Source organism: Calypte anna, chromosome 10 (genome assembly GCF_003957555.1).
Source record: "Calypte anna isolate BGI_N300 chromosome 10, bCalAnn1_v1.p, whole genome shotgun sequence".
In the NCBI taxonomy this organism is placed as follows: Eukaryota; Metazoa; Chordata; class Aves; order Apodiformes; family Trochilidae; genus Calypte; species Calypte anna.
This window is the reverse complement of record NC_044256.1, coordinates 3,266,257-3,483,636: the sequence shown is the minus strand read 5'-3', so window position 1 is coordinate 3,483,636 and position 217,380 is coordinate 3,266,257. Positions and strand designations below refer to the sequence as shown.

Below are 217,380 nucleotides of genomic sequence, written 5' to 3'. Positions count from 1 at the left end.
GCAGGATTAAGTGCAGCCCCAAGCTGGTCCTAACCAGGCAGAGCAGCACAGCCAGCTCAGCCCTGACCGCCAGGCAAGTGCATGTTCCCAGCAGTGCTAATCCAATTATGGAACAACCTTTCTTCCTTCATTATCAGGGGCTGCAGCATGCTACAACAGCCTGGCAATTGTGGAGAGCTTAGCAAGGGACCAGAGATCAGGCGATGAGTGACAGAGCTGTTTCACTTGCAGGGAGGAGGGACAGAGAACAGAGGCAGCTGGGAGGACACAGGGAATTGCTGGGACACGTGGACTGGGAATTGCTACAGACAAAAGGCCCTGGTCAACCCCTCATGCTCCTAATGGGGTTTACCTCAAAGCCACAACAGGTTGCTCAGGCCCTTGTCTGCCTTAGGGATTAGCATCCTCATGAATAGGGATCTGCTGTCACCTCTCAAGCCCTGTCACATGGCTGCCCTCCCTCTCTTGTTCCCAAACAACACTCATTTCAGTCATGGGACAGCACAAAGTAGCACTGAAATACCCTTGCAAGAGAGATTCAATTCCACTTTCTGAGGAGCTGTGGAGCTGCTGATCTGCTCCTGTCACAAGCAGAAGATGCAATGCACCAGCCAGACACAAAGTCCTATACTTTCAGGGAGAACCCAAAAATGAGACCTCCCCAGGTCAGAGGATCCAGGACCTGCTTGGATCTGCATCATTTCAGCTCAGGTCCATCCTGACTCAATGCCAAGCTGTGGGCCAGCTCTTCCCTACAGCTCTGTGTCCTACACCCTGCTCCTACATCTTTCTTTCACCTCCTCCAACACATGAGGGCTCAAGGGAGCTGGAAACCCCACTGGGCTGGTGGCATTGTCTGCAAAGAATTTTTGCAGCCCTCTCCTAGCATTGTTGTGAAGAGGGGAAAAAAAAAAAAAAGCCTGTCTTGACTATTGTCAATAGTAACACTGTCTGGAGCAGGAGCGTGGTCCAGAGACCTCCTGAGGTACTTTCTGACACAAGTTAATATAGGAATGTAGCCAGCAGGTCAAAGGAAGTGGTCATTTCCCTTTATTTAGTGCTGGTGAGGCCACATCTTGATACAGGGTCCAGTTTTGGACCTCAAGTACAAGGAGAGAGTCCTGCAGGGGGTTGCTAAGATGGTCAGGGTCAAAGGACGTGTTGTACAAGGAGATGTTTCAGCAACTGGGCTTCCTGAGCCTGCAGAAGAGAGGGCTGAGGAGGGATGCAGTTGCTACAGGGAGGGCTGAGAACTGCTTAGCTGAATCCCACAGACACAAGGCCCAGCTCCAGAGCAGTCCTGCTGGTCTGTGACCACTCCTGGGGAGCTAGTGGGATGCACACAGGTCTCATACTCCCTAGAACTTGGCAGGGATGCCCTTGAGATGGGTCCAGGCTTTCTGGGCAGGATTTCTCCTAAGGCTGTGAGCTCACCACTGCAGGCAGCACAAGCTGCCAGGCAGTTTGCTCCCTGCCAGTTTCTGAGAGAAAAAAAAAAAAAAAAAAAAAGGAACAACAATAGTTGAGGAGGCTCTCTCCTGTGCTTTTGTTTCCCAGCTGAAGCCTCTGCTTTCCCAGCCACAACCACGGAGAAGGCCAAGTAGCGCCCAGGGAGAAGCTCTGTGGCCCCCAGGGCAAAGCGGGGCTGCTAAAGGCCCTTGAAACCTTTCAAATGCAACAAGGGCGCCCAAGAGCATCTCTGCACATCCCTGCCTCTCCAGCGCTCTGTGCAGGCTCTGGTGTAGCACTGCCGGGAGAAAAAACCCTGTATCTGGAGTCTCCTCCTTCCCCACCGGACAAGATGCCTCCGGGGATGCAGAGAGGCAGCCGGGGAGCTGGCAGCAGCCGAGCAGGGCTGTAAGGAGACACCCGATGTGCTCAAACCGCTGCCTTTTAAGGAGTGGCAGAGGCTGAGGCATCCAGGAACAAACCATCACATTTTCGGGCACTCGGGGCCCACGCTGGCACAGTGGTCCCCACAGCAGCTCAAAGCCATGCTGGGCAGCCAGGACAGCGATCTCCCAGCCACAGACCAAGCCTGGAAAACCCCAGACCTCTGCAGGGTGGAGAAGGGCTCCTGCTGTGGCTGCAGCACCAGGAAAGGTCCCCTGAATGCCACTGATCACTTCTGTCCCTCCCAGCCACCCTGCGGGATCAGCTCCTCCCTGGGAGCAGGGAGGACAATGCTTTTTCACAAAGTCTTCCAAAAGCCACTGCTAACACCTTCCACCACCCCAAGTGCTTTTGCTCCACCGATGCAAAAGGCTGTGCTGCCTTTTTTTTTGCCACTGCCATTCCCCCTCTGCTGAGCCCAGCAGGACCACCCAACGAGCAGACAGGAAAGGGAACCCACTGCCAGGGAGGAACAGTGAGACAGAGCTTAGTCTGAAACCTGGATAGAACAACTGTACACGTGTAAGTACAGCAGCAATGCCAGGAAGATGGTTAGAAGGTTAATGCTACTGAGCACCAGGTGTAGCTTCAGCCAAATGGACAGAAGGAGCAAACTGGCCCAAGGACAAGATGCCAGGACAAAGAACAGGACTGGAGCCACTAAACAGCCAGAGAAGAGAGCTGGGAAATTCAGGGATTTTGTCTAATATTTACAAGGGGAGAAGGAAAAGAAGGAGGCAAAAGACCCCAAAGAGCAACCCCTTCTAGAGGGAAGAGCAGGCAAGTCCAACATCAGCTCATCACTGGCTGGGAAGGGTCCCAAAGACATAGCAAGGCTGTGATCACCAGCATCCTGTCCCCTGTCTCAGGCTACACAGCTCAGGCACACGGCTCTCAGTGTATGCAACAGCAAAAGAAGAATCGATTTGCTTACAGCTTTTGTTCCCCTCCCTGCTGTTTTGCCACACCGATCTCCCTCTCGAGGGGGTGGGATGTGGGCACACAGTCCCCATGGAGCAGGAGCCGACCATGCACCACTTTATTAGGCTGGTGCTGCACACGTGGCAGAGACCGGTCACTATTTACATTTGGCAAAGGATGGCAGTGAGCAGGGAGCACCCATGTGGGTGGGGACCACTGCTAGCCTGACCCCCCATGCCTCACTAGCCCTGGGCAGGCCCCTGCTTGCCCCCTGCCAGCTTTCTCACCTGCTGGCACAGCCATTTGGCAGAGCCAGGCACCCCGATGGAGGCACCCTAATGGGCGGTCTCCCCCTTTAAGCACACGTGGCCCCCCCAGGCCCCAGCTCCAGTCCTTGTGTCCCAAGCTCTGCCCGGAGCCAGCCAGCCCTCCTCGGCTCCTCCTGTGGGGGTCCCCCCGGTGCCATCCCAGGAGGCAAAGCAGCCCACGGGAGCCCACCCGAGAGATCAGGGCGAGGGGTCTGGCTGCAGCAATCCCCAGCAGCGCCGGCTGTGCCCAGCGAGCTGCTCATGGGCCGCTGGTCCGGAGCCCGTCCTTGGCACAGCAGCGCGCGGCCCTGCGGACGGGACGGCTTCAGGTGCGCCCGGCCTCGAGCCTGGCGGGTGGGGGTGAGGACTATAGGGTACGGATAGCCACCGGGTACAGCAAGGACATGTGCTCGGCCCCCTTGATGGGCAGCTTGCGGCTGGCATAGTGATGGATGATCTCCGGCACACTGTCGAAGGGTGGGCTGTGCTGACCCAACACGTACTTGTTCTCCTGGGTCCGGGAGAGTTTCATGTGCATGAAGCCCTGGCTGCTCCTGCAAGGAGAGAGAGAGGGTAGGGTTAAGGGGAGCAGCTGGCCTTCACCTCGAACAACAGCTCCATTCCCCTGCAGATAGACAGCCTGACCCCTGTAGGTGGGGGGGACGCTGACTGCTGGCTCCTGTCCCCAGCCACCATTCTGCTCTTGGCCAACTCCAGACAAAGCCCACAGCACCAGGTGGTGGGGGATGCACTGTGTGTTCCTCTCCAGGGGCCACGGCCACGCAGCAGGGTGTGAAGTGTCCATCCACCGAGAAGGACAGTGGGCGGGGTGGGTGGCTGCAGGCTGGGAAGCAGGGACACCCCCAGGCAGGAGCAGGAGGGGGGCTCTCACCACAGGCTGACACAGGGGAAGCGCTTGCACCCCCACATCCCAGCCACAGCCCCTTCAAAACCGCCCTGGCTCACGCGGGAGCCACACGGCTCATGGGCATCCCCAGCCTCACCATGGAAAAGCAGGGTTTTCTCCTTCAGCCCCGCAGCCCCGTGGCCCCCTCCCATGCCAGGGCCGCAGGCTCCACAAAACCTGCTGGGCGCAGCAAGGCCATTTCCCGGCAGAGCGCGGGCACGGAGGAGCCACGCCAGGCTGCACAGGCAGCTCCTGCCACCAGCACTGATTCCAAGTGACAGGCTAATGGCCCTGTTGCTATTAATTTGCGTCTCCGAGGAAAGCCACAGCCTGTCTGCAGTGTCTGGAATGCACATTACGGCAAAATATTGATGACTTAAAAGCAGACAGGACCTCATCAGCAATGCTGACTGCTTCCAGCGCCGTGTGGTCCGGTCCCATCCCCCCGCCCGGAGAGGCTGCTGGTAATGGCCAGCCCAGCTGCATTAGCAGAATGGGTTTGCAATCCATTTACCTCCCAGACAGGGAGCCGGCAGCCCTGGGGGAGGGCAGGGGGAGAGCTGCAGCCCCTCAGCCGGTAGCCAAGGAAAAGGAACAGCGAGCCTGGCCCAGGGGTGGGGTGAGGGGATGAACTGTGGAGGCTGCACCAGACATGGATCCCCACAAAGGTGCACAGGGTTATCATGTGCACACACACACACACACACACAGACACTTCCAGGCAGGGCTGCCCATGGGTGCTGCACCCCAGCTGCAGACAGACCCAGCCCCTTCCTGCTGCTGGCAGGGGAGATGCACAGGACTCCGGTGCAGGATCAGTGCAGGTCCAGAGGTAGGTCCCCAGCCTTTGCAGCCTGGCTTCAGCCATTCTCCTGGAGGTGCAAACCAGCAGGGACTCATTCCCTGAGCATCTGAGGTAACCACAAGACAACTCTGCCCACAACAGGCACCATGGGGCTGCCTAGCCTGGACCAACCAGGACTGTCACAGCAGGGTTAAATCTTTCTGGCTACCTGACACTATGGGTACAGCTGTTCCTGCTGCTCTCTCTTGTGCATATTTACCCTTAAAGCAGCACAAAAGAGCTTCAGGTCAGCACCAGAGCTCTCTTTCAGACCATCTCCACAGCTTGCCTCCTTCTTCAAGGAAAAAAAGAAAAAGAGTTCAAGAAAAAAATAGAGAGATGCAGACAGCCAGCTTACAGCTATATAAAAGACATCCCAGGGGATTTTCCTTGAAAAGGCTCTATAGAGAAAGGCAACAAAGTAAAAATCACATTCCCCAGGCTGCAGGTTTGCTGCAAGGCAGGCACAGTGAACATAGGCATTAACCAAGCAGCTCCTGGCTGGGCTGCAGCCTCCTTTGGGGATGTGGTATGCTGCTGAAAGGCCATGACCCAGCTGTACATGCTGGGTGAGAAGAGGATTTGGCCATTTTTGCCTCAAGGCTACGGCTTACGTTCTCCTTACATAAGATATAAGGAAAAAACATCCCAAAGAAATGAGTGACTGGCTTGGAGAGAGCTGATGGAAAAGGACACCCGTGCTGGCAGGGAAGGAAGCCCCATCCACAACCCCAACATCACCTCCCAGGCTCTCCAATTCACATGCTGGCTGACAAAAAAGGGAAATCAGGGAGGTTTCCCAGGAAGGTTTTTTTTGTGTGTGCTTGATCTAAAAGCTACAAATACAAAAGTGCTAAAGATCTGTCCTGGCTTGATGCTGAAGACAGCAAAGAAATAAAAAAGAAAAAAAAAAAAAAAGAAGAGGTATGGAGCAATTTAAATCACAGTTGTGTCCCCATGAAATAAATGGGTGCTGGAACCACCAGGAAGCAATGCAGGTACAGACACTCCAGAATAAACAAAGTATATTGAGAAAAGCGTAGAGTAAAAAGGTATTTGCTAACCCATCATCATCTTCAGGCCAGCAGCAGCTTTGATTTTGCAGGTTTGGGCTACCCCACGAGTCCCTGAAGAGCTGGATGAGGAGCTGCAGGCAGCTCTTCCCTGTGTGCTGTGATACTTCATACATGTTTTGGAAGTCAAGAATTCAGAAAACTTGGGAGTGGGGGCAACAATCCCCTCTAAAAACCCCAACAGAAATGGAGCCATGCTGTGGGGGTGAAGCTTCCCTGCTGGGAATCCAAAGCAGTGTAAGGCCCTCTCTACAGAGTGGTCACGAAAGGGCTTCAATGTTTCTGGGGGCTGGGAAGGCAGGGATGGGAACCTGCCCTTTCCACCAAGTGGATCACACAAAATTTATTTTCCCATGAAATCAAGCTGAAAAAAAAAAAAAAAAAGGGAAAAAAGAGGGCGGTAAGAAGAAGCCAGAGCTGGAAGCTGTAACCAGATACATCCAATTGAGCAGACATTATTTTATCCCTCTGAGGGATTACTAGAACTGCCAAGGGAAGAGCAGTGTGCCTCCAGACCTACAAGCCTTCCTGAGAGATGCTTTTGCCAAATACCAAACCAGGAGCCTGTGACACAACACTGAGAAGTGTGGACATGGCAGTCCATCCACTTCTGACCACCCCGTGGTCGTCTCAGTGCTTCCCCCTCAGCACAGGCACTCCTTTCTGTGGGCTTCCCACCCACGAGGGGTCAACCCCTTGCACGGGGTCACTTCTGCTGCGGGTCCACCACCCTCCAGCCCCATCACTCACTTCAAGGAGAGGGAGAAGTCGTTTTTGCTGGTCTCGCTGTTGCGCACCAGGTAGCTGGCCTCCTTGCACAGCCGCAGCAGTGTCTCCGCGTCGGTCCTGCTGATGGCCCCGTGGTACCAACTGCGGGTGGGAGAGGCACCAGCTGTGCCAGGCAGAGGGCAGACACCGCCCCCGGGCAGGGGCAGCAGTGACACCAGCACCCCTGGCCCCTCCCCGGGGACAGCAGCCACTCTTGAGGAGGGATGTGGGTGGCACCGCCAGGGTGGGGGGACGAGGGCTGCACTTCCCCCAGGCAGCTGAGCAGGATGCAGAGGGCACAAGGGGACACTGCAGCCGCGAGAAGGGCAGCAGGGACAAGCGGGCAGAAATGTGGGGCCAGAGATGAAGGGAAGAAGCAGGTGTGCCCCAGGGCTCGTGGTGGCCTGGCCACAGGGACCCTGGAGCAGATGGAGGGGCGGGGCAGCGCTCGGAGCAGGCAGGACTCACCACTGGCTCTCCAGGGGCAGGGCAGGGTCAATCCTCTCCCCGATGAAGGGGCCAGGCTCAGCCATCAGCGTCTTCGTGGTCTTCAGGCTGCTGGAGCCATGCCTGAGGGCAGCCCGGGCCTTCTCCTCTCTGCAGGGCGAGGTGCGGCCGTACCCCAGCCCCTCTGATGGACCTGCAAGACAGACACACATCACAGCCAGACAGGCAGACAGGCCAGAGCCCACAGAAAGAGGCAGAGCCATGTCACATCACGTTGGGTGCCGTTGTGCTCCCACGTCCCCCTGCTTTTTGATTGGTCCTCAGTGCAGACCCCTAGGACAGACATGGTGGGGTCCCCACCCGGCCAGGACTGGGGTCCTGGCAGTGCCTGAGCCCCTGGAGATATTTTCCAGGGAGGTTTCAAGAGCTCGGAGAGGTTTTCCTCATGCAATCAGAGATTCAGTTGTTGCAGCATCAAGGTAAGTGAGGAGAAGCTTTCCAATCTTGAAACAAAGTGAAATGCATTTTTTTAAAAAGAGAGGAGACATGGAGCTAAAGGAAGCAGTCATTTTGGAAACATTGGGCACATTTTTGCCAGCACAATAAACCTCGTAGGGTGTAAAAAACCCAATTCCCTGTGGTGGAAACTGGACATTTTAGCTGTGAGCTGCCTGTGCAATGCAGGTGCCCACCTGACACTGGCCCAGCCACAGCCCCCATGCGCCAGCCTGGTGAGCACCAGGGGTTGACCCAGACGTGTCCCCGAGCTCTTATTTCTGTGAGAGATGATTTCAGCAGTAACAATATTGTTTCTCCCTCCCCCAGAGAGTTCATTATTGCTCCCCGGCAATGCGAGCTCCCTCGCACAAATGATTTATTGATTGGGCAGAGCTGCCTCGAAGGGAGGCTGCCAGCAGCTGCCACCACGGAGGCACAGCCTGAACCTGGGCTCCTCGTGTCCCCGGTACAAGTGGGACACGCCAGGCAGGGCAGCTTCACCCTCTCTCCATGCTCCTCAAAGGCTTTCGGAGCACGTCTGCAGGCAGTGAGGGGGTGCTCCAGCTCCCCCAACACCAGCAGCAAAGCTGAGCGATTCTGAGGTGATGCTGCCGAGGGGCAAAGGCAAAAAATACCCAGGGAGTGATGTTTGTCTCTCTCACAGGGCATCCTCGAAAGGTGGCTATTTGAAGGGAACCTTGACTGGGCCCTTCACAGGTGAGCAGGTCTCCAGCCCACCCCAGCACCAAGAAGAGAAGATGGCAGCCAAAAGGAAACCCAGCCAGAATCCTCGCCAGCTTGGCTCAAAATCCTCCCAAGAAGGAGCTGCGGGAGGAGGTGCTTGGCATTAAGGCTTGACAAGCCCTGCCTCTGCAGCAGTCTGGCTTTCCAGTGCCCAGGCTTGCCCTTGGACACACAATCCAGCTTTCAATCTCAACTCAACACCTTAAAAAATTAGGGCAATAGTTACTAAGGCGGACAATCAAAATCCCAAAGTGCCTGCTGGTGGCACCCAGTAGTTAAAGCCTCAGAAGAAAGGCACTGCACCTGTCAGAGAGAGGGAGGGATGTGCACATGATTAAACAGGGTATCAAAAATAAGCCTCTAGGAGTAAGAAGGCAGCCTTCAAGAAGTTCAAGTCACCCCCAGACAGAGGAAGTAGAAAATAAGACAAACTCTGGCAAGATAAACTTAATGCAACAAAGCAAGTCAGGAAAAAAAAATAAAGGAAAAAAAGGAGACTCTGTGTTGCTAAGACCAGGAAAAACGACAAACTGATGTGTTCATCAGGAGCAGAATGTACGTCAGCGTGACTGCAGGGATAATAAATGTCAGCGGAAGAGAGCAGGCTGCACAGCAAAGAAATTTATTTTCCTTGACACCTGCATTCATTGCAGGAAGAGGACTGGGAAGCTTCCCCCTGCCAAGACCTTTATGTTTTGCAACAGATCTTAGCATCCCTGTGGATCTGGGAGAGCAACCTGAAACAGCCCTGGCAGAGCAGCCGCATTGCTCCGGGGTGCCCAGTGAAATGGGCTGTCATGTACAGCCCGGTGCTCAAACCCACCTGGGAGGCAGCAAAAGCCATGCTGCTTCTCCTTTCCAAAGCTCTGCAGGGAGCTGGGTAACTGCAGATAAGGAAATCAGACATCTGCACCTGGCAGGTGCACCGTTAGAGACACGCTGGCACGGGGGGACAAAGCCACATCACCCAGATCCATCCCAGTGATCTGCAAGAGCGGTGGAGCCCGATCCCAAAAGCCTGGGTGGCTTTGGACAGAACCCCCTGCCTAATGCTTTTGGAAAAATGCATGGTCCATAAAATATTAACAATGGGTTAAAAGCGAGGCAGCGGTATTCGGCTTTCAGAAGCGAGACTGCCAGCAGAGTCCAAGGGGGATTTCCATGGGGCTCTGATGCTTGGCACACACAAAAAGGGCTTCAAAACAAGGCAAACCTGAGATGACAAAGTGTTCCTGGGAGACATAACTGCTCCAGATAGCAAAAAAAGTGAAGAATCCAGAGGGACCTCCTTGCCACCGAGCAGGGAGGCGGTAACATCGTGGAGGAACAGGAGCAGTGCTAAGTGATGAAATGAGGTGCACAGGTTTAAACCCACCCCAACCTAAGCAGCAGGAGCTGAATTAGCTCCTACCACACCTGTAAGGGACTGGGACCTTAGGAGTCAGAAGAAAACATCAGCTAAATGCTCAGTGCAGTTGTTGAGAAGATCATAAAAGCAGCCATCAAACACTGGGAATTTGGAGGCAAAGAGAACAAAAGAGAAAGGAAAAGCTCTGCCCCCGAATAATCCCCTGATGCACTTCAACTGCAGCATGCAAAGAGCTTGTGTGGTACAAGAGAAGAGGCAAGGATAAATGCATGGTGAACAGCACTGGACAACTGAAGGGGCCAGGAGGAGCCAAGAGAAGGCAGAGGAGGAGGAAGAGGAGGGTGGGCGGGGGGAGGAAGGGGGCAAGCACTGGCCACAGCCCCCCAGGACATCCCACTGTCACGCGAGACCCACCGTTGGCGTCTTCGTAGCTGGGCTGGCTGTGCTGCGGGGGGACCGAGGCACCGGCCTCACCATCTGGGGGGCTTTCACCACTGTCGAGCTGTCCCACGGGCGGTGGCCACGGCAGGTCTTTAATGACCTTGATCTCAACTGGATGGGGGGCAAGGGTGGGTGGGAAAGAGACAGAAAGAGAAAGAGAGAAAGAAAGGGCTTAGAAAAAAAAAAAAAAAAAGAAACAAACCATCAGCAACACCAGGCCCACAGAGACAGAGAGCAGTTGTAGGGAGAAAGACCTGAAGACTGAATTCCTGGGAACCCTATGCTGGCCTGGGCATTTCATGCCTTCCCTGGCACCAAGAGACCTTTCCCAACCAAGAGGCTTTCCCAACCAACCCTCTGTGGGGTAGGGGGAACCTGCAACCACCCCTGTCTCACGTACACAGGGGATCTTTGCCAGATGTCCTATTGTCATCTGTCCTGCCCATGCATCTGTCTTGCTCTAGGCACTTCCCAGCTGCCCCACAGGGTTCCACATCCCCCTGCCAAAAGGTTGCTGTCTTGTGCAGGTACTGTGTGGCCAACAGCAGGTGTCTTGCAAGCCTCCCAAAGTGGGGGAAGGACCAATAGAACCCTGGAACCACAGGAGAGGAGAAACACCCTGTGAGCCACAGCAGGACCTGCTCTGCATCTGGCAGAAAACAGGCAGCGGGTCCTGAAGCGGGCCAGGGCAGAGCCTGAAGCACCCTGGGGAGCACCCACACGCACCCAGTGTGTGAGCCAGACCTGTGACCCTGCCACCTCCATCCAGGCTCACCGAGCCAGGCTCATCCACCCAGATCCAGTTGCCAGACACCCCAGCACAGATCCCACCTGGCAGCAGTCATGTTTCACAACGGAGCCCGACAAGCCACGAACCCCCGGCAGGGCATGCTGGGGGGAACCGGCACAGAGTCCAGCCGGGTCCCGGCGGCACCAGCACAGCCCCAGGCACGAGGGGATGCCACTGCCTCGGGCCCAGCACGCACACATCCAGCTGCCAGAGCCCAGACCCAAGAGGGGAACCACGTAGAACCTCCCCTCCCCTCTCTGGTGCCGACAGCTGCGGGCTCCAGCGCTGTGTCCATGCCAGGCGCAGGCGCGGGCCCTGCTGCAATTAAAATGCATCCGTGATAAGAGGGTGGCAATTAGCCAGTGCCGGCGGAGGAGGCAGAGCTAATGCCCAGCATGGATTTCCTCATTAACAAATGCAAACAGAATCGATCTCACAGCACGGATAAATGGGTCAGGAGGCTGGCTGATCGCCTGGCCACAGGGTCCTGGGGGAGAGCCCAGCTCTTGTCCTGCCTGGAGGAAGGAGGGATCTCCTTGAGCCCATGTCAAGCCTTTTCCATGCAACTTGAGGTTGGGGGAGGGTCAATGTGCACCCAAGGCTGTGATCAGATAGAGGGGGAAGAGGTCATGAGGGGTACTTGGCTCCATCCACCACTCCATCCACCCAGCCTGGTTCCTTATTGAAGACACACAGCCTTGCCAGCACACAAGAGCTCCACCAGCCAGAAAAACAAAGAGTCCAACAATACTGACCCCAAGAAGCCAGCTTCACTTTGTGGCTGCCGCCCATCTTTTATGTCTCCTCCCATCTCTCACCTGCAAATGCTTTGGAGATCCTCTCCTTCTTCCACTCCCAGGGCTGGTCATATTCCTCTGGAGGCCGCTCATCATCCTCGGGCAACCGGGACTCCCTGGGCCGATGGCAGGACGGACGCTCACCATCCCCCTCCAGCACAGGCTCGTAGGGAGTGTCATAGAGGTGCAGCGGCCGGGCAGGAGCCTCCCGTAAGCCCTTCTGGCGGATCTCTAGCCAGAGAAGAGGGAAAAGACCTTAAGCTTTTTGCCCAGCACAGCCCAGACATGGTCCAAAAAGCCCCACTCAATGAAAGGGCTGGAGCACCTCTGCTACGGAAACAGACTGAGAGAGCTGGGGTTTTTCAACCTGGAGAAAAGAAGGCTCTAGGGAGACTTTAGAGCACCTTCCAGTGCCTGAAGGGACTCCAGAAAAGCTGGGGAGGGACTTTGGACAAAGGCCCGGAGTGACAGGATGAAAGGGAATGGCTTCAAGCAGAGAGAAGGGACATTAAAGTTAAACATTAGGAAGAACTTCTTTGCTGTGAGGGTGGTGAGACCCTGGCGCAGGCTGGCCTGAGAAGCTGTGGCTGCCCCATCCCTGAAGTGTTGATGGCCAGGATGGATGGGGCTTGGAGCAACCTGATCTAGCAGAAGGTATCCCTGAGCATGGCAGGAGGACTGGGACTAGATGATCTTTAAGGTCCCTTCCAACCCAAACCAGTCTGGATTTGATGGTTTCACCCAAGGGCAATGCAGGGCAGGGAGCACCAGGAATGGAGCAGACCCCCAAAACTCCAGCAAGCACTGCCAGAAGCTGGGTAGCCACTGGCCAGCCATGTCCTGAGCAGTCCACAACACCAAGACACTTCCTCTCCCCATGGTTCAACATCCCTACTCTCAAGCAGCCCTGCAAAACGGGGCCCATAGGGAGAGAACATCCCAGAGCCTGATTCCCTATGAGCAGTGAGGCCTGGACACTGGGCTGGTTTAACCAAATGCCCTTCTTTCAAGAAAAACTAAAGTCTCCCCCATAGACACAAGCAAGACTCTTCACCACTTGCTGACTTTTCCAAGAAAACCAATGGCCTCCTCCAAGAGGTACATTGGCTATCCAAGAAAACCTTTTGCTTCAGGGACTGTGCAGCTGAGCCTCAGGGGTATGAGTGATGCCTTCAGGACTGCATTCCCACCCTGCTGGCTTTCCAACCACCAACAAGCCCACTGGGGACCCCGTCTCTAGGGCAGACAATGGCATGCTCTGGCCCATTCCTAAATAGCTCCCACATCTGCCTAAAACATGCCAGACGCATGGAATGTCAGGTCTCTCCTGGCTCGGCACAGCATGCAAACACCTCAAGGTGCCTTTATGGCTCAGGCAGCCTTTGCGAGTGCTCTGACTACAGCAAGCCCATGGCTAAAACTGTGAAAATCTGCCTACAAAGTGGCTGTGCACTGCCATGGCCATTGTCCAAGATTGCCTGGGGGACCTGAGAAGGCCTTCCACCTTACCAGCCATCATCTTCTGGGCTTCATATGGCTCCATGTATCCATCATTCTCCGTCACCTTCTCCAGCCCTGCCTGGCTGCCAGCCACCTGCGCCGCATCGAAGGGATCCGCATAGTCCTCTAGGACAGCCAGCTGGAGGAGGGAAAGGGTAGGAGAAGGGTTAGGGTACTCCCTCCAGTATTTGTGGGGCGGCTCAGGAACCAGCTGAAGCCCCGCAAAACCTCACCACGAGCTGTGCCAGGAGCAGCCAGGACCCCAGGCCCTCACCATGGCAGCCCTGCAGAGCAGGTGCTGGCAGCTGGCGGCTTTACAGGCACCAGCACCCGGCCATAGAAAGGCTCCAGCCTTTGTCCTGAAAGCTGGGATGGAGCCAAGCAGAGCAGAAGGCAGCCCAGCCTCCTCCCTTACCAGGAGCTCAGCTCTGCCAGCACCCGTGCAGATGCCCTGGCAAAGCCCCTGCTGCAGCACAGGGCTGCAGAGGTGCCATCCCCACCATGGCACACAGATGCTCTCCCTGAACACAACCACATTTCCTTGCCTGAGGCAGAGAAGGGGTGCAGTACCCAGTATGGGGGTGTCAGCTGGCACTGGCATGAGTGGGAACTCACTGGTGCTTGTCCAGGGCTCCTACAGGCTTGTTTGATGACGTTTCTTAGCAAAAGGGCTAAGAAAAGCCTATGGCTTCTCTCCATTCCCTCCCACAAGCATGACAAGTAACACAAGGCAGCGCTACTCCATGCGATCAGGAGTCAACAGGAAGCAGGTCCAGAAGCCTCTCAAGTGCCATGTCACAGGGACGACTAGTTTGCCCTAACTAGTGAAAAGAAGAGGATCCTGCAGTAGGACAGGGGGCACGCTCCAGAGCTTGATCCCCTCTGGTGCTGGAGCCACACACATGCCCCAGTATCTCAGCAGCAGAAGCACCACATTGCATGATGCCACAGCCCTGGAGCTGTGCATGCTGCCTTGAGCCCAAAAGCCAGGTCCCAAAATGGGGCCAGGTGATACATCCAGCAGGGTCCAAGTGCACCCAAGCACCTTTGCTAGGGTCTGCTCACCCACCAGGCTGTAAATCCCAGGCTGGACCATCCAGAGACGGATTTGGCCTACACAACACCAGCTATGCAGAACTCCTACAGCAAGGACCAGCTGCCTAATGCCACCCGGTGCCAGGCTGTCCCCACTCCTGACAGCCACAGTGCCCAGGGTTGCTCACACATTCCTCTCTGGCTCCCATAATCAGTTTAAAACAAAACACTTCTTCCCCCTTCCTGTACAGTATGGCCGACAATAGCCTTGAGCAGCAAAACCCTGCAGGAAAAGGGAACAGGAACTGGAGCTGTAAACACCTCCATGCAGCCCCCAAGTCAGTGCATCCCTCCAAGCTGCAGGAGAAATTTGGGTCCCCATGCCCTGGCTCCCCACATTTTCCATAAACATCCCAGCTCCAGGCTCTATCGGTGGTTGACGGGGTGGGGACCATGGCAGGTGACCAAACTGGCACCTCCGTTCCGGGATGCAAGTGAGTGCCAGAGCACTGTCCCCAGAGCAATCCCCACCAGCTGGGGGCTCACAGCCATCCCTGGTGAGGGGGTTCAGAAGGGGGCACAAGCAGATGACTGCATCCCCCAGCATGGCAGCAAGAGGACAGACTGCTGCTCAGGGCATCGGCCTTTGCCAAAGACAAGGAAAGAGCAAAGCATGGAGCCAGTGAGCTGGGATGGGGCTGCAGGACCACCCAGCCCCTGGTTTTGCAGCAGGAGGCAGGAAATCTGCAGGCATCCATCATCCCAAGGAGAGGCAGCTTTGCTCAGCCCCCGCCAGGCACCAGAGACATCATCGGCAACACTGAGTCCAGGGGATTCTGCCCTTTGCCACTCCTGGGGAGAAAACCTCCAGGGAAATCTAAGTGACTTTTGCAGCTGCTCAGTCCCTGGGTCCTGGCCTCAGCCTGCAGGGCCAGGAAATGAGTGACAGTGACTGCAAAGTCACTGCAGGAAGCCCCTCTCCCAGGCAAAGAGGGTTCAGCCTGCAGCAGGCGGGTGCTTGCAACTCACTGCCTGCAAGATACTGTGGGAAGATCGGTGCCCACCACTCCAAAGAGTCCAAGGATATCCTGTGGGCTGCAGCCGCAGCACCTCAGGAAGCTGCAAAGAGGCTTTTGCTTCACCACAATGAAATCTGCAGAGCACAGCCCCATGCCAGGGCCAGCTCACTCGCACAGCGCCAGTGCCAAGGGAGGCCCCAGCACACAGGAGGGTGTCCCGGCATGCACTCAGACCCGCCACCAACCTCACTTCCCAGATGCCTTTTGCTGGAGAGATGTAGACCCATCTCACTGCTGGCACCAGTCCTGGACGCTCCCTCTCCCACGAACAGAGAGCAGCTTCAGACAAGACAAGGCACCAGCACAGCAGCTCAGCAGCCGAGCAGCTCCTCCACACACACGGCCGTCCTGTTCCCCAAGCTCAGAGTGGCCTCAACTCAGACACCTCCAGCTCCAGGTCTAAAAAGCAGAGGATGGTGGAGAATTCTAACACACCTGATGAAATGCCTAAACCCATATATTTTGCCTGCAGGGGGGGGTACAGAGGTGCTCAGCAGCAATCAGATGGGCTCTCTGCAGGCAGGATGTGGTTGGCTGGGCTTAGCACAGCTCCAGAACCAATGGTTCCTATCAGGGGCTCGAGTCTCCAAGCTCTCTAGGTTTGGTGGGGATTTGCCGCACCGGTTTACTCCTCCACTATCTCAAGGTTGCCTCCCCAGCACAACAGGGTGCTGAGAACGTAAATCCACTCGTTTTTTAAATGGTATTGCAGCAAAGAGCAGAGCTGAGGGAGAAACAGGAGTCCCGAGGCTGGAGGGTCTGGAGGCTCAGCTGGTGCTAGGGGTGTGGCAGGACTCTTGGAGGGCAAACACCAGGGATCCCACAATTACTGACTGCATCCTAATGCCCTTGCATATGGGGCTGAATAGGGTTGCCCAGGAAACCACATCTCTGACACTTCCTGCTCCTAGCACTGGACTTCATGAGCCACACGGGGCTCCCAGTCCTTCAGAGAGCAACTGAGCACCACTGACACATGTCTTCTTTGTGCACACAAGTGTTTTTCTGCTGTGAAAATGCCCACCCAGATCCCTGCTGCAGTACTTGGGCCAGTTTTGCTTTAGTATTTGTGCTGATTGTAAGAAAAAACAAAATTAAGGTGAAGGGCCAGGTCATCACTGGGTTCTCACAGTTTCTATCTGCCCACCAGGGAAGGTGGATCCCAAGGCAAACCTGGGGCTCTTCACCCCACCTTGCCTACAAATGCCACCTGTTGCCACAACATCTTCTGCTCTATAGAGAGGTCCTCAGAGGACACTTGGGGAGATCCTTCACTTTATAAGGAAGTTTCTTGCCCTGGAGATAAAATATAGCCCTCCCAGGTGGTCAAGCCTGATCCCCTCAGGAGACTGATGCGTTTCACGCTGGAGCCACTTTGAGTTACAACAAAACACAGTTTGTTCTCTCCACTGGGTGCAAAATTTTCCCAGTTTCCCCATCTGCTGAGCTTTTGGCAGATACTGAAGTCAAAGCCAAAAGCAAGCAAAGTGCTGGCCTTCCAAGAAGGGTCCAGTCCCTGCCTGAGGGGAGGGCTCGATAAGCCAGGCATGGAGACCACAGCTGCACCCATGACACGGGAGGAGGGACACGGACACACGGCATCGCGCTGGATGACTCAGTTCAAGGAGACTCTGGCAGGAAAGACACACGCCCAAGAGCTTCCTGGCTGGCTGTTCCCACACTCCGCAGTGCTGACCTTGTGCTCCCAGCAAAAACACCAGTGATCAGGCCCAGTGGGCAGCACGAGACAGAGTCCTCCTTGGATACATCCCCAACCCTGTCCCCAAGCACACTGTGCCCCGGGCACAGGTGTCTGCACACAGGGAGGTCCCTCACTGCATCTCTCCCCACTGCAGCATTGCCCCTTAAGTCTAATCCCAACATGGCAGAGAAGACATCTCCAGGGTATCTGCCTCACTCAGGTGAGCCGTGCAGGGCCAAGTCTGCAGGGAAAGGACTGCCCAGACCAAGCAGATGGAGAAGGACCTGTGCTGGTCCCCACCACATCCAGCAAGCATTTGCCATGCAGCAGGGACCACTGCAGACCTCACTCTAAGCACATCCCTACAAGATATTGCAGATCCCACACAAGGCAGAAAGATGTGACAACTCACATTATCACAGCAAAGCACTGCATGGCCCAGGCAGGAAGGATGCTTTTGCCAAGATGTTCCTGCCCTATCATCAGTCCTCCAGAGTGGGCAGGACAGCTACAGCAGAGACACAGAGGGCTCCCCAGGGAACACAGTTGGTCCCCTGACCTCAACACACAGCACCTGTACCACCAATCACACAGCCTCAGCCACACCACACAACCAGAACGAGCAGCTGCTCCTTCCACCTCTGCCCATCATCATCCTCCCTGCTAGGGAGGGCTGCAAGTTTTATCAGAGCATTTTATGCTTTATCAGTCATTAGCAAAAAAAGTCCTCTCTGCTCCAGCAGCCTTCCTGCACCTAGAATTGCACTTCTCACTGCATATTCACCACCACAACTCAAGGCCAGCACTTCACCAGTGGATGTTCCAGAGTGCCAGTCCATGAAACAGTAGGAAACAGTGCCCACCACCTCTTCCCAAGTGTGGGAGCACCAAGTCCCATGCCACAACCAGCATCTTGGATTGAATTCAGCAGAAGCTCCAGCCTGGCCCTGGTCTGACTTCCCTGCTCCAGAACACTGATGACCAAAAGCAAGATCCACAAGCACCAACCCTCCCCCCAGCAGAAGCTTCCATCCTCCTGGATTACTTCCAGAAAGGACCACCATGACCTTGCAGCCATCAGGAAAACCTCCCACCACTAGCCCAGCACCCAGGCCAGCAGATGGGAGCTGCAAAATGTGCCCAAACCCAGCAGAGACACTGCATGTGCTGGACACTCCCCGTGTCCTCCAGAGAAACTGTTTTAATGGACAGCTGCATGCACTAATATTCCCACTTTATCTCCAGTGTCACCCAGCTTCCGGAGCTCTGCCTCTGTCCATCACCTACCAGAGCACTTTAGAATTGAAAACCTCCTCCCCACAGAGGCATGCAGGAGATCAGGAGATAATCTGATCGCTGGCTGTCTGGGATAAAATGAAGGGTCCTCAACCTCGTGATGTTAGCACTGTCTCCCCAAACAGCTCCCATCTTCTGGCTTTTCTCTGTACTGCCAGGTTTTTCTGGATGCCCGTGCAGCCCTGTGTGTCCCCATTTCCCCAGGTCCTCCTCTGCTCATCACAAATCACAGCCCAAGTCCTTCCTGGCCCTCTGATCACAGAGGTAAAATGGTCCAGTTTGCCTCAGGAAACTGCATCACTGCAACAGCACCTTTGGTTCCTACTGCCAGCGCCCTCCTCCTCCTCTGCTGCCTGCAGTGGCCGGTTTACAGAACCCTGCCTGAAGAAGAGGGTTTCTACTGGGCCTCTCCAGAAACGTCCTGAAAGCAACTAGTCAGTATGAGCAACTTTCCAACATCCACAAGTTTTTCTGTCGGCTTAAAATACTCCCGGCAGGTTTTGACCGCTGTTGCCAGGACCACGGATGGGATCATCGCATCCACCATTCCCCTCCGCCAGCCAGGTCTGCAATCCCGTCGAGTTTCCTCGACAGGCCTCGTCTTGCAGGCGGCAGCGCTGGCGGGCACTAATTACCCCTCCTGCCTTCATTTGCGCAGTCCCCACAGCAGCCTCTCCGCCGAGAGGCCCGGCACCGACGGACTGATTCCTCTACCGGGTCCTAAAGCTGCTCGGAGCCCGTCTCCTCACGTGGAGCTTCTCCCCCCGCTCCTGCCTCTCACCGGGCACCTTTCTCATAACCTCTTTGGGCACAGCAGCCGGAGCCCCATTCTCACCTCCCGAAAAACCGGCGGGGAGGCGGCAGACAAAGAGGCGCCGAGGCTCCGTAACAAAGCAGCTCAGGGGGGGCCCGTCTGCCGCTGCTGGCACCACGGTGCGGGCCCTGGCAAACGGGCAAGGGGAGATGCGGAGCCATGGAAGCCCAGGGATACCGGCTCCGGTGATGGAGGCCACTGGATCACAGTTACGTGAGGCGCGGGGCCTCCCTGGGCCGGAAGGTCTTCACCTCTGTAGAGCACCAAGCACTTGGCTGCAAAGCAATGGCAAGAAGGGACGGGAAAGGCGGCCGGCTGGCCCTGCTCCCTTGCACCTCTGAGAACTAAATTGCCTGCGGGGGAGCTATACCTGCCTGCGGGGGGCCAGACCTGCCCCCTCGGGCCCCCCACATCCCGCTGCTGCTGCTGAGGAGTGTCTGGCATGTCGGTGCCGCCGGGGCGCAGGGGGACGCCGAGCGAGATCCCCCGCGCAGCCCCGGCGCTGCCCAGCTCTGGGTGCCCGGGCTCTACCTGGCCCCGGGGGGGCCCGGCCCAACTCCTCGCAGCAGGGGCTGACGGTTCGGCGAGGCGGCCCAGAGCATCCCCGCGGAGCTGGGGCGCCTCGTGCCGGGACACACTCACCTCCTGCGGCGGCTCGTCGGGCGGCTCGGGGCCGGCCGGGGGCGAGCTCGGGGCGGCGGGCGGCAGCGGCTGCAGCGGCGGCGGGGGGGGACTGGCGGGCACCTTCTCGACCGCCTCCACCTTGATGAGCCGGTGCTTGGGCGAGACGTAGCGGGGCCCGTCGGGGGCGGCGGGCGGGGGTCCGCTGTAGGGGTCCTCGAAGTCGCGCTCCTTCTGCAGCCGGTAGGCCGCCACGATGTCGGGCTGGGCGGCGGCCAGCGGCTCGGCCGCGCCCCCGGGCGGCGGGGGCGGCTGCGGCGGCGGCCCGGCGCGGTAGTCGGGTTTGGGCGGCGCGGGGGGCGCGGGCTTAGCGCTGCGAAAGCCCAGGTGCTCGCGGAGCCAGCGAGCCATGGTGCCCACGCACTGCGGAGCCCCTCCGGCCCCGGCCCCCGCCCCGCCGCCGCCGCGCTCCGAGCCGGCCGCCGCTCCGCTCAGCAGCATCGGCGCTGGCGGACTGAGCGCGGCGGCGGGGCCGGGGGGGGAGCGGGGGAGGCGGCCGGGGGAGGCGGCCAGTGCCACCTGCCGGAGCCGCCGCGCCGGCTGCTCCGAGCGGGGCTTCCCCCCCTGCTCCGCCTGCCCCGCGTCCCCGGACCCGGTCCCCCACGGCACGCCACGGCACGGCCCGGAACGGCCTGCCCCGGGGCCCGCCCCACTCTCCCCCCTCGCCCGGCCCGCCTCCCCCGGGGCCCGCCCCGCTCCCCCACCTTCCGGCCTGGCCTTCCCCGGCGCTCCGGCCCGCCCCACCGCTCTTCTGGGACGCGGTTGTCTCTCGGCTCCCTCCCTCCCAGCGGCCCCTCGGCCCGGCCCGGTCCCGGGAACGAACCGCCCCCCTACCCCGGGTGCCAGCCGCCCCGTCCCCCCCATTGCGGAGCCTGCAGGGCCTGTCCCGGACGTTCCCCCGAGCACCGCCCGGCGCTGGGATCGGAGGGGGCGGGGGGGGGAGCTGCTAATGAAGCAGGAGCGAGGAAGGGGCCGTCGGTAGCCATGGTTCATGGGACCAGCGCTCCAGGGTGGCTCAACGACACACTAGGTTTCCACCGTGGACACCCATGAGGAACACCCGCGGCCTGGGGTGGGCAGGGACGAGCCAAGGGAAGGTGCACCGGAGGAAGGCTGAGGCCAAGCTGGGTGTGCAGGGACACCTGGGGCCAGGAAGGGGCTGCAGGACGTCCCCCGGCTACAGCCCAGGCAGGGATGTATTTGCCACCAAGGGGCCAGCAGGGACAAGAGCGCAGATCAGGGGAGTTGGAAGCGGTGTATCAGAGCACTGCAGTGGAGATTGAGGCAATTGGCACACTTCCACATGTCCTGACCATAACCCCTGCACACACACACCATCACCAGCCACCACTACTCCTGCTCACCACCATCCAGAGCCACCTGTTTGTCCCTTCCCCCTAGGCCCTGGCAGGTGCTGTGAACAGCCCCATCTCGACAGCTACACCCCAGAATCCTATATGCCCCTTCCTAAGCACACACCATTCACCCAAACCCACTCCCTGCTCACAGGCTGAATCCTCTGAGGGTCACGGTCAACCAAGCCTGAAAGGGAAGGGGGCCAGAGGCAGGATGCTCAGAAAGCAAAACCACTGCTATGGAGCTATGCAGGAGAGTGCAGGGACAGGGAGAGATGCCACAGCATGGCCCTGTCTGTCCTCACTCTGTGAACCTGGCTTCTGCCCCACCATGGGAACAGATGTGGGGATGTGGCTGCTGGGGTGCCAGCTGCAGGGAGGAGAGGATGCCTGGAGAGAGAACCTTCTCGTGGTGACCCTCCTTCTGTCCTTCCAGTCCCTGCACACGAGGAGAACTGGGATTTAGCTGCTGAGGAGCTGAGCCTTCTGAGCTAGCATGGCACTGCACACCCCAAATGTGTGCCCAGTGAGCCCACCGAGTCTCAGATTTGCAGATTTATTCAGTATGAGCACACTGCAAGAAACCCAGCCAGATCCCCCACGTCCAACCAGACATGACAGGAGCTTCCTCCCCAGGCAAAAGACAGCCATGGCACCAAGAAACCAAGCCTGGAAATTTCAGAGTGTAGGGAATGTAAGATACAAAAGGCATCAGGCGGAGAAAAAGTGTCTGCCAGCAACAGAGTGAATACAAGGCAGTGTTTGAAGTCTAGCAGCAGACCTCAATCCTGGCAGATGGGGATGGTGAGATTGTTATTAAAATGCAGAAAAGACAGAAGTTCTCAATAAATCTGTCAGTCCAGCATTTGGGAGGAAGCAGGATGCAGGGCTGATGGCATATGAGATTGAGACTACTTCCACCCTCTGTCAGTAACCAAGGAGGATGTTCAGCAACATCTGTCTGAGATGGCTCTTGTTAAATCTTCAGGCCCGGAAAACACACGCTCAGCATCTCCTGAGAGGGGATGGAGGAACAGTCAAGCTTGTGGTGATGCTTTTTTTTTTCTAATAAACATTACCATACCAGAAGAAATGCAGAGGTCCTTCCTTCCCATCCTGTCCTGTTGCATCCCCCCCATCGCTCCCTCCCTGCAGGGGCAGCTGCACCAGGGCGATGCTGGGGATCAAAGAAGGTTTATAGTCTGAGCCCACCTAAGACTCCAGCACCTTCTCACCATTTGCTGGGCCTCTTTCTCTTCCAAATTCTTCTGTTGTCTTTTGGCAGGTGGGCATCTGGCCCACCAGAGCGCTGTTCTCTGCTCTGTGCCCTGTGGGGTATCCCTGTCTCACCTGAGGCTTCAGCAGAGCCTTGGCAGGCAGCAAGATCACCCCTGGACCCACCTAAACCCTCAGATTTGAGCTTCCCCTGGGCCAAACCAGCCAGACAGCAACATGGGCCAGCAGGGTGAGGAAAATGTAGCTGGAGTGGGAGCACCCCTCGGGTGACTTCACTGTGGTTCATTTCAGGCTTGAAGCAGCATCAACAGATTTCAGCATTCACACCACCAACACAGCTCCATCTGTGTCTCACGCTGCAGCTGCTGTTGCTCCAGTCCCAAACTGTCACACATTGGGACCTGGGTTTGATGCCTGCACCATTAAGACTGACCCCGGTGCCACCACCATGGCCGCGATGCCAACTCTGCCTGCAAGTCCCCAGGGTAGCAGTGACAGATGGCTGTCACCTCGTGTCGCTCGCGTAGGGACTGGCAGACGGGAGAGGATCAGGGAGCACACACTGCACCACTTGCGTGCCAGACTCCACATTTCAGCTGCTCTCCCAGGCAGCCGTGGTGGGAAGCTCCCTATGGGATGTGCAGCCCCTTAGGGGCTGCCTGCTGCCAGCACTGCCCCTGGAGCCCCCAGCCAGGAGGGAGGCATGGAGGTGGTGTCCTTTGGTTGGGAGGGGAACAACCCATGGCTGCAGATTTGTGGGTTCTGGCCCACTTTTATTGACTGTGGGGACTGGGGAGACAGGAGGTCTTCTGCAGTGGCCTGCGAGGCTGGACTTCTGCACAGGGAGTCCTGCTCCCACCCTCTCCTCCATCTCTGAAGGGTCCAGGAGCTCTTCGCTGTCATCTTTGGGCTGGAATTCACAGCTCAGCCCTTCCTCTCACCATAGGCAGCAATAGCTGCTTGCCTGAGTAAACACTTCCCAGGCAGGTTGGAGCAGGCACCAGGAAGAAAAAGGCAGGGAACATCTTCCGGGCTCCTGCCAGCCCTGCAGAAAGCTGCGTGCATCCTCAGCCCTCACCCGTTCTCCAGGGCACCAGGAGCTGCTCCAACTGCACAGAGCAATCCTTGTGCTCACCCACAGCAGAGCTCTGTTTGGCAGCCAGGCCAAGTGCAGGACACAGAACCTTCTCCAGGTCTAGGTGGGCTCAGGCCACTTGGTCTGGGTAAACTTTCCCCTCCAGTTTAACCCCAGGTGGTGTGGAGACAGCCTGGCGTCCCTCAGGCAGCAGCTTTGGGTGACTCAGAGGAGGAGATCTCTGCTCCTGCACGCAGGTGCTGGAAGATGATTCACCCACAGGTGATGTGGGGGCTGAATTTAGCATCTGAGTGTCCCTTGAGTCAGGCGCTGGGTCAGCGGCTCCCCCTACACCAGCATCTCCCCTGGCGTGTGGCTCCTTGAATCTCCAGGCGATTCTTCCAGTCCCAGGAGCTTCAAAAAGTCTGTGGTGACTCCAGCCCTTTCCCTGCCCAAGCAGCCTATGCAAGCCCTGTTTTGTGTGGCACAGTAGGGACCAGGAGGATGTCACACCTGCTGGGTGACACCCAGAGCTCCCCCGAGGTCTGGGTACAGCAGGGGACATGAGGACTGGAAGGTGGCAACTGCAACACTAAAAATGCTGCCCAGGAAGTGGCCAAAGAGCCACAGGCTGATAAACGACACATCTGTTCTCTGCAAATGAACAAAAACTGGCATAAGGAGTAGGAAACTGGCATCATTAGGGGACAGATGGGTACATATGACATTCTGGAGAAGAGTTGACACAGATCTCTTAAAGTGGGGGTTTTTTTCCCAAAGCTAGTGGCTTTCTTGGAGAGAGCCAGCAGGTACCTGAGAGGGATGCAGCTGAGGGAGGTCACCTGCATCTCCACAAGCAGGTCCTTTAATGAGATGAGGTCAATAGGGAAGTGGCAAAATCTGCTAATGATGCTAAATTATTCTGAATTAAGCTGTGGATTAATGTTAAGAATGATGACTTGCAGAGGCTGAGCAATTTCGCAATAAAGGGAGACAAAAGCCAGTGTCAGGAAAAGTGGCACACATGGGGAAACAAAGCCCAGCCTCATGCCTGAAGTGATGGGCTCTGCAACCAAGATTTCTGATTTTCTGATCCCCTCCAGAATCAGCAAAGGTCAAAACTGCAAAACCTCTCCATCAAAACTGATGGGAAGGGTTAGGAAAAGGTAGGTGCCACTGTGCCCTGGTGAGTCCCGGCCTGTGTGAGGTCCTGGTCCTTCCATCCCAAAGATGCAGGAAAGCTGGAAACTTGCAGAGAGGTGTGACAGGATGATCAAAGGTTTCTTCATGTGGGGGGTGTGATGGACCAGGGCTCTTTGGCATGGCAAAGAGAGAACTGGGGTCTGTGGCTGCAGGAGAGGTCAGGGATAAACGTCAGGCTGCTGCAGATGCTGCATGGTTTAGGAACAAGATCTGACAAACCCACAGAAAGAAATCCATCAAGCACTGCTAAACTCAAGGACTGGCACAAGGAACTTTGCAAAGATTTAGTGGCAGCAATCATGTCTAGGGGAAATGTTGCTACACATTTGAACCAGGAGATCATGGAAGACTGGCCAGTGGGTGAGGTGGGCAGCTGCTCCCAGCTGTATCCTGCAGGCAGCATCCTGAATTTGGCACACCATTCCCAGTCTGGAAGTGTCCCTCTTCCAGCAGCCCCCCCATCCTCATGCTAAGCACATGCCCTGCCAGTTGCACCATAGCATTCAGGAGTCTGCAAGCTCTGTATCTCCCTTCCAAACATCCCAGTTTCCATCTGCCCTGAAGGAAATGGCACAGAGCAGCCATGCTCACCCATCCCAGCTCACTGCCAGGGTGGGGAGCAGGTTGGCATGGAAGGGACACTCTGCAAAAGATGCTGCAATGCAAGAAAGGCACAAAGGTGAGAAGGGCCAAAGACAAGCAATAAGATGGGGGAAGCGAAGAGGAGAGCATGGGCCCACATTAAGTCCCATGTACGATGTAACACACTGCTCCTCTCAAGCATCACAAACTGGGACTTTTCTGCACCAGCACTTGCATGTGTGATGCAGACCAGCACGCTCAGGCCACTGGGGTGCTGAATGTCCAGACACACAGGGTATGCCCAAAGCATGCCTGTGCACCAAGAGCAGCAAATCCTCACAGACACTTTTTTGCAGCTTCACAACCTTTCTGTCAAACTAAGTAATTGTGCAGTTGATAACATAACCAAACCAGCACTAATTGACCAAAAGATGAGGAGACAACTCAGTGACAGAGATCTGCCAGCTCCAGGCCAGACACAGCAGCCGTTGCCTAGGCTGGCACCTTCTCTGCCTCTGCTCTCAGCACTGACAGCCCCCTGCACACCCACCACCCCGAGCATCAGAACTGCTCTCTGGTGTGATCCGTTATTTCATTAACACTTGACAAGGTGTGGAGAGCTGTGGAGAGCTTCATTTCCACAAATCCAGACACAGCACCCTGGAAACGGGCCAGTGAGAGAGCTGGGTGACAGCTAGGAGGTGAAAAAAAAATTACTTGAGGGCTGACACGGAGTGTGAGAAACGCCTCTTCCACGAAGAAATGCCAGGTATGGGTTTGAGAGAAATTTGCAAACAGCTGCTCTGTAAGCTCTTTGGTGTTAATTTTTCTCCCTGGTGTTAATTTCAGGGCTGAAGCCCTGGAGAGCAGAAGCTGTGCTCAGTGGGGACCGGCAGCTGAGCCACAAAAGCTCCTCTGCAGCTTCTTTTGGTCTGTCCCCAGTCAAACCCAGATCATGGCAGGGAAATCTCATGACAGATGCAGGCTTGGTGGCAACAGCTATACTGTATCATGCAAATCTCCTGGCCTCATCCAGTCCCCTGCTTTCATGCTCTGCCCAGGCAGGCTGATGCTGTCAGGCCTCCAGCTGCGGCACAAATTCAACCCCTTCATTCCTGCTCCTCCTGTCAGGAGGGCAGGGGGGAACATCTGCATTTGTAGGATATTAATTGCCCCTGTCAGGGGGCTTGGCCCCGCAAGGGTAGAGGGGTTTCCAAGTGGGATAAGATGTCTGAATTCCTCCTCTGAAGGAACAAAGGAAGCGGGACCGGATGGGAGAACAGGGATCTGAATTCTATAGCAAGTGGTAAAGTGGAATTGATTGGAGCTGCCTGCACTCATCGATCTGAGGCCGAGCAAACTAAGGAGCTGGAGCATTTGCAGCTCAATCAGAGCCATGTGCCTGTTGGAGGCCTGTGCCCTGAGGCTGGCAGGGCACCTGTGTGCCCCAGGAAAGTGTTAATGGAGGGTTTGATTAATCCAGCTGCAATGGACAGGCTCACTAAGCTGAGTCCTTCTCCAAACAGCCTCCCCCTGGCTTTACATTGCCTAGGGGGTGTGAACCGATCCTGACATCCCCTTTATATCTCTTAATAGGGCTATCACTAACCATCAGGAAGATGGGCACGGCAGGCAAGAGTAAAACAGGGGCCGTTTCCCACTCCCACCCCCGGCCCCAGGGAGAGGGGAAGGAGTGCTTTAGCCACCAGCCCAGCCCTGTGTCTCTGAAAAAGGTCAGGGAGGCAGAAAATGAAGGTGAATTCAGAGAGGAGAGTGCAAGCAGTGTCGAGGCGAGGGCTGCTGCCTGGCAGAGCCTGGCTGCCTGTTTTCTGCCCGCTCAGCATCACCAAGCAGGGGGTGAAGAGGTGGCTGTATGCAGACTGTAAATCCCTGCTCCGGGAGGAGGCTCTTGCTCACGGCACAGACAAAGGCAGAGCTGGGGCTGGCAGCTGGAGGCAGGGCACATGGAACGCTTGGCAGTGCCTCTGCAGGGTGGCTTATGCTCCCCCGGGGACACTTTTTCACCACCACCCCCAGCTTCAAGCTGGATGCTGGACCCACACGGAAAGGGCTCAAGAGGCTGCCCCAGGCTTTGTGCTCCCTGGAGGTCAGACAGGATAGCTCTGCTCCATGGATTTTGGGGACTATTTTCCTTAAGGTCTGAACATTAAAGCCAGGTGAGGGGATCCCGAAACATAACCAAGAAAAAACTCAGTCTGCTGCAGCCCACTTGTCTGCCCTAAATAGTGCTGGCAGGCTGGAAAATGTTCTTTGAAGAACCAGGACAACCTCAAGCACTGTTGTGGGCTCATAAAGCCTCTCAAGAGCATCACATCTGAACATCCCTGTCAAGAATTGCTTGTGTCCTTGTCCTTCAGTCTTTGCTGCACATCTCATGCACTAGAAGAGGACAGGGAGGTGGATGATGGGGACCAGAGCCATGTCAAGTTGCTTGCAGCTGTCTTCCAGCTCACATGTGCTGTTCTTCAGCCCTGAATCCCACCTAAACCTTCACCCCCCCAAGTTATCCCAGCCCTGGGGCCCTTTCCAGGCCTGCCCTTTCTCCAGCATCCTACACAGGCAGTGCTTGTGGGTCTGGGAATATGGGACATTGGGCTGGGGGGTAACTCAGTGGAGCTGCTCTGATTTCCTTAGAAAGGAAGGTGGGCAGCAGAGCAGATTGCAGGCTGAATTGATGGCCTCTGAACGTGCAGAGATGACACTTCTGGCCTACGTCAGCTGACAGTTTCCTGTTGCCAGTGAAACAGAGTGCCTGCTCAAAACGCTGGCATCCATCCCACCTGCCCTGCTCCTGGGGCTGTCTTAGGGATCTGAGACTGAAAGAGGAGGTGGTGGGGGGGACCTCTCTGCCTCCCTTCTTGAGACAAAAAAGGAGGCCAGGGGTTGCTTCAGCCAGGGAACAGCTGGAAAGGCAGCTTGGGGGGCAAAGAATCCAGGACAGCCATGCAGTGATGAATTGCTCTTGTACCTCTGCCAGCCAGAAGATTTATGTTTGTGCCACATAGTGGCAACGTCTGGGCCCGGCAGCTCCCAGTCTGGCTGCACCGGCGTTTCCACACCGCAGGCACCTTTAAAATCCCATCAAACACAACCCACAGGGTTGGAAGGCTTGGAGAAAAGCCACCCAGAAACAAAGCAGGGTGGGAAGACCAGAGGTGCCTTCCTGGAAGAGCCCAGAAAGCTGTGGTGGGACACGGCCACCACTGCCAGTGAGGGGTGGCAGAAGCCTCCTCTTTCCTACCCGCCCAGCCCCTGCCACTTATCTCCCTGTCTGCTCACCACCTCCGTGCTGACTTCCATGTTTGGCCAACTCCTCCCTAGCGCTGCAGAGTTTATCTCAGTCATGCCTGTTCCAGCAGTTGAGATCATTTTTATTCTGCTGCCTTCCCCCTTCCAGAAGCATCTGCAGAGCGTCCAGAGGACAAGTCCTCCTGCCTCCTCCCTGCCCACCACACGGTGCACAGCACGGGAACAGCACCCCTGAAAACGTGAACCCTGCAGCAGCCAAGGGCTGGGATCAAGACCATGGTGGACACCAACTTCAGAGATCCCCTCTGCCTGCCCAGACAAGTGCCCAAGGAGGAATCCCCTGATCATTGCTTGTGTTGCTCCAAGTTCTCTGTCCCTGCCAGGCATGGGCAGGACATCCTGCCTGAGGTTATCCCCATCTCCACACTATCCTACCCACACCCTTGGGTGCTTCCTCCCCACCATAGCTTTGCAGACCCAGTGCAGCAACTGTCCAGGGCCAAGCATGAGAACAGGCCAGCAAGGAGCTGGGCTTTTCCTTTTACTGGTGACACAGCCCAGCCCACCAGCTCAGCACAGAGGAAGGCACAAGAGGCCAGGCACAGGGCAGCAGAAGGACCTCTCTCCTCCACGAGTTTGTGCCTTGAGATTCAGAGGTTTTGGTGACCCTACCTTTACAGCTCAGCTGCTCCCTGTCCCGCAGATGTCTGTGTGGTCAGATCTCTCTCCACGGTGTAGCCATAGGTGTTAAATTCCCTGGATGTGAGAGGAGATACACAGATCTCCTACCAATAATCTTGCATCTGCTTTAGGTCTAGTAGGAGGACACAGATGGTGACAGAGTTGGCCACAGATGAGCAAAAGCAGTGTCCCTGCAGTCAGGAGGCACAGACAGAGATCCTCAAAGGGTAGAGCAGGGAGGGAGAAGTGTGGTGCTGGGGCAGGAAGGCAGAACCAAAAGCCATGCAGACACCGAGGTCATTTAGTGGTACCACCAAAAACCATCCCCTCCACATCTCCTGGTCAGTCAGGTGTTTGATGTCATTGAGAGCATCCCACCACTGCTGAAGGAACAGTACATACATCAACACCCAGTGCAAGTCAGCAGTGAAGGAGCTGAGGGAAGGACAAGGTAGACATAGAAAAAGTAAGGACACAAAAGGTGGTTCAGTGTTCCTCCATCACTCTGGGTTCTTTTGGGTTGGACAGGAGCAAGATGAGGAGGTCAGCATGGCAGGAGGAAGTCCTTCACGGCATAATCAAGATGCACAGGGCCTTCCTCTGGTTTGTTCCCAAGCCTCAGGAACTGTCTTTCAGATTGACGATTCACCAGCTGCAGCGGATACACAGGGACAGACAGAGGTGGTGCAGGGAGATACCCCCAGGAAGCACAAGTAGCAGGGCTGCAGGAGAGCTCTGCCTCTTCCCGTACCCTCTCAGGGGCAGGCAAAGGCACAGGGGGATGTGTGTGTGTCTGATGCTGAGCTCGTCCAGAGGCTCTGTGAGCAGCTCTCCCCTGTGAATCATCCAGGCCAGACAGCTGCCTTGAAGTGCCATGGCTGCTCTAAAAATATTTTACACAAAGATACCCTTTTGATCCCAGGTGTCTGGAATTCTTTGTGTATCTGTGAAAATAAAAGAGCCTTTACTAGTTGGAGCCCTGTGAGAACCAGCAACAGTGGTCATTAACTGTTAATGTGTGTTTCAGCAGGAAGAAAGAGGGAGGGCAGTGCAGAGGGGTACTTGCCACTGGTTTGGGCCGCAAATGTTAGAAACATAGAATCATCATGGTGGGAGAGGACCTTCAAGATCAACAAGTCCAACGATCAGTCCTACACCACCTTAATCACTAAATCATCTCCCATGTCTTCCTCTCTGGCTTCCTTCCCAGTACTTCCTTCCCAGTACTCTGGTGTGTACAGTCAGTAAAGAAAAATCTAATTCCCTGAGAAACACCCAGGGGAGGGAGGGGGGGCATTACAGCAGGGAGTGAGAGTTGGGCGAGGGACAGGGTCGGGGTCACAGTCTGGATCTGGGCCAAGGCCAGAGAAAAAGGGACAGGGCCAGGAGAGGGATAAGGGGGGGGGGGTTAATCCCTGGGAGGCTTAACCTGGGGGTTTAACACTTTAAAAGCCGGGGGGGAGGCGTTAGGGTTAGGATCGGGGTTAGATTCGGAGCTGGACTGAGGGAAGGAGGGGAGACGGGTTGGAATGGAGAGGAGGAGCAGTGGCCCGGTCCGGCCTAGGGCCCACCTGAGACTCAGGAGCCGCGCTCAGGGGCAGCCAAGCCCGAGGAGGGAGCGAGGCGAGTCCCGAACGGAACACGACCCGGCCCGGTTCCCCCGGGGCAACACACAGACACAGACACAGACACAGACACAGGTACACAGAAGCACACACAGACACACACAGAGAGGCACACACAGGCGCACACACACGAACAGCCGGACTCGCGTCACCATGGAAACACCAGGCGAGGCGCGGCCCCGCCCCTGCTCGCAAGCCTAAGCCCGCCGCGCCGCCGCGCCTGCACAGAGCCCCGGTAGCGCGCCGTGATCGTATAGTGGTTAGTACTCTGCGTTGTGGCCGCAGCAACCTCGGTTCGAATCCGAGTCACGGCATCGCCCCCGCGGTGGCACGGCACACGGGCTCGCTACTTTTTGGGGATTTTATTTTTTGAATTTCATTAATCTTCGGGTTTAGTTTTTTTTTTCCACGTCGCACGGGTAATTTCACGGTTGTTTGGTTTGATTTTGTTATGTTTTGTTCTTTTCCCGGCGCCTGGCGGAGGGCGGGGCTGCCAGACGAACTGTGTGTGCTCTGTCCTGGGACTCTCCTGAAAGAGGGGAGAAGCTACACTGAAGCAAACTAAAATACGCTAACACAGTATCATAGACTGCTTGGGATTGGAAGGAACCTTAGAGACCACCTAGTTCTCATCTTCCTGCCTTGGGCAGGGACACCTCCCACCAGACCAGGTTGCTCCAAGCCCCATCCCACCTGGCCTGCAGCAATTCCAGGGATGGGGCAGCCACAGCTTCTCTGGGCAACCTGGGCCAGGGGCTCAGCACCCTCACGGCAAAGAATTTCTTCCTAATGTCTCATCCAGATCTCCCCTCTTCCAGTCTGAAACCGTTACATAAAATAAATCAAAAAAACTCAAAGTAAAATAAAGTGAAAAAAGAAAAGAGAAAAGAGAAAACGGGGGGTGGGGTGTGGGGGCAATAAAAAGACAAAACGAAAAAAGAAAAAAAGCCCGTGGGGTTGGGATGAAGGGGAAAAAATAACCCCCCAAAAGTTGCGAGCCCGTGTGCCGTGCCACCGCGGGGGCGATGCCGTGACTCGGATTCGAACCGAGGTTGCTGCGGCCACAACGCAGAGTACTAACCACTATACGATCACGGCGCGCTACCGGGGCTCTGTGCGGGCGGGGCGGCGCGGCAGGGTTAGGCTTACGAGCAGGGGCGGTGACGGGGATGGGATTTTTGCGGGCGAGGGCGGGAGGGTTTTCGGTCGCAGAATCACAGATCCGTGTCCTAAAATTCCTGACTGATTTGGGTTGGAAGGGACTTTCAAGATCATCTAATCCCAAGCCCCTTAAATGAGCAGAGTCATCTTCTGCCACGTCCCACCGGGTTTTCCACGAGTATCTCACCAGTGGGGCAGTGGGGACCCTTCACACGTGGGCACAGTGCACAGAGCACCTCCAGGGTTTTGTCCCTCACCAGCTGTGCTCTGAGCTGTGCCAGCAGATACCAGCCACCCTCACACTAAACTCACCCCAATTCTGGGGACAGGACTGGGCATAACCCACGGGCTGAAGGTGCTTCTGGTGTGCTCTTCACGGCCACGGTCGTGACCTGGCACAGGGAGCACTGGCACGTAGCCACTGTGTGGCACATGGGTGCTTCCTGGTGACACTTATCAGTGATCTCTGAACTGTATCCTCCTGGTCCTCACCGTGTGACTGCTAATGGCACCCACATCGGCCTTGTAGCCACATCACTTCACCGTTCCCTGTGCCATCAGAAGCGGGGAGATACCAGCTGGACGCTGGAAAGTGAGGATGTGAAAAAGTGGTTTACAAGCCAGGCTGGCTTGCATCAGTGCTGCTGGCCACAGCCCTGGCCAAGGAACCAGGTGACATGGCTTCCCATAACTGCAGCTTTGCCCTGGCTCCTTTTTTCTGGGAAGCATTTCCCGGGTGGGGTGAAGGTTGGATTTTTACCTCTGATATCATGCCTTAGGGCTTGCTTTGCCTTGGGTGTGAAAGTATCCCGGGGCAACCTCCTTTGGGTGGCGTGGTTCTTGGCATAGCCACCCTCCCAGGCCTCCCCGTGGGCACCAGGGCGTGAGCCCCGGGAGGAGCTGGGGCAGCCCTGGCCCCGCAGCGTCCAGCCCAGCTCTTTGGACCGAGCTGTTAATCGGTAACCGAGGACGGGAGCGGTGCAGCCGGCAGGGCTGGAGGGTGAGCGCGGGGACATGGGGACACAGACACGGCGTGGGGCACGGGGGTGCGAGGGCACGGGGCAGGAGGACACGGGGGTGGAAGGTCATGGGGGGGGAGGGCGTGGGGCATGAAGTCATGGGGGAGGTGGGACACAGGGGCACCACGGGGAGGGCAGAAGGACTCGCGGGCACTCTGTGCGGGGAGGCAGTGGGGGGGTCCATGGGGAATGGGGGGTGGGGCATGGGCATGACTTGGAGACACGGGGAAGAGTGGCATAGAGGGGGGACATCAACTGCTGCCCTACTGCCTGATCACCTGGCCCCAGCCCCCTGAGAGGAGAGGAGAGCAGCCAATGAAGCTTCACCAAAACAAAGGTAGGTGAACCATGTGGGGGTGACGCTGAGGGGGAGCATAGAGGTGGCATCAGGTCCTGGAGTGCAGTGAGCCTGGGAGGGATGGGGAGAGCTGGGAACGCTGGGGTGGGGTGTCCTGGAAGGGTCTCTGAGTCCTGGAGGGGAATGACAGGTGCTGGAGGCTCTGAAGGGGGCCTGGGGTCCTACTGTGGCTCTGGGTCCTGCTCTGTCCTGAGGAGCTGAAAGCCTAGAGAGGCTCTTGGGGTGGTGCAGCTGATGACCCTGCTATCTCCACCTACTCCGTGCAGACCTCTACAACTCTCCTCCGAAGCCAGGACTCCCTCTGTCCTCACACAGCAGGGATCCTACAGTTGATTGTTACCTTCTCTGTGACTTCTCTGCTCTTCCCTCATCCTTTGCCAAGTAGAGGAACCAGGGGGGCTGGCCAGGTAGGATGCTCCACAGATGGTTCTGCCTTGGCATAACACTGTCTTTGCTTGGACTAGTTTTCCCAGTATGATCTTCCTTTAGGACCAGTCCTCATGCAAACTACCACTTATTCCTACCCATCACTCCTGTACTGTGCTAGTTATCAACATGAAGGACCTTCTCCATCTTTTGTGGTTGCACGAAGAGCTCTCAATGAGGGGTGCAGCCAGATTTAATTCTTGAAAAAGCCCTACTTGCACAAGGGGCTCACAGGGAGGATGGTGGCCACTGCCACCAGCTTGGAGGAGGAGTAATCAGCTCCCCCCACTGCATCTAATCCTCTTCTGTGATTCACTGGAAGCAGAGAAGAGGAAAGACCTTCCCAGAGTTACAGGAGAAAAAGGAAGTGAGCCCACCAGCCCTGCAGCTTGAGGACTCCATGGGATGGTCCCTGGATGTGCTGGTGCAGGAACTGCTCTGAATCTCTACTACAGAGGGCCTTGCCCTCTTGGAGTCCCAGCATTGGAAATGGGAGTTGGACATTTGCCCTTCCCAGAACTGATCCTTTCTCTCTCTCCCTAGCCAGCACTGGTCCCTTGCAGTGCTGTTTCTCTACTGCATTGAAGCTGTGGCATTTCTAGAGATGGAAGAAAACCAAATCACCATGGACAGCCTCGAGAAGGGTGCAGATAACCCAGCTTTCACCTCCCTGGTCAGTCCCACCTCCCCCACCCGTCAGGGTACAGGAGCTGCTCAAGGTGCTCCAGCAAATGACGTTTTCCAGGGGGAGGAGAATCTCTATGAGGATTGTGATGGTCCACGTGTCGAGAGCAAAGAGGGGAGAAGAGAAGGGAAAGGGAGATTCTCCTCCTACTGCCGGTAAGGTAACCCCTGAAATTAATTTCCTGTGGTGGGAGCAACCCTTGGGCCAGCGACTCTCCTGGAGACACACTTGGGAGCAGAGCAGGGTTGTGTTGATCATGGAGGGGGGGACAGTGCCTGATGGCTCCACCTGGTTTTCTAGGGTGGCAGTAATAGGGCTCTGTCCCCTTAGCAGCCACCCAGAGCAAGCCTCTACTCATGGTGCCTGGAGTGCTGGAGTGTGAGGTCAGGTGTCCCCTGCTCCTCCTGGGAGCACACAGCAGAGCTGCTGGAGGCCACAGCACACCTGCTGCACCATGCTGCTGCTGCAGGCACCCTCTGGGAGGCTTGAGTTGGACTGACCTTCAGGATCCATCTTCTGTGCCTCTCATGTGTCTGGCATGTGACTCTCTTTCCCAGGAAGGCCCTGCAGCCAGTATCCAAGGCAAAGCACTTCTGCAAGACTCATGCCAAAGTGTTGAGAAGGGTTGTCCTGGGACTCCTTGGAGTAGGTGAGGACTTCCTGGCACTGAGACTCCATCTCCACATCCCTTTGGCTGGCTGTGCTCCCAGCCTCCAAGCACTGGGCACAGCCACCCGCATGGAGATTGTATCTGCTCACACCAGTCCCACTGCTTGCCCCCTCCCCACCTACCTGCACCTCACTGTCCTCCTCCCCTTTCTTCACCTACCCAAAGGGTTTGTTCTGCCTCTTTTGTTTGCTCCATGTGCTCTCAGACAGATGAGGTGCTGTCAACAGAAAGCCTGACTTGGGGGTTGGTGGTGGCTGGATCCTCCTTGAATAGATGGGAACCTCAAGGGTGTCCAGGGGAGGAGATCTGGAGCAAATGAACCTTCACTGTTGGCCCCAGTTATTGTTAGGAATCAGTAATCCTCATGTTTCTGACCCCCGATGTGCCTTCTCCAGCCTACCTGTGCTACTTTATTGTGGCCTGTTGGCTCAACTTCCAGCGAGCGCTTGCCTTGGTTGTCATGACTGCGGTGGTTGTCTTCTTCATCTGCTGGAGCCTCTTCAAGAAGCACTGTGGGGCAAAAGTGTTGCTGCTCCTCAGCCCCATTGGGAACCGTTTCCAAAAGTCCTGGCCATGGCTGAAATGGTGAGTGAGGAAAAGTCAAGGCCAGATCCCCCTCAGTGCCAGGTTCCCCTCTCCCTGCCAGCCCTGCCAGCATGACTAACAGACCGTGCATCTCCTAGTGCCCTTCAGCCACCTCATGAATGATGAGGCATAGCCCAGCCTGAGGACTGCATAAAAACCATGGCAGAAACATCTTGCTGCTCTATCTCAGCAGCATGAGAGCTGTTCACAGCCCTCATTTGTGTCCAAGCCCCAGGTTTCTTCAGATGCAAGAACCTTAAGGCAACATCTCCTATGCAATTAGGTCCTGCCCACTGTGGGCTGCTCCCCATGGGGACATCCCCTCCTTGACAGTCTGGGATTTCCTTTGCAGGCTGCTGTGGGTGGCCCTGCTGGGAGGCCTGATCACATGGCTGGCTTTGGACACCTTCAAAAACCCAGAGCAGCTCATCTCATTGGGTGGCTTCTGCTTTTTGGTGCTGTTCCTGTTCGCCTGCTCCAAGCACCATGGCGCAGTATGTACTTCTGTGGTCCCCTCACAAGAAATGGCCACCCAGCTCTGGGGAACACTGGCATCCCTCAATGGCCCATGGCTGGAGCTCCCTATAGGAAGCAGAAGCCCAGCAGGATTCCTGGGCAGAGCTAGACAGGAAGATGGAGCTCCAGAGACACCTCACTGCTCTCCTTCCCACTACTTAACCTGGGGATCCCCCATGGTGCCTCCATCCTGTCTTCACCATGTTCCTCATAGTGGGTCAGACCCAGAGACCCAGCACCAGGCTCATGCCTGAGCTTCAGGGACCTGGGACTGGAGGGTGAACCTGAGCTTCAGGTGCCCTGGGTGACCAGGACAGAAGTGATTGAAGTCCCAGTGGCTTCACTGTTTTGGGCAATCCCTCCATCCACCTCGTCCTAAGGGTTTATGAGCAGAAAGCTTTGATCTAGCAGGGCTGTGCTAACAGTCAAAGCAGTCAAAAGGTCTCTGTGCTCATCTCCTCCTGGGCAAGCCTGGCAGGTTTTGTTCTGTCAGCCAGTTCTGGAGTCTTACCAACTCATCTTCTTCCTCTGTCACCAACCTATGTTTGTGGGTTACTGTGACACTTTCTTCAGCAGCATCCCCATGATCCTCACAGTGTAGTGGTGTTGAAGAGGCAGGAAGCCAGAGAGGGATGTCTGTGGGCTTTGCTAACATCTCCCATTCTGCTCTTGGTTCCAAGGTGTCCTGGAGAGCTGTTTTCTGGGGCCTTGGCCTGGAGTTCTTACTTGGACTCTTCATCCTCCGAACAGCCCCCGGTGTCCAAGCTTTCCAGTGGATGGGTGACCAGATCCAGGTACCACCTCTGCTCCACCCAACCTCCAGTGCAGTACCCCCTGGGGTTGGCATGAAGAGCAGAAGGTGGCTTGGGGTGGAGAAGCTGCAGGGACTGTGTGCTCACCAACATTTTTGTGTGGGACTGAAGAAAAGCCACCTCCTCCCTGGCTTTCTGCAGCAGCCCAGAGCCTTTGGTGCAGTCTCCCTTGCAGGCTGGAGCTGTGGCTTGGAGATAGCCCACCAGGGTTGCCAGCTTGGGTTTCCAAGGGTCATTCTCTGGTGGGGTGGTGAGCTATGGGGCTGCAGATCCCTGCTAGGTTGAAGTGAAATGTCAGGGGAAGAGCTAATGAACATCTTTGTCCTACTATGCAATTTCTCCACTTTCAGTGCTTCTTGGGCTACACCACAGCTGGCTCCAGCTTTGTCTTTGGGAACAAGCTCATCGAAGAAGTCTTTGCCTTTCAGGTCTGCTTGGGGAATGGGGTGTGGGGAGGGAGAGCCAGAACCTGGCTTTCTTCTGGTCCAAGTTGCCTTGCTGGGTCATGGAGAGCACAGAGTTAAACACAGCCACATCTGCATAGCAGAACTCAACCAGCTCAAGGATGGGTCTCCCTCCCATCCAGTTTTGTATGCACCCACGGACCTCCACTGGGGATTTGCATTGGTTCCTGTGCCTCCTGCCAGCCTGGCCCAGTGTTGTGGGACCCCAACAGCATTGGCTGGCTGTGCATACACCACTCCATGCCCAGACCATGGGATACAGGGTCTTGGTCCCTAAGTGTACTGAGAGGTGTTGCTCAGCTCTCCTTTAACCCTGTGCCCTGGTGCCTTGCCCACAGACTCTGCCCATCATTGTTTTCTTCAGTTGTGTGATGTCCATCCTCTACTACCTCGGTGTCATGCAGTGGCTCATCGTCAAGGTAGGGCTGCACACCAGGCTCTGGGATGGTGGTGGGAAGGAGAAGAACTTGGTGGGTTCTCAGGCTACAGTAACCAGCTAAGGGATATCCCAGGAAAATTGGAATGTGGTGCTAATTTGGGGAGATTTGTCCTGATTAAAAGAACAGATGCAAAATCCTTCTTTTCTTGTACATCCTCCTGAGAAAGCCAAGCCCTAGAGTTGATGCTGCTACCTGGTCTGTGAGCACTTCCCAAGATTACCCCTGTGCAGCCTGAGGGCCAAAGCAGACCCTGCTTCACGGGATGGGGGCCAGGGTGCCAGGAGCCTTTGTGACCATGGTGGCCTTGTCTTTCACCAGATCTCCTGGGTGCTTCAGGTCTCAATGGGCACCACTCCCACCGAGACCCTGAGTGTGGCAGGGAACATTTTTGTGGGACAGGTAAGGTCCTGGACCAGAGATCCAGTTCCTCAGCCCTTGCAACTGAGTCTGCCCTGGAGGAAGGGTCTTCTCCCTTCTCAGTGGCAGGAAACCTGCAGCCATGCGTGGCCCTGTCTCAAGGCCCATGGGGTTTTTTCTCTCACAGACTGAAGCCCCGTTGCTCATCCGCCCATACCTTGCAGACATGACCTTTTCAGAAATCCATGCTGTGATGACCGGTGGCTTTGCCACCATCGCAGGCAGCGTGATGGGTGCCTACATATCCTTTGGGGTGAGTGCATCAGCAGATGAACACCACATGGTCCCTGCCACAGGAATGAAGGTCTACCTTCACCTCTCTGGTCCACCCCACAGGCACCCCAGTCACCAGGAACAATTTTTTTTCCTTATATCTAACAGGATTTTCCCCACTCATTGCTCCTCACCCTTTCCCTGGGCACTTCTGAGCAATGTGTTCCCTCTGTCCTCCTTTTAAGTAGTGGGGGACAGCACCCACAACCCCACCCCAGCTCTTTAATCCCAGCCAAACAGGTCCTGCTACTCCCAGGCAGTCCTTTGGCCTGACCCCTCAGGGGATGCCCTCTCCATCAGTGTCCCAGCCCTGGACACAGTGCTCAGGCAACAGCCTCATCAGAGATCCGGAATGGGGATAATAAACCTTACCCTCGACCTGCTGGCTGGGTTCATGACATTTAAACATTAATTAGTCTCCTTACATGAGGAGCCAAGGGTGAAAGGTCAGAGAAATGAGACATTGCCACTGGGCAGGCAGGGGAGGGGTGGGACTGGGAGTCTGGCTCCCTCTCAGCAGGAAGAGGTTGGCAATGTCCCACCATCTATTTTGCCCTGGTACTGATAACAAGGAACAAGGAAAGGACAAGAACGAAGATGAGGTCTAACAGCAGGAGAGATCCAAGACAAAGATGGTTTCAGGTCTGCTAACACCTCCACCCAGACCCTATACACCGTGGCCAGCTGAGAGGAGGCAAACAGAGATATTTTCCCACTTGGAGCAAAGGAAGAGGCCTGAAATTGCTCCAAGTGTCACTGGCTAATGCCACCCAGATGCTGGGACAGACTGGGGTGTCACAGAGGTGCCTGAGCTCAGGGTCTGGGTGTTGCAGATAGATGCTGCATCACTGATCGCAGCCTCCGTGATGGCCGCTCCCTGCGCCCTTGCCATGTCCAAGCTCGTCTATCCCGAAGTGGAAGAGTCCAAGTTCAAGGGCAAAGGAAACATTGACCTCTCCAGCAGGTGAGTGTGAGGAGGGGGATGGTGGCACGGGGCTCACACGCTTCCTGCCAGTGCAGGGAAGCCCTGGGGGCAAATGAGGGGCGTAAGTGGACATTGAGCATGGCCTGAGGTTGGGAGAGCCCGTGGTGTGCAGACATCTGCAGAGCTGACCTTGCACGTGAGCTGGTAGGGATGTTTTTCCACATAGGGAAGAGAAGAACATCCTGGAAGCTGCAAGCAATGGGGCTGCTGCCTCTGTGGTGCTTGTGGCCAACATTGCAGCCAACCTCATTGCCTTCTTGGCAGTGCTGGAGTTCATCAACGCAGCCTTGCGCTGGTTCGGGGAGATGGTGGACATTGAGGGGCTCTCCTTCCAGGTACACCCATGGTCTGGGCTGCCAGATCCCACATCCTCACCCCTCCCCACCTTTTCCCACTCCCAAGGCCCTTCCTTGATGGGTGTTTGGCAAACACTGGCAGCAGATGTCCCAACCAGGGGGCTATGCAAATGGTCAGTTACTCCTTTTCCCAGATGATCTGCTCCTACGTCCTCATGCCTGTGGCATTTCTTATGGGGGCCAGCTGGGAAGACTCACCACTGGTGGCCGAGCTCTTGGGGATCAAGATCTTCCTGAACGAGTTTGTGGCATACCAGCAGCTGGCCACATACAAGAAGAACCGTCTGTCAGGCCTGGAAGAGTGGAATGGGAGCCAGAAGCAGTGGATATCTGTGAGGGACACCTGCGTGAGGCCTGGACAGGCAGAGGGGTGACGGGCAGGCAGCAGGATCACTGGGGTGGGAGGGAGGGAGGGAGGACATCTGTGGCCAGCTAGACTTGGATTTCCACTCATTGCTGGGCACAGGCTCTTGCTGAAGGAATCAGCGAAGCCCTGCCCCATTTGTCCAGCTCCTTGGTGGGGCAGATCTTGGTGCTACAGGGCTCCTGTGCCCCTAGTGCAGCTTCTCTCAGAGGCAGGCTGCCCATCACCTGCATCCTTGCTCCAAAAAATAGCTGAAGGAGAAAGCATTGGCGTGGGGGACTTACCTCCATCATGTCTGGCTGGGCTGGGAGCTACAACACGATGCTCAGCTCTGGGTGCTCAGGCACCACTTCTGGGCTGAGGTGGCCCTCCCCTCCTGCTTTGTTCTCCAGGAGCGTGCTGAGAGCATCACCACCTTTGCACTCTGTGGATTCGCCAACCTCAGCTCCATTGGGATCATGTTGGGAGGCCTGAGTGAGTGTGACCCATGTCCTCCGTGCCTGGGCACAGCACAGGGGGACCCTGGATCCCCAGGGGCAAGGGCTCAGCCAGGGCAGGAGGAACTGTCTGTCCTCAACCCTTGATGTTCAGCCTCAGCCAGCACACAGATAAGAAACAGGATTTGCCTGAGCTGCTAGGGAGGATTTTACACTGCACCCAAGGGCTGGAGTACATGCGTGTCCCACAGGCCCAGGTGCCACCTGGCCACGGAGCAAGGAGCAGAGACTCCAGTGCTGAGCAATGAGGGCTCTGATTAATCCCCCAAGGGTGCAGGGTGGGCACAGGGCTCTAGCAGCACTCAGGATGGGCAGACATGCTGGAGGGGACCACCCTGTACCTCAGGCACTAAGGGCTGGGCTGGCAGAGCCATCTGGGGACCCAGGACATGTCCTGGGCCTGTCTCCCACCTGGTATGTTGTTGGAGCAAGGATCTGATCTCTTGTTTTGCCCCCACAGCCTCCATGGTCCCGCAGCGCAAGAGTGACTTGGCCTCCGTCGTGCTGCGAGCCCTGCTCACTGGGTTCTGTGTCTCCATGCTCAATGCATGCCTGGCAGGTAAGTCCTGCCCGCTGCCAGCGGGGCCAGGAAGAGCCAAGGAGGGACAGGCAAAGGGCTGAAGTCCCCTACAAATGCAGGTGCAGGGATGGGGATGGCTGGGCTGTCCTCCCCATGGTCCCCAAACACTCTGCTCTTCCCCCATGGCTTTGCCAGCTGCTGCCCAAACCCAATAACTCTGCTGGGGCTCCTCAGGGCCCTGTGAGGGGCTCTGTGAGGGGCTCTCTGGGGTCACTGCTGCAGCCATCTGGGAGGGTTGAGGTGGGATGGCATACGGGACCTGCAAGGAGGGGGCCAGGTACAGGATTTGCAAGCAAGCAGAGTGTATGGGATTCATATGCATGGCCTCTCAGGAGCCCCAGTCAGGAGACCTTGTCCCCCTAGGTCTCCTTCATGTGCCAATGGAGGTGGGTGACTGTGTGACCATCCTCAGCTCCACCAACTTCAGCTCCACCAGCTATGCCATGTACACGTGCTGCAAAGAGCTCTTTGCCAGGTGGGTGTGAAAAGCCCCACAGCTGAACGGTCCTGCCTAGGGACCCAAGTGGTGGGGCAGCAGCTTCTCCTGACTGCACTGCTCTCCTTGCAGCTCCGTGCTGGAGAACGGGACGCTCTCCTTCACGGGAGCCTGGGAGGGCCTGGCGGAGAGTGTGCTGTACCTGACACAGTGCTGCAGGCACTACAACCACGCATCCTGCACAGGGACAACCTAGAAACGTGCAGGCAGATGCCTGCTCCAGGGGCAAGGGCCTGGGAGCACCAGGGGCTGCAAAGCCTGGCCCCACAGATAGAAAGAAAACCCCAGCAGAGCCCTGAGTGTTTGGTCTTCTCTGCTCCAGCAGTGAGGGACAGCCATGAGCCACCTCACAACCAGCACTAGGTGCTGTCCCCATGGACACAAGAGAACGTCTCCCAAATAAATCATGGAAATCCCCAGGTGCTGTCCCTCAGCTCCACTCTTGTCCCATACAGCACAAGGTGTTCTCCTCAGGCTGCACCCACAGTTCTCCTCCCTGTCACAAGAACAGCCTCTGCTGGGTGCCAGCTTTGGGGTCTGGCCCAGCAAACCCCATCCCTGTGGGGTGTGGAGGGGATAAAGCCATCACTTGAAGATGTTTCCTTCCACCCAAACACAGCCACCCACTCTTGGGTGGCTCTTCTCTGCAGGGACCACAGCGTGGGGGAGCAGGCCAGTCCTTCTCGCTTTATTGCACTCGAGAGCACCCACCTGCTGAGGCGGCCACCTTATGTACAGCATTATTTTACAGCCACCCAACAACAACGTGCCTGGACCCCTGAGCACTCCCAGCCCTGTCCCCTCCCTCCTTCTGCACCAAGCCAGTTTCAGACACCACGGGGTGGGGTGGCATCGGTGCCGTCATGGAGCTGCTGGTACTGGTGCCAGGGGCCTGGCCTGCACCCCAGAGGTCCACACAAGAGCAGCAGCAGCAGGGGCCCTGAAGCTCACTGCTAAACCCCTCTGCAGAAAAATTTGTTTAAATCACAGTGTGCTAGGGCAAACAAGACCATTGGGGTTCAGAGCCTTGACATGGAGTGCTGGTAGTGAGACCACAAAGAGGGATGTGAAGTGCTGGGAGCCAGGAGGGCAACTCAGACTCAGGGGAGCTGGGTGGGGGAAATGGCACCCAGAAAGCCAGAGGGAGCAGGTCTGGTGGCCCCTGCCTCAAGGAAGGCAAATGGAGAGAGTCCAGAGAGGAAAGTGAGCCCAGAAATGGAGCAGCACGTGGCCCCGTGGGCTCCACCACCACCAGCAGCTCCCCTCAGGAGGCACTGGCAGGGACACCCGCGCTGCCCCCCCGCCCACAGTCCCCCAGGGGGTGCTCAGCTGCTGACACTCGCACACACCACACAACGCAAGCGCTGTGGGACAGGCTGGAGCCAAAAGGAGGAGCAGTGGCCACTGCCAGGGTCTCCCCTGCCCAGACTGGTCACCTGCTGTCTCTGGGCTGGCCTGGCTGGGGTCCAGAGCTGAGGGGTCCAAGCCGCGGTGGCTCTGGCTACTGCGGGCGGCCAGCCCTGCCGCGCTCTCCTGGCCTGGCTTTGGAGGCTGCCAGGGTCTCTCCTGATTCTGCAGCTCTCCGGGAGCTCCTGGGGCTCACAGCAGTCTTGCGAGTACCCTGGGGACTTGCCAGCCCCTTCTTCTGGAGCTGGGGGCTGGACTGTGCAGATTTCCTACCCACGGAAGGGCTCTTGGAACCCTTAGGCTTGACTGGCTCCAGCGTCTTCAGGCCCAGGATGCTGCAGTAATGGTTGCACTGGTGAGCAGATGCAAACTGCTCCAGCAGGGAGGGTGAGCAGCTTTCCTTCAGTCCCTGGTACCTGCCAACACAGCCATCCTCAGCCCCTGCCCTGCACCAGGAGGCATCCCAGGGAGCAGGGAGCCGAGGATGGAGCCCAGCCATGCTCACCACCATGGCCCTTTGCCACATAAGAGGCAGAGCTCGGAACAGCTGGGGCCACCCAGTGACAGCAGCTCAGGGTCACTCACCCTTTCAGGTTGGTGGCAATCCTCACATTGGTTATCTTCCAGCCCACTCCTGCAATGAAAGGGAGGACAACCAGTCTCTGCCCAGGGAAGGACAGGCACCAGCACCAAGGGCAGGTCACCACCCTGGGAACTGGGCTGGTGGCATGTGGTGAAAGAGCCAGGAGAAGGTCAAGGCTGGGGCTTTTCCTCCTCCTTTCCCAGGCCAGAGGGTGGTGAGGGGTCCCAGGAGGAGGAGAGGGGAGATGCCTTTACCTTCCATGTCAGTCACAAGGATGTTTCCGTTTGTCCACTGGTAGACCCAATGCTGGAATGTGCAGCATTTGAGCACAATCTCTGAGGTGCCCCGTGCCATCAAGCTGCCATCTCTCTCAGTGACACAGTATTGCTGGCAGGGCCCACCTAGGTCCTCCTCCATTGTGGCATAAGGGATGTTGTTGGCTGGTCGGTAAATCAGGTACAGAGGAATTATCCTACATGGGAGGACACACAGGGTCAGCTCCAGCTTGGTGAGCTCCCCCCACACACCAAGGGGAGATTCATGCTGCTGTCTGCAACCTTGGCTTTTGCCTTCCCCTCCCAGTACCCCTTCCCCGTGAGGGTGGGAGAAGGGCATGCTGCCCACTGGGATGTCCCCAGCACCCACGAGGCACCCTGCCAGCATTGCCCTGGGGTGCTCTGCTGGGATGTGAAGCCAGGAGAGCAGCAGCACAGTTACTTACTCAGGCACAGCTCCAAAATCGTGGACAGCTCGTGCCTCAGCAGCAAAGATCTTGCAGTACTCACGGCTGGAGTTCTGGATTTTACATTCCTGAAGATGCAAAGGGAAGAGTCAGGACCTTGCACCACCTCCCTGGGGTGCCCTGCCTGGCCACTAACAACCCTCATCCTGTCCTGGTGGTCAAAGAACAAGTGATGGGAAAGCTCTGAGCAGCTCTGTGTTCCTGAGAGAGAGAAGCTGAAGGCAAGGACAACCAGGACACTGCCAGAACACGTCTCAGTCCCTCCAGAGCATGCAAAAAGTGGGAGGAAACAAACTGGGGACTGAGCTGGGGACCACGGCACAGAGAAACAGGGAAGGTGCGGGGCAGCGTGCCCCACAAGGATGCCCACCTGGATGGTGATATCGTAGTTCTTCTCGATGAGGCTGTTCTCATTCTTGGTCCCAAAGGCAATGAAGTTGTGCACTTTGATGATGCAGGTGCGGCCAGACTCAAAGAGGGGCTCCAGGCCGTAGATGGCTCTGGCTCGGCAGGCTTTGCGCAGGAACCCAGCACCCACCTCCACCTCCTCGCTGACCACGCGCCCAAAGAGCTTGTCCCCCCAGTAACCTGCGTCAGCCAAGCCCTTGGCAAACACCATGGGCGTCATCTCGATCTCCTCTCCAACTGGCAGAGGAAAGAGCTGGTGAGGAGGGACAAGGTGGACATGTCCTGCCCCCCCCAGAGCTGCCTGCTGCCTGCACAGCCAGGGGCAGCACTCACCACTCAGCAGCACACGGCCCTTACCTTCCATCTCTTCCCGCAAGATAAATCCTGACAGCACTAGAGGAGACAGAAAGCAAAGAGGTGAGGAGAAGAGAAGGCTCTGGGGAAACCTTAGAGCACCTTCTAGTGCTTGAAGGGGCTACAGGAAAGCTGAGGAGGGACTTTGGACAAGGGGTTGGGGTGACAGAACAAGGGCTAACAGCTTCAAATTGCAAGACGGGAGATTGAGATGAGACATTAGGAAGAAATTATCTGCTGTGAGGGTGCTGAGCCCCTGGCCCAGGTTGCCCAGAGAAGAAGTGGCTGCCCCATCCCTGGAATTGCTACAGGCCAGGTGGGATGGGGCTTGGAGCAACCTGGTCTGGTGGAAGGTGGTGGGGTGGGACTGGGCGAGCTTTAAGGCCTCTTCCAACCCAAACCAGTTTATGATTCTATGATAAGTGTCCTGCCAGGACCCCACCATGCCCCTGCACTTCCACCCCAAGGAACAGCAAGGAGGATGGTGGGACTTGCCCATTAATTAGCAGATGGATGCAGCAGCACCCCGCAGAGGGGTTGTGACGGGAAGTGTAAGGCTCTGCAAATTTGCCACACCACCCTACGGCACACCCAGGCAGCTGGGAGAGCTGCCGGGCTGCTGAGGTCTCCTCACCTTCTGGGCTGAGCAGAAAATCCGTGGAGTCCGTGCCATGCTCATTGCTGATCACACACCGGTAGACCCCACAGTCCTTCTGGGACACCTGCACAACAGCCAAGGCTGCCTGGCCCTCATCACCAGCACTGGAAGAAACCAGAGTGTGTCCTCAGCACCGTGGGACATGGGGGGGCATACAGGACCCCCAAAAAAGGTGCTGCAGGTGGGCATGGTGCTGCCGTGGAGGGCTGGAATACGACTACAAAAAAAGCCAGCCCAAGGGCATCCCAGCTGCTCCACTGGCACCCCAATGGCATCAGGGGTCCTGCCCTGCAGGTTGGGCTTACAGAGATACTTGAAAAAGAGCCCTGAAAAAATCTGTCAGAGACTGTGCTACAGACTGACCAAGGTACTTGCCTCTGAGTGTGTCTGGGTCAGGGTTAGAGGGCCTAGGATTAGAGACCCACATCAGGGTGGGGTTGCTGGGAGCCAAACAGCCACAGAGGCGTCCAGCATCCTTGCCAGCTGTTCAGGAGTAAAAGCAGACACCACTCCCCAGCCTGCAGCCTGCCCCTCTCCAAAGGACTGGCACAGCCTCATGGGCAGGCTCCTGGTCTTCTGCAGCCTGCAGCACCAAGCTTTGGGCTGGCAGTTCCTCCAGCCAAGGTGGCAACACACCAGACACAGACAAAGAACCAAAGGCCTGTGGCTGCCCTGTATGGCCAGCAGGAACCAGCAAAGGGGATGGCAAGCTGCAGAGGGATGAGGAGGGAGCCTCATCTTGAGACCTGCTGGCTGAGCAGGTTCTGCTCTGGTCAGCTAGAGGCAATGGCCACTCTTGATCCACCTGCCCCAGCTCAAATGTCTGCTACAGGAGAAGGTTTCTGCCCCAGAAAGCACCTCTTTCTGCCCAGTCATGATGAAGGGAGCTCCAGGGATGCTCAGAGGCATCAAGAAAATACTATCCTATGTGGATGATGTTCCCACACAAGCCTGAGAACAAGTTGCTCTCCATAATGCACCCAAAGAAGCCTCCAGGATCACAGCTGCCACCCTCCCACGTTATCACTTTGGAGTCCCGCTTTTGCAGCCCACACCCAGCTCTCAGAACTCTGAGATGGGCACAGCACCTTCCCTGCCCTCCCTCAGGTTTGGGCTCAGCGCCTCCCTCCCTGTCCCAGGCTATGCTACTCAGAGCATCAGCCCTCAAGCCAGGCTGCTATCAAAAGGCTAAATTTGACAGCAATTCCCAATCTGGGCGACCATCGCCCCCTCCCCAGGCACAGAGAAAATAAAGTCCACAACGCACCGTGCCAGGCAATGAGCTTCCCTCATCTCCCTTCACTCCAGGAAATGGACGGAGCTGGATTTAACACATGAACCAAGGACTACAACGAAGTGGAGCTGGTAGGTTACCTCCTTTGGGCTTCTGCAACAGGGATCTCGTCCTTGTACCACGTCAACTTCGAATCACTCAAAATATTGAAGAACTGGCACCAAAGTTTCAGGTTTTCTGAGGCGTCAGAAAATTGTTCTGCTCTGATCTTCCGAACCACCTGTGGAGCTGAGGACAGGGTGCAGAGAGATGGATGGTGAGACACACAGTACTGCTCTTTAGGACGTTGGTGTCGGGTCTCACACGTATGTCAGTACAGCCTGGAATAACACTGTCTTCCCCACAAAGGCCTCAGAGCTCTCCCTGGATAAATATGTTGGGATACAAGTGTACAAAAAACTCATGCAGCAGGGCAGCACTGCAATACTGAGTGGGGCTGGGGCAGAGGCATGCACCAGAGGAAAGCACCATGCAATGCTGGAGTATGTATTTATCTACTGAGGCTGGAGTTTATTGAGTTTACTTTTGCAAGACTATTGCTGTGAGGTTACCACCTGATTCCAACCAAGAACTTCAACACCAGGATTACACCTGTCCCGATTCCATGCCATGAAAAATCAAATTAGCATTGACAGTGGAGGTGGAAAAGGAGCATGCACCCTGTTGGTGCCCGGTGGAGTCCTGACCAGCACCAGACATGGTGAGGACCAGGATGTGCAGATCAGGGACCACCAGAGGGTTCCCTTTTGGCCATGGAAGTGCAGGCTGGGGAGGTCGACAGCCTCAGTGTTGCTGCCTCTTGCACTCCTCTGCCTTCCCTACACTAGGAAGAAGTCCTGGGACAGACTTTTGTCATTCACGTGGCCAAAGGGCAATGCTGAAAACCTTGCAAAATGCACAGAACTCTGGTGGCCCCAGCTGACTGTCATCAACCCAGGTGGCCAGGCTCTCCCTTTGGAGGCAATAAGGAAACACACTTCCTGGGAGCGACCTCTTCCCCTACCTTTGAACGGATTACTCGCTTTCTTGGACTCTGCTGGCTGTGCTTCTGGCTTAGCATCTTCAGGGACCTTGTGGTCACCACCACTGTCACCCGTGGGCTCCTCATAGAGCTTAGGAACCTCCAGAGTGGCCATCTTCTTCGTGAGGGCTGGCAAGCGTGGCTCCACCGGAGGGGATGGAGCGGGTGACTGCAGCATGGCCATGTTCTTCCTGGACTGCCGTGGGGAGACAGTCGGACTTCTCGTGTACCCTGGGCTCTCCGGGGTGGCCTCCTCTTCCTCCCCTGCCTGCTTGGCTTTTGGCAGGTATATTTTGCGCCGGGCCCCAGAAGCAAGCTCCTCTGGCGTGGCACATGGTAGCACTGCCAGAGGGTCACTGGGACTCTCTTTTTCAGGGCCTGCTGGAGGCAAATGAGAAATACCATGAGGAGGTTGCCCCACTCCTGCTGCTGGCACACTGCCCACCACGATGGAGGGCACGGAGAGCTGGGATGACCCCTCTGCCTCAGGAGCCAGCCGGCTCCGTCTCTTAGGTGGCACAGGCTTGCAATCCAGCATCTCCTTGCTGGTAACAAATTCCTCATTAATCATGCCCGTGATCCGCCGGGATGTCCTGGGGGTGAGAGGCAAGTTCTCTGCTGTCTGGAAGAGCTGATTGTTTTGTACCTTTTCCAAAACTCTCCTGGAGGTGCGGGGGCTCAGGCCTGCTATGCCTATTTCTGGGAGCATGACCTCCTCTGCACCGAGCTGCTCCTTGTCCCTGGGGTCAGCATCTTCATCCATGGCATCCTTACTGCTATCTGACATTTTTAAAAGCAGCAACAGATAGTTCTTCAAGGATGAAACAAGGTTTTTGTGCTGCATCTTCTCCTCCAAAGATATCTCCTGAGGCATCTCAGGGCCAGGCAGGATCAGTGGTACTTGTGGCTGAACCTCAGCACCTCCTTCAAAAGTGCCTGAAGGTGCTGCTGGTTCATGACGTGGAGCTGTGGCTGTTTGCTCTCGCCCTTCCTTCCCCTGAGATCCCATTGGCACTGGTTTGCCACTCCTCTCCCCTGATGTGCTGTCTGGAAACTTCTTTTGTGGAGCAGACCCACCTGCCCATTTGATTTCTGTTTCTCTGCTCGCAGGAAGCAGCACCTGGGCTCCAGACGGGACCTCTCCTGCTGTGGCCTCCATCACTGGGGCACCGTGAGCTGCAAGCGCTGCCTCTGGAGCCATCACTGACCCCGCTGCAGGACCAGGACCCAGATCTGCCTTGGCAATTTGGACTGAAGCAGGAGCTGGCACCACAGTCTCCTGATGTCCGAAGGGTGTTGTTCCTCCTGCCTCCCTGTGTGCAGCCCCAGGAGATGGAGCTGCTGAACTCCCTCCTGCCTGCACACTGGAACGGTTCCTGGGCAGCTCTGCTCCTGCCTCTTTGTTCTTCCCATCCTTGACTGCCGTCTGATGCCTGATTGGCTTGAGATGACCATTTTCTCCAGGTTCTGGAGGACTTGATTTCTTTAGCAATGGTTCTTTCTCACCTTGCCTTTTGTCATCTTGATTTAATAGTCCTTGTTGGGTCTTTCTGCCCTCGAGACCATGGGAATGTCCTGCTGGTTTCGTAGAAGGAGGGTGCTCCTTGCTGGACTGCATATGGTCTGGAGAAGGTGCTGGTGGCTTTGGTGGCTCCTGAGGCCTCAGCCGAGGATTTATCCTTTTCCCCATTCCCCCACTCTCCTGGCAGACAGGTGTCTCTTTCCTGATCTCCTCTAACTTACTGGCTTGCTGACTAGTCTCTATGGTTGGACCAGACACTGGATGTTTTAGGTCACTAGCAGACTGTCCCACTGCTGCTGCTGCAACCTAGTTAAAAAAAGAAAATACAAAATTAGCATAATTTTGCTGCCTGGATTTGCTCATTGGTGCTTGTGGTCCACCTGTACCTTATGACATGTCCCAAGTTGTGCTCGAATTGTTAAGTGTTAGCCTGGTAACACTGATACTCACTCCTCCAGGGCCTCCTGGCTTCACCATCATCCCATGGCAGTGAGTCCCACAGCCCCCTGTCACCCTGCACAAAACACTTAGGTTTTTTCTTTTAATCACCTCCATCTCTTCTGCCTTTAAACTCATGAAGAGGCAGGAGATCAGCCCCTCTGAAACCCTCGATGGCTTTTAACTCCATCTCCTCTGGCAGGGCCCCTTCCCAAGAAGCACAACCTTTCTGTTTGTACCACCCATTGCCAAAACCTTGTATCATTTCCCTGCTCCTATTCAAGCCTCAGTGCTCCCCTCTATGCTCCATCTGCCACCTCCACTCAGATGGGCTGATCAGCTTGTCACACGTTATCAGGGTGAGGCCACCCAAATGATTTAATAGTGAAACCCTACCCCGTGATGTTATCTACACTACTCAACAGTCCTGTTTCTTTGACATTTGGGAAGCTCAAATGTTTCCGACTGCAGCTGCACACCAGCAGGCTTTTCAGCAAGCTGTGATGGCTGAGCTGTATCCCCAGGAGATCTGGAGAAAGCCTCCAGCCAAGGGGCACTACCTATTTTTGTAGAAGGCTCAGGGGAGGTGGTGATGCTATGTGCCTGGCTGATGCTCCACTGGCAACATCAGGACACTCACCAGGGAACAGGGCGTGCACACAACAGGTTCTCCTCTCCCAGGTAAGAAGTGGTAGGACATCTGGAGACATGGTGCTGAGGGACCTGGGTTAGTGGTGGCCTTGGCAGTGATGGGTTAACAGTTGGACTGGATGACCTTAAAGATCTCTTCCCAATGAAATGATTTGGTGGCTATGATTTTAAGAGACAAATGGGCTTCATGAAGTGAAACCCCACTGTGTTTTACCACAGTGCTTGTATCACAGGTCCTCCGTGGTATGGAAAATATTGGGATGGCCACAGCCCAACAGCAGGGCCAGCCCTGGTCCCTCTGCTCAAGGGAATAAGCAGCACCATGCCCAGGGGGGCTGGAGGTGGACCAGGGCTGGTGGTTCCCAGAGGTGCCTCTATACAATGGTGCTGGTCAATGGGGACATCACTGTGGCTGAAGAGCACTTAAAACACATTTGCTTAGCACTGGTGCACAAACTAAAGCTTATTGAGAAAAACTTCCCAGGAGCTTTTCAGAAAAGCGTCTGTCCTTAGGCAATCATAAAACACATTAGCTACAGGCATCTAAAGGAAATATAATAAAAGCATCAGTTTCAAAGGTAAGCAAGACCATCATGCAAATCCAGCTTCTTCTCTGCTCTCGTGCTTGAGGATGTTCAGAGACTGGTTGTGGTCTGGCATTTTGCAAGCTTCTCTGCTATGGATAAATCCAGCTCAAAAGAGAAGCCTTGAGCATGAGGCCCAGCTGGGTCCCAGGGCCAGGAAAACACTCATGCTACAACTCTGTCTTGTTTAAGGGAAAGATTAAAAAAGAAAAAGACAGGCATCTTGTGTCCTGGGGTGTGAAAATAACCTCACACACATTCAGAGTCATCTTTGAAGGGCTTTAAAATGGCTTACTTGGTCACAGAAAAGCTGAGCATTTCCCTCAGCATCACCAACCATCTGAAGCATTCAAATTCATATCTAAAGCATTCCCTTTTGTCTCCTCAGAGACACACCAGCTGACAAGTTAAGGGTTTCCCCCTGTGAGTGAGCCTTTGAAGAGCAAAATACCTTGAGGCATGTCAAAGGCACAGCGCTGACAGCCCAAGCCTGGCTGCTGCATATCAACACCTTCCCCCCTTCTGGAGAGAAGGGGGCATAGAAAAGCAGCAGAGAGGGAGAAAACTGATTGCTTTGCCATGGGCTCACACCTGCACCAATAATTTCTGCAGCAATATTTGGTGCTGGTGGGTGAGGCTAAAGATGGGTTCAGGCTGATGCACTGTGGCAAGGTCAGCACCCAGATGCTTCCCATCTTACCAGTGAATGGTGCTCCTGCCTATGACTAAAGAAACCTAGAAAGGCAAGAAAAGGATTTTTTTTTTTAACTGGAGCACTCAGCAGTCCCACTTTCTGTATCGTGGATGTTTCCACATCCTAAAGGATTTGCATTCCGTGAGGTGGCTGCACCTAGAGGATGCCTCCTCTGACAGACTTGATTGGTATCAAAAGGGTGAACCTACCACAGCTCAAACCCCAGATCCTGATGGCACCCGCAAATTGGACTCAGACAACCTCTTACCACAGAAGAGAAAAGTAAAAATAAAACCCTGAAACCTCTGGTACCTTCCGATCTAATATTTTCATGGAAAAACTTCAGGTTAAGTGACAAAAATAGAAGTTGACTAAAAGATGCAGAGTGAGGGTCAGGAGCAGGTGCTGTGCCCTGGCACTTCAGCACCACCACAATGAGTGTTGCAACAGAGTTTTTCCAACTGGGAAGAGCCAAAAAATAGCCTGGATCTACTGTATACACGTTGCACTGTAAACAAACCCCAGGCCCTGCCTGGTGCAGCTCACGTGGGGTACCTGGCACATGGCACTCATTTGCATGGGGGGCTCATTAAATGCCTGTGGCGGCTTCTGAAGCTGAAGCTCTGGCTTAGGTGAACTGAAGAGATGCCATCAGTCTTGCTGCCTGCCCCAGGCACAAGGCACCCACCCCCAGCTATAAATAACCATTCAGTCCTCCCTGCTGAACTGATTTGGGAACGCTCTGCATGAGGTCAGCGCGCCAATTAAACAGGAGCACTCGCAGCACGCCCTGACGTACATCCCTCCTCACCACCTTGCCTGACATTTATTGGGAGATGGGGTGGAAGCTCCATTGTCTGGGAACACCAAGTCTGGGAAGCCCATTTTCCTGGGAGCATTTGTCAGTGGAGACCTAGGAAGCCTTGGCAGCAGAGGCTGCCCATGGGGTACAAGCAGCCTCCCGAGGCCGGTGCCACCGTGCAGCAAGACCATTTTCTTGTTGCAGCCCTTCCATTGGCTGCTATCAGTCCCAGTTACCTCTGGACTGGCGGCTTTGTTTCCCTCTGATTTCTGTGCGTGGTGCTGGGCGTTCTGTCCCTCAGATGACACAGGTCCTTTCTCCAACACCTTTGAGGACGACGGAGCATCCTCTGTCTGTCTGCTGATTGCCGCAGGCTGCGGGGCAGCTGCATTTGCAGCCTCTTCCTCAGTTCCCACCTCCTCCTTCCCTGCTGCCAGATCCACTTGCTTATCAAAATACATCTCTTTTAAAGAGAAGTGCATGTCACCATTGATTTTAGTGTCCTGAGTCACAGCTTTCCCAGGCTCATTGATTTTTGGACTGTTTTCTACTTCTTGATCATTCGCCAGCCTCAGACGCGCATTCCTGCGTAAGGGGACAGAAGGGGCAAACCTTGGATTTGTAGAGGGGTTGGCCCTGTCTCGCCCACTCTCTTCCCTCTTGGAAACTTCCTGCTTTGCTGCTGGAGGAGCCTCCACCTTCTTTTTCTTTTTGGCTGCAGTGTCTTTCGCCACTGGGTTAGCTGCTAGGTTCTCCACTGTCTCATAGATGTATGTGAGAAAGCTGTTCCCTTTCTCCTCCACATTTTCCAAAGAGGCATCTCCATTGGTGGTCACCTCCGCTTTCAAAGGTTCCATCAGTTTCTTTGGAAAGCCCATCACGGCACTGCCTGGCTGCTCCTTTGGCTCAGCAATATCCTCCTGTAATCTGGACTGAGAATCAGCAACATGAACTTTTGCTGCATCCTCCTTCTCCCACGGAGAGGCTCCCGACTGGAGATTCAGATCCCTGGCCAGCCTCCGCTTTCTCTGGAGCCGATCGGGGCTCATTCCCTGCAACTTCTCCACCTCCACATTTTCTTTCCCTCGTTTCTTGCCCTGTTCTATCTCTTGCAGCTTTTCTTCAGCTTTTCTCTTTATTTTGTCAAACCACCTCTGATGGATTTTGAATTCCGTCATGGTTCCCACTTCCAGCACGCCAGAGCAGGACACAATGCCTTTGGTATTTCTAGCTGAGGCCTGGTAAATGCCTGCATCTTCTTCTTGGCACCTGGAAACCAAAAGCTCTGCATGAGACCTGCCCGTCCTCCCCAGGCACTACTGCTGGGCACACGGGCACGCACGCTCTCCCGCTTCTTGCTCCAGAGGGGCCAGAAGATGAAGACGTGGCCCTTGGGATGCCCACAGTAGGTCTGGAGGCCTGGGGCTGGCCTCCCTCCCCAGGTTCTGACTGTTCTCAGCACTAAGAGACAAGCAAGTTGGATGTTAAACCAGTGCCCGGCCACCCCCTGGGCAGTAACTCTGGTAAGAGAGGGCTGTGATGGAGGAGGACCAGCGAGCAACAGGTGACTGTTCTTGGCCACATTCCTCTGCAGGATCTTCTCCTCTCAGCTCTTCACAGCCTACAGGATATTTCTGTTCTTCCTCTGCCCTCCTGGCTCAACAAAGCCTTCCCATCCCGCTTCACAGGCATCAGCACAAGCAGGTGCCTGCTGCCTCTGACAGAAACCTGGAGCAGAGCTGGGGCAGCAGAAAAGCCCAGGCTGGAGGGAGGAGGTTGAGAGGACTATCAGCAGCACCAAGGTTCTGCACTTTTCAGGTTCTGCATCTGTCTGACATCCCAAATCCAGGACTGGAGGTGTGACAGGTCTCTGCTTGCTGGGGACACGGGGTGCCTGGCTCTCCAGAAACAGTCCTCATTTAAAGCTAAAAGAAGCTGGTAGTCAGGGCTGGACAAAGGAGGCACTCAGCTCCACCGAGTGCCAAAGTAGCCCTTTCCTTCCCCACCCTCACGCTGAGAGCCAGGAGATGCCCACCTGGGTCACAGCTGCAGCCCTTTCCCCCTGCCTCATCCCCTGGACTATCATCCTGGAGGTAGCCAGTGCTTCTCCTTCGCTCACCTTCACCCAGCCCTAATGCTCAGCTCCTGCCTGGTGCAGCCATAGCACACGCTGCTACCAGCACTGGAAGGCTCCAGAGAGAGGAGTTTCTCCTGACCTTACTTGGGCATGGGCTTAAGCTCTGCCAAGGGAGGTTTAGGTTAGATATTAGGAAAAAAATCTTTACAGAGAGGGTGATGAGGCATTGGAATGGGCTGCCGAGGGACGTGGTGGATTCTCATTCTCTGTCCCTGGAGGTTTTTAAAAAGAGACAGGAGGTGGCACTGAGTGCCATGATCTGGAACTACAGTGGTAGTGGATTAAGGGTTGGACTTGATTATCTCAGAGGTCCTTTCCAACCCAAATGATTCTGTCATTCTGTGATGATTCCTCTTACATCTGGCATGGCAGTGACCCCTGGACAGAAATAATGGATTTTATGCTGATGTGATGGAAGAGTCATCAGAGTGAAGAACTGAAGGGGAAGGCCCATCACTCTGGGGCCAACTTCCATCACCAAGCCCAGGCGGGTGCTTTACTCACTTGTAGAGCTGCAGGGTGTGTCGGTTCCCATGCTGGGATATCTCATACTTGGGCAGCCCACAGTAGCGATCCATCTCTTCATCATCCTTGTACCACGTCACCTCGGGCTGCGGGTACCCTGAGAGAGCAGAGAGAGGGGATAGCAGGGGGTGAGAAGCTGCAATCCTGCTCCCGAGGGGACAATCCAGCAGAACAGAACATGTTATTCCAGGCTCAATGCATGCTTTAAATGATACATCAGAAAAAAAAAAAAAAAAGTATTGTGAATGGAAACCTGACAGGCTTATCCAAGCCTTTTATCACTCCCAGGAATTGGGCTATTTTTGAGAAAAAAATCCCAGCACTTCATTCCTGAGCAGAGGGAAAAGGATCACATGATCATCTCCCATAACACTGGCCAGGAGAAGGTGAGCATACTGTCACTTTCCTGGGAGGTGACATGTTTTGATGAGCCCGAGGCTAAGGTTAGAAAAGAGGCGCTCGCCCCTCCATGGAGCTCACAGCATTTCACTCGGTGTCACAGCCCGTAAGCTGATCCCAAAGTTTCCATTCAACAGCAACAACCTTGATTGCATCACAGCCAGCTCAGTGTCCTACAAATGTCACTTGACAACAGATGTCACCTGCTTTTTCAGTAGAATGACATCATGACATGTGTGACTGGCTGGCGAGCAGGCTGGGCACGCAGCCACATCCCCCTGGCACTGACAGAGGTGGTGGATCAGCATGAGTGCCCCACACGGACCAGCACTAGCCACAGCCCTCACCTGCCCCTGACAGAGGCTCCAGAACTAGCTGTTTTCAGGGGAAAACTGCTCCAGCCAGTGGCCAAGACTGGTTCCCTTACTTCACCCAGAGCTCCCAGCAGAGCCAAGCTGACCCTGAGGGCCTGGGATAAAAGTTTCAGTGACCACGTCATGCCTCTGCTTAAGTCATGAGCTCAACAGTTGTTTGAAGCCCCAAGGCAGATATCCGAAGCTGATGTCCTGCAAATGCCCCTGCTGGCTTTCCCTGCTGCCCAAGTGAAGGAGTCCAGCATGCTGCTTGCCCTCACCAGTCCTCAAGGGTCTTCCCACCATCCCCAGGACCCCTGAATGCACCAAGTGATCAGGCCTGGCATGGGGCCAGCAAGGGCTCTCAGGGAATATTCGGAGTGTTCATACCCTATGGCTCTGGAGAGGGCTCTGGAAGTATCCTATCCTGGATACTTCCCAGCTGCCAGCCTAGAGGTTCCAGGGCTGATCATGACCCTTTCTGTTGGGGAAACAGTTCAGAAATATCCAGGTTGTGAGCAATCCTGACTTACTTCAATTTAGGCCACATTGGGTTAATGGTTATTGAGGCCTAGTTAGAGGCTTTCTGAGAATGAGCTACTGGGAAAGAGATAACTTAATTGGCAACAGAAGAGGAAAATAATTATGTGAGAAGAATCTTTCCGTGAGAATGGTATGTGTAATTGGAATACAAAGCCACCTGCTTGATAAGATGGTGTAAACAAGGCTTCTCTATATAAAGTGAGTGCAAGTTGCTAATATACGATTTCATACAATCATATTGATGTGCACATGGAATCCTTAAGCCTCCGCAGACTGTTTTCCCACACCTTTCCATGTCCAATGTGAGGAGCCTCCAACTTCCTCCAGCCAGAGATGCTGGAAGATTGTAGCAATGCCTGAGCCTATCTTACTCCTGCTCCCATGAAGGTTCCACAGTGAGAACAAAGAGTCACCAGCAGGAATTCACCCCGGCTTTAGCTGATTCAAAATATCTCTGGTCAGAAAAGCAACACACACCAAATCTCATCTTCACCTATTGCTTGGTTCCTCCAGCCCCAATCTGCTCCTGTGATACAGTCCTTGCCCCCCCTCCATTGCTTATTGGGGCTCTCAAGTCAGTGTCCTCTCGCACCTCAAGGAGCTTAACCCCCTGGCTTGGGGAAGTAGTTTTTGGGAGCAGTTTTCCTTTCCTGCTCTCCTCCATGAACAACAGGACATGAACACCCCCATAGCCCAGACACCCCCACAGACCAGATTTTACTCTCTTGGCATCTACCCTCTCCATCCTCACTGCCTCTACATCTTTTTAGCTTTGGCTTTCTGTTGGCTAGAGCCTTTTTCCTCCAGTTTCTAGAAGAAGTGCAAAGCCCTCAAGACACCTGTGGCTGAAGTAAATGAGCCCTAAATTACTCACCTGAGGAGAGCCATGAGACTATCCTAGGGGATGGGATCACCAGGGATCACTGCTACTGCTTATATTATCCACAGATATTAGCTACTGGCTCTGTTTGGGAGCAGGACCCTGGGCTGAATGAACCTGTGGCTGTTTCTTTCTGCCCAGGGGTGAGGAACAAAACAGTTTTCCTACGCAGCTCAGACATTGCCCAGAACAATCCTTCCCTTCCCACAGGCTGCTCTGCACGTGAGACTTTCGGGAGGCCCCACAGCTTGCAGCAGGCAGGCAGATTTTCCTAATAATCCTGCAAACAGCAACCACAGCACTTCATTCCAGGAAATGCCAGCATATAATTTCTGAGAAGCCGTGTGATATCCCCTCATGGCCCCTGCAGCTGATTCCCATTCCCAGCTGACACCTGCTGGAAAGAATTGCAATTTCTGTGGCTGCACAGTGCCTCCACGAAAAGCTTTTCCTCCTGTTAAGCCAAAACTCCCTTTGACCTGTGCCACTCATGTCCTTGAGGCTACCTGCTCCATCCTGGGGGCTACTGCCCTACAAGCCCAGCGCAGGCAAGGAGGGACCAGCCCCTTCTGTGGCCCAAGGGAGAGACAGGCAAGTGCTGACTGGGGGATGCTGAAAGGCTTCCCACCTCCCCAGCTGCCTGTTCAAACACCAGCTGTCCCTCCCCCAGGGGCTGTAACCAGAGCCAAGCAGGGGATGGAGAGATGCCTGTGCAGGGACAAGGCTCCCTGGCATGCCCTGCACTCCACTGGGGCGGGGATGTGCTGCTGACAACCCCATCCCTCCATCCATCTTCAGCCTGCTGAGCAAATAAATTCCCCTGCTGTGTGGGGAATCAACTCCCCTGGTCCCTGCTACCCCTGGCATATCCCCTGCAGCCACAACATCTGCAGCCGCCCAGCTGCCACAACGGGACAGTTTAAAGGGTGCCAGTGGGATGGGGTGGCTGAGCCAAGGCTGCAGGGAACCCGATGCCCACCCTTCACTTCAGTTTGTTGCAGGACACAGCAGCCATCCCAACATCAGGTGCTTGCCCCTCCAAAACCTGTCACTCCCTGCTGCAGCTGGCTCCAAGAGGGATTTGCTGGCAGCTGGTTCCCTGCATCCACCAGGAGCTGCAGCCAGAGCAGTGTGGGGCATTCCTGGGGAGGAGGGCAGGCATCTGCTGTGCATCTTCCATCCCAGACAGAGCATTTTAGGAAGCGTGTCTTCCAGCAGCATTGTTCCAGCAGGATGGCCAGCCACTGAGCATGAATTTTTTATTTTTTCTTTTTAATTATTATTATAGAGATTGCCAGGTTTAGATCCAACAGTCCCAAGGTTGTGAAAATCTGAGAAATCTTCAGAGCTTTGGTGGCCTTATCCAAAACAGTTCTTGCAATAACTATCCAAAATCATCCAGAGAATCTCTGGTTAAAACAACTTTCCTCTTTGGATTTTTTGGGGTGGAGGGATGGAGTCTTCTGAAACCTGGGAAGCTGGAAAGGGTTTAGAACAGTTATACCTAACTCCACCGTTTTCTCTTTCTGATCTACACAAGCTATCTGTGCTGGGGACTTCAAGTGGTTTTGCAAGAAATTAAGTCATGGTAGGTTCTCATCCTTTCTGGCTTTATGGATTTAAATCTGAAGACAAGGACTGCAGCAATGCTGACAGGAGGGACGGATACTCACTATGAGCAGGAGTTCCCCACACAACTGTGGGGACTGGCACGTGAGCAGCTCTCATTCTCCATCTCTCACTTGCCCTGGCTGCCCCAAACCCAGACATCCTCAGCTCCCACCAGCCTGCTCTCTGCTCTTGTGCCCACTGCCACCCATCCACCCCTCTTGCAGCCCCTGAATTTCTCAAGACATCCTTCATGCAAACACTTCACTCTCACCCTTCAGACACGGCCCCAGGAAGTCCACCACAGATGCCACCACAGATGCCACAAGTTGAACTCCTTCACACTTATTAAAATCCTCATACACTAAGCACAGGACTGTCTACTCACTTTACCCCAGCACCCCTCCCCAAACCACGGGCGGAGTCTTTTCCCCTCTGTAGTCCTTCAACACAACCAGACTGTTCCTGGGCACAGCACTTTGTACTGGGATTGACAGACAATGGTCTTGCCTGGATCCAGTCATCACCTCTCCTGGTTGGCCTTGCTCCCTTACAAGTGGTCACATACCCAGGCCCCCAGAAGCCGACAAATCTGCTTCACAGTCAAAGTGACACAGAAATGACTGAAAAAATTGTAAAATCCTTCTAGTAGCACCTCCAGTAAGGAGCACTCTCTGAAGAGCCCAGTATCCACTCACTGGGAAGGAGTGATGAGCCTTGAGATCCTTAAGTCTGGACAGAACCCACCAAGGAAAACACTTGGTGCAGACAAGCAGAGTGTGCTCTGTCCTGCAAGAAACTGCACAGTAGATGGAAATGTTCTCCTCCCTTTTTAACATCTCTCAGAGAACAAAGGATGAACTAATTTTGTTTAAAAAAGAAAACAAGTCATAAATGATGCAGGATTTGACCCAAAACCATCAAAGCAGATGTACCAGGGACACTGATACCAGGCAGAACCAGGCAACAGGAGCAATGAAGGGTTTATGGTTTATGTAACCACTCAAGAGCACAAGGATGTCTGACTCTGTCTGACTTGTTTTTTTTCCTTTCTGTACCATCCAGCACATTTGGGAGACCAGCTCTCCAAACATTTGCATCTTGCTGCCTTCCCAGGACATGCCCAGCAAGTCACTGGTATTCACAGATTTTGGACTACCCTGTAACTCCCATTGTTGGTCAAGAAGCAGGAAAAAAAAATTAAAATGTTATTGTAGGTCAGGTACCCATATTTGGGGCTTGCGAGTCAAAACAGGAGCAGCTGACCATCTGCCCTTTGCCTCCTGCAAGTCTGTGAACCAAAGTGTCCTTGGACTCCAGCCACAGCAGTGGGATGGAGCTGGTTCCACCCTGGTCACTGGCCAGGTATGAAACCACCACTTCCTTTCTCCCTGTAATATCTCCCAGCTGAATGTAAACATCGTGGCAGGGGGGGGATATCTAAATGCCTGGTCAGACTTTGCAGTCTGAGTTTCCTTTCCACCTCATGCCCTTCTCTCCCAAAGAGACCCTGAGGTCCTAAAACAGTCCACAGGACCACATGCAAGAGAGGATCGTATGGCATAGGTAGTCCAGGCTGCTCTGAAGGACATTCCCATGAAGATTCCTAATTTTGTAGGCTTATCAATTTCAGTGCATAAAGACAACCCCCAGTCTAGTGTATCAGGGTTGAAAATACTGTGACAGGCTACATGCTGAAGATGCTCATTTGACACTGAAAATGAGACCAGTATCGGGTGGAATACACCCAGTTGTGTTATGCCAGTACCAGTAGGGCATCCAAAACTGGAACAACCATAGTGAGAGCAAGGGTGGACTGCAAGAAGGGCTACAAAGCAGACAGAGAACATATCTGTCCCTAGTGGTCGATACTTTGATTTTGGTACAAGCAGAGGAAGTTATTCCTTGACAGAATGTCTCCTGCAAAACAGACAGTGAGGAGCTTCCCTAGGTTTTCTAGGAGAGGTCTTGGGAAGGACATGGACAAGGAATTTACCAGACTTTGTTGGGAGAGCTGACTGAATTATGTTTCCTCTTGAGAGGAAACTGAGCATCTTGGCATCACACAAGAAGGGCACTTCCTACCTTGTCAGCCATCCAAACTCATGGTGAAACAGAGCTCATCTTTACAAAGGCATCTCTGCTCTTGACAAAGCCCACTTGGAGCTGATGGTATCATTTGGACTTTGTAAACTTGTTAGAGGGAACTGCCAGCCTCAGGCTGGTAGACTTAAGCCAGTGAACTTAAAAATGGGCACTTTAAAAGGGTTAAGAAATCCTGAAAAGGAGAGCAGTGGCACATCTTTTCAGTAAGCAGTCATGCTCTGGGTCTGCAGCACTTCTACATTTGCTCTATCACCTTCCCTTGCTAGAAAATGCTTTTGCTTTTAAAAAGCTTAAATTGGGAAAGCTCTTCTAATGAATCATTGAGGGGCAGGGCTTGAAATATCTACGCAGAAGCCCACTTTTGCCCATGAAGGAGGAACTGATCTGCTGAAAATCAAGCATCAAATCAATATACCAGTTGTATCCCTGCAAGTTCAGAAAGTCAGACCTGTAAACCAAGTGAATCCATCTGAGAAGAGGCAAGAATTCAAAGCCAGCAGCTCTCAGAATGGCTCAACCTGCATTTCCTGGTGCACAGCTTAATTACAGCATGTTTCAAATGACAAACTAGATTTCTTATACCTTAGGGGTCTTGGTGCTTGTGACTAAGAGGCTCAATAGAGATACCCTCCTCTGTCCAAAATTTACAAACTTGTTTAATGCCTCTCACTAAGTAACCTATTGGAATAAATAACATGTGCAACGACACAAAGGATCACAGGGCTGGAAACAAGTGCATACCATGGAAAAAGGACAAGAGCTCACCATCAGAGGAGCCCCTTACCTTTCCACCAATGCACTGATCTCTTCTTAATTTCCTCCTTCTTCATTCTTTGGCCTAAGACCTTCCTGCCCAAGGTTAGATTTTAGCTCACGGGGCAGAAACTGGCTTTGATTTCACATGCTGACAAACACAGAAATGTCTCACTGATGCAAACACAGTGGCATTCTGACTATTTAGAGCCTGCAAAGAGAGCCAGAATTGTCTCCATTATGATAGCCTTAGTGTCCAAAACTCCACATTCCTGAGTTATGGAGTCCAGGATTAGCAGAGATTAGGACAACAAAATCCAGCTGGCCCAAGCAATAACCATCTTATTCCACTTTCTGGTCTTTACTTTGCCTTGTCTGAGACATTAGGCTGTGCCTTTGCCTCTTTACAGTCACAGGTATCCTCCCCACCTCCTTTCCTCTCCTGTAAATTAAAGCTGAAATCATCATGCAACTGCTGAATCTTTACTTGGCAGCCTGACAACGGGGGAGTTGTTAACAAGTTATCACTTGCTCTAGAGCTTAACCAGCACAAATCCAGCAAGTGAGGCAGGACCAGGTTATTTGCTTGAAGACACTGTTACCTGTCACTATGCACGTGAATTTAGCATCAGAGTCCTCGGACACAGAATGGGATTTGATAGTGGTTTCAAAGAGTGGCTGCGTTTCCTCCGTCAGCTGAGAAATGATTGCGCAGAAGGTGCTCCTGGAAGATTCAAGAAGCATTCCTTAGAGATCAAAGTACTGGAAAAAACAAAGGGTCCCCTTCCTACCTCTTCTCAGAGCCTTCGTTTCTCTCTGTGAATACCCTCCTTCCCTCCCACCATCCCTACACTAGGTTGTTCATGAGTCCAGTCCAGTGCCCAGGGTACCTGACTATTTTTTTCACTCTTAAAATGACTCTGTCAATGGCAAGTGTCATCCGGGAGAAGTTCCCTACTGGGGTACAGAATTTCAAGAAGCATTTTAGATCTTGATTACAGCAGAATGTGTCTCTGATCAGACAGCAGATTCCAAGCCAGACCCTAACAGAGGCAGCTTCGATTCCCCACTGCACCATCAGTTTTTCAAGTGTTACTCTTTTCACCAGGATTTTTACACTATTTGTGAAGGATTCACGTGCTAATTTCAGGCCAAATGTGAACAGAACTGTACCTCCCCACTACAACAGCTCTCTTCGAAGGCTCTGAATTTGGTCAAGCTGTCTGCTGCACCTCATTAGAGGAGCCCTTGAGCCTGGCTTGCAGCTTTCTGAGCTCGGGAATGTGGTGTGAAGCTGCCCCCCATGCCCTGTTTCACCTCTCACTGCTGCAGGGAGGCACCCACTCAGTATATTCCATGAGCTCAGGCACTGACCCCAAGGTTTAGGCTGGAACACCCAAACAGCCAGAACTATCCAAATAGACAGCACAATCTATGGAGCTCATAAAAACAGACTTTGGATCCTACAGTCACTACTTCAGGACAGCCCTAAATGAGTGTATACCCACAGCACTGCCAACCCTGTTGGAACACTACCAAGAGGGGGCCCAGAAGATCTAGGCTTTCTTAAATAAAGGAAAAGGATTAATTACAAGTTGGGTATTCATTTGGATGGTGCTCTGGTGCTCTTGGAAGGGAAGAGCTTTCATTTTTCCCCCTGCAATTGAAACCCTACACATTTATACTTGGAGAGAGGACCCATAGGTCTCAAGTGCTCCTTCTCTTAGGAGAAAGAGCAAATATTGCAAGAGACCTGGTAGCTGGCAGCTCTACACATATATAATTTTCATCAGTGAAAGACATTCCTTAAACATGTGATCAGCTTCTAGAGACATGCAAGAGGTGGAACAAACCCCCACACCATTCCTGACCCAGCTCCACCACGAGCAGAAGGGCTCACAGCATGTGGAGAGGGGCTCCACCAGGAGGACCCCAGCCTCACAAGCAGCCCCTGGCTTGCAGGCAGGATGCTGGTGCTGGTGCTACTCATGCTCTACCTGCTGGGGAAGCAGACTTGTTCAGGAAAAACAAAAAAAACACACAACCACATTCAGCATGAACCCAGTAGGGTCAGGGGCACTGCCAGGCTCTGCAGCAGGGGCTGAACTGCACACACGGCTGAAGGTGCCGGGACAGCTCCAGCTCAGTGATTGCCTGTTTCATCCACCCAGAAAACTTACCTGGAGGCTGCAGAGCTACAATTTTCACTCTGGCTTCCTGCTAGAATGGGTTCGTAAAAGATGCAGGGAGATGAAACCCTGAGCAAAAAATCAACTGGGATACAATGGAAGCCTCATCCAACTCCTGGGCACTTCGTGTTGGGTCAGGGCACAGGACAGGGGCAGCTTGGGCTGTTGCAAACTTGATTCATCTACTGAAGGAGGGTTATGAGCACTGTCTATCTCCAAACACACTTGTGGGATGTGGTAAAGCCAAATGCCACAGATCAGACACTTTTCTGTGGAAATCGGTGGTCTGTCCCAGGGGACTGGTCCTGGCAAGAAACTCTTCAGACAACTGCAAAGCCAGGAAAAGGCTATAGGAGCCAACAACTGTTTCAAACCACAGAAACCATTCCATTCTCCAACCCCAGGAGAAAACAAAATTGCCATTTCCAAAGAGCAAGGCAGACAATGCAGTACCAAGGCAGATACTGGTGGGGTTTTGATGGACCCTTCAAAACAGATCCCCAGCCCCGGACCAGTAAATGCTTTCTGGATCTACATAAGGAACTTCCCAAGCATCAAAGAGCATTTCATACCTCAGCAGGAGAGAACTGGATCAGCATCTCAAAAAAACCCCACACCAAAGTGATGCTCACACACACAGTGACACTCAGAACCAAGTTTAATCCCGGTACCATGCCACCGGTATCAGCAGGCAGCACCAGGAGTAAGCCTGGTCCATACAGTGCAAATCCCACAGTCAGATGAAATACAGCAAAGGCTACTGAATGGTTTAGGAAAGCAGCACCATCGGAAGCTGGGGGCTCCACAGGCATGGCAGATGAATCAGAGGAGTCTTGCCCAATGTACACTTGGCAGGAAGCCTTGGAAAAGTCTATTTACTCTTTCAAAGAAAGCATTGTATTCACCACAGAGGGGGTTTAGAGACTGCAGCACTGTGGGGCTCTCAGCTGACTCACTCCAGCTGCAAGGAGACTTGTCCAATTCAAATTGCTTTCTAAACTCGTAATTGAGAGCATTCAAGAAATCTGATCCAAGGCAGCAGCCGCCTCTTCCTCCCAGGCCTTCCTGAAGCTGCATCTCTGCTGCAGAAAAAGCCCTGGGGCCTGGGAAGAGGACACGGGCAATTCAGTAGCCTTTTTACATTAAAGAGGGATTTCCATACAAAAGCAGACAGCCAGAAAAGGAGATCTGAGAAGCCTCTTCCCCTTCACAATAGTTGTCTTTTACCTGATCTTTGGGTGAGATAGACCCCTCAGGTATGTAGGGCTGTTGTAGGAGGCTTTTCCCTCCATTGACATCCCTCTGCCTGCTCCTGCAAGCAGTTCAGGAAATGCCACCGAATTCCAAATGTGTTATTTTGCTAGAGGCAAAGTGCATTTCAGAGCAGAGCCCAAATGATTGAAGATCTTCACAATAAAGCACGGGATGGGAGGGGGAGATGAGATTTTTTTTCATTGAAAATCTCAGGTCAGGCACAGCTAATTTCAAATGCCTCTGTATGGAAGTCTCACTTTAATATCAAGAAGTAGCTGAACACCCATTGTCTCACTAAGAGGAATATTTCTTGCACCTTAACACAGGAATTACAATGAACATTCACTTTGCTGTCTGCAGTTCAAGCAAGTATTCGGGATTCAATCATGCAGAATTAGGCTGTTAAATCACTTCAGGGTTCTACTAATTAATTAGTACTAAAGCATTACAGATTAATCATGTGCTGTCAGACCCAGCAAAGTGTTTTGGTCAGAGCAGTTGAATGCAACGTAGTTTTACCTTCCTAAACTGGAGGGGGAGAATCTGCTGCTTGATAAGCTAAGCAAAAAACAGCATAAAAACCATTAGATGGAAAAGCATGGAAAGGAGCTGAAATAAACAAACCGTTACAGAGATGCATTAATGATGAGTCGTTTTGCACAGGTCAGAGTTCCTGTTAAAAGAAGGTACAGCTGCCTTGCTCAGGCTGACTGCCAGGACGAACAAGCCACATTGTCAATTGAAACCAAAGGCTGTAAAAATGAAATGGTCGTTAACGGCAGAGAATAAGTGTAATGACATTATTTATCCATGTAGGCTTCCAAAAAAAAAAAAAAAAAAAAAAAAAGCAGCACCTGAGCCTTCCATGCACCACCGGCAGCACTGTGCTCAAAGCAGGCAGCTCCATCCTGGGAGATGTTGGATTAAAGGGCAGGACAGGACAGGACAGGATAGACCTGCTGCAAGCCCACTTCCCTGCTGGCAAGCAGGGGGCCTGAGCTGGTCACTCTCTGTGCTTCCAAGGACAGCTCTTTGGAGAAGCTGGAAACTCTCTGGTCACTATACACTGCTTTTCAGCTTGCCAACCAAATCACTAAAGTCTGGCAAAAAAAAAAAAAAAAAAAAAAAAAGACTTGAGAAGAATCTACAGGTTTCATTTTCTCATTTTCTTTGCAGGAATACATCATTACATTAACCAGTTCAGGGGAAGAAATAAAATAAAATCAAATACCCAAGTTCTGCACAAGGGATACGTAGATGAGCTACTTACCAGTGGCCACCAGCTCTCCCAAACGAGTGTCACCAAGGACACTAAGTAAAAGGCCACATTGACCAGAGTGTGGCAGCAGCCCCTTGCAGGCTGTGGGAAATAAGCTCTCAGCATTGGCAGAACAGTTCCTCAGACCCTGAGCTCACCCACATGGCAACCAGAAGCCTCAACTAACAGGTATCACTAATCAAGAGCACGTAAGCTCAGTGCCTTAATCAAACTGAGATACAGGTTGGTTGTGCCTGTGCAACAGCCTCCCCATTCAGCCTTGGAACTGCCCGCAGTGTAGACTCCCCCTGTGGGGTGTAAGAAGTCAGACTCCCACATCAGTACATGCAGACAGACCAAACCTTCACAGCCTTGTGCAATGAAGACCACTATTGAACAACCAGATGTCAGTGCAGATGATGATGCTACAGAAGACAGCATGAAGAACCAAGAAAGTGGCCTCTCTTCAGGCCTCCTACCCAAACGACCATATCTAGACTCTGTGCAAGCCCTGATCACATAGAAGTCAGTAGGCCTTCCAGTCTTGCCCTAAAAAAGACCACAGAGGGTCTCTGAAAACTGCCCCTGCCACTCAAATAGCATTTCCACCTGTGGTGGCAGAATCTCCCTGCAGTAATAAGTAAGATAAGTAAGAAAGTGGCTCAGCTTGAACCACCTACACTTTGCAGAAGTAAGTGCTTGTTTTCATTGAGGAAAATAAACCTAGCACTCCGAAGGGCTTGCTGACTCCTCTCCCTCAGATCAGGAGACCAAAGACAGAAGAAGTTTTAGACAACTGCTGAGGAGCAGCTTTAATCCACCAAACAGGGGTGTCACTTGCCCTTTTGGCAGCAGCCTCAGCCTCTCCTCCCCCAGCCACACGATCCCCATCCCTCCCCAGTGCCAGCTGCTGTTCACGCAGCCAGAGGATGAGCAGGTCAGGAGTTACCCAGCTGGAAAAATTAAGCACTAACCAAAACAGGCTGAGGATCAGCCACCTGATGCCTCTTGCATGCACTGTGCAGGCCTGTGGGAGAAATCAGACAGAAGAACTTTGTCTCTCCACCTGGAGCATCCCATGGTGTCCCACGTCCTTTCCAGCACTGCAAATTGTGTCTTCACATCACCTGCCTTCCTGACCAGCACATCACCTTGTCCACATCACTCCCATACACCCTAACATCTTACAGAGCTCAAATCACACCTCTAGCTCCTCTCACCCTGCCCTGGCCTCCCGGAGGGATCAAGCTTCCTCCTCCCCATAGCCCTCAGAGCAGCAGTACACATGTACTGTGTCCCTGGGCTGTTCCCAGGCAGCTCTCTCCAGCTGAAAAGACAATTCAAAGAATCCCAGACTGGTGTGGGTGGGATGAGACCTTAAAGCTCATCCAGCTCCAACCCTCCTGCTGTGAGCAGGGACACCTCCCACCAGCCCAGGTTGCTCCAAGCCCCATCCAACCTTCAACACTGCCAGGGATGGGGCAGCCACAGATTCTCTGGGCAGCCTGGGCCAGGGGCTCAGCACACTCATAGCAGAGAATTTCTTCCTAATATCTAATCTCAACCTCCCCTCTCCTGGTTTAAAGCTGTTCCTCCTCATCCTGTCACTACAAGCCCTTGTCCCAGGTCCCTCCCCAGCCCTCCTGTCACCCCTTCAGGCACTGGAAGCTGCTCCAAGGTCTCCCTGCAGCCTTCTCTTCTCCAGGCTGAGCAACCCCAACTCTCTCAGCCTGGCTCCACAGCAGAGCTGCCCCAGTCCTTGGACCATCTCCGTGGCCTCTTCTGGACTCGTTCCAGCACCTCCAGGCCCTTCCTGTGTTGGGGACCCCAGAACTGGACCCAGCACTGCAGGAGGGTCTCCTCAGAGTAGAGCAGAGCAGAGCAGAAGGGGACAATCCCCTCCCTCACCCTGATGACCACACTGCTGGCTCACGGTGAGCTTCTCATCAACCAACACCCCCATATCCTTCTCCTCAGGGATGCTCTCTATCTGTTCTCTGGCCCATCCTGTATTTGTGCTTGGGATTGCCCTGACCCATGTGCAGGACCTCAGCATAAGTAAAAATTATGTCTCACCTCCCAGCCTTTCAGCAGCAAAGGAACCCAAATACCACTGCAAGGAAAAAGCAGTTTAGCCTCCAGGAATACTAAGGACATGGGCATCACTTGGGAAGCCAGCAGCAAAGATCTTAAAATGCCTGCTGGAGAACACTGGCATAGGCGGGAGTGTGGCTTTAATCATGCTTTCCTGCATAAGACAAATGGGAAGGTGCCTTGGCTTGGATGTAAAGTAAATCACTTGAATTGCAAGAGCCAGGATGAAGGGTGTCTGTGCCATGAACCCTTTGTGGGCATGATCAAACAGTGAGCACTATCAGGACTTATTTTAATCTCCAGTGCTGAGCAGACAACCTGGGCTTTATTCATTGCACATCCTGAAACTCCGTGCTGAGGGTCTCCCGAGGAGCCTTGTTATTATAAAAAGGAAAATGTCATCACCACAAAGACCTGCGTATTAACTGAAGTTTAACCTCAATATGCTAAGGAACCAACCACGATTTGCTTTTCAGACTTGAGATTTAAGGCCAAATCAAGATCAGGTTCTGAATGCTGCAGCCAGCACAGCCTGGCCTGCAGGCAGCCAGTATTTCACTTCATTTTCATCACATCCACACAACACTCGCACAGAGAGAGCTGCAGCAGCACAGCTCCAACAGACTCTAAAACCAAATTTCCCCACTTAGAAAACGTGTGACTTCTCAGCAAAGCAATGCCCCTGTCTGATGAGCTTTGGGATCGGGCTGCCACTATCCTCAGCTCCCCAGACACTTGTTAGTGCACACAGAAGAGAATTCTGCTGATGAAACCCAGCTGCCATGTCTCCCCTGAGCAAGCCTGAGGCCACTGCAGTTACTGGATGAAGGCAAACCCCTCTCTCCTGAGGAATGCATTTAAAGCAGGTGACTCAAGGTCTAAAGGTACTGCTTCCTCTCTGCTGGAGAAGCCCTCAGGGAGCTCTGCTCCTGGCACTGGTGGGAGGGAAGCCTCCCCTGGATTCCTCCTATCTCTGCAGTGAAGCACAGCTTGTTACAAGCTAGTCCTGAACACACAGGATTTATTAACCACGGGTAGAATTACACCCCTCTACTCAGCACCTCCTACCAGCCTCAATTCTTCTTTAAGTTCTGATTCACCAGATGCTTTCAAACTCCTTTGGACATTTATCATCCTCTTAAAGGTTTCAGCCCTTTGACTACTCACAATATTCCTTGGAGGTGAAGGAAGGTGGTCTCCCCCATCTTTCATGCACTTGCCAAATTTCAGTCTTGCTGGGGGGAAGGGGTCAGCACTGTCAACAACACTCACTTTTTAAATCTTAATAAATATTTCTTGAGTTAACGGTCTAGGCTGGTTCATCACCCCACTGGCACTGGTAAGTTAACTGCTTAAAAACATTTATTTTAAATACAGCACCTTTTCCACCTCTCTCAGGCAATCACTGCATGAAATTCTCTTCTTTCTGTATTCTCCTCAAGATGAAGAGATCTTCCTCCTTCCAGCTCATGCCTTCACAAGGAAGCCATCAAGAGTTCAGGAGAGCCTGAACCAGGCTTCACAGTGGCTCGTCCTCACACGTACAAGCACATGGACTTGATTTCCTCAAGCTGCAACAATCATTAATGTATCTCAGTGCTCTTTCACAGCACAAAAAGGGAGTCACACAGACTGTCCAGTGCTGCAAGTAAACAGTGAAACGTGGCAATGAGAGCAAAGCTGCCACCTCCCACTTATGTTTTGATGGAGACAACGATGAACAAAAGCAGAGGAGCCCACTGAGGAGCAGGGAGCCCTCCCATCCCGGGGGCAGGACAGAGGGATGGCCCTGGCAATCCTCTACAGATGCTCCCTCTTGCTGGCACTCTGACCCATGACATTACTGGGCATGTTTTGCACATGTATACTTTCAAGTATCAGATTTCATATGAACTTGGCTGCCTCCAAGGTTAATACTACTTGAGACAAAACACAAACCACCTTGACTGCCTGTCTTCTCAACCATGCCCAACATTTAAAAGCCAGCAATGAAGCTTTCATGTACATATGTCTGTGCTTCAGGCTCCAGCCCTGCCATGTGTCCTGCTCCTTATCAGCCACTTCATGCACACTGGGAGCGGGTGTGTTTGTGTTTCCTATACCATGGCAGTAATTATCAGCAACCCCCCGATAAAGCTGCTGTGAGTGCTCTGGAGCTGTACGAGACACATTGTGATTCCACAGACTGGAAAATGGATGTATTGAGTCCCTGCTTGTCAAGGTCACGGAACAAATCAGTGTCAGAGCTGGGGAAACACAGTATTTTTACTGCAGGTAATTTGCTTTGAGCTGAGATGAACATGGGCTTGCATGTTACAATTTGGAGCTAGAGTTCATTAACACAGAAGGTGAAAAACAATAAATTAAGCTACACAATCCTGTATCAGCCTGTGTAGCACTCTGCAGAAGGCTCAGATCTGTGTATCTTAACTGAATCACTGCTGCCTTCATGGTCCAAATTAAACTGATAGCTAGCTGAAAAACAAGAAAGAATGAGAAGGGACAAAAGAAAAGAAAACAAATAATGGACTCACTGTACACCTCACTGGTGCCCAGGAAAGCTGCCATCTTTCTGGTAGTTCATTGTGTACAGGTTTTTGTTGCTGGGGGTTAGAAAAGAAGGGCAAAAATACAGTTGTTCCTAACAGCTCTTCTGCCTTCTTGTTGGACCAGTTGATGCACTCAGTGTGAGACCGAGTCAGTATGAGACAGAAGCCTTGCTCACCTGAGACTGTCCTCCCCCTTGCTGAAAGCCAGTCAGGCAGAGCAGGTTTTCATTCTGAATCCTGGAAACTGCTGCAGCTCCAGCACAAGAGGTCTCTGGCTCAGGGGAGACCACAACCTCCCCTCCAGGCCATCAGATGGGATTCCAGTTCCTGAGAAATGTCTCCACCCTACAAGGTTTCCAGGGAAGAGCTAAGTTCACATGTGATAGATTCTGCATTTTAACCCTGGTCCTGAAGGGCACTGTTTGTCCAGCTCCACATCTTCATTTTACCCCCTCTCTAAAGGTGTTCAAGGCCAGGTTGGATGAGGCCTTGAGCAACCTGGTCTAGATGAGAGGCATCCCTGTCCATGTCAGAGAGACTGGAGTAGATAATCTCTAAGGTCCCTTCCAACCTAAGTCATTCTATGATCTTCCTGCTTAGGTTATCAGCTCATCAGCCTACATACTCAGCTCTGCTTGACTTTCTAGGAGATGTGGACAGAAGACTTGAGAAAGGGGACTGAAAAATGTAGCTTGGGATTATTATTCACTGGGCACAACCAGTAAGGAGCCCCACTGAAACAAGGCACTGCTGTGCAGACAATTCCATCAACAGGGAATAGGCACTTCTACCCCAGAGACCCTCCAGAAGAACCCATCAAGGGATTTACTTTTGCCTTTTGAGCAGGTCTCTGTATGTCAGAGGTTGGGACTTCCATCCAACAAGGCAGACACACTGAATTCCCCCAGGTGCCACAGCTGGTTTCTCATCAGGGACTGACACCACTTGGTGCCAGGAGCAAGGTCCTACGAGAAGTTACAGCTGCCCAAGACCCAGAGGAGGAACTCCTCAGAACTAAGAAAGCTAAACATGCTTTTCAGGAACGAAGCACTCTCGTGTTGCCAGCTCACTTCATCACAGTAACACAGCTTTCACCTTCATTTGATACCATGTGCAAAGCAAGAGGTAGAAGGGTGGGAATGGTTTCTAGCCAGAAAAGCCAGGGCACTCTGCTGAGCTTCACTGCCACCACAACCGGAGACAGCCGTCCAAGAAAAGATCAGAAGCAGTGTCCCTATACTCTAAAAATATCTGCATATGATGGAGCTATGACAGCAGAAAGATATTTAAGCAAGGAGGCAATGCTGTTATGGGACTGAGGAGCAGACATCTGCATTAGATGAGAGGAGCAGTTCAGTTCCAGCAGAGAAGTTTGCTGAGGACTCATATGAAGCCTTTGCCACAAGATTTTACATTAAAATGCATCTCTCTTCACCAGACATTCTCCAGACTCAGCTATTTCTTACAAAAAGGACACCTAAAATGATGTTTTAGAGTTGTAGCTCATGAATGCAGCTAAGACAGATCCGGGACAGGACTGACAACTTCTCTCACTTTGTGAATTATTGTCAACTGCTTCAAGACGTAAGAGGGTTTTTTAAAAAAAACACAACACACCTACCCCAAAATAAAAGAGTCCTGTCAACTGCCAGGGCAGAAGGCAAGCCACCATAAGCTGCTCCTCACCCCACTGCCTGTGATCAGGTATGTTAAAAGACAGGAAGGGAAGCCAGTAAGCTCTTGTCACTGAGCTATCTACTCACAGAGAAGATTCCTCCTCAAGACCAGTTCCTAAAGGCACAAAAAGTAAATAACCTGAATATTCTGTTTAATAAGGGGATGATCTCTCTACTAACATTTTCAACACCTCAAATTCTACAAGTTGCAAACCAGAAGCACATACCCGTTTCCAAATTAGTTCCCTTCATTTTACAGAAGATCTTACATTCCTCCTACAGAATTAGGAAGACCAAGGAAGACCATCCAGACTACTCTCTGCATGGATCATGAATGCAACCATACAGGTGAAACATGTTCAGGAGCCACCCCAGAAGCAGGCACTCCTAACCTCAGTTTCTTTTCATAAAGGTATTTCCATGTCTGTAAGTACCTCTGCCATGTCACTACACTTGCTTTAAAGATGGGTGAAGGCAGCAGGCAAATATTTTGATTAAACACACTGCAAATACATCTAAAATCAGCTACAGAGAAGCCTGTAAAAAGCACACTTCCTTCAGAGTATCTATATTTTGCTATCTAGCCACCCCAGCGGCCTCCCATCCGAATTCTGGGTCAGCATCATTTGTCCCATGCCTCTGTTAGCTCCAAACCCACCAAATCCAAATAAGTTCTGCATTATAGAGAAGTGCTGAATGCTATCTGCCATTAGGCATGCCACTTATTTTGCTTTTCATGTTCTCCCAGGCATGCTCTCCAGATGTTCCTGGATTTAATTAGACTCGTAATTGCTTTCTGAAAGTCTTCTTGCTATACCATTCCACTCACTTGCTTTCCAGAATTGTTACGATCCATTACTCAATCACAGGAAAAAAAACCCCACTTTGTTCAAGCCCTTTCCCTCCATCCCAGAAAACAACACAGTTTCCACACATCCTGGCTCAAGTCACCAGCACTGGTAGGCACTCTCACAGCTGTGCAGGGGATGAGACTTTTACATTATTCCTCCCCAGTTCATTAGAGAAATTGGCCTCCCTAATTATCACCAGAGAACCTGGAAGATGTCTTGAACCCAGGGAAAGGTCAGTTTTGCTATTCAGCAAATTTTTATTCAGTGCAGCTTGCAACAGAAGGGGCAGCCACTGAAGTTAACAGGAAAAATGAAATCATCTTGCTGTAGGCTTTGAGCACCAGGTACATAGGCAGGCTGAAAAAGGACTGGAAAAAAAGGATTGGACAAGTTGTGGAAATGGAATCTACAGCTGATTTCAGTGTGGCTGTTCAGTGCCCCTCTGTCTGCCAAACCTTCAGGCTCCTGAGGAGGGAAATCAGGGTGCACCCACCTGCAGCAGCGCCCCAACAAGATGAAGGAGGTCAGGACTCAAGAGTTGTGCAGACACAGGCTGGACTTACTATGCTTGAGCCACAGAGTTCAGACAGCCACAAGACACCAGGCTGGCTGCAGGGGGAGAGCTGCATCCCTCTGTGCCTTCCCCAGAGGCCTGAAGGAAAACTTTGGGGATCTGGGGAACCCATCAGGGAACATTGGAGGTATTGCTTGATGATTTATGGTCAAACAAATTAAAGCTGCAATTTGAACATACTCAGGAGGGAATAAATCTCAAGGTACAGGCAACCAAAACACCCTGACTCCTTATTTGTCCATGACTTTTTCTGTGCACGGTAGGGTCTGAGGTTGTGGATTGGTTGTGGTCACTGTATGGGCATTTGTTGGTACTGAAGATGTCAGGACATGCAGGCAGACTGCAGTCAGCTTGCACGCTATGACAGAAGCACAAAGGATCTGAATTAAGGCAACTTTACTTTGGCATTATCCCAGTTTTAACACCTGACTTCCAGGCAGCACATTTTTATATCTTTCTGGTCCTTACTTATTTTTATGAATCTCTGACTATTTGAGGCATCAACACTTGACACACTGGATTATTTATAAATCATCAGCCGGGAAGAGGCACACTCAAGAGCTCACAGACTGAAGAGCGTCCGCAGCGAATCCAAAGTAATTTATAGGCTCTTTTTTGAATAACTAACACGAACACCTTTGCCTTCACTGGCACACTGCCTTGTATTTTTGCCTTTGCTGAGCTCGGCCAGTCTCAGTTTACAACATGTTGATCCTACCTCCTCCTTCCCTGTGAACAAAGCCCCACTCCTGCCGCAGACCCCCTGCCCAAGGCCATTTCTGCCCCAGGAACGCTGGGGCCGAGTCTGCATTGTAGGAATAGCTTTTTGACAAGAAGATAAGGCATAGGCACAGCAGGGGCCCCTTGCTCGGAGCCTGGTGCCGATAACAGGATGAAGGCAGGAAGGTCAGGGCAGGATCCCGTGTGCAAGTTTAACTCCGGGGACAGAAGTTGGTGTCCGTCAGGATCTCCAAGCCCGGCAGCCGGCTCGGCACACCTGCCCTGCTACCGGCAACAACCGTGAATAAACCACAGCCCTTCCATGGGCAGCCAGTGACCATCCTGCAGTAAAGAAGCCGTTCCGGAGAGCCCAAGCCATCGCCTGGCCCCTCCACCCGGCAGATGATCCCCCGAGGAGGGAAAGGCCCAGGTGGCCATGCCGCTTCCAGCGTGGCCGTCACCTCGCTCCCTTCGGGCCGGGGTATTGCCTTACGCCTTGGGACGAGGCCAGCCGCTTCACCTCACCCGCAGGCAGCTTGTCCCTGCTTCCCCCGGCCCTCCACCTGCCTCCGAGGTGTCATCCAAGGGCCCTGTCCCCCGTCCCGGGACCCCGCAGGATCCGGCGGCACCGCGCAGCCCAGGCGGGCTCAACCCCCTGGCACCAGCCCCTTCCCCCGGCCCCCTCACCTGTTCTGGGGCCGGATGCCGAGCAGGTAGCTCCGCCGGTCGGGTCGGGAGGCCCAGGCCGCGCTCTCGGCCTCCTCCGCCCCTTCGATGCTGCCCGTTCCCAGCCCGTAGAGGCCGGCGAGGGCCCGGCGGGTCGAGCCCATGGCGGCGCCCGGGCTGCGGCTGCCCCTGCCCCTGCCCCCGCCGCCGCTGCCCGCCCTGTCCGTCACCGCCGGCATTTATAGCCGCCCCGCACATGCCGCTGTCACTCGGGGGGCGGCGGCCTGACGCAGTGCCTGCGGCCCGGCCTCCTCGGGGATGGGGGCCCGGCCTCCCTAGGCCTGGCTGCCCGGCCTGCCCCGGCGTTGAGTGCCGTGGTCGGCGGGAATGGGAGCTCGGCCTGCCCCGTGGCTGGAGGCCTGGCTTCCCTCCCTCCCGCCAGCTCCATCACTGCCTGCTACAGTTCATCTTCTTGGGGCAAAGTGTATTAATGTTTTTAATATTAACCTCCGCACAGCTGCCCTCGGTTTGGGGCATTTCTGGCACTTTGGGGATGTCTCAGGGTGGGCTGAACAAAGGTTCCCCGGGTCCTGGCGGGCGGCAGCAGGCAGGGTCCTCACCTCAGCCTCAGCAGCAGGGATTTTCTGCCAGGAGAACTTCTCTGCTGGTATCTATGAAAAGGACAAAACAAAAGAAGACTATGAAGGGTGGTTACATGTCACAAACTATTATTACCTGCAGTGATTTAATGGAAACGTAGCATGTAATAAAACTGAATTTATTCTTGTTCCACCTTCGTCTTGCCTGTCAAGCTCCCATCTCACGCGCTGCCGGCACGTCGCTGGTGGCATTGCATCTCTGCGGCAGAGGATTGATGGATGGAGCAGATCTGCTGCAGATGGGCTGTCTGCCCACGCCTGCACAGCAGCAATTGCTGCAAAAATGGGAAGATGTTTGGTGGAGAAGGTGACGGTAGATGTCTGCTCCAGACCAGGACAGAGAGCAGGGTTTAGGCTGAGTCTCCCTGGACAGTAGAGAGAATGAATGTGGCAGCAAGCAGCAGGGCAGGTGATGGCCTCATGCATCCTTTGGTGCAGGACTCCCTTGATTCCTTGGGCACACTGAGACTTGGAAGGTGACTTTGGGTAGGGACTGGCACAGGGGTTCTCGCCGACATACACAGTGTGAGCATCACGTGTACAGGTACAGGAGTGTGCACAGACACACAGTGTGTGCACCAACCTGGGCATGATCATGGTTCTTTGTATCACAAAGAGAAGCCTGGATGGTGAGCACAAGTTTAGCTTAACTATGGCAAGACAAAGCCTGTTGTGGTGTGTGAGCCTTGCCCCAGACACGTGGTGGATGTATCTTTTTTTCCCTACCCTTTCAGGCTCTGAATGGCTCGTCTGCCAGTTGTCCTGCTGCAACAGAGCTTCCTCTCAGAGCATCTACTCTGCCATCATTTTGTTTGCAGAGAGCGACAGTGCCCTCTGCTCCTGTCTTCATTTGGAAATGCGCTCCCTCACCATTTAGTTTTTGAAGCCTAAGCCAGTCAGTCACAAGGCTTCAATCCTTGTTAGCAAATCTTTCATCTTCTGCCTGCGAATCCAGCGCTGATTCACAGCAAGAGTGACAGATGTTTTCTCGCACTAGGCATCCTTCCCTTTCTCAGACTGCACTCACACCCACGGGTTCCTCCCTCTCTAAAATCACAGGCTTCTTCCTGCTCTCCAGCATGACATCAACAAGCTCTCAGGAGCTCCTGGTTCTTCACCAAATATTCATGTGGAGTGTGCCAGGGCAGGGCTTTTACTGAGCTCCAAGGACAAGCACGACAGACTTTCTGCCTCGGTATTTGATCGAGGATGCTCTCTCTGAAGCCCAGAGAAGCAGTCTATGGGGAGCACAGCAGCCTCCAGCTCTTTGAAGAGATACTGCATCAACCAGAACTGTCATCTTTAGCTCGAGGAAAGCACTGGGGTTAATTTAATGATCATTTCTGTTAGCTACCCACACTGCATTTATAATAACTCCTCATCACAGGCATGGAATGGAGCTGCTGACACATATTCAGCCAGATCTTTCATTTGCAATCCATTAATATCATTATTTTAAACCTGCAAGGCTGAATTTCCAAATGCTTGGCTGGACCCTCTGGAAATTAAAAAAAGGAGGGTCTACATGATCTTAGGGACAACTGGGGAATGAGCACAAAGAAACATCTATGCTGAGCATCACTTGTAGGAGCAGGGATTGTGCTGGGTCAGATTGAATGGGCAGGGTGTGTTCTCCTACCTTTGCAGGACCACAGTGTGACTGTCCCCTCCTCTGCAGAGAAAAGGACGTGGAGGGAGACAAATCCTTCCCACATCCATTAGCTGTGTGGGTTCTGGATTTTTCTTACCATCTGCTTACCAGACCCTTGTAAGAGAAAAGCAGCAAGTAGAGGCACACCCCTCAGCCTTGCTTCGTCCCTCTGACCCTATGGCATGGCTCAGCTCTGCCCTGAGTTCCCTTGGGAACCCTGTGGAGTTGACCCTTCACTGCTCTTAGCCATGTCTGCTTACCTCTGCCATTGCAGAGACCTGCCTGCAACTCCATGCTGCTACTGAAGGCACTTGGGAGAGAAATTCCTAGTGGTCTTGCTTTTTCCTTGGTCAACCTCCATCATGGATATTGCAGAAACCACTGTGGAAGACCTGAGGGGAGAGAAGTATCAGTAGGGCAGCAGGGTAGAATCTGTTCCAGATGGTCTGTGGTCCCCCTCATGTGGAAGTTCTCATTCCCATCACTCCTGGCATCATGGGGACCTGCTGCCCAGGGCCATTGGCCAGACCACCAGCCTGGTGGAAATTTGTCTGCCCTGGGACTGGGAATCTGTCAGTGGGCTGCTCCAAGTCCGGAGCCCAGATCTGCTTCATCCCGACTGGCCTTGTGTCACACTCTCTCCCATGTCACTACAAAGGTCTTTGGGAATGATAACCAGTTGCTCCCTGTTCACCATCTATCCTCTCCAGCTGCCACTTCACAAACCCCCAGCTCTTTTCTTTCCACTTGGTCCTTAAGTCTCTTAATAGGTGATGAGTTTGGTACTGATGACCTTACTGTCCCATACATTGTTGATGAAGCCCTGAGCAGTATCGAGTCCCGATCCTCCCCACCACGTCCTTTCCCCTTCGGAACCAGGCTGGCCCCGTCCGGCCCAGTTCTGCCCCGTCCCGAAGAGGCTTGTGCAACCTCCGGGTGGGCTGTCCCAGCGCCACTTCCCCTGGCGCCCTCGTGATGCCCGGCCCAGCATTGGGGATTTCTCGGAGGAAGCGGCCCGGGCAGAGCAGAGGCTGCGGAACTGTGGAGGTTCCATGAGCTGCAGCCCACCATGAGCTGCAGCCCCCAGGAGAGAGGTGAGGGCGGCCGTGGGGAGGGGTTGAGGACGGCTGCGGGGATGGGCACGAGTGGCTGCGGGGATGAGGTGAGGACACCTCTGGCGCGGGGAGAGAGGACACGTGTGGGTAAGGGGTGAAGACACCCATGGGGATGAAGCCAGGACACCCGTGGGGAGGGGAAACGGGAGATCTGCGGGGAAGGGAGGGGGACACCGTGGGGATAAGAAGCCGCACGTGGGCTGGCAGCGAGGGCACCCGTGGACAGGGAAATCCCGGGCAGCCGAGCGAGAGGCGTCTCCGCCGGGCCAGACCGGGCCGGGCCGGGGGGCAGCCTCGGGGCCGCTCGGCACCGCCCCGCGCGGTTCCGTTGGGGGAGCGGGGCGGGCCCGGGGCGCGGAAGCGCGGGGTCGGTCCGGGGCCTTCCCTGGCGGCGGGGCCGGCGGCAGGTGAGTGCGGGGCTGCTGCCCGGCCCTGCCCCGTGCGGGAGGAGCCCTCCGAGCCCATCCCGGCGCACCGAAGCCCGGCCCTCCCCGCCCCGGAGGCCGCCTTGCCCTCCCGCCGCCGCACCGGGGTGAGCGGCCCCGCGGCCGGGCCCCAGCCCCCGCCGAGCTCCGAGCGCTGCTGTCCCGCCCGCCCCAGGTGCTGCTGCTGCTGCTGCTGCTTCCCCGGGAGAGGAGGAACCGCGGTCCCGGCCGGAGGCCCCGGAGTCCGGGAACCATCCGCCGTCGGAGCAATGCAGGAAGGTGAGCACGGGCAGCTGGGCTGGGCCAGCCGCTGGCCGGCAGCGCACCCAGTGCCGCCGCCCGCGCGTTGGGGTCCCCGGAGAGCACCCGGAAAGCCCCCCCCAGCACTCCCCAGGAGCTGGAGGCCGGACATCCCTGTTTTCCCAAACCTCCCTTCCTCCCGGGATGGGTGCCGGGGGCTCCCTCTTGCAGCCCGACGTGCCCGGCCGCCGGCTGGCAGCGTCGCTGTGTTCCCCACCCCGGGTTGTTCCCAGCTCCCTGTCCCTTTTCTCCACAGCCATTGTGATCACTGAGCAGCCCGTCTCCGTCGCCGTCCCGGTGGGATACTCCTTCACCCTGCGGTGCAGAGCCGAGGGCCGCGGGCCGCTGCAGTACCAGTGGTTTTGTCAGCACCAGGTAAGGGTGGGAGCAGAGGTAGCGATGGGTACAGCGCCGGGCTGGTCCCTGCCTGGGTGATGGAACTGGTCCTCTGTGGGCAGAGCTGCTGGGAACCAGGAGGTTAGAAGGAGATGGGGAGAGGATGTGTGTGCACACCCAGGGCTTCTGCAGGTGCTGGGAGGGAGTGTGCAATGGAAGAGCTCCTTCTCTTGCAGCCCTGCAGCAACCAGGAATTTCCATTTTTCCTGCTGTTGCAAGGGGCTTGCTGGTGCCTTCTACTACCAGTGCTGGGGGGACTTGCTGCCCACCACCTGTGTTTTCCCTTTAGTCTCTCAGCCAGCAGATTCCTGATGCCACCAAGCAGGACTTGCCCATCACTGCACAGCAGACCCAACTCTACACCTGCAGAATCAATGACCTTTACAGAAATGCTGTCTTCTCTGACTGGGTGAAGGTGGAGGTCCATCAGTGTGTTGCCAGAGGTACAGACATGTCTTCTAGCTTTTTTTGGTCTATTTTGTACTTTGTGCAGACATTGCATACACTCGTAGTGGTGATCGTCTGTGGTTCCTGAGCCTGGGTCCCCTCCCAGCTCAAAAATAACAATACAGGAGGATTGGTCCAGCCACTTGAGCCTGCAGCTCTAAGCTAGACCTCTCTGTCCATCCTCTGGATGGTTCAGCTCCCTGTCACGGTCCCAACAACCCTGGCTTTATGCATCTCCCCTTCCTGCCGCTCGCTTGCTGTGGGTTTCCCGGAGTTACACCAGGTGTTTGCCCATTTGTGTGGGGCAGAGGGACTGGAAGAGGCAACCTGGCTACTTCGAAGCCCAACAAAAAAATCACTCTGGGTGTGGCTGACCTCAGCCTGTTGACTTGTGCCCTTGACAGGAACTGGCAAGCTTCAGGTTTGGGAAGCCAGAAGCAGGGATTTGCCTTGCCATTTACTGTTGTGGGTGTTGCAGAGCAGAAGGGCACCGTGGTGACGTCCCGTGGGGTGTCATTTCTTAGTGCAGGTGGAAAACAGTCACTTTTCTGGCCAGACACAGTCTTCCTATTGAGTGAGGGGAAAAGAAGACTCCTGTTTTCTGTCCTGGTGGAGGGAGGACCACTTCTGTTTCCTGCTTCACAGGACTGCCCCCTCAGCTCTGGCAAGGAGAACCAGTCATTGTCCTCAACCCCACCAAGCAGTGGGTGGAGGTGGGGAAGCCACTACAGCTGCAGTGTGCTGCCATGGGGGTCCCAGCCCCCAGATACCAGTGGTACCGGAATGGGAACCTGCTGGAACACCAGAAGAAAAAAAAACTCTGGGTAACGTTGCCTTGGGGTAGTTCAGAAGCTTTGGCTGCTGAGGTGGGTGATGGGAGAAGCTTGTTGCTGGATGGTGGGTGTGGGAGAGCCTCAGAGGCCTTGGAGAGGCTGCTGAAAGTTGTGTCATTGTCATCCTGGATGTGACAGGTGGCGGTCCTGAAGCCTGACTCATTTTGGGCTTGCTTTGAACTGCGTGATCAGGTGCATGCCAGCAGAAAGCTGTCTCTCCTTGCCTGTCCTCATCTTTCTAGCCCTTGGGAAGCAGGCTTGTGCTCAGCTATCTTTCCCTGTTGCATTGCAGGGCTGTGAGAAAGCGCTCAGGTATCAGCCCTCTCGCTTTGATAGCTGACTGGAGGATGGTCGGTATAGAGGGAATCTGTTTTATGGGCTTCGTTCAAAGTGGTGGAGGCTTCTTTAGGAAGTAACTGATTCATAGATGCTTCAGGGGCTCTTAGCACGTCTCCTGTGCCGTTTTGGTAGCAGTGGCACAAGAACAGCTATTATATATTTGATCAGGGCACTGCAGCATGATGGAGCTGCCGGGAGTGCTGTCTGCCTGCAGGAGAGCTGGAAGGGAAAAGTGGTTAGTCCTGACAGGAGAAAGCCAAGGAGGCAGCAAAAGGTCTGGGTTCATTTTGAGGCAGTGGCTGAATGTAAATCAATGCTGTCTCCTCAATGCAAGGCAGACAGATTTCCTTCCAGGGCACCACATGAAGAGAAGAGATCCAGTCTCCTCTCAGTAGTGGTAGGTGATTTTGTAGGGGACAGTGGCCTCAGATTGCACTTTTCACAGAGCAGTTCAGCCTGGTGATTAGGAAGAGGGTGTTAATTTGATGGTGGGTGGTGCTGCACTAGAGCCAGAAAGGCAGTGAGGTTCATGGAGATTTTCAGTACTTGAGTAGACAAAGCCATGGCCAGTGGTGGCTTCAGTTGTTCTCTGAGCAGGAGCCTGGGCTGGAGAACCACAACCAGCTAGGACTGATCTGATTCTTGTCTGATGTCAAAGAGAGATGTTGAGGAGTTTCTCTCATAAGAGAGCAATGGGCGTGATCAGGATCTTAGAAAATGTTACTTGAGAAGAAAAACAGGCAACCTTCTGATGCTGCCCATACTGCCCTCCCTGTGTAGTTCCTGGTGCAGAGCACAGCCATGGCACAGGGTTTAGGGGATGCTGGAAAAAGAAGAGAAAGCATTTGGATAGAGGATTCTTTCACTTCAGAAGCTGGGGTCAGTAGCAGACCTTAGCATGTGGCCTTACTAAGCTTCTTAGGAAGGTAAAAGTTGTGGGAAACCTCTTAGCTTTGTGAGGCGAGGAATGAGGTCCAAGCAAGCAGCAAAAAAAAAGACTTTTTATTCTGACAACACATGTGCCTTTGGCAGATACATGCAGGGGCCCACAAACTTTCACCACAAATAATGTCGTTTAACTTTTGGTCTGTTTAGATCACCCATGCCAAGGTCAGTGACTCGGGCACCTACCTCTGCTGTGCCTCCAATAGCCACGGGGAGCACTGGACCAACGCCGTGGATGTTCACATAGGTGAGCAGGGCCAACCCACCTCTGCTTTGCTGCAAATCACCTTCTGACCTGAAAAGCAATGAGAGGGCAGACAGGAATTCAGTGCTCTCTACTGAAAGGGTGAACAAGGAGCCCAGTGCTGCCCTGTTACCCTGTGGCTCAACCTCTGCAGGGGAGCTGGGCTCCGGGGCATCAGATTAGAAATAGGATGAGTGGCTCTGACATTTGCACCTTCCCCGGGCTAGGACAGATCTGACATGCTTTTATTAACAAAAAGAAAGGCCCTCGGTTTTAAACACCACTTCTGCCAAAGGTGAGGCACTTTGGAGCAGACCAGCAGCACAGGGCTCTGCTGTTCCTGTGCCGTCTGGGCAGCCTGGTGGCAGCTGTCACGGGGACAGCCTGCAGAGCGTGGCTTCACACCCAGGATATACTGGGTGCCATGATCTCAGTGGAGCTGCATGAGCCCTGCATGGTGGAGGCATACGTCAACCCTGTGACAAACAGGAGTCCTTGATAACAGCGTTCAGAGGTAGCAAGGGAAGCGGTGTCTGGAAAAGAAAAACACCCAACACCTGGGTGATGGGCTGCACTGAGGCAAAGGGTGCTGCTGGGTCCTGCAGCCTGTCAGAGATTTGCCATGTTGGAGCAGGGGGAGCTCTTTCAGGTGCTCACTGTTTATTCTCACCTTGCTGAGGTGCTGGTTTACAACCACAGCTGCGCCTCATCACTCAGATTAACTCACAGCCTTGCTGAGGTGCAGTGCTGTGCTCAGATGCACAGAGCTGGAAAGGATGGTGGGTTTTTTGGGAAGGTTCAGGTCCCTCAGGCTGGCAGCCCAGGCCTGATGCTGCATGAGCTGATGGATCCTAGGGAAAAGATGGGTCGGGCACTCTTCACCTCCAGTGTGATGCCTGCTTTGGCCCGCTGCCTTCACCCTGCTGAGACAGGAATAGCACAGGATGGCTTTGCAGGCTCTTTACTCCATCTAGAGATTTTTCTGTGCCATAAGCTTCTCCTTCTCATCTTTTGGGTTGGCTTGAAAATTGCTCCAGAGAGCAAATTGGTCCCATATAGCCAGAGGACCCTGCCTGCATCCTCACAGCCGGCAAACCAGCAGCTGGGGGGTAGAAAGGGGCACAGGATCATGCTGGGTTCAAAGTGGAATGGCTGGGTTGTTCTGCCAGGCAGCAGGCAACTCTGTCACAAGCAGGAAAGGATGACTGGTCTTGCTCTGGTGGTTTTCCAGGCATCCCAGGAGAATTAGCAGCACTGATTCAGGTGCTAAAGGTCTTCCAGACCTTTGAGATTTAAGCAATTAAAAATAATGCCTTTGGGTTTTTTCTTTTAGAGCCTGTAGGGTTTTAGTGTTTTCTCCTTGTCTGCATTATTGTTCTTGGATTGGGTTTTTTTGGGGTTTTTTATTATTGTTAATTTAAATAGGAAAAGCTGGAGCTGTTAGGGTGAGGATGATTTTAAGAGGCTGGGAGTGCTCACTTAGAGTTCATGGGTCACATTTGCAGTGGCTTTTCTGAGCCAGAACTGCTAAAAGGAAGGGAAAGGCACATCAGGGTGGTGAAAATCAGGGTGGGAATATTATCACAATCAAAAGCAAACAACTGGTTTCCCCTGCACTCCCTGTTCAGAAGCTTGTGTTGATCTCGAGTAGTTGTGTTTCCTTTGCTTTTGCTGCAGTGAAGGAGCAGGAAAGTCACCTGGGGAAGTGCAGCAGCCCAGGCAGGGCTGGACTGAGCAGCACAGACCTGCTGCTGGGGACGAGCTCCTCCCTGCTGGCCCTTCTTCCCCTGGCCTGCCCCTTCCCAGCTGCCCAGGATTTCATAAATCCTCCCCAGATCACCACACCAGTGTCTAGTTAGCAAGAAGTCTATGAAGAACTTGCCTGAGAAGCATTGCTTGTGTGGCTGCTCCGTGGTGCTTGATCTAGCTTTGCTTTGCTGAAGGATGTAGGGGCAGGTTTCAGACCTGAGGTAGGAGCTGGCACTGGAGTGCTGGGCCCAGGCTTAACATTTTTCTCTTTCTTTTCCAGGTGCTAGTCATTCTGAAAAGTTTTTTGGTGAGTACTGGAGTGTTTTCTTCCTGAGCATTACTCCCTTAATTAATAGTCAGGCTGCAGGGTGGGCAGGAGGACAGGGCATAGGAGTGCTTTTCCTGCAGAGACTGCTTCAAGCCTTTATGCCCACGCTGTCATGGGCTCCATCCTTTTGGAATCAGAGCTCCAAGGCGCAGGATGAGTCTTATCCCCTGCCAAGCCCTGGGTAGTCTCAACAGGCAGAGGAAGATTATTCCTAGTGAGTAACCCAGTCTTGACCTCCATGCCCACCAAAGGGGTATAAAAGTGTTGTTCACATGATGCCTTATCCCTTCCTTGAAACATGTCCTCAGAGCAGGGCACAGCTCCTTGCTCCCATTGCTGCTGAGTGTTATAAATCTGGTTTTCCTACAGTGAAAAGTGAGGATAAAATGAAAGCAGAAGCCCAGGGTTTCTTCTTCATGCCAGTGAGGGAAAGGACCAGCCTCGGTGTTAAGAAAAGGTTCCCCACCTCCTCCTTCAGCTGAAGGAGGTGAGACCCTGCCTCCTGCTGAGCATTTACAGTTTCATTGCTTGGTATTTCCACCAGCTACAGGCAAGGTAGCACTTTTAGTGGGCAACAACTGCTACCAGCATCATCCCAACCTGATGGCTCCCATCACAGATGTGTTTGAGCTGAGTCGTCTCCTGGAGCATCTGGGCTTCCAGGTTGTCTCCCTTCTGGACCTGAACAAGGCTGAGATGGTGTCAGCAGTCAGTCAGTTCCTGCAGCTCCTGGAGAAGGGATTCTATGGTAAGGCAAAGCCAGTAAGGTAAGGTAGCGAATGGGTGGGTAGCAGTGGCTGATGCCAGGAAGGAGCAGGGATGTGGCAATTTTCCAGACACCTGTTGAATTAGAAAAAAAAACAACAGAAATGGAACTTGCCTTCAGGAGGGGCAGAGGAGCCCCGTGGAACAGTCTGCAGCAGTGCCAGGCCTGGCAGAAGCCCCCAGGGAAAAGCTGTTTGTTTGGGTTTGGCTAGATTGCAGGCATGTAAAGTAGGTATTTCTTCTCCAACATCATGGTCTCATGTTGAGGTCTGGGGGACCCAGTGGTTCTGATGGCAAATGGGACAAGTTCTTAATTTTTCCTTAGAGGAAAAATTGAGGTAATTGACTATCGGTTGCCCCCACCATTCTTCTTTGTGAGGAGAGGAGCTCCTTTTGAACCATGGCTGCTATAGGCAGCCACAATTTCCTCATTTCTCTTTCCTGGTGGTCTAATTTGAGCCTCTGACAGCCTTTTTGCAGAAGCACATTCCCAGGTGCAGATGGCTTTGAGGTTGGGCTTTGAGCTTTTCACACGCTGTCCTCAGTGGAAAGCGTTCCTCAAACACAAAACCAGCTGAGAGATCTTGTGGATCTTAAAGCAGGTGTTCAGATTTGGTGACGAAAGGAGCTTTTTCAGGGTTTCTGAGGCCCTCTCAGCCTTTCAAGGCTACCTTGAAAACATCAGGCAGATGTTGGTTTTGCATCCAGACCTTAGGGCGAGGCTTTATTTTCCCTGCTGGATGTCACACCAGGGCACTCAGACAGAGCAAGGCAACAGAGGCCAATTCCAGCCTGGCACTCAGTGTCAGGTTTGGAGGTTGTGCAATGGCCAGGGACATGGCCACGAGTGAAATGGTGCAAAGCCACCTTATTCCAGGAAGCACTGACTCACTTGGGGAGGGGCTGAGCTGACAGGGAAGGGCAGGACACAGTTGTCGCCGCTCCAGCCAAGCATCTCATCTGATGACAACATATTCCTATGACTTCACTCACAGCTTCCTTTTGTGGTTGCTCTCTGAAACCCCCTTGCAGCTCAGGCTTTGCCTTCTCTTCCAGGCCAGAGTCATTCCTGAGGAGGCTGCTGTGCTTTCCCACCCCCTCTCCATCACTCGTGGCATTTTGTCTGTGGCACTCCCCTTTGTTTTTGTAAGCATTGGAGAGAAAAAGAAAGATGTGGAAATGGCAAACCTCTCATGCTGTCATGCCTTATTTAAACTTCCAGTGTTTGTTTGTTGGGGTTTTTTTGTATTCATGGCCACTGATCTTCCTGGCAAAATTGATTTTGGCAGGGAAAACAGTAGCAGCTGAGTTACTGAACCTTGATAAGCCTCAAGTGTTTGTTAGACATTGCCTGGTAGGGGTGGGGATTCTCTTTGTGGTTTTCTAAGCTGAATGGTCTACTATTATTTGGAGGCAGTGAACCCCAGCAGAGGCTGATTCCAGCAGCTTGACTGAGCTGAGGACTCGTGCCATAATTAGTGGCATCCAGAGCAGTTGGTGGGACCTTGGGTCAGTCTGCCTACTGGTTGCCTCAGGGTTTCTCCATCTGAAGTGTGGTGCCTCCCAGAAAGTCCCAAGCCAAAAAAAAGAAATGTCAGCAGCGCAGCAAGAGCAGGAAGCTGCAAGTGAAATACTAGGAATGTGCTGTCACGCCGTGATGAGGCTGCATACTGACATTTCCTGGGTTATAAGCAGTGCCTGGAGCTTCCCCTTTTTAATTTGGTACTCGGAAGCTGGTCTCTGATCAGCAGTTTTGACACAGATGTGGGAAGAGTCTTGAAATGTTAGCTGAGAATTAAAAAAACAACAAACAAACCTTTCCTTCTCCAGGCAAATTGTTGGTTTTCCTCTTCAGGAGGAGAGGTTGAGTCCGGGAAGGGTTTGCAATGTAGCTCGGCTGTTGTGAAACTCTCTTGTCTTTTTTTGATTTGATCCCAAGCTTTTGTGGTTTCTATGGTGCAGGGAGCACTTGGTGCATTCAGGGTGCAAGGCCTCAGCAGTTAGAAGATTAAATGGTTGAAGGATTCGTGTTGGACTTTTCTGTAATTTAGGTTTTTTAATGAGCATGACTGGTGACATCACCTCCCAGGTGCAGGAAGGGAAAGCCATCCAAGCTCAGTGACTCGAGGGACTAAACCTGAAGTGCCTGCATCTGATTTTTCCAGAAGTCCTCCTGGTTTATTCTCTATTGTAGTCTTAGGGGAGTTTTTTGTGGCTTGGATTTGCAAGTTATGAAAGTTTAAAACTTCTGCAAATCAGAGCCCACTGTGTCTGGCTGGTGATCCTCAAGAAGAGGAAGCCAGACCTTGTGGGCATCTGTGGAAACAGCCATGTGAGCAACTTTCCATTGAGCCCTGAGAATAGAAAGCAGAGGTGACTTGGGGCCTTTTTCATGATGAGATCATGCTTTCCATCCTCCAGATGATGAGATCACGCTTGCAGCCCTTCAGCTCCTGCCCCGTTCACTGTATCCTTTGCAGCATCAGGGATCAAAGAGAGTGTCCTGCAAGCTGCAGGAGGAGGAACAGTGAACAGGAAATAGAGATGAGGTTACTCAGTGAAGTGTGGGCTTTGGGAATGAATCTGACTGAAGAATTTCATGCTTTTGCCTCTGAGCTGATTGTTCCCATTTCTGACCTCTCACTCTTCTCTGTCCCTCAGTTGTGGTAGTCCAACTGTTGACATCACCTTGTGGAGCTATTTTATTTCAGTTCCCCAAGCTGGCTTTCTCCAGCATGTCCCAAGCAGTTGTGTCTATGCTAGCAAGGGGTAGCAGGCACTGTGTCCCTGCCTTTCAGGAAGCTACAGCCCACAGTGGGATCCCCGTGCAGAACAAAAGTCCTTCACTGAACATGGGATGGAGAGAGACCAGCTTGGGCCATGCTGAGCTCTTCAGTGCTGGCTTTCCAAAGTGGGTGTCATCATGTTGCCTTCTCTTGTGAAGGCAAAACCTTTACAAAGCTTCACATGCTCAAGAGAAAAGCTCGAAACCAAAATTCTTGTTGGGTGTTGGACTGCACAGCAGCACCTGGAGGAACTGACTCTTCTCCCACCTTACAGGGCTGGTGTTTGGTCTGAGGTTGTGGAAGGATGTGGTTCACATCTTCATGACATCTGGAGAACTTTTCTCTCTCTCTCTCTCTCTATCTCTCTCTCTCTTTTATTTTTCACCAGCTTAGAGGTGTTTAAATAGAGATAGACCTTTGAAGGCTGGAGACTGTTTCCCATTGTCATTGCTACTTTCTGCTCCAAAACTAGGAAGCTGAGGAGCTCCTCATTTAAAAGGCTGTTAATGCATTTTTCATCGTGGTAAAATACTTTGCCTGTTGGTACATTGCTGCAGATTGCTGAGGATTAACCAAAATTTTATACAAAGGTGGCATCAGGCACGGTGGCACAGATGGTTATGGAAACATGGGAGCCCAGTGACTTTGGGGTCTCCTGACAAATGGTTCTGTAAACCACATGTGCAGGAGAGCCTGCAGGGGCTGCTTCCAACTCTGCTGAAGGGAGTGGACTGGGGAAAAAAACCCCTGATTTTTGTGAGGTCAGCCTAGCTCCAGTTTAATAGGTGCTGCTGGTTTAGATCAGCCCTGCATCCCAGAGGACAGAAGGTGGGACATAGCCACAGGGTGCTGGTTACAGACCTGCAGGCTTGCATCCTGACTCATTCTCTCCTCTCCCTGTTCCCAGCTGTATTCTACTATGCTGGTCATGGTTATGAACATTATGGGAGGAACTACATGGTCCCTGTTGATGCTCCACAACCCTACACCCCTGAAAACTGCATCAGTGTGCAGAGGATCCTCCAGAAGATGCAGCAGCAGCAGACGGCCCTGAACCTTGTCCTGCTGGACACCTGCAGGAAATGGTAGGGTGCTCTTTCCCCTTCCTTGCCCAGGATGGGCAGAATGTGGCATTCCGAGGGGTTGGGGGAAATGACCACCAGGCTCAGCCCCAGCTTCTTGCAGGGAGCTACTGCACAACCATGTAGGGTGTTCCTGTGGGTTGCTGTGTGCATGGCCCCTGTTCTGCTCTTGAGCCCAGGCCTCTGTCAAAGAGGCATATCATAAAATCAGCAAGACTGCCAGGTCTCGCAGGCTCTCCTGCGAAGTCATGTGTGAGCTGTAGAGAGCATCAGATCTGCTGGAGAGAAGGAGCTGGAGATCCCCACTCTTCACCCACTTGGTGAAGAAGCCTGTAGAGGGGTGGCTGTGCCCTGATGGCATAAACTTGATGGCTGAAGCTCAGCACAGGGCTTGTCTTTGGTGTGTGGTGCCCACACGCTCAGGCTCTGATTGTTCAGCTCTACCACAAAGAGCAGAGCTCCCCCTCTGCTCTGGTAGTATCCCCCCTGCAGTGCTGGGTCCAGCTCTGGGGTCCTCAACACAGGAAGGACCTGGAGGTGCTGGAGTGAGTCCAGAAGAGGCCACGGAGATGATCCAAGGACTGGGGCAGCTCTGCTGTGGAGCCAGGCTGAGAGAGTTGGGGTTGCTCAGCCTGGAGAAGAGAAGGCTGCAGGGAAACTTTAAAGCACCTGCCAGTATCTTAAAGGGGGACAGGAAAGCTGGGAAGGGACTTTTAAAAAGGGCCTGTAGTGACAGGATGAGGAGGAACAGCTTTAAACCAGGAGAGGGGAGATTGAGATGAGATATTAGGAAGAAATTCTCTGCTATGAGGGTGCTGAGCCCCTGGCCCAGGCTGCCCAGAGAATCTGTGGCTGCCCCATCCCTGGCAGTGTTGAAGGTTGGATGGGGCTTGGAGCACCCTGGGCTGGTGGGAGGCGTCCCTGCCCGTGGCAGGGGGTCAGGAATAGAAGAGCTTTAAGATCCCTTTCAACCCAAACTGTTCAATGATTGATGATGGGGTGATTTTAGGAATTGCTTCCCTGCACTGCTTAGTGCCCCCTGGCACCTTGCTGCCCTTCCCATGACAATACCAGGTTGGGGATGGTTTCCAAGCAGGGAAACCTGGGCTTCTGGTAGCCCACCTGAGAGAGGCTGGTGTGTCATGTGGAGGTTGTGCAGGGGTTGCTAAGGTGAAAGGCAACAATCTGTGAAATAGTTTTTAAGCTGAGGTTTCTTCCGTGGTGTCACCTGTAGTTTCTGTGCTCCATGGAGTCTTAGTGGTGCTTTGGGAAAAGGACTTGATGTGAGATCTGCTGTGACATTTAGGCACAGTTATGTGGCTGGTTTTTTCTCTCTCCCCCTTAAGATTTCACACTTCTTTCCTTCTCTTTCCCCCAGTAAGCACAGTAGATGTTATCCTGAGGCTTATAAGGAATTGCTGTAGAGGCTTTCTCCAGAGCTCATTTTTCTTGAGGAGTCACCACTTCAGCTCAGCAGCATTTGTATTTTATTGTTCCGTGGGTTTTTAGCCTTCCTTAAACCAGGGCTCCTGGGGCCTCCTTTCCCTAGAGCCTTTTGGTTGGGCTGATGCTGCAAGTCTGTTGATGGCTGGCTCAGCTGTGCATGAGGCAGGAAGAGCCTTGTCTGTGCTCAGAAGGATCTCACCCAGCGTAGCTCTTCACCCCATGTGTTGGCACCAGGAATGCCAAGGCACTGAGAAACACATCCTGCTTTGCCAAGTGGTGGCAGATGTTCAGCTTCAGCAGAGGAGGAGCACGGAGCCTTTGTGTAGCCCATACATTCATGTGCTGATCTGGGGTGGGTGCAATCGATTGCCTCTTCCAGGAATTCCCTGATTTCTGAGGGTTTCCAGTGTGTGCCCCTCAGGACAGGAAGACACCATCTCCTCTCTGGGGTGTAGGTGAGGAGTGGGTTGCATGAGGTGTGCTGCATAGACAAGACATTTTGGGGCCTGTGTTGGATCATGGTTTGGAAATGCTGGGGCAGGGCATCACAGCCATCGTGTCTGTGGTGATGCCTACTGGTTGCATTATGAAAGGTTTGCATCAACTCAGGTGGGTGCCCTCAGCAATGGGACAACAGGACCTTGGGTTGTTTTGAGATCTTCTGTCTCATTTCGTCTTAAACCTGGAATCCCAGATTTTTGCATTCATTCAGGAGCAGCTGAAAGGCCAGAGAGCCTCTCTGCTCAGTCTTGGGATTTAGAGGTGTATCTTTCCCACATTTGCTTTTCTTGTAAAACTTGCACACTCCATATGAACGCTACCACTGAACACCTTCAGGCTGTGGCACCAGCAGTAGTTAAGCTGCTGGCTGCTGGTGATACAGCCATGCCTTCTGCTATCCTTAGCATGCCAGCTTCAGGCCTGGGAAGCTGGGCTGGAATTGGAGAACATGGGATAATGCCACCTCTGTGCCTGGCTCTTACTCCTGTGTGACTGGGAACAGCTCCAAGACACTGGTGTAAACTGGAGGAAGCTGTTCCCCACCCTGTTCAGTCTGGCTGCAGTTAGATGGATGAGGCTTGGCCATGAAGCTCAAGCATGATATCTATTTCAGTGGAAATGAGAACTGTCACCTCATATCTACTTGATCTTGGAAATATTTGGGGCTTTGAGGCCTGAGAGCATGTCCTCAATCCCATCTCTAAGTGAGCTCTGGAGGTGCATCAGCCATAGCATGCTGTGGTGTCTTGAGGCAGAAGGGGTGTCCTTGGTCTGGAAGGGAGCTATGGGGCTCTCCAGCCCCCTGGGACAGGGGGGAGTGAGCTGAAGCCATGCAATGTGTGCACTGCCAAGTCCTTTGGGGACAGTTGTCCCTTGGGCCGTGATGAGCCCATAGGTGCTGTGCCTGGATGTGACCCAGCAGCCTCAGGAGCGAGGAGGCATGGTTGCACCCACAGCTTCAGGCTCTCCTGCAGGTCCAGGAGCAGCTCACCAGTGCAGATAGGTCAAAGCTGACCCTGTCTACTCATTTTTCCCATGGTTTTTGTAGGACTCCTCACTCTGGTCTCTGTTGCTGCCCAGGTAGCATGGGTGGTTCTGTTTGACATGGGGGCTGATCTTCCTGCCACCCACAGGAGATGGATTTGGTGGAGCACTCGGGCTCTGTCCCCTCCAAGCACATGCTGACAGGATCCTACCTTTGTCTCCTCTTCCAGGTACAACCCTGAGTGTGCCCTCTCCCAGGTACAGCCGCTGGCACCCTGGGGCAACACCGTTTATGGCTACGCCACGTAAGTGCCCTTGGTGTCCCCACGCTGTGACACAGGACTGAGTGCTGGCACACCTCTGGCTCCTCACATCTTGTCATGCGTGGTGACTTTGGAGGATTGAGAGGGCTTTGCTTGTGTTTCCTCTGGCTCTCACCCTCTATCTCGAGTGTTCCCTGTTCAGACACTTTATTTTCTTCCTCCTGTCATCACCAGTGGCAGCCTGGGCATCTGTTAACAGGTTGTGCCTGAAGGTGGCATCAGCTCCTGCAAGCTGTTCCTCCACACCTGAGCCCAATTCCTAAGGCACCTGTGGCCACAAGCATCTCACCTGAAGCCTTCTGAGATGAGGATGAATGTTGCTTACAGCTCCAGTGCCAGTTCTCCTGGCATTTCAACTGCAGTCACACACTTAGGCTGGCAAAAGAGGCTGTGGTCTGCTTCCCTGTCCCTCTTCACCACTTTTTTCTGTTTTAACTTGTTTCCCACCCTCTCTGGGTCCAGAACCAAGCACTTTGTGCCATTGCATGAGAGACTAATTCAGACTCAGCCAGCAGAGTCTGGATGGACTTGGCAAGCCCTGAGTCACCCCCAAGGCCTTGTTGTGTCTCAGAAAAGTGAGGACACGTCCTTGCTTTTGCAGGAGTGAAGATGCAGAAGCCTATGAGTTGCAGGATGGGGAGTTCAGCTCTGGCATCTTCATGAAATACCTGAAGAAACATATTCTGCAGGAGAAGAAGGTTACACACATGCTGGAGGATGTGTTAGAAGGTAAGGGGTGAGATAGAAACCCCTTGGTTCAGTTACATGGGTGAGAAGAGATAACAGAAGAAGCCAAGTGCCTCCACACCACTCCATTGCAGCCATCTCAAAAAAAACAAATTGCTGGCTGTGCCCTGAGCAAGCTTTTAGTAACCTGGCAGCAGTGGGGCAATGGAGCTGGGAAAGCAGGAGTCTTATGAGGAGCAGCTGAGAGAGATGGGGGAGCAAAAGAGGCTGAGGGGAGACCCTCTCACTCTGCAACTGCCTGAGAGGACATTGGAGCCAGGGCAGGGATCGGTCTCTTTTTTCTCTGTAACAAGTGGTAGGACAAGAGGAAATGGCCTCAAGTTGTGCCAGAGGAGGTTTAGATTGGATATTAGGAACAATTTCTTCATGGAAAGAGTTGTCGGTTGTTACTGGCCCAGGCTGCCCTGGGCAGTGTTGGAGTCCCCATCCCTGAAGGGATTTCAAAGCCCTGCAGATGTGGTGCTGAGGGACATGGGGTGGTGGTGGCCCTGGCAGTGCTGGGTTAACATTTGGACTCGATCTTAAAGGTCGTTTCCAACCAAAATGTGCTTCTTTGGTTCTGTGTTCACATGCAGCCTGAGAGGCAGGGTGATAAATAAGGAACCTGGAGTGGCCCTCCTACCTCCCAAATCTCTTTCTCAGACATTGGCCGGGATCCCTTGGTCACTGGGAAGCAGGTGATGGAGATCAAACACACTCTGAAGGAAGCCCGGTCCCTGACTGACCCCATCTGTGCCTCAGGAGCAGCTGCTGAGCGCTGGGGATGCAGCCAGGGTGAGCCATGCAGGGCACAGCAGGGCTCCCAGGAGGGAGGGAGAGGGGCTCTCTGTGTCCCCCCAGAGGACACGTGGTCTTGGTGGGACCCTCTGAGGAGCCATTAAGCACTGACCCTGCTGGACTTTTCCTTCCAGAGCCAGTGTGTGAAATGGTGACCTTCCCCTGTGGGGCACGGGTAGAGCTACACTTCCACAGACTCTTCTCCAACGTGATGCACATTGGGGCCAAGCTGCAGCCCCCCCCAGCCCACCTCACGGACACGTGTCTCCTGCTCTGCCAGCCCAACGTGAGTACTGCTCTGCCAGAGATGCTCATCCCTTCTTCTCCATTCCTGCAGGGCTCCTTTCACAGAATCATTTGGGTTGGAAAGGACCTCTGAGATCATCAAATCCAACCCGTGATCCACCCCTCCCGTGGTTCCCAGACCATGGCACTCAGTGCCACATCAGTCTCTTCTTAAAAAACCTCCAGGGACAGAGAATCCACCCCCTCCCTGGGCAGCCCATTCCAATGCTTGAGCACCCTCTCCAAAAAGAGTATTTCCTAATATCTAAGCTAAACCTTCCCTGGCAGAGCTTAAGCCCATGGGCTCTTGTCTGACTGGTGGCTACTTGGGAGAAGAGCCCAACCCCCCCCTGGCTCCAACCTCCTTTCAGGGAGTTGTAGAGAGTGATGAGGTCTCCCCTGAGCCTCCTCTTCTCCAGGCTGAACACCCCCAGCTGCCTCAGCCCTTCCTCACAGGAATTCTGCTGGATCCCTTCACAGCCTCCTTGCTCTTCTCTGGACCTGCTCCAGCACCTCAATCTCCTTCCTGAGCTGAGGGGCCCAGAACTGGACACAGGACTCAAGCTGTGGCCTCACCAGGGCTGAGTGCAGGGGCAGAATCCCTTTCCCCAGGGCAGAGGAGGGAGGGGAATTATGACAAGCCTGAAGGATCCCAAGGGCTGGGAAAGGCTCACTCCAGATGCAGAGGGATCCTTCGCTACCTCTGATGCCAATTCTCCTCCTTGCAAACCCCTCTGTGTGTGCCTGGTCCTCATGTCAGTGCCCCATGGGCTGCCTGCCTTGCTCCTCAGGCATCACAGCATGGGTTTGGTGCCAGTTTGGATGCCAGTATCCGGTACTCCTTTCAGACCAATTCCTGTCCTACCTGATGAAGTTTAATCCACTTGTGATGAAGAGCCTTTCTGTGTTCTGTGTTTGGAAGCAGATCTGGCTTTTCCAAGGGTGCCTTCTTAGCCTGCTGTGCTGCTGTATCTTAATGCAACAATAGATCCTCTTGTGCTTATTTCCCCTTGAGCCCCAGCACCTTCCCTGACCCTTTCCTCACACCTTTCCTAACAGACCGGGCACCCAGCCTGGGTCTTTGCTGGTGGTCTCAGTGCCACCCCATGGATTTAATTTGCAGCTCCTGTTTGGTAGCCATCTGCCTCAGTTCCTCTAGTCCTTGTGCTGAACCATAGAGTGGTTGTGGTGGATTTTTTGTCCTTTGCTGCTGCCCTTAAGTACATTGTGGTCACTGGTGCAGAGCAGTGCATCCCGTGGGAGGTTTGCAGCCTGATCCTGCCCAGGACCAAGCTGGAGCATCCTTTCCCCTCCTGGCCTCCCTGACCATGCATGAAAATCGTGTGTGTGTGTGCCTGTGTGAAGGTGTTTGTGGTGTGGAAAGGGGAACCCCTTGGTCCTGCCTCCAGAGCTTCTTCAAGAGGCACTGAGGAGACCAATTAGGGGAACCCAGGAGAGCCAGGGTGGTAGGATTCCCCATCCAGTCCTGGAATCCCCAACACCAGAAGGACACAGAGCTCCTGGAAGGTGTCCAGAGGAGCCACTCAAATGCTCAGAGGGCTGAGCACCTCCCTGGGAAGCCAGGCTGAGGGATTGGGGTTGTTCAGCCTGGAGAAGAGGAGGCTCCCAGGTGAGCTCAGAGCAACCTTCCAATATCTGAAGGGGCTACAAGAAAGCTGGGGGAGGGCTTTGGACACGGGTGTGTAGTGAGAGGACAAGGGAAATGGTTTAAAACTTGAGGAGGGGAGATTTAGGTTGAACATTAGGAAGAAATTCTTTAATCTGTGGGTGGTGAGACACTGGCACAGATTGCCCAGAGAAGTTGTGGCTGCCTCATCCCTGGACGTGTTGAAAGCCAGGTTGGATGGGGCTTGGAACAGCCTGGTCATGCAGAGGGGCTGGAACTGGATGAGCTTTAGTATCCCTTCCAACCCAAACCACTCTGTGATCCCTCTCCTGCTCCCCAGCAGTGCAATCTCACACTGACCTCCAGTGGTGTCTGCTGATGTGGCAGCATATCCTTCCATCAGATTGCAATTTGTCTGCCCTAGGTTAGACATCCACAGCCAGGGCCACTCAGTGTCACCTGTGGGACCAGAGGGAGGTGCAGGAGGGCACCTGGCTCCTTTCAGGATTTGGGCAAGCTGGCTGTGTCCTCCCAATGGGGGTGCTGAGGAGTCTGTCTGAACCACACAGGAACTGGGGAGAGGCAGGATCTGGAGGCTGACAAAACCAGGCTGGATAAGAGGTGCATGTTGTCAGCCCTGGGGAATCAACCCAGGGATACATTTGGTTGAGGAAATGGTGGCTGTCCCAGCATTTGCCACATTCTGCTGAGCAAAGTGACTTAAGCGGAGAGCCTGGGCTTGCTGTAGGACTTGCCAGAGAGAATTATGGTGGGGTTTTCTGGCATTGATACTAGAGCAGAAAGGAGAGAGGATGCTCTAGGAAATATGTAGAAGGAAATTATGTTGAGATCTGAGGCATTTGCATTATTTTTTGCTCTGTACTGTTTAATTGCTGACTTCAAAAAAACCCTTATCTTGGATCTCCTTGTTTTCAAGTCACTTGATCTGCAGTTATTTGGCCTCTCCAGTCACCCTTTCCCCAGTTTATTTAGAGTATCTGAAGCCCTGGGCCAGCCAAAACCTTGGCCTTGCCAATTCAGGGACATCATCTTCATTAAAAAATGCTTTCCACCCTGGGAAAACATTTATAAATAATTATGAATGGGCTAAAAATATTAATTTAGAAAATCCTTTTCTCCATTTCCTAAATCCTACAGAGTGAGAACTAGTGAAGGAGACTAATGGAAGGAAATTCTTGCCTGCATGCCCTGTAATTAGATTGTGGAAGTCCTTGGCAGGGGAGGAGACTGGGGATTTGAGCAGAGTGCAGATACTTGTGGATAACTAGATGCTGCCAGCTGAAGGGCTTTGAATCTCACATGTGAGGTCTTTAATTGATACCTCAAGATAAGGTCACTGCTTGCCCAGGTGAATGTCTGGAAGGTCACTAGGCTGGAGAGCTGTGATCCTCTGGGATATTGCCCTAGAGAGATGAGAGATCCAGAAGAGCTGATGGGTTTTCAAGGATCCACTCAAGCAGAGGCAGTAGGAGACCTGCATGGGTGTGCTGGGTGCTCCTAACTGAGTTCACATGTGACCAAGAGGTGGAATCAAGAGCAGGTGACATAAGAGGGCTCTAAAGATGTGGTTCAAGCACACAGGCATTGGGTTAGGAAAGCCAAAGGCCCTCTGGAAATCAATCTAGCAGAAACAAGAGAGGCTCTTCCTGCAAGTATGTCAGCAGCAAAGTGAAACCCCAGCTCCAAGAGGCTGATGAATCCTTGGAGGAGCCAGTCTAGGGGAGGTGGCTGGTCTGGGGATGCAGCAAGGGGAGGCACATGCAGAGACAGCAATGGGGCAGCTATGGAGAGGGCTGGAGGAGAGTGCCATGACATCCCCATCTCCCAGGTATGAGGGAGAGGAAGAGTGGGAGGGTGACCATGAGGAGGACTTCTGGCCATGAACAGTTTTTCTCCTAGTGATTAGGGTGTCATGGGTATTAGAAGTGTAGAAGGGTTCAAAAATAACTTTGACACCTTCGTAAGAGTCTGTAAATGCTCCTGAAAGCACAGACCCCACCTTTGGCTTGACAAGTCACTGATTTTCCCATGGCAGGAGGCTGGCAGGGCAGGGTCACCCTGGGTAGGGCTGGCAGCACCTGTGTCCTCTCCTTCCTTAAGTACATGGAGGATGGAGCTGGCTGGATGCATCCAGGCTGAGCTGCCTTGGGTCTTTTTGGTCTCCAGGTTTAGTTGAACCTGGCTGCTGAGCTCAGCATAGCAGTGAGGGCATGGAGGTGGGTGGCAGCAGGTACCTGCAGTGATGAGCCAGGGCAGGAGGGGGCAGGAGAAGGCAGTGTTCATTTTCAGGCTGCTGAGCAGGCTCCCTGGGCAGGAGAGCTGCCCCATCCTCCTGGGAGCTGTGCCTTCCCCTTGCTGGCTCACCCCTCTCTCTTTCTGCCAGCTCCACCCACTGCCCTGAGCTTCTCTAAGCTCTCTCCAGTTTATCTTTCCAGTAATGAGTTGCCAGGTGTGGAGATGGGATTTGGCTTTGTTTTTACAGTGATAAATGGTATTTCTTTAGGTTGCTTCCAGTGGACCTGCTGCATCAGCAGTGGTGTTCACTCCTTCTCTGCCAGCCTTGCACACAGGTGTGACTCTGATCCCTGCAAATCCCAGCCAGCATTTGGGATCCAACATTTTACCTTCTACCCCTCCTGGCCAGAAACAAATTGCTTTGGCTGCTTGTGGAAGGTCTATGAAGGCTAACAAGAGCTCCCCAAGGTTCTCCGGCCTCTGCCTCCCTGCAGTGTCCTGCATTCTTCTTCATCAGCATGCCCAGTACAACTTCTTGTGCTGAGAGTGAGGAAGTTTTGCAAGGGTTGAGCCCTCGTTGAGCACCACTGGCTTTATCTGTGGCTGCTGTGAGCCTGCCTGGGCTGTTTGGCTCCCATGGCCAAAGCCAGGCCAGCAGGATCACACCGTGGTAGCTTGTAGAGCCAGCTGGTGTCCTGTGGGCTGTTACCCATCCTAGAAGGCTCAAATCCAAAGCAAGATGCTTTTTCATAAGGCAACTGTTCCCTGGTCCATTCTTGTGCTATTTGTAGTTCCAAGATACAATCATTACTGAAGAGGATCTCATAAAGATGGGGTTTTGGGGATAAATTTGGGTAATTCAGCAAGAATTTGCATTCTGTGTAAGGGCTAACTCAGCACTTGGGGCACCTCCCAAGCTCTCCCCTTGGTCACCCTGCTGCTTCTTTGACGCACTGTGGGTGGCTGTCACACCAGCTGTTGCTGCTCTTTGCTCTCCTTAAAATCCCTTTTCCCAAATTTTCACAGTAGATGCCCTCAGGGGATGTTTAGCTGGGCCTTCCCATTGATCCACACAAGGCAGGTGTGTAAAATCTGTCTTTCTCTTGCTTGCACTCTGCAGTACTTCAGGTGTGCAGCATTTCCACATGCCAAAGTGCCAAGGCCAGCCCTGGGCACTGCTGTGTGCAGAGCAGCAGTGTGTTTGGTGAGCAGTTGGGCCTCCATGCCCATGCTGATGCTGTTTCCTCTTGTTTTCCTGACCCAGGAGATGGACAATGTGGCTGTCGTGAGAGAGAGACACCTAGACCAAGTGGAGACCCTGCTGGCCTCCTTATACAAGCAGGAGGGGCTGAACTGTGTCTTCCCACTCTGTGGACTACAGAGAATTCAGGTAGAGAGCTGATCTCCAGGCAGATCTCCACTGTTCTTCTGCCCCCTCACGTGTCTGGGAATCCCCATACCCACTGCCTGGAGCTGGTTGTGCCCCTCTGACCCCCTGTCTTGTGACTCCATGCAGACCATGCCTGGCACATGTCACTGTACCATCCAGATTAATGTCAGAGGAGCTTGTTGATCACTCAAGGCACAAAAGCCATCCCCTTTCTCTTGGCTTGCTCTGTTTTTCTGTGCTGCCCAGTCAGGGAGGCTGTTCCTTGCCTGTATCAGCCAAGGGGAGCTCAGACTAGCCCAAATATTTGAGATGAAGGATGTCTTGCTAAACTGTGTGTTTGTCTGAGTGGCTCATGGGCTGGCCAGGATCTCAAGCAGTGAGAAGCTTTATCCCCTTCCATCAGGGTGACACTACCAAGCCTGATCCAAGCTATGCTTCTTTGGCACACTTCAAGAGTCTCAAACTACTTAAAGGCCACGAGAGGCAGAATTGCTGGTCTCTTGGCTTGTCTTTTTTTTCCAGACGTTATCTCTCCCCAGATAGCAGTGTGCACCCTGGTTCTTGTGTGATGGGGTTTTTTTCCCTCTAAGACCCAGCCAGCAGATTTTGCCAGCTGCTTATCTGCTCTGCTCCACACAAGCTCAAAAGTTGCTCTTGAGCTGCTGCCTGGATCTGCCCACGGTGAGCTCTGTTTGTTGAGTGTGTGACGTTCCTTGGCATATGGCAGCTCTTTCAGTCCTTGATTGTTCCTGGAGCTCTTTTTGAACCCTTCCCAAGAGCTTAGCTGTGCTTTTAAGTGCAGATGTGAAACCTGGACCCTGCCTTGCCTGCCAAAAATCTTCTTCTTGCTCCATTATACGTCTCCCTGCTTTGTATGGCCAAGTGCCTCAGGCACAGCCCCATGCTAGAAGGTTCACATGCAGGGATTTTGCTGCCATGAAAATGGTTATTTTCTGATTTCTTCACCATCTGAAGAAATTCTGATTTTTTTAGATAAAAATCTAAAATAGTACTAGACTGCAAATGGATCCCTGTGCAGTGCTGCTGTTCAAAACTCTTGGCTTTACTGTGCAATATGTTTTCTAGTTAAGTGATTCCTTGCCCTCCCCTTGCATGCTTTCCTCTCATGTCTGCAGCAGTCCTGTGCCACGGCCAGGACAGATTTATGCCTTTCCTCGTGTAGGTGAAGCTTGCCTGGGTGCAGTCCCTCTCCCCTCTTTCTCTCCTGTGCCAGCATCCTGGGTGTGATGCTCTTGGTGACAGTGCCCTGAGAGGGCTAAGGAGGTCTCAGGTGGCCTCATTTCAGGAGAAGTTGTAAAATCTAGAATCCATGGCTCAGGCTCACAAACAGCATGAATGTGTGTGACAGCTCATTTTCTCTGGCAGGAGCATTGCTCCATCACACCACAGCATGGGGCTGTGGGCCTGCAGAACCACCAGCCAGCTCTGTCAGTGTTGTTGGGAGTGGCACCAGTGAAAAAGGTCTGCTTCAATTTCTTGGTTTCCAGTTTCACCTTGTGTCCTTTCCTCTTCCCTTCCAGAGGGATGTGGTCCTACAGCTGGATTTGCATTACACCCAGAGGAGCACAGAGCAGAGGAGCTGTGAGAGCCTGCAGACCACCCTCCAGAAATCTCTGCTCGGGCACTTTTTCACCCAGTGGAATTACTCCCGGCCAAACGACCAGAGAACTCCTGCCCCTGCCAGCAGCCTGTGCCTCCAGGCCTCCTCGGCACCTCACAGGGACCCAAAAGGGCAGGAACCTCTGGGGACAGGCTTTGGCCACAGCTTGCACAGCAGCAACCCCTCCAACACCAGCAGTGAGCCGGAGGAGAACGATGAGAGTGCCCTGAGCGAGCTCTGCTCAGCGCTTTGTGGGGCTGGCCCGGGGCAGGACCATCCCTGACCCCCCTGGGCACAGCCCTGGAGCTGCTGTGGTCAACAGGGCAGAGGGTATCCGAGTGCTGAATGCCTCAGGATCCATCAGCTGATTTCCAGCCTCGGCTGCCCGCCTGACCAATCTGCCTTTTTTGGAAAGACTTCTACAACCTGCAGCCTGCGGGGCCTGAAATAATAATAATTCCTCGTGGGAAATAACCCCTGTCCCAGGGGATTGGAGAGGAGGAGTCGCTGTGACTGGCAGGGCCACCCGACAGGTCACACCGTCTCCAGGCAAAACCCAACGTTGCTTGAAGTTGAGGGCATTGGCTGATGCTTTCTGGGAATCTGGGAATTGCAGCATTGAAGGTGTGAAGAAACCCATAAACACTAAAGGGTGTGTGCTACAGCAGCAGGGACCCTGCCACTGCTGACCCCCATCACACTCAGGGGACACAAGGCTTGAAGAGGGGACCCAGAGGGAACTGTGTGAATGTAGAAGCTCTCCACTGCCCTGGGGTCACAACGTGCAAGTCCCACCTGTGTCAAAGCAGGTGTTAAATTATGCATTTAAGTATTTCAAAAGAATGTATTTATACTTGGGGCAAGACAATTGCTCGCCAGGAAAAGGAAGGTCAGATGTTCTGTCAGGTGTGTGTTTACAATGAGGGATCAGCAGTACCCACCCTGTAGGTACAATTTCCTGTGCCCCTTCTAGCATGGCACACTGAGGATAAAAGGGTGTTTGTTAAGGTCTGCATAGCCCTGAGTTCCTGTCCAATGCAGAATTTCCTGCATGGTGGAAAAGGACCAAGATGGATGAGGAAGAAACCTCAAAAAAAAAAGTCACTCTTGGTGCAAATTTTATTTTTAAGTGCCTGTCTCTGTGCATGCTCTGTGAGCATCCTCATCCGCCTTTTGTGGGGAGCCAGCCCTCCAGAGAGAGCCACAGGGGAGCAGGGCCCAAAGGACAACCCCAGGGGGTGCACTCCCCTCCCTACCTGCTCCTCCGATATTTGTTGCATAAAAGTTTCAGCATAGCTCCAGGTGATTGTTCAGCATGGACCTGGGAGGATGATAAAATAGTTCAGCAGTGGCCAGTGATACCAATGAGGTATGGGAATTCTATCCTTGGGCACAGTTTGCTCCAGACTGGAGAAGGTGCTGATGAACCAGTCCAAGTCCAGGGTGCTGGAGAGTGCTGAAGGTCCCTCCTGGGTGTTGTACTCCCGTGAAAGAAAGAACATGGAGATAAAAAAATTGGTTGAGGACGGTGGGGTGGGGGGAGGTGCCCAGGTTCTGTCTTCCCTCTATAAGAGGGATGGAAGAGAGAATTTGTAAAGTTTCAGTTCTCCTTCAGCAGTGAAGACAGATACTTAGATTTCTGTCTGTGTTGTCTGTTGCAACGTGGAAGAAAATAAAATGCTCCTTCCAGATAAACTATCCGACAAGTGCTGGAAACCTGGCCAGAGAGAACAGAGGAGGCTTTTATTCTCCTCACAGTGAGGAGAGCCAAGGGAAAGAAGTGAGGCCCCATCTGGCTGAAGTCTAGAAAGTCTCCTAGGAAAAAATGTAAAGCTCAAAAAACAAAAAAAAAGCAGTATTTGCAGGATATAGTTTAAGTAAGATGGACTGACAGAGAAGCTACACCAGAAAATAAAAAACTAGTTGAAGGGAGACCCAAAGATCAACTTAACTCCATCAGAACTTGAAGACAAGTCAGTGGGAATGGCTGTGTGGGCTTTTGGGTGGAGCTGGGAGTCTCATTGCCTCCATCATGAGGGTTTTACACCCCCTCCTGTACTGCTGGGGCCAAATGTGTTTCTGGCTCACATAGCCATGGCAAGCATTACCTCATGTGAATGCTAATCTCCCTCCAAGTGAGGCTGTTTATTTTTTCTGAATAAAACACTATTGTTGTGTTTGAATGCATGAAGCTTTGTGTGGTTCTGACTTCACTGTCTTCATTTTTCCCTCTAATCAGCAGGGGGTGAATTAGGATTGATCTGCTGGGTTTTTATGGTTTCAACTCTTAACTTCTAGGCTCCTAGGTGTAAAGATTTTTTTTTTTTTTTATGTACCCTCATAAGGAAGTTTGGATTTAGGAGGCAGATCAAAGGATGCCAGAGAGGATGAAATATGTAGAGAAAATGTCAGGATTCATTGTGACTTATCCACCAGTATTGTAAAGTGTAGCCCTCAGGTAGTTGTTTCAGGCTGAGGAGGCTTCCTGTCCTGATGCCAGCCACAGGACTTGTCTCTATCACCAACTGTCCTGCTCCTGCCAAGAGACCCTTCAGCCAAGGCCAGGGCTACCACCACATCTCCATGCACCTCAGCTGACAGTGTGTTATAACTGAGAACACCAGTGCTTGCAAAGCTGAGTTACAAAGTTGGACTTTGATTGCATCCCAGGCCTCTGGCCACCACAGCCCTGCAACCCCCTGAGCTCATCCAGGAGGAGCTGAAGCTGTGCCTGTCTTCCTCCCCCTGACTCACAGGGGAAATCCAGACTCCCCCAGGGGGGTATAACTGTTTAGGGCCAGTAAATTTACCCCTGAAGCTGTGTTTGGAGCGTGGACAGCTCATCCAAAATGACTCTGCTTCTCTTGACCACATCCCTCCCACTCTCCAGACATAGTCTTTGTGGGGTCCACTGTGCCCAGCCTGAAGGGCAGGGAGGAAGGAGCACCCATCCCTGTGCTCAGCATCTTGTACTCTGCTCACAACTCTGCCCCAAGAGCCTCTGCCCACTCAACGCTTAATTTCTGCTCTCTCCATCCATTGTCTTTCTCACCTGACAATGTCTATCCCACCCGTTTGCCTGTGTCATTTCAGGTCATCCCTCTTTCCCCTCGATTTTGAGTTGGTTTCCATTCCTCTTCAGATGTAGCAGGTGATATCTCCAAACTCTAAAACCTGAAAATTTGTTGCTGTCCCACTGTACTTCTTTGCAAGGTCTCAAAGCTTGGACAGACCCTCTGGCTGGGCACCATGGGTGGGCTCCCCAGGGCCCAGTCTTTGCACTCTCTGTAGTAAGCAAACCAGTCCAGTAGTTTGATTCTTCCAGCAGGACCAGCAGACCCAGTTAAGGCTGAGACTCCCTCATGAGATGCACAACTGCAGGCAAAGTTTGTCCAAGAAATCAGCTCTAATTTACATTGCCTCCCTGCCTCCATACCTCCACTTACACATTCCCAACCACAGACATTGCCTTCCACTTCCCACTGGTTTTCTGGGTCAGTTTGTGCCCAGAGGCTACAAACAGCCACTCAGCATTTAGAAGCATTTAACTGGGTAAGGTGGCTGATTTCCCTTTGCCCAAGCCTGCCATGCTTCCTCTGAGAAGCACCAAGTGAAGCTTCAAAACATTCCTTAATTTCTGATGAAAGTAGCAACATCTAAACATCCAATAATTTTCTTTTTTTTTTTTTTTAACTCCCTGCAGATGCAGAAGTGTTAAAGGGAAGGAGCTCGGTCAGCAGCCTGACGTGCTCTGATGATGATGATGAATTTCTCTGGGCTGCAGTTCTCAGCTCATGCACTGATGTTTGGCACTTCCTGACAAAACAAGGGAAGTAAGTGAGAAAACAAGGCTGTGAAAATCAGGGAAATGCCATTTCTGTCTGATTTATTGAGTTATTGGAAAACCACTGGCTCAGAAGGCAGTAGAGAAGTGTGTTCTGTGTGTGCTGGCATATTTATCTGAACCTGGCACACATCATCATCATCAGGGTCCTTAAGGTTTCTTCTCAGTTGGCTTTTATTGTGACCAAAGCAAGGAAAGGATAAGGTCTGAAGAGCCTCCTGGTCTGCAGTCAACCTAACTGGGTTGGCTGGGTCTGGCTGGCCCCTGATGGAAAGGGTCCCTGCAGTATGCTAGAACATAAAAAAGGATGTATAAGGAAACTGCAAGATGCAGGAATGCCTTTTGGTCCTCTTTCCCTAATTTTTGGAAGTAGCTTCTCATATCCAGGTTCCTGGAAATACCCTGGAGGCATTAGCTGGGCATGCCTTCCCAGGGAAGGAGTGAGCTTCCCAAAGTGCAATTTATCATGTTCTTTAGCAGTTAGGGTACTTTTCCTTGTAGACTGTAGATGATTCATTGAATTAATGTAACAGAGGAATTGCTTTCTTTCTAAAATGCACTCACTGGGTCATTAGCAGAGGATTGCTTCTGAAATACCAGGCAGTGGCACTCTGCTTCCTGTAGGCATAAGAGGACAACGCAGTAATTGAAGATACTAGACTCAGGAATCATAGAATCACAGAATGGCTGGGGTTGGAAGGGACCTTACAGATCATCTGGTTCCAAGCCCCCAGCATAGGCAGGGACACCTTCCACTGGAGGTATGAGAACAGTCAGGAGATGTTGAATCGTTACATCCAGGTGGTGCCATCAAAGGCAGTGTCACAGATGGCTCTTATCCATGTGCTTTGCACCTGGAGACACCCACAGCTCTGCTCTCCTCTCTCCTAACACTGGTAATCCTCCTGCTCTGAACAGGAGGTTGGACCAGGTACCTTCCAGCCAACGCTTCTGTGATTCTGTTACCAGAGAGTATCCCTGTTCTGAGGGATTCTGAGCAGAGAGTAAACCAGGAGATGCAAGACTTGAGTTTTCAGTGAAATCCCCCTGCTCCCTATCAAAAAAGCAAACGAGGACTTGGTTCAGCTTAGCTGGTTCCAAAACATTTTAAACCAAAACCCTATGGCAGGTCTAGAAAATAAGGGAGAAGTGGTAAAAGAGCTCCTTGGAAAATGTGAGATGGTTCTGATTTGGTTCTTCCAGGCTTCTCCAACAAGTGCATTGTTCAGGAATGAAACCAGGAGGATAGTTTTAAATTAAAGGGGTGAGTGAAGTCAGCAACTGTGAAGAAATAAACCCGAGAGTACTCAGATGAAAAAGGAAGATCAACACTGTCCATCTGCATTCAGGCAGGGAGCTGGGCTGCCTCTTTAGGAAGCAAAGACAGGAACGGGTTTGGTGTCACGGTGAAGCCTGCAGACCAAGACTTCATTAAGGGTGGGGAATTACTGATAGCACAGCCTCTTCATGTGGTCCCAGAGTTCTTTCCTCTATCACTGATTATTTCAGTGACTGTTTTGCCATTGTTATTAATCACTTGAAATTAGGTCCATGACATCCTGTGGCAGTGAAAAGTGTATCACCAAACAAATGAGGCTCCTTGAAGTGCTTCAAGTTGCTTCTTATCTTCACAGTTTGGATAACCTTTTGCATAATAATCAACAATTTCAGCTATATTGGTCATATCACCTCCTTAAAGAGATGGAAGACACTCTTTGAAATTACAGACCAGACTTCACAAACATGAGAAACACTGACGTGGTGTCACACAGCAACAAAAAGCTAATGTCTCTTGCATAAAGCTGTCTTCACTGAGTTGGATTTTCTTGTGATGGTGTCAGGAATAGTTGATGAGACAGACGTGTTATTAAGTGGTAAAAATAAACAGATGGAAGAGACAAGTGAGAAATCTCAGCTATGACTTTCCAGAATGTTTCAGCAAAGAATAACCTCCTAATTTCCATTCCCTACCAGAGATGAAAAAGGTATTTACACAAGCATTGCATGCTTACAGGTCCTGTGCAGCAGTGGGGCACCCACTGTAACACATTCCTGCAAGGGTGCTGGTTCTGCTGCTATTCTGGATGCAAAGACATAATCAGAACATCAACTCATGTCCACAAGTGTGCTGACTCCCTTGGCTCCTGCTGGCATCCTGCTCTGTTTCTGAGAGCTGTGCCAGCACCCAGGGGAAGGACAGGAGATGAGAGGGAAGGCTGAGGATGTGCAGTGGTTAGAGCAAGCAGCTCCTGCAGAGATGTGAAGGTAAATCACTTGTAAGTGGCAACCTTGTGTGCATGGAGGAGCCTGCCTTTGCATCTGGGGTCTTCACCACAGCTGGGCATAGTCTGACAGGAAGATGACAGGAAGTCCTCTCTTTTGTAGAGCTGAGACAAACAGGCTTTTGTTCCCAAACCTGGCTCCTGCCCAGCCTTCTGGACAATGCATTACTGGAAAAGTAGAGGGCAGCTTTTGCTATCTCACTGCAGCCATCTCTTGCCTGCCTTATACTTCTGCATGGCTTAATATCAATTATAAAATATTAAATTAGATAAATACCTTTGACCTTTCTGGATGATAAGAAAATACATTGTTCCACCTCCTAAGATGCAGTTGTTCTCACTGGAAATGCTAATGGGATTATGTAAAGGTTATTTCAGCCTCCTCTCAAGCCTGGAGATGTGGCAAAACAATCATGATGCCCTTTGTTTATGCCTTCTTAATGACTGCTTTTATCTGAGGCCTCTGCATCTGCTCAGGTGCTCACTTGTGGAGTCCTTGGGCTGCTTTTGAGGGGAAATTCCCTGGGGAATAAAACTTTCTCTGCGCTGTCATCTGGAGGAGAGTGGTGTCTGCACGGGTGTGCACCAGTGTACCCCTGGGGCTCAGGCTTCCTTCCCTCCAGGCCTTGGTCTGCTGGCCCGTGCCAGGGTGGGCAGGTGAGCAGGCATGGTGCTGGGGATGGGGCAGAGTCCCTCTTTGCAGCCTCCAGTCTGAACCAACCTTCTCTGCATCCAGCTGAGTAAGAAGCAAAGTTCACAGATACACATCAGCAAACTCCAGTGGTTTCCTTCAGGCAGTTTCAGTGTCTGCACCAACAGGTCTCTCTCAGACAGCCCAGGTCCCCGTGCAGCTGGCAGAAGAGCAGCAGCTCTCCATGTGTGATGTGTGTCCTGCTCTGCAGGGCCTGGCTCCAAAGTCAGGGTCCAAGGCTGCCTGCAGAGCAATGCCTTGCTCCTGCTCCCTGCCCTGGGTGTCTGCTGGCCACCCAAGGTCATAAGCCTAGGTCAGAAAAGAGACCACCCTGTGTCCCAGACTCGGGACACCGTGCTCTGAGTGCAAGGGCATGACGTGCAGGGGCTGAGCATAGGATCTCAAAGATCAAACAATATTTGAAAAGAGACCTTAAAGTTGGAGGTTTGCAGGCGATGCCAATAGCAAGCAGCATTAGAGAGAGCAAACACGCAGCTGCTTAGCAAGGGCTTTGTTCAGTTTGGGCAACACTTCCCTGGAGAAGGGGGATACAGGAATGGACAGTTCATTCAGGGGAACCCCCTTCAGCCCTGTACATTACCTTGAGCACTGTGACATGGACACATGTGCCAGGAGAAGGTGAGAAACCTGCTGCCTCTCACACAGGCCAGCTCCTTTATTGCTTGTTTCCTTCCTACCACAAACCTGGAGGTGATAATTTTACCCTGTCTAGCCCATTGTAATTTTACTCTTTGTCTTCATCAATGTTTTAACGAGCCCTGCTCAGCACTTTCAGAGGAAGAGGTGTTTGGGTTTTTTTAAATCTACAATGCAGTGAGGCTGCTTATTCATTCCTGGCCCCTCTCCACTATTTTCTCTCACGGGAAACACCCCTGCTTCCAGGTAGGCTGCAATATGAGTGCCTTGCACACCTCTCTGCTGCCCTGGCATGAGTCAAGACGAGTTCAACCTTCAGAAAATTGTTTCTTGAAGGCCAGAGACATTTGTTTGTCCTGTACTTAAATGTCTTTCACTGACACATCAGAGCAACCACAGCCCATTGCTTAGCATCCTGAGTGACAGCACAGTGTAACTGAGGGCCCAATGAACGTCTAACAGGATAAAAAAGAACATGAAACTACTCTAATGTCCACAGTAAATGGGGTCAAAGGAGGCCTACTATGGGAAACTTCATTTTCAGATGACATTCGACTGTGCTAGTACAGTGCTTTCTTATCATCACAGTCCCTAGAGTTTTTAAGGCATAAAAAGGACTTTTTCCATAATAAATCTTACAATTGTTTTCCTTTTTTTCCTGAAAAGCCTGTTTGCCTTGGCTTCTTATAGTTTCCTATCTTTGTTTTCCTACCAAAGATTGGTTTGAACAAAAAGTATTCAGCACCTCTTATGAGATGAGAGAGAGGTAAGAGAGGAAAAAAAGATATGGGGTGTAATTCCTAAGGTATAAGAATTCTCTCCCTAGGAATAAAAAACCAGAGGTCTGGAGAAGAAGGGAGAGACAATCATTGGCAAGAAAAGATCAACATTTAGGAAAAAAACCCCAAAGATCTACAGAGTTTTTAATTTTCAAATGAGTGAAAAGATTACTAGTACTTTCCAGGAAAAAAAAAACCAAATCCAAACAACCAACTATGACAGGATGGAGATCAAGCAGGGAAGATGTTTTTTGTTTTTTGGTTTTTTTGTCTCATCTGTGATATTCTTAGGAACTGTCAACCTTTGGAAAGCAAGAAGAAAAATCCTTTGGTTGCTAGCTATCCTCTTGTCCCAAGCTATGAAGAAAAGCCTCTGCCTCAGACTGGCTGCAGTTTAAAACCCAGCCATGCTCCTGAGCACAGGCTGTGGGATAAAGCCTCAACTTGTGCCACTCTGCCTCGGGCTGGAGCCGCCCAGCCTGCAGCTCAACCCCAGATTAAATTGCTGAGATGCCTCAGAGTCCCAGGTGACCTTTCCATGGCACCCTGAGGAGGATCAGCAGGTCTCCTGTGAGCACCTGGGGAAGTGCCTGAGGTGATTTCAATGCCAAGAAGCTCAGGTATGTACTGGTTAGGGCAGAAATGGAGTGGGCAGTGGGGCTGTGCATCACAAATCCTCATTTCTGAGCTATTTTATTCTCACTGCAGCTCAGAAATTAGCTTCTGATCATGATTTCTGGTTTAGCATTATAAATATGAATACCCTCCAGCCACCTCCAGCCAGAAGTGGTGGATTCCCTTTAGGATTAACAATACAACTGCACAGACAGCAAAAAATTCTACACCTCGTTTTGGGGCTACACTGCACTTAATCCTTATTTGAACCCTGGGAACACAGTCATACATCCTCCTAAGTACTTCTCCTAGCTCTAGGAGTTAATTTGTATGCAGTGCAATTCCACCTACTCAGCTCTTCTTTCCTCCTTTGCCTTCAAACATGGTTGTCTTGACTGCCTGTTCCTCCTGCAGGGAAAGAAAAAGAAGGTATTATTATAACCAAAGGCTGTGGTAACATGGACAGATCCAACAGATTCATCTCTTTAGGCATCTTGAGAGAGCAAGGACAGGCAAAAGGGCTTCTGGAGTCTGTTTGCTATCAAGATTTTACTGTTAAGCTTAATTGGAGAAACTAATTAAAGAAAAGGCTTTTGGAAGTCAATGGGTTGGGCAAACTATGGGCTCCAGAGGGGCTGCCACAGGCCCACAACATCCCCCTTGCCCCTCAGCTATGCCTGCAAGGCAGAGCAGCTTTGTACCTGTGTCTGTGTTACCACCTCTCCCTTTCCATGGCTGTACAACTGCACTGCAGCTGCTGGGAGGCTGCTACGGGCAGTCCAGGACAGAAAACCCTCAGAATTCTTCTTCTCACCATTTTTTCAAGCTTTGGCTGAACTTTCTAGCAAAGTACAGGAGAGTGTCCAGGAACAACATGGGCTGTAGCTTGATGCTACTTCTGCCCCAGCAGCTTTCCCCTCTGGCTGGCTCCCACCTGGGTGACAACTACTCCACTATTCAGATTTGCCCACACAGCTGCTTGTAGAGACTGTGAGTAAGCTGATGAGGGAAGGAGGTTTAATTTCTTCCATAAATTGGTTTATAAAGCCTGGATCTGTTCTCTCCCATTCACAGAGTGGCCTTGCTGCCATCACATGGGGCAATTAGAGGCACAACGGAAAGAACAGCTCAATCCTGTCTTGTCACCCTGGGAAATGTGTGAGGAAACCACGGTGTCCCCTGGCTACCCCAGTCCTGAGGCCTGGCCTGAGGCTGGAGTCACATGAAACATTGCTTCAGCGGGAGAATCATCATGAGAAGGTCCTCCTGCCTTAGCCTGGATCGTGGGAACGACACCATTCTGTATTCCACTTGAGCTGCAGGGGGTCATGGTGAACCCATCTCATCTCCATCAGTCAGGAGCAGAGCCCTGCCAGCAGTTGCATCAGCAGCACTTCAGGAAACCAAAACGAAGCCCAGGACTCTGAGCTGCCTCTGCTGCAAGCACAGGTGATTGCATAAAGGGTCTCTGCTTGCCCAGACCTTGGAGCGTGTCCATGCTGCACCAGCACCTGCACTTCTCATGGGTGAAGAAAACTGTCTGGCTGGAAGTGATTCTCCCAGCTTTTTAGCCGAGTAGTGAAACAGGTTTGCTGCTGCACTAGTGAAAGCCAGCACGGGCACTGTGCATCCTTCCCATTGCAGCAGCCTCTGACTGCAACCTCCCCTCGAGAAACCCCCCAATCTCATTACATCTCCACCTCCACTAAGTGGGAACCAGAAGCACAGCAGGGCACAGTTTTCCTCTGAGAGGATTCTGCCAAATGAGGGTTCTTACTCCAGTTCCCAGACTCACCAGGGTATATGGCTTTGCTCTCTTGGGTCTGATGCAGGAATTTAAAGTCAGGTCTGCACTGCTGCAGGCAATGCCTACGACCACTGATTACAAGCTGCCCCGAGCACAGATGTGCAGTAAACACAAGGCTTTTTCTGTGTTTGTGGTGGAACAGTGGTCATATGGAGAGATCTTCATTAAAGAGATGTGTTGGCTCACGGGCATACGTGTCAACAAGAAAAAAGGAGAGGAAAAATCTATTTGGGGCAATACACAGGGCATGCCCTGGGAGTCAGGGAGACCAAAAAGCCAGAGTGAAAGGTATAAATGGTTTTAAATGTATACAGATGACATCTGTGTAATTAATTACCCTGATTTAAGTTACACTTTTTGTTTTTGGGGTTTTTGTGTGTGTGTGTGTGTGTGAGTAGGTAATGCCAAAGGCTATGCTGTTATCTTAGAGGAATGTTTGTGTCTGGAGATCCACTTCCTCCCTGCCAATAATAACCCTTCCCCAGAGTTTCTGAAACATTAATTATAGTTTTGTAACGTGCATATTTTGCAACCAGCTCAAGGTAATTCTCTGTAACACCGAGCTCTGACAGAAACAAATTAATTGCTGATGTGAAAACTGACAGTTGCCTAGGCATGAGTGTTCAAGGATTTATTACTTTTGTTATGGAGAAATAAAATGGGTCTCACCATCCTTGCCAGCCTCCCTGCCTACGGATGCACACACACACCCTTGACATGAGCAGCACCTGGGAAGAACCAGTTTCCCCCAGCTACAAAGCAAACAGGAGGAAGAATTTGAAGTGAAGATCTCAGATGCAGCTGGACTTCACTTGAGAGTATTTCATTCAGGGGCTTCTCTCACCGAGGTGCCACCAGAGCTCAGGGTTTCTCCCCAAAACTTCTCCCCACTCCATCCTTGGCACATCTCAAGCACAGAGAAAGAGCACCTCCCTTAGATCCATGGCTTGCCTCTCAAATCCTTTAGCTTGGATCATGAAATAAGCTTAAAGGAAGTAACTTAGACCCCCCCCCCCAAAAAAAAAAAAAAAGGAAGATTTCTTTTTTTCCAGACTTGCCAAATTACTACATTGGACTAAAAATAAAAATAAATTTTAAAAGAAAAGAATGTGGGTTTTAGATCATACAGAAGTGTATGAGTTCTCTGTAGCCCTTTTCATGTCTCTGCTGTCTTGAGGAGGTGAATACAGGTTCCCAACTGGCTATTCCAGGGCTGCCTCTCCCTCTTGGCCAGCTGGGATGGAGCAAAATTCCCTTTGGCATTTTATTTCTTAATTAGCGCAATCTTTCAAATTACAGTGGCTTTCCTGCAAGCCACCACTTGTTAAGGACTGTGGCAGATCTTTATAAATGGTGCAAGATATGTCAGCTCTCTCGCTAGATACAACTTAGAGCTCCTGAGCAGCTTTTCAGAGATATGTGCTAAAAATACAGGGAACAGTCATGATCCTGAAAGTGTTTTCTCTGCATGACTTCCTTTGCCTTTTTGATAGTCTTGAGGGACTGGCTATCACCTCCAGGAGGAGAAAGATGATGACACCAATGCAGAAATGAAGTGAATCCATGAGTGTCAAAAAGAAAGAAAGAAAGAAAGAAAGAAAGAAAGAAAGAAAAGAAAGAAAGAAAGAAAGAAAGAAAGAAAGAAAGAAAGAAAGAAAGAAAGAAAGAAGAAAGAAAGAAAGAAAGAAAGAAAGAAAGAAAGAAAGAAAGAAGAAAGAAAGAAAGAAAGAAAGAAAGAAAGAAAGAAAGAAAGAAAGAAAGAAGAAGAAAGAAAGAAAGAAGGAAAGAAGGAAAGAAAGAAGAAAGAAGGAAAGAAAGAAGAAGAAAGAAAGAAAGAAAAGAAAGAAAGAAAGAAAGAAAGAAAGAAAAGAAAGAAAGAAAGAAAAGAAAGAAAGAAAGAAAGAAAGAAAGAAAGAAAGAAAGAAAGAAAGAAAGAAAGAAAGAAAGAAAGAAAAGAAAGAAAGAAAGAAAGAAAGAAGGAAGAAAGAAAGAAAGAAAGAAAGATTGATTTTGCCCATGGGACTAATGACAAGGAAAAAAACAATTAAAATAATTAATTAACTTGATGAAAAACGAATGCAATGTGGATGATGCTGTACATCCAGTACTGGGTGTAGATGGCAAAAAATGTCACATCTCAGGAAGGACAAACTCAAGACATATTATTAATTTTAGTAATTTATTATAGTAGGAGAGTGACATTTTCATACCTGAATATAAAATGCTTCACAGCATCACAGGGTGGTTGAGGTTGGATGGAACCTCCAGATGTCATCTGTCCAACCTCACACAGGGCCACCTAGAGCCAGTTGCCTAGGAAATAGAGATGGCTTTGAACACCTCCAAGGATGGAGACTCCTCAATGTCCTTTGACAGTGTGTGCCAGTGCTCAGACACCCTCACAGTGAAGAGTGTGTTTCAGTTTGTGCCCATTGCCTCTGACCCTGCCTCTAAAAAACCTTTAAGAGGAGCCTGGCTCTGTCTTCTTTGCACTCTCCCCTTCAGAATCTATAGATATTGATGAGGTATCTATACTCCTGAGACTCCTGAGCCTTCTCTTCCCCAGGATGAACAATCTCAGCTTTCTCAGCCTTGCCTTATATGTGAGATGCTCCAATTCCTCCTCTGTCTTGATGGTCCCTTGTTGGTCTCATCAGACTTTCAGTGGGGAGGATGCTGCTCTCCAAACGTGGCCTCATCACTGTTTCCCAATCCATCACCAACTGTGGAAGATGTTAAGCACAATTATGATTAATTATTTAAAAAACAAACAAACAACTTTAGGACTCGATGGCGCATACCCAGGAGTTTTATCAGCCAAGGAAGACACTGAGGAATTAGCATCAACAGTCTGCAAATGCTAATGGCTATGCCAGCCCCACAGGCTATAGGGGCAAAAATCTAACACCTTCCACACGTTTGTGAAAAGAAAGGTATTAATTCCAGGTCAGTTATTCCAATCATAGCAAATCACACTGGTGTTGACGTGGGGCACAAAGGAGAAGTATTTAAAAAGACAAGGAGAAGCTGTTGGCAGCATGTACTTTTCTAGGAAACAGCCTTTGGTGAGGAAACATGAAAGAAGAGCAACAGAGCTGGGGAAGGGTCTGGAGCACCGGTCTGCCGAGGAGAGGCTGATGGAGCCGGGGGTGTCGGTCCGGTCCGGCAGCGGAGAGGCCGAGAGAGCTCAGCCGAATCTCTACAGGGCCATAGCAGGACGCTGGAGACAGGGGGTTCGGGCTCTGCTCCCAGGGAGCGAGGGATGGGACAGAAGGAAACGGCCTCAAGTTGTGCCAGGGGCGGGTAGGATTGGGTATCTTGGGAACCATTTCTTCCCCGAAAAGGTTGTCAGGCCCTGGCGGGATTTCAGAGCCGTGTGAACGCGGTGCTGAGGCACGGCCCAGCGGTGGCCCTGGCGGTGCGGGCTCAGCGGCCGCGCTGGGATAACCTTAAAGGTCTGTTCCGACCCGAAAGATCTGCCGATGGTTCTATGAACGGAGCACCGCGGCACCTCGGCAGCCGTGAGGCGCCGGTGGGGACAGACCCGCGGGGCGCGTCCTGCCCGGGCGGCGGGAGCCACCCCTGAGGGGAAGGTGGGTCCGGCTCGGGCCGCAGCCGGGGTACACACGCCCACAGCGGCCGCTCCGCTGCCTCCCGGCAATGGGTGACTCAGGGAACAGCCGTCCGTCCGCCTGCCCGCATCTCAGCCTGCACCGCCCGGGGCCGGGGAGGCCGCGGCCGAGGCTCCCGGCGCCGGGGAAAAGAGAGGGGGGCGGACCTCCGTGCCCCGCCCCGCCCCCGGCCCCGCCCGCCGCCGCCGCCGCCATGTTGCGGCCGTTGGTGCCCGGTACTGGGTGAGGCCTGCGCGGGGCCCCGGCGGCGGCGGGGCCCTTCAGGAGGAGCCGCCTGCGTGGGTGAGTGCCGCCCGGCCGGGCTCGGCCGCGCCGGGGCCCGCCCCTCCCGCTCGCCCTCCGCCCTCCCTCTTTCCCTCCCGCCGGCCGGGCGGGTGCTGCCGCCCCGCGGGCAGGGCGTGCGGCCCCGCCGCCGGCACACCGAGCCCTGCGCGCCCGCCCGCCCTCCCGCCGCACCGGCTCTTCCGGCCCGCGGGGTGCCCGCCGCCTTCTCTTCCCCCACCGCCGCAACCCACCCCGCCGGTGGCTCCCGTCGCCGTCCCCGGTCCCCGCGGCGGCTCGGCTCGGCCCGGCTCGGCCCGGCCCGGCCCAACGGTGCCGGGACAAACTTAACTTCAGCGGGGCTCGCCCACGTGCGGGAGGGCGGCGGCGGGGCCGGACCGGGCTGTCAGCGCGGGGCGGGCGGCGGAGGTCGAGGGGCGAGGGGGGGCTGGGGCCTTTGTCTCGGGTGGGTCGCGCGTGGGGACGGCCTGGATCGGGGTGGGGAGTGGAGAGGTCGGGCGCCGGAGCTGCCACGGGCCGAGAGACCCCCGAGGTCCCCCAGGAGCTTTCGCAGCGTTAGCCCGGTCGCACCGCGTTCCCGTGCGGGGCTGCTGAAACTTTAATGGGTGTGAAAGCTCCGGTTCTGTTTCCCACCGGCTGCCGTTTGCCCCCTTCCCGTGCCTTCCCCGCAGCCCCTGTCAGCCCTTGGGCGGCCGCTGCCCGTTGGCCTGCGCTGTCCGCGCCTCCTCCGCCCCTGCTCCTGACATCCCTGCCTTCCCAACACGTTCCCCTGGCAGGGAATATCGGCCCCTGCTCCTGACATCCCTGCCTTCCCAACACGTTCCCCTGGCAGGGAATATCGGCCCCTGCTCCTGACATCCCTGCCTTCCCAACACGTTCCCCTGGCAGGGAATATCGGCCCCTGCTCCTGACATCCCTGCCTTCCCAGCGCGCTCTCCTGGCAGGGAATATCAGCCCTTGCTGCTGACATCCCTGCCTTCCCAACACGTTCCCCTGGCTGGGAAGCTCTAGACGTCTCCATCCTGCATTCCCTCCCGGAGATGCCTGCCTCAGAACAGCCCTTGGCAGATGTTTCCCCTTGTACCACCCTGCTATTTTGCAGGTTTATCTGCATTTATTATTTTCCATTAGCATTTAACTTCGGTGTAACTGTGTTTTCATGCTTCCCTGTTAGGTGGCGGTTTTGAACCTCCTCCTGTGAACAGCATGGTCCAGGCTGGATTGGAAGCTGCAGAGGAGCAACTGCAGATCTCCAAAGATCCCCAGGAAGAGCACTGCTGGTGAGAGGTGTGTATGGTGCGTGTGCGGGACACTGCTCCTGCGGTGCCTCTGTCCCACTGCAGAGTTTTGAAGCTGAGCCACAGCAGAAGGCCCTGGGGTTTGACACACTGCTTCGAGCAAGTTCATGGGGGCTTTTGGATGGCTTGGAGCCTTCTGGGCTCGCTTGCTGCTTCCAAGAGAAATGTGCTACTGTGAGGTTGGGTTTGCACATTGAAACACATATGTTCTACTCCACAAGTCTCTTCTCCTTTGCTCCTCTTACTCACCTCCCCTGTTGCTCTGCAGATCTCAAGCTCTGTGTTTTTGTAGGCAAGTAGAGAGAGGAAAATCGGATTCCGAGTTGGGTTCTAAGGCAAGTCCTTTGCACAAGAAGTATGAAGGTCTTTAGTTTCCACTTTACCCGTAAGCCAGGGTGCGGGAGGCTTTGACAATAGTTTGCTTTAATCTACCTCTTTTTATCTTTGTTATCTGAGAACAGAAATAAAATACATTTACTCAACATTTTAAACTTGTGTCATTTAAAAATTACTTGTGTTGGCAAGATACTGGATATTCTTTAGAATCTGAGTAAAATTTTGCTTTATTTTGAGAAATGGTAGCTTCACACATGATGAGTTAAAAATGCAGTTTTGTGGAGAAGCATTCAGACAAGAGAGTTGTTCTTGCATGATAGCAAAGAGCATAAACTAGTCTTCTGCAGGACTCCATGGTGTACATGAAAGCCTCTGAAAATGTATGGTTTCTTTCAAGAAAAGTGTATTTTGTAATGCTGCAGATAGCTTGCATTTATTTTGTCTTGTATTTTAAAACACTGCTGTGTCCAAAGATGTGCATTGGTGTTTGAGAGTGAGAACAGAAAAGCCAAGAGTGATTGGCGAGCTCATTTTTTTCTCTATATAAAGCTTGAGCACTCCAGGTTATGGATGAAACGCCTTCCTTGTGGAAGGATTTGTGTGCCAGAAATTTTGGGAGCTGGATGGTGCCTAACTCTCTTCCCAGCTGGCACAATTTTTCCCACTCAAAGGAAGGGGAAGTTTCCAGTCCACAGTCTGCCAACTGCAGTCTTCTGCCATGTTTGTGGAAGTCCTTATCAAGTGCTAGGGGGCTGGAATCCTGTGGGTAATCTTCTGGGTTTCCAAGGACTCAGTGCACAGCTGCTGTACCTCAGTGAGGGTTGTAATTGTAAATTATGGCACAGCCCTCTGTGGACATTCATATTTGTGGTTTCATTGAAGAATGAGAACAACTTTAAGCTAAACCACAGCGAGCCACTCTTAAGCCAAGTAAATCTCTGCAGAGTGCTTTGCAATAGATTAACCAAAGCAACACCTCTTGGGCTTGTCTGTAGGCAGGGCTGAGCTGTTTGGTTGTAATGTGACGCTTGACAAACTTTTAAACCCAGTTGTAAACAAAGCAAGCAGCCTTAAGTTGGTGGCATTTTGGGAAGGGATCAGGTAGCTTCTTTCTCTCCCTTTACCTTGTCCCAGGGTCCTCCTCTCAGCCTGCACCTCTCTGCTCCCAGCTCTTCCCCGTTCTCCTGGGCCACCTTCTCCATTTCCCTCACATGCCACTGGCTTTGGCAGCACTTGATGCAGCCCAAGTCAGGTGAGTGTGGCAGGACTTACCTTGCCTGTAGGTGCTCCTTGCCAAGTAGAAACTGGCTTACTGCTAGTTTTTTTTGCTTGTTTGTTTTTGGGTTTTGGGTTTTTTGTTTGGTTGGTTGGTTTTCTCTCCCTTGCATACAGCATACATCAGCTTACATAAATTTGAGGTTTAAGTGGAACATGTATTAAAAGGATGGCTTAATAAACATTTGGGAAGTCTCTATATTGCACCAACTCAAAAATATTTTCATTAAACAGCGGGAAACCAGGAGCCCTGAAAGTAGTGAGCACAAATGTTCAAGTAATTCTCTGCTGTCAGTTTTCATTATGCATCTCATCAGAGCTTGATTATTGCTGTCACAGGCCTCTGTGGTGAGCATCTCAATCCCCACGTCCCTTCTGAAGGGCTCAGAAAGAGAGAGCTGGCTGGGAACGCCAGTTCTTGTTACGATTTGCACATAATCCTTTTGGAGCAGTCTTGCCTTACATCGTTACCTAATTAAGGATTGCCCCTGTTTCAGATAAATCCTGTGTGGCTTTCTATGCTTTGAGTGGCTGTATTGAAATATTTGCTTAATATTTGTATTGTTTGAATTGCTCTGGGTAGGAAGGCATCTCACTTTCCAATCCTGTTTCTTCTGGGCCACCTGTTTACTCCTGTGTTTTTTCCTTGAAGGAGGACTGAATTCTTCAGGTGTAAGTCTAGGAAACAAAGTCTAGGAAAATCTAGGAAACAAAAACCCCAACCAAACAAAAAGGAAACCCTGTAGTAATGTGCTTCTGAATCTTTTCTGTCAAGGCTCATGACAATGATAGCTTTTGCAGCAGTGACGCATCATTGGACAGGTTGAAAATATGTCTGTCCCTGGTATGGACTTGGTGGTCATTTAAAAGGTCACATTTGAACCAGCTCTGTTCTTGGGGACCCTGGGAGAAGTGGATGCTGTCTCCTGCCATGTTGACTGAAGGAGCACCAGGAGCTCTCTTTGCACAACTTGGGGATATGTCACAGGACAGGAGTGATCAGCTCCTGTCACTTGTCACTTGCCCCTGTCAGCTTGAGCCAGATGGGACCTGAGCTTTTGCTGATCCTCCACTGCAGCTGGGGCAGGAGAAGTGCCTTTCCCATGGTGCCCTGTGGAACTGCACTGTTGTTGAAAGCTGTGCTGAAAAAGCTGGCCTGGTATCTTGGTGTATATATGGTCAATCTTGCAATAGTTAAAACTGAATCTGAAGTGTCTGCAGCAGATGTTTCTAAAAGCCTTTGTACCCCGCTGTGGTAGCATTTCGGGCAGTTGTGGGGTTTGTCACATTAATTGTTTATGCAAATGAGTCTTACCAAGTTTGTCATTGGGGCAAATATGCCTGACACTGTATTTTTTTGCTTTTAATTGTAGCTTTCATCATGGGGGACATGAAAACCCCGGACTTCGATGACCTGTTGGCTGCTTTTGACATCCCTGATCCAACTAGCCTGGATGCCAAGGAGACTATCCCATCAGCTGGGGAGGAAAATGAGAGTCACCTGAAGTCCTCAGGGATTTGCATAGATGAGAACGTGTCCTTATCTCACTCTTTGCCTCCCTCTGATGCTCCTGTTGTGAGTGTGATAGTGAAGAACACAAGTCGCCAGGAGTCCTTTGAAGCAGAAAAGGAAGGGAATCACCTTGGGACTGGGCTGCTGCACAATGGGTTTCGTGGGTCCGATCTGCCATCGGAGGCTCATGCTTTAGTGCATAATTATGGCAAGTTTGAGTCAACTTTTATTAATGGTGACAGCTCAAGAAGTTACTCTGATAAACTGGACCAGTCCAAGTCTGAGCCTTTGCCAACGTTCAGTCAGTTTAGCCCAATTTCCAGCCCCGAACCAGAGGATGCATTCAAGGAAGACAGCATTGCTGATAAACCCAAACACGCCCAAACTCCCTATTTTCCACCACCTTCTATGTATATACCCACAGGAGCTTCAGTTCTGGATCATCTGAGGAAGGTACCAGAGCCTGAATTAAGCATGTTTGATCAATACTGTAAGAAGGAACAAAAGATGGAAATCCACTGCCAGCCAGAGAATAGGCTGGAAATGAGCAGGAGAGAACACGACAGAGCACCAGAGAGGTTCATAGAGTCAAGCAGGGACTTGGTAGATACCAATAGCTTTCTTGGAGAAGGCCTGGTGTTTGGAGACCTTCCTCACAATAATTTAGGAGAAAGTAAGGGGTCTGTGCCTGAGCTGAATATGTCTTCCTCTGTACCACCTCGCCAGAGGTTAAAGCCAACTTATTCGAAGTTGTCGTCCTGCGTGGCAGCGTTAGTAGCTCTTCAGGCCAAAAAGGTTGCATGTAATCCAAAAAGTGATCAGCCAAACCTTACCAAGGAGCCTGGTCCTTTTAGAGACGGGATGAAGGGAAGCCCAAAAATGCCCAAGTCACCAAAGAGTCCCCGCAGCCCCTTAGAGGTGGTGAGGAAGGCAAGCAAGCAGCCTGAGAGTCCTCGAAGTGTGTGCAGTGACAGCAGTGGGAAAGGCTCTCCCTCCATGGCAGCTGGCTCTCCTCCAGCTATTCCCAAAGTTAGAATAAAGACTATCAAGACATCCTCTGGTGAAATTAAAAGAACTGTAACTAGAATTTTGCCAGAGAACGATGAGCTGGGCAAATCTTCAGAAGAGTCACCTGTGGAAACCTCGTCTGCTGAAGAGTTCATCAAATGTTTCCCATCCCCTGATACCAGTGCAGTTATGGAAGGTGAAGCTAGGAAGAATTCCACCAAAACGGGGGCTGCTGTGGCTCTCCAGCTGTCAAACGTAGCGGGTCCTTACACAGATGCTGTGAAAACAGATATTGCTGTGAATAGCACGTGCACCGTGTCCTTATCTCCACTGCCAAACTGCGGTGGCGGTGCCATAAAAGTGGGTGTTAAGAGGCAGCAGCAAGGTTTGGTGGTGCAGCCATCCCCTGGGGCCACGTCCAGCCTGCTTCCCAAAGCTGTGCACTTGGCCAATCTCAACTTAGTCCCTCATAGCGTCGCTGCTTCTGTCACGGCCAAGTCGTCTGCACAGAGGAGAAGCCAGCCCCAGGTGACACAGATGTCTGTGCCACTGGTGCACCAGGTCAAGAAAGCTGCTCCCGTCATCGTGGAGGCATTCAACAAAGTGCTGCACAGTGCCAACCCCGTGCCAATTTATACTCCAAACCTTAGCCCTCCACCTGACACCAGTATTAATATTCCTGCCTCTGGATATTGTTGTCTGGAATGCGGGGACTCTTTTGCCTTAGAGAAGAGCCTGACTCAACACTATAGTAGACGAAGCGTTCATATTGAAGTCATGTGCACTCAGTGTTCAACTATGCTTCTTTTCTTTAATAAGTGTAGCTTGCTTAAACATGCCAGAGATCACAAGAACAAAGGATATATCATGCAGTGTTCTCAGCTCCTCATGAAACCCATTTCCTTAGACCAAATGTTTCCACCTTCTCCTACAAGCTCCTCAGCTTCTCAGACTCCTCAGACTTTGCACTCACCCTCTCCTTCACGTAAGAGCAGTGCTGCTGGGGGAGGTGGTGTGGGAGCCTCTGCCAGCTCACAGCCAGCCATGCCTCTCTATATGGACCCACTGCGACTCATCCGACACGGACTTAAGTGTTTAGAGTGTAACAAGCAGGTACAGGATTACATTGATCTAGCAGCTCATTACCAGAGAACCTCAGAAGATTATGAAAAACTGGTAAGTCATCATTTTAATGTTATTAGTTAAATCTCTCTGACTTAAAAGAGGTTGTCCTCTAGGGGGAAAAAAATAGGCGTCGTGGTGGCAAATGAGTCACTTTGCCTCAAAAGTTGCTTGTGGGGAGGTTTTGGAATATGCATGAGCCCAGACATGTGTGCATGAGGAGGCGTTTAGCATTGCTGGCGTGCTCTCTTCTTACCCTTTGCTAACAAAAAGAGGGTTGTAGGGAGACCATGGAGATCCTTGGGCATCAAAGTTTGGAGATCAGACATGGCTTGGGTGAGGCTTGCAGGAGCACTGCAAGGGAGGGCTGGCATAGTGTTACCTGAAACAGGTTGTTGTGCTCTCAGCATGGCTGGAGGAGATCTGACACAGTTTACTTTTTCCTAAGACTCGTGCCAAAATCTCCTGTATAACACTTTGAAGGTCAGGTGCTGGCTTTACTTCTGTTGTGGTAAAGTGTATCTGGGGATGGGACTGGCTGAGAGGTGACACGTGTGGTATCCTCACTCACTGGGGATGAGCCAGTGCCACGTTTCCATAGTGGCTCTGGAGCCCCCTTCGTGGCTTCCTCCTTGCTCCAGTGCTGCCCTGCTTGGGTCTCCACTGCCTTCGTGGACAGGGGTCTGAATTCCCTTTGAAACTCCAGCTTGGGTCCCTACTGTTTGAAGAGAAGCAGATGTTTCTCCTACTGCACCAAGGCTTTGTTGTTTTTATTTTTATTTTGGAGGATATGGTCAATCTCCTTTTGAGTATAAACCAACCTGAAATTGAACAGGAGGAGGAGCTCCCTCTTCTTATTCCTTTAGATGAGGTGAAAGCTTTCCATGCTGGTCTGAGCTCCCAACTGGTGGGCTTCCAGGGCAGTGTCTCCCACAAGCTCCACAAGCAATGACTCCACACCAGCAGGAGACATTCAAGGAGGTGCCTGGCAGTCTCTGCCGTGGCCATTCTAGTACCTGCATGCTCCAGAGCCTCCCTTTGCTTGTTAAATGCCTTGCAGGAGTATTGATGTCATTGTGGTCCTGTTCGGAAGCTTTGTTATCTTTCTCTTAAATTCATCATCAGAAAAAAAAAAAAAAAAAAAAGGGGGGGGGGGGGAAAAAAAAGGATTCTGGCTGAATGGTTTTTATGCTGTGAAAAATGGTGAGGCCAGAAGGGATCAGCATGGCCACGTAATCAGATTTCTTGCCTGAGGCAGACCAGAAAGCACTGTGTTCTGTCAACACCATAACTTATTTTTCAACTATAATGAGTTTTTAGGAAATGTCAGCAGTCTGGAATTAAAACCTTCAGGTGAAGGGATACAGTGAGTGCTGCTCAAATGTTAATCAGTCACATTAAAAATGTATCTCCTATTTTTGTTGTGTGATTATCAATTCAAGAGCTCCTTAGAGAGGGAAGGAATGTCTGATAGTAAGTATTTTTAGTCTGTAATAAAATAATTCATTCTGTAACTTAACAGAAAAAAAAAAGAGTTTAAGCCTCTCACATCAAGTTAAGTCTGCTAGATTTGAGTTTATTTCTGAAGTGGTTTTCCAAATAAAAGTGTTGTAAATCTGGGGAGAAAAAAAAAACAACAATATTAGAACTTGTAAAACTATCTCTTCCCTACTTGGTCTTCCCATGCTTGTACTTAGTGGGCTGCATGCACTCATCCTCTTGCTACTGGCAGTCCTTTTCCACTGTATCTGCTGTCCTCCAGACTGCCCAGTGGTCCTCTGGGATGTTCCTACAATATCTGCTTCAGCAAAGTGAATACTTTTCTAAAAGGGATGATAATTCTTATTATGAACATAACAATTCTTAATGAATTAGACATGGTGTGAGAAGGATGTAGGTCAGGTTGTTGGAGTGTGCATCATAAATAGGATGATCTCCCAGAATAGGAAGACGTGAACTAGGTGAACCTATTCTGAGAAGATACTGTGGATATGCCTGACTCTGCTTTAATGAAGCTGATTTCTTGGGTTGCTGTTTTCACTTCAGTCAGAAAAAAAGGAGGAATGTTGGTAGGAGCTGGAGATGGTCAAGTGACTGAGTTTAGAAACACTTACTTGAGTGGTAGAAGCAATTGGAAAATACTCCTCTTCTTGCTCTCACTCTGGCTTCGTAATCTGTTAAAACTAGCAAAAAACTGTGCTCTAATATTTTGGAGGTTATTTTTATTTTTTAATATCTTTCTCACTCCCAGAATTCAGACACAAACTCTTCACTAAGCCTCTTTGAGAAAGTGTGTAGTATCTTGATACTTTCTCTGCAAAGCTACAACTGGACTTGAGCCTTTTAAAGAAATAGCAGGGCAGGTTCCCACTGTATTGTGGTCTAAAACCTATCATCTGGGACTTCTGAGGTGGCTGGTATCAGATTATCCCCAAAATAAGAATTGTTGGGAAGGGTAGGTGGGTTTGGAAGGGGAAGAACATCTCTGGCTGAAGCTGAAGCGATGTATCTGCAACTCCTGGGTTTGTACTGGAAGCTAGAAACACCTGACCTATGGAAAACAAGTTAGGTGGATTCTTGATTGATGTCTTTAGAAGCTCTTCTGCTAAATGGCACCAATAAAGTCTGGATTATTGACCATGATGTGCACATCTGGTGTGACCATTACTTGAGAAACAGAGCAGACCTTGAAGTGCTCAGTCGTGATGCTTTTATCTCAGCATTCTTTTTAGACCTGGTACAGAATGGGTATGTTAGCTTGCTGAGAAGGAAGGGCTGATCCAGCAGGGCTGATGAAGAAAAGATTCATAGAATAATTTGAGTTGGAAGGGACCTCTAAAGGGCAACCCCTCTGCAGTAAGTAGGGATGCCTTCAACTACCCTCAACAGAGCCTCACCTCGAGTATCTCCAGGGATGAGGCCTCAGCTTCCTCCCTGGGCAACCTGTGCCATTTTTCCTCTACCCTCATGGTGAAGAACTTTTTCCTGTATCAGGAAAAAGACCTGTTTTAAAATATAATGGTTCTCTTTATCCAGAAGTTGAACTTAGAATGTGTTGGTACTTAAGACTTCTCCCTTAAGCTGGAATTTTTTTACCATGACTTTGTGAATTACTTTGACATCTTCACTTTGCTTGCATCTGTTCAGAAGGAAAATAAGAAGATTTAAGGGGTTTCTGTTTGTCCCTTCTAGTCGGTGGCTTGGGAAATACCTGGTCTTAGCTTTCTGAATGGCCTCTGGTAAAGTCCACATTACTATGACTGATAACAGGTAAATGAGCTTCCTAGGTGTGACTAAAATGGGAATGGCATGGTTGGGTCACAGTTGTTTTGGAGGAAGGAAGGAAGGAAGACAGACAGACAGACATGGCTTTCAGCCAGTGCTGTGGTTGAGGTGAGGTGGAAAGACCTTTACAAAAATGATTGAGAGCTTGACCTTAGTGTTACATTTTAGGCTTGGAGCAGCTATGTGATTGCATTTGTTCACAGTACAGCAGGGAAATCCTACCTGGCTTATTTTTATGTAGAGTGTGCATAAGATGAAACCAAGCTCTGCAGTGGGGTCTCTGGGGCTTACAAGTGAGGACAGAGGCTTTGGAAGTGGTGAGCTCATCCTCTTCAGAAACAGAGAACTGGATGCATGTTTTGAGTGGATCATCTCAACAGATCACAGTCACTCTTTTTGGAGACTAGCAGGACAGTTTTTTTCAAGCTGGTGAATTGAATCACTTGATGGGATCTTGCTGCTTTTCAAGTGCAGAACAGCAAGAAGAAAGTGGTATGGGAATTTGAATATCTGGTAGGTTGGTTTTTTTGTTCCAAGTAGAAGCTATGCTGCATGTAGGCATTATGCTTGTAAGGGGGTAGCAGATGCTTTGTGTAACTTCAGGGCTCTCTGACTCTCCAGTGATGTTCTGTTCTAGAGCAAGATTTTTTTTTCTTTTGAGGGGGAAAAAAGACTATGATTAAATAGGTACAGATTGTGCCAAATTAACCTGATACACATCTTTTATAATTTATTTTTGGAGTAAAGAAATAGGTAGATCCTAATCTTCTTTATGTTCAATGGGATGATTGGTAGAGTGCCATGTGAGGAATGGCTGTACTGAAGGAGTTGAATTATGAGGTTGGAGCAGAATCAGGTAAAAGGGAGGTAGCTGCAACAGGAGACAGATTCCTTGTAAGACTTCCCAAGGGCTGGGTTTAGGATGTGCCTGCAGTTAATGTTTCTCTTAAGGACCTTGGAGGATGAATGTATAGATAGAATTTGCTGAACCCAAAGAAATAATGAAAAAATTGGAGCATTTTACAGGAGGACCTCAATGATCTCAGAGACTGAGTAGGAATGGGATGAAGCACCTGGAATCAGGATGCTTGTGTTTGTTCCTGAGGTGACAGTTGTGCAGGGGACTGGTGTCAGCCCACAGTGCCAGTCAGGGCTGTGCTAATACCCCCTGGCACTGCTAGAAATAACCTAGGTGAGAGGAGTGTATGGTTCTGCTTATCAGGGATGAACCGAAATAAATGAGGGAAGAATGACCACAGAAATGGAAAGATGTTCTCCTGAGGGGAAGTGAACAAGCCTCTATGAGTTTAGCTTGGCAAGGACCTGCTCAGTTAGGGGGAGTCTCCCTTGATAACTGAAGTGGATGCAACATTAAAGTGAGGGTTGTGGCACTTTTTGTCCCACCAGAAACTGAATCACTTCCTGTACTTGCAGGGATTGCTCTGGGTAATTTATCAGAATCAGACAGTTTTTTGTAGCCTTTCAGAGCTAGGCTCAAATTACAGGAGAAGAACAAACCCCATGGAGCTCCTGGTGCCTTCATTTTAGATGTGCTTTTCCTTAACGAGTGAGAGTGGCTACAGACAACAGGCTCTGATCTGGTGGGATGTTTATAGAAAAGAGCTTTTAAAACTTAGGGGCAAGAATAATGCAAGAACACGCTGAAATAGATTTACCAGGAAAATTAGAAGATGGTCCCTAATCATCAGTGGAATGAATTCTGGAAGAGGTTTGCAGCAGAAGTAGTGAACAAAAGGCACGAATTGGTCTTGAGACAGAACTTATTTGTTTTTTTGGCAAGGACAGACCAGTGCACAATAACATGTGTAAGAATTCAGAGTACTTCCTCTTGGACATAATTGTCCATCTACTGGTAACCAGAGAAGTTTCATACTTTTTTTTTCTTTTTTTTTTTGTCTTTTCTGACTTGACCAACCTGAGGTGTCTGTATCTCTCAGCTTCAATCAAGTACAGAATGTAAACTCAGGAACTGTGAATTTTCTTGCACCTTTGTACTTTTGTTCTATCCCTTCTTTTTTCTTCTTCTTCACCCTTTATTTGTCCAATAAGACTCTTTCGGTGGGTCATGACGTATCCTGTTTACGTACCACCTACACTGGAGTTATTTAAAAGCAATTTTATTGCTGCCTTTTCTGTTTCTTCTTCCTCCCTTCTCTTAAATCAATGCTTTATAATTTATTGGCTAAAACTTGCCAGAAGCTAGTAAGGACCACATGCTGCACTGGTAATTTCCCAGCAGCAAACAGCAAAGTAGCCAGCAAGAAAGACAAGCAAACATCTTTGCTGTTTTTCTTTGCCTTTTATTGTTTTTTTCCCATCCTGCATTTCATGTTTTAATTTAGAAAACAAGAAGATTGGAAATTAACTAAAATTCCCTCGGCCCCTTGGCTTTCTCCCTCTCCCTATGCAAGGTTGATTAATGCAGTCCTAATGCTGTACTAGTGAGGATGGATTTTGTTTTATATGGAAATTTTCCTTCTGGATTTTGTGGAACTGAAGGGATGGAGAATGTTAGGATGAAACCATGTTGAGGGAATGGAGTTGCAGGCAGGGATTCTGGGAGGGCAGACAAAGAGGTGAGTGGCAGGATGGGAACCAGAACCTGTACCCTGAGGCCAAACCAGGATGGGGGAGAGGAAGAGGAGAGGCTAGGGAGGAAGAAAGGCTCTAGGGTGCGGCTCCATAGTTCAGGGAGGCAATCCCACCCTCTCCTCCTTCCTGCCTGGCTCTGGTCATCCTGCAGCCCCCAGGGGACTGAGAGCAGCCTGGGGGAAGAGAAGAATGAACATGGGTGCAACCTGGGGGTCAAGACGTGGCTGAGAGCAAGGAGGAGGGGATGGCTGAAACAAAGGCAAAGATTGGCTCAGGTCAGATGGAAACTGAAGCTGGAAGCTGGTGTCATCTGGCACCAAAAGGAAGGCAATTCCTCTCTTCTTCCATGAAGGGAGCATCAATGATGCTGCCCACAGACAACAACTTGGAGAATATCAAAAGTGGCTATGGAGCTCTGAGGCTGATGGGAAGGAGCATGAGAGCCCAGGTGGTGATCTGCTCAATCCTGCCCGTGAGGAGGAGGGGAAGGGGCCCTCTGAAATTTCTTATGCTAGTTCATGGGGAATAAAACCAAGGAACTGGAGATCTCTGTGCATATTCAAGGTCGGAAGAAAGAGGTAGAGGTTGTGAGATGAGCATCACCACAGATTGCTGGACAGAAATCAACCCTTCAGGGTGGAGGGAAGAGCAGAGGGCTTTAGCACTGCCATAATAAGAAATGAGAGGGGACAGCCTTAGGGGCTGTAATGTGTAGCCGTAGGGGTTATACTGATAACCTAACAGTGGGGCTGTGAAAACTTGGGGTAATCCAGTAAGTGATCATTTAAGCAACTGAGAGTTCAGATTTCAAGTTACAACACAAGAGGCAGAGTGGTGCCTTGGTGGGTGAGGTGGGCTGATCTTGGCTGGCCACCAGGTAGCCACCCAGGTGCTCTATCATTCCACTTTCTAAATAGGACCAGAGGAGAAAATCTGACAAAAAACTCATGAGTTAAGGATGGGGTACAACAATGAGGCTGAGGCTGAGCAGACGTGAAGTAGAGAGAGGGAGTAAGCAGGAGGTAGAAAAATAAAGAATGGGTGAGAGAAGTTTTGGATTGAAGGGTATCTTAGGGTCATGTCCTTTAGACTGAAGGCCAAGCAGACTCCCCCAGTGTCATTGGCTCTGGTGCTGGGTCTCTGTGTTGGGGGCTTTGGTAGCTTGGGAGGGCCCACAACGTGGCTCCCATGAGAAGCTGGTAAAAGCTGCCCTGGTTGCCAAGGCCAAGCTCATCAGCAGAGGTGGCTGTTGCCTCTGTGATTAACGTATTTTAGAAAGGGAAAAACTGCATGGGAGAGGAGAAGGGGAGGTGAGAGCAATGCTGGAGCAGAGGTAACCAAAGTCAGAGGAACAAAGAGGAGGAGGTGCCCGAGCAGAGTGTTCCCTGCAGCTCCTGGTGATGTGGCAGCTTGTCCACTGCATCCCCTGGAAAAGCACAGGGGAGCAGCCTTGAGAAGGACCCTCTGTGGAGCAGATGTGGATCTGCAGCCATGTGGGACCCCGTGCCAGGGCAGGTGACTGTTCCTGTAGCAGGCAATGACCCTGTGGGCAGCCCTGCTCCTGAGGGACCACACCTGAAGGGAGGGACTTGTATCAGGGTTTCTGACGGACTGTCCCCAATGAGAGGGACCCCAGGCTTCAGTGGGGGGAGGCTGTGAGGAGTCCTCCCTCTGAGGAGGAAGGAGCAGCAGAAACAAAGTGTGATGGACAGACCATAACCACCATTCCCTGTCCCCTGTGCTTCCAGAGGGGAAGAGGGAGAGAAACAGGGAATGAAGTAGTTCAGGACTGGGAAGAAGGGAGGGGCTGGGGAAAGGTGTTTTTTAAGATCTGCTTTTGTTTCTCCTGCTCTGATTTGTTTGGTGACAAATCAAATGGATTTTTCCTCCAAGTTGAGTCTGTTTTGCCCATGACTGTAGCAGTTCCCCTTTGTAGCCAGCTGGGCCTAAACCAGGACAGCTCCTTGGGCTGACACCTTAGAACTGGCAGCTGGAACCAAGGGAATAAAAATCCCTGTGCTTGGATATGGCATTGAGAGTGTGTCGGAGTTAATTAGGATAAAAACTGGACTCTCAAGGCTAGTTTAGGACTGGACTTGACACGTCCTCTGCCGATGAAACTTGAACACACTGGATTTAGGGTATCAGTCAGGTTCTAGATTTTTCTCCTTCAAAGTGATAACCTTGACTTTCTGTTGTAATTTGAACATGTGGATGCAGTGATGCCTGTTCATGTAGAGAGAGCCTGAGGAGGGGGGGCAGGGTATGGTATAGTTTAGTTATTATTTGCTTGCCACTTCTCACATGGGTAAAATTTTGCATAGACCAGGTCAAAAGTCTCCAAACATCTGGATCTTGACTGTGGGGTGGCCCAGAAAACAGTTGTACTGGTGGGAGGTGGGTAAGGGGAGCACAGGGACAGATACTGAGACCAGCAAAGCCAGCACATCCCACCACTGCCCACTGGAGCATCTACACCAAGGGATGCAGCTGCTGGTGCTGATGCTACTGAGATTCCACGTGAAAGCTAAAGTCAAAGGTTAACCTCAAGTAGTAATTTGCCACTAATGTTTTTACAGCAGAAGCATCCTGCTAATCTTGAATGGCCTGCGGTCCCTTGACTGCAGAAGTGTCAGCAGCCCTGGCAGCTCTGCCTAGAGCAGAAAAATGAGAACTCAGAAAAGGCTGGGTTTGGGCAGAACTGGGGCCTTGGGGCATCACTGGTGGGGGATTTTTGGTTTGAATATGTAAAGGACAACCACTCTTTAAAACATCTGCATTCTGAAAATACCATTTCTGTTCCCCTCTAACTGTTTCACTCTGAGTCCTTAGTAATTACTGTGCTTTTTAATTTTTTAATTTAGAGATCATTAGCTTTGTGAATCTTTACCTCTCATAGCCCTGATCCCATGCTGTAGAGTTGGTGTAGCCCTGGGTTTTCAGCTGAAGCTCCATAATGATCATGTCAAGGAGGACCCTTGTAGTTTGGGGACATGTCTTAAATACTCCTGAACTTCATCAGTGTTACTCTGTAACAGCAAAGAGACTCTAAAACCCATGCGAAGTTTCTTTGCTTGGAACAAAGCTGTTTCCATATCCCCTTGTGCATCAGGAGAAGAAAACATGCTTATGAATGCATCAAACTTTTTTCCCAGTCCTGTAGTCTATTGTTTCAATGAAACAGAAAGGTGCTGCCTCTTCACAGGCACTTTCCAGAGCAAAACTCTGCATTAACTTGAGCTTTCCTGACTTGCAGATACCTCTGTGGCCAAAAGCAGTGTGTTTTTTCAACCTTCATTCTACTTCAGTTACTTTTTCTTTCCCTTCTGAAGAAGCTAATAAGTAAAAATGGGAATAGAATCAAATATTGTGAAATATCTGAGCTTCTGAGCATTTTTGTGCATGTGTAGATGTGACTTCTGGAAGAAAAGCCCCAATGAAATGTGTCGGGCAAAGCGGAATTATAGAAAACTTGTAATAAATGACTCTTGATTAAAGTGTAGGTTATGGGAGTATATGAAAAACACAGACATTACACAACTCAAATCATATCCTGGTAACATGCTTTAGAAATAACTGACTAATGAATGTCTCAAATTGCTGCCAGATTTCTTTGAAGAGTCATGGAAAACTAAGAGAGAGATAAAAATGTGACATCTGGAACCAAGTTACAATTTCTCATACCATGCAGAAGAGTTGCAAAAGAAAAGCCACTCGAAGCCTTCAGTGGGGGAGCCCAAGTGTGCCTCTCTATTTGCTCCTGGCATCAAATGGATGAGCAGTCCCTCCTGCAATGCCCCTGGGCATCATTTCTGGCCTCACATCTTGTGCAGGTGTTAAGAATAGGATGAGCATAAAGATCACAATTATAATTTTTGCCCTCCACTGAGCCTTTTCCAGCTCTTATACATTCCTTGGTTGATAACTGGTTGTTGTATTTCTCAGTCTCTCAGCCCTGTATGGTCTTCTTGCAGTTCTTCATTGTTAGTATATGTAACATGGTGAGTTGCTGGGTTATTATCATCACTCTTTGCCATTTTACTTCTTGTTTCCATTTCCCAGATACTTTGAGACCATTTTGAAGGGCCCAGATCCCAGCAGAACTTCCTGAGGACCTTCCTCCACCAAAGAACTGACTGCTTTCCCACGCAAACCTCTTGATCTGTGTGCCACAGCAGCTTAGTTTCCTTCAACTCCTTTAGTGCAGGGTGTTGCAAAACTGGAAATCCAGCTAGAGCAACCTATCTGCAGATTAGATCTTCCTTACCCACATGGTTTTTGATTCTTCTGGAGAGCTTGGGTGGGTTTGTGAAGCAAGAAGGGAGAAGCTGCCCTGACTTTTCCCCAGTTGAGAAGCAATGCTGGTTAAAGATGATGGTTTTCCTCATCCTCACTGACTTCTCCTTGTGACTCATCCGTTTTGTCTGTTTACTCCCTAACTTCTTGTCTCTTCCACCAGATGATCAGAACTCAGAGGCTTGGGCTGGTGTGGTTTTTTGTTTTTTTTTTTGTGTGTGTACCCCCCCTGCAGAGCCTGGTGTCAGCATGGGAATCCTTCCAGCTTCTTTCTCAGTGCTGCAGAGGCAATAAATTCATGGAGCCTTATCCTCACCGAGTCTTTTTCTTTTCCCCCATATCATCTGTAAGCACTCTCTGGCAGGCTTCCTGCTCTTGCTGAGCCTGAAGAAGATAACCAGTGGTTTTGCTGCCTCTTGCTAGCTGCCACCCAAACTTTCTTGCCCTCTGTTATCGTATTTTTGGTCCCTTGCTGAGCCTTTCACCTCGCTGCTCCTCTGCTGTATTCTACACATCCCCAAGTGGCAGTGCCTGGGCACACAGCCCATTAAATATTGGGTGATTTTTGGCATATTTTATATCTAGCATGAGCACACACAGTAGTGAAAAGACAGGGTTTTAATACGTGCTGGTTGCCAGGGTGCTGGGGGTGCCTTTGGGAGGATGAGAAGGAGGTGGGCCCTAAACAGTTCTTTGCTGCCTTAAAATCAAAACTAAATATGGTTTTGAGAAGGCAAGATCTGGGGAGAGGATGTTTTTTCATGAAGCTACGGGGCCAAAGGTGCTTTAAACTTATGTTTGTGCTGACTCCAGTCTAAATAGTAGGCAGGATCAAAGCAAGAGGAGTTCTGTTTTACCAAGGCTAAGAAGTTACAGTTCCCATTGCAAATCAAGACCCAGTTAGGAAAAAATGCCATAAAACACAGTAGAACTGCCCAGAACATTAATTTCTTCTTGTAGCTTGTGTTTGGAGATTTGAGAGAGCTTTGGAGAGTTTAAGGCCCGTTCAGCTCCTCACAGAGAGGTCCTAGGGACTTTCTATTTCCCATTTTCCCATTGTCATTTCTAATTCATGGCTCAAACCATGGCTCAATAGTTCTGTTTCTCTTTGCTGAAATTAGGGGGCTTCTCTGGCATCTGGAGAAGGGCTGAAATAGTCTTGAGTTTATTTGAATTGCATTTGGGTGCATGCATGAAGGTCTTGCAATACAGTTTCTTCCTCCTTTTTCTCTCTTTGCTGGGGAAACCTTTTCCCCTCCAAACTGAAGTAGCAACATGTCTCAAATCGTGAATCCGAGGCAATTTCTGCAGTTTCCTCCCTCAAGAGCCTAATTTTTAACCCTCGGCCTCTCCACAAACCTTGCCAGATTTGTCATAGCTTTGTATGTTGTTATAAATGATGTTTTCTATTACCTGCAGTGCTTTGAACAGTTGTTCCCTGATGGATGTTATATAGTGCAGCATCACAGAGATGCTGCATGAAATAGAGATGATATAGAAAGTGGAGTTGCCCCTTGATTCTCTTTTATTTTTCTATCAGATTTAGGGGATTCTGTCCTAGGTTTCTACACTGGTTGCTAGGGGTGATGTCTGCAGGACTTGGGTTTTGCCCACCTGTGTTTGGTTGGGCCACGTAGACATACCCTTTGCTACAGCTTCTCACCATCTCTGATCTAATGAGCCCCGCGAGCTTCTTTAATCATAGCAGAAGAAATGATGCAGTTTAATTACCTGATTTGATAATCCATAATTAGCTGCTTGCTGTAGTTCATTCTTAGGAGTTAGAAGCAGAGGAGTAATTTTGCATGCGTTTGTTAGTGACAGAAGAGAGTTTCAGCTCCTAGAGGGCACAAGGCTGGAGGGCTGGTATATCTACTCCAGCTCTCCTCGTGTGTAGGCATCAGGTAATGATCATCCTACAGAGAGTGAGCAGCTGCTCCTGGGCTTTGAAGGAATACAGGAACCTGTGAAAGGGAGCAGAGGTTGGGCAGCTGTTGAAACTGGGACAGTGCATCCACACTAAAAGCTTCACGTGTCAAGTAGATGATGCTTCTTCTGCAAAGCTGTCTTGGTACCTAAGTGTGGCCCTTCTAAGGGCAGGGGAAGAGGCTTTCATGAAGGGTGCAGAAACAAGGAGAGGAAGAAACTTTCCATGATTTCTAGATATCAAGAAGTTTCCATGTGAATATCATAGCACACATGGTTTGTGGTAGATGAACGTTCAGATTTCATCTGGTCCAAACCAATTTTGTAAGAGTCATAAGGGTTTTGGTGGGAAAGGCTGTTCCATGTCAGGACTGCACTGTGTTCAGCAGGAAGGATTTCGGGTCAGCCTATGATGGAGTTTTCTTGGTTTTTGGGAAGTGATTTTGGTGCAGGGTGGGAGCCTTGTTGAGAGAAGTGCAGTGACCAAGCAGAACATCTTCAGAGCTGAGAGGTAGAACATTTTGTTTTCCTTTTTTTTAGGGGGTGTTGGGAAGGGACATAAAGCCCACAGGCCATGGTGTAAGAATGGAGGCTGCTGTTGTGGAAGTTGTTAGGGTTGTTGTGGAAAAGATGCAGAGGGAGCTGAGGAGCTCCGAGGAGAGTGGAGGAATGTGCTGGAGCCAGAAAGTTTTCAAGGGGGAGAGGGAAAAAAAAAAAAAAGCACTAACTAACAAATGTAACCTTCCTTTCCTCAGACGTGTCAAGTGTGCCAGATGATGCTGCCCAACCAGTGCAGTTACTGTGCTCACCAGAGGATCCACGCTCACAAGTCCCCGTACTGCTGCCCGGAGTGCGGAGCCGTCTGCCGCTCAGCCTATTTCCAGAGCCACGTCAAGGAGAACTGCCTGCACTACTCCCGCAGAGTCGGGCTGAGGTCCGTGGGGCTCCAGAGGGTCCCTCCAGAGGGTGGAGAGAGGGAATTGGAAGTCGGGAATCAGATCTTTGGAAACAGGTCTCCCCCTGACAGCCGAGGCGAAAAGAGGCCATAGCCCCGGCCTGGGGTGTGGTGCTTTGAATTGGGGAATTACTAAATAGATTTAAGAGGAGGTTTCTGAGAGCAGAAATGGGTTTGAGGCAGCTTTAAAGCAAAAGGTGCTTGTGTTGAATTCAAGTGGCAGATGGGCATCTCAGGATTGATATTTACAGAAGAAGGTTGTAGATCTTGACCCTCTAAATCTCTTCAAGATAATACGAGTTTGAACTTGTATTTATGTTGGTTGTAATGGAGTGAGGGATGTGTGCCTTCAAGGGAAGGGCATAGATTATTTTCCTGTGTGCCCCTACAACTCTCAAAACCCTTCTCACAAACCAAGGCAGATGGAGGAAGGCTCCCAGGGCTCTGGGTGTGGTGGTGTGTATGTGCTTGCGTTGTCTTCTCTCCAACCAAAGTGATTGCTTTACTATAATTTACTGCTTTTCCCTATAAGCTTTTCTTCCTTGGGATGTTTAGATCACCTCAGGTTGGAGCACAGCCCGTAAGCTGCAAGGAATTTGCTTGGGACATGAGATTAGATGACCTTTTCAGATTCTGTAAAGTTCTGCTTTCCCTCTGATTGCCATTAGATACTTTGAAATTTAAAATGAATATGGTGATTTCTGCTCTCTTTGCTGTTCTTTTAAGATGCCTGCAAATCTAGGAATCCTTCACTATGTGGTTTGTTCTGAAATCACACTGAGGTTTTTGAGGGCTTGGGTTTTTTTGACAATGAACGCAAGAAACACATAACAAACCGATTCCTGAATTTAATTGTATACAGATAAGGCTTTTTTAATGTGGGATCTGATTTGAAGGGCCACAGCCCACAACAAAGAATTAATTCAGTTGCAAATTAAATAGCTGTGATACTCAAGCGGTTAGAAAACGAGTTCATCTGAGAGAAGGAGGAAAGCTGGAAAAAAAATATTTTCCCTTAGGTGGAAAAATGGGAATGGAGTAGGTGTCAGAAAACTAGCCATGGGCTTGGTGCAGTTCTTTGGGCTTCAGTCGTGCTGGAGAATCCCAAATTCTGGCCCAGCTTCATTGCCTGAGCTGCTTGTGCAGCCTCCTCATGGATCCCTGCTGCAGTGTATGGGGAGATCAGCCTTATAGCAGTCATCCACTGCAAACACCTTCTCTTCTTGTTTCCCACCCCTGGGCCCACAGTGAATAGCAGGGCTTGGCCCTGACTCTTCAGTGCATGACCTGGCATTTTTTAAAAGCAGTGTTCATTCCAGATGTGTTGCAGTGATGTCTTTATGATGCCCTTAATCCTTGTCAGCAATGAGGGCTTCCATCCATCTGCAGATGTCATTAGCAAATACCTGCTTTCTGTGCTAGGGCCATTAAGTTCTAAACCAAGACAGAGCTCAAAAGATGAAAAAATGATTTTTTAGCTTTACTCAGCTTTTCTAGAAGAGAAATTTCCTTAACTCCTTTTCTAATTTGCAGCTGCTCAAGCACACCTGTAAAAACTGAGTCTGCCAGACAGGTTAACTTCTGACTGTGCTACCCTTGATACTTGCTTGTCTCTGCTACAGGGGCGGTGTCATTGGCATTCTTGAAAACAGAAGAAATAAATTTTAGTTTCAGGACCAGACTTAGATAATCCGTGTCATCTGCCCTCTGGTCATGTCGTGAATTTACTTCTTTTCTTTCATTTTTGTTACTTGTAGAGATGAAAAGCCAAGGAGTTCTTGTAAATCCTTCCCAGGATCAGCTTTGCTTTTGCTGCTTCTCACTATATCCCTGTTTTTCTTGAATTTCTGATACATAAACTTGCTTTTGTTTTTCTTAATCCGGCCTTACTTTGTCTTCTCTGCTAACACTCCAATGCATTCAGTTAAGTTTGAAATAAGATTGTTTTATTTGAGTTTTAATCATGCTTAGTGATTACGCTGAAAATGAGGAAGGTCTGCAGTTAAAAAGGAAAATCAACAAGCCTGTCCTAAATGCTTCTTTCCACTTGGCTCCAAGTGTCACCTCCCCACCTTTCCCAAGCACCTTCCAGCTGTCCCCACTGATCTGGGACTGTTTTTCCTGCTAGGTGCCATCTGGAGGTTTTTGGGGCTGGAACATGAGGGCATAGGAAGTGTTCAGAGGGTTAAGACAACATTTTGTAGCTTTATATTCTCTGGCAGTATGCTTTCCAAAGCTTTTACACCACCCCTCCTTGCCCTGAGGCTCCCCAAGAGTCTTCTCTTGCAAATGACTCCCCTGTGCTGGGGAACAGCAGAAGTTGCAATTTGCAGATATTACAAGGCAAGCCTCTGACATCCTCCATCCACTTTGTTCTGATAATTAGTTTAATTTATCAAACTTCATCCTTCTGGCACTGAGCTTCTTGATTACAAAGTAGCAGTTGTCTAAACTTCCATTTGCTGTTAATTAAATTAACTTGTGATCATTTGACCCTGAGTTAGTACTTATTTTATCCCTAATTCTAAATTAAGTCCTTACCCCGACCCAGCTCTTTTTAGTTCCAGTTTAGTTTAGTTTAGTGTTTGTGGAAAAAGCTAGTTGGATATTCCTGGATATGCCAGCCAGACTTTACTGTCAGAATTAGTATTTGTTCTTCAGTTTATACTTGGGGGAATTGACTGTCCTGTAGTGACATGGTTCCTGATATTACTCATGTGAATGAGGATCAGGCTGGCAGGCAGAGCTATCCAAGGAGAATGTTATCATGCTTCCCCAAAGATGACACCAGCTGTTGTCACCCTTTCCCTCTCTAAATTTATAAAAAACAGTGTTTCTGTGTGTATTTTGGGAGGGAGAGGGTTTGGCTCCTTCTGCCTGGCTTCTGCCTAACAATCTTTTGAAGTGTAACTTCAAAGTGCATGCTTGTTTCCTAAGCACAGTTGGGAGGCTGGTTCAGAGGGAAGGATAGTGGAGCGGCTGCTTCGTTTTTGAGGTGGCCTTGGAACTCTTCCAGTTGCTCACTGGTTGGGGTCCATCTGTGATGGCAGCACCCATACCATGGCACTGCCCAACTCACAAACCCAAAAAGCTCCAGAGGCAAGTGGCAGAATCTCTTTGAAATGCAGGAGAAAAGAGCTGTGTAAGGTGGTTTAACCCCAGGTTCTCCAGAGGAAGTTGTCCCTCTGTGTCTCTCATGTTTAATTGGCACAAACAATGGCCCCCTGGACTGCCCAGCTGAGCTTCTCTGTGTGGTGAAGGGGAGGTCGCCTGTCAATCAGTTTGGTTGGATTTTCTTAGGAGAAGTCCTGGACCAAGTGATGGTGAGCCCCATGGCCAAGGCAGGCGAAGGCAGGAGTCTGCATCCTCATGTGCTAAGACTTGTGGACTTTGGCTTCTCTGAGCAGGTTGGGGAGGAGTATTAAATACAGGAAGGCTTCTGGTTGGTGCCATCCTGGGGGAGTATCAGGCAAGGCCTGCCATAGGTGTGTGTTGGGAGGAGAGGTGGGGTGACCCTGGCTCCCCTCCTGGCCCTGAGTCTGTTTTCAGCTGCTGAGAAGAATCCTTTGCCTCCACATGCAACCTCTGCTTCTTCCTCTCTTCCTGGAGCATCAACCCAGCTCCTAGACAATGACTTTCCAGGCACTACCTGTGCTAATGATTTTAATGAGCATGGTCAGTTCCTTGGGCGTTTGTGTTGCTGTTTTCAGTAGCTTTCTGTTACTGTCATTGTTTTCTGGTGCTTAGGGGAGCAGGAGAAGAAATTATACAGGGTACCTGAACATTTCTGAGCTGAATATTCCATTTCTGTTTATTTTTCACTGGGCACTAACTGGTATTTATGCTGTTTATTGCCACCTGCAGAACTCAGCAGATACTTTTACTTCTTCACTTGTACCTGTGGTGGAATTGGCTTTCACACATTTAGGGCTGGCACTTTGCTGAGCCACTTCTTCCTTTAGTCTTTCTAGGTTGTTGTAGTCCCCAAAGGCTGCTTTTACAGATCTTTTCTGCACGTTGCTACCATCTTTTTGTGAGATCTGCCCAGTTTGTGGTTTGTGAACTCCTGTATCATGTTCCTCCTTGACTCTTCCACATTGCTACTGAAGAGATGAAACAAGGGCCCAGCATGGCCTGGGCTCGCCTCCATCTGCACCACTTTGCATCTGTTTTGGAAGCAAGACTATGACTGTAACTCAGCTCTTTCTTTGTGCATCCTCCAGGTGCATCCATTGTGGAATTGTCCTCATGAACTTTGGCCTGCTGAAAGTGCACATCGAGGAGAAACACTGCGAAGTCTTCCACAAGTGTTCTTTTTGCCCCATGGCCTTCAAGTCTGCCGACAGCACCACGGCTCACATGACCAGCCAGCACCCAGAGGCACCACCCAAGACTACTCAGTAATTATTTATCTCACCTTCTCCTTTGCTGGGTAGCTCCAGAATTCCCCCTTTCCCTCCCATTTTTTAAAATTCTTCCTGGTTTTGGTTTCTGTCCTTGCATGAGAACATCTGCCCCTTTGTCCCTTCCTAGCCACAGCGTGTTCTGTTCTCCTTGGTATGAAAGCTGTCTCCAGGGTAGGAGGAGTTTGGGCAGGGAAAAGGAACTCAATTGTCACCATTTTTCCTGGCAGGACCCACAGTGGCACCTCTTGATAGATGGCTAGAGGGCATCTGCAGCATTCAGCACTCAAAAGGAGGAGGAGAGTTACTGCATACAGCCTTGCCCCCCAAAATCACTAAGAAGAAACCTCCTGTTTCTTCTCCTCTGTAGCTTTCACCTCCAAGCCTTGAGCTAGGGCTGCAAACGTGAGCTTTAAGAGAGGAGTTACAGAAAGGTGGGATGGTAGGTCATGTGTAGCTAGATGTGTACTTCGAGTTTGCTCTCATCTGTCTGCATAACACAGCACACAGGTAGTTCTGCAGATGCAGAGGAGGAAACCTATTTTTAGAAAGCTGTGGAATGTGCCTGAGGCATTTTGTTCTTCTTCCCAGTGGAGTTAATGGTTCAGCTGTCCACGTGGGTGTGTTGACAATAGGTTGAGAGCATAGCCCTCCTCCTCAGAAGCCCATCCCTTTCTGAAGTTGCCAAGATTACTTTTTCCACTTTCTTCTTAAGTTAACTAAGAAGAGAGACTGAGGTTTCCTTTTTTTTTTTTATCGTTCCAGGGTCATCTACAAATGCTCGTGCGAGACAGTTTTTAACAGGAAGAAGCGGCTCCACGAGCACTTCCATAAGAACACCAAGAAGTTGTTAGTGCCAGTGTTTAAGTGCCCCCAGTGTCATCTGGTGTACATGCAGAAACAGCAGTTAATGCAGCACGTGAAGGTAGGTAACTTCTACCAAGTTACTGAGAAGAAGTCCTGTTCTTTGAGTTCACAGGGAGTTTGTCAACTGTGGGAGGAAAATGTTTGAAAAAGTGGAAGGTTCTTGAGGAATATATTAGTGTACAATGATCTGCAGTACTATCTGGAAAGATCTCTGGGACATTCTGTATGAGTTGGTAATAGTGCAGGCAGTAACTCATCTGTGTTTAATGTAACCTAATGACAAAGGCTTGTTTCCTGCAGGTAAATCTTTTTAACTGCTTTACATTAAACTCAAGGGCATGGTTAACTGGGGCAGGACCTTTATCTTCAGTTGGGACACAGGAAGAAGTATTTTTTTGTCCACACTGTTACTCAACTTATATAAAGAAAGCTGAATCTCCCTCTTTTGGGTGATCACTTAAAGAGTTTTGTCCCCTTGGTAGCTGCCTCCAAGAGAGGCTGCATATCATTTGAGGTCCTGCCTCCCTGGGCATGGGCTCCTATGGGCTTGCACAATCACACTAGATTGCAAGAGGGCAGTGACAGCAGCAAAATTGCCCTGGAGGCACTGGCCTTTGGGAGGTGGGACCCCTGCCCATGCTGGCACCACTCGGGCTGCTCCAGAAGATGGTCTGAAATGGATGGTTGGGTGCAACCCCAAAACTTGGTGGAAACGGTGGTCTGGAGGGTGCTAAGAACCTGCTCCCATCACAGTAAGTCCTGCAAAGATCCCACTGTCCTTCATTGCTTTTTTAGACAGGTGAAAAAATGGTTATGGTCCATTTGGTGGTGGCTTCTGGAGGGTTGCATGTGAGAACTTGTAGGCCTGAGTATCCCCTGAATGTACAAGCACTGTGTTTTTTTCTGTTGTCTTAGTTTCTACCTACAGTGTCTAACAGCATTGCTGTGGAAATCCTCTCAGAAGATTCTGAAAAAAAGTCTTGCTTCCCTTTGACTGGGCAAAAAGTGATAGGATTTTTTTAATCAGTGACTTTATTTTGTTTATACTTACACTTCAAAAAGCAAGGAGATTTGTTAACTCATGTCTGAAAGCAAAAATCATTCAAAACTATTTCTTTGCTCTCTCCTTCTTGCCTTTAACTTGCAAATCTGGAACTGCTTTGCATGCAGTAATAAATTAAAATTTGAAGCCCTCCTGTGAAGTTGATGATTGCTAATCTTCCTGTATTATAGCCAGGAAAATAGAGTTGAGATTAAGGCTAGGACCTTCAAAGAGGCATTCAAACCCCAATGCTAAAAGACTTGAGTTGAGGTACACAACTTCTTGCAGCTCATTTGCAAAGCCCACCCACAGGGACCTGTCTGCAGCAGCTTGTGCACCAGCAAAATGACATCTCCACTACACAGCTTTTGTCTTTGAACCACAAGGCTGTGTTTGGCCATCAGCAGGTCTTTGTGCTGGTAATTGCATCTGGTTTTTGGGCTGTGACAGGGCAGTAATTGCACTAACCCATCTCCTCTCCTATCCTATCAGATCTTGCTCCTTTATGCAATACAGGGTTTATAGCATGGGCTGGCTAATGTGTGCCTACCTACAAAATAAAGAAACCCTGTGCCTTCTCATCTTCCCTGCCTTTCCAAACTAAGAGTAGGAGTTAGAAGGTCTGGTTCCTGTTATTGATTCTGCAGAGAAGTCAAGTTCATTTTGCTGTGCTCATTTTTTTTCCCCTCCAGTGGTGTAATAACAGGAGAAATGGAGTAATGGGTACTAATGTACTCGCTCAGAAAACACTGGAGATTTCCAGGTGGGGAGAGAGGTGAGCTGTTGGTGTCACCCTAAATGGCTGCAGCAGTGCTGGGGAGCAGCTGCTGTTGCTCTGCCATTGCATGAAAGAGCTGCAGGCACCAGCTGGATCAGGTGCAAAGCTCACAGGCTTCTCAGATGAGACCTGGTGTTTTGAAGTTTGTTTGGTGTCTAACCCACAGAAAGACTTCCAAAGGCCTGGGGCCTTCGTGTGTTGAAACTTTACCCGTTATTAATTACTGTGCACAATTAAACTTCTAAATTATCCTTTTGTGTGGATGAACTGTTGTTGTTCCTAGGGGAGTTTCATGAGGTTTCTTTGGTATGTTGCTATTTTACTTGCTTTTGCTTTCCCACAGCTCTTCATTTCTGGATTATTTTCCTTATGTTCAATTTGCTTTGTTAAAATAACTTCTTGGGGACTTTGGATTTTGGCCTGTTGATCAACCAAAAAGCTTATTCCTTATAAGGCTGGTTGCTGGCTTTGTGCTTGTTTTTATTTGTCAGGACCAGAGTTTTGAACCCTGAAAATGTACGTGGCAATAGATTGTGTGGAACTGAAGAAAGTTAGGATGGAGAAACTGAGATGTTGTCCTTTCCTGTCCCTTGAGCACAGATGAAGCTGCTTTGGAGCCCCCAAGATAACAGCAAACATTTAATTCATAGCTTACCAGAGCTGTGTTTTCAGAGCTTAAGCTCTTGAAATAATGACAATTAACATTTCTCTTCCGTTACATCTTCCCTGTTTAACCAGAGTTCTCAGAGCTCATCCAAAATGTTAAACAGGCAGCACGAAGGAGCTGCTTTTGTCATGCAGAAAACATAAATAGAAGCTGCATGTTTCTTGGGAAAATATCTTGCCAGGGAAAGCACTGCAGCAAGGAAATGGGAAAATACACAGGAGTAGGTCAGTGTATTGGTTTGGGGGGTGTAGGGCTTAAATTAATTTTTGAAATGATAAATGTTTTTTTATTTATAAATAAAAGTGTAATATCAATTAGATATAAATGCTGTGTGTGATTCCATTATTATTGTTGTCTAGGGTGTTCATGGGGTCCCCCAAAATCCTGAGGAGCTCTCAAATATTCAACAAAAACCTGAGAAGGCACCAAGGAACAAGGTTCATACCCCACCAAAGGAGCTGTCAGTAGCCAATGGGACTTCCCACTCCCCTCTGCTGAGAAAGGACATGAGGGTGGAAGGACACAATCCAGAAGCCAAGTCCAGACTGAGAACTGGTTGGACTTGCAAGGAATGTTCACAGTGGATCCCAGATCGGGAAGCTTATGTGTCCCACATGAAGAGAAGTCATGGAAGGGTAAGGACTTGGATGTAACACTTCAGCTAGGTAGCAAGATGTTTTTAGCAAAAGAGTCTGATAATCTGGGGCTAAAAAGCAACTTGAGAATCTGTTTGCCAGCTCATTGAGGAGTAAGCTCAGGGCTAACACAAAAAAAATGAGGTAGTTTCTTGTAAGCACACTTTCTGCCTGCCTCATCTTGTTTGCTCTTCCTTCTCCTGCTGCATCTAATGTCAGGCTTCCTCTTCAGCTCCTCTGGGTAAGTGGACAGAAAGTTGTGTTTTCTGCAGTTCCTGGTTCAACAGTCTGATCTAAACTATCTACACTCAAAAGTTACTGAAGGCCCAACAGTTCCTCTATATGATATAGTATTTGGTAGATATCACTACATCTCACTGAGTGCCAGACTCAGGTGGTGCACAGAGCTATCATTCTGAGAACTGTAAATCTCCATTTTGTTGGTTCCATCCAGCTCAAGCCTTGTGTTGCCTTGACCTACTTCTGTCAAGCTAATCCTTGCTGGCTGGCAGAACGTAGGCCAACATGTTGTGTGCAGCCAGATTTCTCAGTACTTTGGCATCAGGGCTTCTTGAGATACTGAGTCACCCTTCTCGAGTCCCACGAGCAGAGACTCTAGAAATCTGGGTCGTGGTCTTTGAGTCCTAGCTTGATTTGAGGAGTTGTGGATTTTCCCACTTAATAAGTATCAAGAGAAGAAAGAAGATGGGGGTGTGGTGAGAATGTTGAGTTTTCCCATTTGAGTTTGATAGAAGTAGGAAGTTTGCCAAATCTTTAAGTTCAATACATACATCTATTCATTAAACAGGTATAAGGTGATTTTAAAAGCAGTGCATATAGGCTGAGGAAAGGGCTGGAGGAAAAGGAGAAGGTTGGTTACAGGGCAGAATTATGTAGGGGGATATGGATTTCATACATGGCTCCCAAGTGGGACTGTGTGTGCTGCTCTTTAACATTTTGCCCTTTTATTGTGCTGAATTATGAGAAGCATGAAGGGTGAGTGGACTTATATTTCATGATGGGGTCCTGCCCTCTTCTGGAGCAGAAATGACTTTCCACTGAATTAATTCTGCAGAAGGCCCTGTAGTGAAATGAGACAACAGGAGCAGCAGCTAATACAATTCCTATTAAAAATAAAAAATCAAGCAGAGGCTTTAACTAGTCATGGTTTTATAAGACCAGTGCAGGCATTAGCCAGCTGGTGGGCTGAGTATAAGCAGGACCCTGCAATCTCACTGATCTTTTACCAATGGAAGGGGTTTTTTTCAGTTTTTTTCACCTGAGAGGTAAGGTCCAGATGAAGAGCGTGGATTAGAATCCAGTCAGTACCTTCTATCTCCCTGTTATTAAAAGATATTTCTGTTCTTCTGCCAGTCTCTGAAGAGATATCCCTGTCGACAGTGTGAACGCTCATTTAATGCCTCCAACAGCCTGCGCAGACACATCCGCAATAATCACGACACAGCAAAGAAAATTTACACTTGCTGGTAGGTACCAAACACCACTTTTTGAGTTTGTTTTCAGCAGCAGGCTAGGCCTTCAAGTTTGGAAGCCCTTCATAATAGATCGTGTCTGCTTCTATCTACCCCAGGCTACGGAGGGAGAGTGAGAAGAAGAGTATGTTAAACACGAGAAACTTGGTGGCTAAAATAAGCCCTTGCTTTTAACTGCACGTTGCCCTTTGGCAACTTAGGGTAAGGTTTGCTTTGAGATTTGCAGGTGCAGAATGAGAACTGTATTGCACAGTCTTGTGGAACAGCCAGTAGAATATCGGGCTGCTTATAAAATATTTTGCTGCTTTGTGGTTGATGTAGTCGTGCATTGCTCTTGTGCCTTCCCTGTGAAAAAATATGGTACAAAAGGTGTGTGAAATCCCGATGAACCAGGGCACTGTGTCTTGCTACCATTTCATGCAGGCAGACCTGACTGCACAAGCTGCAGGGCAGTGGAGGATTAAGCCTGCTGGATGTGGCTGGGAAAACGTACAAGGAAGCTGGGAAAGGGACTTTAGGCAAGCTGGGTATATCAGCAATGAGTCCAGGTCATTGCTGGTGAATATCCTGCATCTGTGAATACAGTCTCAGTTCAGGACAAAGTCCACTGCTTACAAAGCTGCCTCTGCAGCTGCTGTGTTCTCATCTGCAGAGCAGGACGTATGCTGTGTGACCATGTAGACTTGCTTCCTGTCTCATTCTGAGACATGAGACTTTTCTGAAACAGAATGCAAGCACATGTATGTTGGAAGGGAAGTTTGTAGTGCTGTAGGTTGGGGGATTTTTTTTCTAATTTAACAATTTTGGTTTAGTACAAGTGTTTCTGAAGAGCGTGCTGTCACTTTACTGCACTTAACTTACTAAAAGCCTATCTTGAAGAGTACATTCCTTTTGTACTTTATTTCTTTGGACTGCCTAGTGAGTCACAATAGCTTTTAGTAAATGGATAAAGTATTGGCATCACCACCAAGGCCTGATAGCAATACATTCTGACAGTTTTCATCCAGGACTTCTCAACTTGAACTCCTCTGATTTTGTGCCTCTGGAGAAGTATTGGCTCCCAGTATGTTCCATTCTGGTTTAGGTTGTGGGTGATGGTCTTTGGAGTTAGGTGTGCCTGATTTGCATACATCTACTTTCTCTGGATCAGTTGTTTTCAGAGTGGAATGTATCATAATCAAAATTAACTTAAGGCACAGCTGGGAAGAAGGATTTGTACAGAAATACCTGGTGGCCTGGGACATGCCAGCCTGCACAGGCCCTGCAGTCCAGTTTTTCTGTTTTTTTTTCAGGATGACACAGAGTTGTGGATCCAGAGCTTCACCCAGGCTTCATCCATGGTCAGGCCATGTTTTCAGCAGAGAAGGCACAGCTAGAAATTCAAGTGCATTGTGTTGTATTCTCAGACTTCTAGTTGTTCCTTCTCAAAATCTGTTGATGAAGTCTTAATGAGGCAGTTGTGCTCTTTTTAATCATTTTACTGGGAGACTTGCTGAAATCTTCCTTGAAGTGCTTGTCCTAGCATCTCCACCAGCTGCTCCTTGTTTGGATCTGAGGTGCTCACTTTAGTCTCCCCTTTGATCCCTTTTACTATGTGGAGAGCACTGGTTTAAATCCACTTCTGTGCCTGCCATCCTCCCATCTCCTTGAATTCCTTCTCAGCTCCTCTCCATGCCCTGTGAGGCAGTGCATCTCTGCTGCTCCTTTCCTTTGCCCTTGGTTGCTGGTGTCTCTTTTCCTTCATCCCACCAGGCAGGTTCTGTCAGCCTCACCTGATGTTCCTTTCAGGGGTTTTGATACCTTACCATCAGGTCACCCTCTTCTGGATTTCCACACGAAGCATGAATAAAATTTGTCATTGATCTGACCGTTGAGTATTTGTGACTCCAGCATGCTGTCCTCTCGGTGACCTCTCTCTTGCTTCTAACATTTCAGGCTGTGATTTCCCCTTTACCTCCTGCCCTGCTTAGGTCTCTGTCTTCTGCTAAATTTGCAGGGAGAAGGCAGTGATGAAGGGCTTGCTTGAGCACCTGCCACTGAAATAATTCAGTTTAGAAAAGCATCTCTCCCTTCTCACGTGAAAATACTTCTAAATTTGGTCAACTTGCAAAATATTGTGGTGTATTATGTATTTTCTTTCACAATTCACTTGGTTATTGTTATGAGAACTCACTCTTATTTTCTGAGTCTTAAGGACAAATTCACTGGAACGCTTGATTTTCAACATCTTTATTTTTCTAAATACCACTTAATAACCTCTCATCTTTCTTCTAGGAGGGAGAAAAAACTCCATCACTATTAATTATTGATTTATCATCTAAGCAGTTCCTTTTAAAAAACAGTAGAATTCAATGACCGTGTCTGCATTTTCACATCATTACTGACTGTTGTTTAATTCCTCTCTAGCTACGGGGAGATCAATAGGAAACTTCTCTCCTTTTTAAAAGATGTCTCTGTTGCCCAGGGAAACTTCATCTCCTCTCTGTTGCTTTTCATCTCTTGCTGCCTGCATTTCAGCTGCAATTTCTGCATCCCAGAGGGGTCCAGTGCTACTTGCCTTGTTGCTTGGATCGACAGGTAGCTGGTGGACTTTGATCTTGGGATTCCCCATCACTTGCAGAGACCTCTGTGTACTTCCCCGTGCTGCTGGGAGTTGGTTTATGTGTCTGCAGGAGCTGGCACTTCTCTCTAGTAAACCTCAGTCACCCAGGAGTGAAGGTGAACAGGCAGCACAGCCTCTTCATATCCCCTTTGAAATGTCAGCCAGGCTCTCTGGCAGCTCTTGAATCCTCCTAAGTTTTAACACAAACAGTTACATATAAATGATGCTTTCGTGAGTGCTTCAGCTTGGGCTGTTATTATAAAAGTTGGAAGTTGTGCAGTATTGACAGGGTTTTCAGTGTGTTGTCTTGTGGATGGGGTGCTGTGTGGGTGCTTGGGAATGCTGGGTGCAGAACCCAGGTCTGCTGCAGGGCTCCTTGGTGCCAGGCAAGTCACAAGGTCTTTCATTGTGTAGGTCTCTCATCTGGGAGATTTTTTCTTTTTCTCCCATGCATTTTCCATCATGATTATTTATCTTGTGCTTGTGTAGCATGTGTCACAGGGGGCCTGATCTCCACCAGTCCCCGTGGTTATTGCCTGCTGTCCTGTCAGTAAGGTGTGCCTGCCTTTCCTTCTCATTCATGCTTATGGTGGTGAGTTTTAAAGGCTTCTAGATTTCTCTCAGGGCTAATGTTTTATTATTAAAACTATGGTTTGCTGCATATTTTGGTAATCTAATAGTACACTGGTCACCAGCCTCTGTCGCCAATGACACCGCTTGGTTTGGCACATGGTGAAGAGCTATTTGGATGTAAACAAACAGCTGGGCATTTCCTCTAATAAATTTTCTTCCTTTTTGTATTTCCAAGGTATTGCACAGATGAAAATCAGACATTTCCTCAGCCATTCATGCTGGAGAATCACATCAGCCTCATGCATGGCATCAAAAACCCAGACTTATCCCAGATGGCCAAAGCAGAAGCTCCAGAGGGAGACACAGCAGAAGTAACTGATACATTTTTATTGAAAAATAAATGTACCCGGCGAGTAACTGTTCACTTGGGGTGTTATGTTGAGCTGCAGCTTTGCAGCATTTGAGCCCTCTCATCCATATGGCAGATTTGCTTCCCCTCCTCTCAGCTCCATCCAGTTTGCTTCTCCTTGGCAGGATCAGAGCTGAAGGTGCAGCTGAGCTACAGCAGCACCAGGGCAACGTCTCTTGCATTTGTCAAGATATTCTTGAATACATGGCCCTGTTTTACTGGTCTTTTTTCAGTCTACTTTGTAACCAAGCCTAATTTAGGCTTGTCATTACCCTTGTTTTCCCTTGCCACTCTGTTCATGAGCCTGGTACCTTTTTCCTCTTTCTCCCTGTTTTTTTGTTTGGTTTTTTTTTTTCCTGCCAGACTTCTATTTTAAAAACACTCATTAGACCCATTACTTACAAGAGCTGTATTCCTCCTAAATAGGGCTGCTTAATTTTTTTTTTTTAAATATAGTCATTCAGTTAATGTTATTATGTGTTTGTTTGGAGTGGTAGATTGGCTGATTTGGCTTCTTAGCTCCATTTACTTAAAAATAGGCACATATTCCATATGATTGCAATTTCCTGTTTGCCTGCACCCTAACACTGGGGGATCACAGCCAAGACTGACTCCCCTCTGTATTTCTCCTGTAAGGAAACCTGGGGTGACTCCAGAAGTCACTCCCATGAGCTGGTGGCTGCTTCCCCCAAGCAGAGCTGATGCACCAGGGCACCTGGCTAAAGCTGGTGGCTTCACATGGCTCTGGATGAGTCTGCAAATACAAGCCCCTAGCCTGGATCCTAAAGAAAAACCTGCTCAGTGCTGCTGGAGGGGGAGGTGACAAAATCACCTGAAGGGATGTAGCCATCCTTTTGGGAGGAGAAGCATGCTGTGGGGTTGTAAGACAAATGGGATGATGGAGAGATGCCATGAAAAAAGCCTGAGTGGAGGGGCAGATGTTTGGAGTTAAATCTGAGAAGCCTTTCCTGGGCTACTGACACTCCCTGTGCCCCTGGCCCTGCTCTGTGGGCTTCCCTTTCCCACACCAAATTCACTTGGCCCATCATTTTCCTGGCCAGGCAGCCCGACCCGTGCATCCTGTCTCACGTTGCAGGACAGCAGTGGAGATGCTTCACGTTGGGGTGAGGTCTTTGGGCATGGATAGGAAAGGAAAGACAACACAGCAGGAGGCCCCAGGCTTCATTTAGTTTGACTTGAAATCCCAAGGGGTCTTCACCTCAGATGTGTGCGTGTGGGACCCAATGTTTGCTCTTCCACGGGCTTTAAACAATACAGTAACGTTTTATATAATTTTTTTTTCTTTTTTTTTCTATTTTTTTGAAGGCAAAATCTCCAAAGAGGGTGGCAGCAGCTGAGCTGGGGCAGGCAGAGACCGCTGCAGGTTCAGAGGCACCACCGGCCAAAAAACTGAAGGCTCCTTGGAAGTGTGCCAAGTGCAGCTTCACAACAGAGGTCAGCCAGGAGTTCCAGGAGCACATACCCCGGCACAAGACTGACAGCTCCACCTACCAGTGCTTGTTCTGTGGCCTGTGCTACACCTCTCACATCTCTCTGAACAGACACCTCTTCATCGTTCATAAAGTGAAAGATGAGGAGGAGGAGGAAGAGGAGGAGGAGGAGGAGGAAGAAGAGGAGGAGGAGGAAGGTGAAAGGCAGAAGTTACAAAGGGAGATGAGTGAGAATGGACACGAGGGGTATAATGGTGAGATGAACACCACGGCAGAAGAAGAAAACCTGAAATGCAAAGAGTGCAAAAGTGACTCTGCTCTTTGTGAACACAGTCAGACGTGTGGCGTGGAGGGTCGTCACAGCACCTCGCAGAACAATCATTCAAAGTCTCTTAAGACTTAAAAACAAAAAGAACCCCTTTTGGTTGGTCAGGGGCTTTTTTGTTGGGGGGTTTTTACTCAAAATATGGGGTGGGGATAGGGTGAATCTTCGAAATACTCTGTTGATTTCTTGGGATGGACATTGCTTTCCGTTAACTTCTATTTGTAAGGGAAATTTACAAAAGAAAAAACAAACAAACGAAACAACCAAACCCTGCCATTGCATCCTAAGCACTAACTCTGCCAGGCCAGAGGGGTGAAAAGGGAAAAGCAGGGCGAGAATCCTCGCTGGAGCTTGTCCAACTCCTGAGGATCAAGGAGCACTTTCTGCAGCTGCAGTTTCCTTAGGATGAGCTCTCTTCTTCCGAGTGTGCACTGCCTCAGCCTCTGCCTGGAGCTTCAGTCTTCCCTATCTCGCTTTCTTCCTCCTTCTATTTATGGCTTCTTTTTTTCTCTTCCCATCCCACCTTTCTTTTTCTCATTTTATCTCACGATGCTGTCTTGGCAGAGCACGCTTGTCAGGTCAGGACCCTGCTGGACAATCTGGCACCTTCTGCGCTGCCACGGGAGGGGTTCAGGGCTGAAGCCGTGCTGACTTTTCTTTGTTTGCCCGAGTAACAACTTGGTTTTCCAAAAGGCAATTTGTGGAAATGTCTTGGACCTCAAGCATTCCGAACGAGAATATTCTGTAGCCCTCCCCCTCTGGGCTGAGGCAGCCTGGTGCCCCTCCAGGCTCTGCTGCTGCCTCTGGGGGAGTTGGGCTGCTGGAGGGTGGCAGGGGGGAGCTCGGGCAGAGCCGGGGGGCCCCGTTCCCAGGTGGGGAAAACATCCCTTGCCCTGTCCTTGGTGTCTGCTGGAGCAAAACCATCCCAGCACTGCTGAGGGTGCCAGTTTGGACCTGGGGCTCCCTGACTGGTGGGTGTCCAGCGAGGGGAGCGTGTCCCACGGAGGGGCTCAGCCCAGCATCCCGGCCGGGCGGGTGCCAGCTCCCACCCATCACCTGGGATTCTTCCTTCCACGGAGTCATATTGACTCTCTCTTTCCTCATTCATTACTCCCTCCCCCCAGCCCAGCCACAAATGGTTTGTGTAACGTAATTATCTTCTATACTATTATTTTTTTATTACTCTGTTGAGCCAGAACCCTGCTCGTTATTGTTTACTTATGATGATGTTTAAATAATTTAAGAACTATTTATCTCGTGGCATTCGGATCGCTCCCCTTTCTCGTCCCGGGCCTGTTCTGACACGGGCGAGTTCGGACTCTTTATTTTCGGTTCGGGTGCGCGTTAGCCATGGGGAGGAGGCTTCTCCATGCAGCCTGGGGAGAGTGAAGGGCGGCGGGGGCCACTCCCGAGCCACCACGAATCCTTTTAACCCGCAGCGGCGTCTGTGCCTTGCTATGATGTTTACTTCCAATTATTGCAAATAAAAAGCATCCAAGGGGCCTGCCTGGGCGTCGTTCTTGGCCGAGCCCGCCACGACAGCCCGCGGCCGCCTCCCTCCCCCGGGGCCGGGACGGAAGCGGCTCCGAGGCGGGCGGAAGCGGGGCGGGAAGCGGCTCCGAGGCGGGCGGAAAGCGGCGGGGCCGGAAGCGGAAGCGGGGCCGGGGCGGGCGGGCGGGCGGTGCCGCCGGCGTCGGGGCCGGCGATGCTGTCGCTGGATTTTTTGGACGATGTTCGGCGCATGAACAAGCGGCAGGTGCCGAAACGGGGCTGGGGAGAATGGGAGGGGGAGACGGGGGGGGAGTCGGGATGGGTGTGTGTGGGTCGGATCCGGGCCGGGGCCGCGGAGACTGACACCTTCCCCTCCTCCCTCCCCCCTTCAGCTGTACTACCAGGTGCTGAACTTCGGCATGATCGTCTCGTCCGCCCTCATGATCTGGAAGGGGCTGATGGTGGTGACGGGCAGCGAGAGCCCCATCGTGGTGGTGCTGAGGTAAATCCGGCGGCGCGGGGGGTTCCCCGGGGGGGTTTCCCGGGGGCTCCTCCGGCACCAGCGACCCGGGCCTGGTAGCACCTCCACAACAGGACTCGAAGGGTTGGACTCGATGATCTCTGAGGTCCCTTCCAACCCAGCCTATTCTATGATTCTATGAACAGCCATTCGAAGGCTCCTGACATTTAAACCGACAACAACAGAAAAACCCGACTTCTGGTTGATCGGTGGGGTGTTGTTGTTGTTGTTTGGGGGTTGTGCACTCAAAAACCGGGGTGGGTGTGGGGTGAATCTTTGAAGTACCCTGCTGGTTCCTTGGGACGGGCATCGCTCCCCCTTCACTCCTGTTTGTGAGGGGAATTTGTAGAAGTCAAAAAAAAGCAAACCCTGCCGTTGCATCCTAAGCATTAACTCTCTGTCAGACCAGAGGATGAGAAGAGAAAGCAGAGTGAGAATCTGGGTTGAGAGGGATGAGGCAGCTGGAGGCTCCTGCCCCATTCCAAGAGGCTCTCTGGGAATCAGGGCTCTCGTGTCACATAGAGAGGCAGTGAGGGCAGAGGAGGCAGGGCTGGCAGCCTGGTGGAAAAAGAACCCCTCACCCTTCCACTGCCATCAGCTGGTGGGGGTGGGTGGTAGAGGGGTGGTTCTGAGGAAGGGGAAGGAGGAGGGAGGTCTTCAAAGAGTCACGGTGAGACCGTGACCCAGGCAGCAGAACACAGAAGGGCACTGGCACCTCCTACCTGCCTGTAGCTGCACCTCCTAACAGCCCTGTGGCTGCTGCAGGAGGAGCTGAAGCATGTGGCCAGTCTTGGTTAGTGAAAAGGAAGCTGAAATCTCTGAGATGCCAGGGAATAAACTTGTGTAGCGAAAAGGAGATGTGGTGGGTTTTAAAACAGGACCTGACTCGCTGGAAATGCTCAGTGAGCTGTCTTGGGTGTGATGCTGCATCCTTTGAAGTGTCCCTTGACTCTTCTTTCAGAGCTGCTTAGTTTTTTCCCTTGGCCCTCTAGCAAGTTGTGTCATGGCCAGGAGAAGGGGAGCTGAGCACATTGCCCTCACCCAAGTGCCCTGCAGGAGGTACCACCAGTGTTACTCCCACCCTTCCAGAGCCTGGGACAGTTTCTTCTTGTGGCCAGAGTTCCTGGGCAGCCATTGGGTGCTGTCATATGCCAGGTGGATATCACACGGGGCCTGTTTTGTGGCCACATTGGCCTTTCCTTCTGTTTCTAGGTTGGTGTTTATTACCATAGGATCACAGAACTGTCAGGGTTGGAAGTGACCTTAAAGCTCATCCAGTTCCAACCCCCCTTCCATTGGCAGGGACACCTCCCACCAGCCCAGGTTGCTCAGAGCCTCATCCAGCCTGGCCTTAAAAACTTCCAGGGATGGGGCTTCAGCCACCTCCTTGGGCAACCTGTGCCAGGGTCTCACCACGCTCATGCCCAAGAACTTCTTCCTGATGTCTAATCTGAATCTATCCACCTAGAGTTTTAATCCATTCTCTCTGCTCCTACCACTACCTGAGATCCTAAAGAGTCCCTCACCAGCTTTCTCCTGGGCCCCTTTAAGGTAGTGGAAGGCCACAGTAAGGTCTCTTCAGAGTGTTCTCTTCTCCAGACTGAATAATTCTCTCAGTCTGTTTCCATAGGAGAGGTGCTCCAGCCTCCTGATCACCTTCGTGGCCCTTCTCTGGACACCAGCACGTTCAGATCTTCCTTGTAACAGGGGCTCCAGAACTGGATGTGTGCCATTTAACAAAACTCCCACAAATTAAAGCCAAACATTCCCTCCTGTGAAGCCCACAGGAGGTGCTTCATGCTGTTCCTCCCTCCTCAGGTCGTGTCCCTTCCTCAGGGAGGTGTTCTGCTTGTTCTGAGCAGCTGCCTCAGGATCAAACATCAAGCTCTGCTGTAGTTTAAAGTTCACCATTTTTCCTTGGCTGCTGCATTATTTATTTGGAATTAAGCAGGTGAAGCATTTTGTAACAATTGCCATTTACGAGATGGGGAGGAAAAAAAGCACTGGAACAGCAGTGCCTGGGACGAGGTCGTTTAGCAAAACTGATGAATCACAATGACAAGTTTTTAGCACAGCGTGTCTGTTCCAGATGGGGATCCAAGAGTCTGGATGCTTTTAGTGCTCTGGTCGTGAGGATGGTCTGTCTACCTGTGAAAAGTAAAAATAAATGAAAGAAAGCTTCCCACCACTCCAGTGCTGCCAGAATCCGATGAGATCCTGCTTGTCAGGAGCTTTGTTGGTGTGGAGCAAGCTGAAGGGCTTTCCTGTTGGGTGTTCTTGGAACCCCAGGTGCTGGTCCTCTTTTCCCAGCAAACCTGAAGTGCTGGCAGGGTGGTGACTGAAAATCTGAATGCAGTAGAGGCTGGGCACCTGCCAGGTTTCCAAAGTGGGTTTTCTTTAGGAGCTTTTCACTGGGGCTCACTCATGTAAGATTTTTCTTAAAGGACTGTAAATTCTGCAGACTGCTTCTCTGTGTTTAAATCTTGTTCAAAAGGAGGACAAAGGGTGTATGAAGAATTTAAAATTTTCAAGAGGGGAGATTTAGGTTAGATGTTAGGAAGAAATTCTTCAATTTGAGGGTGATGAGACCCTGGCCCAGGTTGCCCAAGGACGTTGTGGCTGCCCCCTCCCTGGCAGTGTTGAAGGCTGGATGGGGCTTGGAGCAACCTGGGCTGGTGGGAGGGGTCCCTGCCCATGCAGTGGGTTTGGAACTGGGTGATCTCAAAGGCCCCTTCCAGCCCAAGCCATTCTGTGATTCATTTGCTCCTCTTCTCTTTTCCAGTGGCAGCATGGAGCCTGCGTTTCACAGGGGAGATCTCCTGTTCCTCACAAACCGAATTGAAGATCCCATCAGAGTGGGAGAAATCGTGGTCTTCAGGATAGAAGGAAGGGAAATCCCTATAGTCCATCGTGTCTTGAAAATTCATGAGAAGTATGTTGAGAACACTGGGGGGTTGTGCTGCAGATGTTTAGCTACATTGTATATTTTTCTCATAATTTTGAGTAAACCAGTGTGTGGGTTGTCATTAACAGGTACCCAGGTACTGTAGGAAGCAAGGTAGAAGTTTCAGAAAGACAAAATCTGTCCTTCTTGGTTTTGTTGTAAAGATCATCCAGAAGAATGCACAGGAGAGTCTGTGCCAGTATCGTGGACTCTCCGTGTCACTTGATGTCTCCAGTGCCATCATTTCCATCCTGAGCTGCTCCACAGCCTTGCTGTAGTGTCTCCTCTAGGTCTGGCTGCGTTTGTGGGCACGACTCTTGTCTGTAGAGAACAAAGGATATGTTGTGTGTGGCAGGCATCATTTTACAGCTGGTCTTGATGGTCCTGGCTCCTCTCATACAGAGACAGGGCCTTTTTTTTCTCTGGAGGAAGTTTGTGTGCTCTATCCATGTTGCACTCTCTGAGTCCTTTTCATGCTCTGAACGGGTAACGCGTTGTGTGTGAGAAGGAACAGAACGTGGTCACTCTGGTTTGATGCTGAACAGGGCTCAGTTTTCCAAGCAAGGCTTCCTCCACAGCCCTCCTAGTAGACAGAGCAGATTCTTCGCTGTTCAGGTTTAGTCTGTACCCAAAACTTTTTAGCAATATCAGTTTTCGAAGTGCTGTTCTTTGATACCACTTACCTGAAAATAAGGTCAGTACACTCAGTAAGTTTGATGCCTAACATTGCAACGTGCACTTTTTGGGATGTCTTTGGAGCTCTTATAAGTGAAATGCTACTTTTGTCCTCCCCTGTTGCATACTAAAGACTCAGCTGGTGCTGCTTGGTCTGATAAGTAAAGAGGCAGTTAAGGTCAGGGTCTTCTTTTTCTGCTCTCAGCCAATGCATTCTGTGTGGCAGTTCAGCTCCAGAGATCACCCATCCTTTTTTTTACCCACCCTTTAAACAAAGGTGTCCATCTCTTTGTTTTCTGACATGTAACAGGACCATATTGCCAGTCCTAGATACAGAGAAGTAAAGCCATTCTCCAGTCTTTCAGGTTTCATTTAAATCAAACAACCAAGCACAAGCCTGAAGGGAAGTTTAACTTAGGGAAGTTAAAACAGAAAAATCTGTTCTGTGACCTGAAGCTGGGTGCTGCAGGCAAGACTCTGAGGTTTCAGGTGCTTCTTCTCGTGCCAGTTTGGAGTTCTGGAGTGTCCTCTAAGTGGCTGGAGTTTCCCATTTCTTCCTGCAGCTATGGACTGAATCTGAAAACTGTGGTAGCTGACAGGGTGTCAAAGTGGAGGAAAACAGAAACCCTACTGGTTCTGTGGTGGCTCGGGCTTGTGTTCAGTATTGTCACAGTGAGGAAATGGTTTTTTACTTGCTAGCCTTTTTTCTTCTGTGTGCAGAAAAAACTGAGTTCATTCTTTATCTCTCAGCACAGATTCTGTCATCAAAATTTACTTGGTGGTTTTGGTGCAGCACAGACAGAGCAGGCTGCATCCACCCTTCAGACAGCAGAGTGCTGCGGGCTTCTTGCTCTGGTTTGTGGTGGAGCCTTGAATCTGCACTCTTATGCCATCCATCTTCAGAACTAAAACTGCATTATCTGCACCTTTGGGTATCTTCATCTTTTTCCAAACTGTATCTCCAAGCTCCCAGAGTGTTTACTGTTCCCAAATGTGAGCCAAATGTGCTTGAAGGAAGGTCTGTTATTTTTTTTTCCTCCCCCTTTTTCTCCTTCCAAGCTTTTCCTCTCAAGTTAACACACTTTTGTATTCAAGCACGATGAGAACAGCCTGAGCTCTGAAGATCTTCTGTATACCTTTGGGTTGCATTTCATCTGTCATGTGTGTGAGCACACTGACAAGAGTCAAGCAACAAGAACATTGCTGCTCAGCACCTCCCTTCAGATGCCCACAGGGAGATGGCAGCAGCCGACCCATCCCAGAGCAGCAACACAAACTGCTGCATGTGAAGCAAGCACTGCTGGTTGTCCAGCAAGATGTGTGGAAGTGGCTGGGGAAGGATGCAGAACAAGGTGTATAGAGCTTGAGCACAGCAGCAGCTGCTTCCAGGTCAAAGCAAAGGTTCATCTGCTCCAGGATCCTGTTTCTGACCAGCAAATGAATTCACCTCAGGGCAAATTGAAGAAAGGAGAGGGTGCAGAACGATCATTTCCCCTGCAAGTGGCAGTTCTGTATTAATGCCCTCTTTTGTTTTTTACATTGAGTACCTGGTCACTTTTTGAACTCATACAGTATCTTGGCACCCAAAATATCCTCTTGGAAATAACATGGTTTAGTTTGCAGTGTGTTAGTTAAGCGCAGCACCGTCTCTGGCTGGTTTTAACCTCTTACCTCTGACTTTTCTTTGATGCTCTCCAGGTCTTGTATCAGAAGAGATAGTGAAAAACTGATTGTTGCTGCCTGTGCCATTTGTGCTGGACTACCTACCATCATATCTTCTATCAGTTCTGGCTTTTCCAGACTGAAGAGTCCTGGTCTGTTGTTTCTTGCATGGAAGTGGTTCTAGACCTTGTTATCCATTTCTGAACCTTTGCCAGTTCTCTCCATTTCAGAAAAGGATGTAGGGGATTAGGAACTGCACAGAGCATTCAAGATAGAGGCACATTGTGAGTCCATGCAGTACCACAGTGGTATTGTTTGTTTTGTTCTGTCCCCTTTTCCTAATAATTTCTAAGCTTCAGCTTGCTTCTGACCACTACTGCTTTAACCCCAAGTCTCATTTTGGTGGCAGAACCCAATATGGAGACCAGAACCCAACATTTATACGTGAAGCAAGAGAAGTCTCAACATGATAGAGGTACAAAGCGAAGAGGCAAGAGCTGCACCTTTGCTAGAAATGGCTCATCCTCCTGGTTCTGTTCTTCAGTTTTCCCAGAAAGCTTTGCTGGAGCCAGGGTTCATTCTTCCCTTGGCAGTTTTTTTCCAAACAGTCTGCTTCCCATCTGACAGTTTCCCTTTTTCACACTGCTCCAACATACAGGACACAAGTGCTTCTGATATCTCTGCGTTAGTCTCTACATGCTTGATCTAGAAGTGCTTTCCATAAATTCCTTGTTCCCTGGCTGACCTGGCTCTCTTGTCTTTGCCAGGCAAAACGGTGACATCAAATTTCTGACAAAGGGAGACAATAACGCCGTTGATGACAGAGGGCTCTACAAACGAGGGCAGAACTGGCTGGAGAAAAAAGACGTAGTAGGACGAGCACGGGGGTAAGCCAAGCTGAAAAAGATACAACTTCTTTACACTGCCGTCCCCCAGTGCCATCTGTTCAGCCCCCTCTCCTCTCAGCCTCTCCCTGCTGGGTTTTTGTGACCCGCTGGAATGCGTTTCAAGAGGCACTGTGGAGAGTTAAAAGACAAAGGTGGTTCAGTTCTTAGCTTGGCATAAGCAAAGGTGTCAAAGCTGTGAGCTGCATCTTGAGGTCTTGGGTGCTGGATGGACACCCATGCAAAGGCAGTGCATGCTCAGGCATGAGCAGAGTGCTCATCAGAATTAATCTGTGCAGGGAAGTGAGGTCTGAAGAAGGCAGAGGCTGTTTGTGCTCTGGGGGCTCTTGTCACTCAATCCCCCCTGCCATGGCTCCCTCCTTGGGAAGATGTCCCAAGCCTGCTGACTGTTGCCCTCAGCATGCTTGACTGTCTCTTGCTTTGCACAAGCACCAGACACTGCTTCTGCCATAGGCCCCTTGAGTGCTGTTTGCTTTAATAAAAGCTTTATTCTTGTAGATTCGTGCCCTATATTGGAATAGTGACTATCTTAATGAATGATTATCCAAAATTTAAGGTAAGAGCCCCTTCATTTTCCCCCACTTCAGCTCAAATGGCTCCATGAGAGCTTGATACACACCCTTTGCCCTCTCTGCTGCTGTGACTGCATCTTTAGGTGTGAATGTTCACTCTGTGTCTTTTCCTCTCTCTTGCAGTATGCAGTCCTCTTTCTACTGGGTTTATTTGTGCTCGTCCATCGAGAGTAGCCTCTTGCACTGAAGTATGAGGTGAAGGTGCCATGGAATTTTTTTAGATGAACGTTTTAAGTAGCTGATGGTCTGATGTGCCCTGAGGAAGAAGAAAACATGCATTTCAAAGCTTCTTGCCAGTTTGGGTTTGTTTTGTTTTTTACTGCCTAAGGGCGAATGTTTGTCACAGTATTTCCAATGGTTTGTCACATTTTAGCATTTTTAGTGAGTTTTTATATTAAAATTCTAAGCCAATCTGTTCAGTGTTTGTACTTTGAAGCTGAGCTTCCTCTTGAAGTGCCTGTAGGACTGTGTCCTCTCAGCCTGTGCCTCTGCTGGGCAAGCGTGACCTCTCCCTTTGCTGGCTGACCTGTCAAACAGTGAGCTGTGCAGGTGATGGTTTTTTTCCTATTCAGAACTGGAATAAAGATTTTGCAACTTGCCCAGTATGAGCCCTGCCACATTCTTTGTTATTGCTCTGCTGAGTGTGGCCTCGTTGCCCAATTTCCCTTGGGGGGTACCTGGGCTTTGCTGTCACAAACTGACTCCTGGAGCTGAGCAAACTGCCTTGTCCTTTCTTCACAGAACAATAGTACCTACTCCTCTTGTTTCTTTTTGGAGAGTCAAAAGTCCTGAGCTGTAGATCCACTCAGTATTTCCATGTTTCTGTCAATCACACTGAAATAACCTGCTGAAAGACTGCAAGGTGTTCTGGGCAGATGGTTCTTGCTGGGACAGCTTCTCCCTGGCTATGGGAACCTGTCTCCTTCTAGTCTGTGCTTCCTCTTGGTCAACAGCTCTCCTCATGGTCTTGTAAAGCCTACAGATGGTTCAAAGCTACTTGAGATGCATTTCACCCTGTCCTGTATTGCCTCTTCTTCACGGCTGCTCCAAGACTTTGCAGCAGCAGAGATCACTGAAGGTGGTTGCTGCTGCTGCACAGGCAGTCTGTGGAGGCTGTTTGTGGGCTGTTTTCTTGCATACCTACCTCACTGCCAAGCCTGTCCCACCTCTGGAGAGGAATTGTGCCCTCAGTTAATGGCCATAGGACTGTTTTGTTCACTGCTTGGTAGCTGGGCTGACCTGTGGTGTCGCAACATGAGTTGGTTTATCTGGATGGTTTCTTCCCTGGGTAGGATGAAGAAAAAAAAAAAACATCTTATGTTTGGGACACTGCAAAGACTTTACAAGTGGGTTCAGCCCTTACTGCTTGGACCTGGGCCTGGAGTACTGAGTAAACATAATAACTTAGTAGTAGTAAAAAAATGGTAATGAAGTGGTAAAAAAGCCTGTATCTCCCACTCCCACTGCTGGTGAAGCCCTTGGAAAGAGAATTTGGCTGCAGAGCTTTTCCAGAACACCTGAGTCACAGGTGGGTTGTTTTGTCAAAAGCCACAGCCCTGAGGGAACACAGAATGTCTCAGGAGGAGACATCACCGTGCAGCACTTAGCTGGGGACCTGGAGCAGCATTTCTGCCTGTGCAGCACTGAGGCTGAGTCTCCATTCCCTGTTTTCCCTTTAGCTTAAACTGCTTTTTGTGCATAAATCGCTTTTTTTTACCTTGGGCTGCGTTGAGGACTGAGTTGAGCTCTTCTGAAATCTGCTAATCAACACCTCCCAGTGCAAACTCCCTGAAAGTGCTGCTGTTGCTGTTCTCCCGGTCCTCTCGCTTTCACACCTTTTGCAAAAATCTGAGCCTGCAGAAGCCGCTGTGTTACTGTTGCCGAGTGAACTTAACAAAAAAGGGCGAAAATACAAAGGATTTGTGATTGTAGGCGGTGCAAGGATTGGCTCTCAGAGACCAACTGCTGAAGCCCCAGTTCCGAGAGAAAAGAAATGGTCTTTCTGAGATGCTGTGAGGTAAGAATGTGCTCCTCCTGGTTGGGACAGGGTCAGCCGGCTGGTGTTGCGGGTTCCTGGCAGCAGGTGTCACCTCTCGGAAGCAAAGGAGGATGCAAACCCTCCCCTGGGCACTTGCAGGGAGGTGTCCCTTTCCCAGCCTTGCTCTTGCAGGATGCTGGGAGAAGTAATTGAGCAGGAAGTGCTTAAAACCTCAGGAGAAGTCTGGGATGAAGCCTGCTTGCAGCCCAGCTTGAGTGGGTTCACAGGCACTTTGGGGTCGCCCTAAATCAGGGGCTGTGGTAATGGGGTGTGGGAGTTCAGCCCGTGTTCTGCCTATTTTCAGCTCAGTGTTCAGTGTTCTCTGCAGTCGTGAAAGGAGGTGATGACTCTAATTGGAGTGAGGATAAATAAGCACTTTAATCCCCTCACAGCTCGAACACCCGCCAGCTCCCGGGCTGCCTCCCACATCCCCTCCTGCATCCCTGTAATGCCTTTCCTGACACGCTGGGAAAAGAGGATGCCAGGGAGAAGCCTGCACAAGCTGGGAACTGAGAACACAGGGGCAGGATGAGTCCTTGCTGGCTCTGTCCCCCCCAGACTTATTCTGCTTTGCCGAGCAGAAAAGCTACAGAGCCTGCAGGATCCCTGGTTCAGCTGGGTGCTGATGCTGAAACGTTTGGTGAGCCTGTAGAGCCAGAGGTTTTGCTGTTAGGACTTGATGTTTCTTTTTGTTTGGTTGGTTGGTTTTGGTTTGTTTTTGGGGTTTTTTTTGTTTTGGTTTGGGGGGGTTTTTTTGTTTTTTGTTTGTTTTTCTTTTCTCTTTTTTGTGTGTGTTGGTTTTTTAAATGTCTTTTTGGTTTTAATTCTTACTTTTATTTCAGTTTTCTTCTTTTTTTTTAAAGGTGAAGCTGTCCAGCCAGCTCCAGCAAAGCCATTGAGACGTGAGGCTTAGGCAAGATGGAGATCTTTGTGTCACAACAGCAGTGGGATTTGTTTGTGAAGTATGTGGGTGTTGAAAGGCCTGGTTTAAAAAGGAAAAAAAAACCAAAAAGAAAAGGAGACAAATTTACCAGTGCTAAGACTGCTTCTGTGTCTGTTGTGGTTACAGCCAAACAGAGCAGGTTTTCTGGTGGGCAGTTTCACTGCTTAATTACTGTTGTATCACATCTGCAGCTCAGGGCACAGATTCCTTCATGGGCAGGAGCTGTTCCACAGAGCACAGCAATGCTGGGCTAGTGCTCATCATCGCCTGCACGTTGTTGGGTGGCTCTGATTTCCACAGCACAGCTAAATGTGGAAGCAGAAGGGTGATGGATGGAAGGAGTAATGTGCTGCAGCTGAAAGATCCCTGAGACAGAAGCTGTCTCTATACGTTTGTGATGCTTGAATGCTCGGCTGTCAGTTAAACAGTAGCAAGAATTACACTCTTTCCTCCAGATCTGTTGCTGCATGTTGCTTAGCAAGGGTTTCTGGGGCTTGGATTTGCAGGATGAGGGGTTGCATGCTGTCTTTAAGGAGACTGGGTGACTTTGTGGTGGTTTTCCTGCCCTTAAAATCAGAACAGGGCAGGAAAAAAGCTTTTAAAATTTTTTTTTCTCCCTAGGAGAATCTGCAGGGTGAAGTCTTGTCTGTGCCTGGTTTAAAACCCCTTCCCACTGGAGAAATGTGTGGACACAAACCCAGCAGATGGCTCCTGGCCTGGGCTGAGCTCCTTGGCCAAGAGAAGGTGAGGTGGCTGCACTGAGCGTGTCCCCTGGGGATGGTGCCTGTGCTGGAGCAGGGGAAATGCAAAGCAGATGCTTCCCATGTCCTGGTCTGAACACCCACGTGGTGCCAGTGACTCAGTGGCTGAATGGGATGATGAGGAGTGTCCTGGTTTCGGTCCTCAGGCTGCAAGGAATGCCTGGGTGATGCCTTCACCATTTCCCTCAGGGGCAGCAGTTGATGTGCAGGAGGTGACCGGTCTGACCGTCTCATCCCTGGCTGCTGGGAAAAGAGAATGAGTGCCTACGTAGCATTTTGAGCCAATTTAATAGCTTCCTGACCCTCTTACCTTCTCCCCTCCTTTTCAGTACTTCCATCCCTTTGCTGTCTGCACCCAGCTGGTTCCACCCATCAGCAAGGGCTCTGCCGAGGAATCTCCACCAGCCTGGCAGGGTTGTGACTCCAGCACTTCTTCTGTCCTGGTGCATCTGTCTTCTTGGGTCTACCTAGAAATAATCAGGTGGATTCCCTGCTGGCTGGCAGTCTGCCCAGCCATGAGGAGCTTCTCTTCGTGCTAGCAGCTTTTCTGCTGCTGCATGCTCAGTCCTGCTTGGCCCTCAATTTCTGTATAAAAATCCCACCAGCTCTGCCCCGCATTCCCCTCCTTCCCAGTGGAGCAGGGCTGTCCCTACATGCTTGGTCCTGCTGGCTGAGTGTAGGGGTGTTAAACCTCTTCCTGCTCGTGGGGCAGTTCACACACAGGTTCAATTCTAGCAGGTCCTTTGAATGCTTGATCTGGCAGAGCTCTCTGAGGGAAACCAAGGATCTCCACAGAGAAGTGCAGCCTAAAGAGGGATGGACTAGAAATGCACCCTCTGTGACCCAGAATGGAGCAGGCACACTCACTGGCTTTTGCTCTTTCTGCTCAGCTCCTCAGCTCTTGACTTTTTGGCTCTTTCTCTTTTGTAATTCAAAAACACATCCTGGACCCCTCTCTGCCGAGCATCTTCATACCAGCTTTTCCTTCCAACCTCTCCTCCTCCTGTAGAAACTGACCTTGCAGGGTTTGTTTCCAGAGAGACAGAAGTTAAATTAATGTGGGGAAAATGAACTTCATTTCTCTGAACCTCTGTTTGCTCGGTGTCGGATTTCTGCCACTTCATTCTGGTTGGGACCCTTCTGGGTTAGGCCTGGATTTGCCTGCAAGAAAACCAGATTTTGTTCTCAAAGTCTTCTTGCAGAGCACTTATTTGTCCAGGGGACTGAGCAGGAATCCTCAGGGAAACCGCAACTCATTTAATGGCTTTAATGAAAATTGAAGAAGAGCTGAAAGCAAGATGTGTGAGATTTCAAATTTTATCTTTTATAAGCAGCAGTTGTTGCCTGTGGATGAATGAGTGTAACAGAGGGATTTAATCTTGGTAAACAAGAGACAAATGCGTCAAAAGAGATCCTCAGGCATGTGGCAGGACTTTAAATTTGACCTGGGTTTGGCAAAGTGGTGAAGAAGAGGCTGAAACAGCTTAACCACCACTAAGGGTTTTATTGGCACTGGGAGCTCTGTGAAAATGACAAATAGGAGGGTTTGAGGCCTTTGCTCTTTGTATTTTTTTTTATTAGAGCCATCGGTTTTGCCTGCCCAAGTGGATATTTGCAGGGCCTGGGAGAGCCTGTGCTGTGTTTCTGGAGCTCCCCAGCTCCCAGGCCAGACTGGCCACCTCTCTGGAAGATGCCTTAGTCAGTTCCAAGGTATCACAGCATAACTCAGCAGAGAAGAAACCACATGGACCTTGCTTTAAATGCTACAAACCAAGGTATTTCCAGGTTGGTCTGTTTGATCCTTACGAGCTGAGTATTTCACAGCTCTGTTGCTCTGCATGGACAAGAGCTGCTCTTCAGTAGTGAACAGAGTGCCCCAGGTGTCCTGTGCTGCCACAAGCTCCTGGACACCAGCAGTGGAAGAACCTGCAGAAGAGCTCAGTGACCACAAGAATATCCATGAACCCCCAGGCCTGGCTGAAGCTGCCCACAGGCTCTGAAGGGACATAAACCCAAAACACTGAGCTCCCTGTTGTGGTGAACACCCCTTCTGTCAAGCCCCCCGTGGCACCAGCGGACAGAGGTGGAGGTGCAGGGATCTGTAGGCTCTGAACCAGATCTGTGCATGGCTGCTTAAAGAGCAGACTCGTAGCTGGCTGAGAAGGGGTGTGGGCATGGTGAGCACACTGGGATCATCCCTCTAGATTTCCCAGAGGTGTTTGGCAAGGTCCCTCTGCAAAGGCTCCTAAAGAAAGGAAACAGCTTTGGAATAGGTGGCGAGGTCCTTATGGGGAGAAGTAATTTTTTAAAAGGTTTGGAACAAAAGGTAGAGGGCAACAATCTGTGGCTGAAAACATTAGGGAGATGTGCAAGGACCGTGTTGAGGATATTCAAAAATTATGAAACCAAGCAAATCCCAAAGTTTGCTGCTGATACAAAGGTTTGGGTGGCTGAAGGTCAGCTGTGGAAAGAGACTGGGCAATAAAATAGATGAAATGTAAATGTACATAAATATATAATGGTGCACAGGGGGGAAAACCAATTTTGACTCTACTGATAAAACAACAGGTTCTGAGCTAAGTGTTACCATCTGGAACGTCAGGGCTGTAACAGATTGTGCTATGAAAATGTCAGTTCAGTGGTCAGTAGCCAGTGGGAAAACAAAATGTATGCGAGACTTACTGGGGGAAAGCAAGAGTGCAGAAGAGACAGTCACCATCTCCTCCATCTGGAGGCATTGGGGGAAACCAGTGGTGCAAGCCAAGGAAGTTCTGCAGAGCTTCTGGACTGCTTGGGGTGAGAAAGAACCATTCCTGGTGGCTGTGGATCTGCTCAGGGCTGCAGAGGGATGGTTGCAGGTCCCAGCCCCAGAAGATTAATCCCACTAGGAAAGGGGATGGTCACCTCAGAGCAGATGCTTGCTCTGCCTTGCCACGGTAACCATCTGTCAGAAGTCTGGCAGGGTTTGCTGAGTCACCTCTGTCCTTCCCTGGCTCCACTGCAAGGCCCTTGCAGGAAGCTGGTGGCCGACAGGCAGGATCTCCTGCAGCACCTGCTGAAGCCAGTGAGATGACCTTTGCAGGCAAAACTGACCTCTCAAAATAGAATTTGTAATACCTGTAAGATGGGAAGATTCCTTTGGTGGCTGGGAACTGCTGGGAGAAGGAACCTCTGCTGAGCTGGAGGGAGCGAGCCATGGATGAGCACTGCAGTGACAATTTCAGCCCTAAGTCCTGGAGGTCTCAGCAGGCTCCAGACCAAAGCTGGCACATCAGTGGGCTCCAGCCTCCTCTGCTGCTTGGCAGGTAGGTGAGCAGCCACTGGGAGACCTTAGAGCACCTTCCAGTCCCTGAAGGGGCTACAGGAAATATGGGGAGGGACTTTGAACAACGGTCTGGAGTGATAGGATGAAGGGGAATGGTTTCAAGCTGAGAGAGGGGACATTTAGGTTAGACATTAGGAAGAAAGTCTTCCCTGTGAGGCTGGTGAGCCCCTGGCCCAAGTTGCCCAGAGAAGCTGTGGCTGCCCCATCCCTGAAAGCTGAATGGGGCTTGGAGCAACCTGGTCTATCTGAAGGTGTCCCTGCCCATGGCAGGGGGGTGGGACGAGTCTTTAATGTCCCTTTGGACCCAAACCAGTCTGAGATTCAATGAGTCTGACTCCACCAGGCTGGTAAGTGGGGATTGGAGTTCAGGTTGTGGTGCCTCTCCCAGACAGGTAATTAAAGTTTCCCAAATTAAGAACAACATCACCTCTTTGTGAAGAAGATACAGACCAAAAAATTCCAAGGAAAACCTGGTCTCCGTTTCTAAGCAAGGCCACTTACGATGTTATGAGGTGTGCTGAGCCTCTTGCTCAGGATATGTAGGTGTCTGGGATTAGTTTTTAAGGTGTCTGCTGCAAAGGATGGAGGAAGTGTTCCCAGAGCCCAGTTGCTGTGTCCCTCAGTGTCAGCACTGCTGCTCCACAAGCCCTGAGCTCAGGTTGCTCTCACAAGTTGTTTTCTATAAAAGCCCACTGGCTACTCCCACTCCCAGCCTCCCCCATATCCCTGAGCAGCTATTCCATCTTCTTCCCAGGCTTCAGATGAGGGGTTTGGACTCAGATCTCTCCCGCATGCCCCATCTGGCCAAATCTCAGTGCCTGGCAATTAACCCAATGTCCCCTCAGTTTCTCACCATTTGCTGTGGAACTGCAACAGAGCAGGAGCTCCCTGCTTCCCTTTTCCCAGTCTTTCCCAAGCCTGCTGGGATGAGGAATACCCTGATCCTGGGGACACCCAGTTCCTCCTCTCCCACCCTGGCCAGGGTAATGCTTGCAGCCAGCAGCTGATAAAGAGTCAAGATGTGTTACCAGTTAAAACGGAGCTAGTTAAAAAATCAACCCTGTTTGAAATGCTGTGCTGATCCCTGCTTCTTGTCCCCTGCTCCTCTCCCTTAATCCCCCCTGGAGCACTTTGCTGCCCTGAAGGAGGAGGATTTAACCCCAGTCATGCTTTGGTAGGTGTCCTAATTGCCCAAGGTCCTTTTCTCTGCCCTTTCTGTAATTGGCATCACTTTATCCCTGGCCTCATCCTCCACAATCCTGCAGCGAATCTCTTGTCTCTCTCTTCTCCACCTCTGTCTGCTGCAGACACTGTGTGCAGGGACACAGACCAGGACAGAGCCAGTCCTGGTGGGCCATGGGGCAGAGCTTTGGACCATGACACAGGGAGCAGTTCCCTCCAGACAGCAAGCTGCATCTCCCTGAGTGAAGCTTCTGTGTGAGAAGCAGCAGACAAATCCCCTGTTTGTGCAGTGGAGCCAGCATCTCCGAGGCAGCTCAGCTTCCCAGATAAAAGCCCTTCCCCAGCCTGAGGAGAAGCCAGACCCATCTGCACCAGTGCACAGCAGTGCCAGGCTCTTGCCTTGCACTCAGCACCTTCTCTAGCCCTCACATCCTCCTCTACTGACTGCATCCCAAGCCTCCTCCAGGCACCTGGAATTTCCAGCACTTTCACCACCATGAGCTTGAAGACTGTTTTAGAAGTGGTGAAATCTTCTCACAAGGCTTGAGCCCAAGTGGTGTCACAGCCACCTAGCACCAACAGGACACAGGGTCTCAGGACTCCTCTCTCTGGTGTCTTGATGGAGGAAGTGAAACTGCCATGATGGGAGCTTGAGCATCAGGGCCACCATGCTGCAAATTCCACATCTGTGGTGGGAATTGTACTCATGCACCCCACACAGTGCATGGGGAGCACTCAATAGAGACATCTCCTCAAAAGGGGAAAATAGAGGGAGGTTTCATTGCAGCCCCAGAGCTCCAGCACATAAATATGGAGGGCTAGGGGAGGCAGCCACCTCCCTGAAGGGTGGTGGTCCTACTGGAGGATGACATCTCCTCATTTTTCCTCCCCATATTAGAGCTGCATTTGCAGTTTGGACTCTAACCCCCTGCTGTGGAAGAGAAACAAATCTCCTCCAGCCCTTTTCTCTTCAATGGCAGTAAATGTGAGAAGGTCATCTCATGATAAATCTTCCCTGTGCCAGTTCTCAGGAGAACTGGGTCATCTTAGGCACTTCCCTACCTACCAGCCACCACCTCCTGTCAAAGTTATGGAGCAGAAGAATTTGGCAGAAGCTGTCAGGGACATGACAGTGTAAGGAGGCAGGATTGAGGAGGTGGAAGCATGGATAGGAGAAATTTGAAAATGTTTCCTGGGCTTGTAGATGCAGTATTGGGAAAGACAAAGTTTGTTGGGATATGCAAGGAACATCAGGTCTTCTATAATTATAAGTATAGAAATACCAGTTCAGGTACAGAAGATCTGATGTTCCTTGCACATCTCAACAAGCTCCTTTAGTTGTAGAAAGTCAAGGAAGTGTTCATAAAGCCATCACTGCAAATGGCAGTGGACACAAAGCTGAAGTACTCTGTGCCTTCTTTGCCTTGGTCTTCACCAGCAGGGCCTCCCCTCCCAGGCCCTACTTGGAGGCAGGGTTCAAAGAGGATAACCAGGAGGGGATGAGGGGCAGGGCGGTTGTTACTTAGAGATCTTGACCTGTCAAAATCTGTGAGCCCAGAGAGGCTGTCCCCAAGGGTGCTGAGAGCTGGCCGTGGGTGCTGGCTGACGTCCCTGCAAGGGCATTTTTAAACATCATGTAGCATGTTCCTTAGGAGTCAGAGAAACAGGAGGTAACGGGGAGCAAGCAGCTTGGGCTGAGCCGGGACAAATTCCCCCCCGATGTCCTCCTCTGATGGCACCAAAGGGAATGTGGGCCGGGGCAGAGCGGCGCTGCCGTTCGGTTCGGCTCTGGAAGCCTTTCCCACCCCCTTCAGGCAGTGGGATGACAGAGTTTCAGATGGGGGGACACAAGCTGGGCTGGGGTGAGGAGCCTTGGGGCTCTGAGGGTTGTGTTGCCCCAGCTGGGGGTTTGCAGAAAGCGGGGGAGGGGGAAGAGAGAGGGGTGCGCCGGGGGTCTCCTGAGGGAGCGGGGAGTCCCGAGCCCCCCGAGGGCGGTCTGAGCAGGGCAGTCCGAGCTTCCCCCCGAGGTCTGTGGGGCCGGGGGCGGTGGGGCCCCCCGGTGGGGGCCGGGGCGGTCGGTGCGTGGGCCCCGCCCCGCGGTGTATAAGTGGGTGCGGGAGCGGTGCCGGGCGGGCGGCGGTGTTATGGCGGCGGTGCGGGGGCTCCTGCTGCTGCTGTGCGGTGTCGCTCTGGGGCCCGCCGTCCACCTCGACTTCTCCGAGCACCGCAGCCAGGCGGCCAAGATCAAGGTGAATCCCCGTGGAAACCTCTGGGCCACAGGTACTGCTCGATGTGCGGGGAGGGAACGGGACGGGACTCGGGGACGCGGAGAGGGACGGGCGCGGGGAGCCCCTGCTCCATCCCACCGGCGGAGGGCGGGTGCTGGGGCCGGCGGGACCCGTGGTGGGCAAAAGGGGAGAGGGAACTTCCTCCCGCATCTCTCGGTGCCTGAGTTAAACCCCAGAGATCCCGCCAGCAGGAGGGGGAAGTTTCCCAAAGTCCGACGTGCTCCGGGATTTGCCGACTTTCTCCTCGCTTGGCTGTAACAAATCGAGACGTTTTGTTTGCTCGGTGCTTCTCGGGAGCCCCGTCCTCCCTCCCTCCATCCTTCCCTCCCTCCCTCTCCCAGGTACACAAGTTCTTGTCATTGCAGGTCACTTCATGGGGAAGAAGAGTGTCACGGGCTCCCCACACCTGGAGTCACCGGAGGAGCCTGCAGTGCCGATGGTCTTCGGTCCCTCTCTCAGAGCCTTGCTGGAGGAGATGATGGAACTGCTGACCCGGGAGCTCCTGAAAATCCTCTTGCAAGAGAGACTTTTGGATGAGAACCAAGGGAAATACGACCTCACTGACCAGGTGAATATTGACTAAAATGAAGGGGGTTCTCAGAGCAGAAAGGTGGTGGAGATGTTTATCTGCAGTAGCCAGCCTTGATGGAGATGGGAGCACTTAAGTGGCCGCTGTAAGTGTATTCCCCCTTTCTGCTCCTGTTATCCCTCCTTAAACCAAAGATCATCTGTAAAGGGGGAGAGCAGAATTCTCCTTAGGGTTGTGTCTAGCTGGGCAGAGGCTAACAGTCCCAAATGCTTGGGAAAGGTGTGAAGATGAGCAAGGGATGTTGCAATGGAGCTGTGGCTGTGGTGATCTCCAGCCCAGGGTTTGCTAATAAGCATCTGGGTCTTCCTCAGCCAGATGCAGAGGAGGATGGCTGGCCACTGTGGCTGCTGTGAAGAAACGTCCCCTTTTCCAGATGCTGCATGGCCAGGGAAAACCCTTTCCCTTTCTATTTGTGTAGCAAGAGACCAAGAAGGACACAGCTTTGTGTGTGCAGGGAGAGGAGTTTGTCCTGCAAAGAGGTCTTTGCAGGATTGGTGTGCCCATCCTGGGTCTGTGTCACTGTGCTCAGGATCCCTCATTCCTAAGGGGATCAGAGCTTTGTTATCCTGGCTTGCAGAGGGGAGGAGGTGTGCTTCAGTTATGTTGCTGCAGAGTGGGTCTCAGGGAGCAGGCAGGGGCTCCACAGTCCCACTGTGCAGCAGCAGGTCCTCAGCCTCCTTGATGTGGCTTTTGCCTCTGAGCTGATCCAGCTCCTGGTGGAAAACCCACCCCTAGGAGCAATGTTCATGCACAGATCCTCACAGAGGGCATGGAGATGGAATTGCTTGGTGCATGTGGCTCTGCTTATTTATTGCCTCATGCATGCTCCCCTGGTGTCTCGCCCTGTCTGGTTGCTTCAGGAGGTAACTGAGAGCCTAAAAGGGATGAAATCCTCTTGGGTGGGTCCTGCAGGTGCTGTCCCACCAAGCTGCTGTGCTTGAGAAGCGATCCAGTCACACTGCACACAGGTAGAATGACTTCTGTTATTTAGGTTTAGGTAGCACTTCCTCCTATTCTTTGCTCTTGGTTTTGTTGGGTTTTTTTGGGGGGGGAAAGGCAGAGGTGGGGCAGAGTTGCAGGGATGTGAGCCTGAGTGGCACTGGTTGTTCAAGTGTCTTCATGATTCATTTTTGTCAGACTACAGTGAATTAAAGCTTTCCTAGAGAGCTGGTTCCATCAGGACAGAGGGCTTCCCACCACAGAGATACAACTGGGCATGGTGGAGACACCAGCCCACCCTACCCCCTGTAAGGTGCTGTGACTGCTGTGCTGCTGCAGCTTTTGCTTCTAGAATGCAGCTGCCAGGGAGAAGAGGGCTGTGAAAGTCCTGAACCCTTCTGCATCCTCCTCGGGGAGCCTTTGAGGAGGAGGGTATTTGTTGCTGCATGGACTGCCTGAGGTGATGGGAGAGCTGGTGGCTGTGCCAGCCTGCCTCCTCTGCTAAGCTCTGCATGAGTGTGTTGTGTGTTTGATAAAAGTGACCCCTGTGGCTCCCACAGTGTCAGTGCCCTGCCCACCCTGCCAGTACCTGTTGTAGCACTCAGTCTGTGTGTCAGGGTGCCAAAGCTTTGCTCTTGGAGGGTGATTTCAAGCAGATGGTGGCCAGCTTCCTGCTGCTCTGATGGCATGTCCTGCACACGGGTGGTGTCACAGCTCGGGTGCCTGATGTGCATCTGGCTCCTGCCCCTCATCTCCTCCCAAAACCTCTCACCTCAGGCATCCTCTTGGTGGCAGTGGAGACCTTGCTGGGCAGTAGGTCTGGTTCTGCCCTTTGGGTACCTCTGAGCACCTCAACTGACTTAACTCCTGCCTTCTTGCTGCTTTCTTTGCCACCCGTTCCCCAGTGCATCCTTTCCTCTGAAGTGTACATTGATACGACAGGCCTGCTGCTCCCTGCTGCCTTTGAGTGCTGTCTGTGTTGTACTTTTCTGTGGCACCTTATTTTTTCTTGGTTTGTGGGTGACACAGTGCCAATGCCAATCCCTGCCACCCTAACAAGGTGTTGGATGCTTGGAGCCAACACCCAGCCTGTGCCTGCACTGCCCCATGTACTGTTCAGCAGCTCTGCTCCCTGAAACCCTCTGTCCTCCCCCTGCTCAGCATCTGTTGCTTCTGCCTCAGCTTGGTTTAGAAAAGCAAAGATGCTTCTCCCTTCCTGGGGACAAGCTGGTCAGCAAGGCAAGAGTTAACCTGCTCTCAAAGTGTTGCTCCCCAGCAAGCCTGCTGTGCTTCCTGGCAGGGTAAGTATCCAAGGAACTTGATTTTTATGGGAAAGCCCAGTGGGCTTTTCCTTTTCTGAGGATGCCCTTTCCTTCAAAAACTGGTTCTTCCTCCCTAAGCATTAAATGAAGTGCAGAGCTTAGGCTTTTTGCTTGGTCTTCCTTCATGTGGGTTAGTCCTGCCTGCACTCCTGGGCTGGAACTCCAAGCATCTTGAGTCCCATGTCTCCCATCTGGAGTCTGGATGTCCCATCCCTTTGCAAATCAGGAGTCTGTGTGCTGCTCCAGAGGGGTTTGCAAACAGGCATTTCTGCAGCCAGCTGTGGTTCAGCTGCTGGAGCACAAGATGGGAGGCAGGAGCCAGGCTCCTGGCTCTTTCCTTCTAATGTGCTGTCCCAGGCCACCCCTGAAATGTGCCATCGTGGCCCAGCATGGGACATTCATCTAATCCTCTACCCTGTGGTACCCAGCAGGTGATGGAGGCTGTGCCTGGGACTCTGTCTCACCCTTGTGCCTTTTCTTGTAGGAGACAGGGCTTCTAGCAAAGGTGCTGGAGAAGTATTTCTCAAACTGAAACAGCCCAGCCATGGAGGGTGAGGTCTGCATGGGAAACGGAGGAGAGCCTCGTCCTTGTGGGTTTCTGTAGCAACATCACTTTTCTTTATTCTGTCTGTAATGTGGTGAATAGCAGTTGCTGGTATGAACAGAGCCTCCCTGTGTGTGTCCTGTCTGTTTGCTGCTTTCTCCATGTGCCCCCCTGAATAAAACTGGCTCTTTGCACAGACTGGCTCAGGCTTTTCAGCAGGGGTGGGATGACAGACCCCTAGGACTTGGGCAGGAAGAAGGGAGAGTGGGAGCAACTCGGTGGGGATGGAGGGAAGCTCCTGGCTCTCAGCATCCAGGTGGGGATCAGATTCAGTATCTGCAGCCTCTCCTCACGGAAGGAGACCCTAACAGCTGCATGGCAAGCTTGGATGAGCAGATTACAGCACTTACCACTGGAGCATCTTAATAACCTTCTTTGGTTATTGTGGCTTGGAGCAGCCTGGGCTAGAGGGAGGTGTCCCCATTTATGGCAAGTGAACTTTAAGGTCCCTTTGACCTCAAATAATTTGCTGGAGAGATTACCAGCAGACCTTTTCATTAGCTCTAGCAAAGCCTTGGCTTAAAACTAATTACAAACCAGAAAAATAATGACGGAGTGTATGGGGTTTGACACTGGAACAGACCAGATGTCTCTCAGCCAGCAGAAGTGATTGAGTGACAGCCTAATGGGCTTCCTGACCTGAGGTCATGTCATGGGACCACCAGCTCACATCTCACCCAGGCAAGCTCATGGGAGGGTGAGCAGCTTCCTGAACATCCCAGCAGAAACCTGCCATGAGATCCCTGGGTGAGATCCTCATTCTCCCACTTACACAGAAAGAACCTGTCCAAGCTGCCTGTCTGTCTGTCCCCCATCTCCTCCCATCACTATCTTATGAGTGGAGATAATGGTGGAGAGGCCACCTGGTAATTCCTGTCATGGGCAAAACAGATTCAGCTTGGGGAGTTTAACTTTATTGCCAATTAATACAGAAGTATTTGAGTACAGATTCAACCAACCTTCCCAGGCATTTCCACACCTCTCTTCCCCTTTGCCAGGCTCACTGTTACTCCCAGGACCTCTCCTCCTCCTCATTGTCACTAAAGGATACACTGTCCCCGATGGCTTTCCTTTCCTCTTTCCTTTCCTCTTTCCTTTCCTCTTTCCTTTCCTCTTTCCTTTCCTCTTTCCTTTCCTCTTTCCTTTCCCCTTCCCTTGCCTTCCCTTGCCTTCCCTTGCCTTCCCTTGCCTTCCCTTGCCGTCCCTTGCCTTCCCTTGCCGTCCCTTGCCGTCCCTTGCCGTCCCTTCCCGTCCCTTCCCGTCCCTTTTCCCTTTTCCCTTTTCCCTTTTCCCTTTTCCCTTTTCCCTTTTCCCTTTTCCCTTTTCCCTTTTCCCTTTTCCCTTTTCCCTTTTCCCTTTTCCCTTTTCCCTTCTCCCTTCTCCCCTCTCCCTTCTCCCTTTCCTTCCCTCCCTCTGTTTCTCATGGGTGGGTAAGTGGAAGGTGGTTTGTTGCAAACCAAGATGTTACACACCTACAAGGCAACATAAAGCGAGGATTTAATTTTTTTCCGATTTTTCCCTTTTGCAAATGATAATTAGCAGTACCAAACAATATTTACACTTCACTAAAATTGCAGTGAATTACTCCTCTTTTTTTTAATCAGCATCCACCAGTGGATGATTTTTGAGCCTCATGAAAGCCCCTGAGAGGCTTCCCAGCTCAGGGGAGGGACTTGGTCACAGATCACTGCCCTCCCTGAGAGCTCAAAGGCTCTCATGTAGCACCTGTGTTCATAGGATCTCCAGATGATTGACTTTGGTCGATACCTTTTCTTTTCTTTTCTTTTTTTTTTTCATTTTGGCCACAGCTTGTGTTAGGTGATTTTGGTAGCACAGCAACTGCACCATTCCAGGACTTTCCACATTGTGCAGTTCTGATACCTGCTGGATCAGGCTATGATCCCGGCAGCAGGAGTTTTGGGTATGATCAGGGAGTGCCCGATCGTCCCAACTCACTGCACTTGTAACCAAAACAAGATCCAAGGTTGGTTTATCCTGAAGTTGCAAAGGGCCCCTCAGCTCAGGAAGGAGATTGAGATGCTGGAGCAGGTCCAGAGAAGAGCAAGGAGGCTGTGAAGGGATCCAGCACAAGTCCTGTAAGGAAGGGCTGGGGGAGCTGGGGGTGTTGAGGCTGAAGAAGAGGAGGCTCAGGGGAGACCTCATCACTCTCTACAACTCCCTGAAAGGAGGTTGGAGCCAGGAGGGGTTGGGCTCTTCTCACAAGTAGCCACCAGTAAGACAAGAGGGCTTGGGCTTAAGCTCTGCCAGGGGAGGTTTAGCTTAGATATTAGGAAATACTCTTTTTGGAGAGGGTGCTCAAGCATTGGAATGGGCTGCCCAGGGAGGGGGTGGATTCTCTGTCCCTGGAGGTTTTTTAAGAAGAGACTGATGTGGCACTGAGTGCCATGGGCTGGGAACCACAGTGGCAGTGGATTAAGGGTTGGACTTGATGACCTCAGAGGTCCTTTCCAACCCATCTGATTCTGTGATTCTGAGTGCAGTCCACCAGAGCCCCAGCCTGTGCCTTGGTGAAGCAGATCCCAGCAGAGATGAGGAAAAGTTTGGCAGGAGGGGGAGCACCACTCTCACCTCAAAGGTGATGGAGAGATTTTTTTAGTCCCTGAGGTGCAGTAACACAAGGAGATAGAGATCATTTGCCAGGGTTTTAAGATGCATGCCAGGGTTTTAAGATGTTTAGCACAGCACCTGAAGCCACCCCATAGAGGAGAAGGCTGTCTTCCATAAGAGGAGGCTGTGTCCTCCTGGCAGGGAACCATCAGAGGAGGGGTGTGGGGTGGGAAGTGCTGATTCTGTGATTCTGTGCAAGTGGACCAGGGCAGGGCTACACCTCCACAGGTGTGTCCCTGCTCTGTCACGGGCTCATCACCAGGCTGTGGTCCCTTGGGGAATGTCTGTGCTCCAGCATGGGTCCCCCACAGGCAGTGGTCCATTCAAGGGGTGCTCTACCATGAAGCACTTCTTCATCTTCCTCCTCTGAACTGCTTATGTAGACTCCTGGAGCAATGATGGCCCCCCTGAGCCATATGTTTCTGAGGAGTAAGGTGTCTAGCATCTATACCATTCTAGAAGCATAAGATAACTCAGTCTGGAGAGGAGCTTAGCAGATCTTCAGTCCAACTATCTGCTCAAAGCAGGGTCAGCTCTGGGTCAAACCAAGTAACTTAGGGCTTTCTCTAACCAGGTCTTGAAAACCTCCAGGTGTGAAGGCTGGGTGACCTGCTTCACTTCTTGACTGAGGCAATGGTTCTCCTTCTCCCACAGAGGCAAGCAAACCCTCAAGCCCCAAACAAACCCTCTGCATTTGAAATTACAAAGTGAGAGGGTCAGAAATACAATTTTTTTTTTGGCAATTTGCCTGCTCTGCCTTGGCATCTGCCTTGGCATCTGCCTTTCTGACGTTCATCTGCTGGGCCAGAGGATGCACAGGCTCTCACCACAATGCCCTATCACTCATCAGGTCACAGTCTTCCATGACCAAAGCCTGGTGAGCAGGCCAGGGAAATGAGCAAATTCTTGGGTTGTTTTATTTGTTTTTGATTGTTTTCCAGCTTTGCATTTGTTTCCTTTGCTGCTCTGGCTCAAGGCTGCCCCTCCATGCTGCTGCTTGGACTCAAGAACTTGCTCACAGCAGATCTTTCTGCTTCTACCCACCAGAAGCAGAGAGGCAACGAGGCCACTGACCCAACTGAGGTCACTGGGACTGCTTCTCTGAGGCACAAAAACCACTGCAGAGATCCTCAGAACAGACCCTCAGGAATGGTGATGGTTCAGAACTTGGTCTCCTGGACAGAGCCTGAAAGCTTTGGCCATGGGATGGGAAAAGGACACAAAGTGAGGTAGGAAAGGTGGAGCCAAGACATCCTCATCACTGACCTTTGTTTCTGCTTAGTTGTGGTGCTGCCCCATGAGAAAGAGCTGGCTCAGGGGGGATATTTGTGAAAATCCACTGCCACCACTTGGTGTCATTGGTGTCCCAAGCTTTGTGGAGTGCTCCCTATCACACTCATTCACCCAGGACTGGCTGCCCTGCTGTGCCCTCTTCAAAGCCATCATGATCTGTGCCAATTGCTGTGAAGTCAAAGAATCATGGAGTTGTTTTGGCTGGAAGAGACCTTTAAGATCATCCAGTTCAACCATTAACCCAGCACTGCCAAGGCCACCACTAAACATGTCCCTCAGCACAACATCTACACGGCTTTTAAATCCTTCCAGGGATGGTGACTCCACCACTACCCTGTGCAGCCTGGGCCAGGGCCTGATAACCCTTTTGGTGAAGAAATTGTTCCTAATATCCAACCTAAAAGTCCTCATCTCCCTGAGCTTTGCAGATGCTGCCATAGCTGGAGCTGGCGCCGCACCCCTGGCACTGCCGGCACCATCAGATCCCAGCTCTGCACACGTGTTTCCCGGACACATCACCCTCAACACCCTTTATTTAATTTAATTTTTTTAACAACCTCCAGGGATTTGGTGTCCAGACTGGGATTTGAAAGGGAACTGACAAACTCTTTGGCCAGAAATGCCTTTATTTCCCATTGGGTTTGAATTAAACCTGGTTTTCCCTCCCTCCCTCCTTCCCAGCTCTGCCAAGGAGATGGGAAGGACAGTGTGTCAGGGCACCTGGCCAGGCTGTCTGCTGGGGTGCAGAAAGAAAACCCAGGGAACAGCAGTAAACGTGTCAGCTTCTGAGGGAAGCCCCCAGTTGTGGACCAGGAAATGTTTCTGCCACACTGGGGGCCTCTTGGCTTCAGTGCAACCTGCTTTAGCCAACCAAAATGCCAAAGAATGAGAACAAACCCCAAAACCTTGGATTTCCATCATCTCCACAGTAGGGCCTAAGGTTAGTGTCCTTAGCATCTTCTGTGTAACAAGGCTGGGGACCCCTCTAGCTCTGTGCCTCTCTCTTCTGATCCCTCTCACCAGCCCCTGTGGCACCTTGCCCAGGGATGGACAGGTCAGCTGGAACCTTTCCAGGGAGCAGAATCAGGGTCACTGAGGAGACCACGCAGCCACTCCCCCTGCAAGATCACCCTCAGCCCCCTCTTCTCCACACTGAACACCCCAGGTCCCTCTGCTGCTCCTCATAAGACTTGTTCTTCAGTCCCTTCCCCAGCTCCCTTGCCCTTCTCTGGACAGGCTCCAGCCCCTCAGTATTTTCTCTTGCTTAACACTGGCCCAGCAATTAAACCGAGTGACAGATGCTCTCTATTAATCTCTCTCTCCTCCTTGATAAAGAAAGGAGAGAGAATGAGAGAGACTGATGGGTTGGAAACTGAACTACACAGCTTTAATGAAACAGTAATGATAAATAGGAAAAATTACTAAATATATGCAAATATACAGGAAAATTGATCCCAGGTTCCTCCCCCCTTTCCCCCAGTAACTCTCACGTCACCACTGAGGCTGCAGGGCAGCCCTGGAAAAGTCCAGGCTGGAATCCTGGAGTCAGCAGCAGTTGGGAGCTGGAGGCAGGAACACACAGATTCAGGCTGGGATGGATCAGGACCACAGGCAGAGGAATGGATGGAATCCTCCCAGGATGCCGAAGGAAACAGGGAACAGGTGAAGAAAGGGAAGCAGGAAAGGCAGGAAGGGCAGGAAGCTGGAAACTGGAAGCTGGCTTGACCCTTGTGATCCCTCAAATTTATCCTGAGGATGAGGTGTATGGGATGGAATCCTCTGTTTGGTCAATTCTGGCATCTCTCTTGTCTGTTCCTCCCCAAAGGAGGCTGCAGGTGGGACCTCTTTACTACTTCTGGAGGGTAAAATGTTCCTCAGAGCTGAGCAGTGTCCTTGGCTCTGCACACCAGGCTCTGGCTGTAACAATAACCATGGAGTGGGATCAGTCCCAGGAGCAGACACTGCCTGAGAAACTTGCTGTTCATTTCAGCAGTGCAGCTGCTGACAAGAGACTGAGCTGAAAGCAAAAGTACAAGACAGAAAATCCCCTTTATCCTGGCCCAAACCAGGACATCCCTGTAGTGAGGGGCCCCAAACCGAACCCAGGATCCGAGGTGGGGCCTCACCAGTGCCTCTGGGGGCGGGCACCAACAAAAAATCCTTTGAGAAACCCAACTCTTGCCGGGCTGGGCTGGCTCCTCGCCCACGGCGCGGGAGGTGGCAGCATCCCCAGCAGCTCCGCAGGATCCGCCGTGCCGGAGGTAGGGGGGCTCCGGGAAGGAGACACGGGGGTTTCTGCTCTTGCCTGTGGGACAGGCAGTTTCTCTGTCCCCTCGGGGTTTCTGCTGTTTCTTTGGAGCTGACCTCCAGCCGGGGCTCTGTGGGGAGCAGCCCGGTGGGGCTGAGCCCGTGTTTGTGCCGTGATTCATCCAGCGGGAACCAAAGAGCTGAACCGGGAAGGGTGGGAACAGGGGCAAGAGACCAAGGGTGGAAAAGAGGCAGAGGAGGGGAGCGAGAGGTCTGGCCACCTGGGCTCACCTTGCTGGCACATCCTGGGGACAGTCCTGGTGAGTCCAAGCCTGCTTTGCTCTGGGAGGTACACTAGGGAGATGGAGGCTCCTGTGGGAGATGTTGGAGTGTTTGCCCAGGGCACCAGATACATGCACAGCCGTGCCTGGGACAAGCAGCGTGCTGGCAGGTGAGCAGGAGCTGGCTCTGTGGAGAAAACAGGGTAGGTAGAAGTGTGATGGTGATTTTTCTCCCTGGTGTGTCTCTGGGTGCTGATTTCCAGGTGCCCTGGGTAGCAGGATGACGCTGTGGAACGGCTCCTTCCCCTTCTACCCCAGTGCCAACACCTGCTTCCCCTTTGACACCACCTGGGCCATCATTATCTCCATCTTCCTCTCCATGTTGGCCACTTTCCTCATCATCCTGCCAGGGATCCGGGGCAGGGGGGTAAGTGGAGAGGCTGGGGGTGCTCAGCCCTCTGGTTCCTGCCCTGTGCATCCCACGTTTCCTCCTTCCCAGCCTCCACAAAAGACCTGGGGAGCAGACATGCCCACAGGTTCATGGCTAGGGCTGTGAGATCTCTTGCAAGCCTTGGTGTGAACTCCAGCCCAACCCAGCATCTAACCCCATGCTGGAGACCCCAGGCTCCACCATCCCAAATTTACAAGGTGTCCAGATCTGAACTTGGCTGAATTTCTCTGTGAGCAAGCCCGAGTGATCTCAGGGGAGTGGAAAAACAGGGTGAGGTTCAAAGGCACCGCTCCACCTTCCCTGCAACACCAACAAAAGGAGGAGGAGGAGGAGGAGGAGTGCTTCGTGCATGCCCCAGCACAGCTCCACGGCCAGTGGCCAACTGGCCCTGCTGCCAGCCCACCCCTGGCACACTGCCCGCTTGTCACCCTCCCAGGGGACACACCATGGGACCCCCGGCTGCTGCTTCTGTCTCCAGCTGTGGCCAGCTGCCAGCACACCCACAGACATAGCCTTGGATCAGTGTGGAAATCCCATCACAGAACTACCCAAGGGAGTGTCCCCATCCTCCATCCCACAGCAGCTTTCCCAGATGAGCTGCTTGGACTTTCTTGCTCTGCCAGAATCTCCCTGCTGCCTCCCTCATCAATGCTCCTCCCTCCCTCATGCTGCTCATTTCCATCCTCATCAAGGATGTCCCTGCCACATGTCCCTCATGCTACCCACCCTCCCCAGTGGAGGGACCAGCTTACTTCTCACCAGTTGCCATTTCTAAATTGCATGCTTGGTGATGAGAACCCCACAGTAAAATCTGACTGAGACCTCTCCCTCTTTACAGAGACTCTTCTGGTTGCTGCGGGTGGTGATGAGCCTCTTTGTGGGAGCAGTGGTCCTCAGTGAGTAGCAGGGTCCTGGGGAGGAGCTCAAAGATGGCCAAGACACAGGGAATGGAGGAGAAAGAAAAGGGAGGGCAAACAAAGCAGCCAAATGCCAGCAAAATCCATCCAGGAGGATGGGTTTATGGGGAACTGACCCCTGCATGTGTCTGGGTTCTGGCTCCTGCAAGCAGTGGGAGGTGCAAGCACCCATCTGTCTTCTCTCCAAGGGCAGGTGAGGTGGTTGACCAGCTCCAGGGCAGTCACTGAAAGCCCACAGCCAACTGCCAGGGGACCCAGGCTCATCTGAGGACCTGACAGTGGCCACACATCAGCCCCATTGTATCTAGGCCTAGGGACTGCAATGGGTCTGAGGAGAAACCAACACAAGTGGGGGGTCTCAGGGTCATGGTCTGGATTTGATGTTGGGAAAGGCTTCCAACCCCTGGGGCTCACAGCCCAGGCCTTGCCCTTGGGATGGGGTAGATGATGCTCTGGCAATGGTGAGCATCATGGGAGGTGCTTCCAGCACTCGATGTCTTGCCACCAGGCCATGAGTAACCTTCAAAATCTTTACAGCTGTACAGTTCACCAGGGACTGGGAGACTGGCTGGGTGATGGCAAACACCTCCTACAAGTCCTTCAGCAGGGCCCTGGTGAACGTGGACATTGGGCTGCACATTGGCCTGGTGGGGCTGAACATCACACTCGTGGGTGAGTGCAGATCACAACAGGAAGGGATTGGGTGCATGTTTAGCAGCTGTGCTCCTGGATACCAGGGCTCTGGGGCCTCAAGCCCCCAGATCAGTCAGTCTTTGAACTGCCTCCAAGGCTGAGAAGGGTCTTAAATCTTCATCACCTGGCAGGAAACCCAGTGAATCAGCTCAATGAAACCATCAGCTACAATGAGCACTTTGCCTGGAGTTTCAGTGCTGACTACGACCACAGCTACAGTGCAGGCCTGGAGAAGGGGCTGCCCAGCCCCATCCTCTACGTGGCAGAGAAGTTCAGCAGGCAAAGCCCCTGCAGCATGCACGGGCAGTACCGCATCTCCGGCCACTACGCATCGGCCATGCTCTGGTGAGTTGGAGAGAGAGGTCAGCCCTATCCCTGCTCAGTGGGAGGTGAAAAGACCCAGGCAGAGCAGAGTCATCTTGATGGAGCCAACCTCTTCTGTGCAAGGCCATGCCAGAGACTTTCCTGATCTTTGGCACCTGCCCTTCTGCAAAACCAGGGCTGCTCATGCTTCCCAGCCTGCCCATCTCCCTAGAGCTCTTCTGTGTCCTCAGCCCTGATGTGCAAAATTGAAGTTGGAGAAAAATTATTCTCCCTTTAAAGGAAAGCAGATGCAGTGGCGTGGGGCATCATGGCACAAGGTCCTCTCCCAAGCAAGATGCTGAGCCCTGACAAGACCAGCTGTGAGGGGGGTTCCTCTTGCATGCCCCAGAGGGCTTGAGACCTGCTGGTGGGGAGCAGGAGGGACCATCAAGAGGATGCTTGGAGGAGATGTCTTGTGACGTAGAGCTGAGAGCTCTTGTGTGTATTGTGATTGTGGAGTCTCAGGGCAACCCCATGTGCTGCAGTGGTTGTAGGAAAGGCACTGCAGGCAAAGGTGACTCTTGTGATTCCCTCAGTGGACATAGGCTCCAAGTCCCTGTCTGTATCTCCCTTTCTATTGTCAGAAAAAATAACTAGCCCTGCCCAAACCCTCCTGCTCTTGAGAAGGAGTATTTCAAGGCAGGGGTGTTGATGTGAACTTATTTTTTGTTATTATTCTTGGAATCAGAACAATTTGTTAGGCTCACTTCCACAGCCTCGCAGGGCAGGGCTGGCAGCTGGGCCCACTCCAGGTGCTGAATCAGGTGTGGGCATGGCTCACTCTGCCCTTCTCCAAACAAAGGTCTCCCTTGTTGCCAGTCTCCCTTTGAATAGGTGGGAACTGCCTGGGGGTAGCAGTGGGAGAGGACCACAAGAGACAGAGTTAAGTAGGATGGACCTCGAAATGTTCCTCCTCCAGACCCCTGCCCAGAGCAGGACTGATGTCAAAGCTACATCAAGGTGCTTTGGGCTTCCTGATTTCAACACTGGATGCCCCCTGGCATGGAGATCCCTCTCCACCCCTGTCCACAGCTCCACCATTCAGTTACAGATTTGTTTGGCTTGAAAGGGATGTCCTTAGAGCAGCCTGTCCACCCCCCTGCTCAAGCATGGCCAGCTACAGCAGATTGTCCAGGGCTGTATCCTTCCACTGGGACATGGAGAGGAGACACTGAGAAGAGGGTCCATGCATGACACTTTCTGCTTGGTTTGTTGTCCTTCTGCAGGATGGCCTTTTGCACCTGGCTCATTTCCATCCTGTTGTTCTCCATGCCCATCCTGCTCTACGGTGGCTTCATGCTCCTCCTCACTGCTGTGCTGATGCTCTTCTCACTGCTCTTCTTCTTCACTGCAAAGAACACTCCAAAATGTCCTATCCAGTTTGGTCCAGCTTCCCTGAAAACAGACTATGGTGGATCCTTTTGGCTGACATTAGCAACAGGTGAGTGCTCAGCTGCCTCCTGGGCCTTTTGTTTGCCATCCCTGCAGTGGTGATGCTCAGTGATGCCCCAGCAGTGCCTCTTTTTTCCCCTGACTGGTGACAGAAAATGATTCTGTTGTTGTTGTTCAGTTACATAGAAGAATTTGTGATAGCATCAGTAAGAAGGGGGAGGGAGGGGAAGAGCTGCCCAGCCAGGAGGTCTGAATGGCCAAAGCTGTCTGCATGGAGGGGTGCCCAGAGAAGGGCCACAGAAGTCATGAATTGCAGAGTCAGGGGGAAACATGGCCTGGAAGGACCTTCAGGGGTGTCTTTCTCAGTTCTTGCCCAGAGAAGGACTCACCTCAAAGCCACGTTAGCCTCATTCAGTCTGGGAGGTGAATGTTCCTGTGGCTGGAGATCCCCTCTCTGCCTTTTGGGACCCCACAGCTCTCCCACTCCTGGGCAGCAAGTGTTTCCTCTTACCGCAGTAGAATTTCCCATATTACAGTGGTACACCCTCCCAGAAGAGAACTGCCTCCTTTTTTCCTTTCAGTAGCAGAAGATGGCAATGAGATACCCCTGTAGACTCCTCTTTTTCAGGCTAAACAAGCCCAGCTCCTGCCACCTGTCCCCACACATGGGGGACAGCCCCAGCTCTCATGGACATGTGCCCCAGTTCATTGTCTTCTCTTTTCTACTGGGGAGCCCAAACTGATGGCAGAGTCAAGATGTGGAGAGGGAAATTAGATCTTCCCTTGACCTCCTGGGTGATGCCACATGCTGATGAACTCCAGCCCCAGGTGCAGGTCTGGATGGGACTGGGACACAATGGGCAGGAGGTTCTAATGTGTCTCTGTGCATTGCAGGGCTGCTGTGCCTGCTCCTGGGGTTGGGCATCATCATCCTGAACTCCATGCAGCCTGAGAAGCTGAAGCTTGTATTTAACCTGGACAAGGGAAAGAGAAAAGAAGAGGAGGGGTGGTACAAGTCCTACCTACCAACTGAGATGAGCTCCTCTGCACAGGAGGTGCTGATGGTCCCCCTGGGTGAGCTTTGTGAGGTGACAGCCACCCAGCTGTGAGGCACTGGGGTGAGGCAGGGCAAAGCCTGAGGGCACCTCTCCTGAATTCACATTCCAGTCCAACCCCATCAGGAGTCCTGGTGGCACAAAAACCTTATAGGCCCTGCTTAGAAAGCCACCCCTCCCCTCCCCCCCAGTGCCTGGAATATTTCAAATGAGATGGTTATTTTTAATAAAGCTTTACTGAAAATACTAATTCTTGATGGAAATCACGTGGGTGCAACACAGCCATCACGTGGAAGAAATCAGGAACTTAACACCAAGGGTCTTCTCTCAGAAAGAAAAGAGCCAAAATACTTAAATGATGTTGTTTACAGTTAACTGGACTGAAGCTGCCCAGGTCTCCAGCATTCAGAAATAGCCATCTCCCTCTCCTCTCCGTGGAGTCTCCATCAGGCAGGGGGTTTGGTTCCAGAGCCCATCTTCTGCTTGGAGGCACTTCATGTCTCACCTTGTCTGGGTTTGACTCCATGGTGTGCCCAGCCAGCTCGAGTCTGCTCCAGCTACATGGGGGTAACCTCCTCCTTCCCTTTTGCTTGCTTGCTTGCTTCCTTCCTCCCTCCCTCCCTTCCTCCCTCCCTTCCTCCCTTCCTTCCTCTCTTCCTGAAAATAACCTCATCCCCATGTTCCTGTCCCACCCCAGGCAAACTCCATCACATGTTCACTTAGTCTTGATTTCTGGAGCAGCTTTTTTGCTCTTGCTCATCCAGCAGCACCCAGCCTGATGGGATCTGAATCTGTTCCTGGCTTTCCTACCTACATCTAAAGGTCTATGCTAATGTCAGTGTTTGAGGAAGAAATGAGCAGATTTAATCACTGGCTTTAGGAGCCCTGGGTGCTCCCCAGTGATCTCAGTTTCTGGGGTGGTTCTGGGTGCCCATTGGAGACTCAGGGAGTCACCAGTGTGGCCTGGGTATGGAGTAGGATGGGAATTTCTGCTGGGATGGAGCCCCAGCTGAGCATGCAGGTTAAGTGGCCAGGGCTGTGAGCTGCTCTTTGCCAGCTCGCTGCTGGGTCTGCCCTCTGCCAGAGGCCATGGTCAAGGAGATAGAGTCTGCAAGGGTACTTCTCAGCAAGGAGGCACCCAGCCTGGGCTTGGGCACTCCTCAGAGGTAGCTGGGTGGGGAAATAAGTCCCTGGGGACATCCAGAAGGGTTTATGATCTGCCCTTTCAGGTCCACCTTCAGGGAAGGAGTGGGAAAAACTCTTCTAGATGCTGTTGGGGCTGAGTCCAGGGGCCTGAGAAGGAGGCAGTTCTTTGTTCAGAAAATGAGGGGTGACATACACTTCAGTCATCATCTCCTGATGCTCCTCCACTTTGTCCTCCCGGAGATCAAAGAAAGTTTTCAGTAGGTCCAAGCTGAAGTAGTGCAATGTGACAACAGTGATCCCAGCCAAGAAACAGAGCAAACCTGGGAGACAATGTGTCCTGTGAGAGCCAGCACTTCCCACCCCACACCCCTCCTCTGATGGTTCCCTGCCAGGAGGACACAGCCTCCTCTTATGGAAGACAGCCTTCTCCTCTATGGGGTGGCTTCAGGTGCTGTGCTAAACATCTTAAAACCCTGGCATGCATCTTAAAACCCTGGCAAATGATCTCTATCTCCTTGTGTTACTGCACCTCAGGGACTAAAAAAATCTCTCCATCACCTTTGAGATGAGAGTGGTGCTCCCCCTCCTGCCAAACTTTTCCTCATCTCTGCTGGGATCTGCTTCACCAAGGCACAGGCTGGGGCTCTGGTGGACTGCACTCAGAATCACAGAATCAGATGGGTTGGAAAGGACCTCTGAGATCATCAAGTCCAACCCTTAATCCACTGCCACTGTGGTTCCCAGCCCATGGCACTCAGTGCCACATCAGTCTCTTCTTAAAAAACCTCCAGGGACAGAGAATCCACCCCCTCCCTGGGCAGCCCATTCCAATGCTTGAGCACCCTCTCCAAAAAGAGTATTTCCTAATATCTAAGCTAAACCTCCCCTGGCAGAGCTTAAGCCCAAGCCCTCTTGTCTTACTGGTGGCTACTTGGGAGAAGAGCCCAACCCCCCCCCTGGCTCCAACCTCCTTTCAGGGAGTTGTAGAGAGTGATGAGGTCTCCCCTGAGCCTCCTCTTCTCCAGGCTGAACACCCCCAGCTCCCTCAGCCCTTCCTCACAGGACTTGTGCTGGATCCCTTCACAGCCTCCTTGCTCTTCTCTGGACCTGCTCCAGCACCTCAATCTCCTTCCTGAGCTGAGGGGCCCAGAACTGGACACAGGACTCAAGCTGTGGCCTCCCCAGGGCTGAGCACAGGGGCAGAATCCCTTCCCTGGACCTGCTGGCCACGCTGTTCCTGAGCCAGCCCAGGATGCCATTGGCCTTCTTGGCCACCTGGGCACACTGCTGGCTCCTGTTCAGCTTCCTGGCAATCCAGACTCCCAGGTCCCTTTCTGCCACTCTGTGCCCAGCCTGGATCTCCCCATGGGGTTGTTGTGTTGAACCTCATCCCATTGGGATCAGCCCAACTCTCCAGTCTGTCCAGGTCCCTCTGCAGAGCCCTCCTGCCTTCCAGCTGATCCACACTCCCCCCAGCTTAGTGTCATCTGAGAATCTGCTAATTGTGGACTCAATCCCCTCATCTAAATCACTGATGAAGATATTAAACAGAACTGGGCCCAGGACTGATCCCTGGGGGACACTATGGCTGCCAGTTGGATGCAGCACCATTCAGCACCACTCTCTGGTGGCCCTCCCGTGGGCTGACAGCTTTTTCAGGAGAATGCTATGGGAGAAGGTGACAAAAGCTTTGCTGAAGTCTAGGTAGACTCCATCCTAGCTCTCTCACCTGCACTTCAGGAGAGAAGGCACCAGGACTCCTGCCCCCAGAGGGACATGGTTGTGTGCCCTGGTGTAGTTTGGTGTCCTTACCAATTGCTAGTGTGAGCCAGAAAGATCCCCCAAGGCCCGTGTGCAGGACTGAGGTCCCAAAGTGGATTGGGCACATCAAGGAGTTCCTCACGGTGGAAAAGGAGAGCAAAGAGAAGATCATGAAAGCTCCTGTGACCAGCAGCATGTAGCCTCCATAGACTGGGACGGGCATGGAGAAGAGCATGTTGGAGATGAGCCAAGTGCAAAAGGCCACCCTGGAGACGATGGAAGAACAACAGATGAGTTGTGCCATGGGTTAGGAAGCTCCATGTGAAGATTTTAATGTGGAAGGTGTACTGTGGGGTCCAGGTTGCACTGATGAGGTGGAGAAGCTCTGTTGGCAGGCTGCAGTCAGCCCCGATTTCCTATTCCCCTTGCTTAGCACACAGATTGTAGCAGGCTACAGCATCCCACTCACTATCAGGACCATCTCAGGTCCCCACCCTTCCATGTGCTGGGCAGTGCAGACCCCACAGAGCAGCATGCAGGGCTGGGGTAATGGCAGGAGCATGTGCAAGTCATTTGCAGTAGCTCTGGACTTCTTTCAGGAGCTGGGTAACAGGAAAAGCTTTCAGCTATGGACCAGGAGCTCTTGTTCTGTGGTACCACCAGGACAACTCTCCTTGGCACCAAGTGCCACCTCCTCTCTGTTTTTAAAAACCTTCAGGGATGGAGAATCCACCACCTCCCTGGGCAGCCCATACCTATGCCTGATCACCCTCTCTGGAAAGAATTCCTTCCTAATATTTAAGCTAGCAGAGCTTAAGCCCATGCCCTCTTGTCTTACTGGTAGCTACTTGGGAGGAGAGACCAACCGCCCCCCAGCTCTGACCTCCTTTCAGGGAGTTGTAGAGAGTGATGAGGTCTCCCCCAAGCCTCCTCCTCTGCAGACTAAACAGCTCCAACTCCCTTCATGGGGATGGACTACTGCTGTCATCCTAACCCACCCATGTGCTATCATGCTAACCCACATCACAGTAGGGATCTGTACCACGCTCCTCTCTCCTGTGCCACCACCTCTTATCTGCTCACCTCAAGGCACCTACAGGGCCACTGGCTTGACTGCAGGCCCTGCAGAGGCCCATCTAGACACATTGCTTTCCTATGGGGAAGGGTAGCAAAGCCTTTCCCACATCCTTGTGTCTCTCCTGTCTGCACCAAGAGAGAAAAGCTCACCAGAGCATGGCCGATGCGTAGTGGCCGGAGATGCGGTACTGCCCGTGCACGCTGCAGGGACTTTGCCTGCTGAACTTCTCTGCCACGTAGAGGATGGGGCTGGGCAGCCCCTTCTCCAGGCCTGCACTGTAGCTGTGGTCGTAGTCAGCACTGAAACTCCAGGCAAAGTGCTCGTTGTAGCTGATGGTTTCATTGAGCTGATTCACCGGGTTTCCTGCCAGAGGGAGAAGACTGAGATCCTGTCCCCACAGCCTGAATGCTGACAGCCAGGGGCACCCCAGGGACAGGAACCCCCCACAGGAACACAGGACACCCCAGGAGCCCACACACAGACCAATGCCACCCACAGGGCACTTGTCCTGGAGCTGTGGCTGCTCCAGAGCTGCAGAGGGGGATTTTGTGCTCACCCACGAGTGTCACATTCACCCCTGCCAGGCCGACGTGAAGCCCAATGTCCACATTCACCAGGGCTCTGCTGAAGGACTTGTAGGAGGTGTTTGCTGTCACCCACCCGGTCTCCCAGTCCCCTGTGAAGTGGACGGCTGCCAGGAAAAGGATAGCAGGGCTTAGAGAGGGGCAGTCTCAGGCTTTGCTGTGCTGGAGGAATGGTGTGGCACTGCAGGGAGTGTAGGGAGGCTGGGACAGCTGAATCAGCCACCAGGACATGCCTCAACCAGCTCCCACGCCCTGGCAGAGCTCACCTGTCCTCCCCCTGTGGAGCATCCACTCCCTTGATCCAGGAGTGGGTGAGCTCAGATCCCCAGTGACAAACCCTATGACCTGATTCCTCCTGGGACATCCTCTCCGGGACTTCCCTGCAAGGTCCCCACCGTGGCGAGCACCGCAGCCCCCAGGGACAGGTCTGGGAGATGAGCCACTTCCTCAGCCTCAGGAACAAGGGTGAGTTTCTTTGCTAAATATTGAGGTCTCTAGATTGCACTGTTAGGCAGCAGTGAAGAAGACAGAGAGAAAGACAGAGCTGGTAGAGAGAGCTGGCAAGTGCCAGAAACAGAAACTTTTCTGGTACATGATTTTTGGAACAAACTGTCTTTTTTTGACACACTTTCACTTTGTGGTGGGCTTTGTTTCCTTAATTCACTAAAAGTGAAGGCAATGATTTAATCTCAGGCCAAACACAACCTTTAAACCTGCCTGAAAATAAGTTCAGCTTCTTGAATCAACTTGTGAGAGCAGTGATCCAGCAGCAGCTCTGCAGGAACGTTTTCTAGCTGCAGGGTGGAGTGTCCTGCTGCCACCAGCCAGAACCCCCAACACTGGCTTTAAAACAACTAATTCCTCCTGTGTGCCCAAGCAGCACCCGGCTGCATCCTTGTAAGGAGAATGGTGCCAGATGGCTCTCCAGGGCTGAGCTGATCAAGGCTGTGGAGCAAACCTTGATCTCTGCTCACCTGCCCTCTCCATCCTGGTACCATCTTCCTGGGCAGCTCTGGTGGCATCTCCCACCACCAGGACTGGCTTGTGTTGTCAACTGACAGAATCCAGCAGCTGGTTACAGCCTGGATATCTGCTCCTACTGCCTGGTCATATTAAGGGTTGAGTCGTTCATCCTGGGCTTCATCATCCCTCTCCAAGAAGTTTTGTCCTCTGCCCTGCCCTTAACAGCAGAAGAGTTTGTTTGATTCAAGCTCAAGGCTGGCAGCTCTCCCCACCTGGCATCTTCTATCCCCTCGGTACCTCTTATTTACACACCCTCTTGCCCTGTCCAAGTTGGAAATCCCACAACCTGGTTCCCACCTTCAGACACTATTACGGAAGATTTTCTGAAGTTTTCTCAACCAAATCCTCTCTATCTTCTCCTGACTGGCTCCCGGGAAGGTCCTTATTACCACCCCCGCCCCCACATACTTCTGCCTTGCCTGTGTTTTATTTCAGCCTGCTCTCTGCAGGTCACTGCAAGGCTTCTCTCACCCTCCCTACGTGCCTGGCCGCAGCCTGAGCTGCTCAGCTGAGCTCCCTCAGCAGCTCGGGAGGATGTGGCCAGCCAGAGGAACACGGGACCATGCAGCCCACCCGAGCTGGGGCTGCTGCACCTCTGTGGCACAGCCACAGCCACCGAAGTCCCTTCTCGATTCAGAGGTGACCATGGGCACCCCCACATGCTCTGAATCCCCACGCCAGGGGTGAGGAAGCCCTTTTGGGAAGCTGTGTGACTTCTTAGCAGAGCACGGGCTGGGCAGAGGGTCTGTGACCACCAGTTCACCTTTCCCAGGCACAGCCCTTGCTGTGATCCTGCCCCCAGACCCACCCCCCAAGGGCCGTCCAGCACTTACCGACAATCACCACTCCCACGACCAGGCTGAGGAGAACCCGGAGTGTCCAGTACAGCCTCTGCGGGGAGAGAAGTGGGACCTCAGGAGCGGAGGAACAGCCCTGGCTGTTCTCCTGCCTCACCCCGAACCAACCCAGGGGGTCCCAGCTTCCAAACGCGAGGAGCAAATGGGTATCCCCGGGTAGAGGGGTCACCCACCGCCCATCCGCGGATGCCTGGGATGATGAGCAGGAAGCTGCAGGCAAACGTCAGGAAGACCACGATCACGATGATGGTGCTGACATCAAACACTGCAGCCTTCCTCTGCTGCAGGTAGAAGGGGTAGACGCCATCAAAGAGAGTCATCCCGCACCCCTGGTAGCCTGCAGGAGGGAGACGGTGACAGCAGTGATGTGGCACTGCCCTGCCTGGCTGCCTCAAGCTTGTGGTGGTCAGCCCCAGCTCAGCTCTGGAATAACCAGCTGCAAGAGGTCCACCTCAAAACTCCCCAGAGGGAACGAGGAAATGTGACACTGCAAGGAAGCAGGCAGGGTGAAATACTCCCCAGCCCTTGGTGGAGGAGAGGAGGTGCCCGGGGCAGGGCTCCAGTGGCCAGCAGAACCTGTGGCAGAGTGGGGAACCACAAGCTGCTGTCTTGCTGTAGCTTGAGGGGGCAGCCCAGGATCAGAAATCTGTCAAGCAGCTCCTCTGAGGACAGAGCCATGTCTTCTGCAACAGGAGGTCCAGCCAGGGCTTTCCACTTTGTGGTGCATCCTTAGAGTAGGTCTACTATCTGGAAACTACTGGCATATGCAGCCTTCCTCCAAAATGACAAGGAATCCCTGAGAACTCTGATTTCACAGTGGTGATTTTATCCCCAGCCAGGGGCCACCATGAGCAGGAAGAAGAAAGCAAATCACCCCCATTTCCACTCCCTCTCCCCAAAGAGGCTTTTCCCCAGGAGCTGTGAAAGAACAGTCTAGGGAGGGTGGAGCATTTCTGCTCTTGGTCCAGAGGGGCCAGGAAACAAGCCCTAGAAATGAGATGTGGGTCCAAGGAGCACAACCCAAGGCTATAGAAAACTGAGTTACATGAAATCAGATGGCAGATGACACGTATAATTTCCACAGATGGTTTTGAACTCCCACCGACACTTCAGTTCCCACAATTACAAAGCTTCCCACCTTCCCAGGCTAGATCTTTTCTACCAAAACTGATTACATGCTTAGTCCTTTTATTCTCCTTATTTAATAGCATCTCTGTGTGTGGCTGCCCTGGGAAGTCTTCTAAAGTCAAGGAACACCTGAGCTAATATGACTCAAGACCAAATACAATTTCATTCTGTCCCTGCATGGAGCAGATGATTTTATTCTTGTTTTCTGAAAGCAGCAGCATTTGTGATTGTAGGTTAAGATCCAACCTAGAGCAATTCAGCCACAAAAAATCCCAAATCCCTAGAAGTGGGTGAGGAAATTACAATAAGGATCATGAAATGGTTTACCTGGGCAGTTGAAGTCACTTTTCAATGCAAAAAGACATATTTGGTTTCGGAGGAATTCTCTGTCCAGTCTCATTACAGCAAACAATTCAGCAGAGTCAGGGTTTGTGCAATGGGCTCACAACTGATCTAGACCTGCCCTCATCTTGCCTCTCTGCTCCAGAATAGCAGAGCTCTTGGGCACTTACAAATCTTGCTTTGCCCTATTTTGCTGTAACTGCTTCAGGATATTTCCCTGGAATGCCAAGCCTGGAGAGGGGCAACCATCATTCCTGCTGTGGTTACCTGGCAAACAAGAGCTGTAATTGAGTCCTGATGCTATGGTGTGGCATCTGCAGGATGTCCATCTGCAGGATCCAAAGTCTGAGTGGCTGGAGGAGAAGAACTAAATGAATCGTTCAACCCAGGACAAGTGAAATCTTAATAGCCTGAATTCCACTGGATTCATTACATCTTTGCCTCAATTTCCTGTGAGATGTTATGAGGGAAAGAATGATTTCCAAACATGTATTCACCAAAAAGAAACTCCCTGCAGCTAAAATCAGAGAAAAAATAAGTAACAACTGAAAAAACAGAAGGTAATGAGGAAAATGCTGCCTGTTACAACATAAATTTAGGTTTCAAACGATATCAAGGGATATTTGCATTGCTCTCTCACTTTGTAACTTCTGGGGGTAATTTTACAGAGGGTTTCCAGGGAAACAACTCTTTCTGTTGATGTCTTCCCAGTCATTACCCTGCACAGAAAGGAGACCAGGTCCCTGGCATTTTTGAATATTTGAAGTGGAAAACTGGTGCCTGCAGCTCAAGGCAGGAGAAACTGAGGGTTAGGTTTCTCCTTGGAAAACATCCTCCATGCAGAGGAGGATGTGACCCCCTGTCACAATGCATGGCAAGAGAAAAGACTTGAGACATCTTTAATGAAAGATCAGTAATTTAGAAGAAACGGACAACTTCTAAATTAGTAAAAATATTAAAAATTACCTTTTAAAATTATTTTGAATTCTAAAATCTTTTAAACCGGCAAGGGCGAAGGGCAAAGGAGGCAGAAAGTTTGCCCAACCTCCAGCAGTTTCTACTTACAGAGATCCTGTCCCAGAATAAATCAAGTTGGAGGCGACCTCGTGGAAGTGCCCACCCAAAACCTTCTCTCAGCAGAGCCAACAGTACTCCTCGGTTGGGTTGCTTGGGGCTTCAGATTGGTATTTTCCATTGGAACAAAGAAAGGACAGTCTTGTCCCCTGGAAACCGAATGGTCAGAGCTGCAGTTCAGGGATGGGAGGGGGAAAACGGGTGGGGAAGGGGGGGGCGACAATGACGGATTCCCTCGCACTTCCCTGCCCCTGTGAGAGTCAAACCGGGACAGTAAAAACCTCCGGGTTAACTCGTCCCCATCCTTGCCCAGCCGGAACCCCGTGAGGATCCCGCGCCCCGGAGCCCGCCAAGGGCTGGGACAGACTCGGGGCTCCCCGCGGGAGGGGAGAGGGCAGGGGGGCGGTGGGCTGGGGCGGGGCGGTGCGGGGGCTGGCGGATCTTTCCCACCCACCTACCTGACGGTGGTAGCGGCATCGGGTGGCCCCGGCCCGCACCGCGCTCTTATAAGCGGCGGCGGGTGCGGAGCCGATGTAAATGCCGCCGCGGCCCGCCCCGCCGCACTGCCCGCAGCTCCGCGCCCAGGTGAGCGCCGCGACCGCCGGCACGCGTGTCCCCGAGTGCGGGGGGGTGTCCGGGGAATCGGCGACACGCGTTGTCTACTCTTGCGTGGAGGGACGGCACGTGTGTGTCCCTTCCCTCGTGGGGGTCAGGGACCCGCTATCTGCCGGGGGTCGGCATGCGAGCGGTGTCATCCGTGGAGAGGGCAGGGGTCGTGCTGCTCCCGTCTCTGTTTTAGGGGACAAATGGGATCGTGCGGAGGGCGGGGGGGAGGGGTGGCAGAAGGGATCGGGGCACGCGTTTCTTTCCCTTGTGGTGAACAGAGTGGGATGGGATCACGATCCCACACACACACTCCTACATGGGATAGCAGGGCTTACTGGTGTCCCTACCCGCGTGGGAGGCAGGGTGAAGTATGAGATGCGGGTACACGTCCCCATCTGCATGGGGGTCCAAGAAGCCAGGGCCTGCCTGGGGCACCAGGAGGCTGAGGCCACCCACGTCCCTGCCTGCCTGGAGGACTAGGGGGGATCTGGGTCACACGTGAGGACACGGTGGGATGGGTCATGCATGTCCTCACCTGCAGGGTGCGGTGGAGCCACGCACATCCCTGCCTGTGCGGGAGCGGCTCCACAGCACTGCATGGGCAGGGGCACTGTTGGGACAGGAAGAGAGGGAGTCCCTGCTGTGCAGTGTGGTGACACTGGGGCATCTGGCCCCGGGGGTGTTGCCAGGTGGGGAAAACTGGAGACATCACTTGTCCCTGTGTCCATAGCCTGCACATATATTGGGGATGTTCTGGCTGACAGCCAGGGCTGGGGAAGTGCAGCCCTGATAGCCCAGGGCTGGCTGGCTGATGGGAAAAGATGGCAGTCCCCCAGGAAGTCTCACCAGCACTGGGCAGAGCTAGAAATAAACTGTGGGTAACAAGGACCATAGGGCTCAGGTTCTAAGCTTCTTAAATACCTTGAAACTCCTTTTCTCTACCTGTGTGATCACACCAAGTTCTGCAGTGAGGCTGCTGCTCTCTCTGATGGGTCCCACAGTCCCAGCTGAGATGAGGCTCTGAGGAGAGCTCAGGAGAGGCCAAAGCTCCAACTCTAGGGGAGGCAAATCTGCTGAGATCAGGTGGAGTAAGAGCTCCTTGCTCTGGGGCAAGCTATGTGTTTGCACTTGCTGCAACAGAGAGGGGTGTGAAACTCCAGACCTTGATAAGGCACAGGGATCTGATAGAAGATAAAGCTGGGGAAATGGGTGCTTGATTCCAGCCAGTGCAGAAAGAGGGAATGACTTTCCAAATGGTGTCACAGGGAATCTGTGGAAAAGCAGAGATGGGAGGGCTCATAAGAAATTACAAAATTTCTGGAAAGCTTGACAAGTCTGTGGAACTAATCCAAGCTTGCAGGGCTTTCCCTTGGCCAGCTGCACCATGGGCTTCCAAGGTCAGTCTGGTGTCATTACATCAAGCAAAGGACCCCCCAGATGGTTTGTAGGATTTGGGAGGCAGGTAGGAGAGCAGGATCTCTTCCTGGAGAAGCCTGGCAACTGGTCCTCAACACATGGGGCGAGCAGCATGGGGAGCAGGAAGCTGAAGCATGGGAAAGGAGTCTGTGGGACAGCTGAGTGCCACTGGTGAGATGCCCATCTTCCTTGGCCACGTTCTTCTTGACTGTCTCCTGAAAGGACTGCTCTGTCTCAGCCTTGCTGTGAGGAGGTTCCCAGCCAAAGCTGAAAAATCTTGGATAACTTGGAGCTGAGGCCAGAACCAAAAAGGCAACCAGTGCAGAGGTTTAATGTTTGATGTTCAGTCCATGTTATGGAAACCTAACAAAGCTGTTTGCCCATAACAACGTTTTGTGAGGTGTGGTGTACAAGGCGAGCTGCTGTGACAGGGAGGGAAAGTGGAAATGTCACTTCCTGAGAAACATCTTGGAAATCTACAGAAGTCTCTGGCAATTAAAAGCAAGCGAAACGCCATCCTCACAACCTGGCAATGAGCATTCAGGTTTATGAATGCAATTAATGCGAGCCTGAGGGGCACTATTTAAAGGTCCCTCATTTGCCAAGTGGATGGTCTAGCTGGTGACTCACGTTTTACAATTTGGGCCACAGGTGGTTTTGAGTGAACAAATGCCAGCCATGATTCCCAGTAACTCAGAAATCAAACCTACAGAGCTGCTGGCAAAGCCTTTCTGAAACCTCAGAATCCCAGGTGGGTTTGGGATGGAAGCAACCTTGAAGATCATCCAGTTCCAACCCTCGTCCCACTAGACCAGGTTGCTCCAAGCCTGGCCTTCAGCACTTCCAGGAAACCATAATTTCTTTAAGCTTTGATTTAAAAAATGACAAAAAAAAAAAAAAAAAAAAGGCTGAAAGGGGCTCAATGCTACAGCTTTTGGCAACCCTCCAGCTCCCTCCTTCTCCTCCCTTTTTGCAGGTCACTGCTTCCAGGGCCCCTGTGGCCAGTGCAACCCACAAAGACTATGCTGAGTTTGGTTGTGGTTCTGCTGGTGACATGGAGCTTGGGGAGTAAGTACAATTTGTGGGAAGGGGATGGCTCTGGATTGTTTCTGTCCTCAGAGGAATTTCCTCTTAACTCATGGGGCATCAGATGAGAGAAGAGGATGATTCAGTTTGGGCTGAGGTAAGAAGAAAATGGAGCAAAATGCTGAGGTTGCAGAGCCTGCAGGCTGGGAGACTCACCTTCTACTGTTTATAGGTGTAAACAGCTTGTAACCAGGAACTGGAGCTTCTTGCTAATATTACAGTAAAAGCAGAAAAAGGATAAAGTAAAGGAGAAAAATGTAGATCCTTTGGGAGCAGACTGGTGGAGGACAGAAATTGTTTTTGGGACATCTGGATGACAAGACTAAATTTCTACTTGCAGACATTGCTTGTCCCTCAAAAGGAGTGCAATACTTGTCTAAAAAAGTGTTTGTACAGAAAGTTTCAGAAACAGTATTGGAAAATATCACAATACAGACATCATTCTGTAATGCAGAAGCTTGCTTCATGAATTCTGCTTTTCTTCTCACCAAGTCTGATCTCTTCCAGGAGCCCAGGAGAGCATCTCCTGGGAGTTGCAGCGCTATGATGGATGGTACAACAACCTCCTGCACCACAGCTGTGGCTCCGTGGGTGAGTGCCAGGCCTGGGGGTGGGGATGGTGGGTCAGGGAGAGCTGCCACTTGGGCACCTGCCTTGCTTTGCAACTGAGAGAGAAACCCTTTCTGACTCCAGCCTGCACCTTACAGGTGACCAGGCAGTGCCATCTCCCATGGTCTCGAGAGGTGGCTGCTTGTACCCAAGGCACATCCCTGGAGGAGGCTAAGAGCCCCCTTAGAGCAGTTTGGAGGGTCCAAGCAGCCCAGCTTTGCCTCCCATGTCCAGGCCTTGCCATTTTCACCTGCTGTCCAGCCACCATCTGCAGGTCGTGCTGGTGTTGGATCCATTCCTGAGCAGAGCTGTGCCTTTGCAGGGCCATTTAATGATCCAAGATGGGAAGAATCCCGCTTTTCCTAGTAGGTTTCAGTGATGGTCAGGGATCCCAGAGCAGGGAAAAGGCATCTTTACCCTGCAGTTCTAAGCAGCATTCCACACAGGGCCAGAGACAGAAGAGTCGGTGGTCCAGGCATGCTGGAGCTTTTCTTCCCTGCACCAGACAGATGCCGTGCTGCTGGGCTGCTATGCAGCATGTGCTGGTCTGTACTGGGAGCTGGGCAGATCAGGTGGGATCTAATCTAAACTATTGAAGGTTATTAATCTCCCTGTTCCTGCAGCACCCCTGTCGCCTACAGGGTGACACAAGGGGTGGTGGCAATTTCACAGCTTCCTGGGAATCAGGATGGCTCCTCAACGTAACGTGTGTCATCAATCAGCCTTTTGGTTACACCACAGCCTGCTAGGGAGATCCAGCAGGTCCCTGACAGATAAGATCTCTCTTTTCCAGAGCAGACAGATCAGACTCTAATATTTGGAAGTGACCCTATAGAAACCAAGCCAGTCATTCAGGGTTTCCCCCAGCTCTGGGGAGCTCCTGCAAGTGAAGCCCACCAGGTTGGTGAAGAGCTTTTCAAAACAAGCTCACCTGTCAGTGAGAAACAACCTCCTGTCCCTGGGCTCTTCAGTTATGGGACAGGCAGTGGGTTTGAAGTCAGGGTGTTTCTCTCCAATCTTTTCCCTTGTGTGTCTGCTTCTCCAGCTGCTCCCTCTCCTGTTTCCTATGGTCCTGGCATTTCCCACACTTGTGTAGGATTGCACAGTCAGCACGGGCAGCTTAACGTCACTCCAGTGAGGCAATGGGGCTGCACGTGGACCAGAAAAGGACACCTGGAAGGGAATATTCCCATGGAGAATCCCTCCTTTGCTATAGAATCATAGAATCCCAGACTGGTTTGGGTCAGAAAGCACCTTAGACCTCATCCAGTTCCAATCCCCTGCCACGGTCAGGGACACCTTCCGCTAGATCAGGCTGCTCCAAGCCCCTTACAACCTGGTCTTGGAGGGATGAGGGAGGGGTCTCCCATCTGTCAGGTGCCACCAGGCCCATGGCATGTTGTTTTGGTGCTGCAGGTGCCAGGCTGCTGCGTCTCTTGCCCGCCAACTACGCGGATAGGGTCTACCAGGCACTGCAGGAGCCCCACGTGCCCAACGCTCGCCAGCTCAGCAACGTGGTGGCAAGGGGACCCTCAGGACTGCCCTCCCGCAGGAACACAACTGTGCTGGCTGTGTTTTTTGGTAAGAGCTGTGGCATGGCAACAAGTGGAAGAAGTTGGTTTGGGTAGAAAAATTTTCAGTTTTCTCACCCCATTGGACATCTCTCCACCCACCGCAGACCCATACCCGAAAAATAAACTCTTGGGTATCACCATACCAAAGTTCTGTCCAACCAGGAGAGTTTGTGTGAAATTTTCAGTGCCCTCTGGCAGTTGTCCCAGGTGCTTATACTTGTCATTTGGGAACTTCCTTGTTTGTTTTCTTGGAAAAGTTACCCCATTGCAAAATGCCTGACAGGTATGATAAGAGCTTCACCATGGGTGATTGCTGGGAAGAATTGCTGCAAGTCGGAGCAGTTTTTGATGTTCCTCAGGAGCTTGGCAGTGTCTCCAAGCCCAGGGATGTCTGTCTCTGGGAAATAGCCCTGGCTTGTTGAGAGAATGGGCTGAACTTGTCAAAGAAGTGGAGACAATCAGCTCCCCATACAATGTAAGGTTCAACCATGACCCCAGCCACCCAAGTTGGTGTGCTTGACCTCAGGATGGGCCACAGGAGGAGCAGGCACTGGTGCAGGACTGTTTATCTTCTCCCTGGAGTTAGTTTTTTTCCCATCACACCACAGCTCGAATGGGCTCAGCATCAGCAGCAACCCTTGGCCTTGAAGGCCACAGGTGAGGAGGAGCTCAGGGAATTAGTGGCTAAGTGCAGAGCTTTGCTTCTGGCCCAGAAAATGGTCTGCTGCCTGTCATCTCTGAACAAGAGTTCAAAGAGTTTCTCCACTGAGTTTCTCCACCCTGAACTGGGTGGTCATTCCCCCCCCAGTATGGTCATTCCTGAATGACCATAGTCTACTCATGAAGTCTGGCCAGGGGCACCTGGAGCCCTGTTCTTGTTGGCTGTAGCTCAGCACATCCGGGCTCCAGCCCAGAGTGACTTTGGCAGTCAAGGAGCAACCCAGCAACGAAGTCAGGAAAGAAACCACTTGTGCTGCACAAAGTGGTCCCTTCAGCCCACGTATGGCTTAGCTGCCCAGCATCATGTCCTGCTCCAGGTGCTGGTGGCAGTCATTCCAGCTGCTGACCATGCTTGGGTCTCTGGCAGGTTTCCACGTGCTCTCGGACATCCTGGGGACAGAGAAAACTGGATGCCCTGCTGAGTTCCTGAACATCCACATCCCACCTGGGGACCCGGTGTTTGACCCTGAAGGCACTGGAGATGTGGTCCTGCCCTTCCAGCGCATCCAGTGGGCAACGGAGACAGGGCAGAGCCCCAATAGCCCCCGGGAACAGGTGAGTAGCAGTTGTTTTGCTTTTTGCCTTTTTCTGCATCATTCCTCTTCATCCAACCCTGGTCACCTGTAGAAACCAGGACAGGGTTTGCAAAAATAAAGGGACATCACTCATTTCCTAAATGAGTGAGGGACATTTCCTAAAAATGAAAAAAACCCAAACCAAACCCACACGTCTCATGAGGCTTAGAACCAACTGCAAATAAACCCAAAGCCCAGCCTCCAAGGTTCCTGCTTGCGGTTGCTCAAAGCCAGTGCTTTTCTTGGCTGAAGGGAACGTAATTCCTCCGGATCTGCCTGTGTCATCTCTTTGAATGCAAACTGGAGTGTCCTGCAGGGTTTGTGGAGGGAGGGGGGAAAAGGGAGAGCAGGAAAATCTGTCATCTTCTTTAGCTGCCGAAGTTTTTATCACCGTAATCAAAATGAGCCGAGGTTGGGCTTTCTGCGTCAGGTAAAACAAGTGGGTTTTTGTTATCACTCAGATAAGCCTTTTTAGTGAAAGTGCCATCAACTTCTGTAACAGATTTATACACTTGTGCCTCTCTAGAAGGTTAGTAATTACCGGGCAGGGCTTTTTATGGCACCAACTCTTAATCTTTAATAACAGATCATAAAGCAGAGCTGGTACGGCCATAAAGCTACAAAGCTTCTTGAAATAGCAGTCATTGGGAAGAAAAAAAAAAAAATCAGGATTTTCCCCCCGATTTCTCTTTGTTTTGCTGAGGCTGGGGGTGTTCCCACGCTCCTGTGCTTTCTGTTTTTTCTTTCCTGCTGGAAAGTTTCTTGATCAAAACCACCAAAGCAAAATGTCCCCTCCCTGAACCTTGTGCCTGACAAACCAGGATGAAACCAGAGAAGTAAATGATGCTTTTAACAGCATTTCAAACCTTAGAAAAATGAGAACTTCAGCCTGTTTTCAGACTAAAAAATTGATTTTTTCATGAAAACTGTTGGAGCAGGACACAGTTTCCCAGAGGGGACAGCCCCAGCGATTCCAGTGTCTCCAGTGATGGGTTTCATCCCCTTCCTCCTTGGTCTTGCCCCCAGAGGGACTCACATGTGTCTGCTTTGTGCAGAGACGAGAATAGTTGAGAAAAAAGACCCCTCCAAAATCTACCTTTGCAAAGCCTGTACCTGCTCATTCCTGTACCTGGCCCTAATTCCTGCACTTTGCATAGAGATTGTCTGGGTATATGTATGTGCCCTGACCTCTTTTGTTAAAACAGGGGATGGGGTGGCAGTTTTGCAAGACCAAGAGGGCCAGACTGGGGCTTTTCAGACTTACTTTTTTTTTTTTTTTGGTTGGGTTTTAGTTTTTTTTTTCACTTTTCTGACGTCCCCCAGGATCCATTCATGCCCATTCCCTGTGCCTGCTCTAGATCAACAGGGTGACAGGCTGGCTGGACGGCAGCTCCATCTACGGCCCCTCTCACTCCTGGAGTGATGCCCTGAGGAGCTTCTCGGGGGGGCACCTGGCATCAGGGCCTGGTGGGCGCCTCCCGAGGGAAACGGATGGGAGGGTCCCCATGTGGAAAGCGTTGGATCCCACCACAGGACAGGGTGGTCCCCAGGGGATTTATGGTAATGGTGGCACCTTCAGTGGTTGCTTGGCTCAATCCCTGATGGTGAGCAGGGGTGGTGGTGGGGAGTGTTTCTTGGCCAATATGCAGAGGCTGGGGGGTGCTGGTGCCTCTGATCCGAAGTGATCTCCTCTGGGGCTGCCACTGAGAAAAACCTGCTCAGCTTGCTTTGAATTCTTCACCTGCCTGACCTTTGGGCCGTGCTGGGGGTCTGGAGCTGCTTCTCGCTGGCTCACGCTGTTGATCCCCTGTGGAGGAAGGGTGGGAGAGGGGATGAGGTGATGCTGGTCCAGGCTGCCCCTCCAGTAACAGGCAAGGTGAGCCCCAGGGGTGGCATCCCCTGCTGATGGTCCTGGTGGCTCTTGCAGACCTGGGGAATTCCTGGGGGAATGAGAACCCCTTCCTGCAGGCCCAGAGCATCGCCTGGTTTCGGTACCACAACTACCTGGCCACCAAGCTGGCCCAGGAGCACCCCACCTGGTCTGATGAAGACCTCTTCCAGCACGCTCGCAAGTGGGTCATTGCCACTTTCCAGGTGAGGGATGGAACACCCTTCTTCCCCCTGGCTCTGTTGGCACCCCTGAATCCGCTGGCCCTGATCCAGTTCCCCTGTGCCCTAGAGCATCGTGCTGTATGAGTGGCTGCCCACCCTGCTGGGGACAAGTGTCCCAGAGTATCAAGGTGAGGGGCATAGTGGGTGGTGGGGGGTGGGGGGACTAAGGGAGTCAGGGAATGGGATGGGAAAGGACTGTGGCTGCTGCCCTGCAGGATACCAGCAGCACCTGGATCCCAGTCTCTCGCCTGAGTTCATGGCAGCTGCGTGGCAATTCCTGGCCACCATGGTGCCTCCAGGTGTCTACAAGAGGTAGGAACAGCCAGCCAGTCTGGGAGGAGTGGTGCCTATGCTGGGGAAAGAGGTGCCCAAGCAGGGCTGGTGGCTGGGGATGGTCCTTGTCCCTTCCCTGCATCCTGCCCCTTACTGGCACAGACAAGCCCTGCCATCTCAGGGCAGCCCTGGCTGAGGGCTGTGGGTCCAGCCCCGTTTCTGCTGTTCCAGGGACTCCCAGTGCCACTTCTCCAAAGTGCCCAGCCCCGGGGGCTTGTTCCCAGCAGTGAGACTCTGCAACAGCTACTGGAACAGAGAGGTATGGGAAAGGGAGCCTGGGGTTCCTGAGGGCATGGCAGGCTGGTTTTGGGGGCCCCATTCCTTGCTTTATGTTACAGAGGTCCCCACAGGGGTCTGGCAGGGAAATGCAGTGCAGAGCACGAGAGCCAAATGAGGTGTGAGAGCCTATCCATCCAGGCGTCCCCAGGTGCTACCTTCAGCCTCAAGGTTGAGCTGATGGGGAGAAAATGAGCCTAGAAGTTCCTGGTCCCCCTGCACCCAGGGTCTGCAACCCTCTGGGCACCGGTTCTGGGGTGTAGGGGTGCCCCATATCCTCAGTCCTGCAAGGAATCACCTGCTCTTCCCCTCTCCCCTCAGAGCACCGGGATGCAGCGGGCAGAGGACGTGGACAATCTCCTGTGGGGGATGAGCTCACAGATTGCAGAGCAGGAGGACAACATTGTGGTGGAAGATCTCCGAGGTTTGCACTCCCTTGTGCAGCAGCTGCTGTGTCAGTGGGAGACCTGCTCTCCTGGGGCTGTGCAGCGACCCAAGTCGGGAGGATGACCACAAGATCATGGGATGGGATCCATGACCCAACCACATGTTCAGACCAGCTTCAGCCTCATTAACAGAGGTGCAGTTAGGCCGTGGGGCACATTTAGTGCATCCATGGGACCACCCAGGCAAGGGCAAGGAGATGACATCCATGTTCAGCATAGCCCATGGCAGAGACACAAAGTCAGGCTAGCAGCTGTGACTGTTGGTGTTGCTCCTCCAGTTCTGCCTCGGCATCACCAGGGCTTCAAATCCACCCACAGATTACTGGTACGGGCCCCTGAAGTACTCCCGCACTGACTACGTGGCCAGCTGGCTTCAGCGTGGCCGAGACCTTGGCCTGCCCACCTATAACCAAGCCCTGGAGAGATTTGGGATGGCACCTCTCCAGAACTGGTTGGACATTAACCCCAGCCTGGAGCAACAGGTAGCAGGGAATTGGGCTGGGCATGTGAGGTGTGTGGGTCAGAGGATGATGGGGCAGTCCAAGCAGTAACTGGCTTCTCCAGCAATGTAGGAAGAGGGACATCAGAGCACATCCTGCTCTGGCTTAATTTCATGCCTGTGGGACACGAATAAATGTGTCCTGCTCTAGTGCTATGCTCCCGTGGTGCTGGGTGCTCTGCTTCTTCTGGAGCTGGGATGCTCTAGGAGTGACGCTAAGTTGCCATGAGCTCAAGGCTTGCGTAGGGCTGAGCAACTTCCCAGCTCAGGGACATGGGATACTTGGGAAATGCACATTCTTTGCTCCTCCTGAGGCTCGCCAAGAGTTCCTGATGCCCTGACAGGATTCCCTCTGGTCACACATGTGCTGTGTGGCTGTCTCTGGGCAGGTCCTGGAGGAGGTCGCTGCCCTGTATGGCAACAACACGTCTGGGCTGGAGCTGCTCCCCGGAGGGATGCTGCAGGCTAACAGCTCCCTCTTCAGTGCCATCATCCTGGACCAGTTTGTGCGCCTGAGGGATGGCGACAGGTTTTGGTTCGAAAACACCAAGAATGGGTAAACACCTCTTCCTTGTTTGGCAGGCTGCCCACTGCTCTCTGAGCCCCAAGTGACACAGGAAAACTGGGGCTGGAGGCAGAAAACATCCTCCAGCTTCCTCAGTTTGTAAAGCAGCAGAGGGAGTGAATCCCTCTTGCTGTCACAGAATCACAGAATCATTTGGGTTGGAAAGGATCTCTGAGATCATCAAGTCCAACCCTTAATCCACTACCACTGTGGTTCCCAGCCCATGGCACTGAGCTGTCAGCCAGTGACAGCCGGGGCCACCACTTGGCCTCATATCTTCTCCCCCTCCCCCAGGATGTTCACAGTGGAGGAAACCAGGAAGATTCGTGGCACCACATTCCACGATGTCCTGGCTGCTGTCACCTACAGCAACTCCACTGATGGCAACTCCACAGCCCTCCAGCCCCACGTGTTTGCCTGGAGCAAGGGTGAGTGCTTCCTGCAAACAGCACCAGCAGGTTAGGAAGGAGAGCAAAACCACCTTGGTGACATGGGGAAAGATGTTTCTCAAGCCTGGTGTCTTGCTCTGCCCCTGGGCCAGCAGGATTCGTGCAAAACACAAGAGTTGCTTGCAGGCAAGGTGGACAGGGCTGGTGTTGAAAGAAGGGCTGAAGTCCAGGCATGTGCATTCTGTGAGTCCTGGAAGGAGCTCTGGAAGGTTGTGCTGGGGTTAAAACTCAGCCTCTGCCCACCTCATGCTCCTCACTGATGTGTCGTTTGGCTCCTTCTCTATGCAAGCATAGAGCTTGCATAGAGACCAGACATGGGTCTGCATCTCAAAGTGATGAGCGACCCAAAATGTGACAGTTTGCAGATGAGTTAAGCTTTGTGTGCAGTAACTGTGTCATGTGCCTTATTTTTGCTTTCTGTGGCACCAGCCCAATGTATGCCCTGTGTGCTGCACTGCAGGGCCCACTCCTGCCTGGCTGCTTCACCAGCAGGGCTGATGGTCAGCCAGAGGTGCTGGAAGGGCTGCTCAGGCTTCCTGCAAGTGTGGTTGAGCTGCACCAGCGTAGGGAGAGCTCAGGGCTTGTGTCCCAGCAAGGCTAGGAGCAGCCTGATGTGCACCCCTCAGCCTGTGCCACCCTTGAAATTAGCTTTCCCCTCCCTGCTAGGACCCCAAAAAATCTTGTTGCCATGGTCAGGGCCAAGTGTGGCCAAACACAGCAGTAGGTCTTTTCCTCTTGAGATCTTGCCACAACCTTCTCATTCCCCAACACATTATTTGGCACGCATTCCAGCCCGGGCTGGGTGTTTTGGTTTCCCTGGCATATGCTCCGTGTTACTGCACCAGGAGGACTCCCTGGCTTTGCCTCATCTGGATGGGCAGAAGCTCTAAACCCAAATTTGCCATGGCCCAGGGTGCTTTTTGCTCAGAGGTGATGGTGATGAACTCCAAGGGGGGCTGAGGCCAGTTTTGTGCTTGCTTTGCTATGGCAGGCAAAGGGTTGTGCCCTAAGATCTGGAGTTTAACTCGAGCACCCCAGTTTTGCCTGCTCCCTGGGTCACTCAGCGATGGATCCCACCAGTAGAGGTTCCTGGGACAGTGGAGGTGAGATGAGTGAAAGGTCTATGGTACTCACAGCTTTTCTCTTCCCATGCAGGGGATCCATGTCCTCAGCCCCAGCAGCTGAGAGCTCAAGACCTGGCCAACTGCACGCCCATGACAGTGCTGGACTACTTTGAAGGCAGCGGCACAGGCTTCGCGATCATCATTATTGTCCTCTGCTGTCTGCCTTTAGGTTTGACATTTATCTTTCCCCATCCCCTCTTCTACTGGAGCAAGGGACTGAGTGTCCGTGGACCAAGCACCCTCCAGCAGGAGCTGCTGAGTCCTCAGGTCCTTGAGCTGGCAGGTTGCTTAGGAAGCAGGAGGGAGTTTCCGTGGGCTTTTGTGGAGCAGTCCAGCATTAAATAAACCCCTGCAACATTGAACTGGGGAGGAGGGCGCAAAGAAAGAAACCCCTGTCTGCTCCAGTGGCACAGGTCATTCTGCCAAAATGGGAAGGAGCCTTGTAGTATCTCATTGTCTCCTTCTCCTTCGTGTCCCCAGCAACCCTGCTCGTTGCCTGGATTGTCGCTGTTCTCCGCAAGAGAGATTTCAAGAAGCTGCAGAAGAAGCAGAGCTCCAGCATGAGGAGGGAGGTGACCGGCGAGGTCATACCCGGTGAGGTGGCACTGTTGACCCTGTGGTGGTGTCTGGTGTTGCTGCTGAAGTTGGGGCAAATAGTAGGGTGGGCCTGGGCTCAGAGATCATATCCAAACCGGAGGTAAGGAGATGCCATTTGAGGATACTCAAGCAGTGGAGCAGGTAGAGGTTGTCCAGTCTTCATCCTATCCAAGCTCTAACCAGCTAAAACCTTAAGCAAACTGGCCTGACCCTGTAGCTGACCCTACTTTGGGCAGGAGGTTGGGTGAGAGATCCTCCTAACCTGAGTCCCTTCCAACCTGAGTCATCCTCCAACTCTAGCCCTCTCCAGATCATGCCTTACCTACAGGAAATCTGTGTGTACCCATTGCACCAGTAGCTCCAGGACAGAGACTGTGTCCTGTTACTCTGGACACTGGAAAAATCCTCCTATGTCTACGTGCTTGAGCTTTGCAGCTGGGAGACAATTTTTCTTTTTAGTCATCATAAAATCACTCCCAAACTTCATCTGGGTGAAGGGGGTGCTGGGATGAGTAGGACCCCAGATGTCCCTCTCCAGCTGAGTCCTGTCTCTCCCATCAGCCATGGAGTGGCATGGTCCCAAGACAGACAGATCTCCTGTCTACATTCAGCTCCAATCGGACAAAATGCTCAAAGTGCTGGATGGGAGAGGGTCAGTGCTCCGGATCATCAACCTGAAAGCCCATGAAAGGGTTGAGGTGCTTATCTCTAGCAACAAAGGGAACAAAGCCCTGCTCTTGAAGAGCCCCAAGGAGTATGACTTGGTGAGTACCATGATGCCTGGGCTACAATGACTTCCCCTGGACTCTCCACAATCCTTTTGCTTCTTAGTCCTGGGCACTGGGAGCAGAAGAGGTCCCCAGAGGGTGGCTGTGGCCTCCCAGGAACCACCAGGTCCAGCTCATACCATGGAGCAACCACTGTGGTGAGAGCAGCAGCCCTCCCATCCCACTGAGCCTCAGCCATTTGGTGGGGTCTTTGGCAGGTGCTGCTTTTCAGCAAGGAGGTGGAGAGGAGCAACTTCATTGGGAAGCTACGAAGATACTTGGAGGAGGGTGGCCTTGACCTGCACCTGTCTGAGATGAAGGAGCAGAGCCTGATGAAACGGGCAGTCACCCACAAGCAGAGGAAACAAATTCTGGAGACTTTCTTCAGGCACCTGTTTGCTCAGGTCTGTAGAGGTGTGGTGGGCTCTGATGCGTGGAGGAAGGTTATTTCTTTGTTAGTTTAGTTAAGCAATGAGTGGTGCTACTACTGCTCTCCCTAAGCCATACAAAAGAAAGCTGCCAATACTTCCAGGACCAAGGGACATTTTCCCTTGCAGAAGATAAAGGGAATTCTGCCACGCTGATATAAGGGCCTGAATTTGCAAAGAGACTTCTCCCCCTCTATTCCTCTCTTATGAAACCCTCACTGCAGTGCTGTGTCCAGTTCTGGGTTTCCCAACATAAGAAGGCCATGGAACTTTTGGAAAGAGTCCAAAGGAGGCCACAAAGACAACCAGAGGGCTGAAGCATCTGTGCTCTGGAGCCAGGCTGAGACAGTTGAGATTGTTCAACATGGAGAAGAGAAGGCTCTAGAGAGACCTGAGAGCACCTTCCAGTGCCTGAAGGGGCTCCAGGAAAGCTGGGAAGGGACATTGGACAAGGGCCTGGAGTGACAGGACAAGGGCGGAACAGTTCCAAACTGGAAGAAGGGAGATTGAGATATTAGGAAGAAATTTTCTATGAGGGTGCTGAGCCCCTGGCCCAGGCTGCCCAGAGAAGCTGTGGCTGCCCCATCCCTGGCAGTGTTCAGGGGCAGGTTGGATAGGGCTTGGAGAAACCTGATTTAGTGAGAGATGACTCTGCCTATGGCAGGGGAGTGGCACTAGGTGATCTTTAAGGTCCCTTCCAACCTAAACCAGACTTTGATTCTAGGATGATGTAACTGAGGTCTACATAACACTGAGTGGTGTTCAGTGTGAAAGTCACATTAGTGTTGGAGAGACGTGGGACTTCCCCGTGGTATCTACCACGAGTTTTGTGCCAGGGCAACCACCAGTCTGTAAACAATAGGTCAGGCAAGTGAATACCAGCCTTCTGCTCTGCCAGCACTCACTGGCTCCTTTTGTGGGACAGGTGCTGGAAATCAATAGGTCTGATGCTGGGGAGCTTGACTTTGAATCTTCACAGAAGGCAAAGGAATCTTTGACATGTGAGCTGAGCAGGGCTGAGTTTGCTGAGGCCCTGGGGCTCAAAGCCCACTCCATGTTTGTGGACTCCATGTTCTCCCTGGCTGACAAAGACGGCAATGGATACATCTCCTTCCGGGAATTCCTGGATATCTTCGTGATCTTTATGAAAGGTGGGAGCTGGCACTGGTTAGTGTCTTCATCTGTTGCTCTCAGTCATCTGCAGTGCAAGAGCACATTTTGAGATTGTAAAATAATGCACAATACCAGAGTGTGCATCTGCCATGCCAGGCACCACCCAAGCTGCCATCAGCAGTGTGCTTTCAGTCTTCTCAGAACTGGGTGAGGCTTCATTGATGCAGGCCCAGACCCTTAAGGACAACACTGAAAAACAACTTCGTTGTTGAAAATAGGATCTTGTTCTTCCTTCCCCACTAGGATCCCCAGAGGAGAAGTCCAAGGTGATGTTCAGGATGTATGACATTGATGAGAATGGCTTCCTCTCCAAGGAGGAGTTTCTGAGGATGCTTAGGTACTTCTCAACTCTCTAGCTCTTTTTACCATGTTGGTAAGCACAGATGTCTCCAAAGCAGCTCCCAGCTTCTGTTTTTCACTCCCCAAGAGTGCTACATGAGGGTCCATGGGCTTAGCCCTCACAACCAAGAGCCCATTTCTCCTGTGAAACTTTTCCAGGGCCCTACCCTGTGTAATTTGAAGGACATGGTCCTCTGAAGTTCCCATCCCATCTCTCCTCCTTGCTCCAGGTCTTTCATTGAGATCTCCAACAACTGCCTGTCAAGAGACCAGGCAGAGGAGGTGGTCGAGTCCATGTTTCAGGCTGCAGGGTTTCAGGACCGGGATGAGCTGACGTGGGAGGATTTCCACTACTTGCTGCGAGACCACGACAATGAGCTCCGTCTCACCCAGCTCTGCATCAAAGGTCAGTGGGCAGGAGGGAGCACTGGGTCACCACAAGCTCTGCAGGGCTGGGGCCACAGGCAGCACCCAACACAAGAGACAGGCACCCGAATCTTGTCCCATCAGTTTCCCCAAATTAATTGCAGTAATGGGGCATCAGCTGTTGCTCAGTGCATGACATATTTGGGTTATCTCAGAGCCCCTCCCCACTGCAGCCCTGCCCAGGGGAGATGCCTGTACTTTGTCCACTGCGCCTTGTATGCACTGAATGGTTCTTTGACCTTTTGGCTCCTCAAAGGTGTCCCCCAGGCTCTCAAGCAAAATGCGTGCAGCCGTGTCTCCTTCATAACTAAGAAAGAGCCAAAAGGGTAAGCTATCCACATCGGTTTTGCTGCTGCTGCTGTTTCTTCTTCTCCTTAAGCCCTGATGCACACCCATCCTTCACCTCAGCCCTTCCAAAAAATGCTCCCACTGGTTGTTCACATGCCCCATGTGAACAGATGCTGACACGTGCCCATGAGCCAGCCAGATTCTGTGGTGGGGCTGCTGTCCCTGTACCTAGGCAGGCAGAGGGGAGGAGCTGCCTCATGCAGAACTCTCATTGCATCCACAATGTGAGGATGGGAGTCCCACCTTGCTTTGCAGAGGGGTGGGTTATTTTGGAGTGAATCCAGCTGGTGTACCATGCAATTAAAGTTAATGCAAGCAGGAAAGAGCTGGACACCTTCTTAGCTGAGCCTGAGATGGAAAGTGGAGAAACGGGTAAAAATTTGGCAAGCTCCTCCTGCTAGTCCGGCTTTGGGCTGGACATAGCTCTGTTTCCAACAGGACCATCCCAGAGGAGGAGAAAGACCCAAACTTGGACACCGTGAGCCACTACATGGAGCCAGAAGGGCAAGAGCTGAGGAGGAGACTAGGAAGAAAGTGAGTAGGCTCTGTCCTCTCTCTCTGGGAGTGCTTCTTGGGTTGGGGTTCAGCCTGTCTCCTGTCTGTCACATCTTGGTGTCAGCCATGGTAACCCTACCATCAAATGGCAATCCTGTGAGGAGCCAGCACGCCCAGGACAATGCAGGGAGGGGATGTGAGACCCCTGCCAGCCCAGGCAGGGCAATCACAGGAGCTACAGGAACAGCCCTGTCTTGGTGGGGATAATGGGTCCTTCACCCCTTGGGAGGCTGCTGCTTCACCTGTGGGCTGCCTACAAGAGCTTCAGGAGAGGCTCTGGTCCTGACTGCTGTGGTAGCAGCACACACTTCTACAAGGAAGCAGTTGAGTGGTTGTTATCAATGGCCAGAGTGTCCTGATTTCCCTCAATAGCTCCCAGGACCTTCCCGTGCCCTGGGAGTTACTGTAAAAATTATCGATGGTTCTTATCTATGGTTTCCCTTGTGAGTCACTGTCTGCACGTTTGTGACCAGCTTTCAAAAGGGTTTAGATGGTGGGAGGACCCAAGATCAGCCAGGGACACTGTGGCCTGGAGGTTGCTGCAGTCCGTAGTGTGCAGGGAGGAAACCCCAAAGCTGGGCAGCATGGCCTTGAAGTGTCCTTCAAAAATGACACCAGCCCCTCTGGTGTTTGCCAGGGTGAATCAGTACCAGCTGCATCCATACACTAAAGCACAGAGGAAGAAGTACGAGCAGAGCAAAGTTCAGCAGAAGATCCAGGAGCTGAAGCGCTTCGTTGAGAATTACCGGCGCCATATTGTCTGTGTGGTCCTTTTCTCTGCCATCACTATTGGAGTGTTTGTGGAAAGAGCCTATTGTGAGTGCTCACCCAGCCCCAGGGGTGGAAGTGTGTATGTGTGTGGGCTTGGCTCCTCAAAGCTGCTGGTTGCATGGGGCATGCTGGGGTGTGAAAGGTCCTGGCAAAGCTTTGGGCAACAGGTTTGGTCCTCCCTTGGACCAACCAAAGGATTGCTGAGGTTGGAAGGGACCTGTGGAAGAGTCTGGATGGGGCAGCCACAGCTTCTCTAGGCAACTTGAGCTGGTGTCTCACCATGCTCCTCATAAAAAAACCTTTTCCTAATGTCGGATCTAAATCCACCCAGACTATGCCTTCGCGTCCCCAAGCACTGGAATTGCCCAAACCACCTTTGTGGGGATCATCATCTCCCGGGGATCGGCAGCCTGCATCTCCTTCATGTACTCCTACATCCTGCTCACCATGTGCCGCAACCTCATCACCGTTCTTCGGGAGACCTTCCTCAATCACTACATCCCCTTCGATGCCGCCGTGGACTTCCACCGCTGGGTTGCCATGGCAGCCCTCATTTTCTCAGGTAGGTGGGCTGCTGGGGGTTGTGCTGGCCATGAATCACAGCTAAAGGAGGAGGACCAGCCCATAGTAGCATAGCAGAGCCAGGCAGCAGCTTCAAGACCTGTAGGCGCTTTGCACTGGAGAAGAGGAGGAATCGCCAGGTCCCTGGCTCTGCTGTATCTCCATCCACAGCAAGAGTGATGCTTTTCTCTCCTGGTTTCTGTCTTTCACAGTGCTCCACACAGCAGGTCACATAGTGAATGTCTACATCTTCTCAGTCATGCCCCTCAGTGTCTTATCCTGCCTCTTTTCCAGTGTCTTTGTGGATGATGGGTAGGTGAAATTCAGAGCACAGCCCAGAGACGGTGTCCTGGGCATGGACAGGAATGAAAATGGAAACCAGGAGTTTGCTGCGGCCACTCCATGGTGTAATCTCTTGTGCCTCTCCAGGTCCCAGGTCCCCCGGAAGTATTACTGGTGGTTCTTCCAGACTATTCCAGGTGGGACCACAAAGCAAGCAGACCTGCAGGCCTGTGCCCAAGATGGGCAGCGCTCTGCCCGGCCCAGGTGGAGCCCTGGTGGGGCTGCCCTGATCTCCCTAGAGATCTCCCAACTCCTTCTCTCACAGGCATGACGGGAGTGCTGCTGCTTGTCATCCTAGCCGTGATGTACGTGTTTGCCTCCCACCACTTCCGACGTGTCAGCTTCCAGGGCTTCTGGATCACCCACCACCTCTACGTGCTGCTCTACGTCCTGGTAAAGCATTTGGGGTGGGAGGGAGTGGTGGTGCTAAAGCACCCATGAGGCCATGGGTCAGCCAAGCTGATGAGATGGAACAGCTGAGGAGGTCCCATGGGAGCTGGTGGCCCCAGTCTCAGCTTCCTGCTGCTAGGGAGCTGCCACCAAATCAGCCACGGGGTGATGGTTGGCCATGCTGATGAGGGCTGCTCCCTGCCCAGATCATCATCCACGGCAGCTATGCCCTGATCCAGCAGCCCCGCTTCTACATCTACTTCATCATCCCGGCTCTCATCTATGGTGCTGACAAACTTCTCAGCCTGAGCAGGAAGAAGGTGGAGATCAGCGTAGTGAAAGCTGAGCTCCTGCCCTCAGGTACCACAGCGTCCCAGGCCACAGGACACCAGCTCAGCCCAAGCTCTTCACGAGAGCATAGGGGACTGCAGCGATAAGAGGAGGAGGCTCCACCACCTCAAAATGTCTCCTCCTTAATGATGTCTCCTCCTTAATTATGTCCCCACCTCCATCCCCCCCCCCCCAGGTGTCACCCACCTCCAGTTCCAGCGGCCTCAGGACTTTGACTACAAGTCTGGGCAGTGGGTGCGCATCGCCTGCGTGGCCCTGGGCACCACTGAGTACCACCCCTTCACCCTGACCTCGGCACCCCATGAGGACACGTTGAGCCTGCACATCCGGGCTGTGGGGCCCTGGACCACCCGTCTGCGGGAGCTCTACTCCCCAGAGAGCTTGGCCCTCACTGGCAAGCTGCCCAAGGTGAGCCCTTCGCTGCTTCTCCGGGGGCATCCGAGCCTGAGAGCATCTCAGTGATGGGTTGTGCCCAGCCCAAGGCATTTTTCCAGCCTTGAAGGCAGCCAAGACCTAGAAAAGCTGTGGCAGGAGATGTTCTTCTGATGGCTGGCTTCCCTCTAGCTCTATCTGGATGGGCCCTTCGGGGAGGGCCACCAGGAGTGGAACAAGTTTGAGGTGTCAGTGCTGGTGGGAGGAGGCATCGGTGTGACACCCTTTGCATCCATCCTCAAGGACCTGGTGTTCAAGTCATCCATAAGCTGCAAGGTGCAGTGTAAGAAGGTAAGAGAAGGAGGCCCTCCCAAGATCCCTTTTGCTGTGGCTGGGCTCTCTGGGGGTAAAAATCCTCCCTAATCTGTCTGGGAAGGATCCCCCTGAACAGGCACAAAGGTGCTGAGCCTCATCTTCGTGTGCCTCAGATCTACTTCATCTGGGTGACACGCACGCAGCGGCAGTTCGAGTGGCTGGCAGACATCATCCGGGAGGTGGAGGAGGGAGACAGGAAGGACCTGGTGTCTGTGCACATCTACATCACACAGCTGGCAGAGAAGTTCGATCTCCGCACCACCATGCTGGTGAGCTGGGCCACCAGCCGGGGAGGCTGCCAGGCCCTGCGGGGCTCTGCTGGGCCACCTGATGTGCTCTGATCTCTCTTCCAGTACATCTGCGAGCGGCACTTCCAGAAGGTGCTGAACAAGAGCCTCTTCACGGGGCTGCGCTCCATCACCCACTTTGGGCGCCCGCCCTTCGTACACTTCTTCAGCTCGCTGCAGGAGGTGCACCCCGAGGTCAGTGCCCTGCTGGGGACAGGAGGAGGGCTATCCACCAGCCAGTATGGAGAACTGGCCCTTAGCCTGTCCCTGAGGCCCTGGAGACTTTGGTGTCATCTGCACCAAGGGCAGGACAAAGGGTCATGAGCTCCGATTCCCTTCTGGAGCCAGGATGAGCTGTGAGAATCAGCGATTCGCCTTACCAGCCACCCCCTGGCAATGGTGGTACTGGCAGAGACCCTAGGGCATCCCATCCTTCCTCCATGGCCCCAGCAGCTCCACAGGGAGCACAGCCTCCCTGAAAACCCCCTCAGAGTGGGACAGTGCTCAGCCATGACCAAAACTGCCAGAGGACAAAAGGCCAAGGGGGGTTGATGGGGTAGGCAGGGAGCTGGTGCTGCTGGGTTTGACCCCTTTGTTTCCCTCCTTCACCAGGTCCAGAAGATTGGGGTTTTCAGCTGCGGCCCACCTGGTATGACAAAGGATGTGGAAAAGGCTTGTCAGCAGCTGAACAAGAAGGACCAGGCTTACTTTGCCCATCACTATGAGAATTTTTGACTCTACCCCGTGCGCTGCCGTCTTTGTTGGAAATGTGCATTCAGCCCCATCCCCTGTCCGGCACTGCTCGGTGTGGTCATGCTCCTTGGCTCCCACCACCCACTGTCCCTGGGAGAAAGCTACCCAAGGCCCAGGGTGTGGATGCTGAGACCCTCAGAGCAGGTGGTGCACCAGCAAAGCGTTGCTGCCCCAGTGTCCCCCTCCCACAGCCCCAGTGTGACCCCCTGAGCCCTGGCTGTCCTGCTGCCACCCTGCAGCCCCCTGCCCGGGGTCAGGCTGGTGTGCCCCCATCCAGAAAACCCCATGTTCCAGTTGAGCCTGGCTCTGCCTTCTGAATCCCGCAAGACAGAGCTCGTGCCCTGCCAGGCAGCTCTGGGAATGTCACGAGAGCTTTGGGGAACAGCTCGGTGCCTGCACAGAGTTCACAGCATTTTGCTCCAAGGCCCTGGTGGCACACACATGTGTGAAGAGATGAGAGCTCCTCACCATTCCTCAGGCTCAGCTTTCCTACCACCCTGGCTGGTGTCTTCTCCTTAGCACCCTGGGCCCTCCCTGGGTGTCATCAGGCCTTAGTTGTGTTTGTGTTGGCTTCTTTCAGCAGTGCCACTGTACTTTGATCAGGGATCATTTGGGCTTGTTTAACTAATGCCTGGATTTATATCGCTGGGCTGCTTCTCTCCCAGGCTGTGACTGAGCTTAAATAAAGCTGATTCTAGTTTTAAAACCCTTTCTTGCTTCCTGACATTGGGATTTGGTCACCTGGAGACTTGTAATAGTAGTGTCATAGTGCTAGGCTTCCTCCCAGTCAGGAGTCCCTTCCCCAGCCCACTGGGAAATGGGTGAAATGGGAGAGTTTCCCTTGGTGATGTACCTGGGGTGAAGGGTTGGGGGGGGGACAGATCTGAGCCCAGGATCAGCTGCAAAGACTCTGTCCTAACAGACCCATCACCCACAGCAATGCGTCCCCAGCAGGACCTGGCATAAGAACCAATTGCAGCCAAGGAGCCCAAAAAGGTTGAGCCATGGGTTCAGCCCTCAGGACCACAGGGAGCAGGTCTCCATTCCCCAGTACCAACAGGGCTCTGTGGTGGGCCTTGTTACAGCCTTCACCCCATGTCCTGAAGACAAGCTGGTTCAACTTTCATGGTCCTGCCAGCATCCAGCTCACCTGCAGCCCAGTGAGACCCAGCAGTGCAGCAGCCCGGGGGACTGCACATTCTCAGCCCCTTTCAAACCACCCACCCAACACTTCAGTGGACACAGACACATCAGGCAGGTAGCATTTAT

General features: G+C 51.7%; 10 protein-coding genes, 1 long non-coding RNA gene and 2 other non-coding genes across 30 annotated transcripts; 8 read left to right on the top strand and 5 right to left on the bottom strand.

Moving 5' to 3' along the window:
* Positions 1-2,910: 2,910 nt before the first annotated feature.
* SHF (Src homology 2 domain containing F) lies at positions 2,911-20,348 on the bottom strand. 5 transcript variants are annotated; one of them, XM_030457207.1, is made up of 7 exons: positions 19,869-20,348; positions 13,310-13,439; positions 11,822-12,031; positions 10,187-10,324; positions 7,183-7,354; positions 6,697-6,816; positions 2,911-3,676 (listed from the first exon to the last, which is right to left on the bottom strand). In XM_030457207.1, exons 1-7 carry the CDS (start codon positions 20,346-20,348, stop codon positions 3,490-3,492), a joined length of 1,437 nt encoding a protein of 478 aa, XP_030313067.1. In that variant the 3' UTR covers positions 2,911-3,489. The 5 variants fall into 5 exon arrangements, with proteins under 5 accessions (XP_030313067.1, XP_030313068.1, XP_030313070.1 ...); XM_030457208.1 differs by having other exon boundaries at positions 10,187-10,384; positions 19,869-20,304; XM_030457209.1 differs by lacking the exon at positions 2,911-3,676 and adding an exon at positions 5,920-6,310 and having other exon boundaries at positions 10,187-10,384; positions 19,869-20,304.
* A 10,828-nt stretch (positions 20,349-31,176) lies between these two features.
* TRNAH-GUG lies at positions 31,177-31,248 on the top strand. Its single transcript has one exon. It is a non-coding gene; the product is annotated as a tRNA-His (tRNA).
* A 712-nt stretch (positions 31,249-31,960) lies between these two features.
* Positions 31,961-32,032, bottom strand: TRNAH-GUG. Its single transcript has one exon. It is a non-coding gene; the product is annotated as a tRNA-His (tRNA).
* Positions 32,033-32,951: 919 nt separating this feature from the next.
* Positions 32,952-42,611, top strand: LOC103529747 (sodium/nucleoside cotransporter 2). 5 transcript variants are annotated; one of them, XM_030457192.1, is made up of 19 exons: positions 32,952-33,095; positions 33,739-33,879; positions 34,442-34,571; positions 34,644-34,738; positions 35,141-35,232; positions 35,649-35,838; positions 36,191-36,332; positions 37,035-37,148; positions 37,517-37,594; positions 37,969-38,049; positions 38,389-38,469; positions 38,615-38,740; positions 39,594-39,724; positions 39,912-40,080; positions 40,236-40,433; positions 40,858-40,939; positions 41,423-41,521; positions 41,906-42,017; positions 42,111-42,611. In XM_030457192.1, the coding sequence occupies exons 3-19, from the start codon at positions 34,503-34,505 to the stop codon at positions 42,232-42,234; spliced, it is 1,983 nt and encodes a 660-aa protein (XP_030313052.1). In that variant the 5' UTR covers positions 32,952-33,095; positions 33,739-33,879; positions 34,442-34,502; the 3' UTR covers positions 42,235-42,611. The 5 variants fall into 5 exon arrangements, with proteins under 5 accessions (XP_030313052.1, XP_030313050.1, XP_008493445.1 ...); XM_030457190.1 differs by lacking the exon at positions 33,739-33,879 and adding an exon at positions 33,403-33,451; XM_008495223.2 differs by lacking the exon at positions 33,739-33,879.
* Positions 42,612-42,705: 94 nt separating this feature from the next.
* ALPK3 (alpha kinase 3) lies at positions 42,706-76,570 on the bottom strand. Of its 5 annotated transcripts, XM_030457181.1 has the most exons (15): positions 76,353-76,441; positions 66,798-67,043; positions 66,463-66,501; positions 63,103-63,224; positions 55,838-55,955; positions 53,433-54,465; positions 48,488-50,333; positions 47,565-47,712; positions 46,167-46,294; positions 45,536-45,571; positions 45,141-45,415; positions 44,750-44,838; positions 44,283-44,500; positions 44,031-44,079; positions 42,706-43,861 (listed from the first exon to the last, which is right to left on the bottom strand). In XM_030457181.1, the coding sequence occupies exons 2-15, from the start codon at positions 66,848-66,850 to the stop codon at positions 43,540-43,542; spliced, it is 4,476 nt and encodes a 1,491-aa protein (XP_030313041.1). In that variant the 5' UTR covers positions 66,851-67,043; positions 76,353-76,441; the 3' UTR covers positions 42,706-43,539. The 5 variants fall into 5 exon arrangements, with proteins under 5 accessions (XP_030313041.1, XP_030313037.1, XP_030313042.1 ...); XM_030457177.1 differs by lacking the exon at positions 66,798-67,043 and having other exon boundaries at positions 76,353-76,570; XM_030457182.1 differs by lacking the exon at positions 66,463-66,501.
* Positions 76,571-77,131: 561 nt separating this feature from the next.
* On the bottom strand, positions 77,132-80,040 carry LOC115598862. The gene is made up of 3 exons (XR_003987979.1): positions 79,952-80,040; positions 78,902-79,022; positions 77,132-77,355 (listed from the first exon to the last, which is right to left on the bottom strand). It is a non-coding gene; the product is annotated as an uncharacterized LOC115598862 (long non-coding RNA).
* A 266-nt stretch (positions 80,041-80,306) lies between these two features.
* LOC103529753 (mucosa-associated lymphoid tissue lymphoma translocation protein 1) lies at positions 80,307-104,204 on the top strand. Of its 2 annotated transcripts, XM_030457194.1 has the most exons (14): positions 80,307-80,460; positions 80,738-80,856; positions 81,167-81,320; positions 81,970-82,148; positions 83,592-83,688; positions 85,715-85,741; positions 86,307-86,510; positions 90,221-90,398; positions 93,557-93,631; positions 94,251-94,378; positions 95,039-95,170; positions 95,308-95,459; positions 100,606-100,731; positions 102,273-104,204. In XM_030457194.1, exons 1-14 carry the CDS (start codon positions 80,451-80,453, stop codon positions 102,633-102,635), a joined length of 1,944 nt encoding a protein of 647 aa, XP_030313054.1. In that variant the 5' UTR covers positions 80,307-80,450; the 3' UTR covers positions 102,636-104,204. The 2 variants fall into 2 exon arrangements, with proteins under 2 accessions (XP_030313054.1, XP_030313055.1); XM_030457195.1 differs by lacking the exon at positions 100,606-100,731.
* Positions 104,205-116,843: 12,639 nt separating this feature from the next.
* On the top strand, positions 116,844-153,312 carry ZNF592 (zinc finger protein 592). The gene is made up of 10 exons (XM_030457183.1): positions 116,844-116,941; positions 118,116-118,228; positions 121,224-123,547; positions 136,369-136,547; positions 140,792-140,968; positions 141,737-141,896; positions 144,685-144,960; positions 146,335-146,447; positions 149,864-149,999; positions 151,364-153,312. Exons 3-10 carry the CDS (start codon positions 121,232-121,234, stop codon positions 151,889-151,891), a joined length of 3,885 nt encoding a protein of 1,294 aa, XP_030313043.1. The 5' UTR covers positions 116,844-116,941; positions 118,116-118,228; positions 121,224-121,231; the 3' UTR covers positions 151,892-153,312.
* A 132-nt stretch (positions 153,313-153,444) lies between these two features.
* On the top strand, positions 153,445-161,183 carry SEC11A (SEC11 homolog A, signal peptidase complex subunit). The gene is made up of 6 exons (XM_030457247.1): positions 153,445-153,569; positions 153,697-153,806; positions 156,607-156,756; positions 159,873-159,992; positions 160,509-160,566; positions 160,706-161,183. Exons 1-6 carry the CDS (start codon positions 153,519-153,521, stop codon positions 160,754-160,756), a joined length of 540 nt encoding a protein of 179 aa, XP_030313107.1. The 5' UTR covers positions 153,445-153,518; the 3' UTR covers positions 160,757-161,183.
* Positions 161,184-170,975: 9,792 nt separating this feature from the next.
* NMB (neuromedin B) lies at positions 170,976-174,677 on the top strand. The gene is made up of 3 exons (XM_030457252.1): positions 170,976-171,111; positions 171,485-171,687; positions 174,454-174,677. The coding sequence occupies exons 1-3, from the start codon at positions 170,976-170,978 to the stop codon at positions 174,499-174,501; spliced, it is 387 nt and encodes a 128-aa protein (XP_030313112.1). The 3' UTR covers positions 174,502-174,677.
* Positions 174,678-180,693: 6,016 nt separating this feature from the next.
* Positions 180,694-186,011, top strand: LOC103529750 (dual oxidase maturation factor 1). The gene is made up of 7 exons (XM_008495229.2): positions 180,694-180,755; positions 181,286-181,449; positions 182,312-182,369; positions 182,928-183,062; positions 183,215-183,428; positions 184,673-184,887; positions 185,733-186,011. Exons 2-7 carry the CDS (start codon positions 181,303-181,305, stop codon positions 185,945-185,947), a joined length of 984 nt encoding a protein of 327 aa, XP_008493451.2. The 5' UTR covers positions 180,694-180,755; positions 181,286-181,302; the 3' UTR covers positions 185,948-186,011.
* A 118-nt stretch (positions 186,012-186,129) lies between these two features.
* DUOXA2 (dual oxidase maturation factor 2) lies at positions 186,130-195,452 on the bottom strand. 5 transcript variants are annotated; one of them, XM_030457228.1, is made up of 8 exons: positions 195,345-195,452; positions 194,878-195,035; positions 192,516-192,679; positions 192,319-192,376; positions 190,435-190,569; positions 190,028-190,241; positions 188,852-189,066; positions 186,131-187,359 (listed from the first exon to the last, which is right to left on the bottom strand). In XM_030457228.1, the coding sequence occupies exons 3-8, from the start codon at positions 192,660-192,662 to the stop codon at positions 187,157-187,159; spliced, it is 972 nt and encodes a 323-aa protein (XP_030313088.1). In that variant the 5' UTR covers positions 192,663-192,679; positions 194,878-195,035; positions 195,345-195,452; the 3' UTR covers positions 186,131-187,156. The 5 variants fall into 5 exon arrangements, with proteins under 5 accessions (XP_030313090.1, XP_030313088.1, XP_030313089.1 ...); XM_030457229.1 differs by lacking the exon at positions 195,345-195,452 and adding an exon at positions 194,080-194,165 and having other exon boundaries at positions 194,878-195,275; XM_008495234.2 differs by lacking the exon at positions 195,345-195,452 and having other exon boundaries at positions 194,878-195,275.
* On the top strand, positions 195,109-216,282 carry LOC103529755 (dual oxidase 2). The gene is made up of 35 exons (XM_030457289.1): positions 195,109-195,123; positions 195,200-195,471; positions 197,885-197,976; positions 198,502-198,585; positions 200,020-200,184; positions 201,265-201,452; positions 202,831-203,032; positions 203,400-203,566; positions 203,652-203,712; positions 203,800-203,896; positions 204,089-204,176; positions 204,515-204,617; positions 204,958-205,121; positions 205,528-205,694; positions 205,998-206,131; positions 207,308-207,445; positions 207,757-207,870; positions 208,435-208,637; positions 208,859-209,044; positions 209,994-210,219; positions 210,485-210,578; positions 210,811-210,986; positions 211,263-211,332; positions 211,793-211,888; positions 212,547-212,725; positions 213,012-213,242; positions 213,454-213,553; positions 213,671-213,720; positions 213,849-213,976; positions 214,180-214,333; positions 214,500-214,732; positions 214,889-215,047; positions 215,185-215,340; positions 215,425-215,553; positions 215,971-216,282. The coding sequence occupies exons 1-35, from the start codon at positions 195,109-195,111 to the stop codon at positions 216,091-216,093; spliced, it is 4,944 nt and encodes a 1,647-aa protein (XP_030313149.1). The 3' UTR covers positions 216,094-216,282.
* Positions 216,283-217,380: the final 1,098 nt, after the last annotated feature.

Excerpts from the sequence above, each read along its gene's own strand:
- SHF (XM_030457207.1), bottom strand. The coding sequence starts at position 20,348 with ATGCTGCTGAGCGGAGCGGCGGCCGGCTCGGAGCGCGGCGGCGGCGGG. Across the intron at positions 7,355-10,186 it reads CAGCTACGAAGACGCCAACG|GTCCATCAGAGGGGCTGGGG; the intron begins GTGGGTCTCGCG and ends TCTGTCTTGCAG. Across the intron at positions 6,817-7,182 it reads CTGCCCCTGGAGAGCCAGTG|TTGGTACCACGGGGCCATCA; the intron begins GTGAGTCCTGCC and ends TCCCACCCGCAG.
- LOC103529747 (XM_008495223.2), top strand. The coding sequence starts at position 34,503 with ATGGAAGAAAACCAAATCACCATGGACAGCCTCGAGAAGGGTGCAGAT. Across the intron at positions 38,470-38,614 it reads GGAACATTTTTGTGGGACAG|ACTGAAGCCCCGTTGCTCAT; the intron begins GTAAGGTCCTGG and ends TTTCTCTCACAG. Across the intron at positions 40,434-40,857 it reads GCCAGAAGCAGTGGATATCT|GAGCGTGCTGAGAGCATCAC; the intron begins GTGAGGGACACC and ends TTTGTTCTCCAG.
- ALPK3 (XM_030457177.1), bottom strand. The coding sequence starts at position 76,570 with ATGCCGGCGGTGACGGACAGGGCGGGCAGCGGCGGCGGGGGCAGGGGC. Across the intron at positions 54,466-55,837 it reads CACACCCTGCAGCTCTACAA|GTGCCAAGAAGAAGATGCAG; the intron begins GTGAGTAAAGCA and ends TTTGGTTTCCAG. Across the intron at positions 47,713-48,487 it reads AGCGAGTAATCCGTTCAAAG|CTCCACAGGTGGTTCGGAAG; the intron begins GTAGGGGAAGAG and ends CCCTGTCCTCAG.
- LOC103529753 (XM_030457194.1), top strand. Across the intron at positions 80,857-81,166 it reads AGTGGTTTTGTCAGCACCAG|TCTCTCAGCCAGCAGATTCC; the intron begins GTAAGGGTGGGA and ends TTTTCCCTTTAG. Across the intron at positions 100,732-102,272 it reads GTGGACTACAGAGAATTCAG|AGGGATGTGGTCCTACAGCT; the intron begins GTAGAGAGCTGA and ends CTTCCCTTCCAG.
- ZNF592 (XM_030457183.1), top strand. The coding sequence starts at position 121,232 with ATGGGGGACATGAAAACCCCGGACTTCGATGACCTGTTGGCTGCTTTT. Across the intron at positions 140,969-141,736 it reads GCACCACCCAAGACTACTCA|GGTCATCTACAAATGCTCGT; the intron begins GTAATTATTTAT and ends TTATCGTTCCAG. Across the intron at positions 141,897-144,684 it reads AGTTAATGCAGCACGTGAAG|GGTGTTCATGGGGTCCCCCA; the intron begins GTAGGTAACTTC and ends ATTGTTGTCTAG.
- SEC11A (XM_030457247.1), top strand. The coding sequence starts at position 153,519 with ATGCTGTCGCTGGATTTTTTGGACGATGTTCGGCGCATGAACAAGCGG. Across the intron at positions 153,807-156,606 it reads CCCATCGTGGTGGTGCTGAG|TGGCAGCATGGAGCCTGCGT; the intron begins GTAAATCCGGCG and ends TCTCTTTTCCAG. Across the intron at positions 159,993-160,508 it reads GTAGTAGGACGAGCACGGGG|ATTCGTGCCCTATATTGGAA; the intron begins GTAAGCCAAGCT and ends TTATTCTTGTAG.
- NMB (XM_030457252.1), top strand. The coding sequence starts at position 170,976 with ATGGCGGCGGTGCGGGGGCTCCTGCTGCTGCTGTGCGGTGTCGCTCTG. Across the intron at positions 171,112-171,484 it reads TGGAAACCTCTGGGCCACAG|GTCACTTCATGGGGAAGAAG; the intron begins GTACTGCTCGAT and ends TTGTCATTGCAG. Across the intron at positions 171,688-174,453 it reads AATACGACCTCACTGACCAG|GAGACAGGGCTTCTAGCAAA; the intron begins GTGAATATTGAC and ends CTTTTCTTGTAG.
- LOC103529750 (XM_008495229.2), top strand. The coding sequence starts at position 181,303 with ATGACGCTGTGGAACGGCTCCTTCCCCTTCTACCCCAGTGCCAACACC. Across the intron at positions 183,063-183,214 it reads GCTGAACATCACACTCGTGG|GAAACCCAGTGAATCAGCTC; the intron begins GTGAGTGCAGAT and ends ATCACCTGGCAG. Across the intron at positions 183,429-184,672 it reads TACGCATCGGCCATGCTCTG|GATGGCCTTTTGCACCTGGC; the intron begins GTGAGTTGGAGA and ends GTCCTTCTGCAG.
- DUOXA2 (XM_030457228.1), bottom strand. The coding sequence starts at position 192,662 with ATGACTCTCTTTGATGGCGTCTACCCCTTCTACCTGCAGCAGAGGAAG. Across the intron at positions 192,377-192,515 it reads CAGGCATCCGCGGATGGGCG|AGGCTGTACTGGACACTCCG; the intron begins GTGGGTGACCCC and ends CTCTCCCCGCAG. Across the intron at positions 189,067-190,027 it reads TACGCATCGGCCATGCTCTG|GGTGGCCTTTTGCACTTGGC; the intron begins GTGAGCTTTTCT and ends CATCGTCTCCAG.
- LOC103529755 (XM_030457289.1), top strand. Across the intron at positions 203,713-203,799 it reads AAGTGTCCCAGAGTATCAAG|GATACCAGCAGCACCTGGAT; the intron begins GTGAGGGGCATA and ends GCTGCCCTGCAG. Across the intron at positions 211,333-211,792 it reads ACTAAGAAAGAGCCAAAAGG|GACCATCCCAGAGGAGGAGA; the intron begins GTAAGCTATCCA and ends TGTTTCCAACAG.